This window comes from Acinonyx jubatus, chromosome B1 (assembly GCF_027475565.1).
Source record: "Acinonyx jubatus isolate Ajub_Pintada_27869175 chromosome B1, VMU_Ajub_asm_v1.0, whole genome shotgun sequence".
NCBI lineage: Eukaryota > Metazoa > Chordata > Mammalia > Carnivora > Felidae > Acinonyx > Acinonyx jubatus.
In genome coordinates this window covers 73,140,608-73,428,965 of record NC_069382.1, presented here as the reverse complement: position 1 = coordinate 73,428,965, position 288,358 = coordinate 73,140,608, and the positions used below count along the sequence as shown (strand labels likewise).

Here is a 288,358-nt window from a genome sequence, read left to right as displayed (position 1 = left end):
GAGAATCTGTAGAAAAGAGAGGCCAAAGTAGGAATCCTTTGGATAAGGGAGGCCCAGGGGGAATTCAAGGCCTCAGATCTATAAGGGAAGCCAAAAGAAACAAAGACCATTGCTTGCTACATACCCATCCACTTATAACGCAGATTATGGAGACAGGCAGATTCTAGGAGGATTCATATGTTGTTCATTTATCTCTTACAGAAGAAAAAGAAAACGCAGTTGTGAGAAAAAACACCTTTGGGGAGCTGGTCCAGGAGCAGATGGTGGCTGGAGGCTGGAGCCAGCCTGTCTGGGTCACAACCAGTTTCCCCAGCATAAAAGGTGAGCCATTTGGAGCAAACTCCTCAGCATCCCTAAGCCTCATTTCTCAAAGCTGCGAAATGGGGTTAACAGTAGCATTTACCTCTTACGGCAGCTGTGAGGATTAAGAGAGAGCATGTATTTACAACTCTTAGCACAATTCTGGTCAGTTCAGCTGTTCTTCACACTTCTGACTTTCTGGACCCAGTCAGGTGCTGGCAAACTCCAAATGGGACTCTTTCAGCTTAATCAGTGGCCCACAGGAGCCACTCTGGCGTGGGGGGGGGGGGGCACCATGTTCTGGGGCAAGAGTGAGGTGTTTGGTCTAAGAAGCATGGGGAGAGGAGGCACAGGAAGGAGTACGTCCTGAAATCTTTCACAGGCTCTCAGGCAGATGTCCCAGAACACAGACTTGAGTCCATGTGTAGGGCAGAGCCGGGAGAAAGCCCAAGGAAGTCTTTTCTTAATGACAGCTGATCAAGAACAGAAGGGGCCGCCTGGAAAGGCTCTGACCTCCCTTCCCCAAGCTCCTTTAATGTGGTTATAATGCACGTGGTGTAAACAACCCTCAGGAGAACAGAACTGGTAAGATTTTGCCTCAGGAAATGTTTGAGTAGAAGCTGGATGGTCCAATGCTGGTGCGGCGCAAGGCTGGGACCAGGTGACCCACACCGGGGGCACAAATATCCACGACTAACTCGCAGGGAGCGCGGTCTGTTCATCAGCCAGGCGCTACGGGTGACTCCATCTCACAGGAGACGACAGGAGGCACACAGGCACTCGGCCACTTCCTCAAAGTGGCACAGTTGGTAGAGCACAGAGCCAGGATCCAAATCCAGGCACACAGTCAGTCTCGGAGCTGGTGGGCTAACCACTGCTCTGCAGTGCTCTGGCCCAGGCAGGCGGGGTTCACCTTCCCAATCCCCCCACGCCCTCACCCCCCACACACCCCCACCCCCCGTCAGCCGGCTGCCCGTGGCCAGACCTCTGGTGAGGAAGAGGATGGGAGCATGGAGACCTGGGCAGTGCGAGGGGCTGGGGCAGGCAGGCTGGCCTGGGTTGGGGCACGGACCCCTGAAAGAGAGGTCTTTCTCTGAAAGAGAAGACCCTGCCAGGGCGGGAGGACTGTAGGAAGGTTCGCTAGCAGCAATGTCTGCTTTGTTGATTTACATGCCTATTACTTTCTGTGTGCAGCTGATATCTGATCCCCCACACCTGCCAACCCCCCTCTCTGCTCTCTTCCTGGGTGCCCAGCCCCAGAGGCCACCCCTCACCTGGCAGAGGTGTGGCCGCCCCCATGCCTGGGGCTGCCCTTTCCCCACCTGGTCAGTCCCTCTCCTCCCCAGCCACCTAGAGATCATGGTCACTGACAGCAAGGGGGCAAGAAGAAACAGAGAAACCAGAATCAAGATATTAGAAACCCAAAGGGCAACAACAATTAATATTTAACTTGAAAATTGCCTGGGAACAGAAAGTGCAGGCTATTCATGTGCAAATCACATGCAAATCATATGCAAACAGTCTCCACACCGGGGGGGGGGGGGGGGGGGGGGGGCCTGTAATTATTCTGTAAACCTGCCTGGCCAGCTCCAAGAGGCAGTTTCAGCCCCCACCCCCACCCCCCCAATCCTGCTTCCCATGCCTGGACTGGGTGGTACCTCTGGGTGACATTGTCCCTGAGACACCAGCTTGCCACGGAACTCCTCAGGTCAAAGTCCCTTCCAATTCTGAGGTCAGGCTGATCTTGCTAGAGAAAATTCCTAGCCAACACTCCCCAGAAGTGTCTTTCTGAAGGTGGTCCAGGCCTCCCCATGCCTCTGCTCCATCATCCATGTCCAAGCAAGACCTTGCACTGTTGATGCCTGAGCTGGCTTCTCTGTGACACTGGCCATCCCCTGTCCTCTACCCTTCTCTCTGGCCGCCCTTCTCTGGCTCCATTGGTATTAACTCCATGGTCAGGGGGAACCTGCGTAGACCCCTGTCCACCCTTTTGAGCCCCTCTCAGATACCAGCCGGGCAGGAATGGGTCACTCCTGAGGGCATGGGCGGGGCTCTGCCTGGGCTTCTGTTGTTCTCCCTGTGGCAGGAAAACAGTTCAGTCTCCCCTCCCTCCCCATTCACCCAGGGCCAGCCCCAGACGAAGGTTAACCAGGAGCGGCATTCACCTGCAGCGTCACGTAACCTGGGTCATCCAGGCCTGGGACCGCAGGTTAAAGACAGACCTATGGGGAGGTGTCTTTCCCTTTTGTCTCACAGCTGGGAACTCCAGAGCAGGAAGCAGCCCCTCAGGCCTGAGCTCACCACGGCACCTGGCTCTGAATGGGCATCTCTTCCAACTGCAGCAAAGATGGGGAAGAAGGACGAGAGAGGTGGGCGGTTCCCAGCACAGCCCAGCCCTGCAGAACCCTCCACTTGCTTCCATCTCTGCTGGCAACCCTCACCTGGACACTTCTGGTTCTAGAAGGGTGGGACCAGATCTGATTCGTTGTATATCCCCAGTATCCAACACGGTGGAACCTACTTCAGGTTGGAGAGAAGGGCCCACCAGCTGGCCCACGTTCAGCACTAATCGGTGGTGACTGCCCTCGATAAGAAATACTGAGGTGTCTTGTCTTCTACTGAATTCCCAGAGCCTAGAGCACTGTATTGGGTGACAGAGGCCACTGTGGGCCAGCATCACTGCCATCACTATGTTCAGAGCAGGACACAAGAGGTTGATGGTTGGGGGAAGGAGCCCGCAGCCCGTGTGCCCTACTGGGCCACCAAGAAAAGCGGTGATGTGGCCCAAAACGGGAACTGATAGTCCAATTGGTGAGCTCCCCAAAGACGGGCCATTCCTGGGAGGGGAAGGAGATTGAGGCAGGAGTGATGTTAAGGCATTAAAGGGTGGGTTTTTCTAAGAAAGCCCTCAGAGGAGGATGAACTAGAGTGAAGATTTAAAAGTTGGAGTGGGACTTTAAAATGAAGGAGCGAGAAGAGAGAATATGCACTCAGGGTTTGGAAACAGCTTGGGCCAGAATCTGGATGAAACCGTGGAAAGCATGAGTTAGAGGAGGAAAAGCTGGCACTTGTGAGCTGTGTCCTTGAGGCAGCTCCTCCATGAAAATTCCCTGCCTCAGTGACACCCATGACTGACTGGGTCACTCATCTCACTGAATATTTACTGAACATCTGTGTGCCCAGCACTGAACGGGCACTAACACCATGCCCTTCTCTTAGGGAGCTTCCCTGCCAATGGAGGAGGGTGGTCATAAGACAGAGCCTTGACTGACCAACAGCTCTGAGACAAAAAATAAATAAATAAAACACTTACCACAGTACATGAAGCTCGAGCAAAGAGAATCCAGGGTCGGGGTGCCTGGGTGGCTCAGCTGGTTGAGCATCTGACTCTTGGTTTTGACTCAGGTCATGATCTTGCAGTCCTGAGATCAAGCCCCACATCAGGCTCCACACTGAGCTTGGAGCCTGCTTGGGATTCTCTCTCTCTCTCCCTCTCTCTCTCTCCTCCCCCATTTTCACACGCATGTGCTCTCCCTCTCTCTCTCTCTCAAAATAAACATTTTTTTTAAATAACAAATAACTTAAATAATTAAAAAAAAAAAAAGAAAACAGGGCAATGTTGTATTATAACATTCAAAAGCAAGATACACATTTGGGCCCTTTAGAAACTATGCTGGGCCCTGGAATGTCACTGGGAATGGCAGTACCACCTTCTCCAGGATGCCACTCTCCAACCTCTTCACTGCACATTTGCTTCATGCTCCTTTCTCTAACCAGGTCTCCGTTTGGGCTGGCCAGGGTTCTGACTGTGGCCGTGGCCTTTGGGCCCCTCACAGCTAACAAACGCTCGGGGTATTCGTTCCAAATTCCTGGGAGAAAACTTTGGTCAGCTCAGTGCAATTCTGGGGAGGGGGGGGATTCGTTTGATTGTTGTATCAGGGGACCCCAAAATAGCAGTGAGCTGAAACAAAAGTACGCACTTCTCTCCTGAAAGGCTGTGTAGTCCTGGCTGCTCTCCCCCGTACCGTCCTAAAAGATCTCGGCTCTTTTCCATCTTGTTGCTCTGCCATTCCTAGGATGACCGCTTGGCCCACATGATCCAAGATGGCTCACCCGCACACCCACAGCGCCGGAACAGGACGGAGGGAAGGCATTGCGTCGTACACATCACCTCCACTCCCAAGGCCAGGACGTACCCATGTAACGAAGCCTAGCTTTAAGGTTGCCTGGCTAAATGTCTCTGCGGTAGTCAAGTGGCTGTCTCTGGCACACACGGTTAGTTGTAGTGGTGGGAGCGGGGACAGGTGAGAGGGGCCACGTGGTGGAAGCATGGAAGCCTGGCCACGCCCTGCAGCAGAGTCCAGGGGAGATAACTAGGAAACGGCCCCCGCCCAATGCACGTCTGCCCTATGCTGAATCCACACTCGGCCCTACTCAGCACACTATGCAACAGTCATGCAGCCGGCCATCGCTCTTGGAAAAGCATTGAGGGTGAACGTGCAGTGAAGGTGTCTGGGAAAGAAGACATCCATGGGGTGAGCAGTGTGGGAGAATCTCGGTGTATTAGGTGTGGGTTTGGGAAAGAGAGAAGAGAAAACCAGAGAAGAGAGGGGACAGGAACCATTTGCAGTGGTCAAGTTCACCTATGAAGACTCTTAATGTGAGTTCCAGTAAACTCTTACTCTTGTTTTCCTCATCTGGATAAAAACCTCCCTGGGAGCGCAGTAGAGAAGATTATTTGAGATCAAGGATATAAAGCACCAGGGGTGTGTCCGGCATACAGCAAGTACACAATAAATGGCTGAGTATTTTTAGATCCAGATGCTTGGGCATTCTTACCTCCCCTTTTCAGGCTCTTGGGGAAGTGAGCCCCCAATTCTAGGGTGCATAGAATAACCTCATTCTATGATTATTATGATGATGATGATTTTGCTGGGCTTTGAGCGGACCCAGGAATCTGCAGTTTCACGCCAGGAAATTCGGGGCAGGTGGTTGAAGGGCTGGACTTTGAGAAATTCCCTTTGTAGTCTTACACAGCGATCAACACTGTGTACCTGGAGGGACAACTTCTCCCGGTACTTTTTCACATGACACTCCTGGACCTAGGGGATGGATGGGAGTTTTGGGAGAGAGAGCCAGGCGACGGTGAGGATTTATTTGGTCATAAAAACTTATGTGGGGCATCCACAGCTCAATAATGACCCCCACCCTCAAATTTCCATGAGAAAATTAGCATTAGGGCAGGATCTGTGGCTGTCTCAGAACCAGAATGTGCAGACCAATTAGAGACACTGAAACACTGTTGATGACGGAGCTGAGTGAGGCCAAGCTCTGGAAGTGCAAAGTGTTTCTTCAGGGAGCTGACAAATCCTCTGAGAGCCCAGGTCATCTCAGACTTGAACTTAGTTATGTTGGCTGACACCTCAGATGTGACCTCTGGTGCCCTGGGTGAGGCACGGCCCGGCGACAGATGAGTGCAGCTCTCCCTGAGGTCATGTCTTCTTGTGCACCAGGCACACAGTAGGCCATCAGTTCTCTGCATATACAATTTATTGGATTTTTTTTTCTGATTAGAAAAGAAATATGCAATTACCGTAAAAAGTGTTTTTTGGAGATATAGAAAGGCACGAAAGAAAATTAACAGCTACCTGTAATCCTATCATCCAGAAATAACCATTAACATTTTAGAGTAACACACTACTAGTTTTTCCTATGCATATATTTGCATAAAATTGCATACATCAAGGTTGGATTTTACCAAATCCTCTGCTCTGTAACCTGCTTGCTTCACTTAACAATATATAATAATTTCCCACCTCATCAAATGTGCTTTGACCATCTCGTTTTTAATAGCTCATCATATTCTAGCACATGGATGCACAGCAATTTAATTTGGACATTTAGGTTCTTTTTATTTTTTGTGTTTTGGTTGTTTTGGGTTTGGGTTTTTGGTTTGTTTTGTTTTGTTTTTTTGCTATTATAAATCTTTTTGCATGTCAGTTACGGTGTTTCTTAAGATTCATTATGAGAAACTAAATTCTTAGATCAATTTTTTTTTTTTTTAGTTGGAGAAACACATCACCAAACTGCAGATACCCAAGTAACACTAAAACAAGGTATGATGAAGTCCGGGATCCACATCAGGCTTTCGGGTGGGGAGAAGGCAGAGTAAACTGAGGGCTGTCTAACCCTAGCTCGACTTCTGACACCACAAAGGGGCATTTGGTCAAGCTTAGAATGTGAGGAGGACCTCCCTCCTTCAGCCCTCATCCAAAAAACCCTTAACCAATGTACAGAAGATGTCTCTTCTGTGATTATACTCAACCCATTTTAGGGGTTCTATGCAAATATTGATGTGGCCTACAGCAATCATTTCTGAAAAATAGACTTTTGATAGAAGTACATTTAGCTTTTTTAAAAATAGCGTTTTTAGTGCATGCTATTATCATTGTTACTTATTCGAATGTGTTGATGGGGGAGTAGGTGGAAGGGTGATGCTTGCATTGGCATGGCAACCGGTGACTAACTGAGTTCCCTTCGCAGCCCATGATGGCTTCTTCTTTGACTTACGTGGGGCCAGAAATGGATTTTTTCCCCTCGTGTGTCATTGGCTTATGGTAGAGAAAAGGTTACCCACTCACGATCTAGCCCTTTCCTATTCTATTTCTATTTTCGGTTTGTGCCACCTTTGGGGCTAAAAGAAGTGGAGCAAGTTTACTTCCCACCCTGTGAAGTAAGCTTCGCTTTGATCTGGTTACCTCTTTTAGGCTGTGCAGCATGCTCCCTAATTATTATAATAGCTAATATTTATCGAACCTTTACTATGGTACCAAGTGCTCTACAAAGTGCTTTATATGTGCTTCTTTTAATCCTTAAAGAACCCCTATAATGTGGGAACTATTATTATCATCCTTTCTTATACAGATGAGGAAACTGAGATATGGCATGTTGAAGGATACAGAGCTCACAAGGATTTGAACCTGAGAAGTTGGACTCTAGAGGCTGAGGGTCTAAACATCACCCCACCCTGGCCATCTGGGGTTTATGGGGTCTCCTTCTGTTGTGAGGATCTGGGATTGGACGAACCCATCCGTGGTCAAGCACAAGTTTTTCTTTCATGTCAGAGTCCTTGAATGTATCCTTCCTCAGACTTTCTAGGCTGTAAAGTATGAGCACGCCAGTCTATCTTTACGTGGAAGTTCATGCCTTTATTTGCATGAGCTAACAGACTCTGGAAGTAAACCAAGATTTTTCTCTCCTCGCTTTTAGTCACACAAATAGTACCTGAACCTCGTAAACTCTCATTTCCTTCCTGTGTAAAACCTAAAAGCTGGCTCAGAGGAGGATTGTGGATGTGACATGGGAAAGCCTCTGTAAAGACCCTTCACACGGCACGCACTGGGTACTCAGGAGAGCCTATTTCCCTCCATCCCTTGTTGGACTTCCAGCGGTAGTCTGTCTCATTGTTGAGCTTCTGGATTATGGTCATTTCTGGCATCTCCACACTCCTCCTGAGTGCAGAGGGCAGGTCTGGCATTCCCCTTTAGAGGGCTCCCACAGAGACCCCATTAGGACCTGTAGTGGTTTGTATCCTGGCCTGGTTCTCTGGCAAGTCACAGCGCCAGAAGCTGCCAGGTAGATGGCAGGGAGCCCAAGCCCTGAAAAGCAGTGGATGTGGGGCCTACACCAGCATGAGAAGGTCTTCAGGTACTACTGAAGAGCAACTCTATAACTCACAGGCAAGGGTGCATCAGTCACCTGCTGATCTTTTAGGCATCAAAGCAAAGAACACTAGTGACAAGGGCCTGGTGAAAAAGTCTTGGGGAAAGACTGTACAAACAGATGGGAAATGATTAGATGAGAACAGTTATAAGTAAAGGGAAGCCAAGAAGCCTGGGAGAACCATGAACCGGACATGGGTTAGTACTGTAGGCAACTCTATCAGAACCATGGGTGACACAAAACAGGAAGGAAATGTATCAGGATTTTCAAGTAGCTTCCTCTGGGTGATTAGATTACGGGTTGGTTCTTATTTTTGGGTCTGAAAAAATTTTCTACAACAGACATTTTCTTATTTTGTAATCCAGAAAAAAATGAGCCTGATTTTTATTTTTTTTTCAATATTTGAAGTTTATTGTCAAATTGGTTTCCATACAACACCCAGTGCTCATCCCAAAAGGTGCCCTCCTCAATACCCATCAACCACCCTCCTCTCCCTCCCACCCCCCATCAACCCTCAGTTTGTTCTCAGTTTTTCAGAGTCTTTTATGCTTTGGCTCTCTCCCACTCTAACCTCCTTTTTTTTTTCTTCCCCTCCCCCATGGGTTTCTGTTAAGTTTCTCAGGATCCGCCTAAGAGTGAAAACATATGGTATCTGTCTTTCTCTGTATGGCTTATTTCACTTAGCATAACACTCTCCAGTTCCATCCACGTTGCTACAAAGGGCCATATTTCATTCTTTCTCATTGCCACGTAGTACTCCATTGTGTATATAAACCACAATTTCTTTATCCATTCATCAGTTGATGGACATTTAGGCTCTTTCCACAATTTGGCTATTGTTGAGAGTGCTGCTATAAACATTGGGGTACAAGTGCCCCTATGCATCAGTACTCCTGTATCCCTTGGGTAAATTCCTAGCAGTGCTACTGCTGGGTCATAGGGTAGGTCTATTTTTAATTTTCTGAGGAACCTCCACACTGTTTTCCAGAGTGGCTGCACCAATTTGCATTCCCACCAACAGTGCAAGAGGGTTCCGGTTTCTCCACATCCTCTCCAGCATCTATAGTCTCCTGATTTGTTCATTTTGGCCACTCTGACTGGTGTGAGGTGATATCTGAGTGTGGTTTTGATTTGTATTTCCCTGATGAGGAGCAACGTTGAGCATCTTTTTTAAAGATCATAGTCATTGTACTGGGATTATAAGGCTAGAAAGATTTTTTTTTTTTTTTCACTTGAGTCGGTAGACTAAGTTCTGTCAAGAATACTGGGCTATAAATTTAGTGAACTGATTCACTCAGCACCTGTATCTGTCAGGCAGTGTTCCAGCCCCAGTTCCAGACCCTGTGATAGGAGGGACATGGACAAGTTGTGGAAGTTCAAGGGTAGGGTCCCTGGAAAAGCCAAGAAGATTTATCGGTCAAGATGGACCAGGTCAGTGATACTCACAATATGACCCTCTGATGTGCTACATCAGCATAACCTGTTAGAAATGCAAATTCTGGGACACCTATGTGGCTCAATCAATTAAGCTTCTGACTCTTAATTTTGGCTCAGGTAGTGAGATGGAGCCCCGTATCAGGCTCTGCGCTAACACTGTAGCTCCTGCTTGAGATTCTGTCTCCCCCTCTCTCTGCCCCACACCTTTCTCTCAAATTAAATAAATAAATAAATAACTTAAAAAAAAAAAAAAAAGAAATGCAAATTCATAGGTCCCAGCCCAAAAGTACTGAAGCAGAATCTCTGGAGCGAGGCCCAGAAATCTGCATTTTACCAAGCTCTTCAGATGATTCTGAAACAAGCTAGAGAGTCTGAGAAGCACTAGACCAGGTTATGCTATAGTAACAGTCCTCAAGTATCAATGGTTCACGGTGACAAAGATTGCTTTCTTGCTCACACTACATGTCCATCGTGGGCTGGCTGTGCTCTTCTCCAAGACCCAGGCTAAAGTACTCAGCCACCTCTGTCTGGAATGTTGCCAGTCATCATGGCAGAGGGAAATGAGAACATGGCAAACCGTGACCTTGCTCTTAAAGCTTCTGCTCAGCACTGTCATTACTCCATTTCATTGGCCAACATCTGCCATTGATGGAGTTGGGAAATACACATTTTTCCCAGGAAAGGGCAACCGATTTCTTGAAATCTTTTGATTTTGAGATAATTGTTGATTCACATGCATTATAAAAAAACAATACAAAGAGATTCAGTATACCCTTCATCCAGTTTCCCCCAATGGTAACATCTTGCACAACTATAGAACAATACCACAACCAGGAAACTGACATTGGTACAATCTTATCCACATGCATCAGTTTTACATGCACTCATTTGTCTGTATGTCTGTGTTTAGTTCTATGCAATTTTATCACACAACAAACATTTTTGAATAGTAATCCAGTTAACCACATCAGGTAAAGGGTTAGGACAGATTAACTAGGGAGGTGACACTATCTCACCTCTTAATAGGATTCCTATCTTTGAAAAACTAGTTTATGGAGAATAATGGGACTTAATTAGAGAAAACAAGAGTCTTGAAATCGATCCTGAGGGGTCTGTAAATGTAGTGAACATTTGTATATTTGGCCTACCAGTGTCTATGTCCCCTTCTGGGGGCAGAATTTGTATTTAGCTTTAGGAAACCATCTCTCCCCCATTCTCAGGCTATATGTGCAGGTGAGTCGACCCTGTTCTGAGCTTTGACAATGGGTGCCTGGTTCAGGCCTGATCACACAATCTATCTCATGATCTGTCCTCTTGACTACAGTCATTGGTTCAGAGATGGACACATAAACCAACTGGTCCCAGGACTTTTTACTAAATCTACTGATAAAGACACTCTCTTCACTCGAGTGGATAAGCTGGTAGGTTATAAGCTGAGATCTTCTGGGGAGCGAGATAAAGTCTGGCTGAGAAGGAAATCAGCACCAAGAGATGGAGAAAGGAGACCAAGTTTTGATGACACTGTATGATGCCCTGGATCTAGCCATTCCTGAAGCTTCACTACTTTTGGACTCTCCAGCTACATGAGCTAAAGAACTTTTTTTCTTTTATTGTTGCTTTAACTGATTTGAGTGGGGTTTCCTGACACTTGTTCCTAAGAGTCTTTGAGTCCTGACTGACCTCAATTCTCAAAGCTAGATGGGGTCGCCAAAAGAGGGTGATCATAGTTCTTCTCTTCCTGAGGTTTAAATTAAAAAAAAAAAATACATAGAGAAGGACACATACACATACATATACATACGTATGGTGTGTATGTGTCGCATATGTATTTTTCCCCATCTACTTGTTCAGAAACTGTCTACTAAAAACATCAGGCAATAAGCCCAAGAAAAGAATAAATTCTCTTCTTGCTCTCACCTTTGTCTGGGGGACAAACTTATGAGAGAACTTTCAGGTCTAAAAAAAAAAATTGTGTAAAGACTTTATTGCTGAATGCTTACGATTGTAAGACTGATTTTACTGGATAAATTTTGAGCCTAGTATCTAGGAAGGCTATAGAGAAAGCTGTAAAATGAACACTGTTCTCAAAGTTTTCCAATGCATTTTGCCTCCTGGGGGTTTCCAAACCATTCTAAGTGTCTACATGGTTATGCAGGTAAGTGCCAACAGAGAGATGCATTTTCCTTCTTGAAAGAAAACCGTGTGTATGTGTGTGTGTGTGTGTGTGTGTCTGCGTGAGTGTTCAATAAAATATGCAAATGAGGCCCCAAACATCAGAGCATATAAATGTGGGTATTTTAATTTCCCTTGAGATGGGCAAATACAGCCTTGAGAAGTTTCTTTGGGAGTTTTGTCATCTGCCATTTACAGAGAGCGGGAAGTTGTGCAGCAATTAGCCAAGAAGGGGGAAGCATTCTCCACCAGCCCATGAAGACCTCTCCACACAGTTCAGGGAGGCCATAAAGTACCAGAACTTGTGGTACTTTGGGGGCGCCAGCCACCCCCAAAACACACAGATCTTCCCAGAAAGCTGCTTGAAAACTGTGAAAAGTGAGGTCTAAATTGTGAAATTACACTTTGTTCTGCGCACTCTGAAGAGCAGTCATTTGGCTGTACTGTGTTTTTGAAACTCCATGTCAGGAACATGCCCCTGGAAACTTAATTGTGAACTGTTTTGAAGATTCTCCTTTTGTGGGAAATTACAGTCGAGCTTTCCGAGCCCTGTTTTCGATGGTCTGTCACTTCAGCTGGGTCTTCTTCCCCAGAGGAGCTGTTGGGAGCCAAGGCAGCCAGGCTATCTCAGTAGCAGTGAGGGGCCCAGGGTCCGAGGACCCCTGCACCTGGCTCAGCTCTGCCATTTACAATATACATATTCATGTATATAATCATGACCCGTTGTTATCCTTTTGGAGCTTTGGCTTTCTTATGTGTAAAATTTCATAGCTTTGTGATTAAAAATAGATAATAGATTCATGATCCCTTCGTAAACAAAAAAAATCACCATAGACATATGAGATGTTATTTTGCAGACTCCTACGGTCACACTTTAGAAGCCTCACAGAAGCACACACACACACATGCATACTATAAAACTAGCCATATGTGGGGAGAATGTGATTTTCTGTCATGGAATACGTTTAGTAAAAACATACGGGGTAGGCTTGTACACTTTGAGGCTTAGCCATTGAAAATAATCAGAAGGGACCCGATTTTGAAATAGGATAAGGATGCAAAAGATTTTAAGTCCCTCAAAATGCCAAAAAGGACAAGAGGATGTTCCTGGAACTTACTCTTGTGTTCCTTAGTATTGGGGAAGTGTAGACTAGGAGGAAGCACACAGTTTTTGGAGCAAGAACAGCCAGAATTTGAATGGTTGCCGATGTGGCCTTACGCACCTTTCCTTCCTTGTTGCCTCTGAGCTGTCTTCTCATCTGTAACGCTGGGATGAGAGCACATACCAGAGAACGCCAGCGTGAGGATTAAATGAGATAATGTAGGGAAAGCTTGTAACCCTGTGCCCGGCGAGAAGTGAATGCCAAGAATGGCTATTATTTGAGAAAACTTGGGATTCCAGGAAAGTTAAAGAAAAGTTTTTGGGTTTTTTTTTCCAAGGCAGTGGAGAAAATAGAGACATAAAAACTATTCAAGGTCTGTCAGCAGATTAGGCTGTATCTTTTCTGCTTTCAAGATACTATTTTCTCCCTCTTTCATTGTCACCTCAACTGCATGTTGCTCTGATTTTCTATAAGCCCTGTATCCCAACAGGGAAACTCTGGAAATGAAACACTTAATGGTATTTCCAACTTTCAGAAAGATTTCAGTAAGGGCAGCGGTGCTCTGGGTGCTTCGCATTAATCCAGTGGATGAAGGGTCTATTCCCAGCATTGAGGCTGTTAGAGGAAAGGTTTCAACAGAGGGGCAGGCGAGGGAAACTGGATGGATTCCCAGATCCAACCGAGTCAAGTCTTTCCAGTTCTGCTTCATCGTGTTGTTTGAAATAAATTCCCAGAACATAAGATTCTGCCACATTAAAAAAAAAAAAAAGAAAAGAAAAGAGAAGAAAAGCTCCAAAGCCCCATGTAAACGTTATTTGAGCTGATCTGCTTCTTTCAGACGGTCAAAGCTGCTTTCCTCACCATCAGCGCAAATCATCAAGAGTTGATGCTGGTTAAATCAGGAATAGTTTAGAATTACCATACGTAGTATTTTTGGCATTCGCTCACACCTCATATAGGATGGCCAAATACCATCTCACTTGCTTGCTTTCTCACTCCCAACCATGGGTTACAAATCACAGTTACATAGTAAAATGATGGCTCTCCTCCTTGGTTTGAAGGAGAAATGAGGATGCTACCTTATTCAGCTTTACATGCACAGTGCCCAACCCATTTGCTGAAATGGACAAAGATCAGTATAAGCAGTTGAAAGTACAATTTATCAAAAGGAGAGTTTTGCCTTCAACAAAAATACTAACTAGTTAGGAAGAGTTGTCCACGGGTAAGCAAATATAGACGACTACCGCATGAATCCACAATCTCCATCAACAGCTACCGAGAGCCTTCTACGCATCGTGCCCTGTGCCAAGCGCTGGAGCCTCCAAGACGAGCATGGAACGGTCCTGACTTCGAGAGCTTCGGTCTGATAGGAAAAAGGCAGGTATCAGTCACGGTTCTTGGTTGCCGACAATACGATCCACTCCAGCTAGTTTAAGCTGAAAAGCGTTAATTAAGTTTATAAATATCTCACAAAATCACTGGGGAGAAACAGGCTCTAGGCTGAGCTTCCAGGACTCCACCAGAATAGTCTGCCAAAAGACAAGCTGTCATTGCCACACGCAGGGATCTTTGAACGAGGCAGCCATCGTCACCTCTGCGGGTTTCGTAACCACGCCACAGCTGCCACGGTCGAGGTCAGTGGAATGAATGGCCCGTGTCCTGCTTCTGTTCCCGCGAAACTTAGATCTGAATTCCAGTCCTGCGTGAGTGTATCTGACGGGCAGAATATAAATCAGTATCCGTACTCTGGCACATGAGGCTGGGAACTGGAGGCATTCTTGAATGGGAATTTGAGATTTCTATCGTGGGGAACTATCAGGAGGTGGAGGAGCTATTCAAAAGCTTTGGGGCTGCCGTAAATGGCGATTGTTTACTAAGACGATTAAATGAACAACTACGGGATAAAGTGAGAACCACGGGCTGATGTACACCCAGGGTGCTTGTGGGCATTAGTCTCCTGATTTGGGCCTTGACTGAGTAAGATTTAGCCAGGCAAAGCAGTGCAGGGAGAAAGTATTTCAGTGACACTCCTATTCCAAGAAATACTCAAATTGATGTGAACCGACTGGCTTCGTCCTGTGTACTGAGGAGACAGTTGTGAGCACAGAACCCCTGCTTCTTGCCCGGGTGGAGCTCACAGTTCAGGGCAGCAGGAGAAGAGCTGCCCCTGACTAGTCCCTGACATCATGGCACTGTGCTTACGGAGATGCCTTCTTTACTTCTGTCCTCAGCCAGTGGCCTCTGAGTTGGCACAAAGCGACACCTTTCCCAAACAGACAAGCTGCTGAAATCCAATTTTCCTTCTTTTTCTATTTTTTAAATTTTTTAATGTTTATTTACTTTTGAGAGAGAGAGACAGAGCACAAACAGGGGAGGGGCAGAGAGAGAGGGAGACACGGAATCTGAAGCAGGCTCCAGGCTCTGAGCTGTCAGCACAGAGCCTGATGTGGGGCTCGAACCCAGGAACTGTGAGATCATGGCCTGAGTGGAAGTCGGGTGCTTAACCGATGGAGCCAATCAGGGCGCCCCTGATTCTCTAAGAATTGAACTGGGGGTGTGGGGTGCGGTGACACAATTCGTCAGCTGATTAACGGAACCAGAAGCGGGAAAGATTCACCTGCACATCACATGGCAGGAGCTCAGTGGGCCAAGGGAGAACCCAAGTTATATGGAAACGGAAGACATAAAATCCTCAAGGTACAGGGTTGTGCCCTGGCCAGAGGATGCAGGGGTTCATTTGAAAGGCAGGAAGTGGAAGTCAAGGCAGAGGGGAGCTGAGCCTGAGTAATGGCAGAGGATCAGTAAGGTCCTACTAGGGAGGGAATGAGAGAACTCCTCCCCAGAGTTGTGCTAGATCCTTCCATTTCCTGGACTCTGTTTCAATCTCTGCAAGGCCGGCTATGCCTGGGCCTACGCTCCTGGGAGGTCCTATCTTCTTAGTATGCCCCCCACGCCGCCGCAACTGCCACCCCACCCCGCAACCTTCCCTGGCCCTCCTGTGAGCTAGCTTCCTAGCGTGTCTGTTGCATGCATCAACTGCCACAGAGGAAGTTGAAAGGTCTGGAGTCTGGCCCAACCAACATGGAAGCACCAAAATATTTTTCTTAAAATGAACAAGAAAACCAGAGTCTAACATTAATTGATAACCATCTAAATGTAGATGTAATTATATTAATACCTCTGTGCTTATTTCTCACTAAATGCTATATCATGTATTGACTTGAGTTGCTATGAAATGTATGAAAATGTTACCAACAATGAGTGAAATAATGTGCGCTATGATCACCTCCTCCCACGCCAATACCCTCTGACCCCTGGCTCCCTTCCTGGAGACGAAGTTTGAGTGCATGAGGGAGCTGGGGTCATGAGTAAAGCAAAGAGCAGGAATGCAGGTTTTATTTTATAATTGTAAAGGAAACCTACTTGATATTCAAAGCAACACAGTCCTTCTTTCTTAGCCCCAGCATGTAGTAAAATGCTAAACACATATCGGATGCTCTTAAGTGCACATTGATGGATAATGTTTAAAATCAAAGTACGTTCAAATAAAAGTTTTTGCTTCTGTGTGAAGTTGGATTGGAGAAAGAAAGGCTCTGGGTTACTGTCCTAAACGGTGCAGGCTTATCTCGTTGCTGGAACTTTTCCTTTAGCAGAGGGCGCCGTATTGATCCTCTGCCATCAGTGAACCTTGGCTTCCACTGTTCCTGCCGAGGGAGGGGCAGGCGGCTCCAGGTGGGAGGCTGGGGGGTGTGGATGGGCAACCAGGAGAGAGGAGGGCCTCTCACCCAGAAGGATCCAGAGCCCCAGGGACAGGAAAGAGCCAGATCAAGTAGTGACACAGCAGGTGTCAGGATGCAGAAACACCCCTGGAACTGGAGCAGGGTTGTTTTTGCGTTGGTTCGTTCAGCAGAGATTCACTGAGAGTGAAAATACAGAACCAGAAGACATAGTGCCTGTTCTCAAGTTGTTACAGGGCAGGGAGTCCGGCCCTCCCGGTGATCTAGATGAGGTGATACTCAAGCGCTACAGGGGAGAAGTCCGGCCTCTGGAAACCATCTGGGATGATGCCCCAGGGGGAACTGTGTTCATGTAGGGGCTCCAGGGCCATCCCAAAGGAGCCTGTGAGAGAGGTGACAGCGAACAATAAAACACTGGCACCAGTGATCCAGCAGAACATCAAGTAGGAAATCTGCTATTAGCATTAGAATCAGTAGCCACAGCTATCTTTTATTGGGCGCTTACTACGTGCCAGACATCGTGCCAAGCACCCTCCTGGCTTCTCTCCTTCAGTCCTTACAAACTCCTTTTGAGGTGGGGATTTTCCAGGGAAGGCCACACTGGGCTGTGGGAGGTTAGCTCCAAGCCACTGTCACACAGCTAGCCAGTGCCAAGGCAGGGATCCAATCCATCCGGCTCCGACTGTTGTTCTCACGGGCCCCCAGGGCTCTGTTCACATCTAGGTGCATGGGCACCTAGAAACACAGTTGGTGCTGACCCCACTTGCTCTGGTGGAAACGATTAGAATTTGAATGGCTGTTCTCACACAGCCTGAGATCAACGGGCAGCTGCGATGGGGTTGGGACAGGAAGAATAGGCCAGTTGTCACATCTGTAGAAAGAGGGGTAAATTGACCTCTCACCAATAGTCTGTGCAAGACATTATGGATATTCTGGTGCTGAATTAAGGTCAGTGGATCTACGCAAAACGGTGGGGTGAGGCGGAAGCTAAAACAACATTTGCTCTAGATTCACCGGAGCCAGGGTGTCCCTTTCAACACTTGCATTCCTGAAATGAGAGATGCAAATGTCAGAGAGGGCTGGGGAAACAAGGATGAACCTTGCTGAACCTCCGTGCAGCATGGCCAAGTGGTAGAAAATTAAAGAACTCATTGTTAATCACACAAAGGAGCAACCCGTGCTGGTAGCAAAAAGAAACATAGGGTTGAATGGCTTGGAAACTAGGGAAATAACTCTTAAAGAGATATTTTTATGGATGCAGTTCGTTTTACCTTCAGTGATTCCCATCTTCATTGAGCCTTTATTCTTTTCTCCTAATACTCTGTTCCATAGGGACATTTTATTGAATGCCCACTGTGAAGAAATAGGCTCATTTAAATGAAATTTAACATTAATGTGATAATCAATCTTTAAACTGGAAACTAGGGGGCCAATTTGTCTTGGTCGATCATGTCACCATTTAGATGCCGATTTATTCCTGGGGCTTCTCAGTCTTCTTCCCTCAGAGTCCTCCCCAGCCGTCTTCGCTATGATTTCTTACTCGCTGCTCATGGCATGCTCATGGGGTTCTCCTTCCTTCAGGGGCAGGCACGATTGTGGAGGTGACAGAGGTGACTGTAACCCAGAGCTCACTGTCCTGGAGCTCCAAGGGCTTCAATATCATTTTGGGCAGAATGCCACGGGAGCTCAGCGAAAGGAGCAAGACTTCCCACCGGGGAGAATCAGGGTCGGCTTCAGGGAAGGGGTGGCTGGTCCCTGAAAGGAGGCATTCTTCAGTATGGTGAGGACATCCAGGGGCAAGAAAAGAAAATTCAAGGGTGGGAAGACAGGGATGGAGTGAGGGTGGGGGGCCGAGAGAGAGGGAAGTGAAGCAAGAGCCAGGGGAAGGATGAGTTTGTTTTAGAACGATGAGCGATTCAAGTTGCCGCCTGCTCTCTCTCCACTGTATTCTGACTGTGCACTTGGGTCCCTGAGGGAGGCATGGGCAAGGTCTTCCTCCCAAGTCTTCCCCAAATGAAGCTCCATCAGAATGAGCTTTGCTTTCAGCGGCTCCTAGTCACATCTATGCGGGTGTGGTCTAAGCAATGGTCCCCTAGGCTGGGGAAAGCCATAACTTGCATTTCTGTCGAGTCGATGCCGTCGTCTGGGGCCATGCTTTGAGAACCGCTGTCTACAGTATTCTTAAAGAGCGCTAAAGGACCCGCGAAGCATCTCAGTAAAAATTACCTTTGCTTTTGTCAGGATAACACCTTTATTATTCTTTTTCAAGAAATCTTCCCCAATTAGATGAGCCAAGTGCAGTTCTAGGACTATCTCCACATATTTTCTGGGCCTTCGAAGGACTGGGTTAGACCCAGAGCTCATCCTGGTGGTGGGCCTCTTTGGGCCACATGGGGTCAGGAAGCGGGGTGCCCTGGTCTACAGCAGTCCTTCAGCAGCCGCTACATCTGGGGCTCCCCTATGTGTCCCGAGGGCATCATTGACAACCTTGCACTTAAATACCCTGGCGGCGAAGCGGTGAAACCAAAGAAGCTACCAGAGTAAGTGCTGCATCTGGGATCCAAGGCTGTGCTAGGTCCTCCAGAGAGGCCTGCTCTGGCAACCAGGTGGAGCCCTCCTGAGCCTGTCCGGAAACCTCCCTGCCTGCTTCCCGCAGAGAGGGGACGCCTCACCTCGGCCACCACGCTGTCTGCTCCTGTTTGCCTCCCATTCTCCCAGCAATTGCTCAGCCTGGATACTACCCAGCTTGGATCTTATTTTCCATTTATGATTGTTAAAGAAAAGAAAGAAAGAATCTCTTTCACAATAACCCCCTGGAAGCTTAGGAAGCTGGGGCCATCTGACAGGTCATATCTGTACAAAAGAAAATCTTTGAAATGTGTGGTTAGGTAGTAATTTCCTTTATGCTCATCACAGAGAATTTCTAAAGCAGTCACCTTGTTCTCTCTCTTTCTCCAATAAACTCATGAGTCTGTAGCACACGATTTATTTGGAGCAAATGGGGGAAGGAGACATTGGGGGAGGTCTTGGAAAGAGTATTCCTTTAGAAATCACACTTGGAAAAGATCACATATTTCTCTATGCCAAGGAAAACTACTAGATTGTAGAATATCATGTTAATAGTCATTATCTCCGCTGGCAAAGCGTGTGTAATTGGTATTCATTCTTTGTTCTTGTGTGGATTTTTTTGCAGTTGGGAGAAACAAAATGCATGGGTCTTTAAAATCAATCTTAGGTCCCATTGTCTTTGGGGTGCAGTATGCGTGCAGGACCGAAAAGCCACGGGCAAATGTCGACAAGAAAGAGAGGTTCAAGCAGAAAAAGAGGGTCTGCAGGCCAGCCAGAGAAGTCCAGGAAAGATGGGTGTTTGGCACGTCCCTGCAGGATCTGTTCGCAGACTAAAGACAAAAAAGACCGATATAATTTTATTCCCGAAATGAGAACTAGCATTTAATCTAAAGAGGCATCTTCGGTCCCGGGCAGGCAGGGTGGTCCCCATCCCAGGGCCACGAGGCCCTCACCTTCCTCCAAGAACCCCTCTGAAATGGGGTGAAGAGCCATGACAACTGGGTTTAATGGCTTTGCCGAAGCAAGCCCTGGCTGGCATCTTCCCCCCCGGAAAGGATCTGAGTTTCTTTTCCTTGTCCTCTTTCCTCTCCAGTGTCTCTCCAGAAAGAGGAATTTACCTGATGCTGATCGGTCTTTATAAAGCCCCCCTCCCATTGTGCTCTGCTCTTCTCTCTTCAGTTCTTTCCTTTCACATCCCAGGCCCGGCTCCAGAACTCTGGGAGACGAGGCGCCCACCTGACTCAGGCTCTCAGCTCACAGGGTGCCCCGCACTGCCCTGCGGCCTTCGGGACTCATCTTCCCCCGTATATTTGGTGATGCGTTCCTTGTGGACCTTCCCACTTCTCAGACTAGAAATAACCCATACAGGTCAATGATGGCCAATTCACAATAAAATGAAAGCACTTTGGAACAAGGAGATATTTCCTACCTATCAATTGGCATAGATTTTTAAATGTCCACATGTGGAGTTGCAGGCACACATTCCCTCCTGTGCAGGTATTGGGAGTATAAATTGATGCAACGTTCCTGGAGAGCAATTTGGCAATCGTATATGAAACTGTAAGACCACTTGACCTAGCGACTCGACCTCTAGTAACTAGTCATAAGGAAATAATCAGAGACGAACATGAACAATGATGTACAAGATGTTCATCAAAACATTATTTACATTATTTTTAAAAAGAACAACTTAGGGGGGTGGTTAAGTAAATGGATAATAAATGCATACAATGGAATACTACACAGAGATTATAAATCATGTTGCAGAAGGATATCTAATGACATAGAACATGGTTTGTGCTAAATTGTCAAATAAAATACGAAAGAGTACACCCAGCCTGCCATTACCACAGCCTTCTTCCCGAGCAGGTGTTCATCAACGGCTGCTCACATTTGTGACATGTGACACCTCCTCCTGCCACCCCCACTCCCCTGGTCCAGAGGGTCTGTGGTCTAGAAAATTAAGACAAAAATCAGCTTTCTCCAAACTAGTTGGGGTTTTTTTGTTTTATTTTTGTGTTTTTAGTTGTAGGTGAAAGAGAACCCAAACCAAACAGGCTTAGGAACAAAAGGTATGTAATTAACTAGTAACCCAAAGTCAGGGCTGGATTCAGTTGAGAAACCATCCAAGGAGTAGTTCAACAATGTCACCAAGGACCCAGTTTCTTTCTGGGGAAGTGATTTATCTGTCTCCGCAGTTTTTCTCATGAATGGCCTCTGACACTTAAACCAGGTGTCTGCATGCCGAGGTGAAGTGGCATGCAGAACTTTCTTCTCTGCCCTCCAGGGAGCTGATGGCATACTTGGGCTTGTTTTCACTTTATAGCAGCAGCAATTCCATGTTTACCTCACATCTTCCAGAGAAGAAGAGAGAAAAATGTTTGGTAGTTTTTGTGCAAGTTCTGGGATCAGTGCTCTCCTTTGCCCAAGCTCTTTCAGGTGACCATCCCTGACCCGGTCACTGAGTTCGAGGGGCTGGGCTGGGCTGCCCTGGTTGGCTAGAGGTAGGTCATGAGAAGTGAAAGAAGGAATCCACCCTGAAAAGGAACCCAGTCAATAACTATGGGATATCTTTTTTAAAAAAATTTTTTTAAATGTTTATTTATTTTAGAGAGTGTAGGCAGGGGAGGGGCAGAGAGAGAGGGGGAGAGGGAGACACAGAATCCGAAGCAGGCTCCAGGCTCTGAGCTGTCAGCACAGAGCCTGATGCAGGGCTCGAACCCAGGAACCCGAGATCATGACCTAAGCTGAAGTCGGACGCGTACCGACTGAGCCACCCAGGCACTCCAAACATGGGAAATCTTAAATAAAGTTTATCAACTCCTTTTTGGCTTCTAATATGCTAATGTGCACCATAAACCACCAAAACAGGTGTGAAGAGGAAGGATATGATATATAGTGTTTCACACAGAGCACACTTTGGGAAATGCTACACTAAAACTAAAGAATATTGGTGGCCTGTAAGTAGGGTGATGATAACATCTTAGTCTACTTGGAACAGTCTCGGTTCTTACCTGTTTCTCCAGCTTAACTATAATTAGCTTTCATGTTCACTCTCAGAAAGGTCCCAATTTGAATGACAAATTATGCAGTCACCTCCCGTGACCAAGAATGAGGATTCCATGTTAGATGTGAATCATTCCAATCAGATCCTCTTTTGGAGGGTTGTACATTTAAGACTTAGAGAAAGAGAGACATTAGGAAGAAATCAAAAGAGCCCAGCAGAAATAGTAATAGCATAGACAGAGAAAGGCTAAACCTTGAGTCTGGTGGGTCACCAAGGTAGGAGCAGGATGGGCATGCTTCTCCGAAAATGGCAACAATGGGAAGGGAGGGGACACCTGTGAGGCTGTGTCCAGCACTCCACACACCCTGACACCCTGACTGTTCAGGTCCAAGTTCAGCTGCTGCGATGCTGCCTATGGCAGCTCACTCCCAGGATGCTTGCACAACCCTCATGCCCACAGTTGAGCACATCTGCACAACCCAAGATGGCCTTTCTCCATGTGGTTCTCAGCTATGGTTACACATAAGAATTACCCCAGAGCTTTTAGTATATTGAGACTATCAAAACACCTATACCCTCTGCCCCAGGTTTTTGCATTACAAAAAAATATATTTTTAAATATTTATTTATTTATTTATTTGTGTGTGTGTGTGTGTGTGTGTGTGAGAGAGAGAGAGAGAGAGTGAGAGAGAGAGAGAGAAAACACATGATGGGGGGGGGGGGCGAGCAGAGAGAGAGAGAGAGGGAGAGAGAGAGAATCCCAAGCAGGCTCTGCACCATCAGCACAGAGCCTGACAAGGGGCTGGATCTCACAAACCATGAGATCATGACCTGAGCAGAAATCAAGAGTTGGACACTTAAACCAGCCACCCAGGTGCCCCTCAAAACTATTTGGAAGCTAGTTTTCAAAAACTTGGTTTGCTCTAGATGATGAGATCACAGCATGTTTTAATATAGTCTATTATGTTCTTTGTCATATTTTTAAAAACTTCTCTCACGAATATTTCTTTGTAACAAGAAAATAATAACTATTTAAAAAAATTTTAACGTTTATTCATTATTGAGAGACAGAGACAGAGCACGAGCATGGAAGGGACAGAGAGAGAGAGGAGGAGACAAAGAATCCGAAGCAGGCTCCAGGCTCTGAGCTGTTATCACAGAGCCCGTTGCGGGGCTTGAACTCACAAACCGTGAGATCATCACCTGAGCCAAAGTCTGACGCTTAACCGACTGAGCCACACAGGCGCCCCAAGAAAATAATAACTATTAAAAAAACAAGGAAATAGAAATAAATCCTTACATTTATGGTCAGTTGGTCATCAAAAAGCCTGGCAAGGTAATTCAATAGTGGAAAGAATAGTCCTTTCAACAAATGATGCTGTGACAACTAGATATTTACATTCACAAGGATGAATTTTGACCCCTAATCCACACCATACATAAAAATTGCCTTTAAATAGATCATAGACCTAAATGCCAGATCCAAAACTATAAAAGTCTTAATAGAGCACATCAGAGTAAATCTTTATGACCTTGGGTTAAGCAACGGTGTCTTAAATACAACACCAATAGCACAAGAGATTTAAAAAAATCAATTGAATCTCATCAAAACGAAAAACTTTTGGGGCGCCTGGGTGGCTCAGTCTGTTGAGTGTCGGACTTTGGTTCAGGTCATGATCTTGCGGTGGAGGAGTTCAGGCCCTGCGTTGGGCTCTGTGCTGACAGCTCAGAGCCTGGAGCCTGCTTCGGAGTCTGTGTCTCCCTCTCTCGGCCCCTCCCCCGCTTATGCTCTGTCTCTCTGTGTCTCAAAAATAAATATAAACATTAAAAAAAAGAAAACAACTTTGTGTTTCCAAGTATACTACTTAAAGAGTTAAAAAAAAAAACCATGGAAAAACTATGGAATTGGAAAAAATATTTGCTAATTGTACATCTAGTAAGTACCTGTATTTATAAAGAACTTATAGGTTCCAGAATTTATAAAGAACTCTCATAACTCAATAAAAAGGCAAATAATCCATTTTTAAAACTGGAAAAGGATTTCAACAGACATTTCTATAAAGAAGATACACAAATTACCAATAAGTTGGTGCAAAGGTACTTAACATCTGGCATGATAGATACGCTAATTAGCTTGATTGTGGTGATTATTTTATAATGTATACCATATCAAAACATCAAGTTGTACACCTTAAACATATACAATTTTTATTTGTCAATTATACCACACACACAAAAAAACTGGAAAAATAAGAAAAGAGAAAAGGTGCTCAACGTTACTTTTCATTATGGAAAAGAAAATCAATATCACAATTGAGATACCTGACTTGACACCCACTGGAATGTCTACAATAAAAAAGGAAGACAATAACAAGTGTTGGTGAGGAGAAATTGGAACCCTAATACATTCTCGGTGGGATTACAAAATGGTGTATCACTTTGGAAAACAGTTTGACAGTTCCTCAAAAAGTTAAACACAGAGTTACCATATGACTCAGTAATTCCATTCCCAGGTGCACACTCCAAAGAAACAAAAACCTATGACCACACAAAAGTTGTACATGAATGCCCAGAGTAACATTATTCATAATAACCCCAAAATGGGAACAACCCGAATGTCCATCAACTGATGAATGGATATACAAAATGTGGCATATTCATTCATACAATGGGAAATTACTCAGCCATAAAAAAGGAATCGAGTACCAAATATATTCTACAACATGAACGGATATTGAACATTTTGCTAAGCGAAAGAAGCCAGTCACAAAAGATCACATAGTGTATGAGTTTATGTACATGAAGTGTTCAGAATAGTCAAACCCATAGAACCAGAAAGCAGATTACTAGCTGCCAGGGAGTGGGGGTTGAGAGGAGTAACAGCTAATGGGTATGGGATTTCTTTTTGGAATGATGAAAACTTTTAAAATTAGAGAGTGGTGACGGTTGTGCAACTCTATGAATACATGAAGTACAACTGACTTGTACTTTTTTTTATGTTTATTTTTGAAAGAAAGAGAAAGAGCATGAGTGAGGGAGGGACAGAGAGAGAGGGGTCAGAGGATCTGAAGCGAAGCAGGCTCTGCACTGACAACAAGAGAGCCCAATGTGGGGCTCAAACTCACCAACCCTGAGATCATGACCTGAGCCAAGATCAAGGGTCAGACACTTAACTGAGTCACCAGGGCGCCCTGAGTTGTACATTTTAAAAGGGTGAAATTTTTGGTACGTGAATCATATCCCAATAAAGATATTAAAAAAAACAAACCAACAATCAAGTAAGTCAGTGGTAAACAAAAATAATATAAAAACAGGGAGGGGAACAAAACAGAAGAGACTCATAAATATGGAGAACAAACTGAGGGTTACTGGAGGGGTTGTGGGAGGGGGAATGGGCTAAATGGGTAAGGGGCATTAAGGAATCTACTCCTGAAATCATTGTTGCGCTATATGCTAACTAATTTGGATGTAAATTTTAAAAAAATTAAAAATTAAATAAAATTAAAAAAAAGTAAGTCAGTGGTAAGAATATGGGAGCGAACCAAGGGTATTTCCAGAGGTGTTGAGGTTGGCAATATGGGAAGATCTAAGAATGGATAAACAATGAGTGGAGGTGAGAGGGTGGGGGGTCCCTATCCTGTCACATCTGGTCCACTGGTCCACTGGTCTGAACGCCTTTACCTATCATAGCTTTAAACAACCCCTCTCTTTCCTTTAATGATTGGTTAAACTTCTGGGCTGGAGGATTTTTGTCAGCTACCAAAGGACTTCCATTTGGGCTAAACTTTCTAGTTGTTCTAATTATGGTTTGCCATTTCTCTCCCATGTCTCTCTACCTGGTGCCAAGACTCCATCACTGCAATAACTTCAAGCCAACAGATGATCCTCTCTTCTCAAGAAGAACTGTAAGTCTATTTCCTTTATCTCAACTGCCCCAAGATGTATGCTGGCAATCGTACACCAAGCTATTTTTTAAAATCAAAATATAAATGAGGGGGCAATTATATCTTGCTAATTTATTTGCTCCTATTTTCAAAAAATACACTTTACTTTTAAGAGAGTTTTAGATTTGCAGAAAAATCATAAAGACAGTACAGAGAGTTCCCATATACCCCACATCCAGTTTCCTCTGTTAGTAACATCTTACGTTAGCATAGTACAGTATAGTATAGTATAGTACATTTGTCAAACTCCATTCAGGTTTCCTTACCTGATGTCATTTTTCTGTTCCAGGATCCCATCCAGGACACCACATTTTGATTAGTCATCAAGTCACCCAAGGCTCCTCTGGGCTGTGATCATTTCACAGACTCTCCTTGGCTTTGATGACCTTTCTGGTCATCAAATCCTAATAGATGGGACATTCTACAAAATACTTGACCAGTCTTGAAGAGTATGGGTCAAGTATTGTGTAGAATGTCCCTCTATTGGGATCTGTCTGATGTTTTTCTCATAATTAGACTGCGGTTATAGGAATTTTGAGGGAGATCACAGAGGTCAAGTGACATTTCTATTATATATCAAAGATACATGTTAGCAACATGACTTACCACTGGTGATGCTGACCTTGATCACCATCAGGCTGAGGTAGTATTTGCCAGGCTTCTCCACTTGTAAAGATACTCCTTTTCCCTCCTTTCCCATATTCTTTGGAAGGAAGTCACTATGCACGGCCCACACTGTTGCGATCCACCTCCTTGGGGGTAGAGTATATATAAACATGACTTATTTGGAATTCTTCTGCACAGAAGATTTGTCTTTTTTCCACAGTTTATTGATTTATATAATCATTCTTTAATATCAGTGTGGACTTACAAATATTTATTTCATACTTTGGTTATCTTTAATGCTACTTTTTTTGTTGTTCTTGTTCAAATTGGTCCAACCTTGGCCATTGGGAGCTCTTTCAGTTGGCCTGCTCCCATAACTGTGGGGTTTTTGTTCCATTTTCTTTTTTTTCTTTTTCTTTTTTTTTTTTTTTTTGAGCCCTCCTTTACTTTCTGGCAGTACAAGATCCCATATTTTTTTATTACAAAAATATCTCATTCAAACAGAAAACAGAATAGAATAAAGAAACCTCACATACACATCTCTTAGATTTAACAACTGTTAACATTTTCTGACATATCTACCTCATGGTTTTGTTTTTATGTCTAACCAATATTTCACAAACATAACCACAATATCAGTATCACACCCAATGAAATGAATACTAATGCTTGAATATCACCTGTTAGAAGTCATTTCTCAATTTTCCCAGTTTGAAAAAAGCATGTTCAGATCAGGTTTACATTGGATTTGGCTAACTGTTATCTTTATGGTGCCATTTAAAATATTCACCGATCTCCAATATTTCTAATGTTTTAATGTTTATTCATTTTTGAGAGAGAATACAAGTGGGGGAGGGGCAGAGAGAGAGAGAGAGGGTGACAGAGGATCTGAAGCAGGCTCCAGGCTCTGAGCTGTTGGTAGCAAGCCCGACATGGGGCTCGAACTCACGAATCAGGAGATCATGACTTGAGCCGTAGTCAGACCCTCAACTGAGGCACCCAGGAGCCTCTTCTTCAATATTTCTTATAAACAAGAGTTATTCCTAGGAGCTTGATTATATTTCCCCCAAAGCTAAAAACACCTAATAAGGCAACCTATACCATGAATCGAACTTTCACTGTTGATGGCACTTATCTCCAGTGGCAGCAAGTGCCCTCCATGACCCACGTTTAGAACAAGATGGGGGGAAGTTAAGGCTGGGAAGAATTCACAGCCGGTGATGCTGAGTGCAAATGCCAGGAGACATATAAACAGGCTCATATTTTATTAGGATTGTGATTGTTTTTGCTAGTGTTCTGGTTACCAAGTTCCACAGATTTTTATGAACTGTCCCAGATCTATTTTTCCCATAAGCCCTATTATTTTTTAGCATGCCATTTTGTAGAACTCGGGGTTTTTAGCAATGTATATGTGGCGTTAGAGCAGAAATGAATTGAAAAGAATAATAGGGAATCGGGAATCGGGGCGGTCCTGAAAATCTCAGAACATTTGGTGTCTGTGTGTCCAAAGCCCCTCCTACCCCGTTTCCATCCCTGCAGCTCCCAGCAGTCCTCTTGAGGGGAACTCCTGGGTCAGGGGCTTCCCTGGTGTCCCCCAGGAGGGGTCCAGACTGGAGACTAAACTTGAGTCCTCTCTGGTGCCTGGCAGGGCCTTCCCTCCATTCCTGGACTCTCTCGATGCTCCTGGTTCTGCTCTGTTTCCTCCCACAGCCCCCAGACCCTCGACGAGGGCGGCAGGACCTGTTTCTTTCACAAAATATCAGGGATCAGCTGTCTGATGCCCAGGACAGCAAGCTGAGTGCCCTCACATGTCACACTAGAAGGACCTTTCAGAAATGTTAATTGATGAGGAGGAGGCCAGGCACTGACAGACCAAGCCCAGGAAACACTCAGGAGTGCCAGGTGCTGCTGTTTCCAAGCAAAACAGCAGATATATTGCTGCTTTGGGAGTTTTTTTAATGATTCATGCATAGTGCTGGCAGAAAGGACTTCGTGTTTTTAGTTTTCTCTATTTTCCTATTGTATTCCCTCTCCCACCACCACCACCGCCCCCCCTCCGCCCCATTCAATGTTTCATCAAGTGATTCCAAAGTCTTGGTGCAAGTATCTTAAAAGCCACTGAGAAAATTAAATTTGAAATGTACACTTTATAAAACAAACAAACAAAACACACTATGGTGCTTTTAGGAAGAAGGCACTGGGTGAAAGAGGTGTGAAATCAAACCACCACTAACTGACAGAGCTCCAGAAAGAAGTGCCTTATGTGATCTGGCCTTGGCATCACACCTGTCCATTTGGGGGCCCCCTCTCCTCCCTCTTCCAAAACCCAATGAGGCACCACCAGCAGCCTTCTCTGGAACATGGATTTAGGTAAACAGAGACTGGGTGTTTGGTCTGCTTCCTACTGCTTTGAAAGAGTGTCCCTGAGGAGCGTCCCTGGCTATCCTCTGGGCAGGGGAAATTGGTGGGGAGGGGTCTCGGGCTCTAACTGGGGTTTTGTCACCAAGCCTTGGCCCTATGTTCCATGATGGGGAGGACTTTCTGGAGTGGTTTGGGTCATGTCCCTCCAGGTTCCATCCTGGCTGTTGTTGCCACACTCGAGCTTCCAGGAAGCTTTGGAGTTTCTTGACTCAAGCAAAATGGGAACGAAGTGGAGAGCCTCACTTCTCACTGCCCAGAACTTGGGGCCATGAACTCTCTTCCATTCTTAACCATCTTCTCTCCTTCTTGGGGTCCTTCTTTCTTTTCATTTCTTCCCTGCCTTCCCAAATTTCCACTTCTGCCACTTTCCTAGACATTCTGCTCCTTCCCTCAGAAATAATATCCCAAGTTTCTTCTTGTGTCTTACACATTTCCCAGTTTCCAGAATGTTCTGGAACTAAGCAGAGAGGGAGGGCAGCTTCAGTTTCCTGGGTGGATGCTAATCTCCAATCTCCACCGCGATCCGTCTAGGTGACTTTAGGCAAATGGCAGCATGTTTCTGTTTGCTCCCGTTTGCTCATTGGTAAAACAGAGATAAAAGTCACCCATTTCTCGGACTCACTGTAAAAATGGGCTCTCAAGAGGTAGCTGTTAGTACTGTCATTATTTAGCTTCCAAAGCAGTGTTCCCAGCCCACTGAGCTGCAGCAGCACCTTTCCTACAAAGCCAGACCTCCAGGCTGCAGGTGGAGGACAGGCTGGGTGTGATGCCCCTGTTGAGCTGCCAATCTCCCATCCAGCTTTCAGGTTCCTCCCCAGCCCCTCCAGGAAGCCGCCATATTTCTGCTCCTCCTCAAGGATCTATTTGGCTGCTTGTTGCACCCACTGCCTTTCCCTTCAGTCCAGACCCAAGGGGGCCTTTGCTTGCTCTGCAGACCCAGAGAATTAGGGTCGCAGTCCACAGCCTTCCCCCCAACCTTGCTGGTCTACCACTGCCCTCCAGATTCAAGGGAGTGCCCTTTCCAAGCTCTTTACAAGTTGGTCCCAACTTTCAAATCACAGTGTCTGTGGAGGGATTGTTGGAGGGGGGTGTCGGGTAGGGCATGTGGCAGTTCTACAAACTCAAACATGGCTCCCTCAGTATTTCTAGTTCGACTGCCTGAAAATAAAGTGTTCCAGGGTGGGGTGAGGGAGACCTGGTATTTCATTTCTTACAGAGCTCCTTTTGGAGCTGCAGGATTGGTACGACAATACATCTAACAGATTTCTCTTGCTCTGGAAGGTCAATTCCTTTGTCTGTCTCCCTAAAGTTGTGCCTGGAACCCAGGCCCAGGAAGGCAGCCCTCATGGTGCGTCAGAATTGACACCACCACTGGGCAGTCAGCTTTGGAGGACACGAAGCAGTGTTTTTTTTCTCCAAACCGGTTTTGCTGAAGGATGGCGTGCCCTCCCATCCCCTGAACTCCCAAGAAGCTTCTGTCACGTGTAGCAGCAATATAGAGTCCGCTTGGTAAAAATAACCTTTTTTATTTATTGCCTGGCAAAATACCCTATTTACCAAACCATTCTGGGTTCCTCTAAAGATGGAATGGAGGTAAAGCCCAAAAGGAAAATTAATGCTTTAATGCAGTCTTGCAGACTTCTGCTTCATTTCATTGTAAATTGAGTGCAATAAAACACAGCATCGGCAGCCTGCGTAAAGCAGCTGCATAATTTTCTTTTGTGCAAGGAACTAATTCTCAAGTAGAAGACTTCTCACCTACGAGAAGCCTAACGATGGTGGATGGCTCCTGTACACTAATTACGTCTTCCTTTATATCTTTGGCTTGAACTCTAATTTGCTTACAGTTTAATGAACATCAGTTCTCGCTGCGAAATATCTAAGCACCTGAGAGATTGAATCCTTAGGCAGTCAAATGCTCTCACTCTCAACACTAATCTTCAAACCCTCTGCATTCTAAACTGACTTCCAAAGGAGAGTGGCTCTTTAAAGACCTGTGAATCACTTTTGAGCAGTAACTGTGCACTTAAATTAAAAGCCATGATCTGGCAGGAGGCTTGGGTTGTGCTGAAAATAATAATAATAGTAATTTTTTTTAAAAAAAGCCTTTTCTAGTTTCGGTACTAGGCCTGACCTGCCAGCTTCCATCACTGCCTGATGCAAAAGCTGTATGTTTTGTGACTGTTTGTTTCCCTGACTTTGGTTCTCCCAACGGTTTCCCCAGATAGTCTCTGCTACTTTCTTCAGGTGCTTTCTCTCCATCTCTGAGAATTTAGAAAAATGACAAATAGTGGAAACAGGGGAGGGGGGTTCCGACCGGGAACTCGCAGCTTGTTTCCAAGGCCTCTCCCCCTTTGCATACTTTACTCCCAGAACAGCGATGCTGAATTCGCTTTGACGGTAAATGATCTCAGTTTATAAAATGACAACTAACAGTGATCATGTGTTTGCTTTACTATGGCTCCGCCAATTCAGTATTTGTGATGAAGGACCATGCAGGTGAACTACCTGGAGGGCCAAACACAGATTCTGACCTAGCAAGTCTGGGATGGGACCTGAGAGTCCGCATTTCTGAGAAGGGGGCCCGTGAGCTGCTGCTGGTCCGAGGACCACATGCTGAGTCTCTTTACCTGGATTATCTGATTTTGTCTTCATTACAGCCTATGAGATAGATACCCTTTCACAGATGAGGCTGTTGAGGGGCACACCTGAGGTCACCTGGCTGTAAACCTAAACACACAACCTACGCACACAACTGTTGGACGTATCGCCTCCCTTTTCCAGCAGGTGCTCTGGTGAAAAGGTAGATACAAAATGAATTTGATACATGTATCTTACTCTAGAGAATTCTGTGGTTAGTCTTCCTTAAAAGCTAATAAGCCATCTCTTCATTTATCCACATTGTCAGAGTTTGCCTCCGTTAAGGCGTGGCTGTGTTGCCATGAGGTCAACCCATCTTCAGCAAGCACTCGGTGGGTGCCCCACCCAGGCCGGCCCGGAGCTCCTGGCAAGCCCAGGGAAGGATCAGCCTGACAGAGACGTCTGGTCACATCTCTGTCACACTTTCAGCAGCCCCCAAAGAAACAGATACTCTGATTACTTTGGGTCAGATTACTTCCGAAGTGATTGCAGGCAGAAGAGGTAGCTTTTCACCTCACTCGAAGGTTACTAATGACACAGCATCCCTTCTAGGTGTCGCTTCTCCATTTTGTGACATAACCCACTGTCCTCTAACCCCGTGTACCGAAGCTGGGCCCCGAAGGAAGAGACAACAGCACCTGGTGGTTCCGTGTGTAGATCTCTCTGTGCCTCAGTTTCCTCACCTGTAAAGGAGAGATGATGATAATGATAGTATCTGTCTCATACGCTCAGAGAAAGTTATACGAATGGATTCACGTAAAGTGCTTGCCATGGGATAATCCCTCAAAAGATATAAGCTACACTAATTAACAGGAAGCCGGAACAGCCTTTGCTGAGAGTGTCCCCTAAAAATGTCGGTGATGTTTCTTTCTTCTGTACATATATTTAAGGCCCAGGAGCTAATTTTACGGATTCCTCCCAACAGAGAATAATGGGAAAAGATGCTTCACTCGACACTCTCCGGTCCACAACATCTGGAAAGAATTGACACTATAAATAATCCAAAGCAGAGAGAGAAAGAGAGAGACATGTGTAGGTGGAGGTTAGCAGTTTTATGAATTATGTTTCTGTTTACACGTTGAGTCTTGAGACTACTTAAATCTCTCCTTCGATTATAGCTGTGTGCAGAGGAGGTATTTGCGGAACCCAGTTCCTGTGGTGTCAGGGCAGGACTGAAATGCAAACATACTTGTAAAGTGGAAACACACTTTTATTTCCTAAGGGTCTCATAATCAAGGCAAAAGCTATTACTTGAGCACATAATTAACCTTAGGAATATACGGGTAAGCAGCACAATTCATGAATTTGTTAATTGGTCTTCCTGCTACTGATATTAGCTCAAGTTGATCTGTTGTTCTCCTCTGTTGATTGTCTTAAATAGGAAGTTTTCTAATTTGGACTTCTCCAGGGTAGGCAAGGGAAAAGAGTGAAGTAAGAGCTTTTTAACGATTTGCGAATATGCCGTAGGTACGTGATTTTTTTCTTAGAGGTGGACACCACTTGAAGACAGATACTCTCGCAGCGAGTGGGACCCCTCTCCAGACTTCCGTGTGCCGATTAGCCAGATTGCCAGTCACTGATGTGGGAGCCCCCCGCCCCCCCCAGGCAGTGGAGACATAAAACAACCAGTAATGCTCATCGGCAGTCATGCTTCCAGGACTCTGAATCGCAGTCTCATTTAGTTCTAATTTATTTTCCCCGTTGCAATGACTCCTTAGCTGAGCGGCAATGAACAGAAACACTAGGTGTGCGTAGGCTCGGGGCCTGCAGATGGAGAGGGCCGTGTGGTCAGGTGTGGGAAGGCTCTGGAGAGCGGATACCGGAATCCCTCTCCCAGGGGTCTTAAAGAGCTGTACTCACCAAAGCTGGAGTAGATGAGATGAACTGAGAGAAGACGAAATGTCACAGCCTTTCTCTCCTTGCTGTTCCTCCTCCAACGTGCCACACCTGCGCAGGAAACTCAGGCCCATTTCCAGAGGCAGTGAATCAATCCTGAAGAGATGCTTCCATCGAAGCTCTGGTTATGAAGCAGAGTAGTTTAATTAAATTAGACCCTGGGCCTCTGACGGCTCCTTTAATTAAAAAAAAAAAAAATTCACCGAGAGTGCTGATACTAAGACCAATCTGTTCACAAAAGTAAAACTTGAGGAAACATCTTATGAATAGTCACTGAGGACCAGAAAAGTGAGAAGCCGCCCACTTCAACAAACAGCTGATTTTGTCTGATAGGCGATGGTTAAGTAGCTCTCAACAAAGAAAAACTTGCTAATGGTCTCTCCCGTCGCTCTGAAACCTTCAGGAATCTCACTGGGTTAAGAGTCTAGACCGCCAACCAGAAAGCCACAGTGAGACATACACAAATGAAGAGCCTGTGGCTCTGCACCCGAACACCACAAACCGCCACGTGCAGACACGGGACGGCTGATGTTTGGGGGCTTCCTGGCAACCTAGGATGTGTTTGAAAGGCTCAGGTGGCTGCAGTCTGTCTGTCACTTAGACCTCAGGAGTCAGCCTGGACTGCTGAGCTGGCAGCTGCAAGCCCTCTCCCCCACCACCCGGGGCCCCCCTGAGCCTTGCTCTGGTTCTAGAGCCTTCGAGAGAGCAGCCAGGGCAGATGGAGAACTCACGGACAACGCTGATGCTGGTTCGAGGCGGGTTTGGAAGGCCAGGAGTAACTCACAGCGACAGCACACCCTGTCACAGCCGCACTGGGTACCAGTATGCACTGCACAGTTCCCAGGCATGGCAAAGCCTTTGGGCCTCAGGGGAATTTTGTACGTACCCTCGGCATTCCATTTAGCAGGACGTAATACACGCACGAAGGAAATTCTTCAATTCCTCTCTCCTGTTCTTCCACTGGGCCCCCAGTCTGGCCCTTTTGAGATTTGGATCTAGAATTTCAAAGGAAAAAATCATTTCCAAAAGACATACCCTGAACTTCACGTATGAAAACTTCAGGCATGTTCGTTTGCTGAGAAGGATTTCTAAGTAGAGAAAACGCTTCAGATACTGGTGGGAGAATTTGGAAGTAAAACCCAGTGCCAGATAGAAAGAGATGATGGAAAGGCAGGTCGGGGAGGGGGGAAGGGTCTCCAGAAGTGGCTCCTGCTCTCTCTCTTTTTTTTAAAATACAACTTATTGTTAAATTGGCTTCCATACAACACCCAGTGCTCATCCCAACAAGTGCCCTCCTCAATGCCCATCACAATCCCAGACTTCAGCCTCTACTACAAAGCTGTAATCATCAAGACAGCATGGTATTGGCACAAAAACAGACGCACAGACCAATGGAATAGAATAGAGACTCCAGAATCGGACCCACAAACGTATGGCCAACTAATCTTTGACAAAGCAGGAAAGAATATCCAATGGAAAAAAAGACAGTCTAACAAATGGTGCTGGAAGAACTGGACAGCGACGTGCAGAAGAATGAAGCTCCCGCTCTTGATACAGCATGCACAGGGCTACGACTCAGTCTACCTGTCCGTACATGCTCAAATCAGAAGTCAAAAACTCTGGATCCTACTAGTTCCAGATCTTAATGTCAGTTAGTTTTCATTCTGGGGCTGAGGGATCGTGGTAAAAATAAAGTATCCTTTAGTGAGAACTCATTAGCCAGAGACTAAGCTGAGCACATCACGTGGCTCCTTTATTCAGTCCTCCAGGGGCTTAATGAGGGGGGATTGTCATGGGGCCCCTTTCACAGATGAAAAAACAAAGACAAAGAGAACCTGGGTAAGTTGCCCACACACAGCTCTCATCTGTGTCTCCATTTTGCTGTGGAACTCTTCCAGAAGGACAGCCCCTAAGCCCCTCCTTGTGCCAGAAGACTCGGTGGCTTCTGGTGACTGGCTAGATCAGAGCCTTGACAAGAAAAACGCCGACTGGCCTGGGCAAAGAAATGCCATTATTTCTGAAATCTCCCACACCGTTTTTTTTTTTATCTTGCTTTAAAAATACAGTTTTAGCAGAGGAATGCACAAAAGGAAAACGTATCAAGACGCTGTACCTTCTCCTTCCCCTAGCCACAGAGGCAGACATTTGTAACTCTTTATTTAATTCTTCTATCTCCTATCTTTTTGTAAAATATGCTTCTCCTCTATTTTAGTTTTTTTTTTTTTTCATTTTAGATATTGATAACTTCTAATTAGGGTAGATGAGGATTTAACTCTCTTCCCGCACCCCACTTCCCTCCCCAACCCCCCATACATTTTAGCAAAATCCTTCATCAGTATTTACATTTTTATGGCTTGATAAATATGGTTTACTGGAGAACCAAATAGTGCACTATGCTTGTGTTTTTTCACACAGTATTTTGAATTAATAATTGCCTCGGGTTTTATCTGTTGCATTGCTTTTAACATATTGAAACTTAAAAAATAATTTCTGACTTTATCATCAGATGTCCTGAATACCAAGAAGTTTTTTTTTTTTTCTTTTGATCTACATGATAGCGAGATGACGTTCATCATTCTCTTTTGTATTCGTAGGAGACTTCCTCTAAGGCCCTCTCTGCTCTCACCTCACCTGGTAGTTCCAGAGTCCAGATGCTTACTATCATCTTATGATGCCTCTCCTGTACTGACATCCTTATTTTCTGTATACCATACATTTTCTTCTTTCATGGCTTATTTCATTGTTTTGTGGGACTGCATCTTCCACAAGCTTCTTAAGACAGTTTGTGAGAGGTAGTGTTTGCTCTCCTTATAGGTCTGGAAATATCTTTATTCTCCCTCTCACCTGGTCAATAATTTGGCTGGGTGTGCAATCCTAAATTGAACACAATTTGCCTGTAGAGTTTTGCAATTTGTCTCCTTTGTCTCCTTTGCAACAGATGCTGCTGTTTATAAATATTTATTAAATATTTATAATTGAGAAGTCTAAAATTCCAATTCTCATTTTTTGGCCCTGATTTTTCTCTCCTCAAGTTTTTGTTTTTAATGTTTATTTACTTTTGAGTGAAAGAGGGAGACAGAGTGCAAACTTGAGAGGGGCGGAGAGGGAGACAGAATCTGAAGCAGGCTCCAGGCTCTGAGGTGCCAGCACAGAGCCCGACATGGGGCTGAAATCCATGAACTGAGGAACTGAGAGATCATGACCTAAGCCAAAGTCAGAGGCTTAACTGACTGAGCCACCCAGGTGCCCTTTATCTCCTCAAATTTTGAGCGTCTTCTTTTTAGCCCAAGGGTTCCAAAATTTTGTTAACGATGAAATCATTGTGGATTTTTTTTCACGCATTTATTAAAAACACTCAGTGGGCCTTTTCATTCTAGGGGTTTTCTGTCTTTCAATTCTATTATTTCTCTTGTATTAATTTTTGAATAATTTATTCTCTATTTGCTTTTTTGAAATTGCTGTTATGTAGATGTTAGATGTCTCAGACTGATCCAGTTTTTTTCTCTGTATTTTCTCTACTAATTTCCATCTAACTTTTGTTTGATTTTCTCAATTTTTATTTTCTGTTGAAGCTTTTTCTTTTTCTTTTAACATTTCTACCACATTTTAGTTCCTATAAGGCCTTTTAAAAATTGCACCCCATTCTTGTATTATAAAAAGCAGTATTTTACCTCCTTGAGGTTGTTGTTATAGTTTTCAAAGTTTACTTCATGGATTTTTTTTTTTTTTTTTGGCTTAGTCACTCAGATTCTTGACTATCTGTTCATATTTAAGAGATAGACACTGAAAAGTGGATAGAAAGCTCTCTGTTTGTGGTTGGAGCTCACTGAATGAGGCATCTCTCCTTTGGGTGAGTAGCCAAGTTTCTTTGGAGGAACCCTCACCTCTCTGCCCAATGTCAGTATATGGAGACTTTTTTCTCAGGTTGTTCACTTCTCTGAGAAAGAATCTCCTGGTATATGCCAGACTGTTGGCATTCTGGAAGAGGGTAAGACAGAATTGCAGTAATGTAATCTCCACCATCATTTCTGAGTCTCCCCCCTGCTACTTTCTCTTATGGCTATGTACTCAATCTGGATCACATCCCCTTCATAGTTCTTCTAAATGTGGGCAGGGAGATTAGGGGCTCACAAGATAGTCCCCTGTATGCAAGAAGATGAGGAAGGGAGGGGTGCCTGGGTGGCTTAGTCGGTTCAGCTTCCAACTTCAGCTCAGGTCATGATCTCATGGTTCATGGGTTCAAGCCCCACATCGGGCTCTGTGCTGACAGTCCAGAGCCTGGAGCCTGCTTTGGATTATGGATCTCCCTCTCTCTCTGCCCCTCCCCTGCTTGTGCCCTGTCTCTCTCTCTCTCAAAAATAAATAAACATTAAAAATTTTTTTTAAAAAAATATGAGGAAGGGGCAGATAGCCCCCAACCTTACATGTGCTCTTACTTCAACCAATTTCCCAGTTTTCAGGCCCACGTTGTGGCCCTTGCCTTCTGCGAAAAAGGAATTAGCTCACTTCTCATTAGTATCCCCCTCTTTGTGGGCACTTTAGATTCTAGTTTCTCTAATCTACTTGTCTAGTGACGACTCCTTCATCTGCTTTCCTTCATCCAAAATTGTTGAAATCTTTTGTCTCTTGATTTCCCTGTCCTATTCCTCTTTTGGGCTTGTGCCTTTCTAAGTGCTCTACTATTAAGTAGGATTTTGGAGAGAAAGAGGTAATTCATCATTTTACACTGGATTGTATATTACTTTCTGACAGGGGAGCCTATTCTCAGGTTCCTGGCACATTTTGGAAGGTGGTTTGAGCATTGTGTTCTGAAAGTCTTACCGATCTCTTCTTCCAGATTAAGCTTGAAATGATGGCCTGAGACATAGTCACGAATACTATTGTTGGCGGTAAGGACAGTACTAACGATGGCTCCCATTCATTGAGTCCATAATCAGCCACACCTATACCAGGTGCTCCATGTTATTCCATGTAACACTCAGAACAGGTACTTTCTCATTTATAGATGAAAAGAGGTTGAGAAAGATTTAAGTTTATTTATTTATTTTGAGAGACAGAGACGGTGCAAGCAGGGGAGGGGCAGAGAGAGGGAGAGAGAACGAATCCCAAGCAGGGTCTGTGCTGCCAGCTCTGGAGCCCAACGCAGGGCTCAAACTGTGAGATCATGACCTGAAATGAAACCACCAGTCAGTTGCTTAACCGACTGAGCCACCCAGGTGCCCCAAGAAAGATTAAAAAAAATTTTTTTAATGTTTATTTTTGAGAGAGAGAGAGAGAGAGAAAAAGAGGGAGAGAGAGAGAATGGGGGGGAGGAGCAGAGAGAGGGGGAGACACAGAATCTAAAGCAGGCTCCAGGCTCGGAGCTGTCAGCACAGAGCCCAACACGGGACTCGAACTCACGAACCATGAGATCATGACCTGAGCCAAAGTCGGATGCTTAAGCTGCTGAGCCATGCAGGTGCCCCTCAAGAAAGATTTTTAAACTCTCCGAGGCACACAAGTGGCTAAGATAGAATCTGAACACAACTATCTTCCTTGTTGTTGTTGCTACTGTTACTACTACTACTACTGGCTGCCAGCACTTTCTGAGGATCCACTATGTGTCAGTCTAACTTCAACAAGGCCCTGCTTCTCCTCATGACTGTAACAGAGTGCAAAAGCTTACTTCTCATTTGCCTCATTGTCTGAGGCACAGGTGTATCAATAGTGATTTAAAAAGGAAAAAAAACAAATGTTCTTACATAATTAAAGTACCCTTTTTTTTGTACAAATAGCATATTTCCCTCCAAATTATCTGGAAACAACCTTTCTTTTAATACTACATTATTTTACCCACCTTGCTTGTATTCTCATTGCTGTGTGAACCTTTTACAATAAATCCTTTCTTTATAGGCAACTCACTCACTTTTGACTTTGCAGTTGGGAAAAGCGAGAGGATTCACTGCAGGGAAGCCATACCAGGAATTATCGCACATCTGTTCTTCAGGCATCCATAGCTGAAACCCAGGACCTTACCTGCGTCTATAGGTTCATGTCAGCTCCCAGGTTGACACGTTGGGACTGAGGGCTACATCACTCTCTGATACGACCCAAGACATTCTACAGTTTCCCGTATTTGAAAGGCAGTTGTGAATCGATATATGTAATATAGTAGTTAAGAGTTTGGGCTCCAGAGCCACAATGCATAGGTCTGAATCCCAGTTTCTCCAAGTTTTTTTTTTTTTTCCCTTGTGTGTCCTTGACCAAGTTACCTGACATCTCTGTATCTGTTCCCTCATCTGTACAATGGGATTAATAATAATACGTCATGAGACAGTTGGGATTAAATGAATAATAAATGATTTAAAAATACTTATAACTGTGCTAAGCTTTAATAACCACATATAAGTGTACAATGGCCGCTGGCTACCACACTTTATTACTGGTAATAACTACAAGCCTTTAATGAAGACCTACTACATGTCAGGCACTCTGACAAGTGCTTGACATACAATGTCTCATGTAATCCCCATAACATGTTACCCCATTTACAGATGAGGGAATTGAAGTTGAGAGAGGCAGAGGTGGATTCTCCCTGAAACCGATGAAGCGAAGCTTCAGCGTCCCTCATTTAACAGATCCCTGCTAAGCTGTTAAGCTAGGGGTTGCAGGGAGTTGTAGAATGTTCCAGGTGGGAAGGGGAAGCCAGGCTGCAATCAGAAGCACTTCTGTTAAGCAATTCTGGTAACTGCCTAAAGAGATCTCAGAAAAGAGGAATCTGCAATATCAAGGCTTCAGTAACTTGTTATAATCTTTATCATTCTAAATGCTCACTTTTGGATCTAATTATGTGGGGTCTTTTCTTTACGAGGGTCCTTAAGTTTATAAGCGCCAGGCCTCCCAAACCCAGATCTCTTACCAGAAGTGCATGCGGTTTTACTTTTAACCTCTATACTTTACCGTGTCCCTGCTGGATTTATTTAAGCTACTCAAACTCACTTTAAGGAACAGAAAGCATCCTCAGACTGAAAGGCTTGTGGTAGCAGGGGACTATACGGTCTTTCTGATTGCATTTAGCAAGGCATAAGGGTTTGGTAAAGTCTTAATGGGCGTCATCAATATAAGTTTAAAAAGTCTTGCAGGGGCGCCTGGGTGGCTCAGTCGGTTGAGCGGCCGACTTCGGCTCAGGTCACGATCTCACGGTCTGTGAGTTTGAGCCCTGCGTCGGGCTCTATGCTGACAGCTCGGAGCCTGGAGCCTGTTTCCGATTCTGTGTCTCCCTCTCTCTGACCCTCCCCCGTTCATGCTCTGTCTCTCTCTGTCTCAAAAATAAATAAACGTCAAAAAAAATTAAAAAAAAAAAGTCTTGCAAATAACCTTCCTCTTATGGTGAGTAGTGGTTTGATGTCTATTTTATAATCTATGAACCTCCTAGAAAAAGAGCAAATTGGCAATATATTTTTGTGGTCTATTATATTTGAACCTTTGATTTGCAAGTGCGATTTCAACATAATTTTTCTTTTGCAGAGCATGACTGCTAACGCAAACCCAAACCCAAGGATAAACAGCCTTCTTAGGTTTTGCCACGATAGATTTTTCAAAGCAAAGGATGAAATGTCAAAATGTCCACTCTGAGGTTACTTGTCCTTAAAAATCCTGGGGAGCATCAGATTATCTGAAATAGAAACCCTGCTATTTTTATACTCAATTGCAAATTGGGACGTTGCCAGGCTTTCGTCTCAGCAATGAGTCTTCCTAGGAACTGGATCTAGAATTTGTTTATACTTTACACTTTAGGGAAAGGTGCATTCTGAGTCCTTTCAGTTTTTGGTGCTTTCCTTTTCCCTGAAGAACCTTTGAAATTACCTTTTGATATTTTTGGTCTCTTCCACCTAGAAAGAGAAGGTGGCAGAATGATGAAGCTGGAGAGAACCTCACTCATTTGGGCATCACTAGTATTAACCAAATGGATAATGAAACCCATTGGCTAGTGAATGATGCCATGTAATTTTTGTTTGTAATTCAAATCAATGACTAGGCACTCCCAGTAAAAGGGAGCTGGGGGCAGCCACCTTGAATCTAACTTAAAATCCATCTCCTGGGCAGTAGAAAATGCCAACATCAAAAATTAGGCATCAACTTTTCAAATTACCATACGGTTGCTTCCGGCAGGGTTCCAGGAACATTATGTGAACACACACATCCTCTTCACCCACAGAGGCCACTGATCTATCCTGGAAAAGACTTAGGAACTCTCCTCTTGACTAGCAACACCTTCCCTTCACATGGGCCATTCCTATTTTTTTCACGGATGAAGAGGGAAAAGGCTTATGGGAAATGATGTTATTATGACTGAGAACAAGAGGCTTCTTCCGAGGTTCCAATCAATATATTCTTGTATGGGTGTGTGTGTGTGTGTGTGTGTGTGTGTGTGTGTGTGTGTGATCCTCAAAATGCAGTAAGGCAGGGATTATAAAACAACCTGTGTCAGAAGCATTTATTCAAATTAATCTGTCAGCAACACTAAACCCTTGACTCTCAGTAGAACAGCCGGACAACAGGAGTTTCTCACAGAGCTGCTGTCCGGCACAAGACTGAATCTTTTAGTGGCTGATGAGTCTGATGGAGTATAGGTTAGAATCCTAACCGATTCTTATTGGGGGGTGGAGGATGGTTCACAGAGGGAAAATTAATCAAGTTGTGTCTGAAAGAAGGATTCAGGAAAGAATGTAATGTGAACCCACTCCTGCCAGGCACACTTGCTGAAACCTGGTTGCCTAGAATGGGAGGAGTTACAGCAGCCAGGAAGGAGTCTGCAGTCTCTTTCCAGGAGTCTGAGCAGACACCTCTGTGTATTTGTTTCACAAAGTGCAGTGAGTGTCAGGGAGGAGTGGATAGAAAGCAAGGCACAGACTGGGTCTGGGGAAGCTGCCCTTGATTTCCTGTTTCACTCAGGGAAAAGAAAAAGTCCTCTTTTTTGTTTGATTGTAGCCTCTAATCAATTCAGATAAATAGAAAGGAGACTTTATAATAGACTAGCTCAAAAGTCATAGAGAAAGCGGCTTAAAAACAGTTAATACCAAAAAAACAAAACAAAACAAAACAAAAAAAACAGTTAATACCAACAATTACATGTAAATTACTTTTTGAAATAAAACGAATAGGTAGGCTGGAACATTTACTGAACCATTCGGTATACAGTGGCTGTCTCAAATTAATGAAATAGCTGTGGTTACTGAATCTCAATAAGGGAGTTTCAAAATACCAAAATTATAAATAATAAAAAATTATAAATAGTAAAATTCCAATAATAAATAAAGACAGTAAACTCCCTTTGCCCAGTTCAACAATTATTTACTGAGTACCTGCTATGGGCCTTTTAAGGGTTACTTCTGTGTCTTAATTTTAGCATTAGTTCCAGGCAATGTTTGATCTTTGAGAACTTGTAACACCTAATGTGGGGACTGACTGTATTCTGGTGTGAAGATGTAAAAATTCCGTTATATAAGGTGGTGAACTTCTTCACTGAGGAGGCCACAAAGCAGAGTTCCTTTCATGACCTTTCCTACTACACCAACAATAATTTAATTCCTTTAGCGTCAGGTTAACATATCCCCTTTCAGGAACAGATCCATTGCAAGAAAGATTATTCAGTTAGTCATAAAATAATACTTAGTGAATACCTAAGTGTGTACAAAATCACTGTTAGGTGCCCCATACCAATCTACCTCACAAAGGTTTCTGTAAGACTCAAATGAGAAATCTATGGGACTCCACTTAAAAAAACATGAATTGCTATATATAGAGAAATGCTATTTTTATTACATACCTGAATGAGTCACAAAACATTCAATTGTTCCCAAATATAGAAAGTTACAATTATCTGGGTCTATTTTCCTCAAGTTTTAATAATAGCTACCATTTATTGAGCGTTAAGTGCCATCAGTGTGTTATGTGCTTTAAAACATTTTACTTAATCCCCACAATAACCTTAGCAGGTGGGTATTCTCTACATACTAAATGATGAGGAAACAGGAGTTCAAGAAATCTAATGAAATTCCTGAAACTACATAGTATTATAAAATTGGGACTTGAATTCTGACCTAGTTGTCTGCAAATCCTGTGAACTCAATTCTATTCTATAATGTACCTTTATTTATTTTTGAGAGAGCGAGTGGGGGAGGGGCAGAGAGAGAATGAGACACAGAATCTGAAACAGGCTCCAGGCTCTGAGCTGCCAGCAGAACTTGACGTGCGGCTCGAACTCACAAACCATGAGATCGTGACCTGAGCCAAAGTGGGACGCTTAACCGACTGAGCCACCCAGGCGCCCCTATAATGTACATGATGTTTTTCTTTAATTATGTTACAGTTAAACCACACTTGCATTATGATAAATCAAACAGTTTCAAGATCACCAAACAGAATTACGACTTCTTGATCATTCAGGGTTGTCAATGTCAACAGCAGTGATGGCTCTGGGTTACGCGCTGATTTATCCTAGTGCAGGCAAGGCTGCTGGCCCCTGCACTCAAAACCTAATACGATTTTTGCTTGTGTTTAGCCATGTGGTTTTTCTGTCTTTCCATTTAACCCATCACTTCTCCCTGATGGTCCTGTGCCTATAATGTGCTGGGGATCAATTAACCAAGTGAGCAACAGTAGGGATCTAAGACAGTGGTTCTAAATTGTGAACATGACTCACCTGGAGAGCTAGTTTAAATGCAGATTCTTGGACCCCACTCTGGATGTTCAGATTTAGTACCTCTGGGAGCCTGAGGCTCAAGAGTTGCTGCTCTATGAGTAAAGAACACACACTTTATGATTGTGAGAAATGTATTCTCTAGGCAGCATTCGTTTTAAGTTTTAGATTTTCATCTATGGCCTGGGGATTAAATGTAGGGATTAAATAAAATGTTAAATATATAGGAGGGGTGAGTAGGAGACAGAACATGCTATTTGAGTGGCTACATAATTTGAATAACTGAACTTCGTTTTTTTCACGAACATTAATAAAATAGTAGATTTGTTCACTAAACCAGCAACAGAAGAGCCTGAAAGTACCACAAAAATGACTTACTTTTTCCAAAACCCTGCTTTAGTCTGTCAAAATTCTAGGTTTCTTTCTTCTTTATTTTTTTTTTTTAAATCTTTATTTTGGAGAGAGAGCACAAGCAGGGGAGGGGCAGAGAGAGAGGGAAACAGAATCTGAAGCAGGCTCCAAGCTCTGAGCTGTCAGCACAGAGCCTGACGCGGGGCTTGAACTCACGAACCATGAGATCATGACTTGAGCCTAAGCTGATCGACTGAGCCACCCAGGCGTGCCTAGGTTTCTTTCTTCTCAAAGAGCAGGGCTGTGAACGCAGGCCCTCTGCTCTGCTAGTTATCTGGCTTCTGACAAATTACCTCCACAGTCTGAGCCAGTTCTGCCCTCACCTTTAAAACGGAGCTAACAGTACCTACTTCTCAGGGAGGGTGGGAGCTTCAGAGATTTTCACAGCAAGTTCCTGGTAAGTATTCAACAGGAGGTCAAATTTTAATAAAGATGAACTTTTTTTTTTTTATAGGAACTCTAGTTGTAACTATCACCAAAGTTCTGAAACCGCTTGAGGGACCCTGATTTCATATTTATACATTCAATGTCACACAGAGCTAGATAGGCACAGTGGAGTGTCCTCCTTTATAATCTAATGTGATAAACAAAATTTTCTTTTGTGGCACATGATTCTTACTTTAGCTGTATCACACAGACCTGGAAGTGCTGATCTCTGTATCACATTACAGGGAATACAAAGAAACTAAGACTTGGATATCTTAAATATTAGAGACAAACCCTAAATATTTATAATGAAGCATTATTTACTTCAGTGGAAGAAACAGGCATACTAACATGAAAAAACACATTTTATTGCACTTAAGTTATAAGAAAATAAAATTTCTAAGTGAATCAAACCATAGACACAATCCCTTTAAAGGTTGTTTTCCTCCATCATGTCAGGTTGTTACATAACTAAAATTAACCAAGTTGAATCTGATTGTTTTAAATCAGACTATAAATAAAACAAAAAAAAAAATAAACAGGAGGAGGAAAAAAAGATCACCTAGGATACAGTGTTAAACCACTTTCACAGTTCAGCTTGAGTTGTGGCTCTTGGAGAATGAGGCAAACCATTTGACTTTTCCATTCATTTCGTTTGTTTGCGTGTGATGCCTTTACTACAAAAACTGAATAGTTTCTGCTTTGTCAGTTTCTCAGAGCAATAAAACTGTAACAGTTGTTTTCCCAAATACTGTAAAACACTAAGACTGACCAGCAACTTTATTTTGTTTTATATATTCTTAAAATATTTTGTCAGTTTTCTTATGTACGTTCATCCATTCACCACAGCCCTCAAAAAAGAAAAGTTTCTCCACAGAACAGGCGGCAATAGCTCTGTTCCAAGGAATGTGTTTTAATTTTTGCCCAGATAAAAGAAAATAAGCTTTGCACACACTCTCAATTCTTTACTTGCAGGCAAACTTCACTCTTTATTATCTGAAACTCTCCCATTCTCAGCCTCTTAGAGGCACAGATGGTTCAAGTTTCAGTGGCAAAAAGTCTTTTTTCTGTAACCAAACTAGAGCAAATTTGGAATTCAGTCTGGGACTAAAACGTCACAGCAGAAAAAAAATAAAAAAAAATAATTTGCTTTTTTCTTTCTTTCATTTAGCAGCATAAATAAGTTTGGCCACTGGGAGTACAGTACAGGGGTGGGACAACAATCCCATATTTGAAGACCTACTTCTAGCACCAGCATCAAGAATTAAATCCATCTCAGGACTCACAGAACCCAGGACAACTTGCCACCTTTGAGCAACATATGCATTGAAGAGTGTATGTGGAAGCGACAGTAAATAGATTAACAGAGGCTAATACTGTGATTGATTGACATTGGCAATGGTTGGCAAAAAAAAAAAAAAAAAAAAAAAAAAAAAAAAGCTTTTCATGATAACTGTACAAAAACAATTCACAGTAATTTTTTTTTTTTTTTTAGCTTTTCCACTCCAGAAAAATGACTTTTTGTTGCAGATGCTCTCTAATTAGAAAGTCAGCCAGTCCTTGTTTGGATGTTATTGCAGCTCCTTTCTAGGTCTCAGTGGTAAAAGGACAGGCTAGCAGAATCTGTAACGAAGCTTCAGCCTTAACGCTGCCCAATGACCACTGGAGAAGAAAATAAAGAAATAATTGCACCTGGTTTGATTTAGAAAGTCTCATTTTGCAAAGCTGCCCTCAGTCAAAAGTGAAGCCTTTTATGTGATGAGACAGCGGACGCCTCTCTTGTCAGTTACGGTTTGTCATGTCTTCCTCTTTTCCTTCTTAGTCTGTAGATCTTTTCGCTCTGTTGCCCCAAGCCAACATCCTGCACCACTGAGAACAAGGGATATTTTTTCTTTTTCTTTTCTTTTTTCTTTCTTTTTTTTCTCTTTTTTTCTGTTTTTTTTTCTGTTTTTCTTTTTTTTTCTTTTTTTTTTCTTTTCTTTTTTTTTTTTTTTCCACGGAGAAGGGTAGGGAGTATATCGTCTACACATTTGGACAAATTCGTCTTTTCTGCTCTTCACTTCATGTCCACATCAAAGTCCAGCACCAGCAGCTTGGTTTCCTCAGTCCCATTCCGACTCCCAACTGCACACACCAGCTTTGTGTTTGAGGCTCTGATCCGCCACACAACTCCCCCACTCCCCCCACTCTCCAATGTGACTAGGTTTCGAATAAATTCACCCGTTTTCAAGTCCCATAGTTTTACAGTTCCATCATCTGAGCTGGTAATTACAAAGTTCTTGTTGAACTGTAAACAGGTTACAGCACTCTGATGCTTGTTAGGACCTGGACGAAACCAAAGGAATTTAATTACTGGTTAGAAATCATGGTGATGGGTAAGTTACATTGTAATTGTACACTTCTACATTAGAACATACAATAAATGAGATATTTAAAATGCTGCATATTTAGAAACTGTGAGTATTTTCGGATCAGCAGCGTTGTAAGAAAATCTGGTAGCTCTTTGTAAACTGAAACAAGAGTTGTATTTTCCACGAAGCTTTGTTAGCTACCAGGCACACATTTTGTTTTCTGGCTGTGCAAATAAGAGCTTTCTTAGTGGTGATGTGGAAAGCCCACCTTCATGTATTCTATGTATTCTGCTGATGGACAAATGGGCATGAGACCTACTACCCTACCACTTTGACCTGACCACTCAAAGGCGAAGGCTGAATGGACACAATTCCAAAACTCTGAGGAACAGATAATACTAATAGGTAAAAAGCTAGAATACAGACCACCAGATGGCCTCACTGAAACAAAACAAAATGAAAACAACACATTTTAAGGACTAAGACCAATAAAAAGTTAATCATGACATAAATTGTTAACAGTGTTATGCCTCATTTAATATTAGTGGCTTTCACATGTTTCTTTCTTCATTTTACTGGGTGCTATTATTCCTTCCATCCTAGTTAAGTAGATGGTCAAAAGGTCTAAGCTGAGGCCAAAGCAATTTCCTATCAGATCAGAGATGTGCTTTTTTTTCCCCCAGTAAGGTAGCTCTTTAATTTAAAATCAGCCTACAAATTCAAAATTAAAAAAAAATGATGACTCAAAAAACAAAAGGAGTCTGTTGCTTCCGTGATACAGTCAAGATCTTTCTTCACATTGTCCTTTAAGGTTAGGTAGAGTTAACTGTACATGCAGGCGTGATTAAACAATTTTATATTAACACAATTTAAAACAATTTCTCAAGCGTAGCCTCGTTCTGTCAAGTCAGAGTGGAAATGCTCATAAACTTATCCAAAATAAGCATTTTCATTTTGTATGAGGTTAACTCTTTTTGTGACATAAAAGCTCCGTATTTCTTTTGACTGACAAACCCATTTTTAATGAACACAACTAAAGCTGAGTAGCCAATACTTACCTTGCAATGTTTGTAAACATTGTCCTGTTTTGATATCCCAGATTTTAACTGTCGAATCTGCATTCCCAGAGACAAGAATATTGTCTTTGAGTTCCATTCCACTTGTTAACGATTGGTGTCCCGTTAACGTGTGAATGCAATTCCCCGTCTCCACATCCCAAACTCGAATTGATGTATCAAGAGATCCACTCACCACATGGATACCATCAAACTACAACAGACATAGTTTATTAGACTAGAAAGTGCAGATATTCTTAATATTATTTATTGACCTTAACCCTATAGGGCAGGAAAATAAAGCGTGGGAAACCAGTAATGCCAGGACCAAAATGAGGTAACAGGATAAATGTAATCAAGTAAATCTACAGTGCACGTTCTCAGAAGCCTCTATCAGAATTGTTATCTATCTATCTATCTATCTATCTATCTATCTATCTATCTATCTATTTTTATGGCCAGTGGCTTCAAACTAGATGCAGAAACAAAACAAAACACGAACGCATTACTTTCAAATCATCTGGCCACACTTAGTAGCTAAATATCCGGGATAATTCAATAAGGATTACTATTGGAGTCTTACTTCACAACAGAAAGTTGAAACTATGGACAAAGCTTGTGATTAAAGGCTGTGTTTATCAACACACCTAAGGCATGAAAAGACTAGAGATAACTCTCATGATGTTTAAAAGTAAGTTCTATTAAAAACTGTAAAATAAAAACTTCATTTATAAGAACCAAATGCTAATTAGGAAATATGCCAACAGATAATTATATCTGAAATTATAAGAGGTGGCATTTTGATAACAAAAGCAAGCGATATAGGTACCTCTTCTCCAGCTTCCCAGCTATACCAAAAGGCAATAAATATCAATTCCTAGAATATCTATAATAATATTGCTACCTCTTCTCTCAATCTAATGGTCTACTTAAATGAGAATATTATATTCATTAAGGTTCTGAGCATATCACAAAACATAAAAAAAACTTTAGCCAATTCTCTCTCCACCAAATTCATAATCTTTTCTAAGTTAACACATCTTTATTATATGCCAATATTTTGTGACATAGACAGTATTCCATGAATTAAGAAACAAATATCCCAAGAATAGAGAACTATCAGCATTGGGACTGTGTACTAATCTGCTGATCACTAATAGGCAGTAACTGGTAAATAAACTATATCAGTAATGGCCAAACTTTTACAATGAAAATGCTGTCTTTCAGAAAATAAAACAAGACCCATTTGCTAAACTCTCTATTAACCTATTTATTTCAAAATATGGCAACCTACTCAAGAATATCAGGTTCAATGTAAACAAAAAACATCAGTTTAATCAAATCCAGTTCTTTGCGACTACAAATCACTAGCCCTGTGCTGGTAGAGCATCTGGTAGAGCAGCTTTATGTAGAAAGGCTCCACTTCCACTGTGAATGGGATGGAATCACAATTACATGGTCCATCAACTTGCAGCTATCAAGGCAAAGGGGCAGCTTTTGGCCAAATTAATCCTCTGCTAAGGAGTTTATTAAAATCCAGGTTATTTTCCTAGGAGACTATCTACCCAATAATTAATATAGTAATACTTAGGGCTCCAAAGTCTCAAGTTCCAAGACAAATATTTGTATTTTATAGGAAAAAGGATCACAGAAAAATTTAAACAAATTATTTGAGTTCAAAATTTATACTTTCTTCATGCCAATTTTATTTTATTTATTTATTTATTTATTTAAAAAAATTTTTTTAACGTTTATTTATTTTTGAGACAGAGAGAGATAGAGCATGAACAGGGGAGGGGCAGAGAGAGAGGGAGACACAGAATCTGAAACAGGCTCCAGGCTCTGAGCGGTCAGCACAGAGCCTGACGCGGGGCTCGAACTCACGGACCGTGAGATCATGACCTGAGCCGAAGTCAGACGCTTAACCGACCGAGCCACCCAGGCGCCCCTCTTCATGCCAATTTTAAACTATATGATATAACTGAATGATTTGATCTGTATTTTTTGGATTGTATTGAATCAGCTATTTGACAGCAATTGTCTGAGTAAAACAATCTTATGATTCATCAGTAAAGCATCTAAGGGATAAAAGAGATAGGATCTCTTACCTGTAATGAATAGACTCTATTAGTATGCCCCTGCAACGTGTGTAGACAGGTCTCAGTCTCTGGATCCCACACCTTCACCATAAAATCATATGCTCCACTAACAACCCTCCTGCCGTCATATTGAACACAGCGGACTGCTGCTACATGACCCATCAAAACATGTAAACACTGGCCTGTCTCAATATCCCAAACCCTAAGAGTGGCATCTCGAGAACCGCTAACAACTCTGTAAGGGGAAAAAAAAAACCAGAAAAAAAGTATTAGAATTTTTAACAGCATGAGTAAACGTGATATACAAAGTCAGTGGTTATTATATTTTTTCTTTTCTTAAGCAGGAACACCTGTTTTCAAAGAAATCCTATATAAAACTGTGATATATAAACATTCACAAGTCAAGTTACTCTGGTTGGGAAGCCTAGAGTTCTGCCTGCTTTTGGTTCCTCCATTTATAAGGGGCTGTGGAGCACCTCGGGTTCTGTGGGACAATTTGAAAACTATTGTATTGTATTTGAAGAAGGAGAAAGAGAAGGAGGAGGAGGAGGAGGAGGAGGAGGAGGAGGAGGAGGAAGAGAAGAAGCATCAGCAGCAGCCGCCACCACTGCCAAGTGATAAATATATACAATAAGATCTTGATTTTAGAAATAAAATGCTAATGTGGGCAACATGTATAAAATGTTAGTGGGAGAACTCTGGTGTAGTATTTTGAATTTTACATTTCTTCTTTATTCTTTATGCCATTTCCCAAAATTTTAATTATGAATATACATTCTCTTTGTGATTAGGGAAAAAATTAATAAATGTTATTTAACAAAACAAATCTGAATTTGAAATTTAAACAGCTGAAGATATGTGCCTTACACCATATAATTCTGGTAAAATTTACTAGTTTTAGAAAATCCTCAAATGAAGGCTGCATATGCTTATATTTATAGTCAATAGGCATGGAGGCATTAAGATGTACAGATTTTAGAAGATACACATAGGGAGGCAACAATAATCCCTTAAAAATTTGGCCTGACATTATTAAAACTATGCTCTTCTGAAGACCAGAGTGATACTAATATTACAATCGCCTTTGGATTACAAAGGAGAGCTGAAAACTCAGGTATCTTCATGTCATTCCAAAGAGATAACGAAAGGCCATAGATTCCACATTTGGAAGAGCAGAAAATGACAGCATTGAGTGATTTAAGTCAGAACATAATAGAAACTGAAATACAAGGTCTCTCAATATCAAACCCCCCAAATTTTAATAGTAGAGCACACTGTTCAAAGTAGATTCAAACTACATATGAGAAGATACTTTTCTTCACATATTACAAATCTAGTGTGAAATCTGCTTAATGTAATGGTTCTCATAAAGAAGATGCTGTGGACAGAATTAAAGGTAAGGACTGCGGGAGATTTATGGTAAGAACCATCAGACCTTTTTTGACAAAGTAAAGTCGAAATCACATTTGTTTAACAGGGATACTGTGAAGACATGCCAATAGGAGATCGAAAGGATTTTAATAGGAGGGCTTTGTAGGAAGAGATCAAAGCAAGAGTGAAGGCAGTGAGAAGAAAAAAAGGCAAGCAGTTTGGTTTGGCTGAAACTATTTTGAAAACTGGATTGAGGATTTCTTCCTTGATTCGATAGACAACAGAAGGCTCTCAAAGGGCAATGACACTATCATAATTAGAAAAGAATTCTCTGTCAGCCATGTAAAAGGTGAGAAAACCAAGTGTGAAAGCTATGTCAATAGTTCAGGTGAGTGGTAATGAGAATAAACTAAAACCCATGGGCCTCAGCTTTTGCCTAGATATAAGGGGATAGGATGGAGTGGAGGTAGGGTGGGTGGGTATTTAAAAAGACTCAGAAGCTTGAAGCCTGAATAACTGAATTTATCCCACTAGCAGGGATATAAACACCAAAAAAAAAAAAAAAAAAAAGAGAGAGAGAGAGAAATTTTTGAAGATGATGAGTCATCAAAGCTGTACAACAATAAAATGCTACACAAGATTAGAAAATACAGTTTCAAGGAGGAAGCCAACAACACTACTAAATGAAGACGGAAATTTAGACAATCCCCAATTTTAAGCCAACACACTACTGCTTTGCTAGTATAGAAACATCTGAAGTCTAATAAAGTCTAATTTAACATCACATTATCACTATCTCTCTAATAAACACAGTTTTATACAACTGAACTCTACACAAAAGGCCTCAGATTCACAAGTAACAGAGAAAGGATTTCCCCTTACCTTTTTTCATGGAGATGCATACAACGGACAGTGGAAGTATGCCCATACAAGGTGTGTATACATTCTCCGGTCTCTGCATTCCACACTTTTAGAGTCCGATCTGTAGATCCACTAATGATGATATTGTCTCTCATCTGTGATGACCATACTCCACCTGTGTGTCCCACTAATGTTCTCAGACACTGGAAAAACACTTAAGATGATTACTTTTGGGTAGAAAAGAAAATGATGTATTATAACATTTCAGTAGCTCATTAAATTTTGGGGTAAAGTTATTTACAAAATTTGACTGGCACATCAGAAAATAATTCCTCACATCAATATAACATGATCCCATCACTACTTATTGGTTTTTTTATTCAGTAGCATTATATATTAAACACACACGTACAACTGAGGAACAAGTATGTAGAAAGTAAAACACTTCTCATTAAAGTAAGACAGCTCCAGCCTGGTCTTTTTGATGAAATAATGCTAAAATTGCAACTTCTTTCTTCCATATGAATGGATTCAATGAAAGAACGCCAACTGTGTTAGGTGTGGCTTACATACCACATTTCATCTGAATCTGCCCCAAGGCAGTAGTTAGGAGCCAGGCAAAGTACTTCTGGACAAGTAAAGACAGATATTAAAACTCTGAAATAAGTCCAAAGCTAATATTACACTGTGGAAATATGAAGTTGCTTTAAAAAAATTTCTAACATCTGACTTGGAATATTTTAGAAGATTCTTGCCCAAGAATCAACGTGTTGTAAGACATTTTAAAAGACAAGGTTTTTGTTTTTTTCACATTTTCCTCTACTTTTTTTAGCTAGTCAGTTACTTAAGTCATGAAAACATTCTCCATTGGACAGATAAAAATAAGTATTCACTATAGAACAATTAAAATATAATACTGCGTACAGTGAAATTAATTGCTTAGACTACTTCTTTTCTTCAAACTCCTTCAGTTATATATCGTATCTGCCTAACTTTCATCTCATAGGTCTTGAGATAAGTCTACATTAACATGATTTATTCAACTTCTAAACTATAGGTAAGTTACCAACAAAGCAGAAAAAACACATATCCCTCAATCATAGTTTTAAAAAAGTTTAAAAAAGACAATATAAGCGAGATGGCTAATAAAAGTGGGAAAAATTAACCAAAAAAAGATAAAGCACACCTGTGAGAATTATACAATAGCTAAGTCACAAAGATAGACTGACTATTTACAAGAAGAAACTAATGACATCGTATCCTGAGAAACATGATCTTTGTGCCACCGGAAAAACTAAATAAATTAGAAGCTCTGATATTTGTTATCAAAATAAGCTGCAGTCAAAAATGAACCCTTATTTTTTTCCTGGTTGGTCCCTGCAAAGGCATACATAAAATGTGAAGTGTGGAAAGAAGAAAGCTTACTTTGCCTGTGACCGCTGACCAAACTTTTAAAGTGTTGTCATCAGAACCACTAACTATTCGGTTACCACAGAACTGCAAGCATGTGATCACATGATCATCATGTCCTTTCAGAACCTACAAGATAGATGAGCAGATTAGAAATATATTATTAAACTAAATTTTTAAAAATACCAGTGAAAAGAAAAATAAAGACACAAATAGGAGCCGCAATCGATAGTCTATTTCTTAAAATACAATTTATATAAAATATGAAGTAGCATCCATCCTTCCTGAATGATGAATCAATTACTAAACATTTTGTTTTCCATATTCTATGATTTTTATACTTGAGATATCAACTATTAAAAGTGAGTCAAGACTTTTATGAGTCAAAAACTCATAAAGATGGTTCAAACACAAATGTATTTTATAATCATCTCTTTATCTATTCAAACCAAAAACTATGCATCTATGGTTTGCAATTTTCACACACAAAAACAAAAGTACCTACAAACGAGAAAGACAAAAGTAACAATAATTATCAACTTTTTTCAACTTAAAACAAAAAAAAGCCTGTTATAATGTATACATATTAATGTAACGGTATCTCTAATTGCTTTTTTCCGGTTGTATAATATAAGCATTTTTGTCACTCTTTATATATTTAGGATAAGACAGAAAATCAGTATTATACTTAAATTTAGAGAAATAAAACTCAGAAAAGCCACCAAAAACACAAAACATGGGCACTGCTCAAAGAATCACGTTCTAACTACGTGGTCAGAGAGCAAGCAAAATCTCAAGCATATGACACAAAATTCAACAGGATACTCAGAAATTGTCACTTACATAAGATAGAATGACATGCAATTCAACTCATCTTTTATTCAAGTACAATTAGTTGTCAGACTGGAGAAATTAGCAACAGAGCAATGCTGTCAGTTACATTTTTGGTTATTTTAAAATATATTATTTTCTTTCCACAGGAGATAGGTGTCAAGTTATACTGCTGGCCAAGAAGAGTGTATCAGGTACCAACACTGATCAGTGCTTTCTGTTATACTGTGCAAGAGTTCAGTTACCTTAGGAGATTTGAGTTCTCCTCGCCTCCAGTTAGTATCAATTCTGTGCTGTCTGATATATGCACTTTTCCATGGACTATGTATGAAACCTGGTTTTATTACTTTTCTTCTCTTGATGTGCAATGGTTCATCAATACCTAAAGTTTTAAAGAGATAAAGAGTATAACTGCCATCACCAATAATAAAAATTACCCATTTTATAATGTATCTCATTTTCCCTTATGCTCAAAACCACTGAAATACAGGACACTGTCCAATTTCTAATACTGTATTATAAAATGATAATGTAAAGTTTGCATTCTCTGTGGCATGTTTTCATATTGACTTTTTCATTTCTTTCTCTAAATAATTCTATGAAACGTTGGATGTCAGGATGTACAGAAATGTGAGCCCTTATGCAATGTTTGTGAGAATATAAAATGGTATATTAGCTGCTATGGAAAAGAGTATGCTGGTTCATCAAAAAAATTAAACACAGAATTACCATATAATCCAGCAATTCCAATTCTGGATATACACCCAAGAGAATTGAAAGCAGAAACTTGAACAGATACTTGTACACCCACGTTCATAGCTGCATTATTCAAAATAGCTGAAAGGTGGAAGCATCCCAAGTGTCCATCGATGGATGAATAAAGAAACAAAATGTGGGATATATACAGTGGAATATTTATTCAGCCTCGATAAAGAAGAGGATTCTGACACATGCTACCACACAGATAAGCCTTGAAGACAGTATGCAAAATGAAACAAGTCAGTCACAAAAAAGCAAATACTGTATGATTCCACTTATATGAGGCACATAGAGTAGTAGTCAAACTCATAGACAGAAAACAGAATGATGGATGCCAGGGGCTGCAGGGAGGAGGAACGAGTTCCTGTTAAATGGATATCAACTCTCAGCTGGGAAAGATGAAAAAGTTCTAAAGATGAATTGTACAAAACATGAATGTATTTCATGCCACTGAACTGTAATTTTTAAAATGGTTAGAATGATAAGTTCTATCTTAGGTATATGTTACCACAGTTTTTTAAAAAGTCATTAAAATAATGATTCTATGAGAGAAGGTAAGGCAGGGATGATTAATCCCACTTTATGTATATAGACACTTGAGAAGAGAAGGTTTCACTAGTCAAAGCTACAGACAGGGCAAAAGCAGGACAGAAACCAAGTATCCTGGATCTTCACCTTCCAGCTTTATTAACCATCAGTGCCCCTCATCAACTGTGATCTCCATGAAGGAGAGGGTAACCTGTAGAGTATCTGTCTCATGCTCTACCTTTCTTTCCAAAAATTTTTGCTTATCAGAGGCAAATCATATTTTTACATTTTTTTTCAAAAATATAATTTTTTTAGATGCCTGCTGGAAAAAAAATGTCCTTTTGTTATTTAATATAGATAATACCTTCTCCTCTACTAAGAAAGGAGATTTTTTCTTTTTCTTTGTTCTGTTTGTTTATTTTTTTACAATTTTCAAGAACATAAGCTCCATGATGGGAAGTAAATGGGAGTTCAGTACTATATCCCCAACATTTAAGAATCTCCAGCTCATAGGAGGTGTTCAATAAATGTTTGTGAAAGAATAGAATATGGAATATTTGAATACTGTTAATATAATTTTGGGGTTTCCTTTCTTCCTTCCTTCATTATATGACTGAGTAGTCATTTATTAGTGTGAATTCCAGTGAGTTTCTCTCCCAAGGACAGTTGCAATTATAACTTGATCTTTAATTGTGAGTATTGGAAAGACGGACACCTTTCTCATCCATGAAACTGCTGGTAGAAATTAATCGCTATCTTATTTTAAACAAAAATTCCTATTTAGGTCTTTGGTTTGTCCTTCCTTTAAATTGAGGTGTAGCTGACATACAATATTAGTATCAGGTATACAGCACAGTGATTTGATATTTACATATGCTGCAAAATTGTCATGACAATAAATCTAGCTATCCTCTGTGAACTTACAAAGTTACTACAATATTATTGACTCTATTGCCCATGCTTACATTACATCCCCATGACTTACTTATTTTACAACTAGAAGCTTATAGTTCTTAATCCCCTTTACCTATTTTACCCGCCTCCCCAATTCCCCTCTCCTCTGGCAATTAACAATCTGCTCTCTGTATACATGGGTCTGTGTTTTGCTTTGGTTTTTTTTTTTTTTTTTAGGTTTCCTTTAAATCATCCTCATCCGATCTTTTCAGACTGGGAAGCAAATCAGATACATTTGCTATTCGTTACTATCGCTCATTAAAGGGGTTAGCTGCGAGATCTAGTTCATTTGAATGTGTGGGGTAACCTGTGGATTTTATATAAGTAGGTGAATGTCAATGAAGACTAATTTTTCATTCTTTGATAAGCGGCCAAAGTTCTCTTTTTTCAATTCTATGTGCACATATAAAACTTCTAATTTTTACTTTTTGCTATTTGTTTTCAGAGTCACTTTGCTTTTTCAGAGTCTAAAGATTTTCTCTTTGTGATTTTGAACCTTACCCTCTTCTTTGCATTTCTCTCTCCAGAGAAGGTTGTCTTCAGCCAAAATTCTCCAGTAGCGACAAGTCTGAGCCGCTTGTAGCAGGTCTTTGGGTTCCAGGAATGAAAGCACATAAAGTGCCAGCTATGAAAAGCAAAAGCACAGTATGTCCATATTTAAAAATACACATACAAAAATAATAAGTTAATTATTTACTATAGAATGAAGCACTTTTAGATAAACACAATGTAATTCTACATTCTAATTTTTGAAATTGACTTTCTAATAGTTAATCTTAAATATATACCAAGCTTAAAAAACTCGCTCTATTGGTTTTTATGAACTTCACTTGACTAACGTCACCTCTGCAAAGAATACTTAAGCTTCTCTGCCTCTGCTCTTTTGCTCTGTGAGCCTCAACTCAAGAATTCTACCATTTATGTACGTATGTATGTGTATGTACACTTTATTAGTCATTTAGATTTTGTACTTTTCTCTCCCCACTACCATGTAAATTCACTGAAGTTATGACATAAACTAAGGAATGAGATTTCAGGGGCACTTGAGTGGCTCACTCTATTGAATATCCAACTTCAGCTCAGGTCATGATCTTGTGGTTTGTGAGTTCGAGCCCCGCACTGGGCTCACTGCTGTCAGCCCTGAAGCTGTCAGCACAGAGCCCACTTCAGATCCTCTGTTCCACATCCCTTCCCAACCCTCCCCCGCTTGCACTTTCTCTCTCTCTAAAAAACAAATGAACATTAAAAAAAAGAAATGAGATATCTAGATATTCTGTGTGGTAGGATTTCAGATCACTTCTGATAGATAAGATTAATAGTTCTTTATCACATCAAAGTGTCTATTATCACAATGATGAACTTCTCAAACATTTATACCCTTCAATGTAAATGACAAGAGGGTACAATTACTAAACTGCTCCACAGACATATAAAAGCAATTAGGTTCTAATTACTTTACATTGCTGGTGGGGATTTTCTTGATGGGCCAGATATATTTGTATATTTGTACCAGCTCTTTGGTATATCACTGATTTTAAAATTTTGTTTCCAAGGGTTGCACCATCATTTTTTTTTAAGCATGTATAGTCAATTCAAGTAAATAAGGGAAGAAGAAAGAAAAAAGAGGGGGATGGTAACTTGTGAGTATGCTTATCCAATTAGCCTCACTAATCACATAAAAATTTAAATTATGATATTAGAACCCAAATGATCTAAACAAAGCAATAAAGTTTAGTGTTCACAGAAATTAAATTACAAGAATTAAAACAAACTATCATTTAAAGGGCCAAAGGCCATACAGGGAGTAAAAGCACAATTTGAATTATTTTCTGATGCCAACCAGTAATTACATGATATAAATTATGCTTACCCAAGAACATTATATAGAGAGAGCTCATCATTAATCACATATTTATTGAGTACACTTCATATAGAAAGTACTCCAGCCAGTCAGTATTCAATTTAATACTGTTACTGATAAATGACAGAAAAAACCTTTTTGTGGAATAATTATTTTTGGTCTATCAGAGAAGCCCATTCAGGATCATATTTAGAAACTGAGTAATTTTAAACAAAAAGGCATAACTATATCCAACCATCTACATATATGTGTATACATACATACACATATACAAATACACAAACATAGACACAGATATAGACAGATATAGGTATCAACATTATACTTTTCTAATGGATACTCTATAAGTCACTTAATTTTGAAATTAAGCCTGGGCAAGTTGTTTAGTGCCAGTATAACAGTAATGATAACACCATATTTTTCTTCTATGTGAAATTCATATTTAATATAGAAATTAAAAGGCACAAAGTTATATTTGTGAAAAAGAGATGCTATTTAATGCCCAACATATTTAAAATGGTCATCTGAAAAAGTCTATTCTTTGTTTTAGTTATCCAGCTGAAGTAGAAATCAGGTAATTTACAGAAACAGGTAATGGATCTTAAAGGCTAGAAAATGAATCCAGAGCACCTTAGATTTCAAAGGTACATCCTAAATCATCTATCATTTCCTTCATTACTGGTGATTATGAGCTCACCTAGTCCAGTGTCTGCATGCATTAAAGAGAAATGCATTAAAGAATAAAGAAACACTTAGGTGCTAACGAAAGTTGAAGTGCTAACTCCACAGGTAACTGGTACATTTTTCCTTTAAAACAACAGAGGCCCTAACTCAACCATGAATTTCAACTTATTCTATTTAAATCTAGTTGTTCTATTAAAAACATCTAAGTATTGTAGAAAATACACATAGGAAAATAAAAAATATGAAAAAGAAAATCAGAACCAGTAAAAATATAAATCATAAAAGAAGTTAAGTTTAAATCAGGGAAAAAGTAGAACACAAATGCACTGGCAACAATATCTTACATGGTTTTTTAATTAAACTGCCAAGCACAAAAGGAACAACAATTAGTTATACAATTCTTAACGTATATTATGGGGGAAGTATAACAATTCCTCAAAGGAAGCAAGGTTTAGTCATGTGGGGCTCCTTGCAGGAGGCAGAAAGTGGGCATTGTCCTGAACAACATCTCTATAATACCATAGCAGGGGAGTATAGGTTTGTTGTGGCCAAGTAAAATGGTCTGACTAATCCAATTTTCTATTCATTTGTCTTTTTTTTTTATGCTTATTTTGAGAGAGAGGGAGGCGGGGGGCGGGGCGCAGAGAGAAAGAATCCCAAGCAAGCTCTGCACTGTCAGTGTAGAGCCCGACAAGGGGCTCGAACTCACAAACCATGAGATCATAACCTGAGCCAAGATCAAGAGTTGGATACTTAACTGATTGAGCCATTCAGACACCCCTCTTTTCATTTCTCGTAAAGGTAAAATCTGGATTAGTAATTCCTCCTAAGGCTCAACAGACAGAAGCTCTTAAATTGAACATCTATTTTAGATAACCTTTTCCTTGACCAAACTTGTCATTTCAGTGAGAGTTGCTATTTTTTGTTTTTCTCTTTAACCTATGTAAGAGACCACCATATTATACGTGAGAGGGAACTAATACTTTCCCAGAAAATTGCTGTATTTCCCTGGATTGAACTAGTGAAACAGGGGTTTAAAAAAAAGAATAAAGAAATTGTTGGCTGATCCTATGTTAAGAGTTCAGGTTTGGGGGGTACCTGAGTGGCTCAGTTGGTTAAGCATCAACTCTTGATTTTGGCTCATGATCTCACGGTTCATGAATTTGAACCCCGCATGGAGCTCTGTGTGACAGTCTGCTTGGGATTCTCTTTCTCTCCTTCCCTCTCTCTGCCCCTTTCCTGCTTGCTTGCTCTCTCTCTCCAAATAGCAAATAAACTTTAAAAAAATTGAAGAATTTAGGTTTTGTTCTAGGTCATCTACTGCATCACTATGCTTTTCTTGGCATTTATTTACAAAAATAAGGATAATGCAGTATATCACAAGCCTCCCACATGAGACTAGTGACATTTTTATCAAGGTTTTTGAGCTTAAAAAGTAAGTGTTGATGGGGCGCCTGGGTGGCTCAATCAGTTAAGTGTCTGACTTCGGCTCAGGTCATGATCTCATGGTTTGTGAGTTTGAGTCCCACATCAGGCTCTGTGCTGCTGACAGCTCGGAGCCTGGAACCTGCTTCGGATTCTGTGTCTCCCTCTTTCTCTGCCCCTCCCCGGCTCACACTCTGTCTCTTTCTCTCTCTCTCTCAAAAATAAACATTAAAAAAAAAAAAAAAAAAAAAGTAAGTGTTGGTAAAGAGCTTTGAGATCTGTTGAAAGGAATTATAAGAAAATCATTACAAGTCCATTTCCTGCCATGAAAGTAGTGATGTTTTAAATAATAATAGCACTTAGTCTCCAATAAGATAATAGTTTCCTTAAGGACTTAGATCTATACCATTCTTTCTCCAAATATAAAATAAAGCATTTTTTCAAAATATGAAATGTTTCCTAGTAGTTGAAAAAGAGGGAAAATGCAGAAGATCTGCTAAGCCAGAGCTCACTCTTGTTCTTTTCTCTAGCCTCCCTACTTTTTCCTCAGGCAATCTTGAAAAGAACATTTAACCCAAAAAAATCTTTATTGCATTTACGCTGGTTATCAATAATTTGTGCTTAATTCTTAGACTCCTAAAAATATTTTCATAGTCTTCGGATTTTAAGTATTTTTTGTGTTCAAAAGTTATTATGGAAATACAAATAAAGCAAAACAAAATATTCACCATTTTTAGAGATAAGAGGACAAACTAGACTAAGAGAAAGTCTGTATTTTAACAAAAATACTACCTTCTAAAATAAGGAGGATATCTAGGGAAACCATGAAGAAAATATTAGAGGGACTAACTTTACTTTCAGTCAAATACTTATAAAAGTGCTACCTATTATGAATGTCCTTCTGGAAGCAAAGAGAGCTTATGTCATTTCATAAGCCAATTCTATTCAAAAGGTTCAGGTTTAGCATGAGCCAGCAAGAATAAAAAAATTTTTCTGGGACAATGCTACTTTTTTTTTTTTTTTTTTTTTTTTTTGCCATTTAAAAAAAATCATTCCAAAGAAGAAACATTTCAGGAAAAAGATATTATTTCCACTTTGCTTTCTCTTAGAGTAATGCTTAGTTTCATACATTAAATATGATAAAACTATTTTATTCATATCCAATGTGAAATTATTGAGACTATGTTTAATGCCCTTAGGATGTTTAGAATGGTTATCCAAAAAAACTGACTCTTTTTCTCTTCATATTAGAAGTTTTAAGATCATTTGCAGTAGTATATTAGTGTCTTATATATTGTTTTCTTAGCTGACATATAATTAGTGGCACATAAATAATTTGTGAAAATATAAACCACATGACATTGATTATTTAATGTCATATTATTTGTTTGCTGACAGAAATGAAACTGTGAAGCCTATAACATCAATAAAAGAACAACATCTAAGCTATGCCTCATTTATGCAGCCAAGAATGCCCATGTGATCAAAATCAATCTATGATAAAAAACTGTCAGTTCACATAAAGGTATAAAAACTAGGCATAAGTAATTCCAAAAGAAATGCCACAAGGATGTAATCGATGCAGGAAATCTGTGAGTGTGTGTGTGTGTGTGTGTGTGTGCGCGCACGTGCGCGCGTGCATGGGAGAGAGAGAGTGAGAGAGATGGGGGAAAGACGAAGGATGATTAGTAGAAAAAGATACACATGTGAGATTCCACATATTAAAAAAAATTACATAATGTGAGTTAACAGAGAACTATCATTCAATAGAATCATAAAACTATTAGTCTCAGAGGGATTTTGGAGAAACAAACAACAAAAATCTGTTTTACTAAAATCAGAATTTCTAAAAAAATCTGCTACTATATATAATAAATGTACCAAGACAACTAAAGGTTGGGCTTCAAATAACCTGGGAAAAAACTGTGATAAAGGAATAATCAAATTAATGAAACTCAATAGTTTACTCTCTCTCCTATGACTTACTGCAGGGGTGGAAAGAAGTCACTTAGTCCATAAACATACTTGAATCTGGAAATGATACTATTAAGTCATGGCAGCTTATCATTTACATCTCTCTTTAACACTAATTAAGAGCGTTAAACCGACAATACTGAATACCATAATTAGCATGACCATTTTTAAAGGTGGTCGCTATGGAGTTATATTATCAAATAGCACCCAGAAGAATATAATTGATAATCCTTACCTCTTTAGGGAGCAAGGAAATGAAGTCTCGTTGAAACTGGGGTTCTATCACTTGCATCATATGTTTTACTTGTGTTGGTTCACAACTATCAATAAGTTCATCTAAAGCAAGCAATTTCTCTGGTCCACTCCAGCTCTATCAAAAAGGAAGTAGAAATTTTTTATTATTTTAATAGATGTCTCAAGCTATAAACTCATAAAGGAAAATCCACGTTTACACATAACATAAAAAGTGGCTGCTTACAGTGAAAGTTTCTCCAGGAGTCACTGAAGTGATAATCAATTATTTTCATCAAATTCACTAGGTACCTTTATTTTATAAAAGCTTAAGAAAAAGTCATGATTTTGACAAATATTTTTGTACCATATTATTATAAATATTATATGTTCATCTACTATCAAGATAAGAAATCAGAGTTTTATCTGGAAACATCAACTTGGGCTACTAAGTAAACAAGGTATTTTATATTCTTTCCAGTGGGCACCATAAAATTTGATGGTGTTAATAAGGAACCCATCTCAGAGGAGATTGGCAGCATGATTTAGAGAAAAATTAATAGCTGGATATACTGCAAATCTGACAAGTGTCTTCCACAAAATAAAAGAACTTTGATTTATTATGTGAAAATAATTTGAAATAAAAAGCAGCAAAAACATAAAACAGTAACTGACTTAGTAATGATACTAGAATGTGAACAAAAGGGTGAGAAACAAAGTACTACTTATGGGAAAGACAAAAACACATTATTATACTTTAAAAAACAGAAACTACTTTATACTAGGGGATTATTAAAAAAATTTTTTTTTGCCATGAGGAACATCTGCACAGAAAAGCCATGATTCTTAAAAGGAAACATTAAAAAGCCATGTGAATAATTTAGAGTGTTAGAATTTCCCCTCAAAATAATCATGTAAAACATGTAAATAACTTTGTGATGCTTAAGTGAAAGAACATCCTTGACCAGGCTGATTTAAGTACCTTTGTGAATTATTACGTCCAATTTGACATTCCATTTCTTGCTCAAACTAGGAACCTGGAATTTGTAATATATGAAATGGATAATAATTGAAAACTGAGATATACTCAGGACACAGGAAGCCTTATTTAGAATACTTTTTAAAGTACTGTAGTTTAAATTTTTTTTGTCCCTTTAGAATCTACAATGAATTTCATTGTAGATGAAACTCCTATTATAAGGTGTAGATTATGTTCATACTATCAAACATTTCAATAGTATTTCCAAAGCACTTATCACAAACATTATCTTACTTAATCATAAAAACTCTGGGAAACATTCCCATTTTACCACCAAATATGAGGAAACATAGACTCTAATAAATCGTATTCTTTTCTTTTACTTCTATATACCTGCATACCTAGAAGATTCTCCTTGAGAACCCATCTTGGACCCTTTTTAATTAGGGTGAGGACTTATGCACAGAAATAAAAACTACTCAAATATATGTATTTGTATACTCATGACCAATGAAAAGCAGTTACTTTGAAGTTCGACTGTTTTGTTCAGTTTTTCTCACACAGCTTCAAATCCTAGTTCAAAATTTACCTCTTTAACAAAACTTACACTGATCATCTCCCCTCATCTCTGATCATTTACTATCAATACTATAAACTCTAATTTATTGATATAGATTCCTCATAGAATTGAAGGTGGGTTTTCATAAATATGTTGTTCCCCTCCATTCATGGACACAAGTATGAGGACATATCCAATTTGGGTAACGGATAACTTATGCTGACTTGATTAAAATGCAGCTTTAAGTAACCTGATAGCACAATAATCTTAATTACTTAATTAAATTTAATTTAATTATTGAAAACTTTTTAAACACCTTTGCATATATGACTGTTTGCCTTAGAAACACTTTTTGGAAGTTTTTATGGTTAAATTTTGATATAAAAATAAAGGTATCCTATGTAATCTTATACAGTAATAGGGTGAAAAACCTTACAACATATTACTACTCTATGTACCTTACATAGATTAATGACATGAATAGCTACTATGAATATTTCTACTTTAAGGCAATATACTTGTTTAATGTCTTTTTTTCAGTTAATGAATTATTACAGTTTTCTTAAGAAAGAAAAGGGTAGAAAAACATTATTAATACATGATATATTACTGCTAATAGATGGAAAACGTATTTTATCAAGGATTTTAGGGGATCGGGTGTAGAATGTGAAAAGCCAGAATAAAAAATAAACAACTAATTCAGATTTTAAGTAAATACTAAAAGCTATGTCAGAAATTTCTATATATTTAAGCAAAGTCCATGACAAAAATTATGCTTGCATAGGAAAATATTTCTACTATTTTAAACAACGTTTTTGTTTTAAGCAATATTTGATTTAACAAGTCAAATAAAATTAAATGCATATCTGTGTTTAAATTATACATACATTCAACAGATGTTACTTTGTGACCCTTTATTTAAAAGTATACCACTGACAAGGATTAGCAACACAGGCTGCAAGCTAGGTAGTAAATGAGACTGTTTCCACCTACCACACATATTCAATAGTCTAATTACTTAAAGTCACTTTCCTTAGATGGTTTCGACAAAGGTATGAACCATATAGAAAGCTTTCCTCTCCCCAGCCTGGATTTCTTCCAGATTGGTATATAAAATTGCCCATTCAACATGTATTCTTAGATATGCAATAAAAACTTAAACATATCCATGATCTTTCTCTTCAAATATGCATGTCCATAATCCTCCCTATTTCAGTAAACCGTAACTCTTATTCTCTTAGTTGCTCAAGCCAAAAACTCTGGAGTCATCCTTAACTCTCTCATTCGCACCACTGTTAGATGGTTCTGATCCATCAATGAATTTTAAGGCCTTAAACTTCAAAATATATCCAGAATCTGACTGTTAACTACATTGGCCTAGCTACTATATTATCTCTCACGTGGATTATTCCTTTCCACAAGCTTCCTTGTTCTATTCTTCACAAAACAGTCAGTGATACTGCTAAAAATCACTCACTCTTCTGCTTAAAACCCTCTAGTGGCTTCCGACTTCAAAGTAAAAACCAGGGGCACCTGGGTAGCTCAGTCAGTTAAGTGTCCAACTTCGGCTCAGGTCGTGACCTCATGGCTCATGAGTTTGAGCCCCAGGTTGGGATCTGTGATGACAGCTCAGAGCCTGGAGCCTGCTTCAGATTCTGTGTCTCCCTCTCTCTCTGCCCCTACTCCACTCGTGCTCTGTCTGTTTCTCTCTCTTTCAAAAATAAACATTAAAAACATTTTTCAAAAAAAATTAAAAGTAAAAACCAGTCTGGGTTGGTCTACAAGATTCTATTTCCTACTCCTTTCCCTCTTGTTTAGTCGCTTTAGCCATAGACAAACCAAGCATGCTCCGCTTCAGAGCCTTTTCACTTGCTGTTCCTGGAACATTCTTGCCCTTGATATCCACATGGCTTCTTCCCTATGTCCTTCCGAGACCAACTCCAGGCAACCTTTTTAAAACTGCAAACCAGTTCCAACCCCCCGCCCCCATTCCATCCCTCTCCTATAATGTAAGTTCTGTGGAAAAGAGTTTTTGGTCTGTTTTGTTCACTATTGTATTCCAAATCCAAAGTAGAACCTAGCACCAGTAATTATTTGTTGAATAAATAAATGAATCCCCAAAGAGTCAGGAAATACCACACCACCACTAACTCAAAATTCTCTCCAGAGAGTGTTTCTGGTATTTATATTTGATGGTATTACTAGGACTTACTTGTTTAGTTTGGCTCCAAGACTGATTCCAAATTTTTGCATACATGGTTTACCAGCAAGGGAAGTATGTATTAACTTGAAAAACTAGCAGTTAATGACTATATTAAAACAAAATAACAACAACCCTCATTCCTTTAATGAGGAATAGTGGAAACAGCAGTCAATTTCAGATCAGGAAACCCAACTTTTAGAGGTGATACTGACACTAATTAGATTACACTTTAACCTCTGCAGGCCTTATTTCTGCATCTGCAAAATTGCTGGATAATTCTGATAATTATTTTATTTCTCTTCTAAAAAATAGTTGTCCTGGATGAAAGCATCTTCCTTTGGTCTTTCATGGTAAAGTTACGTGAGAACTTATTTAAGGAGATACGAAAAACATTCCAAATTTGGCGAGGATCAAAAGAAACAAAACTTAATTTGTGGGCAAAATTGCAAATGCAAACTTGAAAATTCCCCACGAAAGGAGTATTTTATTTCAGATAATTAGAGAATGAAGGTAGTAGTGAAGAATATAAGAAGCACTGAACTGCAATTAGGGGCTGGGGTTTCAGCAGTAAACTCACCATGGAACCATATGAAAGTCCCTTAATTAATCTCAGAGACCCCACCTGTATAATGAGGGGCTTGGTCCAGACCAGTGTTTCCCAAATACTGGTTGAGGAGTGTAAGAATCAGAGTCCTAGAACTCATCATCAAAGAGTATGATTCAGTAGTCAAGGTGGGGCTGAGGACATTTTGTGTTTTAAATAAACAACTCATCCAGTATTGATGCAAGTGACTCACAAACAGTGTTGGTTACTAGTCTGGATGATCTCTATACCCCATTCAGATATGTACACATTATGACTTTCGGTAGTACCACGCCTGAATTTCATGTGGTAAAGAACCGATTTCTCATGACTTTCTTAAACACACACTTTCTTCTTCACACAAGGTTTCTTAATCATACTGCCTCAAATACAATTGCAAAGTAACACTGAATTCATTTTATTTTGGCATAATCCTGTTTTGGTATTTTGTTGACTAGCAAATAAAGATCTAAATAAAACAGAGAACATGTACAATTTCTAAGTGTTACCGTGGTACTTAATTAAATCCTTCAAGAGAGTGTTTTTACTCCACTTTTATTTATTTATTTATTTATTTATTTATTTATTTATTTATTTATTTTCTAATTTTTTTTTCAACGTTTATTTATTTTTGGGACAGAGAGAGACAGAGCATGAATGGGGGAGGGGCAGAGAGAGAGGGAGACACAGAATCGGAAACAGGCTCCAGGCTCCGAGCATCAGCCCAGAGCCCAACGCGGGGCTCGAACTCACGGACCGCGAGATCGTGACCTGGCTGAAGTCGGACGCTTAACCGACTGCGCCACCCAGGCGCCCCTTTACTCCACTTTTAATGTCAAAACACATAAGTATTTTCTACTTTATCATTTAAAAAAATATTTGAGTATTAGTATTTTCAAAGTACATTCATTATTTTAATGCAATGCAAATTTTTTTATTAAAATAATGCTAATAACATTTGTATGAAGCTGTTTTTAATAGCCCTTTTTTAGACCTGAGAAAACGGAGGTTCACAAAGGCTATTTCTTGACCAAGAGAAGAAACGAACATTGAGTCTCCACTATTATTTCCACATAAAGCTTTAAGCACATTTACATGTTGTCTCCTGTTTGACAACTTTTTAGTGTTGTATCTGTCTTACAGAGGATGAAAATAGGCAAGAGTGGTTACGTAATACCAATAAAATTACCTAGTATTAGGGGCAAAGCCAAAATTTGTACTAAGATCTTTTTCTTCTAAGTCATATGTGCTTCTCATTTATATCAGGATGCCTCTAAATATAAATTTCAACATAAGATCATAATAATGTTATTGATGCCTTTACTTGCTCTAAAATTTTCAAGTAAAAAAACCTATATGTAACACCCAAATGCACAAACAAAATGACCAATCCTCTGCCCCCAAATTAACAACCTGAAGCATCAATCCGGCTGCCAAAAAAAGTAGAACCAATGGCTACTAAAAATTTACACAGTACAAAATTTCTGGTTTTTTGTTTTGTTTTGAATTTCCACTTCAATTTTGCAATGCCATTTTGTTTCAATTTCCCTTTATCCAAAATGGTATATCATTTGTTCTCATTCCATTTATAAATTGAGTACAGAGTACTTTGTCAGAATAGATGGAGCTGGACCAAAACAATGCTGTATCACTGCCTTAGGAGCAATAGCAGAACAGTAAGGGGATGAGCTCTCCCATTTTGCTTGTTATGCAACGGAAAAGTCATCATTAAATACCCCCACAGCACATTTGTAGAAATCATGCCAGTCTAATTATCCCTCCACTATAGCACACAGGGTCAACTCACGACTCCCCTACTTTACTATGAAATTATATCTCTCTACAAGTTGGCCATGAAAGCCCTATTAAGCTTTTAGGCAAGTGATTCATCTCTAGTTACTTTGGCACCAGCCCTGAAAATAAAGGGCAATGCACAACAATGAGGACCTGGGTGTGTAAGAGACAGATATGGTACTCAAAAGATTAAGGTCCTGATACACCTGTTTAGTTGACTTTTTGTTGCTAAAAGATTTCTTTGTTGCAGAATATTTATCTGAAAAAAAACACTATACCTGGAGGGATAATTCTACCTGTTATTCCTATTAGCTAAGAACAAGTTGTCTTCACTGCATCTACTTCTCATACGAAAAGCAATCAAATGGGCTTTTTTACAGAACAAAGGCTAGCCTAATATTCTTTAATTTATTGAATCCCATTTATTGTAAGAAACTTTTTGTTTTTTTTTTTTTTACAAATAAGATTTCTGAAGATGGGATGCATCTAATAACCTAGATATTAGGCATCTCAGACTTGGTGACATACAATATGTGGTAACGTGGACATTTCATTAAGAAAAGCATGAATGAGCTGAACAAGTAAACATTCTACAAAGAACTCCCGAAAACATCCTCACTGCAAAATAAAGCAAATACTCCCTCCCTTCTATAAATCAATATTTGAGAGAGTTCTCTTAAAATTGGGAAAAGTCTACATGTCTAGCAAAGAATATTTGGGTACTCTAAAACACCGGAAAAAATAGGCCCATGTCACATACAAAATAAATCACTTGACATCCTTGTGATAAGAAATAAAGCTTTTCATATAAAATAAATATTTTGCACGCTGTCCACAATGATGAGAAAACTATTACCAATAGTGTAAAATTTTCAATCATGTTGATGCTTTCTTATAAAAATGATATTAAGTAATTCTTCTGCGTTATTCTCAAGCGCTCTGCCGTTCACACTGTGTGCGTGTGCTTGACAACACACAGCCATATTCCCATCTCCTTGGCTTAATCAGAGATGATAAAAATCTTTGAAGTATTTCTTTGTGACTGTATGAATGTCTGACTCTTCTTTTTACCTCTTATTGATGGGATACATTTTGTATCGAAAGGCTATTATAAAAAAAATTTTTTTTTCATGCATAGGAAAAAATTAATTAAAATTTAAAAAAAAAAATCAGGAACCTAAGGTAAAAGAACTGGGAGAAGGGAAGGGGGGTACTAATCCTTGGGGAAAGGTAAGGTTAATCAACACAGGACTATGAAGACAGAAAAAAAATTCTTTGTGATTGTAGTGGCTTATAACATTATCATGAGAGTGACACACAACTTTCATCCTCAGTCCCAGCACTGGTGACATTTGGGGCCCGATAACACTCGGCTATAGGAGGCTGTGCTTTACGTGGCCACTACTCACCAGATGCCAGCGGCATCCTGCCCTCCACCCCATCAGTTGCAACAACCAAAACTGTTTCATCTGAGGGAAAAACCTGCCCCCTGTCAAGAACCACTGCTCTAACCTTACAGTCACCAACCGGAAAAAAAAAAAAAAAAAAAGGTTACCCTAGTTTCTCTGAAATCACCTGAAGGGTAGAAAACAATTTTTAAAATCCATTTAAAAACAACACTGATTCAAGTGAATTTTCCAGCTACAGAAGAAAAAGACTGGGACATTTATTTAGTTTTTGCCCAGGCATTTAATTTATAAGGATTTACATAATGGATATTGTAAAAATCTGAAATATCAAATAAAGTCAAATAAAGTATCTTCTTTTTCCCTTATTCATTCTTATTCCCATATGCATTCACAAAATACTACCAATCAAGCAGCTAGAGGTGAGGAAATATATTCATTTTACATTAATGTCATGGATAATATCAGAGATACCGTGACTTCACATAACTTATATTATTTGATATTTACAAAGAATAATTAAGTGTTTAATCTAGGTCAACTATTTTGCTAAATGCTTAATATATATGCATTGTCTCACTGGAAGAAGAGATAAATCTATTTAATATCACTACCAGGATTTACAAAATTCTTAACAGAGGTTTGGTTGTAGCCAATCTTCCTGGTAAACTTTCAAAGAATTTAAATGCCAGTAAAATACAGTAATCAGCATATGAACACAACAAGCCATACACCAGCATGGCACTGATGAAGAGAAGCTGTATCAAAGTCTTGGAGGCTACTAGGGTAACAGTGATGGCTAAATCACCACAAGTGACTAATTAGAGGAGTTCCTGCATTACTCCTAAATGCTTAACTTCTAAGCAAGAAATTTTGGAAAACAAGTACATTCAGAAACCCCAACATAAAAGAGAAAAGGAAGAAAGGTCTTACTATCTAAAAAGCAACAACAAAACAAATACACACTTATACAAAATAAGCACTGGATTCTCTTGATTAATGCGTTTAAAAATTAAGATGAGCTCCCTTATCTTCAACAGCTTTTTTTATTGACATATACTTCACACAAGGTCCAATTCACCATTTAAAATGTTCACCTGAATGGTTTCCAGAACACCTGTCTTGCTGTACAACCATCACCTCTGTCCACTCTAGAACACTTCCATCACCCCAGAAAGAAATCCCATACCTGTCAGCAGCTAGCCCCAACATCCCCTCACCAATCACATAGCAATCACTAATCTATCTTCTGTCTCTATATATTTGCCTGTTCTGGATATTTCATGTCATTTTTGTGACTGGCTTCTTTCACTTAACATAATGTTTTTAAGATTCATCCATGGTGTAGCATGTAACAGTTCCTTCTCATGGCTGAATAATCCCTTATTTTTTGCAGCAATTAAGTGAAGCATTTCAAATACTGTGTTTAGACATGTCACCTGAAACATTTTCAGCCATTCCTGAAGGCCTGTAGGTGGTTGGACAGATGTAATTCGACGTCGTTGTTGCCCTTGGCCATTGGCTGCTCGCAGGTCTCCAAAAGTTGTTGGTGTTGCTGAACATGGTACAAGTCCAGTGGTACTACAAAAAAACACAAGAGTGGAAACAAAGGTAGGTATTTGTTAAGAATAATGGGCTCTAATTTAAATAAGCATGTGATGTGGCATATGTCAAACATCAACAGAATTATTATTTTTATTTGCTCATTGCCAGAGAGCAAGGATACACAAAATCTATTCCGCTATTCTTAGAGCAGGTTTCCTCCCTCCTACATAGCCACCTGTTATTATCCCAGCAATGCTAACTGCAACCACATGACAGAATCTCTATGGCAAAACTGCAACTTGTTGATACATACAAATAATGTTAAAATACTTCTTTAGAAGATACAGGTTCTACCTCTGTTATGACTGGTCTTCAGTGACTTAATTAAATAGAAGTTTAAATTTCCTTTATAAAAAAGGTGTGAAACTTATTAATGGTTTAAAAAATTCATATGTAGAAGCAGTATGCTCATATATTTTAGACATTTCACCACACACATTATTCCTTAATTTTCAACTCAGATGCTTTCTAAATTATTTATAATATTTATCTCTCTCTCTCCAACTTTCCACTGTTATTTATAAAGCTTAGTCTAACATTTGACAGGAACAAGCCTTGATTAGACATGTATTTACTCAAAACAGTAAGTATTGAAAAGTTACTATATGATATGTAAAATTGAATCAAATGAGATCATCTGAATACTTTCATAGAATAATTTAAACTCTGAGACATTACAGAAAATAAACCTTCAATTCTGCCACTAGTAAAATCAAAGAGTTAAGACTAAATGATCTATCTCTAAAACTGTCCAACTCTCCTAAAAATGACTAATAGCAGAAAAGTATAGTTATAACCAAGTTATTAATATATTAAACTTCCTTCCTAATTTCAATATATAATTAAATTATTTAATCGAGGTAAATACTGAATATCTCTATTTTGGAGACATTTGAATAAAAAGTTCAGGAAGACTCATAGTTACATTTGTAAAATAATCTTCAATTTATTGAGCTATGAAAATAAAGTGTTTTATATCCGAAGAACATACAAATTACAGCCTATTAGCTGAATATCTAAGCTCTGATAAATTACTAATGAAACAATACCTTCAATCCTTTTCTATCCAGCATATTTCATTATTTTGTTAAAAAATGTATTTTAGTCACCAGATTTTACAGAGAAATCTTCATATCTACCACCTTTAAACCTTTTAATATTATACATCCAAGATAATCTCTAACATACAATTAAATCTATTTTCCCATCTATCAAATTTTTTTTTTTTATGTTTACTTATTTTTGAGAGAGAGAGACAGAGAGAGACAGAGCGTGAGCAGGGGAGGGGCAGAGAGAGGGAGACACAGAATCCGAAGCAGGCTCCAGGCTCTGAGCCATCAGCACAGAGCCCAATGTGGGGCTCGAATTCACAAACAGCAAGATCATGACGTGAGCTGAAGTCGGACACTTAACCGACTGAGCCACCCAGGCGCCCCATGCTGGCTATCAAATTTCAGAGGTAAGCTCTGTCTTCCTCTCCAAAATGAAACAGAATGTGATCATAAATTTTCTAATAAGGAAGACAGAAAATCATAGTTTCATTATTATTATTAGAAAATCTGTCAAAAAAATTAAGAAGCATCAAATATATACTGATAAAGTCTCCAAAAAGACATGGAAATCAATATGCAGTTTGGTTTGCTTTGGTAAGTTATATGTTAAAAGGCTGAAAACAGTACTTGCACATTTTCAGGTATTTTCTCACAACAAAAAGTGAGCAACTAAAGACAAATTTTCTTAAAATGTGTTCTGTAGTAAAAATTCAGCATTTGTTTACAAGCTGCCTTAAACACAACTGAACAATTTAATACCTTTGTCCTGGTATCAGCCATATTAATAGAAGACCAAAATGATATGGTTCGCTGCAATCTATACATTAAAAGTAGTACATTTTTAACATTAAACTCAACATTCTCATCCGAGAAATACTTTCTCAAGACTAGAAGGAAAAAGCAAAAATGAAGTGAAGAGTTTCATGTGTCTCTCACCCCACACCCTCTGGTGGAAGTGCCAAACACAGTGAAATTGTCAAAAGGCAAAGGGTAACTAAGAGGGGAACAATTAACATGGGAAATCATACTGAAAGCATTTCTTAAATAACTAAGAGATAGTTTTATTTCTCTCCTCTGCACCATCTCCGCATTTTTTGCATAGAGGACTATTTAATTTTATGATTTCTAAATTTCATAGAAGAGCATTTTAAAAAAGTATTTTCCACAACTGGATGAAGTAAAAATATAAACTCTTTCTTAAAAGAGAGAGAGAGAGAGAGAGAGAGAGAGATGCAATCTCTAGCAATTCTCCATCACAGAAACTTAAGTCTGAGCAATGTTAAATTTATTGCATCTTATATAATAAACATAACTCTAAATCAAAATATTTAAGGAAAAAAGAAGAAATGTTACCATCATGAAGTTCTTAGGGCTTCTATAGCTAACTTTTAATCAGTGATTTGAAGAAGTGACAATTGTGCAGAAAAGACCAAAAAAGCTCTGAAGATACTTTTGTCATTTAAATTTTAAAATACCACATTCCAAATAACATCTAAAGCCATTTTTAATTGGCTGGGTAATAGATATTGTGCTTAAGTTAGCCTAATTAGCGTGAGAGTGGGAAAAGTTTTATACTGATGCAAAATCCAAAAAATGATGGAATGGTGCACAAAACAAGACTACAATTGTATTTAGTTGCTATGGAAACCTAATTTACTGGTGTGGATATGGATGTGTTAAAAACATAAGATATACCAAGAAAATAAAAGGGGATTCCTGATACAGGAAGATTTAGTTAGTAACTGTGAGTTTTATTTCACTGCTAATAAATGTATCTTCAATTTTGCATATATAAATATCTACCCTAGAGCAGCTGTTGCTATAGTAACAAGATATATTTGCTCGTATTCATATTTTAGAACTTACTTTCTAGAATTCCTTAAAAACTGTGATTTAAAAATTCTGCTTATAAGAGAACTTGTGCTTGTGTCTTATTTCAAAGTATTAGTAAGAAAATATAAGCTATAGCAGTAGTCATTCTTCTTATTTGGGACTATGTATTTCTCAATGTTCAGTGATCTCAAAATGTGTTACAGAGTCAACAGTACCAGTAACATTATAATTCTACGAGAATAAACTGGAAGAAATGCTTTTGGAATCATCAACTCTTTAAAGAAACATAAGAATCATGAGAGAATCAATTATGGTTAATATTACCTTGTATATTCTGAGACTTTGCATGGTTTCTTTCCCAAAGAAAAAGAGCGGACCTCAGAACCATGGTCCAATTTTCTTTTCATCTATAAGGTAAAGCAAATAAGATAGGTTTTAAAAAAAAAATCACCTGTCCAACTGTCTTAACATTAGCATTGGTACTATTGAAAAAAATTTCTTAAATTTTTATAAGCCTAAATTTTCATTAATTAGGCATAGTTAATGTATGTAGAAAATAAATGTTCTATGATTTCTTCTACTAGTTCTACTTTGTTTTACTCTTTGAAGACGAGAAAGGTGATTACCCACCCCCCCAATATTTTGTTCAGAAGAATAGCATATGGTGATTTAAAAACTGATATTCATCATACATATTCCTTGAGAGTCATATATCTTTCACGTTTCCCAGTTTAAGAACACAGGGGGAAATGTCATGTTAACACACACATTGAAGAACCATATTTAACGTATCTCTCTTAGTGATCATCACTTTCCTTTAAAAACGTATTTCAAGATAAAATATACAGAAAAACTCAAAATTTCAAAACCTGAATGGAAGTAACAGTAACTGAATTTAAAACACATATTTATTATGAAAGTGTGAAGAGAACAATGTAAATAAGATGATCTTGAAAAGTAATTATAATAAGGCATAAAGCAATGAATATGGGCAATGAGGAGAGTAAAAAAGTAAATCTGTAACAGGAGAGAGGCCTGGGGATGGTATAATAAAGGTGGAAAAAAGCCATCAATTGGTATTTACACAGAATATAACTTCACTGACAGATGCTCACTCAGGACAAAATATTCTAACTTGAAAATTTCAGCAACATCAACAAAAACATTTAAAAAGAACGAATTGTACATCTTTGTAAGGTATATCCAACATCTATACTTTTAAAGTATTTCTTTATGCTATATACGTATAATACCGTAAATACATTCAGAATTGTATGTCAACATCAATATTGAAATATTTATTTTTTTTATATTTCACCATCTGTTAACTGAGGTCATCTGACTATAGATATGTCATAAAACTAGAAAATAAGATCTAATAAGATGCAACTTTTTCTATTTTGATTTGTGTCTGCTAATTAATTACTGTACTATGGAAAATTATGTGGGGGAGGTAACCCCAGAGTGATAGAGAGCTATCCTCATTTTTAGAATAAGGTAAAAACCCTTGCTCTGCAGCAGACTTAGTTTCTTACCTACTGCCTCACATGGGAACATCATAAAACAGCATGCTGCATTATAAATACTAAAGAGAACCATCAAGACTCTAACAAATTTTGAACCACACTATGGATAATAAAGACATTTTTATCATCATGAAAAAGTCTTCCAAAATACAGTGATGATCTTATGACATCAGGAGCTAGAGTGAGGGTACAGCAAGCTTGTCCACAATTTATGCCTTAGTTCAAGAAATACCTACTGGAAAGAAATGGAATTGGTCTTAATTCAACCCTTCAGAAGTTTCTGTACTCATTATGTTGTTTTAAAGTGATTCCTCTCAAAAACCATTATTTTCTTTCTCCAAATAATTTTAATAAAAGCCAAAAATAAATATATAGGATTTAATATATAGATAGCCACGTGCTTGCATATATCTAAATCATAGACACACACGTACACATACACGCAAATGTAGCTCTCAGGAAGGTCAGTCGGTACAGATTACCTTAAAAATCTAGCTTTTTTAATAACTTGCACAGATTCTTATTTTCAAAATTAATATGAGAAACTTTGATATTCATTCTAATTAAGTTGTAATACTGGCTTTCAGAACTTCCCTGGGTATCTTGCAAATACACATTGGTGCAAATGCCATTTGCCACCAAAAGCAAACTTTATTTCCATCTTAGAAATCCTTCAATGGATAAAAATGCCCCAAATACATATCAAGGGAACCATTTGGAAAGGATTTTTATTTTCAGAATATTTTACAAATTAAAGGACTTTCTACAGGACTATAGAAGTCTTTTAAATATTATACTGTTTACTGAAAATCCTGACTTTAGAACCAAACGTTAATTCTGCAATTTTTTAAGGGGCACAGAAAGTAAATACGATCTTTTAAAATAGAAGTCCTAAATATTCTAGTGATTCTAGACTTTAAAAGAGTCAACTAAAGAAAAAGAAAAGAAATATGTATAATATACAGAAAAATTAAAGGCAAAAGACTCACTAAAAGCCAACTAAGGGTAGAGTATTTCCAGGTCAGCATTTAACGGAGCCACATTTCTAAAGTCTAAATATATTTTAGTGGAAAATTCCCGGATTAAAATACACATTTTATTTTAAATTTAAAGCTGTTTACAGCTTACGTTGTCTTTGCATTATTTGCTTACATTCACGATATAAAACCGATACCAGCCATCCAGCCACCCACCAAAATTAGAGGATACTGCAGCCATCTCTGATGATACAGATTTTCCTTCTCAGGCAGGCACACACACACACAATCATACAACACAGGAAGAAAACAGATTACTTACTTTGTAAAAAATCATTTTGAGTGTGCCGTAGAAACCCATATTTTCTGTATTTTTCCCCTTCAGTGATTCTGTGCCCCCGTGTGTCCGGCTGCTTGGCAGTCTCTGACAATATAAACCTTTTTCAGGTAGGTATGTCACAGATTCTAATGTGGACATGCTCAGGCACGTCAGAAAGGGAAGATTAGGGAGCAGAACCGGCAACAAAACTCCACAGTAAAGGCAAATGCAGCTCAGTATCAAACCGCTTCTCGGGACACACATACATACATGCAGCTTGACTGAGGAGAACTCGAGGGAATAATGAGAGAGAACCGAGAAGATTATTGGAGGAGACTATGCCCTGTCAAAGCCTTGACTGAACAGATTCCTCCCTCAGCAGCAGAGGGATCAGATTACATCTTCCCTTGAACACAGAATGGTGCAGTCCAGGATTCAGCAATGCAGACTGCACATCAATTATATGGTGATCCGCTCCAGGGAACCCGTAAGCACACAACGCACTGAACAGAGGAGGATGTGGGCAGCAAATGAGCCCGCCCCCACACGACAGCCCCCTTCCCCTTTCAAACTTTCAGGAGATTATTTTGTATTTTGAAAAACCTGCATTTCTGAAGAGTTTTAAATGGCAAGCATCCTTTCCACAAATAAGTGCTTTCAGAAACATCTTGAAAATGGAATATATTTTCCATACAGTCCTTCCAACAGAGGCAGGGCAGGCTATTTCCACTAACTGTTACCCTATTGCAGTCCTGGCACAGACTGATCACATTTTTCAAGTAGCTTAGAAGATACAAAATGAGCAATCCCAAAGCGAGAAATTAAGTATTCTTTGTTGGGGGGTGGGGAGGACTTAAAATAAAGTAAGCCAGTTTGGAGCTTGGAGCATTTGCAGAAATTATGTAATAAGTTCTATGTTAACCTGCACACTTCTTATATTGGCATTTAATGAAAATGTTCCCTATGTTTTTCCATTCCCTTCATTTCAAATGTAGTTTTCAAGAAAATTGCCACACTTCATCAATTCTTGGTAATCATGACAATATCTTAAGACTATCAGACTAGTATTAAGTGTGTAAAGTTTGGCCAAAACGTTCTATTTCTTCAAAGAAAGCAAAAACTGGGCTTATTGGGAGTCCTACCCTTATTTGTTCATTTAATCTTGAGTAAACAGGATGTACTGCACTTCTACCTCCAGAATTACTTTGACAACGTGTATTGCTTACCATTAAAAAGGCATTTTGCATAATAATAAATACCAAAGTTTGCCTGAAGGCAACCTTTTTCTCAAAATGACTACTTCACAAATCTAGATATTTTATCTTGCAACTTGCTACACAACTAGCTTCGGGAGGGAGGCAATTGTAAGATTCCTTGGCCCATTATTAAGGGTCTAGTTAATTAACTCCTACCCTCCCCATTAACATTCTTTATTATAAGTAAACTGCGTGCCTATAGTTATTTAAGTACCTAAAATGTTTCTTCAGAAAAAAAGAAATAGTATTTGGACTTAGTACATTTTAATACTCTCTGCTATAGTTAACAAATGACTTTCATTAGGAAAATGATTCTAAATGCTGCATAAAGTAGTCTCATAATTAAAAAAATAAATGTTTACCTTTATAACAGACATTAAGTTAGTGTAGTATCTTTTACTTAAAAAAAAAGAAATGAAATAAGATAATCCAAAATTTTATGAAGATGTACATCTTGGATTCTTCTGGAAAGTATATTCTATATATTATATTATCTTTTTTAAAAAATCTGACTCTTAAATTCTTGCCCTCAGATACAATATGTACAAGTACCCAGCAAAAAGTTAATTTTCTAAATAAACAATCAGCTTACTTCAAAGGAAAGTTCTTTCTGAAAAGAAGTCTCTGGGGGGGGGGGGGGAATCCAATGGTTAGGAAGAGACCCATAAAACCCTTTTGTTAGAAGATTCAGAGCACTCAAGATTTTAAAAAATACAAAGTCAAAAAAAGTGATTTCCCCTCCACCATCAGCCTCCGCTCCGGGCTATCTGAAGAAACTAGCTAATTATAAAATGAACACCTGACATTTTCTCTAAAATTTGTCAGTGGTAACCAGCTTATTAGAGGACAAATGAACTTCCCACCAATCATGTAACAGTATATACCTTGATTACAATTGAAATCATGTCCTGTCTTTAGATGAAGTAACTTTTTCAAATTAAGTCTACTCAGTTGAGGACATAGATCAACTTTAATAAAGCAGGGATACTGCCTCAAAACCTAGGACATTTAAAGAAGAAAATAACGTAATTTTCTATATTCAAAGGAATGGCTCCTTTGTATGGTATGAAGTTAAAGGGACACCTGACCTTTGCAAACATATATTTATATGTAGGTATGTATATTCATGTTTTATTTTTGAATAGGTAAAATATTTACACGATTCAAAAATCAAAATGATAATCAAAAGTATACACTGAAAAGAGTTTCTACCACCCCACACTCCCCACATTCCATGGGTCCCATTTAATAATTATTTTTATTAATTTATCCTTTAAGTCAGTATGTAATAAACATTACATAAGTTAAGTACTCATGAAGATTTTATTTTCCTAATTATTTCAACAATTCTCCCTACTATCTTGTTACAATGTTAATTTGAACCATGAAGAAAGAATTTGGCAAGCAAAACTAGCCAACTAAATCTCTTACCAGATTTCAAATAAATAAAATAAAATAATTTTCAATATTCTCTGAAGTTCTATTAATGAAAGTTGTGATCTATTAATTTCATCATGATATATATATATATGAACAAAAGCAAATAAAACCATTCTCCATTCACCCAGCAATTGTACTACTAGGCATTTATCCAAGGGATACAGGTGTGCTGTTTCGAAGGGACACATGCACCCCCATGTTTATAGCAGCACTATCAACAATAGCCAAAGTATGGAAAGAGCACAAATGTCCATTGACGGATGAATGGATAAAGAAGATGTGGTATATATATACAATGGAGTATTACTCGGCAATCCAAAAGAATGAAATCTTGCCGTTTGCAACTGCGTGGATGGAACTGAAGGGTATTATGCTAAGTGAAATTAGAGAAAGACAAATATCATATGACTTCACTCATATGAGGACTTTAAGAGACAAAACAGATGAACATAAGGGAAGAGAAACAAAAATAATATAAAAACAGGGAGGGGGACAAACCAGAAGAGACTCATAAATACGGAGAACAAACTGAGGGTTACTGGAGGGGTTGTGGGAGGGGGAGATGGACTAAATGGGTAAGGGGCACTAAGGAATCCACTCCTGAAATCATTGTTGCACTATATGCTAACTAATTTGGATGTAAATTTAAAAAAATAAAAAATAAAATTTTTTAAAAAAGCAAAAAAACCCCAAACATTCTCCATTCCTATTTCTGAGAGTATTGACTAAAATACAGATATTTTTATTACTTGTTTATTTGTTTACTTTTAATTTTTGTTTTGAGAGAGAGAGAGAGAGAGAGAGAGAGAGAGAGAGACAGAGACAGAGAGACAGAGAGAGAGAGGGAGGGAGAGAGCGTGTGCATGTGGGCAGGGGAGAAGGGCAGAGAGAAAGAGATGGGAGAGAATCCCAAGCAGGCTTTATGCTCAGTGCAGAGCCTGCTGAAGGGGTCAATCCCACAACCCTGGGATCATGATCTGAAGTGAAATCAAGAGTTGGATACTCAACCAACTAAACCATCCAGGTGCCCCTAAAATACAGATATTTAAAACTTTATTCAGAGACTTAAGTTTTTCAGTAGTATGAATGAAAAAGCCTTTATGTGTGTATCTATCTATCTTTTCTGACCCTTGAGGTAGACAGAAACATTTCAAACTGAGATCAGTCCACAATCTATGTTAAATAAGTTTAGGAAAAAAAGTATTTTACGCTTTATGCTAGAATGTTAACTAGTAAGTTCACTGAAAAAAAAACTAGTCAACCATTACTGCTGAGACAATACTTGTGTTTGTCATCCAAATTTTTAGAATCAATACTCAATGTATTAAACATATTTCCACTACAATACAATACACTTTCATGTAATTCCAGCTAAGCAATAAATTTCCCGTTGTGTAAAAAAAATATTTCTTGTGCTGATTGACAACCTGTAAGCCTTACTGGAAATCTATCAGCAAGGGGAGTGACTGCTAACTCAGATTCAATGCTCATCTTATCACAACTCCATTGAGTGTATGAGAATGGATGAGAGCAGCAACTTAAGAAAGAAAATAAATAAATTAAAAAACAGTACAAAGATATGAAGATGTACCGCCTCAGAGGCAAAGCCTCTGGGAAATAAGGTAGTAGAATGATTAACTTGTGAGCTAGCATAAGAGAAATTGTTCTTTCTGAGCAATTAGTTGGGATGACTAAGTTTTTAGAAGGGCAAGTTGTAGTCACTGACAGAAACCAAATTATTCTACCTATAAATAGTGAGAAAAATATAAACAGTCAAGAAGTCTTCACTGAATTATGTATCTTCAGAGAAGTATGTACCTTTATACAGTGTCAACAACGGAAGGAGTAATAGAGTACTTTTCCTCACCTTGGGTCTCAGAGTTATTTCCATTTTAAATAAATTCTTCTATTGCACTCATCATACCTAAAAATTATTGTCATTATTTTTATATATCTTTCTCCACTTACTATCTACTCCTTGAAGGCTCCCATATTATTCTAGGACACAATAGAAAAATGATACATAACAATAATTAATGTTTTTGAATAACTGGCCATACAAATAAATAGTAGCAACCAGGACATCATTTTTCTAAAGCATAAATATGTTATACTCAGTACTAAAAAGTCTTATCCATTGTACTAGAATTGATGATATTATACTATTATTGGTTCTTTTCATTATCTTGCTAACATTTAAAAATTTACTTCCATTTTATAATAACAGAATGTGTTTCTATGTCAGTGATTTTCTTTATTATCAAGACAACATTTTTCACTCTGATATTACACTAGAAAAACTACCTACCACAACAATTGGCTGTCTTGCCCAAGCATAGAATTTAAATTAGAGACAGCTCAAACTTTCAACATCAAAGGAATGCCAAGCATACTGAAGCTAAAACAAACTTTTTGAAATCACACTAACCCACTGTCATTAACTTTCTGGGATGTGAGTTCTTACTAAAAGGTTCACAACTGAAACTGGCAAGTTAATAGTTTGTCATATCACGGGTATTGTCAATTAAAATAATATGTACGCCCAGCATCTACATTTTCCCTAATGCAAGTAGGTGGCAGTACTGATCAATAAGCTATTTTCCAGTCTTATTCATTAATTAAGCATTTATTTAGCAACCTAGAATTTGTCAGGCACAGGAGAGTATGCAATTAAGCAAATGTTTTTCTTCCTCCACTGAATTTAAGACACAGAATAGGGTAATATACACACTTCTGACTCTTAGAATTCACATTGATATTAGTTCAAAACTAGTTATTTGAGAACATGTAAAATACAACAAGGTAAGCCAGATTTAGTTTGAAACTATCATCCAAGTAAACAAATAGTGAAATATTACTGTAAATCAAAATGCAAATCAAAATATAGCTCAGACTGCTTTAAATAATTTTTAAGATAACTATAATTTTAGGAGTGGTACTTTTATAAATTTTTCTTTTTCTTGAAGTTTCTGGTATTTATAGCTCTCTTTACAAAAATACAGTCCTTGAGGATTTGACACAAATAAACTGCAACATTAATTCAAGCAGTAAAAGCTTTTTTCATCCCTTCTAATTGGGCCAAATTAGTTATCTGATAAACATATGTGCAAGTACATATATATATACACACATACATACATACGAGATGCAAGTTAAGAGTTTCATTTATCAGAGCTACAGAAGAAAACAATAAAGATGGGAATTTTGCTTGTTTGCTCTGCTAAAATTCATATTGTGGTAGAGCTATCAGATTTAATCCATGCACCAAAACGTTCCTTATAATATCTCTATACAGATGGGCAATACCTGCAATAATTGACAAAGTAAGTCACTCTGGAATGTATCCTGACTTCTTTAGAAATCAATTCATCTTTACATCTCATGCTTCAAATCCAAAATCAACCATCAGTAAGTATGTTGAATTCATATCCAAAAGTTCCTTCTCAAAATTTTGTTGTAATTGCTTTATAGTAACCCTTCAGCAAAGTAAGGAAAATATCATGAGAAACTATAAAAATAAGGTTGATTTCAAGAAAAATAAAACAGCAAATATAGAGAAGGGATGAAATCAATATTCTCTCAATAGAAGACCTAGAACTCTATTCACTCTTCTACTTTCTTTATCCAGTTCCATATTTACTGCTGCTGGTTGTGATGTTCAAATACATTTACCTACTCGGAAAAAAAAAAAATTCTGTAGGTGTGCTATATCAATCTTATATTTTAGTATTAAAATAGCCTTTTGTTTCAAGGTTTGTTTAAAATTCTGGAATTAATGTCTTAAATAAGTCACAGATTAGTCATGACTTAAATTTAGTTATGACCAAAAAGTTTTGAGAAAGGGGCTAAAAGCTAAGAAGTAAAAAAAGTTGTACATACTGAGTCAACAACAACAACATTAATAGCAGGAAGCCATAACGTTTAGAACTAGAAGAGAACTTGGAAGTCATCTAATCTAGTTCTCCTTCATTTATGAAATGAACATGGGGTTTGGAATTGGAGAAACCTGAGTTTAAACACCAGCTTTGCTGTTATTAGAGTGGAACCTCCGTAGGGGTTGACCTTTTAGGAGTTCTAGTTTTTGTAATGGTAATTACCGCCTATCAACTTTACTAACCTAGCCCACAGAGTCATTGTGAGGACCTAGTAGATGCCCAGCATATAACAGATATGCTATAAAATAATAACTGCTATTAACAGGTGAGAAAGGTGAGGGTAGAGAATTAAGTGTCTTGCTCAGGGTTATACAGCTGTATTAGAACCTTAGACTCCGGTCCCAAGTTCACCACTTATTAATTGATTTCCATTAGATACGTGATGGCTCAAGCAAGTTAGGCTCAAAAAATCAGACATTGCTAAAGAAGGAAGCAAAAAGTTATATTTTGCAAACAGCAATTGCATATGCAAACTATGATTAAATCTTGATTATTCAGTTCATGGAATGATTATCTAGATCCATCTGACTATGCTTCTGCTACATGTGGGAAATCTGAGGCAAAGACATGGTGACAGGGAAAAGGTGACAGAAACTGAAAGATTTAGGTTAAAAGAAATCAATTAAAAAATAATCACTTATATCCCAATATCTACAAAATGCTGAGGACAAATAAAAACATTACAGTAACCTTTCTCCCCCGCCAAGATACTTAAAATCCAGCTGGCAAGACAAGAAACTAATAGAGAACAATATCTATCAAGTGCCAAATTGGGTAGTGTAGGAGGTCAGAAAATGAAGAAATCATTCAAATAGAAAATTTCATATAAAATAGTCTTGCTTCTGAGTTTGGTAGCAAACAGAAGTTTTTTTAGATGTTAAGGAAGAAAAAGGAAATTATCATCTGTGGACTAAAGACATGTGGAAATAACACTATCACTACCTTGAAGAATTAACATATGTAAGACTTCTAGTACTCACTGGTCTTATAAGGTGCATTAAGGAGTAAACTATTTACCAACACACCTACTAATCCAAACATTTAATATTACAGTTAAAATATTCTTTAATTTACTAGTAACGGTTTCTTCAAAAGTACTTTCTGCCATGACTCATTCTCCCATTTTAGGGATAATATGTGTCCTTCTGTACAAGGAGAACTTTACTGTGTGGGCGTAAAGACTTGACTTTTTATTTAGTTATAAACACTGACTAATAAGGGGTCTTTCTGTTTCAATAGGCACTCCTACCAGATCATATACACAAACGGCTTGTACTTTTGAATATAGGGGGGAATGAAGAGACTTCAGAAATAAACATTCATTTAAACATGATAATCTCCCAAAAACTTGATGAAAAGACAATAAAAAATGTAATTCAGGGCAGTAGGGTACATGATTCATTGATTTTCACCAATATGTGGGGAAAGGACCTCTGGTATTCAAAAGTGCATGACATACTTGGAAAATTAAACAGTTTGTCTTGTTCTGCTCCCAACCCTTTCTCCCCATGTCCTGCCTCTCCAGCTCCCAGACTCAAAGCCTCCTTTTAAGGAAGTCTTAAGGAAAACACTTCATTGTAGAGCATTCTAGCTCACCGTGTAACTGGTCATCATGTAAAGAACTAGGGGAAGGGCTACTGTAAAGTAGAAGGTATGTGAGATTCAAACACATGATATAAAGTATGGTCCAATGTAAAATAGAATATGCAAATATTTAAGTGTGTGTGTGTGTGTGCGTGCGCACGCACACACACACAAAGAAAAGCCTATGTAAATATATTAAAATATTCACAGTGGTCATCTAAGAGGCTTAATAAGAGATTTTCCCTCTTTTTTCTTACCTGTCAACAAACAAGTTCACTTGCATAACCTTTTGAACCCAGTATGCGCCAACAACTGTTTTAGGCTCTAGGTATAAGGTGGCAAACAATGCAGATGAGCTCTCTACTCCCCTATAGTGTAACATTCCAGGGCGGGGTGGGGGAGAAGTCATCTAATAGGCAAACTAATACATGACTAAGATAATTTCATATAATGCTTAGTTCTAAGAGAGAAATCAAACAGGGTGCTATGAAAGAAGTAGGTAGCTAGGGTAGTAAAGAAGTGTGGCTAATTTTGAATGGCATCACCCGGGAAACAACTTTTAAGTCAAAATGATAGAGTAGAGCCTGGGATCCGCAAGAATAAGTCCAGTCTAGCTAAGATGAAGTGACTGGTACACGATGAAGTCAGACAGGTAACCAAGGACCACATCATGTAGGATCCTGTAGGTCATGGTCAAGAGTTCAGATTTAATTGTGAAGTCATTACAGGATTTTCAGGATAAGAGTAAATACAACAGAACTTCTGTATATATTCTTGCCTATATTATTTTTTATATTTTCAGAAATATATATAAAATTAAATATTGCTTACAAAGTAATTCTCAGTTACTGATTAAAGAAGATATAACTCTTTTCAACTCTTTCGTGCAGCAATTACTCTTTCATTTCCCTCACACTTACTCTCAAACTCAGCAGCTATCCCAAAAGATTCCTAAACTTGGAAAAGAGAATTATACTACTTTATTAGGCTACACCATGTGCCAAGCACTATTGTAAGTCTTTATATCTCATAACTCAATTCTATAAGAATGAAGGAGTATCTACTGCATCATATCTCTATTACCTTGCTCTTCTATTCTCTATGTTCTGATTTTATCCTTACATTTAATAATTTACTTTTTTTGAGAAAGACACTGATGTTGGGCTCAGATCTCTATAGATGGACAATGCATCCAGCCTTATTATAATAAATGTCTATAATGGTAAATGATATGGTTACCTTTAGTTATTAGAGACAAAAGGATTTTACCCATGGTACACTTTTTAAGACTGCTTATCTGTGATCATAAAAAAAAAAATTCCAGAACATAACCACAGAATCTCAAAGTTGGAAAAAGCCTTCAGCTAAAGCTAAGTACAGCCTCAGGTGCAACCCTACTTATTAGGTACACTCTCATTAGCATGCTGTCACACAAGATCTGCTTAATCTAAAATACACATTATTCTCAACTCGGTAATCTTTTATTGGTTGGCTTCCCAATTTTGATAATTATGTCCAATTATAAAATTTGGCTACCAGATACATAAAGTCCAGATTCAAACTTATTGTATTTTTTAAAATACAGCATCTCTTCTCATCTCAATCATCTTACGTATTTTCCACAAGAATTTAAACTGAGAAGGGATAACTTTAATCTTTTAAAACTCTAGTTATGAATCAAAGTCTGTGGACTTAAACTTACTTCACTTATTCAAAAACACTTATTAATTCCATATTGGTGCGAGGCCAATATGAAACATAAATCACACCAGGTTCTTGCTCTAGCATCATGGTGATCTTTAATCAATTCTTTACTTATTTTCGAGTACCTTGCCTGCTCTTTAAGTATTTGTTTGATGCAGCTGTCAAGTAAGGAGAGAAGAACCCAGTAATCATGCCCCCACTACACTTAAAAAGGAGAATTCTAAAGAGTCATTTCAGAAACATCAAATTATATTTTAAAGCAATAATTTAAGAAACTGCATTCTTTGCTTTGAAAGAATCTAGAATTATCTGACTAGCATAACATCTACATGATCCCCTAACTTTTTAGGAGATTTCAACAGACTATAAAGTTTCAGTAAATAAAAGCAGAGTACAAAGAAAGATTACTAGAAATAGATGGGTCATGAGTAAGGTTTGACATAATTTTTGCCTGTCATGGAAATATTTTCAAAATAACTGTATAATGTGAAAAGGTATATGATTTATGGTAGTTTTTTTTATTTGCAGTGAATGTAGTAAGGTCAATAGTCAGGAGCACTTTGACATCTTGGCAAAACTATCAGAATAGAAATATTTTATTTATAGGGCACCTGTGTGGCTCAGTCATTTAAGCATACAACTTCGGCTTAGGTCATGACCTCACGGTTCGTGGGTTTGAGCCCCACGTCGGGCTCTGTGCTGACAGTTCAGAGCCTGGAGCCTGCTTCGAATTCTGTGTCTCCCTCTCTCTCTGCCCCTCCCCTGCTTGCACCCTGTCTCTGTCTCTGTCTCTCTGTCTCTGTCTCTCTGACTCTCTCTCCCTAGAATAAACATTAAACATTGTTTTAAAAAGATATACTTTAGGGGTGCCTGGGTGGCTCAGTTAGTTAAGCTTCCAACTTCGGCTCAGGTCACGATCTTGAGATTCCTGAGTTCAAGCCCCGCGTCAGGCTCTGTGCTGACAGCTCAGAGCCTGGAGCCTGTTTTGGATTCTGTGTCTCCCTCTCTCTCTGACCCTCCCCGTTCATGCTCTGTCTCTGTCTCAAAAATAAACGTTAAAAAAAAATTAAAAAGATATATTTTAAGTTCACTTTCTTTACTAAATTTCTTTAATATTTAAGAACATATTTATCTATAAATACTCAAGGCCTCCAAATGTTTAAAAACTAACTTTGAAAGTTTGCCGCACTTGATACAGGATTCTAAAATGTTCTTTCTGCAGGATGGGTATCATGAGTTTCCTTCCAGTTGTGTGAACTCATGGTATGTAATCATGGCACAATGACTACTAAACAAATGTGCATTACAATTTAAGATCTGCTCTGTGCATACAGCTGGTCTGTTGAGAACTGCTACATGGTGATTTGAGAACACTTTAAGAAATTGAATCTTAAATTCTTCTTACCTGAGTCAATACATGTTCAAACTTTTACAATATGAAAAAAAAATCCTATGAGGAATAGCTTAAATCTACCAAATTACATGAAGTCAAAGCTAGCAAAAAGATGTTGAACTACAGAAAATTCTTAAAGTTGTAATATTTTGTTAGCCTTTGTGATAAAGACATACACACACACACACACACACACACACACACACACACACACACACCCCTGTCTTCATTTTCAGACATTCCTTAAAAGTTATTCTATCAAGAGACAAAACAACATACTAAGAACTTAGAATAACTTTCAAGAGATGTTAAATAAAGACAGGTTAATCATCATGATCACAATGTAAAGGGCAGATTAAAATTAAATGGTATTTTTCAGACATTTTTATTTAACTAGCTTTTATTAAGCAATTGCAATAAGCAGATTTTGTTACTGGGAGCCTGGGTGGCTCAGTCAGTTAAGCATCCAACTCTTGATTTAGGCTCTGGTCATGATCTCATGGTTCATGGGTTTTGGCCTGCTTGGGATTCTGTCTCCCTCTCTCTCCACCCCTCCCCTGCTTGCTCTCTCTCTCTCTCTCTCTCTCTCTCAAAATAAATAAACATTAAAAAAAAGATTTTGTTAGACCAAGATGTCATTTATACTCCACCAATTCATTTACTTAAAAGACTTTAACTTTGTGAAATGTACTGTACTTGTTTTTCTATATAGGGAACACAGAAAAAGGAAATTATGTGAGAAAAATTTATGGGGAGCCTCTAACCTCAAATTCCACTGTAATATTATGAGTCTCATCCAAATGAATCCTGAGTCATATAATGGTTCTCTGTTTTCTAAACAATGAAACAAGATGGGAGAAGAAAACCAAACAGTGATTCAAACATTTTATTTTGGTAGTTCTAGATCTGCTGCATTCAAGAAATATTTAGCCAGGGTTACTAAAAGCCAGACACTAAGCAAAAAGAATGAAAAACTGAGCAAGATGTAACCTCTACCCTGGAAGAACTCCCAATTCAGGAGGAAGAACAGACAAGTCAACAAAAAAAAAATGACGAATCAATATAATTGATGGATGAAATTGCTCAATTTATATGACAATGCATAGAGCTAGAAAGAGGAAGAGATATTTTCAAGAAACACAGATGGCAATATTTTAAACCTAAGAAAAAAGGAAAAACAAACACTACATTTAATCTGATTTGAATACTCCTTAACTGCCCACCATCAAAAAATACTGTAAACTAGTCAAACTTGAATAAGCAACTCTTTAAAAAAAAATTTCTCTTAAGAAAATGAAGTATACACAGAAGAGAACTTCAGGCACTCTTCTAGGTACTTACATAAACTCATTGAAACTGTCTAACAACCCTGTGAAATAGGTACTATTATTATCCCATTTTACAGATGAGGAAACAGACACAGAGAGCTTAAGTAACTTCTCCCCAAGGTTAGACAACTAAGTAGGGTGGCTAGGATTTGAACACAGGTAAATCTTGGTCTCCAGTTTACAGAAAATGAAATGGTGTTTTCTACATACATAGCAAGAAGTACTGGTAGTTAAGAAATCTCTAGGATGTTTCCCGAGCTGTTTCAGTATCCAAATATGTGATTATAGATGAGATCTAGGTTAGAATCACAGCAGACATTGAGAAAGAAGAGACAAACTAGGTAGCTAATTGTGTACTCTGATACACTTTACTTCCGGGAATTTACCAAGAGCAGCCTGACAAAGAATTAATACACCACTGCCAATGCCCCCTTGGTGAAGAACTGCTCCCATTATCTTTGACATTATATTGAAGGTAGGCAGCCATCAGTAGGCACAGTGAAAGAAAATCTATCTGATGAACAGTGTTTACGATAATACATGGGTTTGCTTCCTTTCCTAACCCCCCTCCCCCGCCAAGAACCATAGCCTACCCTCCTCACTCTCTCATGTCCTATACTTTGTATCTCTAAAACATGAAACAATGAAAAAAAGCTGAGAACAGAATACACCAAAGTATCTCATTGGAAAGTCCTTTTGAAAGGGCTAATAGTCTTTCACCCTTACCCAAATGATCTGAACACAATAGAAAACTGACGAAAGTTATGTATCATAACACTAAAGAAATTGTTTTAAATGCTTATCACAACCCCACAACACTTAATTCCCTTAAGTTCCCTTAAAAGGGTATTAAGACTTTTACTTGATTTTGAAGTTTTTAGTTTAATAGACTAAAAATACCTAACTTATTAATACGCAGTAGTGTTGAGGGGGCACTTTTTGGAGTATGTATCAAACATATGCTTCAAAATGCAGTTATCACTTTATCACTTTGGCCCTGTTTCTTAATTTCATCACTCAGATCTTTTTTTAAGGAACAATCCATCTTTAGTATCAGTTTGATCCATGTGTGGTTATCACTTCCTAGGAGTAAACATCAGTGTTGATAACACATGCCTATCTCTGTGATTCTATCCTATACTGTTTCAACTATCTCCAATTGTTATTCTACCTGGGATACATAATTAAAACAAATATAGATTTATATAGTTATTTTGATTTCCCACACTCATTCATTCAACAGTATTTATTTGGGTGTCTATTACACATAAGTTAAATTAAGTATGGTCTCAGCTTCATGGCTACAGTTTACAGTATAGTAAGAGAGGAAGACAAACAAAACAAAGCCAAAGTAAAACTGTGGTAAATGCTATAGAGTTTTAGAAAAATGTGTAATGTTAAGGTTTTGACCTATTCTAGAGGTTCAGAGAAGAGAAGTCTTCTTCAGATAAGAAGAAGCAGTCTCTTCAGAGAAGAGAAGCAATGACTAAAGTGTGTTGTGGTGGGGGAAGGGCACCCCTAATGGCTGCAAGGCACAAATAAAGGCTCTATGGCAAGTGCAAAATGAGGTTAAGAGAAGTAGGTAAGGGCTAGATTATGCAAGACCTCATAAAGGATTTTGGTCTTTACCATAAGAGCAGTGAAAAGCTAATGCTGCATGTTAGTGAAGGGAAAGAAATAATCAGATAAGCCTCTTGAAAAATCATTCTAAATGTAGTATTAAAAACAGAACGGAAGTGAGAGTGGATGTGGAGAGACTATGTGAGGAATTTATTCCACCAGGCCAGGCAAGAGATAACAGTGGGTTAGACTACCTAGGTGCAACAAGAGACGGGTAGAAGTGAACAGTTACAAGACATTTAGGACATAAAACTAATAGGATTTGATGACAGACTGACTAGTCATGAAAAGTAAAGGAGGAGGAATTATTAAAGATGACATTTAGGTTTCTTACGGTTCTTAGGTTCTTAGGTTTCCCACTGGATGGGACATGAGAGAGGATACTAGACAAGAGTGTTTGTTTGCTTTTCCTGGGGTAGGGAGGATCACGAATTCCATATTTGGTCATATTTGATTTGAGGTGTCTGAGACATCCAGGTGAGGATATCATGCTCCAACTAGCTCTGGAGCTCAGAACAAAGGTCTAGATTAGAGATGAAAACATGGGAATCATCTGTATATAGTCCTTCTCTGAGCCACCTCCTCCCCATTCTAAAGCTGTTAACCACAGTGCTTGACCCAACGCCTTGTCACACTGTAGGCACATTAATCATGTCATGTCCCTTATTAAACTGTAAGTTCCATGAAAGCAGTGACCACTTCTATTTTGATTCTTTTACATCAACTCCTCACATAGGGTGAGGGTATCCTGCACTTAACAGGGTATCAAAAAACAATATTTGAATGAGATAATGAGCAATGTAACACATACTTTAGTCAATAATGACACAAAACTACAGAAAAAATAACCGTAAAAGTTAATTTTCAGCATAATTTGAAAAGCTCATATAATTTTAAATATAAGGGAAGGTGATGTAGGTAACATATTTTATATATTATTTATTTAGTATGTGTTATATATAGTTTTATTTATATCATCTTATATATTTATATATGTATATCCCCCCCTCAGGGAAAAGTAATACAATTTTCTAGATATTTATCAGTTACACAACTCAAGCATAAACTAAACTGAAATATACAGTTTGATATACAACAAAAATGCAATTATCTTTGTTAAAAAAAACCAACCTGGTTTAGAACTTCCTGTACCTTTAAAAATGCCCAATAGAAAATAAACTTTTACTATTAAAAGGAATATACACAGTTTTAACAACACTTAATGTACACCATATCCCACAGATCTCAGTATTTTATTTATTCATTGGTATTAACCCAAGAGATATCATTTTTGAATCTCCATTTTACTGACAAGAAATCTGAAGCATTGAAAGTTTTTGAGAGTTACCAAAACCATTTTAAGTAATATTTGCTTTAAAAAAAAGACAAAACAACCTTTGGCAATATATATTTTAATCTCTGTGAACAAAATAGCAAGCTAAGTGACATTTCCATTAAAATTAAATTGAATATTATGCATTTTACACATAACCGCCTATCTTTATTTTGCTTTAGTTGCTTTTTATCATGACCTCCCATTGAGAAAGGATCTAGCAAGAAACACTACACTTAATGAAAAGGGCCAAAAGGACTAAGATCCCACTGAAATACTTTAAAAAAAAAAAAAAAAGTTCCTGATAGTTATTTCATTGCTACTTCATTTGGTTTTGTGAATATGAAAAGCATTTTCATAATAATTTCATGATAATTTTAACAAAAGATACATTTTGGGGCATACCATTCACTTCTAACTTTGGAGATAGAACATAATTCATCTTAAACCTCACTGTAGTCAACACTATATATATGCATTTCTAAATCCTCTTTGCTTTTCATCTTCTAAGAAATATTTTACCATTTATATATTAAAACTGAAGAATGTTATTACATTGCTCTAAGTATATGTACTTTTGTATATAACCATGGTCTGGGAATTTTAAGTAAATATATTGAAGACTACAAAATACAGTGCAAGATAATGAGAAACACTAGCAAATAGTTATCAACGCTTTGTAAATTACATTAAAGAGAAACTAAAATGAAAAAGGAAAAACTGATAAAAAATATTTTAGGTGAGGTTGTGGTTAGCCATTTATTACTTTTTTGTATGAGAGTTAATTAATATTCTAAAAAGGTCTACAAAAAGCTGAACAACCTCTCAAGCTCTGAATTCATGGCACTGACCTTAGGACTTTCTCAGAATGATTTTTAATGCACTCTGTTATTAGTAAAACCTGTTCAAACACATGCCCCATCTGCCAGCACCCCATCTGCAAGAGAGCTTCTTATTCTTGTAGACAGTACAACTTCTGCTTGCTTCCTTGTCTTCTCTACATACCAGCTGTATGGTAATGAGTATGAGCAGCTGAAAATACCGCATGATAACAAAGCTAATATGAAAACAGCAGAACAACACTTCCCCTCAATGAAGCAGTTGCAGCATGAACACAGCAGATAAGCTACTCAACAGAGGTGGGGTGCGTGAGAATTTCATTTGCGTGTATGGGGGGCCCGGGAGTGCTTGTAGGTGTGTGTGCGTGTGCCACATCTGCATGTATGTATATGTGTTAAATATGGGGTTTCCACGTAATTAAAAAATAAAGAGAACCAAGAGCAGCACAGGGTACCAAAGACAGATCTAAATCTCTAAGCACTTTTGTTAAGACCTGCGAATCAAGTCCTTAAATATTTTCAGTCTCAATTCTCATACAGTAACGATATACCAGGGGCCATTTTGATAAGCTCGTTTTCAAATATGTTAGCAAGTATGTTCCATTTCTTAATTAACTTATTTTGAGGCCTCTAGGGAAAGAAATGGAGTCAGAGCTTAAAATCATAATGGGAACTATTTACTAGACATTTTAGCAGCTAACATAATATGTGAATCAACACACTCTTTTTAATTCTTATACAGCGATTTAAATTTTTCAATTTAATGGTATTGAAGCCAACACATTTATTCTAAACATCTGAGAAACTCCAAACAAAATACTAAGAGAGCACAGGTTACCTTAATTTAGGAAGACATAATGGGGTTAATTTTTACATAGATGATAGTCACAGTGAATGAATCTACATAATGCAAGTAGAACAAATCACATTAATTTTTCACATGCAGTAGCTTTCCATTTAGAGATTAACAGTCATTCAGGAAATTATTTAAGAAAATGACCATTTAAAATTGGTGCTAAGCATTTTCTTTCACAATTTGAACAAACTAAAAATGAAAAAATATTCAAAACACTAACTGTAAGTAAAAGAAATAAGTACTATCATATAAGGAGATTTAATTATAACTTTTACCAATACACTGAAAAAGCCTTATGCGGACTTCGTAATAGTTATTAAGTTCTTATTACATAACCATACTTTCTATAGGTTATTTCATTTTATTCTTACAACAACCCTATGGAAGTAAGTACTTCTACTATCTCCATTTTACAGATGAGGCTTAGTAAGTGGTGAAGCTAAGAATGCAATCCCAAGTCTAACTGACTCCATCATCTATGCTGTTAAGCACTCGGCTATTCTGATATAAACTCCATAAGGATGAGGATTTGAGTCTGTTTCATTCACTGTTGTACTCCAAACGCCTAAAGCAGTCCTTGACTCATAGCAATTATTGAATGAATAAATGGAAGAGAAAAGTGGTCAGTTGTTTTTAAGTGTAAATCAATTTAAGTGGGAAAAAAACTATCAATTTTGTAATAACCCGAATCGTTTTGATACTGAAAAAAAAATACTTCTTAAAGAAACTTAAAATAAGACTGTTTAGTAACCTAAATTGTGTTCACTTGTTAGATTCAAAAATTAAGACTTTATTTAAAAGATTCTCATAGTTAAACACTCATGTCTGAAAAGGCTGGTACAGGATGAATAAGAGCAAAATCGCACTGATTTTGGTGCTCACTTCAGCAGCACACACACTAAAATTGGGACGACACAGAGAAGATTAGCACGGCCCCTGCACAAGGATGACACACAAATTCCTGAAGCTTCCATATTTAAAAAAACAAAAAGAGCAAAATTGCACTGATTTTACTATTTTTGCATATTTTTGTAAATCCACTTTACCTGTCTTCATTTTACTCTATAACTATAAAAATGTATTTTTCCTGTTAGCTTAACATATTCCTTGACTTCAAATATAACAAGGCCATGAGCTTCCCTAACATAAAAGATTGGTACACTATGCATCAGAACCTGAATTGAAAGAATAGTTCCAACTTAATAAAATACTCCCCAATCATCCCTTAAAAAATAAGACATACAACTGCATTTTCTCAAAGAAGAACGAACTTTTAACACCACTTAACCAATTCAAAAATCCCACAAATTCACACAAGATTTACAAAAACAGTACTATACTGCCCCTACATGTTCAAACTAGTAGTAACAAGGACATTTTAAAATCCAAAGTGATAATGCAGAGATTTTTGTGGAATACTGAAAAGCTGTTTAAGCTTAAATTGTGCCCAAGTGAACTATACGTAATCACCCACACATAAAAATGTAATTAAATATAGGAATAACCTACAAGTTTTGATTTACATTTTCAATACTAGCAAGGAGAAAAAAATTAAGAGAATTTCACCCAAAATTATATTTTTTCTCTCAAATATAAGATACATGAAAATATAAAATAATCAGAAACAAATAACTAGCTCTGTGTTTTTGGAGTCAGTATTAATGTATTAATGTTTGAGAAATACTTATTCTTAATTGTTCTTCCTCTAGCCCTAACTAAATGTCAATAAAGTTTATAAATATATAAACATTTATATATAGAGATACTACCAAAGTCACAAGAGAAACCTAGTACCAGATTCACTTTTTAAAGAAAAAAAAACCTATCTTACTTTTCACAATTTAGGGATAAAACACTATATATGCAAATAAAGAGATGTGCGGCATCATGGAAATAACTGAACTGTAACTTCTAACATTTAGAATGTCATTGGCTTCACCATAAATGGTAGTCCTTTCCGCTCTTACTTTCTATGGTGAAGTTTCTATAATATTAAAAAAAAACTTATATCTATCATTTATATCTACCATAAATACATCTCCTATAAATTATATCTATCATTATATAATTGGTTTATATGTGAGACACACATTAATTTATGCAACTTTTCACAAGTCAGATAGGGCCAAGAACTCTAATTCTGATGCAGGAACAATCCAGAAAGAAATCACTAGGTGAGCTTGGTAGGATATTAAAATTTCCTTCCAAGAATATGAAAAAATGGAAGAAAATGGAATCGTATTTAATCTTTCAGGACCTCAAAATACTATTCTGTGCTAGATACTATCTAACAGTATTTGAAAACCAGTAGATTATACATTTCAATAAAATTACCAACATAATCCTATCAAGTCAGAGAAAGACTGTGTCTGTATATGAATGTACATGTATGTAGTATCTATACAAACAAATGGAGAAACTATAAGACAAATTACCCTGAGTTGATTTAGAAAAGAAAAGCGTACAATTGAATAAAGGAGTCTGGTGACACACTATATACTGGAGCACACCAAACACGCTGTCCCCACCCAAGCAGAATTCTCAGGGTCACCAAAACGTTAAATTCTATAAAAGGTAGGAACAAAGCTTTTTCTGCTTTGTTCGCTAATGTATCTAAAGTGCCTAGAATTGTGCCTCGCAATTAATAGATGTTTATTCGTTGTATAAGCTAATTAACCTCTGATTTTGATATGTGACCATAAAGTGGGGACAATGAGATAAGTCTCTGAGACAGAACAGCATCTGTAGCCTCCTTAAAGGAAGGCCTCTGCCTTACTCATCTTTGTTACACTAGCAACACACACAGAAAGTATGCCTAATATGTATTAGCAGAATAAAAATTAATTTAGTGCTATTAATTTTATGTAGAAATACTAGAAGAAGTAAAACAGTGGTAGAGGTTCTCATTCCTCATTTAATGTATAAGTCGGATAACAGGAGTCGCATTTAATCCCTAAAGAAAAATAATATATAAGCTCTGAATTATCATTATATATTATATGGAGCTGCCTATAACTAGGTTAGTAAAATTAGGTATCCATATATATAAGGTATGTTTTACAGTACTTAAATATGCATGTGCCCAGAGACTTAAGACAAGGCTTTGACTACTTTGACATTTCAAAGTGTATTCCATTTTTTGTAGGTGGGTGACAGCTGTAAAACTCAAAGGTCTGTGGAGTCCCACAATTTTGCAGAAAGCTCTATTGCTGACTTCAGAACTTTTTGGAGTTTAGAAAAGTAATACAGTGCATATGTATTACTGAACACTTCCAGTACTTTATACATTAATATTTTTGCAACAAAGTATAGGACCATTCAGATAAATAATAAAACGGTCTTATGTCAGTTACAGTTAGGGTTGGCTAACTTTAAAAAAGTTCTTAGTTCTCAGGACTTGCTGGATTTCTGGTCTGCAGACAAGGGACAGGAGATTTATTTCATATGTGTTTACATTACCAGAACTTAGTACCAAGTTTATTTTTTAGCATATTTTTCATCTGTCTCCCATACTAAACTTAATAGCCTTGCCCTGTGCTGTTAAAATTACTGAACTACTTAAACAGATTGTTATCTATCAACAAAAGGGAGAAAAATTCATGGCAGTTACTTCTACAATGTAGTTGTAGACCTCTAAAACACATTATAATTTGTTTTACATTCATATTTGACAACTGAGACACAGCCTAATACCAAGACATCACTTGATGACAAAAACCATCTAGAAAGCAATGTTATCAGAGTTAGATATTGAAGCCATCATAATTGTGGGAACAAAGCTAAGAATTACATATTTAAAAACCCAGCATTACATAGCAAAAGTTAACCCTTAAAACATTTGGCAACTAAGGATGGATCTGTTCACTCAACAAACCCTACAACGGTCAGTATACCATAGTGTTTGTGATACGACAGCCAGATGCCTGAGTTAGGATCTCAGCTCTGTCGCTTATCACCTCAAGGGCAAGTTATTTAACTTTCCTGTGCCTCCTCAGATTCCTCATCTGTAAAACAGGGATCCTATAACACACCACCTCTTTCAAAAGGTTATTTTAAGGATTATATGAGTTCCTATATGGAAAGTATAGTGCCTCCTCTGCATCCCAAGTTAGACTATATACTATTACCTGATTTTACTGTCATCGAAACACTGGCATTAACAACTATTTTTCTGTTTCCCTAAAGTAGACTCTAAGCACCATGAGGGCATGGTCCCTGTCCATCTAGTTCACTGCTATATCCACGGGTTCTAGAAAAATTTCCAACCCTGTTCTAAGTATTTCATACATATTTTTGGCTGATATTAATACTAATAAATGTCATGTCAAAGGGGAAGTGAATTTGCAGAAGTATAAATAACGTGAAACACCAAGATGTGAGCCCAAGCAATAATATAGGTTCCTTCTGTCCATCACTTCTCTGATCATCTGCTTAGCAAACATACTTCATGTTTTGATTCAAAGTTACTGTGAAGCCTTTCTTGAGCCATGTGCTTTGAGACTTCGGTGACCCTCTCGTGCTCCCACAGTATTTTGTACATGGGTCCATTTAAGCAATTATCTTTTTATACAATAAAGATGTTTTTATAGTTTTTACCACTTGACTATCTAAGATGCTTAAAGGATTGTGATTTTTCACCTTTGTATATCCATCCACAGGTACCGGGGATGAAGAATCATCACCTTTTTATTCATAGCCAGTACCTTGCACAGTACATAGAATAAGACCACAAGAAAATTTATAATTTATATATATTCTGTTTATTTATGTTTATGCATGACCCATGAAACATTCCTAAGAAGAAAAAGTCTGACATGATCTAAAATAGAATGGTCTGATATGTGGTAACTAATTCCTTTATTGATAAAATAGTGATAATAAAAACTACCAGATCATTAGAAAATGTCAACTCTTCCCCACTTCCAATGGAATATATGTGTAAGGAAAATAACCCTAGGAAGTAACATTTTACTAGTTTACTCAAAAAATAATAATAATAAGGTACCCTATTAAAATATCTCTCCAGACTTGCTCATATCACCACCCTGCTCTTCCTCCTGTCCAAAGTACTTTAATATTTTTTCTTTATTTCAGCATTTTCTGACATTTTTGGGCTACTGTAGACTCTTGAAAGTAGCCATTTAAATGACTTTACCCTCTGTTTGTTTCTCCTTCATTTTCAAAATTGGTAAGTAGTAATTACTTTTAAAATTAAGTGTCAAACTGTATCTGAGTTTATTTATTTAAATTTAGAAAATGAAATATTCAAAATCACAGCTGCAAAGTCATTGAAAAACATTTAGTAAACAAAAACATGTCATATTCGTAACAGTACAAAAACTACTTCAGAATCTTCCAAGTTTAACACACACTTCAACGAATTAGTCATAGGAATATTTATACTAACTTTCTTCTGCATATCACTAGGAGCATAAAAAGACAGACATTAAAGATAATTTCTGAACTCTAAGAGTTTATAACCTAATTGAGGAGACAAGATAACTATATGAAGGTATCAAATAACATCACTGGGCAGTACATATATGCCTAAGGGCCAAAGGTAATGGCAACAATTACAATATGTTCCACTGGTGTATGAGGACAAAGGTAGATGCAATCAATGCCAGGAGAAAGGTTCCAACCAGACAGGGAAGCTAGATTGTGAGGTCATATAAAGGATCTAGAAAGACAGAGGCACAAATATAATTGGTGGACACCTGAATAGACCAATCTGGGAGAGAAGTGGAGGATGCTGACTTTTTAAAGGTTTCATATTTCTGTATGTTAGGTAAACATCCATCTATTTCTAATTGCCTAAGAGTTCCATGAAACAGATATTGAGTTTCATGAGATGTCTTTCAGGCATCAAGGCATTTTAAAAGACCAGACTTGCTACAGCTACTTTCAATGAGAATTAATCATGGCTAGACTAGATTAAAAAAAAAAAAAAAAAATGTAAACCTGGATTGGGGCTAAAGGCAAAGCTATGTCAGAAATGTAAAAGTAAGTAGTAGTGCTATAAGAAATAGGCAACTATTTCTGGCAGCTGCTCTTGTTAGTATGAGAAGTACTCTTGTCATACATATTATTAATAGCAGTACACTTTGAGAGAGGCTGTCACTTACACTGTGCAAATATCACACTATAATTCAGAAATATAAAATGATAAATTAAGGTGGTGCAAAAACTGAGATAACCACAAGGCTTGCGGTAAAGATAATGTGTTAAATCAGTGATAAATCATAAAACTACATATGTAGATCATCCATTTAGATAAAAACACAGATTGTAGTTTTAAAACAATGGGAGGAGAAGAAGAAAATTATAGTTGAAAATAACAGGTGACAGGTCTACGGCAAATATTTTCCAAAAAGAATAAAAAATAAAACTACATGAGCAACAAATGATTTCTTGGTCTTTTTACATATTTTCCTCCTGAAGCTATTATATATAAACATATCTCATTATTTTCTCAAAATGAAAAAGATTCCTTTGATAAAAAATCTAGAATACTAAAATTGGAAATAAAATAATCTAGTATTAGCTAAGTAAAATCCACAAAACTTTGCCATGTAGGAATAAATCTACTTAGAATATGATTCTTAAGGAGCACCTGGGTGGCTCAGTCCATTAAGCTTCTGACTCTTGATTTCAGCTCATGATCTCACAGTTCTTGAGACTGAGCCCCACATCGGGCTCCATGCTGAGGAACTTGCTTGGGAATCTCTCTCTCTTTCTCCTTCTCTCTCTCTCTCGCCCTCCCCCACTCTTCTCTCTCTCTCAAAATAAATTTTAAAAAAGAAAGAATATGATTTCTTTCTCTTAAGCAACATTAGAAATCCCTCGTGCTGGTTTTTAATTGGTACAACTTTCTGGAGAGCAATTTAACAGTATTTTTTAAGAATCTAAAAAGGTTCATACTCCTTGACCCAATCAATAATCCTACTTCTAGAAATCTGTGTATAGAGATGTTAAAGATTTATGTACAAAAAAGTTCAAAGCAGGTCACTGTCTAAATCAACAGTAGAAAAAATTATGGATGCATTTAGTAGGTTATATATTAATTAATAGCTTTATTATGCTTAACGCTGTATATTAAGAAGAGAAATAATAAGCAGTATGCTAAAATTGTAGCAATTAGCCACACAAATATTTTTTTCTACATAACTACAAAAGAATTAGAAAAAAAGATGATGGTTTTAAAGGAAATGTAAGATTTATGGCTTCAACTAACAATCTCATTCTAAAAATTTACCATGAGATGAAACTCATAAACAAGCAAAAAAATGTATGCACAAGATTTACTGCAGTATTATCATAATCATAAAAATCTATCTTCACTGTTTTATAAGCAAAGTTTCATTGAAACACAGTCCTGTCCATTTACCCATTCATTTAAGTATTGCCTAAAGCTGCTTTCATGCTACAATGGCAGAGATGAATAGTTCTAACAGTGACCATAAGGTCCACAAAGCCCAAAATATTTACTGGTCCTTTGCAGAAAGAGCTTGTGGACCCCTGATTTAAACTAACCCACAATGATAACAACATGCAGGAGTGATATTAACGTTTTCTCAAATGACACAAATATTCTAATTTTATTTCTATTTGCATTTTAAAGAAAAATTGTTTTAAATGTGGTATTTTGAACAAAACTTGATATGGAATATACTTCCCACAAAATTGTTTTCAATTATCAGAAATCCCATTACATTTCATTATTCCCGTACATTTCATTATTGCTTGAGCTCTTGGGTTTCGGGACAACGAGTCCTTGTCCCATATCAACCCTACCTCCCCTCCCACCACTCCCACCAGCGGTCCTATACCACTCTCCTAGTGGTGTTGCCAATACTTATGCTACACAATCAGTACACAGTTCAAACCCAGGAAAATACAGGCATTCTAAACACAGTATTTTGTCTATAAACCAGCATAGTCAGGTATCTTTAAAAGCCCTGTATAAACCAACAACAGCATGTCATTTGGAAATTTCTACCAAAACAATAACAATGAAGAGTAACTTTACAAGAATATTCTAAATGCTTACAAGTCTCCAAACAAAATGAGTTAAGAAATGAAATTTAAGCACTGAAGTACATTTTCCTCCTCTTTTAGTTGTAAAGATATTATTTCTCTAATCACTAAAAAGGAAAAAAAATGCTGCCAAATAAGCTATAAAATTCCATCAAGATGTATCTTGAGGTACATTTTTTTTTGCATTTTAAATATTTCTTATATATGTTTAAAATGCAAAAAAAAAAATAATGTACCTCAGGATTTAAGAAATGCAGTAGTATCATAATTAGGCATTCCAATTTCAAAGAAAATTCAAAATTTTCAGTTATTTTATAGATTAAGTAAGCTTTTCCTGTAAAATTTCCTCTAAAGGACAATCAGTTCTTTTAGAATAAAGTTATATACTAACTAGTCCTCTCAAATTTTCGTGTCTGGATTACCTATAAGACTTTTAAAAATACAGATAGATTCCTGAGCTTTAATCCAGATCTCTTACATAAGACTATCCAAAAGAGGGGAACCCAGGAATCTACATTTTTAACAAGAATTTTAACAAGTATTCCTCATAATAAGTATGAAGACCTTAATACTAAAAATATTTTTATTTACAGTAACTGGTTAATAACTTGACTGTTATTTCTTTATTGTTCTATTAAGTCCAAACTGCCTCTAATGAGAGACTAGAATAATTTATATAAGTTAGACTACCAATACCAATTTTACACTTAATATGAGGTAAATAAATTTTCTGAAAACCTTTCAAGAGATACAAATTGAAGTTTAAGTTACACCAACTATTTTAAAGGATTTTTCACAATTTTCGAAGTATTTTATTGTGCAAACATTAAGTGGATCAACATCTATGAGGGATGGAAGGACAATACCATGTTTTTCAAATTTTACTAGGTCAAGATTGCTAAAGTCTTATAAGAGGTCACTGTAGTGCACATTAGCTCACTACTCAGAAGAAAAAAAATGGCCTACAAAATACAGAACTCTATCTGCTTTGTGTACTTTGTTGTCAGTAGAGAACAATCTGCTTGAAAATAAAATGTATCCAATATGAGATATACTAGATGTTACACACAAAATACGATTAATTACATATCATACCAAGTCTTCCTTGCATCTTTGATAAAGAAAAATACATGTTTTAAATGTTTATCATCAATTTACCAAGGGAAAATTAGTAAATTAAATAGCAAAGAGCATTCAAATCAATTAAAAGCTATCTAAATTAACCAGGCACAGAATTCCGGGGAGGGGAGGGGGATATAATTACGCTATCCCTCTAATATTTCTAGTAGTCAGATTCAATGAGTTATGCAATTATAAGTTACTGGCAGGCAGGCTGTCTAAAACTGAATGTGTTTTTAACTATTCCAAAAAATGTTCTTGTGTGAATTTTATTTTTCAAATTTAGTTCTCTTCTGCTATTACAAATGCAAGGCTATAAATTAACATAACATAGTAACCCAGAAAAGTCAAGCTGCATAGTGACCCTAGGAAGACCTCAGGGAAAGCCTTGAAGTTCTCTATTAATTTTTCTTACAGAATCTGTTGCTGAGCCTTTTAAATTTCATGTACATGTTAGAAGATAAAGGCAAAAATATACACTGTGACATAATGAAGTAATCTACCATATATTGTACGTAAGTTTATTAAAAACAGTCAGCAACAAAGAACAAAATCATCTTGATTGTTAATATCTTAACCTTTTGATTTAAAACACCCACATTTCTTTTCTTCAGTTTAAAATTTTACTTGTATTGGTATTTTCTTTTATAGAAGTATAAAAATAATAAATTAGTTTATTAATGACTTTGAAGCTATTCGAGGCCTCTGTGTAAATGCTTAAATCAGAACAGTGACCTCATTCAGAAGTTATAAAAGTGACAAAGTGAACGAAGACAAACACTTTCCGACAACATAGTAAAGAAGAAAATAAGAGGGTGGTGGAGATATCTGTATTCTATTTTCAATGTTTAAACTGTATTACATTTAAACCTCAATCAAGATGTTTTTCAACATGGCTACCACTTGTTTGGAGTAGAAGAGGGTACTCCTCAAAAGGAGCTAAGATAATTAGAAAACATGTTCTTACAAAGGTTATTTAAGTCCCAGCAAATAAAAGATTCTTTTTACTAAGGAGGAAAAATACTTTTCAGGTGTTCTGTGTTAATCTACTTGTTCAATAGAATATTTCCCCATTAGTTTAAAAAGAAAAAGAGGTAAAAAAGGAAACTAAAACATTCATAGCACTGTTACACGCAATCACCCATTTAATCTTGGGTTGTTTTTGTTGTTGTTTTGGTTTAATGGGTTCAGGATCATAAACATATTTTAGATCTAAAAATATATCACTCTAGTTAATAATGCAGACTAGCAATACCAAGTAACTCAGAAAACACAATAAAACTGCTAACATTAACAGAGTCAGAACTTGGCAAGGGATAGCAGAATGTCATCCTGAAAAACATCCAATAGATCATAACCTGATTATATGTTAGCACAAGTTCTACAAAATGTTTGTTAGTTCAGGATTGTCTATATATAAACTGTACCGTAACTGCCACACAATTGCATGCTATTTTTATTTGATATAACAGCAAAAAGTAATGTCCCTATTACATTAAGTTTGAATTAAAGAAATGGCAATTTAAAATCATACAGTTCTAAGGGTCAGATAAATCTAGGGAACTTGGAATACTCTTTAAAAGAGCTAAATGCTGTAATTCCCATGTATAAGAAGAATACCACCAGCTTTTTGCTTTTCTCACAAAATAAAAACTACAAATTTGGGGTTTTAGTATTTGCCAACATACTTAAGACACGCTTTTCACATTTGCCAATTGTAAATAAATTTAAAGGATTCTAATATCATGAAAAACAAATGAGAGAGAAAAAAAGGTGGATTGGGTAACCTTGCCCTCTAGGCTCTCGTTCTATTATAATTACCACTTACATAAGTTTTATCTAGCTACATAATGCGCTGATAATTTATAAATATCAATTGAAATTTGGAGCATTTCTTCACTAAAGAAGACAGAAGAACTTCATTTAAATAAATATTCCTATTTTTTAAATGTAAGACTTACCCGTCTTCGACAAAAGGGGAGGCCTTGGGCAATGATGCTAATGCTAAATATCTTCATCACAGTTTGATGTGGTAGAGGCTCTTTTGCACTTTTAAGATCAACAGGAACCAAGCCATGGTTTAAAGTAGCTTTTCCTGGTTTTGACATTTTAAAACTCCTCTCAGTTGATGAATACTTTCTACATGTAATACAGGCACATTACTAAAAATTCTAGCCACCAAATTAAAATATAATTTTCTAATTAAAAAACAAAACAAAACAAAACAAAAAGGCTGAGAACCCAAGGCCTGCTGCTTTTGTCTTTCAACCTTCTCCTACCAAATGTCCTGACCTGTCTGAGGCTTGGTGAAGTGCAAACTATCCTAGAATAGCCAGGAATTATAAACTACTGAAGTGAAAGCTCCTGCTCCTGCCAGTCAAACAGCTGGTGAACCTCCCATACAAAGTCAGTAATGGGAATACAACCAAAGCAGGGCAATGCTGTAGGGTCCCTTTTCAAACTTCTGCAACTACTAACTCAGGTATTCCCTAGAAAGTGAAAGTAAAGTTTTCCTTACAAAACTCCAAAAAATAAATACTGTATTTTCTCTCAAATATCTTGAGTCTTCCTTACCCAAATATCAGCATTAATATCTTAGGAATGTTTTTAAAATGTGCTTCACATTTAAGGACAGTATGCATACACACATTTGTTCTTAGATATATTCAGAATGAGCACTATATTCTCAAGCATTCATCTTAAGCATGCTCTCTTTTCCATACATACCATTCTTTATCTCATACTAAAACATTAAATTCACTCTAGCTCCCTAAAGCTATTAATATGCACTTCACATTAATCTTATCAGTAGACATTGTAGTTGTTTGCAAATGTCAGTTCAATTGCTGTAATTCTGAAAAACTCAGTGATTCCACTTGAAAGTATATGTCATGTGATTAAAGATATATATATATATATATATATACACATATATACATATATATGTGTATATATATATATATAAAAGCAAGTACTTATAAATGTAGCCTGTGATGGGAAATTATTATAGTAAATAGTAACTAAGCCATTCATCGCAAATCGTTAGTGCCTAATTTCTCCAACATGCCATGGTCAGATAAATCTTCCTAAAACACAGAGAGAGAATGTGGTGTACAATCCAAACCTCAGAAACTTTCAATGGTTCCTCAATTTGGAGACGAAGACTCTCCTCAAAGTGGTCCCAAACTAATCTTTCCAGCATTACCTCAAACATTTCCCTAAATTAACCACTTATGCCAGTGTTACTTAATACTACGCTTTATATTCAAACCCATAAACTAGACTGTTAACGAAGATAAGAAAAAAAAAACTGAGTGTGAGAATTAATAGATGGTAGGTAATCGACACGAATTATGTTCACAACGCTCGGTTAACTAGTTTGTTTTCTCCATCCATTCCACTGTCCTTTCCAAAAGCCAGTGATCTCACTTATCTCTCCTTCCAATAGCTTTTATTGATCTCTATAAAGGGAACTTAGAATGTGATATGGAAAGAATTAGAAAGGAGAATGTCAGAAATAAGTGATTTCTTTTTTTACATTGGAGAGATCTGTCGTTCTAAATATAAAGTGGGCTACTAGGAAGCCAATCCATACACTAGAAATACTCCTAGCCCCACCAAGACACTATTTCATTAAACTACATTTTCCTTTCATACCACAATTTCAAATGCAGTTAAAAATGCAAAATCATTATCAGAGGTGACATTTTTAATTACACAAAAGTAAACAACCAAATTTCTCCAAAGAAAATACACAAATGATCAATAAACACATGTAAAGATGTTCAATATCACTAACCCCTAGGGAAAAGCAAATCAAAGCCAGAATGAACCACTACTACACACCCATTAGGATGGCTACAGATATACACAGATACCATAAGAAGTGGTAGCAAGGATGTAGAGAAATTGGAACACTGTTTACTGTTGATGGGAACTTAAAATGTAAATGCTGGTGGGAGGTAGCTACTGTAGAAAATAGTGTTATCAGTTCCTCAAAAAACTTCCACATGATCCAGCAATTCCACTTTTGGGTAAACCCCCCCAAAAGAGAACCAAAAGCAGGGACTCACAAATAGATATTCATACGTCGCAACATATTCACAATAGCCAACAGGTGGAAGCAACGCAAGTAACCACTGACAGATGAATGAGCAAACAAAATGTGGTACACACATAGAATGGAATATTATTCAGCCTTAAAAAGGAAGGAGATTCTGGTATATGCTACAACATGCATGCACCTTGAAGATATAATGGTTAAGTGAAATAAGTCAGTTTAAAAACGAGAAATATTGTATGATTCCACTTACATGAGGTACCTAGCATGGTTAATTCATGGAGACAGAAAGTAGAATGGTGTTGCCAGCAGCAAGTGGAAGAAAGGTCTAGAAAGTGAGTTTTTAATGGATATAGAGTTTCAGTTGGGAAAGATTAAAATGTTCTAGAGATAGAGATGGAGATGTTCTGCCCAACATTGTGAATGTATTTAAAGCCAGTGAATTGTATGCTCAAACATGGTCAAAATAGTAAATTTTATGCTATGGATATTTAACCACAACAAAACAATTTATTTTAATAAAAAAGTAAATAATTTAGAACAATAATCACCCCTCTCCCCACCCCCCCCCCTCAAAAAAAACCAACCCAGAGATCTAGGGATAGAAGAGAGTGTACTGGGAATCGTTAATTTGATATGGCCAAAAAAAAAAAAGGTGAGGCTGATATCTAAGATAACCATGTCTCCAGCCTCACCAATGGGGGCGATAAATATCTCCAGCCTCATTCTAGTCCTATCACCTCTTCTGATGCTCACTTTATTTCTTAACACAGACTTTTTTTTCCCCCAATATAACATGATCTTACTCCTTATCAGAAAAAGCCCTTTGTTGCATGCAGTAGCTCCCATGGAATGCCCCTTTCCAAGTTACTATCAGTATCCACTTTGTTAATATTATATATCATTTTATGTGTACTGACATTCTTTATTCTCAAAAAAATTCTCAGTGATACCTTTGAAATCAGTTATTTAATTAAACCTTCAAAATTCCTTTCTTTGAACCACAAAGATATAATTTAAACTATGTGTTATCTTAATGCAGAAAAATTAGAAGAACATAGTGCATTCCATAAGTTTAACAAATTCTTCTGCACAGAAACATGAATCAAACAGATCAACTCCAAACTTAACTTTTACTTAATCCACTGATTAATAGAGATAACATACTGAAAATTATAAATTTTTCACTTTTATATTTAAAACTTTAAATATAAACTTTTTTATATTTTAAATTTTTTAAAGATTTAAAATCAAAGAACTTTACAGTTACATGTATTTACATGTAGACAGTCTTAAAGGAAAATATGAAGCTCTGTAATTTCCTTGGAGTCTGATCCTAAGGAGAAAGAAAAAAAAAGATTTGGAACTAAAAAAATAATTTGGACTAAGAAAATTAAAATTAAAATGAACAGTGTTCTGTCTCCTGCTTGTAAGAGGGCAGAAATTGTTATGAAGCAGAATATCAGTTTTTCATTTTTAAGAAATTATTTATGATGATAAGAGTAGTAGAGGCTATTTGTATATTAAATGTGTTTTACATTAGATAACCAAGTTTTGATGAACACAAAGTAATGACATTTAATTCAACTCATTTTTTTAAATCAGTAAATAGCTGCCCTCAACTGGATAGTACAGAGTATTGCAACACTAGCAAACCAAACACTAAATCCAACTATGTGCCTACAATATATTTCCATAAAAAAGAGATATTACTAGTAACTGGGCAAAGTGAGTATTAATTTTCCAAAGTATATACTACCAAGTTTCATCATTTTGGGGGATTCAAGTTAACAGTACTTCTAAAGTAATGTTCTCAATCAGCATGAAAACATTCAAAACACCAACATTTTAAATACAGAAGAAAAAAAAAAAAAAAAACAATGAGGGAAATTATAGACCATGCATAGAAGAACTCTAATTGTTAACACTATAAAATGCACCTAGTTCCATATGTTCAAGAAAAAGTAAAGTCTTGGTCTCAATCATATATTTTTTTAATTTTTTTTAACGTTTATTTATTTTTGAGACAGAGAGAGACACAGCATGAAAAGGGGAGGGGCAGAGAGAGAGAGGGAGACACAGAATCTGAAACAGGCTCCAGGCTCTGAGCAGTCAGCACAGAGCCCGACGCGGGGCTCGAACTCACGGACCGTGATATCATGACCTGAGCTGAAGTCGGACGCTTAACCGACCGAGTCACCCAGGTGCCCCAACTCAATCATATTTTTTAAAACACTTAAGATATTCTTATTTATTAACTCTCCTCCCAAGCTCAACTCTTCAAACAGACACTTTTTAAGATGTTATGAACAAATATGAACGAGATGCTATATAGTAAGGAGGAGCATAAATGCTAGAGCCAAACTACCTTAATCCAAAGCCTGAGGTTCTACTACTTATGAGTGGTTTGACCTTAAATTTATGACTCTATGCCTCAGTTTCATCTATATAAAACCTCCTCCCAGGATTTATACCAGTATTGACTTAGTTAATGTAAGTGAAGCACATAGAGCAATGCTTCACATCTAGTAAGTGTTCAGTACTGTTAGCTTCCGTTACGACCACGACCACGACGACGACGACGACAACGACAACAACAACTACCACTACCACTACTGCCACCACTACCTACTGCCACTCCATTAGGATCAAAAATCACATAGAGCTTTGTATTCTATCTCAATTTTAAAAGTCACTAGGAAAGCAAACAGAGATTCTAAAATCCATCTGTAATAACTTTAAGATAGAATATCTTAAAACATAATCATCTACAAGTTTTAGAAAGGCTCCCATAATTCTGGCAAAATTTTTACCTAAAAATGAAGCTGTGATGTCTTTTAAGATTCCAGATGTCACTGACTATCCATCCAACAATACAACATTAGGGAACTTGTGGTAAAGAGAAGATCTCTGTAAGGTATTTTGCCCATGCATCACTTTCTGATTTTCTTTCTTCTAAAAGTTTTTATTGGTCAAAGATGATTATATATAAATGCTAGTGTACCAAATATCACCAATATGGTACTTCTAAAATGTATTACGGTCCCATACATTCCAGTTCTCTTACAACAGCTACAAAAAGATTTACAGCTGTTTATTCTGGATTTCTACCTTTTCTTTCATTTATTATTATATTGAAGGCTAGGATTTAACTGCTCTTGACCAAAGGCCACAGTAGCTTAAAGATTTTCCATTTTCATAAACTATATTCTTGAATCAGCTGAAACAACTCACTTGGAAGATAAGTTTACCTACAAGTATGAATGATTTCATACCAAGAGTTTACAAAGTCTCATATCGAAAACTTCTGACAGGAAGAATATCAGCATACATCATTTAAACTCCGTATCATTCACTACCTCTATGAATTTAAACAAGTGACTTGACTTACACTTTGGCAGAAACAGAAAAAATTCCAGATGCTAAATATTATACCACTATAAAAGTGAAATAAATCAGACTCAAGATCCTTTTGAGACAAGAATATGGTATTATAAAACATACTCATGTATTCAGGGATACAGAATGAGACATTATTCTCTGTATGTCATTCTTTTCCATCTTTCCTAACACCTTAGATACCACAGTGTTAAAGTGTCTTCCTAGTCTAAGCAATCTATGTAAAAAGAGAGCAATTTAAACAGAGGCAAACAATGATAAATCAAGAAATTAAGTTCTTTGCTTAATGATAAATGAATGGTCAAGCTTGTAAAAACTGCAAAAAAAAAAAAAAAACAAAAAAAAATCTGAACGGACTGTTACTTCAATCGTAGAAACAAAAATACAATCAGATTTAGAATGCAAGAAAAATATAAATATATGGCATTCCCTTTAAAATTTTATTATTCACAGGGGCGCCTGGGTGGCGCAGTCAGTTAAGCGTCCAACTTCAGCCAGGTCACGATCTCGCGGTCCGTGAGTTCGAGCCGCGCGTCAGGCTCTGGGCTGATGGCTCAGAGCCTGGAACCTGTTTCCGATTCTGTGTCTCCCTCTCTCTCTGCCCCTCCCCCGTTCATGCTCTGTCTCTCTCTGTCCCAAAAATAAATAAACGTTGAAATAAATAAATAAAATTTTATTATTCACAAAAGGCACAGGTCAAATGAATAGAAACATTTTATAAAAATTAAAAACATTCAAAATGATTCCTTAAAAAGTTATAAAAGACATTTAAATGCTCAAAGTGTTCAACTAAGATTACAACTTCCAATTATAATGTATTTGAGATAGTCATGTATACATTTAACGGAGCAGTCCCTTCCTTATCCAGCATTTCAGTTAACCATGGTCAACTGAGGTCGTGAAGCAAATGATCTTTCTTCTGGCATATTGCCAAAAGGTCAATAGTACCTAATGCTTCACCACAATGCCTACACCATTCACCTCACTTCATCTCATCACATGAGCATTTTATCATCTTACACCATCACAAGAAGAAGGGTTAGTACAATATTGAGAGATCATATTCATATAACTTTGATTTTAGTATACTATTATAATTATTCTACTATTAGCTATTGTTGGTAATCTCTTACTATGCCTAATTTATACATTAAACTTTATCATAAGTCTGTTTGTATACGAAAAACATAGTATTTACAGAGTTTGATACTACTATCCAGGGTTTTAGGCATCCACGGGGTGTCTTGAACGTATTTCCCTGCTAATTTTCTTTACGTGGGCACCAAGGGCAGCCCCTAACTACGTAAGAGAAATTAGCTTGAGTTCTGAAACAGCACATGCAGTTTATACAAGTGTTATAAAAATGTGACCTGGTAATCAGACATTTGCAAAATAAAAGCATTAGATATGCATCATGTACATACTTTACAATGTCAAAGTAAAAATGCTACAATAGCAGATTACATAAAGTATTATAACTGCTTTGATTTATATACCCAAGATCTGACTGCTGGACATTTAGGTTGTTTCTGAATTCTACTGGAATTTTCCCGTTATTTCTAAATGATTGGCTAAAAATAAAGTTACAAAAAGTAAAATATAGAAAAACTGATCAGACAAGTCCTTCAAAATGATGACAAAACTACCCCCATGGTACACTAGAAATTTCATGATTCAAAAACACCCAACTATTCATGAACTTATTTACAACTAAATTATTCTTGACTAAACTGTTGCATCTATCAACTCTCAGCCAAATTACTTGCAGTTGATACTCCAGGTAAATTTATCAGTATCCAAAAAACATTGGGTGAATTTTAAGTTCTAGTTTCAGCTCCAACCACTAACCAGTGACCCTACATAAGTCTCTTAACTAGTCTCAGATTTCAGATTTCTAGAATGAGGAGGCTGGACTAGATGACTGAGAATGAAGTCTCTTGCAGTTTTAAGAGTATATTACAGTTCTGTTGGTACCACACATAGAGCCTTCTTGGAATAGTGTTGGATTGTCAATTTGGTGAGCCTTCCTTTATTATAGTTTGGTGAATAGTATAGCTACAAAATACATCTAGATAAAATTCACTGCTACAATTCATTTGTGTATACCTTCTAAAAACTATCCCTTTATTGTGAATATATGTTAGTGTTGTATAATGATGAGAAAATATTTTCACTGGAAAAAAGCTACATGATGTAATCAGATGAAATTCAAGAAAAATAATCTTTGAGATTTTTCTGGTTCCATATTATACCATAATAATTTATATATTTTTTATTTCCTACTTACCATAGCAGCTTAGTGACACCAGAATATATATGTGTGTGTGTGTGTATACATATATATATATATATTTTTTTTAACAAGCAAACTTTGGATTTTACTGCCATATTTGTCTTAGAACTTTGTTATATTAAAATGACACTTCTCATTATTTCATTAAACATTTAAAGAAATATTTGTGATAAAACAAAAATCCAACTATAGGATTAAATTTTTTAAGTATTTCAGAAATGCCCAGTATGAAGTCCTTAATGACTTTAACATATAACTTGCCTCATGATTAAGTTTAACTCTTACAGTCTGTGCTGAGTTAACCCCAGCTGTTAAAGTGGTCTTACACAGCTGCTCACCAAGAATTCAGTTGATGATTATTATAGTTATACCTTTAAGTCAACTATGACAAAAATGACTCAGTAATTACAGGTATTTCAGTCATGCAAAAGCCTCATGAGATGACAAAGTGATTTAAAGAAACTTAATTTTCCACAATCCTCAAAATAAAATTAGGTGTAAGAAAGAAGACAAAAACTAATATTGGTTTTTGAAGACATGTCATTTAAGTTACTTTTATGAACAAGTTTAAGCATTAAAGGTTCATTAACCCTTCAGTTAAACTAAATATTACTTATCAATTATTTATTTCTCCTACAAAAATTCTGAAGAGTGGGGCACCTGGGTGGTTCAGTCGGTTAAGCATCCAACTTTGGCTCAGGCCTTGATCTGGCAGTTCCTCAGTTCGAGCCCTGCTTCGGGGCTCTGTGCTGACAGCTCAGAGCCTGGAGCCTGATTCAGATTCTATGTCTCCCTCTCTCTCTCTGCCTGCCTCTCTCTCTCTCTCTCTCTCTCTCCCTCTCTCTCTCAAAAAAAAAAAAAAAATTCTGCAGAGTGCTGTGGGTCAGGGAGTCATAAATAAGGGCATAATATTAATAAATCTTTTAATAATAATGATGATAATAATAATAATGTCATGCAGGTGGTTTTTCAGTACAGCTTTAAAAATATTAAGCTCCAATGTAGTTAAGTTCACCAAATTGATGGTTTAACACATTATAGAAACTTATCCTATGAAAAATAAAGAGCTCAATCTATGGAAATGTAAGATACTTGACTGTGTTGACAATTTAAAAAGTAAAATCAGAGGGGGAAGACAACGGTGTTTATTATACTGTTAAGTTTGGCACAATTATAAATAAAAAACAATTACTTTGAGATGAACATAGTTCCACAATTTCACTTATATAATTCTCAGTAATATGCTATGAAAGCATGTGAGATTTATCAATATTCAGTGAACACTGACAAAGTACTCATTTATCAATATTCACTTTAACATCAAGTTTAAGTATAGAATTATTCATTAAGCATAGAATATACTTTAAGTATAGAATTAAGCTACAGAAAAGACATAGATAGGGTCTCATTCCTGCATGGGCTGACAGCTGATACCACTGGCCTTTTACATTGTCAAAATTACACACTAACATTAATTTTATAGCTGAAGTTTAAAATAAACTGTAGTCTAAGTTTTCATTCTTCCCAGGAAATAAAACACTAACTGGTTATTAAGAAAGATTAAAAGTAAAACTCCATCCCTGTAATTCTTGGTTATGCATAAAACAAAGATCACAGGATGGAAGCAGGAAGCCCAGGAATGCTAGGAGACTAACAGAGACCAATAGGAGATATAAAGGAAGTTTACGGCTAACAGGGCTTAGAAAATATGATGCATTTTTTTCAGACTGATACAGTGATGTGGGAGAAGAATTAAACACTGACAGAGCTCCTAGTAGATCATGTTATATTTCACTTAAATATTAGAAAAGACTGGGAAGTATCATTATCCTACATCTTATAGACAAGGAAATTGAAGCTCCAAAGGGCTTAAAAAATTGTTCGAGGCAACAGAGCTGCGAGGCAGTGGAGTTGAGATTTTTACCCTAGCATGTCTAATTCCTAAACTCATGTTCTGTATTAAAAACATATTCTATTCTGGGGTGCCTGGGTGGCTCAATTGGTTAAGCATCTGACTTTGGCTCAGGTCATGATCTCGAGGTTGGTAGGTATGAACCCTATGTTGGGCTCTGTGCTGACAGCTCAGAGCCTGGAATCTGCTTTGGATTTGTCTTTCTGCCCCTCCCTCACTTGCACTCTGTCTTTGTCAAAAATAAATACTAAAAAAAAATTCTTTTTAAGGCATATTCTATTCTATAGAATGTTAAGCCTAACTTGCTTGTGTACTTTATAATTGGGCTGTTTGGAGTTTTACTTTTTACGATACAGGAAACCTTGGTTTGTGAGCATAATTCATTCCGGAAACATGCTTGTAATCCAAAGCACTCATATCTCAAAGTGAATTTCAAGAACCATTGGCTCAGTTGTGATCATGTGATGCTTGGCGTCACATACTACTCGTATTGCAAGACATCACTCATTTACCAAGTTAAAATTTATTAGAAAGGTTTGTTCATCTTGTGGAACACTCACAGAACAAGTTACTTGCAATCCAAGATTTTACTGTATATGTTTCAGGTATGTAAGTTTGCCAGATAACGGAGCTCTAGATAACTGAAATAAAGTATTGTGTAAGACACATATATTATATATGGAATCTGCTTTAATGAGCCTGAATTTTATGAAGTCCAAATGAAAAGAAAAAAAGAAACAGTTATAAAAGCAAAGATACTATGATCCCCCTATAGCAGACTGTATTTTTCAAAGATGGTCGTTGCAATATCCCCCATCTTACATGCTCTTCTTACAATGTACTCTGACACGCATTCCACTGACAAGTGAAGTTTATTTCAAACAAAAGAGAATGTGTAAGTTACATTATGTGACTTTCTAGTATAAGTCTTAAGAGATTCAGCTTCCACCTTACTTACTGAAATACTCATATGGTAGCCCTGTTTTAAGTAGCCTAATTGCCCTGAGGCCACCATGCTGTGAAGAAACTTAAAATAGCCCAGGTAAAAAGACCACACATGTAGAAGTCCTGAGACTATAGGAAGACAAAAAGATTCCTTTTTATTTTTTAATTTTTTAAATGTCTATTTATTTATTTGAAAGAGAGACAGAGAGAGAGACAGAGAGACAGAGCACGAACAGGGGAGGGGCAGAGAAAGAGGGAGACACAGAATCCGAAGCAGGCTCCAGGCTCTGAGCTATCAGCATAGAGCCTGACTCGAACTCACAAGCCATGAGATCATGACCTGAGCCAAAGTTGGATGCTTAACTGGCTAAGCCACCCAAGTGTCCCAAGAAAAAGATTCTTGGCCAGCCCCCAGCTGTTCTAAACTCTTATTTCCCCTGTAGATACCATCTGAATGAAACCCTGAATTAGCAATGCCCAAGTGAGCCCCTCCCAAATTCGTAACCTAAAAGAACAATGAAAAATAGTAAATGAGTTGTTGTTTGTTATAATCTATAAGGCTTTGTAATGACTGGTTAAGTGACAACAGATAACTGAAACATCTTACAATAATACAAGGAGCACCAAGAACACTGGTTTACTGTTGTAAAATGATAAATATTATCTTAGTAGAGTGTTAACTTCAAAACTAAATGAGAATGGAAAGGATAACAGGGGATCCAGGATGAAAATTTGGGTATTTGGAGGGTGGCAAAAGTTTTGGTGACAAATTCTCACCTTGATGATACCCAATTCAAAATGAGGTGTTAAGCAAGTCTCTGGCTATTTTAATAATAAACTTGACAAACTGTTACACATTGCCCTGGTATGAATGTATATCCAAAAGAATTTGATATGTGACAAATAAAGGAAAACTCAGCTTATTTTTGGATTTCCTAAAATCATGCTTGTCTTTATTCAAACCAAACTCAAATGACTAGAGAAGCAGGCAGCAAAATGAAGGAAACAGGTCAGGTTTAAGACCTGGAAAGCCCATTTAAAATTGCAAATGATTGTTGTTACATATACACATGAGCTTAGTAAAGCCAGATACTACACATTTGCAAAATAAAAAAAAATCAATATTTTTATGTGAACTCTCCAGATTTTCAATTATTGGCAACAAATTTGAGTGTGTTAAAAAGATACTATATAAGCAATTTGCAATCTCTGCTCTGTTCTGGAGTGAAAAAACACAAAAACTAAATAGAAGATTATTGATAGCTGAATGATATACAAGATTCTCTTAAAATTTTAATCTCTTCTATACCAGTTAACAGAGTGAATGAGTATTACAAAATAAACCTGAAAACTGAAACTGAAAGTGATAAACATTATGGATGCACTTCAGCATATTTAAAGTTTTCACTCATTAGACCCTAAGACAGATGGCAGCATATTGGCAAAGTACAAACAATTCATTCTTGAAAACGAAATTTATAATGTAGACATATAAAACCAACATCTGGAACTAAGCAAATGAATAACTTATTTTACAAATTCACAAGTACTTTCTTCATACTTCATTCCTTATTTGCATCTGATCTCAATAACCACAAATTTCCACTTAAGACCAACCAAAAACAGAAAATTAAAGCATTTTCACTTTGAAAGTAAAGCTGCTTCTAAAAGCAATTGTGATTTCTAAAGCAGAGAAGCTACCTTCAATAACAGCATCAGTAAAGACCAAATGAACAGCAGGACATGGTACATTTGAACAAAGTAAATCCTTTGCTTAAAAAAAAACAAACAACCAAACAATAATAATCTTATACACTATTTTTAGCCCTGGTGATCTATAAAAACAATCATCATTCTTCTATTTACTTTTTATATAATTGGAAGTTAAAGTTTACATGCAAGATGCTACCAAGGATTCTTACTACTAGGAGGAATCAAGTTAGCATTCTGTATCAGATGCAGCTAGTAGCTATACCAACATTTTACAAAATGTGCTCTCTGGAATGCATCCGAAATAGAAATAATTTCAACCTGACTGAAAACTATTCTTCCATTCATAATGACTGCTATCATTTGTTTATAATCATCTCTTAACTGTGAGAAATTTAGGTATTTCTGTAGTATTAAGCAGTAATTAATTATAGGATTTCTATAGAAGTACCAAAGAGAATCTTCTTTTGCATTTATTCTAGTTCCAGCTATTCAGTTCAAGAACACCCACATATCATTATAGAATAGAACTAGCATTTCCACCCCTTCTGAACATTTTCACATGAGGACTCAAAGCCCCAAAACCACCAAAATTTACTTTCAGGTTCTCTTTCAAATTCCTTCTAGGGTTAACATTAACAACCAATTAGAAGGAGAAAAAAAAATCTGTTAGCAAAAGTACTTCATGGTTAGCAGGGGCAAAATTTATAAATACCAAACAGCTGGACTCAGTGCTAAAAGTCACAATAATTTAGGCAAAAATCAGTGGAATAGTTTCAATATATCTAAGAGATAAGTATCTTTGGAAATAAAAATATTCTGCATAGCATGTTACCTAGCCTGGAGTAAGTAGTTAGTTAAGTCAGTTTTAGTATGATCGTATAACCTGACAATAATAAATCTTATGAAATACAATACCTAATACTCATTAAGGACGTACTATCTACCAGCCACTTTTCTAAATACTTTATGTATACTGTCTCATTGAATCCTCTCAACACTGTATTACTGATGATGCTACTATCATCCTTAAGATAACTCTACAAGAGAAATTAACAGTTTGCCCAAGGTCAAATTGCCACGAAGTTACAGAGCTAATAATTGAAAACTTCCCAGTGTGACTACAGAGATCATAGTCTCTGCTTACTGCTATTCATAAGCATTTGCATTTGTTATAGATATGTTATTGAGGGCACAGTCTACTGAATCACTCATGAAGCCCCATGTGAGAAATTCCTTTTATATATTAGGAAAAGGGGTTACGTGTGTGTGTGTGTGTGTGTGTGTGTATGTGTGTGTGTGAGAGAGAGAGAGAGAGAGAGACAGAGAGAGAGAGAGAGAGAGAGAGAGAGAGAGAGACTGACTTGTTTTCTCTTTCTTAGAGAGGACCAGCATATCCTCCTCTTCATTTTAATCACAAGGAAACAGAGAGACAAGGTTATCGGCCAGTATTTTGCCAACTTTAATCTGTATTAGAATCATGTGGGAGTTTATTAAAAATGCACATCCCAACCCAAGCGATTTGGTTAAGTAGTTCTGAAATGTAACCCAGCAACTTGCATCATTAGTAAGCTCTCCAGATGTTTCTCACATCTAGTCTAGGGTCACACCTTGAAGAATACTGGTACAGGCCCTTATGAGTGGCCAACCTTACTCCATTTCATCATAATTCTTTCCTCATCTTTTCTCCTGGCTTGGTCTTCATAATCTACTCCAGTATTTTCCCTGGTACTAATTTTCATGTACATTTGATCATTTTATTCTATGTGTTTCTCCTACACATAGGCCATCTCAAATTACCTGTGGAAATTAGGATACACATTTCTTTGAAATGAGGCCAATTTATTTGGCAGTTTAACACCTAAAACTAGTACATTAAATTCATAAAGAAAAAAGTCCTCAAGTCACTGATTAAGGCACTTAATGGGCTATGTAAATGCTGTACTTTTACTCCAAACAACCTCATGCTCTTAATGGATCTATACTGATGCAAATTATTTTAATTATGCAATGAGTGATGAACAGCACTCTCTTTTCCCTCCTATCATGTCTAGTGAAAAATTGGTGGTCCATAGGTCAAACCAGCCTAAGAAATGCTTTTGAAAAACTTGGACCTGGTGAAAAACACCAACTTATAAAAAACTTAACAATTCTAGAATTCCAGTGACTTTTCAAAAATTGAAAAATAAGGCAATATTAGGATTGCAATTTTCACACTAACCCCTTTCAGAAATGCTCTGGCTCTCTGGGTCTTATGTTTAGTCAAGTAAATTAACTTAAATTACTTTTCTGACCCTGATGATCTCTTGAGTTTGTGTCTCCTATAAACTGTGATATGGGGAAGTGAGCTTAAGAAAGTTCTCTGGTTGAAAATCATTTCAGTATGATCGAGGAATCACTGATGGAAACTACTTACAATACAGGTGAATGAGATTCTAGAAATGTTTCTGCTACTCATACTAACCTGATTTTCCCAAACCTTCTGCCTTTTGAAGGAATCAAAGTGATCTTTTACCTTTGTAAAACACCACATACATTCAACTCTGCACTTGCCCCTCTTGCATTAACCTTTTAGAAATGAAATGCCCTTACGGTGGATGCAGGTATTTAGCATAGTAATGTTAAATGCCACACATTCCTCCCTCCCATTCCCACAAAAGTTAATATAAAATTGTGGCACATCTTAGAAGAAAAATAGCAGTTCTTTCGGTGCAGTCATATTGCTAACCTGAACTCAATTTTAACTAATAAGGCAATGTTTTCTCCAGATACATGCTGAAAAGATACTTTAATGTCTTCATCAATAGCATCTAATATCTCTCCTCAAGGAAGAAGCCATCAAGTGTCTCTCACCATAACCAGATACTGATCTCTTCTTTTTACTTGTTTTATACTCTGGACCACAGAACATTCACCAAGTAGATTATACTATGAATAGCTAATTTCATCACCTGAACAAAAAGATCAGAATTCAAGCTCAGTGTTTAACCACTTAAGCTCATGTCTGTCAAAAAGACAGCAATAAACGTTTTGAGAAAACTAGACTGACAAAAAACCGCTGCAAACACAAAGAAAATATAACTTTATCAGTTAAAGAATACATTTACAAAGCAATGATTTTAAATTGAATAGAAGGTCATCAGTATTCAACAGGACTATCTCCTCAGGAAAAGTCAGAACTAAAGACTACAATTTATCACTTCATTATAGTACTAATTTGAGATAACGATTTAAGATATTAAAATTAACATATCTAAGGGAGAGAAACTCAAAAGATAAGGTTAAGTCTTTAAATGTATTATTGCCCCTTCCGTCACATGAATCCTCTTACATGCTCCCCTCTACGTGTAAACAATGTGTTTCATTGAGTTCTACCAAATCTTTCTTTACGAAAAGTAAAAATAGTAGCTAAAGAGAAAATGTCCTTATTTTCTCCTCTGAAAACATAATATAAAAATTAAAATGACAACTGATAAGCACAATAAATAATAACTTGTCATTATTTCTTTAAAGTATATTTAGGGGGAGAAATAAAAATTTAACTAAGGCTCTACTTGAGATGTTGAACTTCTTTACAAGGTATCAAAGATCAATATGTCAATTATACTTCAATTAAAAAAAAAAAGAGACGAATAAGATCAGTTGTAGTCTATAGGTTAAATGTAACTCAAAGCCAGTTTCTGGAGCCTGTACAATGTTTATGGGTTTTTTTAACTGAATATTCACACTTTTTTGGGAAGACACACATGCACAGTAGCGTGCACGTGGGTCCTGACACATACACACACCCAGCAGTTCCTAAGAGCCTGAGTAATCTTACTGGCTCAATCATGACTTTCTCCACACTCATTCATCAGATATATTTGGACCTTGTGGATTACAGTTTTCATTTTCTCACCCCAAGCAACCAAAAGAAAATGAGGAAGAACAATCATCTGTTCAAATATTCTTTTTTAGTTCAGGATGCTGAGGTGATTACACCATGCAAAATTACCTTCAATGCTCACACAAGAGGAAATTTGGAGTCGATAGCTTGGAGGGATCATTCTTTCCTCACATGTATGTTGAGGAAGCCCAGAGCAGTTAACAATGACAAGACTTTTGGGTTTTATTGCATTTATGTGCAGCTACTTGAGAAATTTCTTAAAAACATTCTTATATTCTCAAAGTTTATGCACATATGTACACTCATCCCAACGTTTACTTTCTTCACTTTTTGTTGTTATTGCTGTTTAAAAACAGCCAGATAAAGATATACAGTGCCTGGTTACAAATAAAAAAGGACAATTCTAGGTATCTCACATATCAATGCACATAACCACTCTAAATATTATTTTCAAATTCTGAGCAAGAAACAGTGTACTAGGACACAAAGTAGAAGAGAGACAAGCAATTACTACATATATTTAAATACGTTAAAAGCAGCTCAATCAATAACAATAAGGTACTATATGGCCCTCTAGTGTTCAATGAAGAAACAGATGAATTCTTAATTCTTATATATTTCATAGTAAACTTTCTCTGATTTACTAAATATGCTTAAACATACTCATGTATGACTTCCACAAAAACCTAAGTTGTACCTCTTGTGGCTTTACTTGCCTGTGCCTTCTTTGAAACTACTACCCACATTTAGAGTGTTCACTGAAAGAATTCTGAAATGCTTTTAAACATTTTCCCATTAAAAAATCCCAATGCTAAATAGAAACAAACAAACAAACAAACAAACAGCATTTCTCAGTTAAAACTAAACAGCACTGAATTTAAGGCCATTTTCAAAGAAGAAACAAAAATAATAGTATCATGACTACAAATTAGGTATTTAAAACACAGCTAATTTATATTCTCTAACCATACTTTTTCTCTGTGTTCTACTTCTATAATTCATCCAACCTGGCTTTTCTCTTATCATAATGTATAGATAAGAGATTCAATATAGCAAACAAAGCAAGGAAATACATGAAAACTGTTCCCCAGAAGAGAAGTCAAAGAAGGATTGAGATTCTAGGATAAGAGTCAAACTAAAAAGAAGACTTATAAGCAGAAAAGAATCTTGTTAATAAGATTCTTAAGATTGTAATCACTGATAAAAGGCTTAGTAATCAATAACTACTGTCTAAATTAAAGTTGGTGAAACACTAATTTCAAAATGGACCCAAGTTTATTATAGATTTGTAAATATTTTTAAAATTTATGTTGCCTTATTTTTTTTAATATTGTTTTTACATACTGAAGTTTTGGGGAGGAAAAGATGGGGAGGGGGTGACTGGTATATGAACAAAATCTAAATTAAACTCTCTGCTATCTCATTCACTTCATGTAACATTAAGCAAATAGTATTTCCAAGCTAAAACTTTAGAAACTATAGGAAGATATTGTGAAGTTCCTGTACTTGGCACCAAGATCAGTCCTCTAAATGTCAAGGGAAGGTAAGTTGCCTATGCCATGGAAACTCTGTAAACAATCTTTTAAAGTACCCATTAGCTATTGGCAAACCATTAAGAAACAAATTGTAAACAAAGAAAATTTAAATAAATTTGCCCAATATAAACCCACACAGACATCTGGAATATATTCAAAGAGTCACCTAGAAAGGCTCTATACTTATTTCTAAAACTTCTGCCACTATTCAAAGTTATGATTCCTTATTTTCATTTCTTTATAGCCTCCCACAACACTAACTCCTACCTAGCCTTTAAGGTCTCAACCTAGCTTTCATTTCCTCACCGAAAATATCACTGATTTAATTATTTGGATGTGGATACATATGCATTGAGAACTACAGAACTGGGAGGAACATAGAAAATGCTAGAAGACAGAATCTTGATAAAATAATCTTGGTGATGAAATAATCCTTCATTAAGAAGGAGTGAAATGGAAACTGAGTGAGAATGGAGGCACAATGGAAAATTACAAATTAGAAAATCTAAAAGGGACAAATTTAAAGTTTTATCCTCAGGTTCAAAAACCTGTAAATGTTTACATTAAGTGGAACAGGATTAAATTGGACAGTGTTTGTCAAAATACATAAAGATTTTGTTTTCTGAAAGTTCAAGTTTTTTAAGCATTTTCTGTATGCAGAGTACAAGGTCCTTTAAGACACAGAGAATCTCAGAGAATCAGGTCTGCCAACAATCTAAATACACATAAATTTTAGGAAAAAAGTGACTATAATTACCACAATATAAGTTAAAAACAAAGAGCTAATGGAGATCCAGAATTTTGCTCAGATTTCTATGAAATATTCCTAAAGAAGGTGCGCTCTGAATGGATCTTGATGAGGACAGAAGACATTTAAAAGATGAGGAAAAAGCTTAAGCGAAGATATCAAAGTAACCCAAATTCCTCTATGCTCAGAAATATCAAATAAACCTCATTTCTCAGGTAGAGAGTAGGGTAGAAACAAGATGAAGGAAATAAGAAGGTTTTTGAATTTTGTACATATTATACATATAACAATTACATTTAAAAGAATAAAAGATACAAAGGTTCTTACCAAACTAGGAATTGAGGAAAAATTCACCAACCTGATAAACATCTGAAAAACCTGACAACTAATACCACACTTAATGGTAAGAAACTTTCCCACTAAGATCAGGAATGAGACAAGGATTTTCTTTCTTACTACTACTTCTCTGTCTCTTTTTTTTAAATCAATTTTTTTTAAGTTTATTAATTTATTTTGAGAGAAAGAGAGTGAGAGAGAGCATGTGCATGCGAGCAGGGAAGGGGCAGAGAGAGAGAGAGAGGGAGAGAGAGAATCCCAAGCAGGCTCCCTGCTGTCAGTGCAGAGCCTGAAGTGGGACTCAAACCCATGAACTGTGAGATCATGACCTGAGCTAAAACCAAGAGTCAGATGCTTAACTGACTGAGCCTCCCAGGCACCCCACTCTCTACTACTTTTCAACATCATACTAGAAGTCCTAGTTAATGCAGTTAAGACAAGAAAAGGAAATAAAGGATTTGCAGATTAGGAAGGAAGAATAAAATTGCCTTTATTCATAAATGAGAGTATCACCTATGTCAAAAATCAGAAAGAATCAAGAAAGAAACTCTTGGAACTAATAAGCAATTACAGCAAGAATGCAGGATACAAAGTAAATACACAGAAGTCCATCATTTTCCTGTAACAGCAATGAACAGGCAAATCTGAAATTAAAAACACATTACCTTTTACATTAGCACCCCCCAAAGTAAATACTTAAGTATATCTAATAAAATATATATAAGATCTGATGAAGGAAACTACAAAATTCTAACAAAAGATATTAAAAAAGAGTTAACTACGTAAATAGACAGTCCATGTTCTTGGATAGGAAGACTAAATATTGTCAAGTTGCCAGTTCCTCCCAACTTGATCTACAGATTCAATGCAATCCCAATCAAAATCCCAGCAAGTTATTTTATTGATATTAACAAGCAGATTCGAAAGTTTATGTGGAGAGGCAAAAGACCCAGAAGGGCTGAGAAGAACAAAGAAGATTGATACTACCCAACTTCAAGACTTACTATAAAGCTACAATAATCAAGACAGTGTTGTATTGGTAAGAGGACAAATCAAAAAGGAAAATGTCATTTCCTTTCCAAACTTGCTTTCTTGATAATGCACAAGTAGTGTTCCACTGTAAGTAGATCTTGAAACTTGCAATAATGAGCTTATCTGCACTTACGTTCACCTCTTATCATGTTGGAAGGAATCCCTCACTGATCACAAGGGCAAAGATGCATATCTTGACTAGAAAAAAAGAAACCCTAAAAGTAAATGAATAAGAAAAAATAAACGAAGAGCAACACTGGATATATCCCGGCCTTGTTTGTGGTCATGTCACCTAACGTAGAAATAAAGAGGACAATAAAAATGATCATCTCCTATGTCTGTACGGCTTTTTCAAATTTGCAAAGCAGGGGCACCTGGGTGACTCAGTCGGTTAAGCACCCCAATCATGACTTTGGCTCAGGTCATGACCTCATGGTTTGTGAGTTTAAGCCCCACATCAGGCTCCACACTGTTCCTTCTCTCTCTGTCTCTGTCTCTCTCTCTCTGCCCTTACCCTGCTGGCACACTCTCTCTCAAAATAAATAAATAAACTTTAAAAATGCTAAAATAAATAAATAAATAAAATTTGCAAAGCATTTCACATTTATCGTCTCATTTAAACTCCATACAACACTTTTGCAGTAAGGACAGCTACCCTATTCCTGTTTAATGGTGAAGAAACTGAGGCTCAAGGAGGTTGGTGGATGAGCCCAAGGATTATGCCTAGTAAATGAGAGAGAGCAGACAGACAGCTCTTCTTACCTCCGATTCTTTCCAGAAGTCTGCCTAACATTACCTGCCCAAACTATACACTCGAGGGTTGGGATTCAACAGAGAGGAGCTATCCAGTGATGACTCCCACAGGTTACCCAGAAAAAATCTTGTGGATACAAGAAACAAACAAACAAAAAGGAACAAAATAGCCCAGAAACAGACTTACATAAATATATTCAACTAATCTTTGACAAAGAAGCAAAGATAATACAATGGGGCAAAGACTGTTCAACAACTGGTGCCATAACAACTGGCCATGCACGTGCACATATTAACTAAAAATGGATCATAGACCTAAATACACAACACATACTAGAAAACTCCTAAATGATAACATAGAAGAAAATGTAGATGGCCCTGGGGGGGTATGATGATGACTTTTAGATACAACACCAAATGCACAGTCTATGACAGAAATCATTACCTGGACTTCCTTAAAATTAAAAACTTCTGCTCTGTGAAAGACAATGACTAGAGAATGAGAACACAAGCCACTGACTGGGAGAAAAATTCACAAGAGACAATATGATAGAGGCCTGCTGAACAAAATATATGAAGAACTCTTAAAACTCAACAATAAGAAAATGAACAACTCAATTAAAAAATGGGCAAAAAAAGATCTAAAAAGACACCTCAAAGAAGATGGCAAATAAACATATGAAAAGATGTTGAACATCATGTCTTTATAAAATTTCAAATTAAAACTACAATGAGATATCACAACACACCTGTTAGAATGGCCACAATCCAAAAGACTGACAACAAAAGCTGGCAATAGCAACTCTCATTCATTGCTGGTGGAAGAGCAAAATGGTACAGCCACTCTGAAACACAGTTTGGCAGTTTCTCACAAAATTAAACATACTCTTACCATATGATCTATCAACCATGATTGTTGGTATTTATCCAAAAGAGTTGAAAACTTATGTCTACATAAAAACCTGCACATAAATGTTGCTAAAAGCAGGAATACAAAACGGCATATACACTGATCACTGTTTATGCAAAATACGTATCCATGTAGTCAAGGACTTTTAAGTAATATGTAACTTTATTCACTATTTACTGACAAGTTATTAGGTAGTGGGGCATCTTATACCTGACAAACATTATTAGGCAAGATAAATAAGAAGTCAAAGGACTTGAATAACAGGGAGGCAGCAAAACAATTTTAATACAATGTGATATGAGTCATACTAAATATACCATGGGAACAGAGATTAAGTTGGGGTAACTTTTGGTGGCATGAAAACAAATGTTAGGGTGGTAGCTTTATGGGTTAGTCAACAGTCCACCTCCTCCTAAAATTACAGTTTCACTGAATTTTCAAATTTTAACAACTTGCAATCTGGACCCAGAATGATATCTGGGTTCAAATCCTAGCTCCACTACTACTAATCAGCGGACTGGCCAATGATGAATTACTTTACCTCTTCTTTCTCATCTCTGATATGGGGATAAAAATTAGAACTTACATAACAGGATGAGATTCTATAAGGAAAGAATGTACCACAATGTCCTAACACAGAGTAAGTGGTGTTCAATAAATGGTTTATTATCACTATTAATATCATTATCAATGCTATTTCATTATATTGATGAGGTTCAGAACAGGAACAGTAATAGTCAGGCTCTACTACATGTCAGCAGCACCACGTTGACTATGGGACATAACACTTCAAGAGTAACCTGTCCAGAGAAGAGCAACAAGGAGGGTGACCCTGGAAAACTCACTGAAGGGATTCAATCTGGAGAAAAGATTATGGGTAAATATGACAGCCAGTCTTCTAGAAGAAGGGCCGTCACTGCTCTAGATGGAAGAACAAGGACCAAAGAAGAGTAACAGATGTCATCATGTAGAATTGTCTAAAAATACATTACTTCACACTGTAGTTTTTCTTTGTGATAACTTCATTTTGAAGCCCAAGTCTACTGCTAAAGCCAAAGGCACAAGTTTGGACTTGGTGACCTCAAAGGTCCCCTCTCATTCAGACATTATCTCAGGAGGCTTAAAATTAGGAGGAAAAACCTAAGCAGTTTAAATACATTTACTTAGTTTGAAGAAACGGGGTTGGGAATAGCGGAGGGGAGGGAAAGCACTGGTGACTTCCCGGTAGAGCACTTTAGAAATATGTTTTAAAAGACTCTGAAACTGCCTATAGAAAGATTTTTAAATGATATTCACGTTTCATGGACAGCCAAAACTGCTGTCAAGGCTATTCTAAGTAACTCTCTAAAGAAACTATGTATTAAATAAATGTCCTGGGGCACCTGGGTGGCTCAGTCAGTTGAGCGTCTGACTGCAGCTCAGCTCATAATCTCACAGTTCGGGAGTTTGAGCCCCACACAGACTGGCTGCTGTCAGGGCAGAGCCCGCTTCAGATCCTCTGTCCCCCTCTCTGTCTCTACCCATCCCTCACTCACGCTCTCTCTCAAAAATAAACATTTTGAATAAATAAACAAATAAATAAATGTCTTGAAAATTTAAAAAAGGTACTATTATACTAACTGTTACTCTTGTAATAATGTGGGAAGTTGACCTTAGAAAATTGCCAGGGTGGTACCTGAGTTCCAGAGATACGAAGAATTGGTTACACAAAGAACTCTTAGAGTTCATTGCTTTCCAGTATATTCAGTTGCATTTTTATGAAGATATCATCATATAATGCCCTTCTGTATGAGGGGTCCTTTCTGTTCAATCTTCTATTGGAGCATTATTATGGAAGTTATTCAAAGGACTAAGTAAAATACGAACTAGTTTCCAGGAGATACAGTTTATTTCTTAATAAATCATAGTAATATACGCTTCTTGTAGCAAGCTTGGGAAATTCTGAAAAGTATATAATATATAATAGAAATAACCATATTCAGAGGGAATTCCTAACATGTGGTTTCTTCCTGATCTTTTCCCATGCATATACAGGTTTAACGTATGTTTCTTTCATAAGTAGGATCATACTGTATACACAGTTTTGAGTTCTATATTTTCAGCAAACATTATATTTTTAAGTATTTTCCTGTTGTTAAATTTTCTTCAAAGAGATGATTGCTAATGGTTATAGAAGTTGCCTTCAATTAATTTCTGCATCTTAGCAATATGGTTCTTAAATTGGAATTTTAACTTCTCAGGAGAGTCTTACCCTAGCATGGCTAATTGTATTGTAACATTCTTCAATGTAACTATCTTTATATTGCATATTTGAGTTTTAATCTAAATTTAAATGCCATGCTTATTTACAATTTATAGTCTAGCCTGGGTACATCTTAAGAGGTGAAATGAGAATTGTTTCACATTACAATTTGCGAATTGTAACTCTCAACCTAAATTAGCACTAGAGACAAATACATCAAATTTCTACTGTTCAAAAAAAAAAAAGTAGGAAATGTCAACTCAAGACAAAACTTACCCAAAAGTCATAAGGCAATACCAAATGAACTGTGTAAAGAATCAAAAAGTAGTTCAATGACTTTTCTAATTCTAAGAAGATATAAAAATAGAGATGAAATCAGACCTGGGTTTGAAGGATCTGGCCAGCTACAGAGAAACAGGGATCATTAAAAGCAAGTAGATCCATGGAAATGAAATCAGGTAGAAAGACACTACAGTATGATTGTGAAAGACTTCAAATGTCCAATTATGGATTTGACTTCATTAGTGGGAAATCAGTCACCAGATATTTATATTGAGGTTACTAATCCATACAGAGATAAAAATCCATTTTTTAAAAAATTCATCCAATCATTCATACTGCTAACTCATTGTCAAGCACATCACATTGTAGCCTAAGCAAAGAAACAGAAACATAAGCAAAGATGCTGCTAACATTTTTAAACATGGACTGTCCAATTTGGATCTTACAAACACCTGGGGGTAAGTAAAAGGAAGACCAAGTATTCAAGTCTATTAAACTCTTCAGTGGGCCTATAGGTTTAGAAGATAAGAAAAAGTCAAACCATTTTTCCACCAAAGGACCAGAAGAAAATCAGGATACTAACAGAGACCAGAAAATCTGAGGAGGAAAATTAAAAATTGGTATGAAGAAATAGTAATTTTAGCATTCAGTGGATCACTCAGATGACAATGCCCAAGAGACAACTGGAAATGCAGGACTGAGGCTTGGGTGAATGAGGAGCGCTCAAGACATAATTTTGGAGTTATCCAGCAAAGTGAAAACAGAACCCATGATGATATACACTCCTTTATCCTCTTCATACCATCTTCCCCATCACCAACAAAAATGTTGGTTTTTTGTCTCTGGTCTCTCTCAAAAAATAAATAAACCTTAAAAATAAACAAACATGTTTTAAAAGAATGAAGTTTAGAGAAACCTGACAAATTCTAATTAAAGGAAATTGCATATACCTATCAACTGGGAAGATCTGTGAATAGCATTCCCTTGGAAATTTATGTCACATTTTTATTTTTATCAGAGATGGGCTCAGCTTATTACAGTTTGTTCCCAATCCACAACTATACTCTTTCAAGTATTTATCTATTTATTTATATTTTTTTCCACTAGAGGGTGATATGATGACTGAACTCTAAAGGTCATTAAAAAAAAAACACAAGACTTGTTTCCTTTGTGGGGAGTGAAGTGTATTTGTGAGATTAAGGGTGAGGGATAGGAGACAGATAAACAGAAATAAGGTCACAAGCCTTCATTTGTCAACTGACACCTGAGTGTCCCAGGCACTACAGTACTTACTTGCTTTATATATATATATTTTTTTTTTTACTTAATCCTTATAAAAACCCTGAGAAGTAGGTATTATAGTCTTATTTTACAGATAAAGAAACAGTCCATGAGATCATTGTCATATAATAGGTGGCAAAATCAGAATTCAAGTTCAAATCTGAAAAGTTATTTTCACTCTACCACTTTAAGGGAAAACCCATCTTCTCCAGGGTGTCCCCTTCCCTCCACTTCCACTATCCTCTCCACATGTTTATTTTTTAAAGTTTTTATTTAAATTCCAGTTAGTTAACACACAGTGTAATATTTTCAGGTGTACAATTTAATGATTCAACACTTCAATACAACACCCAGTGCTCATCACAAGTGCACTCCTTAATCCCCATCTCCTATTTTCCCCATCCCCCCACCAACCTCCCCTCTGGTAACCACCAGTTTTTTCTCTGTCGTTAAGAGTCTGTTTCTTGGTTTGCCTCTCTTTTTTGCCTTTGCTTGTTTGTTTTATTTCTTAAATTCCACATATGAGTGAATCCACGTGGTTTTTTTTCTAAAGTTTTTAAAAAAATTTTTTAATGTTTATTTGAGAGAGACAGGAGACAGGGAGAATGCATGCACAAGTGAGGAAGGAGCAGAGAGAGAGGGAGAGAGAGAATCCCAAGAAGGCTCTGCAATGTCAGCGCACAGCCCGATGCAGGGCCCAAACCCACAAACCATGACATCATGACCTGGGCCGAAATCAAGGGCTGGATGCTTAGCCGACTGAGCCACCCAGGAGCCCCAAATCCATGTGTTTAAAATTGGGTTAAACTGGGCAAAGTGAATATTTCTATGGTATCCTCCTTCACAAAGGTGGGAAGCAAGGCTCTATTCACTGGGCTATGTTTACTAGTGGATGTTATTCAAGATGACTGGCTTACATAGCTCTTGTTGCTCTCTGGATGTATTTACACCTAACGGAATTTGAATTTAAGTTCTTTGTCTTAACAAGAACAAGACAAGGAAGGCTAGGGACTTCCTGAAGCAGACATCACTCTCTAGAACTCTACATTCAACAGAATAGAATTTACAGCCTGTTAGATTTCAGATGTTAGTCACATTGTCCTACAAAGTTTCTCAGGAGCTCTTGTTCAAAAGAGTGGTTGGAGAATGGAAGGCTAGAAACAAAACTGTCATTCTGATCCCCTAATCTGGTCCCCTAGTGATCATTGTGCCCAATTTCTCTACTGTTTAGAATCTAGAAACAAGAAAAAGCCTCAGACTTTTGTCAATTTTAATAGACATTTATTTCTTATTTGAGGCAAAAAGGATAAAAAAGCTGTTTAGTTACTAGGAGAAATCTAACAGTCAGGATGGGAAAAAATAGACTAATTTGAGGTTAAGGAACAAAATTATGTGACAACAGATGGAAGACAACAAGACAGGCATGGAAGAAGCAGAAACTGGTGCTCAAGCATGGTTTTGTTCATGAAAACATCAGGAGAATACAAAAGACTTGGTCTAATGGTAACCTCATTTGCTTTTCATTTTAGTGGAAAATGAGTTGCTACTCTGCATTAAACATGTAAAAAGAGTTTTATGTCTGGGCTGGGCATCTCCTTAGAAAACAAGATCCGCCCCCCCCCCCCCCCCCACACACACACACAAGCAGGGGAGGGGCAAAAGAAGGAAAAAGAAAATCTGAAGTAGGCTCCACGCCCAGCACAAGCTCAATGAGGCCTCAATCTCACAACCATAAGATAATGACCTGAGTGAAAACCAAGTGTCAGACACTTAACAGATTGAGCCACCCTGGCACGCCAAGATTTTTTTTTTTTTTTAATATAAGGCTGTACAGAGGGAGTTAAAACTGAAAAGATGAGCATTCCTATATGAGGAAGCAAGTTGACTTTAGAATTTATAGGCAGACTAGTCAAATTTACAGAAATAGACAGCACAGAACTCTTGGTTAAAAACAGGTTTGGTGTACTCTGGGAAAGTGATACCTGTTTTCCAATCTCAAATTTCACTGTCATTTCTTCTTGTTACAATTTTAGCCTTGAACCTTTATATCTTCAATAATTTTTGTTAAATACCACACAGAAAACCACTTAACTGAGCCCTAATGATTTCAAATGCAACACTGTATTAGAAAGTTATCACACTCCAGAGTCTAGAACCTGAATAGACTTGTAGTTCTGCTGAAAATCTTGTGTAGCAATATTTTCCAAATTCTACCATAAGGGGCAGCATAGCACATGGAAAGAAAGGTGTGGGTTTTTTTTGTTTGTTTGTTTGTTTGTTTTGTTTTGTTTTGTTAAATTAGGCAGATGTGGATTAAAATCTCTGGTCACTTACAGTGTCATTTTTGGTCTCTCTGTAACTTCTACTTACTTATCTATCACAGGAACTTGCAAACAGTATACGGGCTTAATAAATACCAATTCTTGACTGTCCTTACACTTGACTTTTAACATTAAGATGGTCTGAAATTTCTAATGTACATTATTATGTAGGTTCCCATATGAACAAATCTTTGGTGACTGGGGGAAAAAAAGACTGTCCTAAGAGTTTTGATAGTTTCAGTATGTTTTCAAAGAAAAGACCAAGGCAAGGAAAGACCAAAAGTGGATTTTCTCATTAATATATTTGCATATACAGCATGTTCAGGAATGATTGAATAAGTAAGTATAGCTGGCGCCAGGGTATATTTAAGAAACTGCACCCCCCCCCCCAAAAAACAAACAAACACGTGAAAGATCTATTGGATAAAACTGTAAAGTAAAAGGCTAATCCCATTTTAACATTAAAGGGGGGGGGGGTTTAAAAATGATTCTTATACCACTACTCTTCTTAAAAGTCACAGTTTAAGAAGACTTAAAAGAAACTGTGGCCAAGGGTAAAGTCTGTTGAAGTGTTTTATGTTTAGAATGATCAAAATTTAAAGCTGCTCCAAAATAAAAACACGATAAAACCTTGGTTTGGGAGCATAATTCATTCCGGAAACATGCTTGTAATCAAAGCACTAGGAAGTATATCAAAGCGAGTTGTGATCATGTGACGTTTGGCATCACATGGTACTCGTATTGCAAGACATTGCTCGTTTATCAAGTTAAAATGTATTAGAAATGTTTGCTGGTCTTGCGGAACACTCACAAAACAAGTTACTCGCAATCTACAGTTCTATATTTGAAATAATGAGAGCCTTTCCTTACTTACTATATTAAGATTTATTATATACATGAGTGACCGACATTTTCTTCTTAAGCAATGAAGTAACAGGTGACATCTGTAAAGTATTGGTGAGAAAATAAAGCACTCTGGGAATGATCCTAAAGAAGAGTTTCAAGAATAGAAAAAAGGAAAATGGGCCAAATGAAGCTCAAAATACCTCATTGTAGAAGGGCACTGCTGCCTTGGCAGTCAAATAGTTTATATTCTTCTTGCCATATTTGTGAAGGAAAATGACCTCAAAATAAACAACATATCAAAAGTATGTACACAGCATACCTATACAGACACACACACACACACACACACACACACACACACACAGACACTCATGCACATATACACATCTATCCCTGCAGTTGCTAGTACTCAGTCCACTCCTGTGGCCTTGTGTGGACTGCACAATATCTTGCGTTTCATGACCTGAGAGACACTAGGAAAAAACTGCCTCAAAATTGTTACTTTGTTTTTAAGGAGGTAACAATATAACTACATAAAATACACCTAAAAGTTCTGTTTACAGTTTCATCTTGAAGGGAAAAAAAAGATAAAGCATCTGTCAAACCTGTGTACTGGTAGTTTTCCTACAGAACAATCTAATGACTTCTCCTTTTGGAAAACTATATGTTTTGTCTAGCTGGCTTTCTTGTCTTTAAAATATAGCAGAACTCACTGATAGCTTTGCATTGTTCAACAATGCTTAGTTTCAATTAAACTTCTTTCTTAAACGAGATAATGCAGTAAAATATTAAGCCCCGTTCTTCCACTTGAATCCTCAAGAAAAAGAGAGGTAGAAACCCCCTCTTTTAATGTAGTAACCTTGAGGGGGAGAGATCAAGAGATCTGGGGGATAGAAGCTGGGTGGACTGCATTGTAAAAGGTCTTAGCCTTACCAACAAAGCAGGCTGTAGCTATTAGGGGTAGAGATTCAAAACACTTTAACACCTTGAGACAGAGATGGCAGAATGGATATAAATCACTACTGAAGTCAGCCCCTTCTCAAACCAACTAAATAAAATCTAAACTTGCAGACAGGCTAGGTAAATTAGGGATAAACATGTTTTAGAAGGAGTTTAAAGTTTCACAACCTTAAGCAAAAATGATACAGCAATTCAAGTATTAAACCTAGTTCCTGCGACATTTTATTCCAGGTCAAGTTACATTAAGGGAGACGATGTTACATCTGTTTGTATATTTTTTATGGGCTAAATCACTGATTCACTATAAAATTTTAAAATAACAAATAAGAACAAGAGGATAGACTACTATGGACATTATTTCATTTTAATGTCTGTAAAGTAAGTAAGCTATCATTTGAATGAAAATATTCCATACCAAAGAACTGTTTAACTTATAAGTCTATTCTACATGGACACTCATGATTTTTTTCTAATTTTCAAATGATAAATAAAGAACCAAACAGCATGCAAACATAAAGATTTATGAGCATAGAAGCCTGGTTGGCAGGGGGGGGCGGGGAGGCAAAAGTTGTGTTACATAACTCATTGATTCTGAATATAATTCTTTTCACTTTCTCTCCTCTTTAAATTTAGACCATAGATAGCAACACTGCCTAAAATATTGATTAAATTCTAAGTCCAGCAAAAAGTACCTGACGTCTTATTGAATTTCCTGTAATTTCAACAGCACCAAAATACAGAGAAAATAAAATTCAATGAGGAGGAGAAGTCAGCACTTACTTGACTTAGGAGCTAGTCAACAAGACCAAGTATGTAAAGAAAACTCCTATTTACAACTTTGATTATCATTTTCTAGGGTTAGTGTGTATGTGTGTTCATATTCATTACAACTTAAAAATGTCTCGATTATAGAATATTTTAAACATACTTTGAAAACCACACAGAAGAATACTCATGAGCCACCCCACCCTCATCTCTGTAACCTGGCCTCAACAATCAGCAACTCATGACCAATCTATACTGTCTCCTTTTCTCCCCTTCAGTATTATTTTGAGGTAAAGCCCAGGCACTATATCATTTCATTTTGACTATATTCGATTGGGAGGGAAGGGGAGAGACTACAACAGAAAGATTGGGGAGTGAGAGAAATAATGCTGCTTCTTTTCTTCTACAATCCCCACCCTTTGTCATAACCACAATTTTAAGGAGTAGCCAGGAGTATTTTGAGGAAAGAAGCCCACATGCCATCCCAAACAAGCACCGGCAATTCCAAATTTACTGCAACTGCCCCATCACTTCCTCCTTCCATCTCAGTCGACTTCAATGTTTCAGGACCTCCCTGCCTATCTAGTAGCAAAGATGACAGACAGTATGACTGACTAGTATACTTCAGTCCTTAATTTCTGGCATAGCCACAAAGGACTGCATCCAATGGAAATGTTGTTCTAGCACTAGATTAATCAACAAGTCCCAGAGTTGATAAGACTTCTCTGGTTTAGACAGAAGTCTGCCTACCTTTTGAAACAAGACCATGGCTAACTCCATGGGCTACTACTAGCTGAATGAGATAAGAAGGCACATACAACAGAGCTGTCTTCTAGGAATGGGAAGGAAAACAAAAACTGCAGATAAGGGAAGTGGTGGCAGAAACTTGACAATAACTTGTGCCTTGGAGTGACACCTGTGAATACACAGCCCACCCCAGCAGCTGCATTTTGTAAATAAGAAAAGTTTCTTTACGATTTGATTTACACAAATCGTGTTTCACTGCAACACTCTCCGCTGCACACAAACTACTAACACCCGTCTTAGGGATAAAATTTATGGTAAAATTTGATATTAATGATTTTTCATAGTAATAGGATCAATTACCCTTCCCTCCGTTTGTAATAAGATTGTGCCATTATCAGTACTTCTGTTTCTAATACTTTCTGTAAAACAAAAATTAGTTCATTTTATTACTACACATCTGATGATGAATTTTGTGGTAATAACAAAGAGCGTGAGGACAGTTTCATTACAATGAATGTGCATAGGTAAACGTCTCAGGGGAACAGTGAACTAAATATACTCACTTTTGTTGTCTTTGTATAGAACGGGGAGGAGAGTTGGTGAATAGGCAGGTCCACGATACTAGTGGAGTTTGTGACACTGTTACTATGTGTATGTTCATCTTCCCTGCTACTGTCATCAGACTGATCAAAATCATCACTCTCCTGGTCCATTTCCTCTTCCTCTTCATCCTCCTCATCTTGCTCACCAGCATGTTCTCCGTCTTCTTCTTGTTCTTCCTGATTTCCTGAGGAGTCCTCATCTACCGAAATGAATCGATTGTTGTTTTCTTCCAACCGTCCTTGCTGGGAGTCATTCTGGTCTCCAAGCCTAGGTTCTGCTCGGATGACTTCACCATTCCTTGCGGTGTGCTCCTCCTCTTGTTGTCGGAGCTGCTGCTGCTGCTGCTGCTGGTGCTGTTCCTCCTCTACCACGCGGTTCATCTGCTCCTCATCTGCCTGGCTTGAGGAAGGGTTACCTCTCAGAGAGCCTCCAGTTCGTCGTCTTTTGCTGCCCACAGAGAGCAGTTCCTGATTCATTTCCAAAAGCCAGCTTGCTACTTCTTGGACCTTGGCTAGACTATCAGAAGATGCAAAGGATTTCACATTCTGTAGGGAAAAATGGGGGTGGGGGGGAGAAAAAGGTTTGTTCAATCTATATTATCTTCCACTTTTATGTCCTAGGTCTATATTCCAAATTTCATTAAAGATTATAAAGTATCTGATGCCATGGAGACATTAAGATGTTCTTTAGAAATCAATAAAGTTTAAAATGTAGAAATTACGACACTTTACAAAGACAGACACAAAAATCACATAGTAAACAGCTTTATTTTAATCTTTTAAACAATTTTAGAATGAAGCCTGATAATTTAGTTGCTTTGACCAACAAAACATAATTTAACCAATAAAATCATTTTCAATTTTAAATCAGTTCATAAATGATATCTTTTGTAAAGCTTCCAGAAGATGTTATGAAGTACATCATAAAAAAAAAAAAAAACATTCAATGCTCAGTTAAGTTCAGGAAATGCTGAGGTAAACCAAGATAAAAAGGCCTTCTTACCTTTGGAATTTCCCAAACTTCTCTGATCATAGAACCTTGCCTTAAGACATAGTTTTCCGACAGGCACCAAGTATAATTCATTATGATTTTCATCATTGACAATGAATATAAATTGAATGGACAGTAAATAAACAAAAAGTTTTACTTTTATTTTTTAAAAAAGGAAAAAAAGTTCATAAGTTCATACCCTCTGACCCAGTAACTCCACTTCTGGCAATCTATCCTAAGGAAGTAATCCTAAAACAGAAAAAAAAATTATGCAAAGGATGCTCACTGCAGCTTTATCCACAAAAGCAAAAAATAAAAATAAATGTAAATAAAAATAATCAAAACCCAAACGTTCAAGAAAAGGAATCCATGAGATGGGATACATATAGTGCAATTCCTAAACACGATGTTCATTTTTAAAAATTTGAGGGCATGGATGTTTATATTATGCTAAGGGAAATTACATGATCACAACATGATTTTTAAACTGCATAAATACAAGATTTCAAAATATAAACTGCTTTTGGGTGGTGGTATTGTAAGCACCTAAAACTTATTTTTTAACTACATTTTCAAATGCTACATATCAGACACATTTGCTTTTATAAAAGTTTTATAGACTGACACTAAAATTTGATCTGATATAAAATCTTTTCATAATGGTCATTCCTAAATTTCACCCTTTGCAGATACCTATATGGACGTGTTTGAGGTCATATAAAATAATGCCAATTCACTGCCCAAGTTCATATAAAACTCCTTTTAAAAATATCTTTATAGGTTTATGAGATAAAACAAATACAACATACATCTTCTATCATGTCCTAAGAATAACTACATTATATCACAATGGTCTTTATTAAAACAGCCTTATCTACTTTTCGAACCCTTGCCACTAGATGGTAAATCTCCCAAAGTGCCTCAGTTCTCACTGCAAGTTTTGAAATGGGGTTTGAAAGTCTGAAAGATAGCTTTAAAATAGCAATATTTCATTTTACTTTCTATAATCTACACTTGCTAAGAAATAAGCTGTAGTGTGGGGGGAAAATTCTTTAATTCTAATTACAACTAGAAGTGTAAGTATAGAAAGAGAAGAGTTCCAACGACTGAGCTATGAGACACTCCAACATTCAAAGAGAAGACTAACCAACAAAGGTAACTAACAAGGAGGAAAAGAGAACAGAGATGGTAGGTACAAACAAGTTAGGAGTTTGCTGCAAAAAAGAACAAAAGGGAGTGGTAACTGGTAGGGAAAACAGAATTAAAAGAAAATTTTTTATTCTTCAAGACTGGAGACCTAGCAGTGTAGTGTATCTGTATATTAACAAGAGTGATCTGGTACAAAACAAAAAGTTTGAAACGTAATCAAGAAAGAGAAGAAATTGTGGTGTTCTTCTTAATTAATTAAAAGGGGATGATGGGAAAGAATTCAAATGGAGGACTAGTTTTAGTTAAAAAAAATGGAAACTTTATGGCAAAAGATAGAAAAGAAGTGTGGTATCACAGGTACTTTAAATTTATTTCTTTTTACCATATTTTTCAATGTGGAAACAGCTGGAAATAGGTGGGTTTTTACAGAGGTAGAAGTCTTTGGAAATTCTCTACTCATTCCTTCAACTGTTTTCCTTCTTCTTTCTAAAGTAGGAAGCAATGTCATCATTGTCATCATCATCAGAGTGATCTTGGGAGAAGAGTGTTAGAAATTTGAAGAAAGAAGTATGAAATAGTCCTTTAGGGAGAGAGAAGGAAACTTTCCTAGGTGCATGAGATTTCGATGATCAAATATAATCAATAAGCTATGATGTAATACATACTAAATATGCCTTTAAAAAGTCAAGTGGTTCTTATTTACAACTCAGACAAGAACAACAACAAAATTTCTATTTGAGGTGGAAAGTAGGTCTTAGGAAAAGCACATTAAATAACATATCTGTTGTTTTCTACAAAAAATTAAAATTAAAAAAACTACAGAAAATAAAGGTCATCAAAGTCTTATTGGCTAGTATATGTAGAAGACAAACTATGAAAACATTAGAGAAAGGCAGGTTAAAAATAACACGCTGAAAAACACTGACCTACACAAATGAATATATATAGTATCCTAATGTATATAAGGTAAATCTACTATTCATAGGTTTCCTTCAAACAATCAAAATCTTGCTTTCATAACTGTATCTAAAGTCAGCTCTCCTAACATTAACAGAACATTTTTCACTTGGATGTTTATGCATAGAACAGCACGATAACAGGGTCAGTACCTTGGGATAATGCAAACCCCAACCAACTGCCCTTTGTGTGTCCAACCTAACAGGCAAATTTTTAAGAGACTGAAACAGGTTAAATGCCATATTGAAAGCAATTCATAAAGTGCAAAAGGTGAAAGAATAAAGGTCATAAAGCTAATCATAAAGAATATGTGAAAAGTAGGGAGGAGACTGTTGGTAAGCAGTCAGCCTATCAACAAATAGAAAGTGTATGACGGCATTTCTAAAATAGTACTAGTACTGGTCAGTGGTGAACACTTCTGTTGCCAATTATGAAAACAAAAATTCAAATCACTATCATTCTATAACTTTAGTGTTATATTGGGAAGAACAGAGAATAAAGTATCTTAATTTAAGCCAATAAAGTTAACTGACTCATATTTACAACCATGGCATAGAGATAGCTTTCAAAATAATACAGATTCTTACAAACAGACCTGGTCAAAAATGGTAAATCCAAGTAAAAGAATCAGATTTAAAGCACAGTATAAAATTTAAAGCACAATATAAAATATACAATGACACAGCTAAAAGTCAGATTAGAGGAATCCCAGAATATTTGAAAAGGCTAAAAATATCTGACAGACTTACATAAAAATTTGTCCAAGTAGTATATATATTAGACTGGATTTCTCTGACCCAGTTTTAGAATGGAAAATAGGAATGAAAATTTCATCTTCTATTGGTATTCATAAACACAAAATTAAACAAAAAAATCCAGTGTTTTTAGGAAATTAGTTCTAATAATAATCTATTAAAGAAGCTAATGACCTAATTAAAATAATAAATATTTATCCAATAAGATCAGAATCGATTAAATACCTATGGGGGAGGGATCTTTTAAAAAGTAGTTTATAAAGCCTCACATTAAGAAAAAGAAAACAAAGTTGACCTAAAACTTAAACTGCCATATAGGAAAAGCTAATAAAATATTAACAAAAAATGCACACTTTCACTTTTAAAACTGTAATTCTGTAGAATTAGAACTTGTAAGAAACACAAACATCAACAAACAGAATCCTGTATCCTAAAAAGTCAGTGTAAAATCCAGAAATGCTCTTTTATTTCTTTTTACCAGAAGTATATAATGTCAAGATATATCAAATACATAACTTATGTTTTTATCAATAACTAGTGAGACCAAACTTGGAAGTAAGGAAAATAAAGTCTGATGGCTAATATACTTTGACATTAAATTACACAATTTCCTTGACAATTGGGCGTGAGAAGAATGGAAATGACTCAAAGTCAAGAAAACCATAGAAATTTTAAATTGAAAATGTTCCTCACTTCACAGACAAAGCAACTGAAGCTGGAAGAGATTTAAGTAAATTTCTCAAGATTGCTAGCTTCCAGCTAGCTTCAAGCAAAGTAGAGACCAGAAAGAGACATTCAACTGAGTTTTCTTTTATGTGCCTCAGTCTACATTAACTATAGATGATAAAATCCTAAGAGTATTATTCTCTAACACTGATACTCAGCCTTCTTTTCCAAAACCAGAATCACTACAGTGCTCAAAGATTATTATTCTAAAACAAATACTTGCTGAACACTCAATATGCTTCAGGCACATTTTAATTTTCTAGAGAATAATGTTGGAAATGTTTCTTTACGAGTTAATCGCTGACCTTTCACCCAACCAGAACCCATGAAAAAATCAGATTTTACATTATAAATAACTCTGTATGTGTGTATGTATTTAAACAAACCTGAAACAATGGTTTAAAGAGATAATTATGAAATATTTCAGATACCTAAAATCTCTATAAATCACCACCCTTAATTAAACACAGTCCATTCTCATTATTCGCAGTAATTGTGTTCTATAAAGTTACCACAAATACTGAGCCACTGCTCCTAGAGGAAACACAGAGTTAAGTTCCTACAAGCCTTGGTCACAAACATTTTGGCCAACTGATCAATATATAATCTTTTCATATGTATGTTTCTATATAAAGACATGTACTGAATACATATTGTTGATTCATTAACACTGACTCACAGTCAGCAATACTATAAATTCATGTCTGAACAAAGCTTGTCTTATGCTCTCCATAAGGCACATCACAACACTAGACAGCACCTCACCACTATGCCTGGAGACCATTTTAAATGGCAAATTACCAGTGAAAAGCTTTTAATGAAAAATATTTCACTAAATAAACCATAAAAAGGACACTTGTTTACAGTATGAGAGCTGAAACAAGAAGGCAGAGAGTCACTTTGTTTGACCTCAGAAAGGAATGTGCATGCCAAGTGATTTTTTTGCCACCCTGTGCACGCTCGAGTCCACAAATGACTGTGAAAACATCATGAATATTGCTTTTTGGTGTCAAAAATAAACTGTAGTGCATAAGCAAATTTGCAAATACAGATCTGCAAATAATGAGCATGAATTGTACCTACTTTATCTCAATCCTTTAGACAGAGCTGTGCTTGCAGTGCAAGATTCACACAGTATTTTGAGATACCAATGAAGAAGCCACAGCATTACCAATTATTGCTTCTGGATATATAACAAAGGATAAATGATCAAAGAAATTGAAAGCTCTAATAGACAGTCATCACTAGATTTCTCACATAAATGAAAATTCAGATAGCCTATATTAAATAAAGTTATACTTTGTATAAAGTAATCTCTAGAAAGAAAAGGGGAGAGAGTGGCATCATTTTCCCTTTGTAATTACAGTGGGCAAAACAGGGTTCTTCTGGCAGCATCTTTCACAATAGTGTGAAGTCCAGGGAATTATGAACCTAACTAAGGATGTCTGAAGAAAGAGATGCCTCAACAGTCAGTTCCATCCTAGGATGAAGGAGAAGTATGATAATAATTTTGCTTTTCAAAAAAAAATCAGAAATAAGGTTACTGTGATAGAATTACTCCAGGACTTTTACCCACGTCCCAGAAAATAGTGGCTAACTTTTGGTCATTATACTTTGTTCATTTAGTGGCATTTCAGACCTAATTTCAGTGCTTTTTTTTTTTTTTTTAAACTAGTTGCTCAGAAACTTTTTCACTAATTTCTCATGAACCTTGCTTTTCAAAAATCTTTGATTAGAAAACCATTTGAACTTATTTCAGGATGCTTAAAGGAATCAAAGAGGGCAAGTTCACATGTTAAACAAGTTGAGCTCTGAAAGCCTGTCTTAAGAGTAAATTAGAGCTGTAAGCCTCAAAAGATGTTTCCAAGACAAACATTAACCTTGAAATTACCTTTAAATCTAAGTAACTGAGGAACACTAGTTACACTAATAAAACAAGGGGTAACTTTAAGCAAACTGCCAAAGCCTCCAAATGACTATGAAATTTTTAGACATTTTTAAAATTACATGGCACGGGATGATCCATTAGACTACAAAGTCATTTAAGAAGCTTTAAGACACAGATCGCAGGAAAACAAACCAAATTGTACTGGTGATCAAAAAGGATAACTTAAAACTTGCAATCACCTTCAGCAAGCAGTTTAGGATTTCCCTGAATCTGAAAGCAGCTTCCCTAATCACCAGGAGCCCTCTTCTGGCCACACCACTTACCAACACTCCAACCTCATATAATGAAATCTATACATACCCCAAGTTAATAATTTATTTGTTAATTATAGCCAAACTGATTAACAGTATCTGGGAATACATAATAAAATGCCATTTCACTCAGAATAAATGTCAATTTTTATGGTTACCTATCTATATAATAATCTACAGACACCACCAACACTATGTGCTTATATTCTGTTCTTTTTTTAACTTTACTCTTTCTAATCTTGTTCTTTCTTCAAGAAGAAAATATGCTGCTATCTCAGAACCTTTGCACTGGCCACTCCCTCTGCCTGAATGCTCTCCCCAGTAGATCCATATGGTTCTGCCCATTGCTTTCTTCAGAATCAGTTCACATGTCCCCTAAACAATGACACTTTCCCTAATAATTTTATTTAAAATAACAACTCCCAGGGTGCCTGGGTGGCTCAGTCAGCTAAGCATCCGACTTCAGCTCAGGTCACAATCTCACAGTCCATGAATTCGAGCCCCACGTCAGGCTCTGCGATGACAGCTCAGAGCCTGGAGCCTGCTTCAGATTCTGTCTCCCTCTCTCTCTGCCCCTCCCCTGCTCACACTCTGTCTCTCAAAAATAAAATAAAAACATTGAAAAGAAGTTTTAAAAATAATAACTCCCTTGCATCATACTTCCTTTCCCCCTTGCCCTGTTTTACTCTTCTCCATAGCACTGTATAAAAGCACTGGAATAGTGTATGCAATACAGTAAGTGCCCATCTATCTATCTATCCGTCTATTCATGTATTATCTGTCTCTTCCCACTAGATTTTAAGCTTCCTCAGGAAAAAGATGTTCCTTTTTCACCACAGCTCTCTTCAGCACCTACCCAAAGCCATAAATGTTCAGCTTAGTCCTCAAAGCATTTTTTAGTCAGTAAATAATTATTAAATCTTTTTAAAGTCAATTATATGCATTCTTTCTCACCAAAGAACTTCAAGCCAGGTCACAAACACAGTATCAAATATTTAAACACATTTTTAAAAGCTGTACTGTGAACATGTTACATGTTGTATTTTTTAAACTGGGTATAAATCTAGCCTTAACATCTATTTATCATTTTTTTCTTTTATCAAATTTCTTGTTATTTTAACACAAGCTATAAAAAAATAAATATGTGACTAAAAAGATTGATACTTCAAAAGCACAGAATTTCTTGGGTAATTCTAGTTCCACATGGCTTATACTGTTGTTAACTGGGAAATCAAAGATGTACCTTAAGGTGAAAATCTTCCAGGGACTCCAAAATTGGCTAAATAGGTCCTTAGCAATGTAGATTAACAAAAGCAACGCAAAATGAACAATATGGGGAGCACTGTGCAAATATTCATGTGAGCAGCAAATTTTATGGTTTGGAACAATGATTTAAGTCCACATGGCTCATCGATCATATATATCTTTACTGGAAATAACATAAAACACTATTTCTCAGTTCACATTACAATACCTATTTTTTGTTTTTTAACTTATATGTTTTCGTTTTGGCCAAATTTAATTCCTCATTCCCATTCAACTCTACTACATCTGCAATTTGCATTTACTCCACTAAAACCAAATTTTAAACTGGCTGCTAAATCCCACTGGATCTTTTACCATTTTTGTAGTTTTTTACATTTACTGAATAAGCATTCCCTCTTCCTTACCACTCTCTTGTCCCTTAATTTCCTTTGGTATCATTCTTTTCTTGATGTCATTCCTCGGGTAGTACTGTTCTCTGTTGCTAGCTCCTTCCTTCTCTGCAGTGTCTTTAAAACCTAATAAAAGAAGTATTTTTCTAACTGCTAGGCCTGCATTGGAGCCAGATCATATTACTGAATAAGGAAATGTTTTTTCCAAGTCTTTTATAAGATAAATAGTGTCTAGGCAATATTTTTATCCATATTGCTTTGGCTTATGGTTTGAGTTGGTTTACTATTCAACACTGTTGAAAAATTTTCATGCTGTAATATTAAAATGAATTTACAACCTTTATTTAAATTAAATCTGCTGAACCTACATTAAGAAAAATTAAGCCCCATTTTGGTTTAAGCTTGTTACGTGAAATTTATTACATTTCTTATGAGTCTGAAAAATTTATGCAAAGATAAAAGATATTTATCTCAAGGAAAGTAAGTTAAACTTAATTAACAGGGGGTTGTATTTTCCCCCAAGAAAAGTTGGCTAAAATGTCATTTTTAGTTTTAAACATGAAGGGAAAACTACTCTTGCACATACCATATCTAATTTGGATCTCATACAGTAGAAGTTAATGGTAAGGCCTATTCGAATAAGGCAAAAAAGACAAAGTAGTAAAGTAAAAAACAAAAACTGTAATCTCTACCTGCTCTACTAACTTGTATTAAAACAGATACACTAGGGTGCCTGGGTGGCTCAGTTGGTTGAGCCTCCGACTTGGGCTCAGGTCATGATCTCACGGTCTGAGTTCGAGCCCCACATAGGCTCTGTGCTGACAGCTCAGAGCCTGGAGCCTGCTTCAGATTCTGTGTCTCCCTCTCTCTCTGCCCCTCCCCCACTTGTGCTCTGTCTCTCTCTCTCTCTCTCTCTCTGTCAAAAATAAATAAACATTTAAAAAAATTAAAAAAAAAAAACAGATACACGTTGTGGGAAGAGGGAATCACACAAAAAGAGGCGACTGACTAATGAACTTTCCAATACAAACAGATCCACAGACAACATTCTCTACTCAAAAGAGGGCTGACAATTATCAATAAATTATTTTATCTACAACTTACTGATCAAGCTGATGTACCATGAGCTGTACATATAATAATTTTTATGTGATTCCTAAGATAAGATTATTTTAAGTGTTTCCCCAATGTAAAAAGATTGAGAAAGACTGAAAGTGAACATCAGTAATGTGACAAACTGATATTACGTTTACCTAATAAAAAGTAATGAAAGTAAAATAGCATCACTTCTTTGAAATTCTAGCCAACAATGCATAACCTGAATCCACTAATGAGGAAATACTAGACAAACCCAAATTGAGGGTCCTTGTTCAAAATGACTACCCTATAATCTTCAAAGGTGTGAAAGGAATGAAAGTAAAGATCAAGGCACTGTTCCAGATACAAGATAACTCCATGCAGTCCATGATTTTGAATGGAATCTTTTTATTATAGGAGTTAGCATTTGAACAACTAGTGAAATGTATTTGGGGTCGGAGGAATAGAAAATCTATACACTGATGCCAATATCCTGATTTTAATGGTTATACTGTGATTATGCTGGAGAATGTCCTTTTTTATAAGAAATGCATACTCAAGAGTTTGGGGGTGATGGTACATCACGTTGGCAAACTTATCAAATGGTTCTGGGACTAAATAAGTTCTTAAGACTATAGTTGGGACTTTTCTGGAAGTTAAAAAAAATGGGGAGCAGGGGAAAATCTGGACATCATTTTGGTTCCCATTACTTGTTACAAACTACCTTTGCCTTGTCCTGACACTTTTGCCAACCAATCACATCATCACTAAGTCCTCCTAAGTCTACCTCTTAAGCAGATCCACAATCGATTCCACTTCCCTAGTGCTGTTTAATAAGCAGAAACTATCTGCCTCTTACCCAAACTATTTGAACAGCATCCTTAGTAATCTTCCCATCTTTTGGGTCCTGTACCTCTCACCTACCCTCCATACTGCTGCCAGAACATGAAATATTAACATCTCAGTGGCAGTTCCCAAACTTTTTACATGCTGAACTCTTTGCTCAAATGAAGGCAAAACATTAAACAGGTAGAGAGCTTGTGAGGGACAACTGGAGGAGAACACTGTTCACAGAAACAAAGCAACCCAAGTGACTCTGCAAAACTTTTGAAACTATTCGATAGAGTAAAATCTGAACTCCTAAGCACAGTACACAAGATGTTCCTAATCTGGTCTCACTTCTATCCATCTTCAATATAAACTGATTTGTCTTAAACTATACACTACCCAAAAATATTATCTACTTGTATTCTCCTAATATGCTCTATGTTCTCATATGTCTGTATCTTTGTAAGAAGATGTCTTTCTTCTCTTTGACACAGTTCTTTGCCCACCCTTTACTAACTCTATCTGGCAATGTAAGTCACTTCCTTCATTCTTCTATTCTTCTGTGTCACAGAACTGCTGAAATTGGCAAGCACAGGTCTTGAATACAAGGACCTCCCCCTTCTGCTTATAAAAATAAAACAGTGGTAGAAAATTTAGGGAACGGTTGGGAACATGCACTAATAATAAAAGAAATGCAGTAACTATTGGGTTGATAAAGGGATAAGCTTGACCATAAAGGATTGACATATTGTGTGTGAGTTGTCTTTTATAATGTATATTATAGAAAGTAGAAGGCTAAAAAAGTGAACAGGTGGGTTATTTCGAGTGTCTCACCTTCCAATTCCATGAAGAAAACAGGAATTACTTTTGCTTATTCTCTCTTCCTGATGTTAACTGACACCACATATCAAGTATATAATAAAATGCTAAGCTTTAAAGTGCAGGGATATGCCAGTGATTAGACATAGACAATATACAAGCTTTTTTCACATTTGGGAAGTGTACTCAACTGTCCATATAACTTTATTACAGTCCATATAATCTATTACTTCCTGCAATTTTTAAAACCGTTAACCAACAAATATATACAAAATTCATAGGATAATTTTTCCATTTCCTAGAATACATTCAAAAACTTTCTCATACATTCTAAAGTAAAGCATGAGAATACAGATTTTAAAATATGAAAATTTAAGTGTCCATCTTACATTGTTACCAGATATTTCTATTTCTTTGTGGTAGTTCAAAACTAAAGTCTACTTCTGAAAAACACACACTTATCACTGAACAAATAGATCTCTCCTACAGGTCTTTTAGGTAGAAAGGTGCCAACATCATTTCTTGGAGCAGGAGGGGTATCAGGTGTGCATATAAATGCTGAAATGTGTGTGATAAAAGTCAACAATCACAGAAGTCACTCATGTACCAACTTAGTCATTCATCATTCAAATACTGAATGAAAAATTGCATGAGACACAGTTAACTAAAGAAAATATAAAAAGATTGATAAACATATGAAAAGGTATTCTATAAAACTAGCGATCAAGGAAATGCAAATTAAAACCACAATGCAATACAACTTCCCACCAACAAGAATTGCTAAATTAAAAGGGACCAAACCCACCACACATTGGTAAAGACAGGAAACAACTAAACCTCTCATACATGGCTAGTGGGATTGTACAATGTTATCACCACTGTAGAAAACCATTTGGCAATTTCTTATAAAAACACACACCCTGTGGGGTGCCTGGGTGGCCCAGTCAGTTGAGCATTTGACTTTGGCTCAGGTCATGATCTCCCAGTTCATTGGTTCGAGCCCCACATCAGGCTCTGTGCTGACAGCTCAGAGCCTGAAGGCTGCTTCAGATTGTGTCTTCCTCTCTCCCTCTCTGACCCTCCCCTGCTTGTACTCTGACTCTTTCTCTTTCAAAAATAAACATTAAACACACACACACACACACACACACACACACACACACACACACACACACACCCTGTGAGCTACCACATGTGCTCCTAGGTACTTATCTAACAGAAATGTCCACAAATAGGCTGGTATCATATAACAGCTTTATTGAGAAGAACCAAAAATGAACCCAACTCAAATGTTCACCAACAGAACCATGGATAAATTGTGATACATTCATACAATGGAAATAAGAATACAAAGAAATAAGAATGCATGTCTGATACATGAAACAAAATGGGTATCAAAAACAGTGTGTTGAGAAGCATCTGGGTGACTCATTTGGTTAAGTGTCGACTTCAGCTCAGTCATCATCTCATGGTTTGTGAGGCTGAGCCCCATATCAGGCTCTGCTGCTGTCAGGGCAGAGCCTGCTTCAGATTCTCTGTCTCCCTCTCTCTCTCTGTCCTTCCCCTCCCCCATGCTCTGTCTCTCTCTCCCTCTCTCTCAGAAATAAACATTAAAAAAAAACTGTTGAGTGCACTCCAGAAAAAAAGGCAACATTATATGATTCCATTTATATGATGTTTAAGAATACAAATAACTAATCTACAGTGATAGTAATCAAAACAGTTGTTGTCTAAGTGTGGATCGAATGGACTTGAGAATGAGGGAAATTTGGGGAGTGATAAAAATATTCCATTTCTTGACTGAGGTGCTGATTACATAGGTATATGTATTGTCAAAACTCATCTATGGTTTCACTTTATATAAAAAGCACCTCAATTAAAAATGATATGTATTAATTGAGGACAATGATAAAATTTCTCTGCCTTTTGACTCCTATTGCGAGCCTGTTAAATGCTGAAAAAGGCTTTGAACTTCTTTGCTCTGAGTCCATTAATTGGGTCTTCTCTACACTAATACCAGATACAATCACATCAGAGAGCCAAGCTAGAAGTCCAGAATACTGACTTTTCCACTTCAACAGTAAGGTGGCAGTTTTCCCAGAGTCCACACTCCTGGTACTAAGGAGTCAGCACAGCATACACTGTGAAACATTCTATAGCAGGTAGAGAGGACTTTGAATGAAGAATACAATAGAGCTAAAATAGCAACTGTACTAGAAGGAACAACAATCTGACACCACTACCCTAAACAGCCAATGACCACAGTACCAAAGAAAACCAGATTCTGCTAAGTTTCAGAAATAACTCGGCATCTTTAAGGAACGCACACTAACACAATGAGCAAGCACTTACTCAAATCCTTTTAGCTCTGGCCTCTACTCTGTCTCACTATCATTTTACAATAAGGTTTTGACCTTCAGAAAAAGCACACCACTGTAATATAGAAAATTTTGTCTATAGGAAACTAATCTATTTTTTTTTTCTAATAAAGTTCCTATCTTAGCAGTTTTAGCATGGCAACTAATGTGGACCACAAAGGAAAAAAATGTCTTGTTATCTGCTTTTTAAATTTAGGAATCCTATTCGTATTTGCTACTGCTGGATGCCCCCTTGCCTAGGTTCCTGGGAGGTTTCCATCAGTATGTTAGAACTCAGGTAACTTGCTGCCTGGATTTTTTTTCTTGCTCACTGAGGAAAAACAATTACTTCATTCAGATGAATATGTCAGAGAATCACTATTCACAGAGAGACTCTAAGAAACAATCATTCCATCTTCCTCTTCAAATTCTTGGCAGGAAGGCTGAGTGGGCCTTGGGGGAAATACTGCCTGACTGCACTGCACACAGTGTGGTTTCAAAAAATGTGTGTTTGAGTTCACAAACAGAAATAATTAAACTCTAACATGAGCTAGGTACTGGTAATACAATGCTGACCAAAGACATATGCCCTGAATCAAAAAAAAAAAGGGGGGGGGGGGGAGAGCAATGGCTATAAAAATGCCGTTTTTAAAAAATTATGAAAAAATCTACCTTTGTTAGACCTTTGTAAGACATAGTATGAATGAGAAAAATAAAAGTTATATAATTATAATTATATAAAATAAAATAATCTTCATTCTAGCCTGACTCCATCACTGCCCACCAATGTCCTTATCTGTCAATACTATGATAACTGTAAAAGCAAAAAAGGCAAAAACCATCACCACAAAAAAAATAAAAACTCAAAAACATCTAAAACATTAATTCTAATAACAAGAAACATTTATAATCTGTTAAAAACTATTCTTTTTTCTTTCCTTTTTTTAGTCAAGACTGAGAGCTATTATTTTCTAAATAGTAAGAAGTATCATGATTTTCTTACAAAGATCTTCTCTATTTATGTACAAATAAAGCAATACTGTCACAATGATTAGATTAGTAAACTAGATCCCTTACATAATGATCTGTAATTTTCAGACAAGAAATTTTTAAAATTTTTCAGGTTATAGAACAGTATTTCTGGACAAACCTAACAAGGCAGTGGTTGTAAAACACTCTCAAACTTCCAAACACCCGCAATCTCAGCACAATGCTGTGTTGTACACTCAATCTAAAACTAAGAGGAAGCATTGTGGATTGGTCACAACTCAAATTCCTTATCACAATGAGGACTGCCTAAGGATTTTACCACTACACTCAGCCATTCAAATAACCGGGCAGACAAAAACAGTGGTCATTGCTCTCCAAAACTAGTGATTTTAAGATTTGTTAGGAGGAATATTTCTTAGAACTTCAAGTTTCCAACAGGATTCCTTCACTCCAAAGTTATTCTTCCCACCTAGACAAAATTAGAATGCTAACTCAAAAGAATAATAATAATAATAATAATTGAAAGCCATAAAAACATGCCTTTTTTTCTTCTGCAGAAACATACCTATGCAGGTAGAGAAAAGAAATACTAGCTGGAAATCTTTACAGTTAAGAAGCCTGTCTTATATTCAGGTTCATAAAGACGCTTCCACTGCATTCATGTAATCAGCAAACAGAGAGCCCACTAGAAACTAACAATATGTTAGGTACAGCTTATTCATCTAATCTAGAACCCTGAGATCATTATTCCCATTTTACAAAACAGGGAACAGTCTCAGATTAAGGTCACTGCCCAAAGACTTAGTAAGATTTAGCAACAGGCTTGAAACAGAGATATGTCTGAACGAAGGTTTGTGTTCACTCCACTAGGCCAACCTATCTTCCAACAAAGCATAATTAAGGATCTTGCAGCAGCAAGAGAAACAAAAGGCACAAGTGACGGTAACAGGACACCATTACTACTATCTCTTTTATATAAAAGAACCTTCTTAAGACAGAGACCACTCTTCTTCCTCAGACCCCTAAACATCACCTTTCTTCCAGTCAGGGCCTTGGACAGTGGGTCTAGGCTCTGGTAAAAAAGGAAAAAAAAAAAAAAAAAAAAAGCCTTAAGGATGCCCCCAGCAAAGTAAAAGAAATCATGAGATTTTCTCCTAGACCCCCCTTTAGGAAAAAGGGGGCACACCATATCTCCCCCACACCCAAAAACTCATGCACACATTCTAACTGCTTTTGCTTACTAGTTACAAAGTGCTCTTAAAGCTATATTTGAATCTGCAAATGTAGCTCTATACTTGTATACGATTACAAGTATTTCGCCAGTTTAAACAGATAAGATTTTAGGCAAAGCAATGAAATGCTATAGACTATAACCCAAAGTAGCTATCCAACTTTGTAATCTTGTTTCCTTATCAATTCTCAACACAACTCCAAAATAAGTATTACCTATTACTGAATCTTACTTTGTGCCAGGCCTTACTAAATGTTTTACATTGAAACTTGATTTCACTGTCAAAACAAATTTATGATGTAGATTCTACTTTAAAAGTGAAGAAATGCGATTCAGAAACCATGCTCCACTGCCTCTTGAGCACTATCCATCTGGTACACAGTTTCTCACTCCCAGAGTAGTAGAAATCACACAGTACTATGATCAAATTTAACCATTCCTGGCTCCAGCAGAGCTAATGGTTTTTCACTGGGGTAATATTAATAAGAATAATATTAATATCAACAAAGAACATTAAGAAATAGACCATCTCAGCACAATGTCAAAGCCAAGTTGACAGTGACACAGCTCCATAAATTTGAAGTAATAATATCCAGTGGGTTAACAACCCAGGTTCAGCAGTTAGACTGTACAAATCTAAATCTACCACCACACCTAGCTATGTAACCTTGAGCAAATTTACTTAATGTCTTTAAATCTTAGTTACCTCACCTGCAAAAGGGGATTTTAAATGGTACCTCTATCTTACAGGATTATGTAAGAATTACAGAGATAATGCATGTAAATGTTTAAAGATGTCCTGACATCTTTAAGTGAGTACTTAATGTTATTCTTATTAGCTATTAAACAGCTTATTAATATCAATTTTAAGAAGGCTTGAAAATAGGCTACTTCATCATGAGTTAAGTATAACATCAGAAGAAAGGAGATCAGCAGTTATTAAAGATACTCAAATTCAAATCTTTACTCAATTTGGGCTAGAGTACTTATTTACAAGGTTAGAGTAACTATCTTCCAAACCAAAACATACCAAAGGTTGGTTACATGGGGAAGGATGCATTTCCAACTCTTTTTCAGTGGCAAGACAACTATTCTCTAACCTCTCAAAGGACAGGAACAGGGTCAATGGTATTTAAAATGTAATGGGCAGACCCCTGAGAATTGCTGAGACTTTCCAGATCTTTGAGGTCAACCTACTTTCATAATACTAAGAGCTTATTGGCTTTTGCACTCATTCTCTTCCAAATGTATATAACCTCTGACTACACAACTTGTGATGATGCCACTACTGTGATGGCTGATACAACTGTGCTTATGCTTTTAAAATTTCTTAGTTTTAATTTCGAATGCAGTAAACATTGATACATAGAATCCATGTAACAAAAACTATTTGGGGTCCTCGATAATTTTCTAGAGGGTAAAGGGGTTTCTAAGACCAAAATCTGAAAACTGCTGCTCTAGGTTGTCAGAAAAGTTATGAGCACAAAACATCAATAGATTCAACTAGAAAGTTTAGAGGTATTCTTTTTTAATCCCTTTATTTTAGAGTTTCAGAAAGTGATCCTAGAAATTTAAGTACCCTGCCCAACATCACAACAGCTAATGAAGGGAAGAGCTGAATTAGAAGCAAGGTCCTAAGGCTCCCAGGTTCTCTTTACTAGGTCATAAGCATGGCTTACGAAAAATGTGCCTCAAAGGGTATTGTAAATATTAATTGATACAGGTCAAGTGCTTATATTAGCATCTGACCCACAGCAGGTGTTCAATAAACGCAAGTAGCACTGATGAGAGAGGACCAAACCTCTGCTTAAAATTTACCTTTAGTGATTGGCAGCCTCCTCTACCTGGGCAACATGTTGCATTTTTTTTTTAATCAACTTTATATTTATATACTCTAGCCCAAACTCAAGCATTACCACACCAAGTTCATTAAATCATTCCTGACATGATAGGGCAGCTCCAAGTGACTACTCCTCTCAAGTAATACTCAAAACTAAAGTCTCCCACATGTGGTCTCAGCATACTTTAGGCCTTTGGTTTTCCTTGCTCTGGATACTGCTGGTCTAATGTAAATGGTCTTTCTAATTTTACAGAGTTCCCTTGTCATATACAGTGTTTAAAAAACAAAACAAAGCAAAACAAAACATGCAGCGTGCTTCCTGAGATTTCTTGGCTCTGTTCTCCCCAACTTTCATCTGGCACTTCTCTTTCCTTTGTCCGTATTCTGTGCAATTTTGATTCCATTCCCACAGCTTCTCCTTTTGTGTGAGGAGGCCCTATTCTGAAAGACAGCCCTGGCAGGTCAGCTTTGAAAGTTCCCAGGGGTTAAACTACCCTTGCCCTCACAGACCTTACTGAAGGCCCACTGCACTCGTTCATTGTTGAAGTAGGCAAAAGACCTACCAGTTTCATTTGCTAACTGGCCAGCTGGCTTTCCGAGTTAACTATTTGAGGCACTCTCCTGTTGCCAAGTTTGATCTCCATTGTTTGCCCTTGCTATTTCCTACTAATACACTGATTGATACACTCAGGCCTTGTAGCTAGTGGTGTTTTGCCCTTACCCAGTCGTATTTTATGGTTCAGAGAATACACTGTCATGGGTAAATGTTGCCCACAGGTTGTCTGTTTGGGTACCTTGTTTATCTACTTGTAAGTAGATTCAGAAAGACACAAAACCTGGGTTTCTGTCTTCTTCCCAGATTGTTTTGTTTTAACTTAAAGGTTTAAGCTAACTTTTTAAGCAGCTATCTCTTAAAACAGGGAGTAATATTTTAAAGTTGTGAATAAAATGACAATGTTACTATTATACAGAGATAATTTTTGATAATGGAAACTAGAGTTCTCTATGTATACAAAGATACATTTTATCCTTTTTAAATGTCACATGTTGAAAATCTAAGTCTATTGTTAATGCCAGCGGTCTAGAATGTTACCCTAAAAGCACATATAGACCATCCCGGGGATAATACATAACTATGACAGTTTTCCCCCCACTCCCTGAAAAACTTTCTGCCTTGCCCTCTTTCTTAAAAGACTGTTTCACTGGTTATAGATATAAGACTGACAGTTTTCTCTCAGCAAACTGAAGATATTATTCCACTGTCTTCTGGCTTCCACTATTGCTATCAAAACTCAGCGAAATGCCAAATTGCTGTTCTTTTTCAAGGAAATGGTCTTTCCACTGTAGTTGTTTTTTAAATATTTTCTTTATCCTGATTCTTCTACATGTTCTACACTATGATGCGTCTAGATGTGATTTCATTTTATTTATCCTGTTTGAGATTCATTGAGCTTCCTGGAAGAGCTTCCACGGTTCTAGAAAATTCATAGTCATTATCTCTTGAAATATTTATTTTTCTCCATTTTTTTATCATCTCTCTTTGAAACTCCAATCAGGTGTGTTAAGGCCTTTACATTCTGTTTTTCACGTCTCAATCTTTTTTTTTTTTAATTCATCTACTTGCCTCTCAAGCTGCATTCTTCCCTGGAACTTTATCTGTAGAATCCTCTGGGCCTTAGGTTAAATTTACATTGCTCCAGAGAAAAATCCGGTTTTTTCAGCTGGCTGCTCAGAGACACTACCACCTCTGATGACCACTTTAAATTAAGTTCACTGCTTGAGGATTTTAGAGCTACATAGAGCTTTATGTGAGAATCTACCTGCAGTTACAAAGGCAGGAGGTGGAGGGAGGATCCTTCCTCTCCTTTTCCCAAAACTAAAGCTGAAACTGAAAGGTCCCTCACTGTCCATTTTTGTGTGCTAGGTTTATTTTCTGTTCATCCTTCTAGATCCTTTTGGGATCTCAGCTTTACATGCGGGTCTCCTATTAGATACCCACATTGTGTGGCCTTCTAATTTACCTCTTTGTCTCCAGCACTTAAGGCAGACCAAAAGTTAGAAACCAAGATCTCTACCTGTTGAAAAACTCCCAGGTCAGAAGTTGGCTTTAGCCCACTCTTAGCTCCCAGGGTGTCTTAGCCACTGAAATTTATCTACCTCTCTATATCTTTATCTGGCACTTGGGTGGTTTCATTTGAGACAGTTTTCATAATAACTGTTTGGTATTCCACCACAGTGCCAGGATCAGGAGTCATAATTAACTCCTTGCAGAGAGACCTTGGATGATTTCACAAAGAACATAATATTTAAAGTGAGTAATAAAAGTACTTTTAGGCTGCACTCTGGGGTGGAGAATGAAAAAAGTAACTAATTAAAGAAATAAAGATGTGTGAGATGTTTGGTTTTGCTGGGTTTAAAACTGAATTGTAGGGTAGACAATTACTAGAAAGGAAACTGATGGGCTAGATGAGGTTCAAGACAGACAGGATCCAACTTGAGAATCTCTGTAGGCCACAATAAGGAAGATGAACTCAAGACTGGAAGCCACCAAAGGGCTATAAGCAGAGCTGACACTGTCATATATATGCATTAAAAAGATTATTCTGACAGAAATGGAAAAAAAGCTATAGGAAGAGACAAGAAAGCAGAACCTTGCTATTCAAAATCTGGTCTTCCACCAGCAGTTACTGTCATCACCTGGGAGCTTGTTAGAAATGTAAAATCTCAGGCCCCAACTCCAGATCTACTTAATTAGAATCTGCATTTTATTTATTTATTTTTGAGAGAGAGAGAGAGAGAGAGAGAGAGAGAAGAGAGAGAGAGAGAGAGAGAGAGAGCGAGCAGGGGAGGGGTAGAGGAGGGGCAGAGAGAGAGGAAGACACAGAATCCGAAGCAGGCTCCAGGCTCTGAGCTGTCAGCACAAAGCCTGTTACGGGGCCTGAACTCACAAACTGCGAGATCATGACTGAGCCGAAGTTGGACGCTTAACCAATGAGCCACCCAAGTGCCCCAGAATCTGCATTTTAACAGAACCCCAGTGATACATCTGTATAGTCAACTGATATCAATACAATCATCTGCAAAGCTAGTGAGCATTAGCTTTATTTTTAATTTCAGGGAAAAAAATCTTAATTATTCTAAAGCACATAACAGTCATTTGATGTTCAATGTTGCTTTATTTGCTAATAATAAGCTATTAATATTATAGATCCTTAATATTGTTAGGTTTAAATTTGAGGTTTTGACACTACAGATTTAGGATGTGTAGTGATTATTTAGTTGTGACATAAATTTGAGCCCAGTAACATGTTGCTCTCTAAGAATAAAACATTTATTGAACACAGCACACTATTCAGAAGCAAAGTAGGTTTTTATTTCTCTACTCATTGTTGCACATGTGGGAACTCTTTAGGAGGATAAAAAAAAAGTAGAAGGGGTGGGGAGAAACCTTCTGTTTAGTGATAGAAGTAAAAATATCTAAGAATCTGATGCTTTTAATTAAAAATTATCATAAGAAATGGAGAGATTTCTAGGTTATAAAACTATTCTGTATTTTGGAAGTTTCATTTAATGTCTTTATTAGCTACATTCCTATTTAATGTCAAGTGCATAATATATTTGAACCACTTGTTAAATTTAATAAGTATCATCATACTAGTCCAAATTTTAGAAGAATGCTTTTTTTAAAAAAGTCTTGTTCTCAGGGCACCTGGGTGGCTCAGTCGGTTAAGCATCCAACTTCGGCTCAGGTCATGATCTCACGGTTTGTGAGTTCGAGCCCCGCATCAGGCTTTGCACTGACAGCACCCTGAAGCCTACTTCAGATTCTGTCTCCCTCTCTCTCTGCCCCTCCCCCCCACTCACTCTCTCTCTCTCTCTCTCTCTCTCTCTCTCTCTCTCTCTCTCTTAAAAATAAGCATTAAAAAAATTTTTTTAAACAAAAAAGTCTTGTTCTCAAAGTAAACTGCATCAAAATCATGGGGGTGGGGGAGGTACTTAAATGCAGAAACCTGAGTCCTAGCCTAGATCCACTGAATCTCAACCTCCAAGTAATTCTGTGAGCATACAAGTTGTTTTTTCCCAAGTCTGGAAACCATAATTGCTCATTTTTTGACCTTTTATTTGAATATAAGATACATACCAAAAGTACCAGCACCAGATCAAAAACTAAAACATTCTGATACCCCAGAACCCTCTCTAGTGATTAGAAAGTAACCCTCTACTTTAAAGATTAGAATATACAGTGGGGAAAGGACACTCTCTCCACTAAATAAATGGTGTTTGGAAAAACAGCCATATGCAAAAGAGTGAAACTAGACTCCTATCTTACACCATACACAGAAATCGACTCAAAATGGATTAAAGACTTAATTTGTAAAGTCTGAAACCATAACACTTTCAGAGGAAAACACAGAGGGTAATAAGCTCCTTGACACAGGTCTTGACAATGATTTTTTTTTTCGATTTGACACCAAAAGCAAAGGCAACAAAAATAAAAAATAAACAAGGGGACAGCATCAAAATGAAAAGCTTCTGCACAGCAAAGGAAATCATTAACAAAATGAAAAGGCAACTGATGAAATGAGAGAAAATATTTGCAAATTGTATATCTAATAAGGAGTTATAATATCTATAATACATAAAGTCATACAACTCAATAGCTTTAAAAAAAAATCTGATTAGAATATTACAAGAGGAACTTCAAAAAAAAAAAACCAAATAGCCAATGGGTACATGAAAAGACTCTCCACAACGTAATCATCAGCTCAATGCAAATCACAACCACAACGAGCTATCACCTCACACTATTAGAATGGCTACCATCAAAAGACAAGTGACAACAAGTGTCGGGGAGGACGTGGAGAAAGGGAACCATTGTGCACTGTTGGTGGAAATGCAAACTGGCACAGCCACTGTGGAAAACAATATGAAGGTTCCACAAAATATTAAAAATAGAATTACCATATGACCCAGCAATCCTACTTGTGGGTGTATAGCTAAAAGAAATGAAAACAGGATATCGAAAAGATATGTGTACTCCCATATTCACTGCAGCGTCATATTCATAATAGCTAAGATAGAGAAACAACTTAGTATACATCAATGGGATGAACACACACGCGCGCACACACACATACACAATGGAATATTATTCACCCATGAGAATAAAGGAAATCCTGCCATTTACAACAACATGGTTGGATCTTGAAGGCATTCTGCTAAATGAAAAAAAACCAGACAAAGACAAATACTGCATGGTGTGTCTTACATGTTAAAACAAAACAAAACAAAAAAGTCAAATTCATAGAAACAGAGCAGAAGAGTGGGCTAGGGGTGGCAAACACAGGGACAGGTTAGTATAAGCTTTCAGCCGAAAAATTAGTAACATTTGAGGAATCGATGTAAAACATGGTGACTATAGCTGACAATACTATTATATAATTGAAATTTGCTAAGAGAGTAGAACTTAAATGTTCTCTCTTACATACATACAAAAGATCAGTATGTGAGGTAATGGATGCATTAATTAACTAAATGAGGGAATCCTTTCATGGTGTACACATATATAAAATCACCATAATGTACACTTTAAATATCTTACAGTTTTGTGTGTCAATTATACCTTGACAAAGCTGAAATTTAAAGGAAAAAAAAAGAAAAGAACATTCTGATACCCCAGAACCCTCTGTAGTGACTCCTTGTAGAAACCAGCTCTTCACCCACAAAGGTAACCACCATAGTAACTTTTAACACCATCGAACAATTTTGCATGCTTTTGAACTCTATATGAATGAAATAATAGGTTTTGGGGCACCTGAGTGGCTCAGTCAGTTAAGCGTCCTACTCTTGACATGGGTTCAAGTCATGATCTCCAAGCCCCATGTTGGGCTCTGCACCGACAGTGTGGAGCCTGCTTAGGGTTCTCTCTCTCCTCTCTCTGCCCCTCTCTGCTCTATCAAAATAAATAAATAAACTTAAAAAATTGAAATAACAAGTTTATACTCTGTGTCTGTTTGGGTTTTTTTTTTTTGTTGTTTTGTTTTGTTTTTTGCTCAGCATTGTGTCTTTAAAACTTGTTTACATTGTTTATCTGTAATTGATTCATTTTCATTCTCATTCCTGTATATTTCTATTGTATAAAAATACCAAGAGTAAAAATACCATTTATATGCTCTACCTCTGATGGGCATTGGTATACCAGTCAGGTTTGAAAACTGCTATTATACATTATTTGGAAAAACTTGTACCCTTGATATATTTGGCAAGTTTTTATTTTTCCAATCTAAAACTTTAAATATTACAGTTGTTTAATTACCACTGACAATTTAGAGGGTTTCAGCTTTCAAATATAGTCCTAAAACTTTAACTAGTATATGCTGGAGTAGTACTGCATTACTCCCTTTCCTAAATGTACCATAGCACTAAGAAATCAAACAACAAGGGGAAGGCGTTTCTTTATAAAATTATTTGTGAGTCAATGAAAAAGAAAAGAGAGACTAAGAACATCATCATTTTGGACCTGTCAATAAATGAATGGATAGAAGCACTAAGGGGAACATCACAAAAGGAGGGACACCAGATACTAGGTGACTTCTAATGAAATAACACACTACCCACTAGACGGAGGAGTCAAACCAAGTCTAATAAAGACTCTAGATCCACCTGCCAGCTCGAGGAAATGAAAAGGACAGATGAATGTGTTGAACTGCACTATATGTATGTAATTGGTCAAATCCAGACTATGAAAAACAGGTCAAACATAAATTTTAAGAGAAAGAAATGTCTGGACAATAAATGTGCAGATTAAAAAGACTTAAATAGAAACTAATTTTTAAAATGGTCAAGATTAAACAATCGTATCTAGGGAGACACACTTAGGTGAGAGAATTATAAACACAAGGAAATGATTACTGTTTAGAGTAATTTAGAGGAAGGGAGTTCCTTAAAGGAAGGGAATATGATTGTCTCAGGGCACACAGAGAAGCATATGGCATACTTGGAAAACTTCTATGCACTGAGAGCTGTGTGGTAGTTACAAGAATGTATTGCCTTTTTAATTTTTTTTAACACTTACTCATTTCAGAGACAGAGTGTGAGTGAGGAAGGAGCAGAGAGAGAGGGACACACAGAATCTGAAGCAGACTCTAGGCTCTGAGCTGTCAACACAGAGCTTGACACGGGGCTCAAATCCTGAATCACAAGATCATGACCTGAGCTGAAGTCAGGCACTCAACTGACTGAGCCACCCAGGCACCCCAGAATGTATTATCTTAATACAATAAGGGTTATGTTTATTTTATACAGTTTTCTATATCTATACTTTACAATCTTAAAAAATTAAGATTATAGGTAAAATCTGCTAATCTAATAAGAACTACCCTACCGATTCATCAGCAATGGCCCAGTGTCACCTGGATAATTGCCAACAATCATTTTCATTCCAAACTGTCACAGTAAATATGATCTCAAAAGAAAGCAGAAGGAGATACAGAATTTTGACAAAGTATCTTAAAATGCCTGATGCCTGCCTTAATGATTCTAATAGAAAATATTCAGAACATTTTCTAATAGAAAATATTCAGACTCATTGTTCTGGCTGCAATGTAATAGCTGCCATGTTTCGCAAATTCAACAAATTTGGGAATGCAACACATAGCTAGAAGCCAGTGAATTTTTTTTTTTGAATTTCTTTATTTTACACTTACTTATTTTTGAGAGACAGAGAGAGACAGAGCACAAGCAGGGGAGGGGCAGAGAGAAGGAGACACAGAACCCGAAGCAGGCTCCAGGCTCTGAGCTCCAAGCTGTCAGCACAGAGCCTGATGCGAGATCATGACCTGAGTCGAAGTCAAACGCTTAACCGACTGAGCCACCCAGGCGCTTCTGGAAGCCAGTGAATTTACTTTAGACACGTCTTCACTCCACTATTCCGCAAGCAATGTACAAAACAGTAATTCACTGTGCAGCTGAGGGACAAGTCACAGCTGCCAGATCACTTGGCTTTTCTGGATTTCTTCTAATGTCAAAGAGGCCATAAAAATTCAAAGTATAAGGTGCCAGGATATCACTTTTACTATATAAACATAAGAATTTAATATCTCTTTAAAAATTAAGTATGTGTGTGTGAATAAATACTAAGCCATAATCACCTTATTTCTTGAAAAGTCATCGAAATTTCAGTTAGCAATTTGAAGTTTCTGGTGTCTCATTTTAGACTTACAAAGTCCAAACACATTTTTATGAAATTCAAAATTCCTGATTACATCAAACAAAGCACAGTTACATAGGTATTCTTTTGAGGTATATGCTCTACTTCTTTTTCCTACCATTCTAAACAAAGTTTAATCAAGAAATTACAACAAATTACCAACTATGTGCTAGGCAATGAAGCAGATATGTGACATGACATAAAAAACAGCAAACATACCCATAAGAGAGCTAGAAATCTACGTGGAGATCTAAGTTAGTTACTTAATAATTATTAAGAAATTAATGGTCTTTGTTACGCTCTGGAAATATGATAAAAGTTCCAAGAAGGAAGAAGTCTTATGTGACCAGAAATAGAACTCAGCTCTACGCATAAAAGACAGTCAATAAATACTAATGGAAGTAACAAACAAGACAAAAAGAATTGGTAGAGTTAAACGTGTATACAGAATTGAGTAGGGTCTTCAACAACGAGCAAGACAAAATTTGCTCCTTGCCAAAAAGGAGTCCTAAAATCTGAATACACACCTACCATATTTCACAGATTCTAACAGGCACACATTTTCTTCCTATTTTAGCATCTTAGAAATTGATGCATACTATCATTTAAATAGCAGCATTTTTTTCTTTTCTGGTAGTTAAAATAATTATGTGCCCCAAGGTTCTTAAATTTGATCAAACATACCTATCAATTCTAAAGAGAAACATGTCTTAGTATATAACATGATTCCAAAAGTAGTCACTTACTACATGCAAATTTGGATATCTAATCTCAATCTTTTAAGTATCAGTTCAAAAACTTAATGGAAATCAGACACCTTGCAAGGCCAAATCCTGAGTTCTAATTCTTAAATTTCAAAAGATAAAAGAACATAATTACAACCACTACAATACATCTTCCATAAAATCCAATGCATAGTCTCTAACATTACTGCAAAAATTACTGTGAGGTAAAAACTGCAGGTAACATAAATAAATCTCAGTTGCAGAAATATTGATGATAGTCCTTCTTTCTTCCACAAAGAGGTAGTGAGCTGGGAAAAAGAAAATAATTTGTTGCTGTATTTTTATCTATAAATAGAAGGATAAAAAAATAACCATCTTAGGGCACCTGGGTCAGTTGAGCACCTGACTTTAGCTCAGGTCATGATCTCACAGTCATGAGTCTGAGCCCCACATCAGGCTCTATGCTGGCAGTGTGGAGCCTGCTTGGGATTCTCTCGTCTCCTCTCTCTCTGACCCTCCCCCATTCATGCTTTCTCTCTCTCTCAAAATAAATAAACTTAAAAAAAAAAACCATCTCAAAAAGTAGAAATTTTACTGAAAAACAGATAGAAAGGGGTTAATTTCATATTAACCAAATTAATTCCATATTCATTATAAACAACCCTAAAAAAAAAAAGAAAAAAAGAAAAAAACCTAACAGGGTCAACATAATGCAGTAGTATAAAACAAGCAATCTAGTATATTTTCTTTTGACTGGAGGAAATGCCATGTTTTTTTTTATAAAGTAAACACTGAATTTGCCAATGCTTAAGTATTATTGGTTAGCTGAGGAAACATTTTATTGTCTACCAGAAAAGTGCAAACAGGCACGAATTAAACTGCTGACACAACCTTAAGCACTACTCTAATTAGAGCAAAATCTTACATCAAGTAAAGAGCTTCCCTACCAATTTTTTATCATCATCCTATCAATATCGGAAAAGAATATGAGCAAGTAAAACATATTAATCAATTAAGGGAAGAAGAAACCTTAAATCAGGAGAATCTACATGTAGGTGTGCACCCATGAGTATGTGTATATATCTTTATAGCTCTATTTCTAAACCTATAAATGGGTTTTGTTTTGCTTTTCTCCATATAAAACTACAGATCAGAAATATGGTATTCAGTGAATCTGACTTTTGTTACAAAGAAAGGTAACCTTGGGCAAGTCACTTAATCTTGGCAGTCTCAAGTTTCATCACAGAATATTTGTTGAATATCAGCTATGTGCTAATCACTGCACTAGATGTTTTATACGGCTCTTAATCTTCAAAAGAATCCCACCAGATAATTAGTATTATTCTCCAATAATCAAAACTCAGTCACCTAAATTTGATTCAACTGCAAGACTGCTTAACTCCTAAGTTCCTTTCCTTTAGTACATGGTAATGTTAATGCCTAAATTAATGCGTAAACTATTCAGAATATAGAATAATTCTGACAAAAAGATAACATAATCCACACCACCTTTTTTAAACAAAGACTATATAAATGTAAGGGATAAATAGTGCTCTATGGACAAAGCTATTCCACCACATCGCTCCTCTCCCTACAGTACAGGAGAGATGCTAGGCACTTATTAACAGCATAGGGAAAAAATACAAGCATGAATGTATACAAGTACAAATTCAATAAATGAAGCATTAATGGCAAAACAATGAGACAACTAGAGACTACAGTCTATTTTTCTACAGAACACATTTCTGTAGCAGAAATTCATTCATTTGTTCATCATTAGGGGATGAGTTCAGTATAACGTGAAAGTCACTTTGGTCCATAAAGAATTTTCTCGAACAAAGTAATGTTTTAAAGCCATTAGGGACAAGCGTTCTCACAGAGAGAGATTTAGCAATATACGATGACCTTAAGGAAAATAATAGAACTCTGGTAGAAGAGGGCAAGTAGAGGCTGGTTAATGGCTTCAAGAACTGCCAGGCTTTCCACAAGGCTCACCTAGCTGGTCAAGCAAAGAGTACAGATCAAGAAACCAGGAAAATATTTCCCTCATGCTGTTGTTGTTGCTGTTGTTGTTACTCCCAAATAAGGCGGATGGGTGGGTAAAGAGGACTGATAAAGAAGTCTACATCTTAGGTCAGAATTTTTAATTTTGACAATCTATTTAAGTGGAACTGAATGTCCTCATGGACCTACATCTCAAAGGAAAAGGCATAAATCCTAGGACTCAGAATTAAGCAACTGATATCAGGTAAATCTTTAGCTGTATTCTTATTTTTATCAGAATTGTTATCAGTTTTATTAATACACAGATTATAAATTGCATAGGCTTCTGCGTGGCCTGTCCCTATTTCTAGGGCCTAATTTTGCAGATCTCTGGTTTTTTTCCAGAGACACATTATTGCTTTATAACAGAACTGCTTGTATTACGTATTTAAGGAAACCCAGTGTCACCACTTACTTTATATAGGCCAAGCTTAACTTCTTCAGTATTGCTGTTATGGGATAAAACCAATCTGCACCAACAGGTTAACCTTTACTGCTACTAAACACTTTAAGAATTACTTTGTCAGACCAAAATATTGCCCATTTTTATTTCTGCTTTAAATAACACTAATAGAGAGTTGGGAGTTAAATATCTGAAATGAATACAAATTCGATAATAACATTTTAAAATACTGATTATAGTAACAAAGGTAGAAGATCTCAAAATTAGGCTAAAGTAAATTAAAATTCTAGTGCATACTATGTATTAAAAATAATATTTTGAGTCAGTGTCTTCAATTTTGTAATAACGCCACAAGGAGGATGACATTCATTACAATAATAATTCAGGCTTTTCCCCTAGGAGTGATCTTTTTAGTTTACAGCACAGCACACTTGAATTATTTTCTTTATGAAACTGTTCAAAGTGTTAAGGAGAAAATATTTACCCACTTTGGTCAAAGAGAATACATTTCTTTGCTAAGTTGAACAACAAAAAAACTGACTTTAGCATTTAAATATTGGTATACAACCCATGTCTAAGACATTTCTAACAATTTAAGAATGCCAAACCCTAACCAAAATTTAATTCTGATAATAAAAGTTATTAAAAATTAAAAGTTCAATTTTTTTACCTGAAATTTTATTTTACATTGAGAGTATTCTTAAATTTTTATTTTAATTCCAGTGTAGTTAACACACAGTGTTATGTTAGTTTCAGGTGTACAATGTAGTGATTCAACACTTCCATATGTTACTCAGCGCTCATCAAGATAAGTGTACTCTTAATCCCCTTCACCTATTTCACCCATGCCCCCACCCACCTCCCTTCTGGTAACCACCAATTTGTTCTCTATATTTAAGAGTCTGGGGTTTTTTTTGTCTCTTTTATTTTGTTTATTTGCTTTGTTTCTTAAATTCCACATATGAGTGAAATCATATGGTACTTGTCTTTCTCTGACTTATTTCATTTAGCATTATACCTTCTAGATCCATCCATATGGATGACAAGATTTCATTCTTTTTTACAGCTAAGTAATATCCCATTGTATAAATATATACCATATCTTCTTTATCCATTCATCTGTCAACAGACACTTGGTACATTAGGAATTTAAACATACTTTTTGTGATGCTCTGAAACAGATACATCCTGAATTACAAATCACTGAAGTCAGAAACAGCAGTAGAGCACGCCTACCACTTTAAAATGGAAGGAAGGGGTATACAAGTTAGTGGAAATGGGGAAAAAAATACTATCTTGAACAGAATAAGTACACCAATCTGGTAAACCCATACAATCTAAGCATCCCCCACCGCCACCCCAAATCACATCCTACCTACTTTATATTAAATGTCACGTGGACCTTGACCATTCATACCACCTTCATTCTTTCTGCCAATTCATGCTTACTGCTATAACACTCTGAATCAAATTCTGGCTCAGGGATTATCAAAAGGTCAATAACTGCTCTGAGTTTAGATGACTTGCTTTCAAAAACATTCACTATGGAACATGTTCCTCTATGCAAAATTTTCAAGATGTAAGTAGCAAAATTATCTTTCTTACTAAAAAAAAATAAAATACCAATCAAGAATAGTTTCCACTGGGATCAAAAAGAAGAGACTTCAAAAGTAAACCGTCCTACATAAAGTGCTTACTAAACACTAGAATTTATACTGCCAAATGAGTATTTTAATCTCCTTATTGAGATGACTGAAGCTTTCACAGCTATGTTCTTGACAATTTTCAACATCTCAAACCCAAAGATTTTATTCCTTTGCTCCTCCTTCCTTCTCTTCTGCCTCTGAGGGAAAAAAAGTGTTCCCTATCATTTCCAAGACTAATACTACCAGTCTTTTTTCTTTTGTCTACCCCTATACCTCCTCCAGAAACTTGTTCCATTAATCATTCTCCTCTAGCTTAAAGGTTCAATTTCTTTAAACTCATTCTTGCTTCTCTTTGCGTAAACAATCACAAGTACAAGACATTAGTTTTTGGATGCAAAACAATGTACATAAGTGAAGCCTTATTAATTAGAAGGGAGTCTAATCCAACTATATGGATTTGCAAAATAAAAATAAAGTTTTTCTTTTCTATTCACTCTGTAATAAAGCTCTAGTCACAGAATAAAAATGAAGAGGGAAGCAAAAGTCAGTATCATAAAATACGTAATCAGCAAAGGTAAATGGCAATGATTTCTAATCTGTATTTTTCAGTAACCAAGGACTTCTTCAGTTAAACCAAATTGTATCTAAAAATTATCCCAGATATAATTCTAAGAAATGAATTCTAAAAGGCAATCTTTAGAAGATGAACTGCTATGACTTTCAACAACAGTCAACTCCAACATTTGGAAAGTAACTTCCTTCCTATACAGAGACAGAGACAGAATATGTTGCAAACCTTTGCTCCCATACTTACTTATGTTTAGTTTTTCTTTTAGAAATTAACCTGTTTCTTAAACATTATCTTCAAAAGGTTAACAGTGTGACTTTTAGTTACTATTTATCTCAGGGTAAAAAAGAACATTTTTTTTTCCTGCATACTGTAATCTCAATCAGAATTCTCAGACTTTTCCTCCAAAATTTGTGACTGTATATGCTTACAACTTAAACATACTGGTAAAAAAAAAAAAAATCTATAAAATTAAGAAAATTAAATAAATGTGGAAGCATGAGAGAAACAGAAAGGATACACTTGTAGCTCATAACTTTTTCCATCACTTTCTTCTTCCAGCTTCAAATAACTTCCTCCTGTTACTTTCTTGATTATTCTCACAAAATCTAAGTCACATCCAATCCTATCCCTAGACACTAAAAGACACCACTTATTATATATGAATTATAACTGCTAGATGAATCTAATCTAACAGCATCTTGATCCAATGACAATGCTGCATTATCGAATACTGTCTATAAACCCCTCTAGGGGCCAGACCACAATTACTCATGTCAATTTGTACATGATACACATGTAGTTCTGATTTAAAGAGATAAGACACAATTTACTGTAAAGCCCAGAGTAATGATTTTACTTGGCAAATAATATGGGGATTATCTCTAGAAAATGCACGAATAAAATCTATGGCCTTTTCGACCCAATTCACTATTACAACCTGTTTCTCCTTTGATGCATTCTCTTTCCAATGCCTACTTTCCTAGGATCTTCCATTGCCTAATTCATATACGCAGTTTAGTAACTATGAAACTCTCCTTCTCTCTGGCCTTAAACCTCTCTTTGCTAAAATACTACTGCTTTTAGGTTTCTAGCTTCTCCTTTCTCACTCTACATACTCTCCTCAAGCTATTATATTCACTATCATTGATTCAACAGCCACCTACAGTGGTGGTTCTCAAACTTCAATAGGATTAAAGAACACTTAAGGGACAAGAATACTTATTAATATGCAGATTCCCAGGACCTATGGAAAGAATAAAATCTACGGCTCCCTCAAAATTAACGTCTTCTAAGGTAGGTTCCCAAGTACCTCTCACCACTACTCTCAAACAGAATTAACATCTTTATGCTCCAACAGTTTCTATTCCATACCTATGTTCTGAAATACCTTATTAAATACCTCTTTTGTTATCTGCCTTTCCCATTAGGACCATAAACTCCCAGAAGGCAATTTTGGGTTTCCATTTTAGGATTTCCAGTGATTTGCACAAGAAATTAGCTATTAGCAGGCTATGAGTAAATGTTAGAAATCACACATGTACTGTCCAGATTAGAGTATAACAAGTGACTGAATAAAAACAAGAAATAATTATTTATTTTCTATTTTCCTCCACTCTTTGACATTCTGAATTAGGAAGGCTTATACTACAGTTTTCCTTGTTTCCCATTTATGAATGCATAATATACATTTCAGATGGACCTGGATAATATCAAGGATAAGAACATGGGCCTTGAAGACATTACTGAAGTAAAAACCCAAATACACCACTTCAAATAATCTCAAGTACACTTGTAATTGTCTCAACTCTAAAATGAAGCTTATACTCAATGAGTGGGTTTTACGTAAGAATTAAAAGGGAACATACATAAAGCATCCAATATCTGGTATTTGGTGATAAATTAGAATATGATAGATATAATTCTTATTAAGCCATAAGTTTAAAACCGAACCATTAAAGCAAATGAGGGTGGGGAGGACTACCTTCCTCTCAAATAAGAACAGTTAACTTTTTAAAACCAAAGATAATATATACATTACATAACCAATTTTAAAAACTCTACTTAGTTTTATAAATTAATTAAAATCACATTAATTTCATTAATTTATAATTAACTTAATTATACAAATTTAGCAATTTTAATTTAAAATTTTAAGCAAAAACCCAAATGGCTTTTTTGCTTAAAGTGGCTACCCAACAGACTGCTGCATATGATCAGTAATCTTTAAGCCTATTGACAAAGAAACACTTGTAAAATTGATGTTATTCTCCTTTCAAAGTATACTTTCCACTGCAGATTTAAATCCAATCAAAATTTGGTAGGTAGATACTGGTTTATATACACATTTGCAGAAATATACTCGACAGCAAATAAAAGAGGTAAGAGATTAAGTACAGATGGAGTCCTTATGCTTCCTTAAAAGAAATCTACAAAATTTTACTTGGGGCATTCCACAGAAGCTTAGCAATTATTTCTAATAATTGGTTTTGTTAGCAACATATTTTGCTCTATTATAAAGGTCAAAACGAAGACTTAGTAGAAAACTTGAAAAACGCAGACATATAAAGAAGGAGACTTTATCTATAATCTCAACATCTCAACATCCAGAAATAATCACTTTATAAATTTGTTGTATTTCCTCCTGGTCTCCCTCTCAACAACGTGTGACAAATACATATTTCCAAAACTAATATAATAGATTAAACTACATAAAAATGCTAATACTCAACTATTCACTGACCTACAAAAACGGCAATTTCATACAGTTCAACCTAATACCATATGCACTATATGCATATGGATGTATAAATACAACTTTATATTCTTTCAAAACTTTATCTATATTATGAGCATTTTCCTACATCTTCAATATTCTTCCCAATATGACATCTTAAGGCTGGAAGGTGGCTCAAACAAAAGGATATAATAAACTCATTTACCCATCTCCTTGATATTTGACACTGAATTATTTCCAGTGTTTCATCTTCATTTATTTAGTTTTCAGTGTTTCACCTTTAAAAATGATGCTAGTCTATGAAGATTCGTGTGCCTAAATCTTTCTGCAAATCTCTGAATTATATCCTTGAGATAAACTCCTAGAGGTAGGCCTACTGAGTCAAAGTTTATGAACATTTTAAGTACTACTTAAACATGTTCCTAAAATGCCTACCATGAAAGAATTAACATTACCAATTTACATTTCACCATTAGTATATGAAATTGCTCATTCTGTCTCAAAACTTTTTTTTTTTAACGGTGTGAGAGATGATTTTATAAATCATCTGTGATTTGTAAGCTAATTCTTAAAGAAAGGAAAGCTGACAGACAACATACACAGAAAGGTAAAAAAGGAGCACATCTTCAATATCAATGGTTCTCAAAATTTGGTATGCATAAGAATCATCTGAGAGGCTTGTTTAAAAATGAAAATCCCTGGATCTCATTCCAGTGATTCTGTCAAGAGGTTCTGATGTAGATTTGTGCTTTTAACTACCACAAGTGACACAGATGCAAAGTGATCTCTGAGCTATACTTTGAGAAACATGACTGCACATGAGGTACAAATGCTTTATATGAATAATTACTGCAACACATAAAAATACTCCAAATAGCTAAGTAAGAGGTAAATACATCAGTTATTTCTTATTCAAGATACAAATATTAGGTGATCATATAATGTCTTCAGACCAAAACTTGACTTCATCTCTGCAAGTCACTGCTTAACTGAAAGTGAAAATACTTTAAAAATATATTACAGTATTTTACCATAATTAAATATATACCTATACCTTACACTCAATCTCTTCTGCAGCAAAAAATATATATGATATATATTTTTTTAAGTATGAATTTTAACACAGGTTATTTCCTAGCTGTGTGATTTAAATGCTATAACCTCTCTGAGCCTAGTTTCCTTATCTTTATTTTTTTTTCCAATATATGAAATTTATTGTCAAATTGGTTTCCATACAACACCCAGTGCTCATCCCAAAAGGTGCCCTCCTCAATACCCATCACCCACCTTCCCCTCCCTCCTTATCTTTAAAAATAACAGTAACACCTATCTCATAAATGACATAATTAACATAGAAATGCATATGATCCAAATTAAGAGTTCAACAAATGTTTGTTGTAATTATTATGATATCATCATCACTCTGAAAGCACCTAATTCAATCAATCCACCAATCACTTTGCTTAACAAAGAGAACTGTATACAGCTTATCTGATAGACCATATATGGGAAGAGCACTACTAACATAAAGCCTGTCTTTAAAAACAACAACAACAAAAAATTACTAAAAAAAAATATGCTACGAACTGAAATAAACTTTTTAACAACACTGTTAGACAGCATTAGGGAAAATTGGTAATGCTAGAATTTAGTCCCAAATTTGTTCTCTTAAACATTTAGAGAATACTGGATATGAAAAAGATAAAACCATTTTCTTAGCTGAAATATGCTCGACTCCGCCCCCCAAAAAGGAGATGAAATAAGCAAATGAAAACATTTCAATATCACCCAGAACCTGATTCTTTAAGAAATTTCATCCTTCTTCCTAACTCCAATTTCTACAGCCTCCAGATCAAGTATTATTTGCCTTCTTTTTAATGGGTATTTTAAGAGTATATTTAAGGAAATTAAATAAAAACGTTCATATATAAATTGATCAAGGTCATCAAGGAGATTAGTGGCAGAGGATAATTAAATCCAGGTCTTTTGATGCTTGATCCATGGCCCTTAAGAAAAGGCGGCTCTCCTAGGGCTTGAACGTCACAAAGTATTACCTATTTATTTTACATGAATTACTGTCTAATATAGAACATTCATAGTACCTTCTATCTTTCATAAGCAAGCCTTTTTAAGATGTGGTCAACATTTCTGATACTGCCTTTCCTCCATTTACTCAACACATTGGAAGCAAGCTTTCATGTCCACCACTCCAATGAAACTTATATTAATGATTTATTTGTTGTTAATCCACCATTTAACATTTCAATATATATGAAATTTAGACACATCCTCGACCAAATCCCAAATGATATGTTCATGTTACAGTGTTCACAGAGGATTGTTTTTCTTTATGGGGATGGGGGGTGGGGTGGGAGGGTGGCTATAAACTTTTTACTTATTGAATAATAGAAGATTACAAATACTAGTTGTTAAATTATATTACAGTCTTCCATAATTAATGTTTGAAGTATCTGAATTCAGAATAAAGTGCAGAATTATATTGGTAATATGTACATCTTTCAAGAAACATTACCACCAAGTATTTAAGTACATGAGAAGGAAAAGTTGTCTTCACATGGCAGTTTGAATATCATACATAACGGCAACTTCATGCTCAATTTCTTCTATAGCAAATTATTAACATTACTTAACTAATATAAATATTTTTGGGTGTGACTGAAAGAAAACGTATCCCTATCATAGCAAAAACATAAACGTAGTTACAGAATATAAACTAGTGAAGAACAGAGAACTCAGTGTTTTTACATCATGTTCTGTACAAACCACTTTATGTACTATAGAGAGGTAGAGGAGTTGGTGAGAAAGGGAAAGGAGATTCATTTTCTTTCCTATGCAAAGCCCCAAGCAAAACTTTAAAGTGGGCAAAATCTGGGGTACCAGAGTCTCACTGTTCTTTCTGCAATGGCAGTTCTATTCTGCTTTAGCTTTAGTCCTGTATTTTGTAATAAAGTATTTGTTTCAAAGGCATAGAAGATGAAAAAAATTATTAGATTATAATCACTGAAAATTAATAATCTTGGATGTTAAGTGTTTACTTTGTTGTATTCTTAAAAATTACTTTAAAATAGCTACTATATGTTGTCATCAATATACTTTAAAATTGGTCCGACTCAGACTTCCTAAATGTTGTTATATCTATGAAACCACTAACAAAGCCAAAGACCAAAAAAGGAATACAAAACAACTCAACTACAACTCACTAATACAAGAATTTGCCATAATTCCATTATTGTAATCTATACAGCTAGAATTTGAAACTGAAAAAATTTACACATGCTAACAATATTGTTTCACTTATATGACACAGGATAGTTAACACAAATCCTGTATTTTAGAGAGATGCTCTCATGATCAGTACCAGAGTTATGTTGATACATATGTTGAGGCTGAGCTAATAGCAGGGAGCATTTCCTGTACATTTCCTTATATTCAAGATGACTAGTACCAATGAACTTTTTATGGATTGATGAATGAAATAATATATAATCTCTAAAATGTCATGGGGGCACTCAAATTAGCTATAAAATTACTAAGGCTACCCAAACTTAAAGCAAAGAAAATTTTCTTAAACTTACTATTCTAGTTTTAAAAAATAAGCACTGCTGCTTTAAGTGGCCAGCAGTCTCACATCAACTTCAGGCTGCAATCACAACATCCATTAGAGTGCTCCACAGCTCAGAGCAAGCAAGCAAGTGGTTGTCAGTGCAGCTAGTAAATCACCTGATCCTATTACAAAATCAATTACTGCAGTGCATTTCCATTGCTACACAATCTGATGATGACAAAATGATATTGGATAGCTACTGCAAGGTCAAGAAACCTGCTAAGAACATCTTTAATTGGTCTTTTATTTTTAATCATATGGTCCTAGTTATAATGCATCCATTTTAATTGTATATTTTTATTTGAAATAAATCTATGTAGTTACCTTTGGTTGCCTGGGACATTCGATGGATAATCTCTGCAACTGGTCTGAGGTATGGCTACAAGAGAACAGATCGGAGCAGCAGGTCGAACGGCTCAACCTCTTCATTAAAGAAGAAATAATGCTGCAGCCACAGCCACACATTGACTTGTTCGTTAGATGAGAATTTAACTTAAAAAATCAGAACTGGTAATGTCCCATATATACTCAAAATTGGCTAACTGCCTCATTCTGCAGCTCTCTGGCTGAAAGAAACACTGTTAAAAAAGAATAAAACATCAGCTTCCTATCAGAAGGAAGATACCAGACACAAACTCATCGCCAAGAAAAAGTCGACATTAAAAACAGAAGTCTCCCGGCTACTCTTTAGAAATAAGGTAAGGTGCTTTAATATTTCAAACTGTTTTATATTAAAGCCCAAGTACTTAACAAAGGAGCAAACTCAAGATATTACACCCCGAAATTATACTAACCACTCTTTCTGTCCTCCATCAGTTTAGATCTGTTTGCCTACTCCTTCAGCTCAGCCTATCCAACCTGTTCCCTCTGTAAATGCACACTATTTCAACAACCAACTGGAATGAGCCCCACCCCTCCCTGTCCTCATACACACTGTTCAAGAACTGCTCAATATCTGGAAAAGAACTGCTGCTGCATTGCTTTGAGAAACAACAGGGAGCAAATTACTGGACGGATTCTTTAACTTACCAATCAGAACTGCTGACCTTTTATGACTCTACGATTCGAGAAGTCTGCCAAACAGTCACAGTAAGAATAATCTACTGGTTTTGCTTCTATGTTATAGATTTACAGAATTGTTTTCTATCTTATTATTCGATCTAAAATACAAAAACATAGGCATGTGTATTTTTTTTAAAACAAAACTTAGTAGATGATAAAAATCTTTTGAGTATTGCTGGGAGAGGGCAGGACGGTGGTTGATATGCAAAGTAAAAAAATTCCCTGTGAATACTGTAGTTAAACTTGAGAACTATGGAGTGATAAAATTCTATAGCAAAAATAGGGGTGTAAGTAATGATGATGAATAAATAAGCAAGATAATCCAAGGAGACCCCTGCTATCATAAACGTTAGAAGAGTTTTAATGAAAAGGGCACGTGGATACATATAGGTATGGACAACACAGAGAAAAGCCACCAAAAACCTGGTTGTTTTGATACTGAATCTTCTCTCACTTGGTTATTTGCATCTTATTAAGTAGACGCAAAAACCACCCAGAAAACATAAACAATTGTACTATATCAGCCACACTATAGTATCTTTTGTACTTAAGCATCCTCTTTTGCCAATAATGTATAAAGATATTTATTTATACCATGTTATGATTCACATTAAGTTTCCAGGACAAGGGAGGGTGACATTCACACAAATACTTTAAAGTCTTCCCAAATAATCATATTTCAAATAACTGTAACTTAACGAACATTCACAGACCAATGATTACCAATCTCTGTTAGCACCTTTTTTGAGGGAGATAGTGTAAAAACTAAATGTAATAAGAAACACCTTGAATGAAAATGTACATTTTTAAAGCTTCCTGTTTTCTGTGGCAATGAAAGGTTCCTTATTTGTGTATGCCTCATGCTCAATTTCGTTTCTGATTTAAAGCTTAAAAGAGCCAGTATTGCATTGCCTCTTCCTTCACCTTGCACTGCCCTTTTGAGATTCCTGTTATACTTAAATCAATTTCCAGAACATCTAAAAACAGGCATGCATTTCACACTGAAATTTTTTAAAAAATTCTTTTGTAGATAAAGGCTATGGAAACAAACAAGCAAAATAATGCAGTAACCTTTTACTCGCCTGCTGGAGGTACTGTCTGCTGCAGAGAATTTTAAATCCTCATCTGCAGATGCAATTGAGCTGGTATTGCCAAGAACTCTGCTTTTCCTGTGCTGCTGCTATACAGCTACTCATCAAAAGAACACATTATGTGAAAAATGTGAAGTCCTATCAGTTTAAGTTTCTTATATGATTTAACAAAAGAACTTCTAAAATCTAGCTAAAGCTCCTCTCTGTCACATTTTCAGATGCATGTCAGACACGCTGGGGGAAAAAGGTCTTATTGCTGCTGATGTACTCTTCCTATCAAATATGTGAGATTGGGAAGCTAGGGGAGGTATGAAAAATTAACCTTACTAACATAACACCTTACTAACATAAGAACAATGTACCAAGCATTAAAACCTCATACAATTTACATTGTCAACAAATGTATAGCATGCCCATAATAATTTGATTTCTATTAGCTTTATAATTAACAAAAGCCTATAAATAAATCTTTGTCTAAGCTTACAGACAAGCATCAATAAAAATCCCCACCAAATGCATAATGAGAGTAAGTTATTCTATTAGCTACCCAACATCAATGTTGTTTTTAAACAAAAGCATAAAAGATCCCAAAGTAAAGCTGACTTGTGAAATAACTTGAGGTGTAATGTTTCATCCCCCCACCAATACCCTCTGGATCTTATATGAGTTATAACTAAAATAGAATGTAAGCAATAAGGGCTATTTTCATCATTTATTATTTTTCCTCAGTGTCAGCTGATCTAATGTACTATTGATTCCTAGGTTGCATATAGATGGAGGAAGAAAGCAAATTCACAAAGAAAAGGCTTTTAAAACTATCAGAAAAACAACAACATTTAGATATAAACAGTATCTTTAATCATCTAGCTATAGATAAGTGTAAAAGGAAGGGGAAATGTTAATATGTGCTCACCAATGACAATTAAGCATCATGATTATTTTTAACAAACTAACTGCATTTTAAAGTGTGCTTTCCCCCTTAATTGCAAGTAACTCTAAATATCAAAAACTTGTTTTCAAGATTTTAACCTTTCTATTGAATTTCTACTTCTCTAAGAAATAAGGTGATCATCCTAATTACATGGTAGTCCAAAAGATGTGAAATCCACAACTACAACCCTGTAGATGAGGGCTGCTCAGTGCCCAGATTTATGTATGTAAGTAAGCACAAGCTAACTTCAATAGTTCCTTTAAACTAAAATGTATCAAACAAAAACTTATCAAATTGACACTATTACATTATTTAAAACTACTTTTTCATTTAATACACTATCCTGCCACATATAGCATCCCAGTGAGAAGTAATTCCAGCAGTTCTCAAAATATGGACCTTGGGGGCCCCTGAGACCTTTACATGGAGTCTATGGGATCAAAATTATTTTCATGATACTAAGACAATATTTGTGTTTTTCACTCTCAATACCTAATGAATATACATTGAAGTTTTCCTCAACCCACACAGCATATAGTATCACAACAGACTGAATGCAGAAGCAGATATGAGAATTCAACTGTCTTCTGTTAAGCTGGACTTTAAAGAAATGTGAAACAACATCATCTATCTCATTAATTTTTTGTTTCAAAAAATATGGCTATTTTCCCAAAAATACGTTAATTGTGTGAACATGTAATTAGCTATTATTTTTCAAGTTAATAAATGAATACTTTCAAAACTTCTCAGTTTTACTTTCTAATAGGGTAAATGCTGAGAGACATAACCTAAATAAATCAAAGCTCTTTGAGGTCTTCAATAATTTTTAAGGGTGTAAATGGGTACCCAGACCAGAAAAAAAAAATGAGACTCACTCAATTCTCCGCTTACATTTTTCCCTTAAATCAAGGCTTACAGTTTTTGGTTAAAAAAATTACCTCAGTAATTTTAAAAGCAGTAATCCTAAAAATATTCATTTAGAAAAGCAAATATAAAATGTTTTCAATTTTCACTGATGTCACTTTTAATACTTAACTTTCAGTCATCTTATTTATTAAGTACAATTATTATTGGCTGTGTTTCACAGTACTATTAAAAACCAACACCTATTTTTTAAGTACTGGATAACTACTAGTAACATACATACAATGAAAAAGAGACAAAATCCATTGTTAGAAAAATGGAAAATATGAGATTATATATTTTTAATATAAAAAGAAACCATAAAAACAGTTTCTAAAATTCATCATGCCTGTACAAAAATCACTAGTTTTAAATATTTTTTTTTCTGAGAAGAAATATATAAACTTTAAATAAAATACATCTCAAGAAGGGATTGGCATTCAGTAATAAAAAGTTGGTTATGGAGAAAAAACCTTTCAAGACTATATGAAAGACAATTAGAAAACTTACACTATAATAAGTTAATTAGAGTAATTTCTGTAGTGAGAACAGTTGACTGTTTGATATAGTCAAACAGGAAAGAGAAGGCTTCTTATTCCACAAATTTTTATGTACTAGCCCACATTTCCCCCAGTAAACCCCACAGGGATTTTTTAATTTTTTTTTTTTTACATTTATTTATTTTTGAGAGACAGAATGAGACAGAGTGCAAGCAGAGGAGGGGCAGAGAAAGGAGACACAGAATCTGAAGAAGGCTCCAGGTTCTGAGCAAGAGTTCAGCACAGAGCCCAACGTGGGGCTCGAACCCACAAACCATGAGATCATGCCCTGAGCCTAAAACCCCACAGGGATTTTTTTTTTATTTTTATTTTTTTACATTTATTTATTTTTGAGAGACAGAATGAGGCAGAGCACAAGCAGAGGAGGGGCAGAGAAAGAAGGAGACATAGAATCTGAAGAAGGCTCCAGGCTCTGAGCAAGAGTTCAGCACAGAGCCCAACGTGGGGCTCGAACTCACAAACCATAAGATAGATCATGGCCTGAGCCGAAATCAGGCACTTAACCAACTGAGCAACCCAGGTGCCACCCCACCCCACCCCACCCCACCCCACCCCGCCCCAGCCACAGGAATTTTGAAAGAGGATCTCCTTGGTTCTGTCCTTAATCAAACCCCATGTCCTTGAGCTCTGGTTCTCACTCACTCAATCATTCAACTATTTACTAAGCACCTACTATATGCTAGGCAGGTATAGATAATGAAGATGTAACAACGCACAAAACATAAAAATCCTTCCAGCCTTCTTTGAATTTATATTCCAGGGGAGAAGACACACAACAAAACAAATACCATAGCAGATGGTGACAACTGGAAAGGAAAGGTGGGTGCTGGAGGGGGAGGAAGGATGAAATGGTTAGAGAAACACATTTTCTCTTATTAGAAATACAATTTTTTTACATTTAATTTCTAAATGTTAGTAGTGGCAGCAAAAATGTGGTCAGTGGTCACAAAAACTTTATTTTTTAATGAAAAATCTCAATTATATATAAAAGTAGAAAAGCATAATGAACTCCTATATACCCACTCATCATCCATATTCAACAGTTATCCAAGATATTACCAATATTTTTACCTTTGTCTCTTTTTCTTTTTTGAGATATTTTAAAGTAAATCCTAGACATAAAGTCACTCCTTCTCCCACCCACCCATATATCATGTATATTTAAATAATTTATCCATTGCTTTATATACTCACAAAATCACTGACATCACAACTCATATTAACAATTTCTATGGTATTAACTAATACCAGTCAATATTTATATTTCCAATAGCATCTCAAAAGTGTCTTTTCTAGGTAATTTGATCTAAAAAAGAATCCAAACAAGAACCATTCTTTGTTTGCGGTTACTATGTTTCTTATATCTCTTTTACTTGATAGTAACTTCCCATGTCCCTCTTTCTCATGCCACTGACTTGGAGAAACCACATTAGCTTTCCTATATTCTGAAACTGTCTGTATGTTTCTTCACTGTGTCACTTACTTTCTACCCCAATCTCTCCTATTTCCTACAAATAACTTCTGATGATGCCTATTCCAAATTCCAACCTCAACAGAAATACTAGAGATACAGGTAGCAGACACAGAAGTCCTTCAAACTTCAAAGAATCAAACAGCAACTTAAGTCTATTGGTGATTTTTGAACACTTGTTGAAATTAATTTGAAAATTTTAATATGGTGCAATAGCTCTGAAAAGACAGAAGAGGGAACTATACATTTAGGAATTCTACACTTAAATAGCACTAAATTTTGTTTTAAATTTAAGCACTGATTTTCAAGTTGACAACGGTTAAAAATACAGTAATGATTACTGTTTTATATATCTTCCTTCCCACAAACAAACAAACAAAAAGCCCTACAACATAAGAAAAAGATTTGGAAAAATAAAGACTGAATGCATAGATATGTTTAAGTCGTAACACATTAATAAATAACCACTGACCAAAGTTACCCATTCAATTATTCTAACAATGTACTTCCACATTCTAAATAACTTTCTTTAATAAAAAGCTTATCTAAATAAAACCAATGTATGTGTTTTTAATAACCATTTTAGTTCAAATAAGTGCAAAATGTTTTTAAAAGGTTTTTTAGTCATCAGGAAAATTCAGAAATAAAGGCTTTACAGCAAATTACTTTTACATATCAATTTATCCAAAGGAAAACTGCAAAAAAAGACATTAGTAATAGTGGTATCTCAAGAATAAGTCTATATAGCCTATAATGTTTACTAGTCATAAGGTAAAGGAAAAGAGTCATTGTAGTAAGTTTCCAATGGATTTCTCTACCACTCTTGTCATCCCCAACCCCATAAAAAAAGGTGGGGGAGGGGGAGAGAAAGTTCAGGAAACTTTTATAATTTGATGTTTAAAATAAACTTTTTGGGGTGTCTCTGTGGCTCAGTCGGTTAAGCATCCAACTTCAGCTCCAGTCATGATCTCACAGCTCGTGAGTTTGACCCCACATGGGGCTCTGTGCTGACAGCTCAGAGCCTGGATCCTGTTTCAGATTCTATGTCTCACTCTCGCTCTGCCCCTCCCCCACTCATGCTCTGCTCCCCCTCCTCTCTCTCAAGAATAAACATATATACATGCATACATAAACTTTCTAAGAAGATTGACACAGCGGCCAAAATAAACTTTACTAGTGATAAGGCACATTTATTTTCACCTTCTAAGAGAGTATCTAATAAATTGACTTGCCTTTTGATATGTTTAACTCTCAAAAGGTAAAAGAAATGTATCACCTTAGTCAATTAAAAAGAATGATCCAGATGTGCATGACCCATCATAGCACAGAGACACTATTAGGAAATCAACGCATCTGGGCACTAGGTCACACAACTCTCAGCAGGCAATACTGTCTTAAACAAGTCATCACCTCATAGATAAACATCCATTTGCTCACTTAAAAATGTCAGCATAATAATCTCCTACTGACTTGCTACCACAGTCCCATCTCTTTGCAAACCAGCTCCACTAAGAATGAATTTACTGGGGCGCCTGGGTGGCTCAGTCGGTTAAGAGTCCTACTTCGGCTCAGGTCATGATCTCACAGTTTGTCAGTTAGAGCTCTGCATCAAGCTCTGTGCTGCCAGCTCAGAGCCTGGAGCCTGATTCTGTGTCTTCCTCTCTCTCTCTGCCCCTCTCCCACTTGTGCTCTGTTTCTCTCTCTCTCTCAAAAATAAACATTAAAAAAAAAGAATGATTTACTTGTAAGTGAGGAAAACCATTTACAGGGTAAAAACTAGAGAAAGAAAAAGAAAAACTAGAAGGAAGGAAGGAAGGAAGGAAGGAAGGGAGGGAGGGAGGGAGGGAGGGAGGAAGGAAGGAAGGAAGGAAGGAGTGGGGTGTAACTGGAGAACCACCCAACTATGTTCAGTTTGTTATGTCAACTTCTATGGATTACAAAAAAGTTTTAATATGTGTAGAGACAGACAATTCATTTTTTTCCATTTTACAGCTTAGATGAAAGCAAAATCAAATACAGTCTTAACATAGCTAGATAACAATAATTAAAATGTTCCCTACCTGATGTAATCTAATTTATGGCAATCAGCATCTAGTTATTTCCTCTCTGCATATTTCCTCCACGGTGCAGTGAAATGGCCCCAAAAGAAAAGTGAAGAATTCTGTCTAGAAAAGTGGTTATTTTCCACTAAATTACTAGCCAAAATGGAAAGCTAGTTCAGATTACAACATAACTTCACTACGTAAAAGAGCATTGAATTTGCCACTGATAACGAGAAATAGTCAAGCCAGAGGGATGACTTGAGAATTATCATATTTTCAAAACCATTAGCACTTCTACTTTTTCCAATTAAGCTGGCTCTGTAGTAAAACAAAGAGCCCTTTTTTATACTAGTTTCTGCCTAATAAGCAAGATGGCATCATTACTCCATCTCTTTAGAGCAAGTAGAGTACTACAGTACTCTATTCAATTAACTACAAGAGTAATAACCAAAACATGCAAAGAGCAAACCCAATAGTCAATCCCAAGATTCCTTTTATACATAGCAGTTTATTCAGTCAACCCCGGGTGATCAACGGGGAGTTATATCAAAGGCAGACTGGCCTTACAGTCACAAAGCAGTGATTCCAAACCAGGTGGAGGGGCAGGGCAGGAACTAGAGTTTTCAAAAGCACAGTCAATACAAGAATACATCGATTTTCTTTGTACTACAAACTATAGAAAGTAATGCTTTATAAATGCCTAATAACACCTTCTGTCTGTGTATAATAATAGGTATGGGAAAGAGGGAAGCAGAACCTTTTTCCCTGTTTATAAAATGTAGGATAATAATGGTTTTAATAGGTATTAGGGGTGTGGGAAAGAGGAAATCCTGGAGAAAAATGGCATAGGACACTGACCTATTTCTAAAAGTCAGGGATGAATTAAACTATAAAGTCTCTCTAATGGCATCACTTTATAATAACTGAGATTCAAACTGGAAACCCTACATTATCCAAAACTAAAACTATGGTCATAATATCCTACCTTTTAAAAAGAAAAGTATATATTATTAAAATTTAGTTTTATCAAAAAACATTTTAAATTGTTTTACTACCCAGAACATATTCTATGGAATTTATATTTTATTGTAAGGCTTTTAATCACTTTGGAGGTAGAATTGCTAATTTCTATAACAAGTGGGTTCAGACCAGTCAGAAACACTGAAGAGCAATGTCTGAGGATGTACTAGATATAAATAAAGAAGTACAATACTTACTCTGAGTTAAAGAAGTAGCCAGTCATCCATGGCAAATAATAATACTAACCAAACAGAAAATGTTTACCTTATGCTATTAATAGAAGCTAGAGATCTTCAACTTTTTCCCTTAATTGAACACTTTCCAAATGAAATATTATATAGAACTCCAACATTCGAAATATAGGAACAATGTTATTAGTATAAAATTTTTATGAGTTAGATTTCATGAATTATATTTATTTACATAAAGAAAATTAATAAGGCAATAGGCTAATAAATACAAAAATATGTAATCATTGAGTTTTTATCAGTTTCAGCAACTTATTTCTGTACTGTTTTGGTTAGATTATATTAAGAAAATCTTGATGCATAAAGATAAGTAAGCAGTTCAATGAGAAATTTTTAAAAGATATATTGAAACAGTTCGATCCAAAGCTAAATCACTAACAGCTTCCAACAACTGTTAACTTATTATAAATGTATAAAACTAAAAATACCCAAAACTTAAAATGAGTAGAAACATTATCTGTAACAGAATACGCTCAAGATAAAACACTTACTGATTCATTAACTACATAAATGACTATTAGTATTATTGAAACTGTATTTTCACCACCATTTATGGCAAAGATGCTAGTGGCAAAACCAGCTTAGAAGTGACAGTGTGTAGATTCATGGCAATACTACACAAATAATCGATGTTATTTTATTGACCATAATCACTTATGTTCAAAGTCTTTCATTCACAGGATTATTCTTTTTTTTTTTGCTTGTTGATTCTTTTCCTCACTTGGCATCACATTTTTCTCTTTTCCCACTAAAATTTCCTCCTTCATTAAAAAGGCATCAGGGGCCCAGTCAGTTAAGCATCTGACTCTGGATTTCAGCTCCGGTCATGATTTCATGGTCATGAGATGGAGCCCCATGTAGGGCTCCACACTGGAGTACATAAGATTCTATCTCTCTCTTTCCCTCTGCCTTTCTCAAAAAAAATTTTTTTAAGTTAAATAAAATAAAGTAAAATAGGTATCAGTTTACAAATACTGGGATACATATTTGTAAGTAAGCTTTGTATTGAACTGTAAAGGCCTTCTAGTGCTATTCGTTCTTGGAGCAATATCACATGCCCATTGACAGATATTTCAAAGTTCTTTGTGAAATGTGGGTTCAAAACTCTGTACCCGGGGCACCTGGGTGGCTCAGTCAGTTAAGCGGCCGACTTCGGCTCAGGTCATGATCTCGCGGTCCGTGAGTTCGAGCCCCGCGTCGGGCTCTGTGCTGACAGCTCAGAGCCTGGAGCCTGTTTCAGATTCTGTGTCTCCCTCTCTCTGAGTCTCCCCCATTCATGCTCTGTCTCTCTCTGTCTCAAAAATAAATAAACGTTAAAAAAAAAAAATTAAAAAAAAAAAAACTCTGCACCCCTGTGTAGACCATTATGAAAGCTAAGATTTACATAATAAAAAATGAAAGTACTGCATAAAGGGAGAAATGAAAGCCAACCTCTTTTTCACAGGTGTAATAACATATATGCTTCTATATGAAAAAAAATCTTATTCTTAAATCATTCATGTTTAGTATTTAGCAGTTACATGTCAGGAAATATGAATTTTAGTTTTTCAATGTGTAACCAAAAGAGATTTATATGTATATGTAAATGTAGATATGGATATAAGTACAAATATAGATATACAAAGTAAAAAAAAGTGGCAAAATACTAACAAAATGTTAACAATGGGTGAGTCTAAGTGAAGAGTATACAGGTATTCATTGTACTATCTTCTCAACTGTAGATTTGAAATTTTTTAAACAAAAAGAAAATAAAAAATAAACATCAAAATTCTAAAGCACTAGTTTATAGAATTTGTGTAATATTTGCTTCCACAGAATACTTTGGAAACCAGTAATATAAAGTCCAAGATATCAAAATTTTTCATTCCTATACTGAAACAATATAGAAACACCATATATAACAAATAGTATTAAAATTTTTTCTTAACTGGCAACAAACTAGGAAATTATTTTTGAAACAGAAGACCCAAAGGATTAAAATAATAACCAGATATTTAAAAAAAAACAATTTCAAGAGAAAAAATGATAACATAAAGACAATTCATAGTAGAAATAATTGCCAAAAACTTACAAAAAGATGTTCAGCTTCAATAATAAAGGAAATGCAAATCAAAAACAATGAGAAAACATTTTTCAGTTGAAAGATTATCAAAAACAACATCAAGTATTAATGAGGAAGGTAGTAAAAAGAACATATTCATCCCCTGATGATGAGAGTAACTCTTGAAGGACAATTTCACAGTATTTAGTACATTTTTTTAAGTGCTTATACCTTACTATACAGCAATTACACTTTTTGTTAGCTGCCCTAACATCTCAAGGAGATGTAACAAGGTTGTTTATTGCAGCCTTGCATTTGACACCAAGGACTTCGAAACTAATCTAGTAATAAGAGAATGGTTAAACATTAAACCATAGTATAACCTTAAAATGATACACTAAGTATAAGTTAGAATAAATCAGATCTTAGGCCCTAATACATTAAGTATTAATGTGGCAGCAATACCAAATTTCCTAACCAAAATTCATTCTCACCCTCCATAGTAACGCATGTGGCTCCCTTGCAATTACATGTAACTAAATTCTCATCAAAGGAAAATGAATTTTAGAAGTAATGGATGCTTTTCTGTGATAGATATTTTAAGAAAGCTAGTATGCAGGTTATTTCTCCATCCTGATATGGCTGGCATGTGAGAATAAAGCACAACAGGATGACAGACCTAAAAGATGAAAGAAGCCTGGGTCTCCAAATGAGTACATCAAAGAGTTCACTGCTAGCCTGAAAATACGATAAATTCTCCAATGGTAACCCCATTATAACTAGAATCAAAATATAAATTCCTTAAATTCCTATCCAGGTCATATATAATTTGGCCCTTGCTTTCCTTTTCAAACTCATCACCAACCCCCCACCCCGCCAACCTCACTGTCTCCTTTTAATAGGCACACTAGATTTATTCCCACAATAGGGCCTTTAAATTTACAGGAATCCTACTTGAATTGCTCTTTCCCACAAACACTCATAAGGTTCTCTCCATGCCTTTCATCAGATCTTGCCACCTCTTCAGAAAGACACAGTCCCTCTAAACCATGCCCCACCAATCCCATCAGATCCCACTTGCATCCATGCTCTATCCTCTTAACAGGGGCAAATCTAGGTTTTGAGGGGCCTAAAGCTTCTAAAAATTAGAGGATTTAAAAGAAAGACTACAAATTAGAAATGAAAGTGAATTTTTCAACGTTTTTTATTTATTTTTGGGACAGAGAGAGACAGAGCATGAATGGGGGAGGGGCAGAGAGAGAGGGAGACACAGAATCGGAAACAGGCTCCAGGCTCCAAGCCATCAGCCCAGAGCCTGACGCGGGGCTCGAACTCACGGACCGCGAGATCGTGACCTGGCTGAAGTCGGACGCTTAACCGACTGCGCCACCCAGGCGCCCCGAATGACAAGATTTTATAAGGTTCCCTATACAGAGACCAAGAGGATAATTTGTCTCTACTCTGGCATAGTTGTTCAAAATTTGTAGAAACTGTAAACTTCACAACCTGTTATCGGAAACGTCATGTAAATTCTCTAAAGAGTTGACAAATGTGATGAATTTCTATCAAGCTTCTTTTGTACAGAAATTTGAGATTTCAATTTAAGTCTTCTTGTGTAGTAACTAACCTTATATGCTCAAAATTTAAGACATTTATTAACCAATCATCAGTGTCATTGTTGGTATGTTATGAGATTTTGCTATGTTCACTGGTCAGAGAATTTGATTTCAAATAAGTAAGTCATTCAGATATCTTTCCAATACTTTCATATTAGTCATTCTTTTTCATTAATTGGATTATCAAAAAACCAGGAGTCCATTCATTATTTCTGTTTATAATTTATTTTTCCCCTTAAATGAATTGTTTTTCTGTCCTCAGAACATTTTTATGTCACAGTGCACTTCACAACATCAGAATAATTTCTAATTCTTCATGGCACTTACTTAATCATTGTTTCATATTCCACTAATTTTTATCTGAACTTTTCTCTTAATTAATAAATGTAATATAATATGTCCTTAACATACAGTCAAATCAGAAGTCTTATCATTTTTTACTTGCTTTACTAAAGTGTTCCAATAAGCAGATGAAATTACATATTTTAATTTTATTAAATATGGCATTTTCATCAAAATAGAAAAAACATCTGGTGCCTATAAAATTATATACACATTACATTATCAATTATTTTCTACACAGGAGCATTGACATTTTCAATCTGTGGGGTAAAAACTGAATCTTACAGTTTTAAATACCTGAAAATGTTTCCACGGACTTGATTCTGACTCTACATTTCAAATATAGTTTCTCCTCCACTACTAGCGGTGGCCTCATACTGCCAGTAATGGCCATTACAGGACACATTCACAGTGAAATACTCCCTCTAGTCTTACACATTCCTGTCATGATGCCTGGAGACACTAGACATAATTACAATGGATGGTTGGCAATGATTTAACTATACATGGTAATGACTGAGCTCCATCTAATTATATACTATATCCAAACTAAATAAAATATATTCTCAATTCAGCTTTAGTCAGAACCAAACAAATTACCTGCCATAATTACTTACAAAACCTTCAAATATTTCTGTCTTTTCATATATTTGCCTGAAGATGATTATATAACTGAATAAGAAAAAAGCAAAATTAAAAGAATTACCCACTATTACCAAATACAGTTGTGTTACAGGAATTCAAACGTTACATAACATTAATAGGGGGAAAAAATTATCAACAAATCTCAGGAAGCTTAACAGAATATTAGAAATGGATCTCTTAAGGGGCACCTGAGTGGCTCAGTTGATTATCTGACTTCAGCTCAGGTCATGATCTCACAGCCTTTGAGTTTGAGCCCCACTTCGGGGTCTGTGCTGACAGCTCAGAGCCTGTAGCCTGCTTCACATTCTGTGTCTCCCTCTCTGCCCCTCCCCTGCTCATACTCTGTCTCACCTTCTCAACCATAAATAAACGATAAAAAATCAGAAATGGATCTCTTAAGAAAGTACAGCGAATATAATCAAAATATTACTAAGTTCACAATGAGAAGAGTATGCAACAGATGTAGGATTTGAACCTGCCTGACATCAAAGTTTAAGTTCAAATCATACCAGTTGTCTCAAAAACTGAATGGTGAACTAGACTAGCTTTCTTATTACTAAAGGTCTATAAAAGAAAGAATGATCCAATGCAGAGAAGACTTACATAATTGAGATATTTTTAGAATTTTTTAATGTTTATTTATTTTTGAGAAAGAGAGAAACAGAGCACAAGTGGGGGAGGGGCAGAGAGAGAGGGAAACACAGAATCTAAAGCAGGCTCCAGGCTGTTAGCACAGAGCTCGATGCAGGGCTCGAACTCACAAACCGTGATCATGACCTGAGCCGAAGTCAGACCCTTAACCAACTGAGCCACCCAGGTGCCCCAAATAATTGACATATTTAAAAATTTAAACTTTTAAAAACCAGGCTATCCAATTTCATAGTAGGCAATAACAGGATTTTCTTTTAACTTATTTTACTGTGGAGGCCACATATTAAATAACCATTTTTTAAATGTTCTGAATATTTTTCCAATTTGCCTACTGTATAGACTGTGATTTAAGTTAAAACTATTATAAATCAGAACTTCATACTATAGTTAAGAACAGAAATTTGTTTTATTATATAGAAGGTTGTGTTGAGGTAGCAGTAAATTTATATGAGGATAAGATGGCTTCCACCAGACCCCAAATAAAACAAAACCAAATTTTCCCTGGCAATGCTATACTACAACATAGAACTACATACACACATACTATTATAAGAACCCCATAGTACACAACTACAATAAACTACAGTTTTCTCTAGCATCCAAACAAAAATAATAAAACAAGGAAGAAAAAGAAGTTCAAAACCTAGGTGACATATGGGTGAGCAGAAGAATATTATAATTTATATATACATTTCTAATCACTATAAAATAAGATGTATGTCTCTTCGTTAGTAAAACTAACTCAAGAAAACTAAATGAAGGATAAAACTATTGTTTTAAAAGAGAAAAAATATCCAATCTAATAACCAGATTATGTAAAAGAAATATGGATTGACTATGTAAGCAGCAATTACCATAAATAAGCAAAGAAACAAAAAACTTCAGGAATAAAAAAGATTTGAACATTATTATCCAACATTTCAGGAATAAAAAAGATTTGAACATTATCCCACATGACCTAATGGGCAACATTTACAAAATCCTATAACCTAAAAGTGCAGAATAAGCACTGTCCATAAACATCTGTATAAGTTTCAAAGAGCTGATATAACAGTTTACCCTATGACAACAAATTTAAATTAGAAATCATTAATAAAAAGATACATAGGATATCCAAAATATCTGGACATTAAGCAATACACTTTTAAATAACCTACTGGTCAAAGAGGAAACCCAAGAAAATAAGAAGAATGTATTTTTAAACTGAGTGATATGAAAATACAACATGTCAACATTCCTGAGATACAGTTAAAGAGGCATGAAAAGGAGAATCTTTAGCTGTAGCCATTTATACTAGAAAACAAGAGAAGAGTAAGCTTCCAATATAAGAAGCTAAAAGGAAGAGAAAATTAAATCAAAAGTAAGAAGGAATTAAAAAATGGAAAGCAATTAAACAGAAAGCAAACAAATGATAGAGAAAATTATCTCCAAAAGTTGGCTCTTTGCTAACTTATTATATTAAAAAATTAATAAGCACCTAGCAAACTGATAAGGGGGGAAAAAGAAAATAAATTATTAGCATCAAAAATCAAAAGCTAATATCACCACTGATCCTGCAGGCATTAAAAAATAATAGGAGCATCTTATGAACAACTTTGTACTAACCAATTCAACAAAATAAATGAAACAAAAATACTGTGAAAAATGCAAAACACCAATACTACCAAGGGGTAAAATTGAATTCACAATCCAAAACCGTCCTTCAAGAAAACTTTCACTGCTGAATTCTATCAAATATTTAAGAAAACCATATGCCAAGTTTTATATAAATTATATGTCTGGCATACAAACATATGTCAGTATTATACAAAACAAAGGAAAAGAGGGTACACTTTAAGCTTTGACAAAATTTTAGCAAATCAAATCCAGTGATTATAAAAACAATAATACATCCTAACAAAGTGAAGTTTATCTAAGAATATAGATTTAACATGAAAAAATAATCACTGTAATTCACAGGAATAGTTGGAAAGAAAAAAACTAAATGATCAAAATCAAATACCATTAACAAAAAGACAGACAAAACCACTGAACCAGTGAAGAACTTCCTCAACCAGATAAAGGGTATCTATGAAAGTCCTATAACTAATAACAGATTTAATATGAAATGTCAAATATAGTCTCCCTAAGTTTGGGAACATGGCAAGAATGCTTGTTCTCATTATTTATCCTCATAATTAGAAATCCAATATAAAAAGGTAAGAGAAAGAAAAACAAAAAGATCAAAAAAGAGGTAAAACTGTCTCTGTTCATATATGATTGTTTATGCAGAAAATCCTAGGAAATCTATCCCCAAAAGGTACTACAAATAGGAAATAACAAGCATTGGTGAGGATACAGAGAATCTGGAACCCCTGTAAATTGGTGTTAGTAATATACAATGGCGAAGCCACTGTGGAAAACAGTTTGGCAGTTTCTCAAAAAGCTAAACATAGAATTCTACCACATAGCCCAGCAATTCCACTTCTAGGTATACACCCAAGAGAATGGAAAAGCAGACTCAGATACGTGTACACCAATGTTCACTGCAGCATTATTCACAATAGCCAAAAGGGAGGAAACCCAAGTATCCACAAGCAGATGAAGAAATAAACAAAGTGTGGAATATTATCCAGCCATAAAAAGGAATGAAATTCTGATGCATGCTACAACACAGATAAACTTTGAAAACGTTACAAGTGAAAAAAGCCAGACACAAACTCTAGGCGCATGGGTGGCTCAGTTGGCTGAGCAACCAACTCTTGATTTCAGCTCAGGAAATTCCCAGAATTGTGGAATCAAGGCCCACAACACTGTGTGCTGAGCATGGAGCCTACTTGGGATTCTCTCCCTTTCCTTCTGCCCTTCTTCCCCGCTAGCATGTCTGCACTGTCTCTCTCTTGGGGGGGGGGGGGGGGGAGTCAGACACAAAAAGAACAAATATTACTGGATGGTTCCGCTTACATGAAATATCTAGAATAGGAGAATTCATACAGCAGGAAGTACATATTACCAGGGCCTAAGAGAGGGGAAAATGAGGAATTATTACCTACTAAGCATAGAGTTTAATATTTCTTATCACCTTAAAAAAAACTGCCATACATTACTAAAAGAAACTAAAAGATAACCTAAGTAGAAGGTTTATAAGCCAGAATACTAAGTATTAATGTCAATTTATCATAATGTCTTATTATGACATGTTTATTAAATATTGTATAGAAGTCAATCCTCAAAATCTTGAGATTAGATACTTCACCCCAAAGAAGATATTCAAATGGCCAACAATACATGAAAAGATGCTCAATACTGACATCAGAGAAATACAAATTAAGCCAGAAATACTCCAACTTTGTGCTACTATTTTCATATATACATTTTAAACTGAACAATACAATCATAGTTTTTGCTTTAATCATCGGTAATTTTTTTAATTAAAAAAATTTATACTTTTTATTATTACCCACATATTCACTTTTTTTTAATGTTGATTCCTTACTGTAAATGGCACTTGCAACCTGATGCCATTTCCATTCAGACTCAATGAACTTCCTTTAGAATTGCTTGCAATGTTGGTGGGCTGGTGAAAAATTCCATTAGTTTTTGTTTACCTCTTCAATGGTTCTTTTGCTTCTAGAATCTCTGTCAGTATATTCCCAGCTGCTTGGCTAGCCCTAACTTCTGTCCCTTGCTACTGGAACTACAGGAGGCTGGGATGCATCCAAAGCCAAGAAAGCTACAAACATACAATTCTTACACATTGCAGTTGCAGGCTTTTTTTAAATTTTTTTTTTTAACGTTTATTTTTGAGACAGGGAGAGACACAGCATGAACAGGGGAGGGTCAGAGAGAGGGAGACACAGAATCTGAAGCAGACTCCAGGCTCTGAGCTGTCAGCACAGAGCCCGACGCGGGGCTCGAACTCACGGACCGCGAGATCATGACCTGAGCCAAAGTCGGCCGCTTAACCGACTGAGCCACCCAGGCGCCCTTGCAGTTGCAGGCTTTAAAGAGTAACCTTTAATCTGGCTTCTGCTTCATTTAAAGTCATTTTTTGCGGCTTTCACACAGATGAAGTTTAATATTTTATCCAGATTTTATAATTTTATAATTGTTATCTGAAGGATGGTTCACTCAACAACTACTTCACTGGCATCACTGCATCATTACCAGATGTCAGAATCTCAAAATTCTATTAATGTTGAGTGAAAAACTTCTCACATCCTTGATTTTCATTCCTCCCTCTGAATTACGACCTTCATCCCATCACATAAGAATTTAAAGTACTCCTACCATCTTCCAGTCTTTATTCTCTTAACTCACATAGTACATTAAGAGTAATTATTATCTATCATACTGCTTTTATCATTAGAAACAATGTTTTCTGTGAAAACCAGGAAATGTGTAATCAGAAACATAATCTTAATTTTCAACTCCACCACTATCCATGAAATCATAAGTACATCACAATCTCTGTGATCCCTATTTCTACCATCTGCAAATGAGAACATCATCCACCTCATTAGTTAAGCTTAGAACCAAAATATAATAATTAATGCTAACAAGGGTAGACAAGAATTGGTCAAAGATATTATAGGGTTTGTAACATGAAAATAGGTGAATGGTTAAAATCATTATATATAAAAAAAGAACAAACCGAACAGATTGGGGCACTTGGATAAGGAGTTCATTCACTGATTCAATAAGCATTTAGTAAATTCCAACAATATATCAAGCATGTTCAAGGCAAATTTTTCAGCTTGAGAAATAATAATTTAGGGGTGCTAAGGACATAATAATTGAAGTCAAACAGACAATGAAGGAAAATGTGGCATTTGTGAGTCATCACAAATTTGTGATAACTTACATAATAAAAACAGAGACCATCTCCTAGAAATGATACATAATGAGAAGGAGCAAGGAGCAAAGCTTCAATGCAGTTTATACTTCAGAGGTATATGAAAGAAAAAAGCAGTAACAAAAAGAACATGTAGCTGGAGAAATCACAGAAAAACCATAAAGCACAGCTATTATGGAATACAAGGGAGAAGTGAATGTTAAGAAGAAGCAAAATACCAAATGCTATTAAAAAAAAAAAAAAGTAGGACAGGATGAAAAATGAAAACACACAGATTTAGCAACTGGAACTCAGTCTTACCTTAGGGATGTTGTAAAGCATTTTAACATGAGCTTAACTATCTATCTGGTTAGGTAAGAAAAGTTTACTTTCACTTGAGGAAGCAGAATGCCAGTAGAAACAATAGTCAAACTGCAGAAGGTAGCCGAGTAAGAATTAAGAAACTGGACCACAAATCAAACAAGCTCAGTGATAAAGGGAAGGATAGGGAAAGAGTAAAAGTAAAAGGCATTTTTCAAGATTAAGTGTGATAAGATGGAGAACCCAGCATGGAAAATGAGAATAACAGAAAACAGCAAGGTTCAAGTGAAAGGAAGAAGGGATAAAATTAAGAATATAGATATTATCCTTTGAAAAAAATGAAAACATTTTGTTCTTTGAGTGAAGATAGAGGAAATAAAGTATAAAATATGAAATGAAAAAAGAATGAGAAAAATAGAAATAGGACTGGTCATTTGAGGACAGTGGAAAGGTTCCAAATAACTAATATTGAAAATGAAATAGAAGATCAAAATGAGATAAGGATCACCAGCAAGCACTGAGGCTAAGCTAGGAGGAAAAGTGTCAATTTATATTAGAAACTTCTAAAGACCGTAATCAGATAGAACTCTACCAAATCTAGGAAGTCCATGAACAGGGAACAAAACCAAAGAAATGAACAGTTGTAATTATTTCAATTAATAGACTGGAAATTTCTGAAGAAAGATCAGAAGTATGGAAACCTTAAGTATTAATAAGAATAAAATTGAGATGACTACTAGATTAAAAGTGGGCTACTCTGGATCAACCTTTTCCTTAAAAACGGTGGGGGGGGGGGGTGAGTTCTGAAGGAAAAAGCTTTTAGGAAAACTTCCTTGCATGATGTTGCTACAGAAATTGTACTGGGAGAAAAGGGAGTCAATACTATTGTGTAATGGTTTTCAGACATTTGTACAAAAATAATGTGACATTTAGAATAATCCAAGTCCAATTGAGCTTTCCTCAGTAAGATTAAGTAGTGAAAGACCGTTCTGACAAAGAATAGTTTAATTATTCTATCCACACAACCCTGACCAATATCTCCAAGGTGTATTATGAAGCACATCAGTAGAATAGCAAACTCTAGGACATGAGCTGAGAATCTGCTACCTAGAATATATAAAGCAACCCCGATTGACTTCAGTAAGAAATTAGTGGTTTAACTAAAGGGCAACTCCTCTTACTCTTGTAAGAAAAAAAGTGTCTCTATTAATAGTAAAACCCCCATTTCAAATATAAATAACTCAGAATTAATATACACTTAATTACTGTTAGTAAGCATACAGAACAAGAGAAAGAAAGTATAGTGCACAAAAGCCATTTTGCCTTAATTCAGCCATAAATAGGTTAAACTCTCTTAACTGCCACATTTGACATATACCATAGAAGGAAGTAACTCTCAATTAAATCTTTTTTTATTATAACTAAAAATGTAATACCATGAAAAATGACATGTTTCACCTTTTATTTCCTTTTCCAATGCAAAATGTCCATGGGTGGTATAAAACAAACTATAAAAATATCACAGTGAAGAACAATGTTACCTACCAATTGACACTTAAGTGGATGCTTAACCAGTGGACACCACAATTTAAAATCAACTAAAAAAAAAGAATATCAATAATTTTGGCTCTATAAAATTTCATTATTTAAAGTTAACACAGTGTTAGATAATATGAATGATACAAACAAAAATAAATTTCCCTAATAAAAATACATTAATCACACTATATTACAATCCCTTGCCCTTACGCAGAAAGCCAACGCTACTAAGAGTGGTGATATTCCATTGTTATATGCCATTTCTCTAAAACCAACATTAGAAAACATTATAGAACAATTCATTCTGAAATATGCCTTCAACTGGTAAAAGCCACATGATAAAAAAATAAGGAACTAAAATTGTCCCATAAAAATCAAGAAGATACATACCTATTAAACTTGAAGGAAAAGTATACATATTCCATATGTAAGTTTACAAATACATCAAAAAATTAGTGCCTACAAATATCCTGCACAAGACTAAAATCTGTAAGATTCTCAAAATTTATTTTCTCCTCCTGGAAAAGATAAAAAGAATTCTGATAATAGTGTTAGCCTGAAAGGCCATAGTTTAAGGTATGACATCAAATATACCTTAAGTGCCATGATAAACTAAGGTATCATACAATCCAAAAAAACTAAACATGAATTCACAAGACTATTATCAATGGATATATCACACACAGCTAACATTTTCATGGTAACCCATGGGATCAAAACATAGCATTTTCCTTAAAACAATTAACTAAGGAATTGAAGCACAAATATAAAGATAATTGCTTCCTTTGGGCTTTGGCTGTCAAACACAAAAAATGCCAATGCTTTACAGTCCTGTGGTAATTAAAACCTTGTCACAGATCTAAACTATAAATGAATATTTATTTAAAGATAAATTTGCAATATGACACCAAAAGCACAAGCAACAAAAGAAAAAAAAGATGAACTGAACATCATCAAAATTAAGAACTTCTGTGCTTCAAAAGACACCACAAATAAAGTGAAAAGACAATCCACGGAATGGGTGAAAGTAATTGCAAATCCTATATCTCATAAGGGAATAGTTTTCAGAATATATAAAGAATGCTTACAATTTAACAAAAGACAATCCAATTAAAAAATGAGCAAAAGATTTGAACACACACTTCTCCAAAGAACATATGTAAATGGTCAACAGGCACATGAAATAATGCTCATCATCAGTTTTATAGAAATGAAAATCAATATCACAATGAAATACCACTTCGCGCTCACTTGGATAGCTAAAACAAAAAATGACTAAAAGTAACAAGCGTCTATAAAGATGTAGAGAAGTTGGAATCCTCGTATCCTGTTGGTGCGATTATAAAATAGCACAGCCATTTTGACAGTTCCTCAGACTTAGACAGTTATCACATCTTGCAATTCTACCCTTATTAAGCGCATATCCAAAACAAATAAAAATATACATCCACACAAAAACTTATACCAGAATGTTCATTGCAGAAGCATTCCTAATAGCCAAAGGTAGATACAATCCATCAACTGATGAATGGATACAAAAATTATGGTATATAATGGAATGGTTTTTCCCATAAAAATGAATGGCACATGCTACAACATGGGTGAACCTTGAAAACATTACGCTAAGCGAAAACAGCCAGACACAAAAAGACAAATAGAATATGCTTTCTTTTATATGAAATGTCCACAATAGGCAAATCTATAGAAACTGAAAATATTTAGTGGTTGCTTGGAGAAGGGGACTGTGGGGTAGGGGAGGCAGGCAGGGTGTTTAAAGGGAATTAGGGAATGACTGCTAACGGATACAAGGTGCGGTTGAAGTATCCTAAAATTAGATAGTAGTGTCAGTTACACACCTCTGAATATGCTAAAAACCACCAAATTGTACACTTATGGATGAATTTCTTGATATGTAAATGTATTCCAATAGTTACTAAAAATAAATTTGCAAATGAAATATATATCATAAGCATATACAATGCAAAGATGATTGCCTCCCTCAAACGAACTCAAATATATGCATCAATGGGGAAGAAAACACATTATGTTGATTTGTTCTACCTAATATATCTTCAGGAATCAGTTGCCACATTTTATAATAGTAAAAATTTGAGATTTTTATAACATCATTTGCTCCTAAAAATGTACATTTATAAATATACAGTAAGCAGAATAGTGTAATTGTTTAATATTTAAGCATCAACTATGATTATAGAATTTTAGAAACACATTTGGTTAAATACATATTGTTTCAAACACATTAATAATCATAATAAGAAAAATCAATGTTTATTATTAAATATCTCTTCATATATCTAGGACACTTCGATTAGCTAATCAAATAAATTTATTCATCCTTAGTAATATTTCACAGACTACATCAAAACAATTAAAAAACTATATTATGACACTTGATAATCCAACGCCTCACATTGCGTGAAGTATATTTAATAATTTTTAAATCTATCACTATTAACCAAAGCATAAGTTTATGAAATTCTTAATATTAAAATGTTATTACAATGAAATTAAAGACCCCAAAGAGAAAATAGCTTAGGGCCTTACCAGAGTACTTGTCTTCATATTGACCTACTATGGTAAACAGGACCTAATGTAAGGAGGAGTCAAGTAATGGATAGCTAAAGAAGAAATGTGTATTACTGTCACCAGCTAATAGAAAACTGCTACAAATATCTCACATGAGGAAAATTGTGTTTCCTTCACCAAAGTACTAGCATTCTTGCCCGCTAAGACAGCTCTGCCATCAAACTCTTTTAATACTCAGATTGCACACTAAAAGAATTTTCTGGATACAGTGTATAGAATAAATCAGAAGGAATCAGAATAAATCTATAAAGAAATTCTAGTACCAAGTAAAAATTATAAGAAATATAAATTATATTTGTTATTTACACTGACTATTGTAAACGTCACTAAGGTAACATACATGCAAACTTAAGTAACATGCAAAATATTTAACACTGAAAGTATGTACTTACCAAATACTTAGGTAGCCTGTTAAAAATCCCTCTGCTGGTTGAGATTCCCTAAATAATAATAATAATAACAAAATGAAGAGGAGGAAGAAGAGGAGGAGGAAGAGGAGAAGAAAGAACTTTTGAACTTCAGAAATTACCCCTACTCTGTAAAATCTAGCCAAGAATCCCACTTGTGTTTTTTTACAACACTTAAACACATCACATGCTGAAACTTTGGCACATGATAAATATAAAACAATTTTTCCTAATGTTAGAATTTAAATTTTATGTATAATATATGGAAAAGCTAATGAATTATCAAGATATTGGTAGAGTTTACTAGACTACAAAGAATGAGCTCTATAACAAATTAGATTTCAAAAATTACCAACCAAGACAAGAACAAACTAACAAGGTCTTAGAGAAGCACTGTTAAATTCTTCCTGACCATCAACAGACAATATCATACACTACACTTCTGGTATCTGTAGTTACCACCTTGTAAGCAGCATCTAGACAACCTAACTACAGAGTTAAAGTACAGACAAGTAGGTGGAAAAGTCTTTACAAGGTATTCACTCTATTTTTTTTCATTAACATAAGGAAGCATTTTAAATTCAACCTTACATTGACAGAAAAAAATTAAAATATTTTATCTACAATAAAAGGAAATGAATGTATAAGCAGGCAGATTACTTTTACTATTTACAAAAGTTAGTTATCAATAATTTTATAATAAGCATGGTATATACCCTTTCAATCAGGTCTCAAGTCAAAATAATCTTCAAAACAGGGGTGCCCGGGTGGCTCAGTCGCTTAAGCGTCTGACTTCAGCTCAGGTCATGATCTCACAGTTTGTGAGTTCGAGACCCGCATTGGGCTGACAGCGCAGAGCCTGGAGCCTGTTTCAGATTCTGTGTATCCCTCTCTCTCTGTCCCTTCCCCACTCATGTGTGCGCTCTCTCTCTATTTCTCTCTCAAAAATAAACATTAAAAAAAATTTTTTTAATAATAATCTTCAAAACAAAGTTCAAAATTCAAGAATAAAGCACTAACTATAGAGATTTTATTGCTTGCCAGGCACATTGCTCACAACTTGAAAAAAACTTATACACACTTTTCTTAAATTAGCTTTATAGATTAAAAAAAAAAGTCTTATAGAAATTAAATCGCCTGCTTAAATATAACAGCTGCCTTTGACTGAACAACCCAATGTCTTTAAGGCACTGTACTCTTCAAAAACAAAACAAGTAAGACAGAATACAATTCACAAAACTAGACTGCCTCTTTTAGAGTCAGGAAAAAATGTTTTTAAATCCCTTTTAAAGAATTACCAGAATACAAAATCATGTATCTTACTAACAGAAAATGTTACCATACCAGAACTTAAAATATCACATACAAAATAAAATAAAAATGTTTTCTTATGAGTAAGGCATACCAATAGATTTTCTATCACTACCACTGTTAAAATCAAAATCCATCAAATTCATTACATCCATCCACAGGCCATAAAAAAAGGAAGGAGAGAAAGTATATCAGAGACCTAAACAATAAATTTTAAAACAATTAAGCTTTTGGGAAGCCTGGGTGGCTCAGTCGGTTAAGAGTCCGACTTCGGCTCAGGTCATGATCTTGCAGTTCGTGAGTTCAAGCCCCACATCAGGCTCTGTGCTGACAGCTTGAAGCCTGGAGACTGGTTCGGATTCTGTCCCCCTTTCTCTCTGCCCCTCCCCTGCACTCGCTTGTGCACACACGTGCTCTCTCTCTCTCTCTCAGAAATAAACATTGAAAAACAATTTTTTTTTAAGTAATAAAGGTTTTATGAGAGAAAAATATTGTCATGACTTTGAAATAGGCAAAGATTTCCTAAACAAGACACAAAGATCAACACAACAAATGGGGCTTCATTACAATTTAAAAGTAGTATTCTTTAAAAAGTTAAAATGCAAGCTACAGAGCAGGAGGAAATATTCATAATGCACATGCCCAACAAAGGACTCAGGTATGAAAATTTTTTTTTAATATTTATTTATTTTTGGGAGAGAGAGAGACAGAGCATGAATGGGGTGGGGCAGAGAGAGAGAGGCACAGAATCCGAAGCAGCCTCCAGACTCTGAGCTGTCAGCACAGAGCCCAACATGGGGCTCAAACTCATGAACCATGAGATCATGACCTGAGCCAAAGTCAGACACTTAACCAACTGAGCCACCCAGGTGCCCCCAAAATATTTTTTTTAGAAAAACAACTTCAAATCATCAAAAACAAGACAACCCAATTTTTAAGATAGGCTGAAGACCAAACAAAACTTCACAAGAAAATAATTTCAAAACCCAATAAGCATATTGAAAAGGTACTCAATATTACTATTAGGAAAATACAGACAACATAATAAGATACTATTATCAACCGAAATGTGTAGTATTTATTTAAAAACCAGACAATGCCAAGTGCAAGTGAGAAAGTACAGCCACTGGCATTCTCATACACTGCATGTAGGAATGTAAATTAGTATAACCGGTATGGAAAACTATTTGGAAGTACCTACCAAAGGTGAACATATCCATACCCAATGACTAAGTAATACCATTCTTAAGTATGCACTCAACAGAAATGTGTACATATGTGCACAAGGAGCTATATACAAAGTTTATCACAGCAGCATTATCTAAAGAGCCCAAAACTCCATATAAAAGAAACGTCCACTAGGAAAGGGGTGAAATAAACTATAGCATTACATATTCGTGTAATCCTAAACCTCAGTGGAAAAAAAGGAAACTAAAAACAAAACAGGATGCATATCACAAACATAATGTCAGGTGGGAGTGTGTGACTGTGTGTGTGTGTGTGTGTGTGTGTGTGTGTTAATTTATTAAATTCAAAAAACAAGCCAAACTAATCTCTGACCACAAAGTCAGAATAGAGTTAACTTTGGGATAAAGAGGTTATTTGATTGGGACAGAACACAGGGAAGCTTTAGAGAAGTAACTATCTTGATCTAGGTTACAATTACAAAGATGTGTTCACTTTGCAAAAGTTTATCAATATAGAAGTATTAATCTACTTTTCTACTTTGTCTGGCCTGGTAGACTCCTCCAAAACTCCAATCAGCCAAAAATTGTCATCAGCGTTCTACTAGTAGGTAGCTGACCACTCAGGTACAGTTCTCAGACATAAGATGCACAAGTAACCCTTTCACAAAACTGATTTTTTAATCAGTTTAACCATTTGTTCCACCCCCAAGCCAGATACCTGCTTCTTCTAATTCAGGTACTCATCTTTCTTTTTTTATTTTTTGTAATTTTTTTTCAGTTTATTAAACTGAAAAAATTTATTTTGAGAGAAGCGGGGCAGTGCAGAGAGAGAGAATCCCAAGCAGTCTCCACAATGTCATGCAGAGCCTGATACAGGGCTCAAACTCATGAACCGTGAGATGGTGACATGAGCCGAAGACAAGTCAGACACTTAATCGATTGAGCCCAGGCATCCGGGGTACTTCTATTTCTAAATGGTATTCACCAGGTTACTCATCAAGAGTAAGACTTACCATTCCCACTTTGGGAAATTTTGATATGAACAAATCTGTTAATTTGAGAGACATCTTAGAACTAAAAGGGGGAGAAACCTCCCTTAAGAGAAGTTTGCCTTATCTTCCTAAAAGAGAAAGATCAACTTCCTGAATATAAGGAAGACCTCTCCAGAGGTCACACATCTCAGCAAACAAGACATATACTAGGAAAAGGATCAGGATCACAGAGTTATTAATTCTGAGGTTGAGAACCAACAGATCCCATCCAACATCTAAAGAGCCTGCAGAACTAGACATGGGTTTATTAAAAAAAATTACCTAACTATAATTTCCAGTAATACTAAAGATCCCAAAGAGGACAATAAGGATGTAAGTAGAACAGTCTTCCCCTAAAACAAAAGAGACGCAGAATGAATGAATTCAGTGACTACATACCGTTCACCTAGCAATAAATTTAATAAAGATTGCTCATGAACTATAACCATGCAAACATTTGTATTTGACAATCTTGCATCTTTAAATATACTTATTTATATATAATGTTATGCTAATGATATATTTCCCTATATTATTTATTATTCCCTATATACTGTTATTTTTTGTTGTTTTCTATTTTAATTTTGTAGGTGGAAAAGCAAGAGGTAGACTGGTGATGAATATAAAAAAAGCAGGATCTCAGCTAGTCAAAAGTTGTAAGTAGTTAGAAAGATCAGATCTTGAATAACCTGGAACAAACATTAGAAATCATTTCTCAAATTACCCATCACCCATTCAATTTAGCCTAATTACAAGATTTCACAAATCAACCCAGTACAAATCAACAGTGTATCTCCACCTTATACAGAAATGAATCCCAGTACAACCTTCAAATGTTTTCAAAAACCTTCACCCCATCACATTTTCTGCAAAAGATGTAAATTTGCACTTTAAAAATCTCATGCTGCATTTCTATTTCCTGAACAAAGAAGACACAGCACTCAGTATTTATCCTCTGAAGCATCTTGCCTGATTGCTTCAAAACTGCAAAGAAATGCTTAAACAATACTTCAAAGAGTTTGAAAGGAATCCCTCAATCTTTTTTTTTAATGTTTATTTTATTTTTGAGAGAGACAGAGACAGAGTATGAGCAGGGGAGGTGCAGAGAGAGAGGGAGACACATAATCGGAAGCAGGCTCCAGGCTCCAAGCTATCAGCACAGAACCTGACATGGGGCTCAAACTCACGGACTGCAAGATCATGACCTGAGCCGAAGTTGGACACTCAACCGACTGAGCCACCCAAGCGCCCCAGAATCCCTCAACATTCTGATTACCATAGACACTATTTACAAATTTAAAAAGTAAATTCATGGTATCTTTAAAATATCTAACTTGTCCCAGCTGCTACAACACTACAAAATACAAGTTTTGTTGTAAATCATCTACATTTTATATATAATCCTTTTCGCTACACAAATACTCTTTTATAAAGTTAAGCCCCCACCATATTCTTCAACATTCCCACAAACCTTACAAGTATTTCTAAACTCCTCATAAGTTCTTGTAAATTGCCAATTTTTACAAAATACTTCTTTCGAAGCTTGTGCCTTATATATCTTTCACCACCATTTTCACGCTCCTTTAGTCAACACAAGCCCCAACTGATCATTTTATTGCAGTGACATATACAACCACTGTGAGAATTCTAGAAACATGGCCTTTATCTAGAAACATAAACTGCTACCTTGATATCTGCAACTGGCAGATTCTACAATAGATTGAAACTTTACTGGGCCTAACATCTCATATAATCCCTAAAACTACACTATTCAGACTAAGTTTTTAAAAATGAGGAAAAGAATGATACAATAACTGAAAAAAAGAGTAAAGAATAAACCTATTAACCTTAAACCTGGTACTATAAAACTTGATGCGTACAATTTTAAAGAAAAGAAGAATTTCACAAAATCAAATGTATCAATACTATTTAACAACTAGAGAAAACACAAGCCCAAAAGAATTTATCTGAAACAATATAAATAGCAAAAGGCAGCCTATCTAAAACCAAGTATTGTGAATCCCAAGATCCCCAAGATCCTTTTCTTTCTTTTTTTTTTTAAGTTTCTAATTTATTTATTTTGAGAGCGAGCGAGTGTGCACAAGCCAGCATGAGTGGGGGTGGGGAGACAGAAAGAGAGGGAAAGAGGGAATCTCAAACAGGCTCTGAACTGCCAGGGCAGATCCTAACGTGGGGCTCCATCCCACGAACGGTGAGATCATGACCTGAGCCGAAATCAAAAGTCTATCGCTTAGCCAACTGAGCCACCCACGTGCCCCCCACCAATATCCTTTTCTATTACCCTACTGGCTTCAAGGAATTAGGATTTAAGGTCTAATCTTATTAAAAAGTTAAAACATTTTCCCTTTCCATTCAAAACAAATTATTCCAACGACCCACAGAGGCATACACATTCCTTCCAAGTGTACAATGAAACATTCACCAAAATAAAACAAGCCTTAACAAAATTTAAAGAATTAAAAGAACTAAAAAAATACAAAATAGGTTATCTAATGGAACTAAGCTATTAATAAGTAAAAGAAAAATCCCTCCCAAAAAATCCCTAAAATAAGAATTCAACTACATATCTAAATAACCAATGGATCAAAGAAGGCTCAAAGGAAATTAGAAAATGAAAATAAATACAACATATCAAAATTAGTATGATGCAATCAACATAGTGTTTAGATGGAAATTAATGGCATTAAATGCCTATATGAGAAATGAAAAAGAGGGGCACCAGGGTGGCTCAGTTGGTTGAGCACCCAACTCCTGATTTCAGCTCAGGTGATGGAACTCATGGTTTGTGAGTTTGAGCCTAACATAGGGTTCTGTGATGACAGTGCAGCACCTGCTTGAGATCCTCTCTCTTCCTCGCTCTCTGCCCCTCCCCCACTTGCATGCTCACTCCCTCTCTCTCAAAAATAAACTGAAGAAGAAGAAGAAGAAGAAGAAGAAGAAGAAGAAGAAGAAGAAGAAGAAGAAGAAAAGTTTTAAATTGAAAAGATTCCACCTTAAGAAACTGGGCAAAGAAGAAGAGTAAGATAAACTCAAAGCAAACAGCACGAAGATAATAAAGTGCAGAAATCAATGGATTTCAATGGAATTGAAAACAGTAAAATAGAGAAAAATAAATGGATACAAAAGCTAGTTCTTTAAAAAGCTCAATAAAATTAATAAACCTCTACCTAGACTAACCAAGGGGAAAAAAAAGAGAAAGATAATACAAATCACCAAGAGGACTGAAAGCAGGGATCTTCACTATAGACTTTAGACATTAAAATAATTACAGAATACTTACAATAATTAGGTAATACAAATTAATGTCTACAAATTCAGGAACTAAAATGAAATGTATCATTTCATCCCCAAAGAGAAAAACTGCCAAAACTCATTCAAGAAAAAGCAGATAACCTGAATTTTCTGGTATATATTAAAGAAAACAAATTTGTAGTTAAAATTTTTCCAAAAACTAAAATACATGCTTTGAAGTTTCATAACAAATGCTACAAAATATGTAGGAGAAGTAATGTCAATTAAATACAATTTACTCCAAAAGAACTAGAATTTACTCCCAACTCAAAGTACCAAAGCAAGACAAAGATACTGTAAGAAAACAGCAGAAACAACATCCTTCATGAACATATACAAAATTCTTCAACAAAATAAGCAAACTCATCTCTCTCCTCCAGCCATCCAAGATGCTGAAAGGAAAGAAGACTAAGGGGAAGAAGGTGGTCCCAGTCCCTGCTGTTATAAAGAAGCAAGAGGCCAAGAAGGTAGTCAATCCCCTGTTTGAGAAAATACCCAAGAACTCTGGCACTGGACAGGACATCCAGCCCAAAAGGAACCTCAACCACTTTATCAAATGGCCCCGCTACATCCAGCTGCAGCAGCAAATGGCTATTTTCTATAAACGTCTAAAAGTGCCTCCTGCAATTAACCAGCTCACCCAGGTCTTGGACTGCCAAACAGCTACTCAAATGCTTAAGCTGGCCCACAAACACAGACCAGAGACAAAGTGAGAGAAGCAGCAGAGATTATTGGCCCAAACCTTGAAAAAAGCTACCAGCAAAGGGGATGTCCCCACTAAAAGGCTGCCTGTTATTCAAACTGGAGTTAATACTGTCACCATCCTGGTAGAAAACAAGAAGGCTCAGCTGGTAGTAATTGCACATGATGTGGATCTCATTGGCTGGTTGTATTCCTGCCTGCCATGTGACATAAGCTGGGGGTTCCCTACTGCATCATCAAGGGGGAGGCCAGGTTGGTCCACAGGAAGATCTGCACCACTGTCACTCTCACACAGGTTAACTCAGAAAACAAAGGACCTCTGGCCAAGCTGGTAGAAACTATCAGGACCAATTACAATGACAGACATGATGAGATGTGCCATCACTGGGAAGGCAACATCCTGGGTCCAAAGTTAGTGGCTTGCATTCCCAAGTTGGAAAAGGCAAAGGCTAAAGAATTAGCCACCAAACTGGGCTAGTAGACGCTATTGAATTTTCTGTATATAAAAGTAATGAACAGTTCTCTTTCAAAAAAACATAAATAAGCAAACTCAACCCAGCAATATAAAAATGAGTAACAGCTCATAAGCAAGTAGAGTATACAGCAAGAATACAAAGCTGGTCCAATATTTGAAAATCAAACAAGGAAAGAGATCGTGTTAATGAAGCAAGAAAAACCACACAGCTAATGATGAAGCACTAGACAAAATCCAGCATCCATTTCTCACCAATAAAGAAAGAAAAAAAAATAAAGCAAAGCAGGAATTTTCTTAAACTACTAAAGGCTGTCTAAATAAACTTACAGCTAATTCTATATTTAACAATAAACAACTAATAAAAGACCAGGAACAAGGCAAAGACATTTATTCGATTCAGCATCATTACTGGAAGCCCTGGCAAGAACAGTTAGGAAAAAATAAGAAAAAAGGCACAAAAATTGGAAATGAATAAATGAAAAATGGTATTGGAGTGCCTGGGTGGCTCAGTCGGTTAACCATCCAACTTCAGCTCAGGTCATCATCTCACAATTCGTAGGTTCGAGCACAGCATCGGGCTCTGTGCTGACAGCTCAGAGCCTGGAGCCTGCGTCAGATTCTGTGTCTCCCTTTCTCTGTGTCCCTTCCCCACCTGTTTCTCTCCCCCCCTTTCAAAAATTCATTTTAAAAAAATGAAAAATAAATAAAAAAATAAAAAAATTTTCATTTTTAAAAAATGGTCTTTATTTGCATGCATGACAATCTACATAGAAAATGTAGACAAAGGTTACAAAAAAGCTCCTAGAACTAATAAAAGATTTTAATTCCTGGAATATGGGGACCTGACCGGATACAGAATAAACATATTAGGTGAGAAGACTCCAAAGGTGGTAAGTATTCCATGGTACATCACAACAAGAAACATACCAATGTTGTTTGAACCACTTGGTTCAAGTGGCAACTTACAGATCTTTCTATTTGCAAAGGCACATTTTCTCCTTTGTAATAGTAAGTGATGTGTGGGATAATAATTTGGTATTATGTGTATACCCTGTTTCCAGCAGTCTTTCCTCCAAGGTTTTGGCATTCACTGATGGTTCTGGTCTAAAGTATTTCACTGGAGTTTTCACTATGATAATATTCTAGTTCTAACATCGCTTCAAAATGTATCAACTTCTCTCTTCTCTAAATAAGGCTTCCCTTTTCCTTTATCCCTCTTATCACTCTGGACTTCTAAATCATTTTTTCAAATTAAGGTTTTATAATTAATTACAATAATTCTCTCACTAAGGCTTAGATAGTTCCAGATATGGCCAGTAGGAACTCCTTTGGAGCTGGGGTTTGGGGGTTCTGCTGATGTGATACAATAGCTTTTGAGCACTTTCTTATTTTCTGGCTGCTTTCTCTGCCCAAGAACTAGGATCTGCAATTTTTCACAGAAGCCTTGGATCCTTTCAGTAGGAACAATATTTAGAGACGATCTTATCAGTGCTCAGTGTAGTTATTGCTACTGCAATTGCTGATGCTTATAAGCCCTTCTACTAGAAGGAAGAGGGGACTATATATGTGTATAATCATAGATTCATATTGATATTTCCATTCAATTGATAGTAAAAGACTTTTTTATTTTTTTATATATATATTTTGATTTATTTAAATTCAATTTAGTTAACATACAGTGTAGCGGTGGCTTCAGGAGTAGAACCAAGTGATTCATCTCTTACATATAACACCCAGGGCTAATCCGAAAAAGTGCCCTCCTTAATTCCCATTACCCATTTAACCCATCCCCCCATCCACCTCCCCTTCAGCAACCCTCAGTTTGTTCTCTGTATTTAAGAGTCTCTTATGGTTTGCCTTAGTGGCTGTATTTGTCTATATTCTCTTAATGTTAAATTTATGGTTCCTAATAATATTAATAGGTTAATTTAAATGTCTTGTCTGTATTTTGGAATGGTTTCAAGATTACCATAAATAATATAGTTCTACTAAGTAAATGAGATCAGACTATAGGATTCTTTTTATATATTAATAATATGTCTTGGACATTTTGCTATTTCATGACATTTAGATTTTAATCTTTTTTGGTCAATCTATTAATATTCAAAATATGGATGATGTACTACAATTTATGTAGCCATTTCTCTACTAGTGGGCATTCAGATTGCTTCCAACATTTTGCTACTACAAATGATGCTATAATTAATACTTACATATATATATATGTAAAGATATATAAGCATATATAGATATATATGTAAAGATATATATATATCTTTATGCATACTTTTATAAAATCATGCATATTCTTAGAATTATTATTCCTTATTCACAATTCATTTTTCTAAGCTTTGTTAATTTTACTTTTTTAATATGAAATTTATTGTCAAATAATTGGTTTCCATACAACACCCAGTGCTCATCCCAACAGTTACCCTCCTCAATGCCCATCACCCACTTTCCCCTCCCTCCCTGAGAAACTTAACAGAAGACCATGGTGGGGGGGGGGGGGGGGAGTTAGAGAGGGAAAGAACCAAACCATAAGAGACTCTTAAAAACTGAGAATAAATTTTGTTAATTTTAGAAGCTACGTTATGTTTGTTAAAACTTTGCTACAAATTGCAAATATTTTCTACTAATCTGGCCCTCTTATATTTTTTCTTAGAGAAGTCTATTCCATTTTAAGGGAGGCAAATCTGTTTTCCTTTTCAAATATATGGTTCTTTACATTTTGATATGTTAAAAAAATAACATTGTGCTTTGTGTGTCTATACACTCTCCTCATTTTTCATTTATTCGGACTCTTCCTGCATCATCACTATCAATGTTTTTAATTACTACAGCTTTTTTTTTTTTTTTAATGTTTATTTATTTCTGAGAGAGAGACAGAGTGCAAGCAGGGGAGGGGCAGAGAGGGAGGGAGACACAGAATCCTTAGCAGGCTCCAGGCTCTGAGCTGTCAGCACAGAGCCCGACGCGGGGCTAGAACTCATGAACCACGAGATCATGACCTGAGCCGAAGTCAGACACTTAACCAACTGAACCACCCAGACACCCCTTAATTACTACAGCTTTACAGTATAGCAAGCAATACCATAAAACACTTGTCAGGTTTTTATTTTTAAAACTTCTACTGGATACTCTGATTCATATACTTCATATATTTGAGAATCAAGTTGTCAAGTTTCCCCCATTTTTCAAACGGAAAAAATAAATTGCTGTTTTGATTGGAATTGCATTAGTTTTATGGATAAAATTTTGAAAAAGTCTTATAACACTGCACACACAGAAAAGGAAGTCAGCTGCAATACAATATTACTCATGGCACGTTGTTCATTTAAAATAAATCCACTCAGGAACAGTCAATTAAGCATCCAACTTCGGCTCTGGTCATGATCTCATGGTTCATGAGTTTGAGTCCCACATTGGGCTCTGTGCTGACAGCTTGGAGCCTGGAGTCTGTTTTGGATTCTAAGTCTCCCTCTCTCTCTGCCCCTACCCTGCTCGTACTCTGTCTCTTTCTGTCTCTCAAAAATAAATAAAAACATTAAAAAAAAAATTTTTTAATGAATCCACTCACAACAGCTAATTCAATTATTAAATGCTCAGATGCAAAGTTCCTCGGGACACAAGATTCATACAAAGAAAAATACAAAGCCCAATTAAATGGACAGAAAGAAAACGTAAACACAGTTTACAAAATTAAACAATAATGACAACAAAAATACCAAAAAGACTGAAACCAAGACCTAAGATCAAAATTCTAAAGATGTGGAGAAAAGAAGACAAAGTTGTCCTGATGATATACCTCAGGACTAGGAAGGCTTTAAGTTTTAAACTACAAACCCACAGGGGGCGGCTGAGTGGCTCAACCAGTTGAGCTTCAGACATGGTTGTGAACTCAAAGGTTCCACATTAGAGCTCTGTGTTGAGCCCTGTGCAGGGAAGGCTCTGTGCTGACAGCTCAGAGCCTGGAGCCTGCTTTGGATTCTGTGTCTCCTTCTCTCTCTCTGCTTCTCCCCCAGTTGTGTACACTCACTCACCCTCTCCAACTCTCTCAGAAATAATGAATGAATAAACTTTAAAAACATAAAAAACTCCTAACCCATAAATAGGCCTTGTACCTGATAAGCAGATTCTGTCAAATTAATTTCCTAGGAAGGTATCCTAGACACCAAGAAAGTCAAGGGTAAAATACCTTAAAACAATACTTGTCACAACATTCCAGTTTAGTGCCCCTAGCAAAATGCCACCACAGGTAAAAGTAATAAACATATAACTCTCTCATCCCACCCACCCTATCCTCAGTTCCACCTAACATGTGACAATGCAGAGTACAAACTTTTAAAGAGCCTACATGAAAGACAAAATGCTTGTCTTACTTATGTTAAAAATTAACACACATTTGGAGTACTTGGGTGGCTCAGCCAGTTGAGCGTCTAGCTCTTGGTTTCAGCTGAGGTCATGATCTCACAGTTTATGAGTTCAAATCCCATGTCAGGCTCTGTGCTGACAGTGCAGAGCCTGCTTGGAATTCTGTCTCTTCTTTTCTCTCTCTCTCTCTCTCTCTCTCTCTCTCTTTCTTTGCCCCTCCCTCTCTCTCTCTCTCCCTCTCAAAATAAATAAATAAAAACTTTTGAAAAACAACACGCATTTTGCATTCAATCCTATATTATTTGTGAAGTCATCTTATATAATCTTCTAATTACCTAACAGTTAAATTGCTTAACGTTCTTTTTCTTTTTCAGGATTCAGAATAGCCATTTTTTAAAAATTTTTATCATTTAAGTATAGCTAAAATACAATGTCATATTAGCTTCAATTGTACAACATAGCGATCCAACAATTCTATACATTATGTAGTGCTTATCACAATAAACGTAGTTAGCTTAACGTTTCTACTCTCTAACTCTTTAAGTAAAATTGATGCTCGGACAAATAGTGTTTATCTTTATCCTACGGGTGCTTGACTCTCCCTACACACAGGCCAGACCCTACTAAACCATACCACCAAACACCAGAGAAGTTTACATAAAAAACAAGACCTTACAAAATCAAGAACAGGGCAATACAAACAAAATAGACTGTAATATATACCCTGATGGACAAATACTTTGGTTGAACAGTCAAGTATCTAAATTTCCTATTTAAATCGGGTATAAAAGACCACACAAATTTCTTTTAAAATTGAAGAAACTATTAACAGTAAAGGTGAGAAAAATCAAATGATACTAGGTCATAAGTATATATTTTCTTTAATGTCAAGTTCACAATGACAGAAAATGTAAGTTCATAACGACTGAAATATATACAAACATATATAGATGTGTTGTGTATATATGTATTTCTAATACTTTTAACAAAATTTGTCAAAATAATACCTTTTAAACTAGGAACTAACTAAAAGTAATGTTTGGCCTTCCTTTAAATATAAATATTAAATATGACCACAATGGATATTTTTGATAAGTAGTAAACAATTACATAGTTGTATTCATAATTGAAAGGATTGTAACAAAGATCTTTTAAACTTATCATTTAATTCATCTTTGGGGCACCTGTGTGGCTCAGTCGGTTAAAGCAACCAACTCGGGTCATGATCTCACAGTTTCTGAGTTCGAGCCCACATCAGGCTCTGTGCTGACAGTTTGGAGCCTGAAGCCTCCGAACTGGACTGTCTCCCTCTCTCTCTGCCCCTCCCCTGTTCACAATCTCTCTCTCAAAAATAAATAAACATTAAAAAAAAATAATTCATCTTTAATGGCCATTTTACAAGAGTTTTGAAGGTCAAGACCCCTGTCTTCTATTTTGTCTTTAAGAATAATTTTTACAAATGAGTAAAATCTAGAAACATACATTTTCTCTGGTGCCAAACCTGATTCTAACAAACTATCTAGCACTAAGAAAAGAAATAACATATACTAATATACATAACCTTGGCATAAACGTATGTTTTTAAGAAAATTTATAGCATATTCCAAACTTTCCAATTGAATAACCCTATTACGTGACTGGAAAGTTTTCTAAATGTAAATACTTGAAAATATGGCCAGAAAAAACAAAACTTGGCTGGACATTCCTATACTGAAAGAGTTCTGAGTCTCCACTCCTACACCTTCTATCTTCAATTACTTCCAGGTGGAAAATATTCAATTAACATTCATGTCTTGCCTACCTCTTTTTAAAAGGCACTGCATATAAGCATGTATCACAGCAAATAACCCAAATTATGTAATCAAACTTCCAAGTATAAACAAATTATTTACAAAAGAGAAATTTGTATAGGCACTCGAAACTTATCACCTCTTCCTTTAGGTCTTTTCCTTAAGGTAGATGAGATCTAGACTAAGACATATTATGTTCTCAGTGGAAACTCCATAGACCCACAGTAGTCCATGACATATGATTTCTGAGCAAAGTTAGAATGAAGATCATTTTTCTAATAAACACGGCTACATAAATAAATGTTATCTTAATATAGATGCCTTCCATAAGGCAGTATCACTAAGACCCATCCAAATAGGTTCACTTTTAATAAACTATTTACTAAGTCATGTGATAGTCATGTGATATCTTAGAAAGATCCACTTTACAATATGGCACACTCAACTACATATGATTTTGTTATGTATATAAAAAGGAACTATCATGTGTCACTTATACATCTGATTGAAATATTAAATAAACTTGTAATAAAAATTATATGCCAAAAAACTATGAAGAAAGTAGATATGAATTTAAATATTTTCAATTATTCTGGTGACTTCTATCCTTTTGTCTATTTTGCAAATTCTCGTTAATGTGGTTCTTTACCATTTAAAATGTATGTAACATGGGCCACCTGGGTGGCTCAGTCAGTTAAGCATCCAACTTCAGCTCAGGTCATGATCTCATGTTTCATGGGTTCGAGTCTCATGTCGGGCTCTGTGCTGACAGTTCAGAACCTGGAGCCTGCTTCAGATTCTGCGTCTCCCTTTCTCTCTGCCCCTCTCCTGCTCTGGTGCTCTCTCTCTCTCTCTCTCTCTCACACTCTCTGAAAATAAACATTAAAAAAATTTTTTTCAATATGTGTAACAAACAAAATAATCAAGCAATTCTACATTTTATAACTATTAAGGATCATTACATGTCTTTTTAAAAATCTTTATATTAGCACCAGTTTTATTTATTACTCCAGCTCTACGGCATGGTAGTACATATAGCAGTCACTCAATATTTACTGAATAAAATTATTTAACTTTTGTAAGTTTTGGTTTCTTCAAAGTAAAACAAGCATAGCAATACCTACATGTTACAATTGCTTACAATTAAATAAGCATATATGTGTAAATAATACATACACACAGAAGGTGCTTAAAAATTAAATAAGATAATATATACACAGAGAAGGTGCTAAAATGTCAAGTTGATCCCTTGTTTCAGTAAAAACAAATAATTGTTGGGGCGCCTGTGTGGCGCAGTCGGTTAAGTGTCCGACTTCGGCCAGGTCACGATCTCGCGGTCCGGGAGTTCGAGCCCCGCGTCAGGCTCTGGGCTGATGGCTCAGAGCCTGGAGCCTGTTTCCGATTCTGTGTCTCCCTCTCTCTCTGCCCCTTCCCCGTTCATGCTCTGTCTCTCTCTGTCCCAAAAATAAATAAACGTTGAAAAAAAAAAAAAAACAAATAATTGTTGCTATTAGTTTAGTTCATACCTAAAAACAAAGCCAAATAATTTTCTCAAAGTTAATATGGGACCAAGATTAGACAAAAATTTTAGGGTAAAAAGAAAGGAGGCTTATCAACCAGAAACGAAGATTTACTATACATTCATAACGGTGAGATCTGCGGTATTGGGTCGAAGAGGCCAATGAACAAGAACACAGAGTCCAAATTCAAATCTGTGTGTACACAGAAATTTCATACATGACAAAGGTAGTATTACAAGAAGTGAGAAAAAGGACTATTTAAATGAATGATTCAGGGACAATTAAACATCCACTAAAAAAAGTAAGGTAAAAATATATCTCTACAACATCCCAGTGTAGATCAAACTTTCTAGGTATTATGTTTTACCAACACCTGAAAAAATCGAAACTAAAACTTTCAAAAGACAATATAGGATAATCTCACAAGACATGAAGATTGAAAATGCTATTTTAAATAAGGCACAAAAGCCATAAAAGAAAAAGTTGATATATTCGTCATCAAAACTTTAAACTTCTGTATTAGAAGGGGTACAACAAAGTTAAAAGTCAAACGACTATATTCCAGGTTCTCATAGGACAACAACAGCCCCATGTAAATCCAATCTTTCCATACACCCTTCAAAACTGAAAATAAAAAAAAGCATCAACCCAGAGAGCAAATAAAACTACCCATAAACCACACCATTGGCTTAACCAGCAGACTAATACAGAGTCCATGTTAGATATAAGTTGAGGAAGGGGTAAAATTTTAGCAGAACAAATTCTGAAGAATCAAGCACAGACTGCATGGCAAACAGAAGGAAACTGGAGCCTAGAGTAGGTGGAACACATGATTTCCAGAAAGCGAAAGTCTTACAGTAAATAGGAAAGTACTAAGAAATGGTGTCCCAGAGTAGATCAGATTCCTGGCTACCAATGAATAGATAGGGAGGGTTCAAAGTATGAAGGATCAGAGATGGCAGTCTCAGGAAGATGGGACACCCTTAGAGGCTTGGTGGTAAAAGGAAAGAAGAAAGCAAAAGGTGGAAATTAAGTGTTTTACAAAAACAGAAAAGAATCTCAAAAGTGTACAATACACAAACCCCTTTCCCCTCACCCTCCCAGACCAAAAAAACAAACAAAAAATATAAATAAATAACCTATACATTAAAGAAATTGCACTTCACTATACCAACAAAAGGGAGAGCTCTTGAACAAGAAATATTATAAGCCAAGCAAATCTCTCACCCCTGTCTACATACAACTGGTAACACTAAGCCAGGAAATGAATAGAAGTAGTAGACAACACTAATTAAAAAGCTACTATAAGAACATGGAAAGGGGCAGCTGTAGCTCAGTCAGCTGGGTGTCTGACTTTGGCTCAGGTCATGATCTAACAGCTCGTGGGTTCCAGACCCACGTCAGGATCTGTGCTGTCAGCTCAGAGATCGGAGCCTGCTTCAGATTCTGTGTCTCCCTCTCTGCCCCTGCCCTGCTCACACTCAATCTCTCTCTCTCTTAAAAATAAACATTAAAAAAAAAAAAAAGAATTTTTAAGGGGAAAAAAAAAAAAACATGGAAATTCCAATCCAAACACTTCAGCTAATGAAAATTCTCACCACAAAAAATTCACAAAACTGTCAACTAATACTCCAGATTGAAGTAAATACAGTGTGTCTGTGTGTGTGTGTGTGTGTGTGTGTGTGTGTCTGTGTGTAAGCAAAAATCAAAAACTCAGAATAGATATTGACAAAACACAGCAAGATATGAAATAATAATTGACCCTACCTGGGAGAATAAACAAAAAGAAAAAAAAAGAAGAAGAAGGAAAAGTCAAATCATTTTTTAAATTATAAAAAGTAAGACTGAATTCGAATAAAAACATAAGGGAAAATAAGGAGCAAGGAGACAGACAAGAGAATAAAAATAAAGGAAAAAAGATCAAATAAAAAACCACAGATCTGTGAAGAAGCTATAACATGCGTAACTGATAACTATGAAGAATAAAAGCAAAATAAAAGAATATTTAAAATTATAATTTAAAACGTATTTCCAAAAACAAAAACAAATGCATACATGTATGTTGTAGCAGGCAAGAAGAAATATGATATATGTGAATTCTGACAAAAATCTACATACTTGGAAAAACAATCTCAGAATAATAAACTCTAAAACATAGCCTAATAAAATTTTAATAGTAAATAAAAAAAAAAAAAAACCTTTGGGGGCTTCCAACAAAAAAACTGTACTAAGCCTCTTACAAAAGACAGAAGTAAGGTTGGCATCAGATTTCTCAATAGCAACATTCAAAGTGAGTCAACGTTGTAGCACCTTTTTCAAGAAATCCAAGGAATCAAACTGTAAACCAAGGATTTCATATCCAATCAGGTGTCCTTTTAACTATCAAGGCTATTAAAGAAACACAGATTTAAACTTGCATGAACTCCAGAAATATACTAAGCATAGCCCATTATGAGCAATCTACAAAAGAATGAATTTCATACCATCAAATAAAGACAGAGGAAACTTTGACAAAAGCTTTACTAAACAGAGACAACAGTGAATATATTTAATTTTAGATATATTACTAAAACAAAGGTATGGACAAGGACATAAGAAGAATGGTACTTAAATATTATATTCTTTCACATATTATAATGGAATTTTTAATATGTAAAATAAAGGGAAATAAAAACACAGAGAAGAATCAGCTCTCTGGTGTTAAATAGGTAACAAGTGAATGTCAAAGGATATTCATTTAATGCAGACAAAACAATATTCATCAGTCTAAGTCCACTGCCAAAATTTAGCCATTAAAACAAAAATATCAACCTTCCTTAAGTAAGAAAATAATTCTCAAAAAATAGAGAAACAGACCACTATGTGAAAGAATAAAAAACAGCAGTAAATTCAACACATCAATCAGAAAAACACCCATCATATCAAGATATGTAAACAAGCTTACATCTCTTAGTAAAAAGAAAAAATTTCAAATTGCTTATTTGATTGAACAGAAAACAGTATTTATAAAAAAACAACAAAAAAGTTAAAAATACTTAGGAATAAATGTAAATGTGTAAAACTTCTATAAGGAAAACTTTAAAACACTTCTGAAACATACAAAAGTAAATAAACAAATAGAAAGACATCCCCTATTCTCTTGCAAAAGTACCTTATTATCATAAAGATGTTGATTTCCCCAAGCTAATGAGTAATAACATTACTCAAATAAAAATACCAGCAAATGTTTTCCTAGAATTCAATAAGCTAATGCTCAAATTCACTCATAAGGAATATGCATATCTAGTGTTTCTGTGTAAAAAAGAACATGAATAACATATACAAACACAAATGCATGCACACACATAAATAAGCTTATTTTTATAAAAAGAAACACAAGGATAAACCAGAAATTAATGAAATTGGTTACCTACAAAGTGAGTAAAAATGGAAAATAGTGATTGAGAAGGAAGACCTTTAAGAATGCTTTTTTATGTAGTTTTGACCCGTAGACATGGTAGTTTTACTATTCTCAAAACGGTAAATAAAATTAAATCAATAATGGGGCTCTAAAACTGAATATGAACAAAAACAGATTATCAAGTGTTTATCAAGGTGACATAAAAACATAATTAATTAAAATAACTTATGAGCATAGTACTCTGACTACATACCTTCACTGGGATCTACTGTATGAACAAAAAACTGCATAGAAATCTTAAACCTTACATATTGGGTTTATAGTTGGCAGCAGTATTGGTATGGCAATTTCAATATTATGTTGTGTATACGTTGAAGGACAGAACCAATAAATAAATGTATATTGATGTTATTGTTAAGAGACATCCAAATATGTAACAGGAAGAGAGAAGAACCCTGCAGTAGTAGATTGGAATTACAAATATTACTGGTTTTTTTAGACCACTTGCTCTGTCCAGTGAAAAGAGTCCCTAAAGAACAGTGATACACAGTAATACAGAACATATCCAGTGCCCATGATGTAGTGATGGAACTACACCAAGAGGAATAAGGGTCCTTGGAGAAATAGCCATTTCCAGGTCCATAGTGGGAAAAGCATAAAAGTAAGAACAGAACATTCTTTTGTGCCAGAAAAATTAAGTGCTCTAAAAATGATGGGACCTATCACAGAGACACCAAAACCAGACTGAATGAGTTCCCACTGGCTAAATTTTAACAATTTGAACCTTCAAAAGAAATATAACAATAATGGATTTTAATTCACTGAATAAAAGAATCCATGAGCCCACAGTGATAATGAAAAAAAGGAGAGTAGAAATTCTTCCTCACAGAAGAATACCAGCTAATAAATGTGGAAGAAAACAGAACTAAAAAAATCATCATTTTGCAAATATCAATGTAATCAATGATTCAAGCAAATATCAACAATGAATGTTAAAATCACTGGGCGAAAGGTCCTTGATGTTTCCTCAGCCTCCATGCATGGATTAATTACCAAAGAGAAAAAGATATCTTTACAATGGAGAAATCTGGCAGCATTTGCTAAACCAACTAATCCAGTTTAACATCACAAATAATGGAACAAACTAATAATACAGAAGTTAACATAAGCAAACTTTATATACATATATATGTGTATATATATATACATATATATATCTGTATATATATATGTGTGTGTATATATATATATATATATATATATAATCTCAACATGGATAATCCTGATATGAACATTGAGTGAAAAAAAGGAAGTTAAAAGGTGTTAAACAATATTTACATTTTAAACCTAAATCAATCCTATTAATTTTTTTATGCAAACGTGCATAAAGGTATAAAAAACAATGGATAACTTCAGACTACTAATTACCTCTTACAAGAAAGACAGAAGAATGAGATTAGCCATCCTCAACTAACTTTTTATTTAAAAAGTTTTGAGGGAGACCTGGGTAGCTCAGTCAGTTAAGCATCTGACTTCAGCTCAAGTCATGATCTCAAAGTTTGTGGGTTCGAGCCCCATGTCGGGCTCTGTGCTATCAGCTCAGAGCCTGGAGCCTGCTTCAGATTCTCAATCTCTCAATCTCTCTCTCTCTCTCTCTCTCTCTCTCTCTCTCTCTCTGCCCCTTCCCTGCTCACACTCTGTATCTCTCTCTCAAAAATAAACATTTAAAAAAAAATTTTTTTTTGTAAGTAAATAAAAAGTTCTGAAACAATTCTAGCAAAATGTTAATATTTGTCAATTTTGGCCACTTGGATACATGAGCACTTTAAATTCCTTCTTGTATTTTTTATATCTTTAAATATCTTATAATTTAAAATTTTAAAATTATAAATGAATTGCTGCTATACAAATCTTGGTTCTATACAGCTATACAATACTTACTTCTGTAATTCATGGCCTTTAAAACTATGGTTTTGAAGACCTTTGATTTAGAAGCAGGCCCCCCCATGATTCTACTTTAATCTCTAATGTAAATTAATAGAAGCCAATCAGCACTCCCAAAAATGATCCTAATAAGCAAAATGCATTTCATTTACTTAAATAAAAGATAACTTGGAAGCTATGCCATCTGAGTGGCATTATACCTTCTCTAAAGTTTAATACCTTCTGTATCTCATATTAATCTTAATATATATCACCATTTGAAGAACTGAAAAGTTTGTCCATTCTAATAATTCATTTTTTCAATCATTCTGAACTACCTCTATAAAACCATCCTACTAAAATTATTATTTTTAAGTAGCAACCAGTTAAGTCTATTCTTTTAAATCTACTATTGTAAAATTGATGCACAAAAACATTTTTCAAACTCAAAAATTTTAAGTGGTTTGATAAGTTAGTTCTTCATCACATTTCTTATAATGCTTCAATCTATTTGTAAAAACTTTCTATTTTCTGCTTAAGAGAAGGTCAATGGCTTTCACTTCACTACTCTAACATAATCATGAATTGAAATGAGAACTCTTAGCTCTTTGGACCGACAAAGCTACCAGTATGCCTAAGCCAATAAAGCGATTTGTTCATTAATGCTGCTAATAAAGCAACCTTTTGTTAGTCTACGAAACATCAGAAACCTCAGAGACTCTAACTTTGCAATTTTTCCCTGTTTTTGCCATATGAACTTAGAAGTTCTCTTATATGCCATTTACTTTAACAACTAAAACATAACCATCTAGAAATTTGACTCCCCACTCTAGCTAATTTCATAACATATTAGTTCTAGCTTCAGAAAACTGTTCCTAGATGAAACTACTTTTATTTAATTATTCTCTATTTTCCCATAGAGCCAATCTGTGTAGAAATCTGTGCCATTGTCTAATAAACACCTTAAGGAACAATCCCTGTAATATTCTCAAAATGAAAAATAAAAAGGTTCATTTACCCAATAAGCATTAATCGATCAACTACAGTAAGCAACACATGCAAAGATTAATATACAATTTCTGCCCTCAAGCAACTCAATTTAAGGAATAAGACAACCATCTAGAAAAATTACTGTAGGGTAGCTTATAATAATATTAACTACTAAATGTAACAGCATGAAGGATATAATTGAGCTTAGACAAGATAAAAACTCTTCAATGAGGAGGCTTTGAGGCAAAATAAAGGAAAATATATTTAGGTTTAGTGAATACCTTATATGTAAAAACAGGAACATAAAACACCACAATACAGGCAAAAATTCTGAATTTATAAGGCTAGAATGTATCATGCATCTAAGAAATTAGTAAGAAACATTAGTTCTTGAAGTGCTTTTGAATTTGGGACTTTTTTTCCATGCAGTGGACAGACATTAAAGAGTCATAAGAAGGCGTAGATGATATTCAGATTTTTTTTTAAAGAAAGGTCACTCCTTAGGTACCCTGAATGCCCAAAAGCTTAATGTATTATGAAGTTATTGAAAACAGAAGCTGGAGAGCCTGGGTGGCTCAGTCAGTTAAGCATCCAACTCTTTTTTTATTTTTTTAGTGTTTATTTTTGAGAGAGAGAGAGAGAGAGAGAGAGCACGTGCACAAGCAAGGGAGGGGCAGAGACAGAGTGAGACACAGAATCCAAAGCAGGCTCCAGGCTCTGAGCTGTCAGCACAGAGCGCGATGCAGGGCTCAAACTCACAAACCTGTGAGATCACGACCATGTCGGACACTCAACCGACTGAGCCACTCAGGTGCCCCTTAAAGCATCCAACTCTTGATTTTGGCTCAGGTCATGATCTCACAGTTCATGAGTTCAAGCCCCATGCCAGGCTCCACACTGTTAGTGTGAGCCCACTTTGGATTCCTTCCCCGCCCCTCACCCACTCACGCACTCGCTCTCTCTCTCAAAACAAGTAAATACACTTAAATAAAAAGTATATGATATAGAAGCTTTTGGGCATTAGGTGCCTCAGGAATACATGAATACTAGATTTTCAAATGTGATTCATGCTTGGTACAATTATACACCTATTATGTGCTCCTAATTAACTTCAGCATTTTCTGCCTAATTGCTAATCTAAGAGATGTACCAACCAATCAATAAAATACTGGTTCCAGTAACAGGTATTTTAAACCCCTTCAAAGTATTAGAAAAACATCAGTTTTCATGGACTGTAAAGTCATATTGTTGATCAATTTTAAGAGTTTCAAATAAGGTCAAGAGACTGCATTTAAAATTTGCAGAATAAATCATGAAACTTACTTCACTATAATACTTACTGTAAACACAGTACTATCTGCCTTGCACCCTTGCTTTCTTCCAAGCACTATCTCTTATGTCTACTACCCTCCTCTCATAGTAGCTACCTTGGGAACTCAATGTCTTTACATGACCTTGGGCCACAGTGAATTAACCCAATTGGACCCAGCCATACTAGAAAGTCTATTAATGCTTTCACTTGGGAGTCAAAAATTAATCAGAAGCTCTCCAGAGGCTGATGTTCTAAGATAAAGAAATTCAGGGGTGCCTGGCTGGCTCAGTTGGCAGAGCATACAAATCTCAATCTCAAGGTCAAGAGTTCAAGCCCTACTTTGGGCAGAGAGATTTCTTAAAAATGAATGAATGAATGAATGAATGAATGAATTTTTTTAATCCAGACTGGCTCTTTACACATTTCCCACTAATGAAAAGCACCAGTCTGCACTGAAAAACATGAAGAGGAAAAAAATTATTATATGGTTCTGTTTATTTTGGATATGTTTAAAATTTTCAACATGAAAAGGTTTTTTTAATCAAAGGTGTGAAGACAAATGAGTAGCACTGATGTTCTCACCACTGGCTTAATAAATAAAATCATAACAATCTAATTCTTTTCCCTTATGAACCATACCCTAATTTCACATACCCTTCCCCCACCAACCACTATGCTGAATCCCTCTTCACTTTTAAACATTCTCCAAATATCAATCTAAAGGTCACTTCCTTGGGGGAAAGTCTCTCTCTCCTGACTCGAAACACTCACGAGATTAAGTGCCCCTGTTATGTGCTTTCATGTCTTTTATCATAATTGTGATTTGATTATTTCATATCAATCTCTCAAGTAGACTTATAGCTTCCATGAATTCAAGGAAATCCCTGTTCGGTCATTAGCTGACAACTAAGCTGAGTAGGGACTTCATGACCTCACGTGACAAAGAACTCAGATTTTACAAATTAGTTGAGAAAAATTACCTAATAACAACAAAAACAAATCTTGGGAAGGGAAAGAATCTGTGCTATGTAATTTAAATTGTTCATATTGTGTAATTTAAAATGTCCAGTTTCCAACAAAAAATTACAAGATTTACAAAGAAATATGAAAGTATAGCTCACACACGGGGGGAAAAAAAAGCAGTCAGTAAAAACCATCTCTGAGGAAGCCCAGACAGTGGACTTACTAGCAGACAGACTTTAAATCTGCTATTTTCAATATGTTCAAAAAATGAAAAGAACCATGCCAAAGATACTGGTATATCACCAAATAGAGAAGATCAATAAAGAATTTTTTTTTAAAGAACAAAACAGAAATTCTAAAACTGAAAGACACATTAGCTGAAAAGGAAAAATGAGGTTCCGTAGCAGAATTGAGTAGGTAGAAGACATAATGAGCAAATTTGAAGAGCCATCATCTGAGATTAACCAGTCTGTAGAATAGAGAGAAAAAAAGGAAAATGAACAGTCTCAGAGAACCTCTGAGACACTGATGTCTTTTCACATCAACCTGAAGTGATGTAATAGCTATAAAACACTCCATCCAAAAGCAGAATACACATTCTTCTCAAATGCTGATGAAACATTCTCCCAGAAAGAACAGATATTAGGCCACAAAACAACCTTCAGAAAATTCAAAGAGATCAATATCATACAAAGTATCTTTTCCAATCACAAAAAATGAAGATAAGAATCAACAGCTACAACACATGCTACAATACGAATGAACCTTGAAACCATTATGCCATCTGAAATAAGCCAGTCACAAAAGGACAAATACTATATGATTTCCTCTTATATGTGGTACCCTGAATAGTCACATTCATGGAAACAGAGAGTAAAACAGAGGTTAGGTTATCAGGGACTGTGGAGAGGCAGAGAAGGAGAGTTATTGTTTAATGGACACTATGAATGTACTTAATTCCACTGAATTGTACACTTTAAAATGGTGAAAATGGCAAATTATGTATTATGTGCATTTTATGATGATTAAAAAAAAAACTCAGAGAAAAAGGTATTATTTTTATTAGGTTCCCTAGAACCCAAAAAGTAATACAAATATCTAACATTTACTAAGTGTCAGGCATTGCACACACTACCTCATAAAATCTCCACAATGCTGCCAAGTACTATTATCATCTCTGTTTTAATGACGAGGAAACTGAGGCACAGAACAGTTAAGTCACTTGGTCAAAATCATGCAGCCAGGAAACTGTGAAACCAGGACTCAAAATCTGGTAATCTGACTCTTCAGAGCCCACACTCCTAACTGTGTAATATGCTATATCCCAAAAAGCAGCACGAGGTAAACAACAATCATAGCAATCATAGCAGAAATTTAGCTACTCTGTTAAACTACTGAAGTATTTTGAAATACAAAATAAAAAATCAAAACATAATCCCTCCCCTTCAGTACTTTTAACGTGTATTTGCACCAAAAATAACGTTTAATGGTGTAACTATTCGCAAAACATTTTTATCAATCTTTATTTTTCACTAGTTTATACCTTCATAAGGCAATGAAGCAAATCAAAATTTAAATATATACCTACAGTATAAAATTTAAGAAAAAAACAAGACCATCATCCCTTATAAACATAAACTAATAGGCAAGGGAGAAAGCACACTAGAGAAAAGAAGAGGTATGTAGAATAATCTTTGTAAATAGGAAAGGGGTCTTTTACTCACATGCTTCCAAGTAAGAAACAGACAACATAATAAAGCTCAAAAGTATTTGGGAATCAAGTGACAGGACTTTTGGACATGGTTCCAGATCTCAGTACACAATATTATTGCTCTTTTTTTTAATCAGTTGCCAATAAAATGAGAAAGAATCATCACCTATCAAGAATCTGCTCACATTCATAACTTTTTTTTAACATACTGATCCAACAATCAAAGTATGGAATAATAGCTCTTCAATTTTTATGAAATCTTTAATTAAAGAGAAAAAAATGACACCAATACAATCATTCAATAAATTTATTATGCCAGGCACTAAGACAATAAGAGTAAATATACCCTGCCCTCTGAAAACTTAAGTCTAATGGAGAAATTGATATGAAGTAATCAAACAAATAAATCATAATTAGGATAAAAGCCCTGAAATCACATAACAGGGACACTTAAGCTATTGAGTGTTTCGAGTCAGGAGAGACTTTCCCCCAAGAAACTGAACTTTAGAATTGATATTTGGAATGTTTTTTTTTTTTTCTATTTTTTTTTAATATATGAAATTTATTGTCAAATTGGTTTCCATACAACACCCAGTGCTCATCCCAAAAGATGCCCTCTTCAATACCCATCACCTACCCTACCCTCCCTCCCACCCCCCATCAACCCTCAGTTTGTTCTCAGTTTTTAAGAGTCTCTTATGCTTTGACTCTCTCCCACTCTAACCTCTTTTAAAAGTGAAGAGAAATCTAGAATGATAGTTGGTGGCGGGAAGGGACATGGAATCAGGGTTTGGTTCACAAGGGAAAAGAATTATATTGGTTAAGATTTTATTTATTAAGCCAGTTGTAAGAATAGGTGTTGTTGACGTGTCTTAATAACTTTTAGATTTCCAAAACAAAACAATCTGTTCATGTGGAAAATTTGAGACATATACAAAATAGTATAATAAATTCCTATGTATCCATAACCCAAATTCTGTAACCATCGACACTCTGCCATTCTTGTTTTATCTATAACCTCCACTCTCTGACACCTAGCTTAATTTTTTTTTTAGGTAAAATTTATATAGGCTGAAATATACGCTTACCTATACAACTCTGACAAATAGATAAATGTGTATAACCTACACCTCTATTAGATGCCAAACATTTTCATCCTTTCAGGAAACCTTTATGCCCCTTCCCTGTTGAGCACCACTACTCTCCCCACAACCAAATGATCAAACCACTGTTCAATATTTTAAATTGTTTTCACCACAGATCAGTTTTGCCTAATCTGAGAACTTAATATAAATGGAATTGTACTGTATTGTGTCCAGCACCTGAGAGTTTTTTTTAGATTCCTCCATGTCATTTTGCATATGTTCTTTCCTCTTTATTACCGAGTAGTATTCTACTGTAGTAATTAATATACCAAAACTTTTCAATCCATTATCCATCCTATCAATTGACATTTGGGTTGTTCCCAGTGATTAGCCGTTATAAATAAATCTACCAAAAAAATTCTTGAATAAGGCTTTTTGTAACCATAGGTTTTCATTTCTCTTGGGAAAATACCCAAGAGAACTACTGAATCCGAAGACAGGTATATATTAAATTTATATAAAAATGACAAATGGTGTTCCAAAGTAGTTCTACAAGTATATACTCACACCAGCAATTTATGGGAGTTCTGGCTGTCTTACTGGAAAATTTGATATTACAGTCTTTTTTTTTTAATTTTAGCCCTTATAGTTAATTTTAGTAGTTATCTCCTAGTTTCAATTTGCATTTTCCTAATAACTAATGCTTAGAACTTTGATACATATTAAAAATTAGGGATTTTTTTTTTTTAATGTTTATTTTTGAGAGAGGGACAGAACATGAGCGGGGAACGGACAGAAAGAGAGGGAGAGACAGAATCTGATGTAGGCTCCAGTCTCTGAGCTGTCAGCACAGAGCCCAATGCAGGGCATGTACCTATGAACCATGAGATTATGACCTGAGCCAAAGTCAGACACTCAACCAACTGAGCCACCCACATGCCCCAAAATTGGAGTGTTTTTTTAAGGGGAGGAGTACTGACATACTGAAAGTAACAAGAACAAAGACTCTGAAGGAAATGATAAAGCATATTTGTACCAAGAAGCCAAGGAATAAAAATGAAGGTGCATGAGATAAGGCTATGTAGGTAGACTAGGGTTAAATCACACGGATGGAGATTATCCTAAATTCAGATTTAGTCTCATTTTGTTTAGGTGCCTCTGAGATAACTAAGCAGAGTTATTAAATAGGACTGGAACTTAGCTAGATAAGTAAGGGCTTATGGAGAGAAGTAATTCCCTCCATTAGTGGAAATCAAAATGGTGAGACTGCCTGGTGAGAAAAAACAAAGAGGCAAGAGAAAGCATCCTAGGACCAAGACTCAAGAAATTACAATTTAAATGACCAAAAAGATGGCACAAAAACAGGCACTCAGATCAATGGAACAGAATAGAGAACCCAGAAATGGACCCACACACGTAAGGCAAACTAATCTATGACAAAGCAGGAAAGAATATCCAAGGAATAAAGACAGCAAATGGTGTTGGGAAAACTGGACAGCAACATGCAGAAAAATGAACCTGGACCACTTTCTTACACCATAACCAAAAATAAACTCAAAATGGATGAAAGACCTCAATGTAAGACAGGAAGCCATCAAAATCCTCGAGAAGAAAGCAGGCAAAAACTCTCTGACTTTGGCCACATCAACTTCTTACTCAACACATCTCCAGAAGTAAGGGAAACAAAAGCAAAAATGAACTATTGGGACCTCATCAAAATAAAAAGCTTCTGCACAGCAAAGGAAACAATAGCAAAACTAAAAGGCAACTGACAAAATGGGAGAAGATATTTGCAAATGACATACCAGATAAAGGGTTAGTATCGATAATCTATAAAGAACGTTATCAAACTCAACACCCAAAAAACAAATAATCCAGGGGAGAAATGGGCAAAAGACATGAATAGACACTACTCCAAAGAAGACATCCAGATGGCCAACCGACACATGAAAAAATGCTCAACATCACTCATCATCAGGGAAATACAAATCAAAACCACAGTGAGATACCACCTCATACCTGTCAAAATGGCTAACTAACAACTCAGGCAACAACAGATGTTGGCGAGGATATGGAGAGAGAAGATCTCTTTTGCACTGCTGGTGGGAATGCAAACTGGTGCAGCCACTCTGGAAACCAGTATGGAAGTTCCTCAAAAAAACTAAAAATAGAATTATCCTATGACCCAGCAATTGCACTACGGGATATCTATCCAAGGGATAAGGTGTGCTGTTTCGAAGAGGCACATGCACCCCAATGTTTATAGCAGCTCTATCAACAATAGCCAAAGTATGGAAACAGCCCAAATGTCCATCGATGGATGAATGGATAAAGAAGATGTGGTATATATAGATACAATGGAGTATTATTCAGCAATCCAAAGAATGAAATCTTGCCATTTGCAACTACGTGGATGAAACTAGAGGGTATTATGCTAAACAAAATTAGAGAAAGACAAATACCGTATGACTTCACTTTTATGAGGAATTTAAGATACAAAACAGATGAACATAAGAGAAGGGAAGCAAAATAATATAAAAACAGGGAGAGGGACAAAACATAAGAGATTCTTAAATATAGAGAACAAACAGAGGGTTGCTGGAGGGACTGTGGGAGGGGGATGGGTTAAACGGGTAAGGGGCATTAAGGGATCTACTCTTGAAATCATTGTTGTACTATATGCTAACTAACTTGGATGTAAGTTTAAAAATTAATTAAAAATAAATGACCAAAAAGAGGTCTGAAGAATAATATACCAAAGGGTTTGGAGAAGTTTTCAACAATGCTAAAAGCTTCTAGGAGGTTGTTATGTTGAAGTGTGTTCTCCCCAAATTCCTATGTTGATGCTCTACCCTCCAGCACACCTCAGAACATGACTGTATTTGGGAATAGGGCCTTTAAAGAGGTGATTATGTTATCACCTAGGCCTTAATCCAATCTGACTGGTGCCCTTATAAGGAAATGTGAACACAGACACCAGGGCTGTGCATTCACAGAGGAAAGACCATCAACACAGCAAGAACATGGTCATTTGCAAACCAAGGCAGAGAGGCCTCAGAAGAAACCAAACCTGCAGACGCCTTGACCTTAAACTTCTAGCCAGTAGAATTGTGAGAAAATGCGTTTTTGTTGCTTAAGCCATCCAGTCTGTGGTATTTCATTATGACAGCCTTAGCCAACTAATACAGAGGTCAAATAAGAACAAGTCTAAAAACATCCACTTAATTTATTAAAACAGAGGTCACTGCTATCATTAGCAAATACTGTTTGGTGGAGTGAATAAATTGAGATGAGACAAAGGTGAGAAATGGAAACAAACATAAATAATGATTTCAAGCATTTGGCTAGGAAAGAGAACAAAAGATTAGTAATGTAGTGCTCATAAAGCCTTATTGTTTCATTTTGTTTTTTTAAATAGTGAGAAGAACTCAGTGTAAGAAAGAAAACTGAATATACAAAAGAAGAAATAATCAACAGTGTAAGGTACCCCAAAGGGACAGAAGGCAAGAGAGTCCTAGATAAAAAACAGTACTGCCTCTATTTTAACATTAAGGAGGAAGAAAAAAATAGTAAAACAGTGGGCAACTAATGGCAACCACCTAGTACTCCTATTTCACTGGAAAATAATAGGAAATGCCTTCTCTAGAAAGAGGTCTGTTGGAGGTCTGAGAAGAGTGGGTAACTAAAGCAGTTATGGTGGAGATGAGGAAACCAGCTGACAAGAGGAAGGCAATAGATTTTCAAGTAGTAATAGGGTCCACTTGATGATCATGAATTTATAATGAAAAAAAGTATGTTCTTTCAAGTAATTTTCTACTGCAGCATTTAGGTGGTACAGAAATGGAGGAAGCAGATCATGGGGTTAGTTCAGAACTGGGATTTTGTCAGACAGTTGGGACCAATATATCCAGTAAGAGGGACCTAGGATATGGACAAACAGTAGACAACAGATTCTCAGTTAACAAGAGATAGAGAAAAGATAGAAAAATAGAGAAGGCTGATAACTGGAAGAATGAGAAGCCAAAAGACTAGAAGTAGAAATGAGTTGGTAGAATAGTGGCAATGGCTAATCAACAGTTATATAACTAATCAAACAACCCTCAAGGATATAAGGTACTTTTTAATAATTTATTAGGCAGAACAGTTATTAATAATTCCCATGGGAGTAATACAACAGACTGGAGAACAAAGTCAATGGATTTGAAGAGGTCAGGGAAATGAGACTCAGGATGTTGGTGCATCATCCATATGGAGGACCTAAAATTTACAAGATTATGAGCAATGTGCCATCACCTTGCAAGAATAATAATCTATGAAGATGGCAGTAGATAACAGCTAAAAGGAAGCTAGAACAGAAAGTGACACTGATCTAAATACTGTTCTAAATGTATGAATTTAATGCTCACAAATAATCTGTAAGGTAAGAAATGATACTGCCACTACTAATGTAGAAACAAACTCAGAGAAGTTTTAAAAGAGTTAACCAAGTTTGCTCTCTTAAACCACTATGCTATAGGATACTGTAAGACATCAAAAACCAGCATGAGTGGGGTGCAGGGCACAAAGAACCCCCAAATAGAGTAAAATTTTCATTAAGGAAATTTATATAGTATAGACTATACTTCCAGTCCCAACAATATATCAGATTAGATCACCTGTAAAGCCTTCCCACAGAAATTTCATTCAGAAAGGATAAATCAAAATCATTTTTTAAATAAACTTTTTAGCTACCATGAAAGAAAAATCTTAAAGTGCCAGTAACACAGAAAAAAACTAGTTAAGATTGCCAGTTGACAATGCTTCTGCCCTAGGATGGGTTACTAGTCTTAAGCTATTCCTTTGGCCTTTAACTTATATGTAGGGACTAAATATGACCCTTTTGGACCTTGGTGAGAGACTTTAGAACAGAGATCCCTCTTCCTCCTCCACATGGTAACACACACATGAAGCCAAAACCCATGAAGGGCTGTAATTTTAGTAAAGGGGTACTAAACAGCCCAATAAGACAAGAAAATTAAGGAGGCTGAGGCTTGGGAAAAGCAATCACTAATCCCTGATTATATGACGAACTACAGAGGGTATCCAAGACAATCTATCATTAGAATCAGAGTTCAACAAGGATGCCGGATACAAAAACAATGTACAAAGAAGCAATCTGTTTCCCAAACTGATTAATGGTGGTTACAAAATGTATTTGTATAAAAATTCTCATTCATCATAATAAAAAAAACCATAAAGAACCTAAGGAATGTCTAGGTGGCTCAGTCGGTTAAGCATCCAACTTCGGCTCAAGGTCATGATCTCACGGTTCGGTTCGCAGGTTCGAGCCCCATGTCGGCTCAGTGCTGACAGCTCAGAGCCTGGAACCTCCGTGGGATTCTGTGTCTCCTTCCATCTCTGACCTTCCCCTGCTCGTGCTCTGTCTCTCTCTGTCTCTCAAAAATAAATAAACTTAAAAAAAAAAAAAAAGAGAGAACCTAAGGATAAATCTAATAAAAGACATGTGAAAACAATGTAACTATACTGAAAAACATTAAAGAACACTTAAACAGAAATATATCTCACAGTCATCCAATAAGATATCAATTATGCCCAAGGTAGCTTGTAAATGCAATGAAATTCCAATCACAATCCCAACATGATTTAGGGTTTGTTTTTTGTTGGATTTTCTTTGAGGTGGGGATAAAATTTGACAAGCTAACCTAAAATTCATTCAGGGATTTACCTCATCAAGCTTCAAAAGATGTATCAAAACTATTATAATCAATACAGTATGATAATGACAAGAAATCAGGCAAATCAAGTAAGACTATGGTACAGAATAGACTAGCAATAAACCCATGTAGTAAATTTGTAAATTTAAAACTTTTGACCAAAATTAAAAACAACCCACAGACAAAACAAGTATTGATGAGGTTGTAGAGAAAAAGGAACCCTCTTTAGGAATGCAAACTGGTGCAGCCACTGTGGAAAACAGTATGGAGGTTCCTCAAAAAGTTAAAAATAGAAATGCCCTATGATCCAGTAATTGCACTACCGGGTATTTACCAAAAAAAACACAAAAACACTAATTCAAAGGGATATATGCACCCCCATGTTTATAGCAGCATTATTTACAATAACCAAAGTATAGAAGCAGTCCAAGTGTCCATAAAAAAAGAATGAAATCTTACCATTTACAACAACATGGATGGAGCTAGAGAGTATAATACTAAGTGAAATAACTCAGAGAAAAACAAGTATGTTATAATTTCACTCTTAGGTGGAATTTAAGGGGGGAAAAAATCAAGCAAAAGGGGAAAGAGACAAGCCAAGAAACTCTTAACTACTGAGAACAAATTGATGGTTACCAGAGGGGAGGGGGGGTCAGGGGATGAATGAAATAGGAGATGGAAATTAAGGAGGGCACCTGTCACGATGACCACCAGGTACTGTATGGAATAGTTGAACTGCTATATTGTCCACCTGAAACTAATATGACACTGTATATTAACTGTACTGAAATTAAAATTAAAAAATAAAAAAATAAATTAAAATTTCAAAAACCCACAGATAGAAAAGATATCTGCAATGCTAATACCAAAAACATTAATATCCAGATTATAAAAAGAATTGCCACAAATCAATATTAAAGCCAATATTTGACAGAAAAAGAAAATTACCAAAGAACACAGAGAAAAGATTCCCAAAATACGAGACCAGAATGAACAAGACTCTTGTAAAGATGCTCAACTTTACTAGAAATCAGAGAAATGAGAAGAGTTTCTTATGTTTCAGGGAGGCAAAAAGAAGAGTTTCTTATGTTTCAGGGAGGCAAAAAGTAGTGGCTAGATAAAACAAAATCTTCACAAAAATGTGAGGAAACATGCTGGTGGGCACAAAGTAGTACCTCTACTTTGGACTGGACTTAGCAATACTTGGTAAGATGAAATAGCACCTGTACCTTATGATCCAGCAATTCTACTCTTGTGTGCCTATCCTAGATAAAGTTACACATTGACTGGGCACTTATGTACAAGACTGTTCATTACAATATATGCCGAAGGTAGGAATTCATTTTCTCTTAGTGTAACACTAAGTTTTATTCAACGTAGAATACCAAACAGCAGTTAAAAAGAATAAACTAAACCTACATGTGTCAATGTGAATACATCTAGAAAACAATCACATCATCTTCTATGTAAATCTTTTATATGTACAAAAGAATAGAGGCATGATGCACAACTTCAGGATAATGAGCATCTCTGAAGGAAGGAGGAAAGGATGGGGGCAGTAAAATTTTAAAAGAAGAGAAAAAGCAAAGGAGGCAAAAGGTAACCTCTATTTGACCTTGAGGCTGGGTACACAGGTGTACTACATTACTTTCTGTAAGTTTTTGTGTTTGAATTATTTCATAATTTATACAAATTTCTAGAAGAAACTGAAAATACTAAGCTTACTGATTATGAACAGCAATTCTAGAGGGTACAATGGAAGTAACTAGAAAGGAAGGGGAAAACAGAAGTCTTTATCAAAGTAAAAAATTACAAAACATTATGAAGATGGTAATTCAGAAGACAGTGCACCTGCTGATAAAAACAGGGATGAGAAGCGAGTGTCTGACTCCTTGAGAAAGACAGAATTTGGGTCTCCTGGCTAGACTATTTTGTCTCAGTAGGACCAAATAAAGTAAATCTAATTAGTTTATTAGCTCACTTGGCCAGATATCACTGTGATTCTCAGCAATTCTAATCACTATACATTATGAAAGTGACTGTACTGAACCTTGAATCTAATAAGTGCAAGGCATTCTGCTACATAATGCAAGGGACTCAAACAGGTATCTCACCAGTTCTCAGGAAGCTTATTATTTAGTGTGAGAGCTAAGATATGTATAGAAAGAAAAAACAAAACAAAACAAAACCCTAGCTCTTAACACCAAAACAAGTGTTACTGGAATTCAGAGGAAGAAAAGAACCCATCAGGTTGCTGGGATGCACAAGAAAGGTTTCACCACAGCAGTGGAGCTCAAGCTGAGTAGTGAAGGACAGGAAGCAACTCAAAAGGTACAAAAATCGGCATTCTAGGAAGGAAAAAAAAAAAAAAGGTGGCAAAGAAATGTAGACCTCTGGGGAGAAAACAATAAAGTATAAGGTCTTGGCAACTTTTGGATCTTAATTAGAAAAATAAAATACTCTGACAATAAGCAATCTTTATAATTAGATCAATCAGGGTTCTTAGTGGCAAACAACAGAAACTATTTCAGGCAGTTTCAATAGAAAAAGAAATTATTAACATATATTGGGAGATTCAAAGAATTCTCCCCCAAAGAGCCCGAGAATCAGCTTGGAGGTATGCAACCAGGAAAAATACCTAAGTCTCCCCACCAAACTGTTCCCACCCTGTGAGCCCTGGTACCATGAAAGCGGAGCCTCAGATAATAAGGCTCACTAGGATGTCTGCCACTGCTACCTGTAAAAAGTTCAATGTGTCACCACCTAACATCCACATTAGGAAGCAATTCCAAGTGAGAGCTGTTTCCTTGCAATTTTCTCTTCTGAATTCATGTTTTACACAGATGCTTCTGATCAACATAATCTAGATCACATGCCTGTGTCCTAGCTGCAAGGGATGCTAGAAAAATGAGTTCTGTCTTCTACAGGGCCCCAAACATACAAATTTCTCCAACATTAACGAGTTATTGAAATGAGATAAATATAGATCAAGTCTCGGCTATCAAACAACATACACATTTATTCCAAACTTCAAGCTCCAAACAAAATTCTCAAGCTTGACATATTATAACTAAGCCTTGTAGGAATAAAACCCTTTCTGTTCCTCAAAGGGAGATAAAAAACAATCTTATCAGTTATTGAACACAGCCCCAATATCAGGATCTCTGGATGATGTCTCCTTCCTTCTGGTTTTTTCTATAACCTATGAACTAAACTGCAAATGGCAGTAAGAATAGAAAAACAAGTGAAAAAAAATTTTAATACATAAACAAATAAAGGAAAACTTAACAGGTTCTACACACCTAACTCAAGTCAAGGAACTGTGAAGAACTACAGCTCACTCTTATGATAGTTCAACTCACTCTTACGATAGTTCAAGTCAGACCTTCAGTCCTAAAATTTTTGGTTATACAGATCAAGTAAGACCTTAATGGGCTCCCCATCTATTTTAGACCTAGGAATCCCATCATCATTTAGCTATAGCCAAAATGAAGCAATCAAGTCAGTGCATCTCTGATCATCATGCCTGTCATGCTAACTTATGGAAATGATGCCCACCTTGCCCATGAAAGTTAAATCCTGAGAATCCTACCATCTGAAATCAAAGAGACATTTCAATGGCAGTATCTCCTCCTACCTATAGACAAGAGCAATTATACCGCTTTTATAGATGCTGGCACTGTCCTCAAAGTATTTCTCATTACCCTTGGGAAATGAAGTATCTTCTGGACCTCTTAGTGGATAATGGTGGAGAGGAAATAAATGTCCCTTAATCTTCTGACTTCTTCCTCTATGTTACACCATGAATTTGTAGGCATTCAACTTCATTTAGTATGTAGGCCAATGTTAGAACATCTTCTAGCTGCTTGAGTTAGAATACTCAACACAAAATCTCTGGTAATTGCACCATGCCAATACACTGAACCCAAATGCAGGTTTCCCTCTCATCATCAAAACCCACCTTTACATATATTACTAAAGTTCCTGATAATATGTTACCAAAAATCTTTTTTTAGAATGTTAATATATAATCCTTTTCTTCCCATTTTGACTATGCAAAGGTACAGCATGCTATTACAGTCTGACTCCAGTTATAGATCTGAAAACAATAAGGACTGTGGAAGGACTATGGAAGGAAACTGGCTTCCCTTTAAGTGGTAAGAGTCATAAGATAGATTGTTATAGGTCTTCAAAAAGACAGGGAAAGAGGGCTTCTGCCAGCAAGAGAGACTTCATGAAATCTGGAGTCTTGAAGTATTATGTATCCATAATTCTCCACATAAGGAAAATTTATTTGAAAGATTATTAGCAGCCATAAATATGTCATATGTCCAAATAACAACTCCATTGCTATTCCATCTTCTGAACTTTCTTAAAATTAACCATATAAGATTTTTCTAATCGGCTACTCTATTATGCATTTAGTATAATTATTACAACTTCTACACACAAAGATGAGGCAGCATTATGGTACTGAAATTCAAGAGCAATTGAGTTTATGCCCCTAGAGGGCAGCATTTCTCATAGGATAGATAGGTTTGACTTCAATAAAAAAAGGAATTTCATTGTCCTAAAAGTTTAAGAAATGCAGACAGGATAAACAAGATTTAGCAAGTTTCTTTTTTGTAACATGTCTCAGTCTCTAATACATCACTGTGTACTGTAAATCTTTAGTAGGTCACCATTATGTTATATGGTGTTTCTTCAAACTTTTAATCACAGAACCCTTTATTCAAAGACCATCTCTAATGACTACTTCTACAGGAAGTATTTTGGGGGCACCTGGGTGGCTCCGGTCATGATCTCATGGCTTGTGAGTTCGAGCCCCGTGTCGGGCTCTATGCTGACAGCTCAGAGCCTGGAGCCTGCTTCAGATTCTGTGTGTGTGTGTGTGTGTGTGTGTGTGTGCACGCGCGCCCCTCCCCCACTCATGCTCTGTCTCTCAAAAATAAACAAACGTTAAAAAAAATTTTTTTTTTAAAGAAAGAATTTTGGAAACAATCTTGCGAACAAGTTCTCTCAAGACAAGTTTCCCTTCCTTCTTTATTCATAAACTAACTCTTCTAATTTTTAAAATAGGTCTCTAGATATCTGTTTTCACAGATCATGATTGAGAATGGAATAAAGACTGGCAACAGCATTCATTTATTTTGTGGAAATCAAAAACATTAGCTTACTGCTTTGGCTTGCTCAAAGGACAACAGAAAAAAAATTTTTTTTTCAAACAGGTGCTATGACTAGTTGAGCTATGGCCCTTCTAGCTTTAAAAACCACAAAGGAGGGGCGCCTGGGTGGCTCAGTTGGTTGAGCATCCAACTCTGGCTCAGGTCGTGATCTCACACGCCGTGAGTTCAAGCCCTACGCCCAGCTTTGTGCTGACACCTCAGAGCCTGGAGTCTCCTTCAGATTCTGTGTCTCCCTCTCTTTCTGCCCCTCCCCTGCTCATGCTCTCTCTCTCTCCCTCTCTCTCTCTCTCAAAAAATAAACATTAAAAAATTTAAAAAAACACACAAAGGAGTTGAAATATGCTTAATAAAACATTTTCATATTTATCCAAACTCAGAATATTAAATATTTGAGCTCCATTAATAATCTTCCCACAATCCATGTCAACTGAAATTGAGTTTCCTAAAGATCTGTGAATCTACTTTTTCAACCATAAATTTATGAAATCTAAATAAAGATCAAATATTTCTGAAGATCAAATTCAGATGTAAAATATCTACCAGGTTTTAAAGAATCTGTACAAAAGAAATATAAATTATCTCAATATTTTAAAATTGATTATATGTTAAGATGATGTTAGAGATATCAGATTAAGTAAAAATAATTTAGCCTTTTTTTTTTTACTTAATGAGACTACTAGAAATTTTTACATTACATACGTGACTCAAATTATAGTTCTATCACACAGTGCTGCTCTACACAAGATTAAAGATAAACATAATTAAATTCTTGCAAAAAAAAAAAAAAAAGAATATTCTTTACAACATCACTCTTAACTACCTAAAATATCACCCTGGAAGTTCACGTTACAATAGCCTATCACACCAAATGCAGAACACATAGTAAACAATTCTCAGCATCAGAATATAAATTTGCCCAAGGAAAATTCAGTGATACATGATGTTTTGTAGCATTTACAGATGGATGGGTAATATACAGGAGGTAATACAGAAGAGGTAGGCGTCAGTGTTGCAATAGCTTAAATAGTCTTTTATAAAAACTAAAACAGGAGAGACCCATTCTCTAGGAAGCTAGTAACAGAATATAACAGCAGCAAATTATATAAAGATAAGGAGAGTAATAAATTCAGTGCTTATTAAAAGCAAAGACATGAACCATACAAAAGGGAAAAAAGTGATACTATCACATCTAAACCTTCTAATTTTGCTGCCAACAGGGATATGCATCTCATATCCTATACATACTTCCTAAGGACATCATGATGTTGGGCTCACACAAAAAATAAATGGCAAAGCAAAAGTATAGGGCTTTTTAAGTTAGTGAATTAAATTTTAAGATGGTAGGGAACAGAACAAGTCTTGTGCATCCTCATGCTTTCCACAGAGGCCCAGGAGAATACCTACCATGTGATACTAAATTTGCTTCTTTAGAATTTACCAGCTGTAATATTTTAACTGTTCGGAGTTACTCATAATTTTAGTTTTTTAAAAACAAAAAGTAAAAATAGCACTTAAAGTGCCTAAAGAATTTTTATTTTTAAGCAAAAAATCAGCATGAGAAACTTATATTCAAAACATAATACATAAGAATAAATACATATACCAATGGAACAGAATTAAGAGTTCAGACATTAAACCACATATCTATGGCCAGCTGATCTTCAACAAGGGTACTAAGTCCATTCACTAGAAAAAGAATGGTCTCCTCAACAAATAGTGCTGAGACAATTGGATTTCCACAAGCAAAAGAATGAAGGTGACCCCTCCCTGACTCATACCAAAAGTTAACTCAAAATGGATCAATTATCTAAAAATAAGAGCTAAACTCACAAAAACACACAAAAATAGTGGGATAAATGTTCATGATCTTGGACTGCCATGATCATGGAAATGGAGTCTTAGATATGACACCAAGTTGTGAGCAACAAAAGAAAATACAGATAAACTGGACATCATCAAAATTAAAAAATTTTGTTCATCAAAATATACTGTCAAGAAAGTAAAAAGGCAACCTACCATATGAGTAAAAATTCCGGTAAACCACATATCTGATAAGGGATTAATATCCAGAACACAATGACAAAAAGAGAAACAACCTATTTTAAAAATGGGCAAAAGACTTGAATGGACATTTCTCCAAAGAATATATACAAAGGCCAATAAGCATACAAAAAAATACCCAACACATCATTAGTCATTAAGGAAATGCAAATCAAAACCACAATGAGATACCACTTCACACTTACTGGAATGGCTGCATTTTTTAAATATTTAAATAAAATATTTTTAAAATGAAAATAATAAGCAGTGGCAAAGATGTGGAGAAACTGGAATCATCATACATTGTTGGTGGGAATGTATAATAGTGCAGTCACTGTGGAAAACAGTTTGACAGATCCTCAAAAAGCTAAACATAAAATTACCATATGACCCTCCAATTCCATTCCTAGTTACATACCCAGAAGAGTTGAAAAAAGAGACTCAGATACTGACACCAATGTTCACTGTAGCCTTATTCACAACAGTTAAAAAGTGAAAGTAGTTCAAGTAGCCATCAACAAATGAATGGATAAACAAACTATGGTGTATATATATATATAATGGACTATTAGTCAGCCATAAAAAGGAATGAAGTCCTGACACATGCTACAACATGGATGGACCCTGAAAACATGTTAAGTGACATAAGTCAGAAACAGAAGGGCAAATATTATATGATTTCACTTAGAGAATATATCTAGAATGAACAAATTCATAGAGACAGAAAGTAAGTTAGAAGTTACCAGCAGTTGTAGGGAGGAGAGAATGGAGTTATTGCTCAATGGGCAGTTCTGCTTGGGGAATGGAAAAGTTTTAGAAATAAACAGTGGTGATGGTTGTACATAATTAATGTCAGTGAATTGCACATACTTAACATATGGCTACCAGAAATTGTTTTGACAAATGGCCTAATATGTCAACTTTTTTCAAATTCAAAATCAACTAGAGTATTACGTCCATTAAGATCCTACAAAGCATTGCATATGAGAGATGTTTTACAGAGCTTAATTTACAAACACATTTCTTCAAAATATCTCAATATTCCCAAGAGCTAGGTTAAACAGGTAATATAACATAGTAAATAGATAAATTGGCACTCTTACTCCCTACCTCCACCAACAATCTGAAACAATTTATAGGAAATGTATACAGCAATGTTTCTCAAATAAGTGCATCAGAATCACCTGGAGGGCTTGTTAAAACAAACTGCTCCTCTGGGTGGGTCCTAAGTTTACATTTCTAACCAGTTCCAAGGTGAGACTGACACTACTACTGGTATAGAACTACACTTTGAGAACCACTGGTAAACATAATTCACAAATTCAAGATAAAATCAAGATAAATTAATGGTCAGTATGAACGAATTGTGGCGCCAAAACAACATCGTCTAAGGACATGGGGTTACAATGTCTCAAAGTTCAAATATGTAGGAACTTATGGCCTCTATATAATGCTTCACAATTTTTCCCTTTCCCACCTTTTAGAGACTGCAAATTTGAAGTTAAAGTCTGTGACAGGGATCTAATGTATACTGTATTCATTAAGAGCAAACACATGTTTTAGAAACGAAATTAGCAGAGAAGACGGAAATCTTTTGCAGACTTTGTAAAGGCTAATCAAAATGGTACTCCAGATGGATGGCTGACCCACCTCCCATATGGAAGTGAGCCAAGAGTACTTAAGGCAAAGTCAAAATTTTTCTTAAGAAAAAATTCTGAAACCACTAAACTAAATTAAATAAATAAATAAATAAATAAATAATATAAAACATTTCTGTACCATAAGCATTATAAGGAAGCTCTTAGAACAGTGTTTTGCTACTATCATGATTACTCAACAAAACCAAAAAAAATTTTCAATTCTGTTTCAATGATTTTGGTACAATGTATGAAGAAATCCTCCAGTTTTACTCAGTAGAAAATGAGTCTCATGGGAACTAAACAGAGTCTGCTACAAAGAGAATTACCGAATATAAACTAATTTCTGTACAGCAGGGTTATGCGTCCAGATCATCTAAAGTGATGATTTTAAGCCAGAAAGATTTTTAAAAGATGGTGAGATACAAGTATTAGGGAAAAAAGCATGGAAGAATTCCAATCTCAAATAGAGGAATATTCCCTGGTGAAATAGCTGATTCCAGGGCTAGGGCAAGAAAAGTACAAGATGAGCCTGAAACATCTTGTGGTGTTACAAAATCAAACAGTCCTCAAAAATGATAGATCAGGAGCCTCCTTGAAAGATTTGTTCACAAGGGCCAAATCTGAGATAATTAGAACACCAAGATCAGTAATGATGGTGATAGATTAAATCCAAAGAATAAGAATTCAAGAGTCCATTTGATATACTTACAATAAAAATCTCTATTCCGATATAAATAAAAAAGTGAATGCATACATAATAGGGGGAAGCTTTTTCTTGTAGGAGAATTCTAACCAATAGATGTAGAAGGAATGATGGAGACAGAGAATCACCATTTGCCAAATACCCTAATAGTAATTTCAGGCAAGAATCATCAATGAAAATAAAATTAGAGAGCAAGAGTATGAAAAGAAAATAATTACCTGGTCACAAAGTATCCTCCTATAGGATACTTATCAATTACCAAGGAAAAGCACAACTACAGCAGACAAATCCATACCACCCTAAAACCAAGCAAAGAAAGTATCACCAGTAACAAACAGCACATACAAATCAGTATCATGTGTTTCTTTGTAAGATTCATCGTATCACTTCCATAGCATCCTTAACTAAAAATTCCTAACATTAATTGAATCATGAAGAAACCACCCAAATCCAAATTGTAGAGCATTCTACAAAATTAGTGACCAGTACTCTTGAAAGTATAATAGTCATGAAAGACAAAGAAAGATCATAGAATTGTTTCAAATTAAAGAAAAACTAAGAGGCCATGACAACTAAACTAAAACATGTGATCCTGCATTGGATCCTAGACCGGAATAAGAATGTTAGTGAGACAACTGATGAAATCAGAATAGAGCTTGAAAATTAGGTAATATTATATCGGTGCTAATTTCCTGACTTTGATAACTGCACAGTCATTGTGTAAGAGATTAACATTTGGGGAACCTGAATGAAGAGCATATAGGAATTCTTTGTAATATTTTTGCAATGTTTTTCTGAGTTTGAAAAAGTAAAACTACCAATTAAATAAAACAAAGCTGGTAAGTCAGAATACAGCCTTGTTTTTGTACCATATCAATTATTAATGTATCTATGAAGAAACTACTGCTATTGACACAAACTTTCACAAGGATAATAAACAAAATGGCATATTCTAGAGTATATATTGAGGTAAAGTAACTTAAATTACCATTGCTCCTTGCTGATAAAGAATTAAGGGATAAAGAGAAGCCAATAAAAATCACAAATAATCTTACATAATTACTGCCAACATTTTTTACAATAGTTTTCAACTGGGAGGAGTACTATACCCATAGTAAGTGTTGGAAGTTGCTTTCTGAATCAGTAGTTATACACAATTGTGACACAATGGTATCACAGTGGAGGAAGGGACCAAGAAAGCATGACTATCTCACCAATGGGTTGTCTTATACAAAATACCAACAGCACCCTCACTCACATATCCTCTATAGGATGGTAAAGAATGTGATAGTGGTCAACAACAAAGAGTTCCATTTGTTACTGCTGTAAAATGTCAGCCTGTGAGGCCCAGATCTACAGAACCTCCTGTTCAGGAAGGTTAAAAGGCCCGTTATAAGTCACACACCTATTTAGGCAATTAGCTCTAATTTACACTGAAGCGCTCCTTGAAGTATGAGGAGGAAATAAAGGTAAAGTAGAAGACTTTCCAAAATATAGCCATTGGAAATATTCTCAACACTCATGAATGGGTACCACATACACAAAGATGTTCATGGCAGCATTTTTTCTCTTACCAAAAAATTGGGAATAACTGAGATGTCCAAAAATTAAATTGTAACATATCTCACCATTTTGCTGGAAAAGTAATAAACAGCCCTCTTGTTAATAAACACTAAATTATAAAAAGAGTTTAAGCTTTCCCGAATTTCTATCAGAACAAAGAACTTTTGTCCCTAAGGACTCATCTTTCAAGTAAAAGTGTGTATCTGCAGTATTAAATTCCTGGAAGTATAAATGCCAATTCTAAGGGCATATTCACTTTATTTCATAGATATTGTCAAAATGCTCTCTAAAAAAGCTGCATAAATGTATACTCCCAAAAACAGTTGGGGGTGAGGGGTGTAAGGAGTGTGAAAGAGTGCTATAGATCCCTCCAGCCACACATCAAGCCCTGTCAGAGGCATAACTAGAACTCCTGCAACTAAAGAAATATTGGGAAAGCGAGGGCATTGACCCATGACAATGTTAAGGGGCAATTAAGGAAAATTCAAAAAACAATGACTGGGGGAAAAAAAAAAAACTTTCATGACTGTACTCACTGAGTTAAGCCTCTTTAATCAAAAGGCTGACCTTACACAGTCCTTTTATAGTATCTTTTCATTTTTTTAATTATTTTGCATAAAGAATAAAGCAATAAACAGTTCATTTATTTTCCAAATGATTAGAAAGATGTTGCAACATAATGCATGCCATCCAGCTTTTTCCCACCATTGTGAAATGCTGCCTTTGATAAATACCTATATATGCTGGGATCTCTTTCTCTCAGTATTTTATTCAAATTCATCCTGGAGTGTTTTATTTATTATTATTTCGTGGTACTTTTTAATATCAGATATGGCTCTTTTTGAAAATTGCAAAGTACACTTAGAGGCTTCAGAATGCAAAGCTTCTTAAAGTACTGATCCAGAAAATAAAGTCTAGAATTCTATTATTTCTCTCCAAAAAGAAGCTGGCATGACTTCTTTTGCCTTTTGCTCAAATGCAATACGGATAGAACAGAAAGGACAGGAGCTTATTTAAAATCAGAAACACCTGGATTAGCCTCCTGATCCCTACATTGGTTGCGTGACCATGACCAATTATTTAAAATTGCGACCCTAGGGGCACCTGGGTGGCCCAGTCGGTTGAGCGTCCGACTTCGGCTCAGGTCATGATCTCGCAGTCTGTGGGTTCGAGCCCCGTGTCGGGCTCTGTGCTGACAGCTCAGAGCCTGGAGCTGGCTTCAGATTCTGTGTCTCCCTCTCTCTCTGCTCCTCCCCCACTCAGGCTCTGTCTCTGTGTCAAAAATAAATAAAGATTAAAAAAAAAATTAAAATTGTGATCCTACATTTTTTCATCTATAAACAAAGTCTAAAAAAATCCAGTTTCATTTTTCCCATTTATATTCTCTTATTTCTATACTTAAAAGTACAGGTAAACAAATTTCAAGTGGATGTACATTTTGACCCAGTAATCTCACTTCGGAGAAATTGTTCTGCAGGGGAAAAAATGATAAAAGTTCTGAAGATACTATTATGAAAAGATCTCAAAGTTACACTGTGAAATTTAAAAAGTGGGAATGCGTCCTCTCCACTCCTGATGTTTCCTTCCAGGTAGAAAGACACCCCACTATGTTCTCTTTCTATAAAATGCGAGACAATATCAGTGTGTGTGTGTGTGTGTGTGTGTGTATAAAGACATGCTAGAAACATTAAGTATATGTAAAATTATTTCATTTTTACTATTTCAGAAATGTCAAAAGGAGAAAAAGACAGACTCTATCTGGATATCTGAAGAAGGGAGGGGAAAAAAGAAAAACACAAAACAAAACAAAACTAAGACTCCAGAAAAAACAAGCTGCTAATAGTGTTAATCAGAAAATGAATAATTTGAATGAGTTCAGTATATGAAAGGCAGATTCAAATGAGGGGTTTTTTTCATATGACTGAAATGAGTATGTCTCTGTTTGACATTATGGACAAATGCAAGAAAAACATTACTATTACGTTTCTTTTTATTCTATTCTAGTATATATATATATATAGACATATATATATATGTCTATATATATATATTCATTCCTTAGTTTGTTAATGTGAATCTTCAGTCTTGAAATTTTAAGTAATTTTTAAGTGAATTCAATTGACAGATTTATCTATATTGTCTAATCTATCATTAATATGAACATATATTTTAAAAATAGCACAAAACACCACAAAGGAAAAGAATGGAAAGCAAGTCGCTTGAGGACATACTTTGTAAAGACTTTTAAGTATTTTATGTTATATAAGCAATAGGGAGCCACCAAAAGTTTTACCAGAATGAAGGATGATGTTTAAAAAGTAATGTTCTTGGAGAATGAGCGTGATCTCAAAAGCTGGGTGATTTATTCACAATAGCCAAAAACTGGAAACTCAAACGTCCATCAACTGATGAATGGATAAACAAAATGTGCTGTATCTCCATACAATGGAATACTATTCATTCATTAAAAAAAAAAAAAAAATGAAGTACTAATACATGGCACAACATGGAAGAATCTTGAAAACATTATGCTAAATGAAAGAAACAAAATACAAAAGGCCATATATTTTATGATTCTATTTATGATATGACGAAAATAGGCAAATCCATAGAGACAGAAAGTAGATTCTCGGTTGCCAGAGAGCTGAGGGAAGGGGAAATGGAAAGTTACTGCTAATGGACAGGGGTTTCTTTTTGGGGTGATGAAAATGCTACAGAATTAGATATATCGTTAGAGATGGATGCAAAAACCCACTAAATTGTGTACTTTTTTAAAAAGAGTAAAATTTTTGGTATGTGAACTGTATTTCAACAACAAAAAAAGTTGGAATATGTGTAAAAGACTGCAGGCAGGAAAAATAGAAAGCAACTATACTGGTTTAGCAATGAGTACATAACCATCAGGGTTTCTATTATTAACCCCAGCCCAGGGAGCACCATTCAGATTACTGTGTTCCAGAGGGCACCACTCACAGAGACCCTGTAATAGGATATAGCCTGGGAAACAGAATAAATAAATTTAAGCAAACAGGCAAAAGGAATGTCAATAATACTTAATGCCTAAATATGAAGAGGAAAGAATTAAAAAAAAAAAGAATATATTTTTTCTTTGATTTGAAAATGAAACATTCACGGGGCACCTGGGTGTCTCAGTCCAGTTGAGCATCTGACTCTTCATTTCGACTCAGGTCAAGATCCTAAAGTCCGGGATCAAGCCCCGCACTGGGCTCCACACTAAACATGGAGCCTGCTTAAGATTCTCTTTCTCTCTCTCCCTCTGCCCCTCTCCCCTGCTTATGCTCTCTCTCTCTCTCTCTCTCTCTCTCTCTCAAATATAAATTAAATAATTAAATAAAATGCCAATATTATTTTTAAAATTTTCAAAAATAAAATGAAACATTCACAAAGAGGAAATTGAACAAAAGTTTGACCTTTGTTATTTTTAGATTGAAGTAAGGGCAACTTGTAGTCTTCTGTACAGTACAGACTTTTCTAAATTTTCAACAATGACATTACTTGTATAATGAGAAATGTTTTATTTTTTGTATTTACCTTTATAAACAAAAACCTTTGTATCTCAACCATAGAAACCATCCTGAAACATTAAAGCTCTAACTTATTAGAGTTAAACATTTTTACTAAAGCCAATTTCTTGTGGGGTCCACATCTACTGCCTCAAACAGAAAAAACAAAACAGAACAAAAACCTTCATAATCTTCATCTGCATTATCCCATATTAGCCATTAGTTAGTAAGCATTTGAAATGTGGCTAAGTTCTCATTAAGATGTGCTGTAAGTATAAAATATACACCAGATCTCAAAGTGTCAGTACTAAAATAAGAACCTAAAATATCTCATTAATAGGTTTTCAGGTTTCATACTAATTACTTGTTGAAATGATAATATTTTGGATATATTATGTTAAATAAAACATACTATTAAAATTAATGTCACCTGTTTCCTTTTTAGTTTTTTAATGCAGCTATTAGATAATTTAAACTTAGGAAAAAAATAAAAAATAAATTTAGATATCTAGCCTGCATTAGATTTCTATTGGACAGTATTGTACTAGATGGCAGCTAGTGAACGTTTTTGAGAGCTTCACTTGGGTTCTCCCTCAGTTCCCTTTTTCTTATGCTCCAGGAAGTAAGACTTTTCCCTTAAGAGTGTTTCCTGTACTGGAAAACACTGCACACACTAAACAACATGAAACAAGCAATAACCGTAAGGAGTTGACTATGAGCGAAATCTTTTATGTTTCCTAAAATCCAAACTGTACTACAAATCCTAACAAAACAGAAATGAGTACATTTTGAGATTTTTCTTGGGGTGTTATGACGATCGTAACAGGTGAAAAACCTCTGATAGTAACAATGTGAAATTTTTTAGGAGCTTGGAATTTCTAGTTCTCTGTTTGGCCCAACAAAGTAAGTAGAAAAGTGGATGAGGAAGCAATATAAGCACATACGTATATGGTTCAGGAGAGCCAACTCTGCATGTGGTGGAAAAAAATATCTAGGCAAAGTAGAGATTAATTACATCCCAGAACTGTGTTCAGAAAATTTCAAGGAGGATCTTTTTACCCCAACTGAAAAAAAACACAAAAAATTAAGAATATCCTGTCTCCATATCCTTTTTTTCCTCACTGCTTAAAATACCAGGAAATGTTAAATAATCTATACTAACAAAAATCACATCAATAATTGGGCTAAAAAACTGAGTGCCTAGAGTCAAAAGGAATTTTCTGAGGGTGGTAGAAATATCCTGATTGTGGTAGTGGTTTCATAGGTATACACACTTACCAAAACTCATCAAACCATATACTTTAAATGGATGTGGTTCACTGTGTATATTTCAATAAAGGTAATTAAAAATAAATAGGAAACAAAGAAAAGCAATCCATTTGTCCTCTGGCAATCAAAATACAGCTGCCATTCCCTGTGAAAGATTACACTATGGGGGTGCCTGGGTGGCTCATTCAGAAGAGCATGTGACTCTTGACCTCGGGGTCGTGGGTTCAAGCCCCACATTGGGTGTAGACATTACTTAAATTTTAAAAAGAAAAGATTACACTATGATTCAGCATTGAAACAAAAATTATGCTTGCAAAACACAACATAGAAATACGGCAGTGGAGAATAAATTTGATACTCATGAAGCAAATATTTGTCCTTGGAAGAATGACCACAATTCCATTTTATTATTTTTTTTAAAAGGCGACATCCCAGTACTAATAATGCATTGTATCATAGTTTAATACAGCATTTTTCTTCTTCAGTGATACGCAAAGTCATGATATATCTTACAACTAATCATGTGGTAAGCAGAATTCTAAAGGTGGTCCCCAAGATTCCAACACCTTGGTGTACACATCTTCTCAAGGCTATGCAACCAAAATATTAATCTGGGTGCTGCTATGAAGGGATACTGCATGTATAATTACAATCCCTAATCAGTTGACTTAAATTAGGGTAATTCTTGTGGGTGAAGCTGGACCTAAAGAGATCAGTTCTTAGAAGAAGGCAGAGAGATTCTCCCACTGTTTTTCAATAACCTTGTTGTGAACTGTCCACAGAGAGGACCACATGGCAAAAACCTAAGGGTGGCCTACAGGAGCCTCACGGAGATGGTCCCTGACAGCCAGCAAGAAAATGGCACACCAATCCTACAAACATAAGGAACTGAATTCTGCCAACCACCAGTGAGCCTGGAAGAGGACGCTGAACCTCAGATGAAACTGCAGCCCTGGCTGACACTTTGATTTCATCCTGTAAGACCCTGAGGATAGAACCCAGCTAAACCATGCCCAGATTCCTGACCTACAGAAACTGTGAGATTAGCTGCTAAAATTGTGGTAATCTGCAATGCAATAATGGAAAAAAACTACTACAAATGACTCCTTAGATGAGGAAATGTCGCTTATATCATTTCTCTTAAAGCCTGTTATTCTTTATTCTCTCGTCAAAACAATTTCTAATACTTCACATTATTATGACTGATATGATTCAATACCACAAGTCTGTAGGATAATACTACTCCCAAAATTTTACAGGTAAAGAAAAGCTTTATAACACCTGAGAATTTATTTCCTCCACCAACTGGGCATGAATACAATACTATAAACCTAGTATATTTGTTTCTGCCTTTCAAAACCAATGACATACAAAAAACAAACAAATCAACTTCAGTCTTTATCCATTTCTAACAGAAAGTAAAATTGAATGTGTGGTGAGAAAAGCTAATTCTGAGATCTAACATGGCCATATAATTTTGAGCAATAATATGGCTTCTAAGAAAGAACCTCAGGGAACTCAACTATTTTTTAAAAAAAGAATAAAAAAATCTGAATAAACTCTGGAGTCTAATTAATAGAAGAAAAAAATACATACATACATAAATGGATAATAATGCATGCTTTGCCAGCCTTATAGAGTACACAATTAAATACCACTGAAGATAGCCTGTACTTCTATTGACCCTATTGTGTGCCAGGCACTGTTCTATAAATAACATGTAAGAAATAAATTTACATTTATGTACATTTACAGATGATATAGTATAGAGTAGTGATCAAGGTCCCAGGCTCTAGAACCCGACTGCCTGAATACAACCCAGTTCCACTACTAACTGAAAGTAACATGTTGAGAATGTGTAACTACTCTGTACCAAATTTTCAATTATAAAATAGGGACATTAACAATACTTACCTCAGAGGTCTATGGTGAGAACTGAATAAGTTAAATAAAGAACAGAGAAGAGTGCCTGGCACACATTAAGCACTCAAATGTTGATATCAATATTATTTTTATAATAGTGTCATATTAACATTCATTTCTAAAAAAGACAACCTATGGTAGATAATATAAAAAAACACTAATCAGCCTAAGCCTTAGAATCCTAAAATCCTGAGATGATTATCTAACTCCCTCACCCCAAATCCTAAATTCTTATTTACCAGAATTCAATTTTACTTAGGCACATTTTTGTTCTGTTTTTGCTTTTATTTAACCAGATATGCTGACTTGAAATTAAAAAATAAAAGCAAATTAACCAGAAAAATACTGGAAAAGGAAGGCAATATAGATAGGCTACTTTCGCTAGATATTAAAAAAAAAAACTATTGTAATAATTAATAACCAGTAATTAATGTTAAATAGAAGAGAATCCCAAATTTAAAACTTGCCATATTCTTAGACACACACAAATAATAATTTATTAAATGATAAAAGTAGTATCTTAACCCAGTGCTATGTCCTATACTTTTTTTTTTTATTATGTAATTGTCAAGTTAGGTAACATACAGCATATACAGTATAGTCTTGGCTTCGGGAGTAGATTCCTGTGATTCATCACTTACATACAACACCCAGCGCTCATCCCAATAATGCCCCCCTCAATGCCTACCTCCCATTTTCCCCACCCTCCAACCCTCCACCCTCATCAACCCGCAGTTTGTTTTCTGTATTTAAGTCTCTGTTTTTCTGTATTTAAGTCTCTGCCTCCCTCTCTGTTTGTAACTTATTTTTCCTTCCCTTCCCCCCTATGGTCTTCTGTTAAGCTTCTCAAATTCCACATATAGTGAAAACATATGATATCTGCCTTTTTCTGACTGACTTATTTCACTTAGCATAATACCTTCCAGTTCCTTCCACATTATTGCAAATGGCAAAATTTCATTCTTTTTCATCGCCAAGTAGTATTGACATGTTGGAAACATGTCAAGTATGAGGTTGCTGAGGCCAAGGTCAAAGAGGTTGTTGCCGGTTTTCTCCTCTAGGATTTTGATGGTTTCCTGTTGCATATTTAGGTCTTTCTTTCACTTTGAGTTTATTTTTGTGTATGGTGTAAGAATACAAACCACATCTTCTCGTGTATGGTGTAAGAATATATACCACATCTTCTTTATCCATTCATCAGCTGAAGGACATTTGGGCTCTTTCCATAATTTGGCTATTGTTGATAGTGCTGCTATAAACATTAGGAGACATGTGTCCCTACGAATCAGCACTCCTGTAACCTTTGGATAAATTCCTAGTAGTGTTATTGCTGGGTCGTAGGGTAATTCTATTTTCAATTTTTTGAGGAACCTCCACACTTTTCCAGAGTGGCTGCACCAGTTCACATTCCCACCAACAGTGCGAAAAGGTTCCCTTTTCTCCACATCTTCCCCAACATCTGTTGTTTCCTGAGTTAGTTTTAGCCACTCTGACCGGTGTGAGGTGGTATCTCAATGTGGTTTTGATTTGTATTTCCCAGATGATGAGCAATATTGAGCATCTTTTCATGTGTCTGTTAGCCATCTGGATGTTTTCTTTGGAAAAGTATCTATTTATGTCTTCTGCCCATTTCTTCACTGGATTATTTGTTTTTCAGGTGTTTGTTAAGTTTGATAAGTTCTTTTAAGATTTTGGAATACTAACCCTTTATCTGATATGTCATCTGCAAATATCTTCTCCCATTCTGTCGGCTGCCTTTTAGTTTTGTTGATTGTTTCTTTTGCTGTGCAGCAGCTTTTTATCTTGATGAGGTCCTAATAGTTCATTTTTGCTTTTACTTACTTTGCCTTCAGAGATATGTCAAATATGAGGTTGCTGAGGCCAAGGTTAAAGAGGTTGCTGCCTGTTTTCTCCTCTAGGATTTTTGATGGTTTCCTGTCTCACATTTAGGTCTTTCACCCATTTTGAGTTTTTTTATGTATGGTATAAGAAAGTGGTCCAGTTTCATTCTTCTGCATGTTGCTGTCCAGTTCTCCCAGCACCATTTGATAAAGAGACTGTCTTTTTTCCATTGGATACTCTTTTTTGGTTTTTTGAAAATTAATTGGCCATACATTTGTGGGTCCATTTCTGGGTTTTCTATTCTGTTCCATTGATCTACATATCTGTTTTTGTGCCAATTCCATACTATCTTGATGATTACAGCTTTGTAGTACAGGCTAAAGTCTGAGATTGTAATGCCTCCAGCTTTGGTTTTCCTTTTTCAACATTACTTTGGCTTTTCGAGGTCTTCTGTGGTTCCATACAAATTTTAGGACTGTTTGTTCTAGCTCTGTGAAGAATGCTGGTGTTACTCTGCATTTTTAATCTTTAACAGAACATCATTCAGCAACCTACTCTTAGCTTTGGCAAGTAAGTTTTGATACAATTTTACAAAAACATAAATTAAAATTCTGGAAAAGGCAAAGTTCAAATGTATATAACTAAAGTTACAAATACAGCATTTAAAATACAATCAAAAAGAAGAAAGAGAAAATCTTTCAGGAAACATTTTAGATTTAGGTAACAAAATAAAATTATGAAAACTATTTAAACCTCCTGTGAGCAAATAAAAATAATATGTGTTCACTATATTTATTAAATATAAAACACCTATAAGTAAACTAATTGTAAGGAATAATCCTGTACAAAGTATGAAAAAGCAGGAAAAAAGAATTTTTTTTAAATAACAAAAAACAGTCTAAGAAATCACATAAGGGAAACACACCACAGACATGCATTGACTTAAGCAATTTATACCTTAGAGCCTAACAAGTGTTGATTCTCAAATTTTCTGCTATACCTCACGCCATATTATAAATTTTCAAATCCTAAATAACAGATTTCCGTGGCTCATCCCCTAAACAAGAATCTCAAAACAGTTCAGTGTAACTATAAAACATATTTTACCCACAGAAAAAGTTATAAAAATCTCTCTGCTCCACTATCTCTTAGATTTTGCCTACATGGATTTCTTCTACTGCTGAAGATGTATCTAGCTCCTGATGATCATAGCAAGAGCAAGACTAAATTTAATGAAAATGGCAGGTTAATGCAAGTCAATTCAAATGGCAAGCTTAAATTTCACAATTGTTGTGTGTCAGGACATAAACCTGGGAATTGCTTCTCCGTGAGTCTGTTAATCGTCTTCCTTCTAACAAATATATACAGGGTGAAATCCTATTTCCCCTCCTATCTCAGTATACCTGTTGATGTCCCATTTTCAGTACAAAACTCCCGTGAAACTTAAGAGGCAGCATGCATGCATGGTGATTAAAAGCACAGACCACAGAATCAGATGGATCAGGATTTGAATCCCAGTTCTGTGAGTTCAAATTCCTAGCTATATATTCCTGGGAATCTATTTCTTGTTATAAAACAAATTTATTACTATCTATTTCCTAGGGACTACTGGGAGGAATAAATTAACTAATGCACACAAAAATCCTTAGCATAGTGCCTGACATATAGTAAACATTCAATAAGTGGTAATAAGGATTATAAATACAATAACTATCAAAATACTCATTTACCATGTTATCAAACTTATATTCTTATCCTCTAGATTCACACCCCTCTCTCTTCTAGCTAATTCTTTATAAATAAATGGAGGCAGCTCTGAGGAAAAAATCAATCATCATCAAAAGAAAAAGAGACCTAGTAGGCAACTTCCTCACCTCCAATTGCCTTTTTTCTCTCTCACGCTTCAATAGTGTCATTATCCATACTTGAGAGAAAATATATAATCACTCTGTTTGGGCCCAAATGTACAGAGAAGAAGAGAGGCCTTTTACTTGCTCACCCATGATGTAGCACAGATACTACACATTCACCTTTTCAACAAGCTCAGCACTAGAATGGACCCACAGGAGAAAAAGAAAACAACTAAAAGCATCTTTCAGAAAGTATTTGCTGGATAAAAGTCTCATTACCGAGTCAGGAAAAGAAAGTTCAACTTAATGCATCAGATGTACCAAATATCTAGGCTATTTTACTTTTAGGATACGCCTTCTAGAAATACAGAAGAAAAACTTTACATGAAATTTCCAACCATTATTAGAACTGGTTTCTAAGTCATTTAATAAATATTTGTTTAACACCTATGAACAGGTACTACACTAAGCACTTTGAAGCAAAGGTGACATGATAATGTCCTCCTCTTACAGAGCGCATTAAAAAATCTTTCCAATCTTTTTTTTTTCTCTTTCATTTGTTAGCAAACTATATGCCTGCTAAAGAGCAATAAATATTAGGCACTTGGGGGGAGAAGATATTAACTGAAAGATGAGTAAGACATAACACTTGCCCTCAAAGAACTGACCAGTAGAAGAGAAAAATATGAACAACTATTTTAAGTGCTATAAAAGCCACACAGAGACTGTGGATAACCAGGAAAAAAAAAAAAAAAAAAAAACTAATTCCACTTACATTAATGAGGACAGGCTTCCTAGAGAAGATGATATTTAAGTAGGGTCTTAAGAGATAAATGTTTTGCAGGTGAAAGGAAAAGAATACTCCCGACAGAGGAAAGAGCAAAGTGCAGAGACAATTTTACGTGAAAGTATATACATGCACACATACATACACGCACACACACAAATATGCATTAAGTATATACATACTTTACATGTGTATATATGGATATACAATCAGTGTTTAGACACAAGTGAGGAAAATCACTTGACATACAAAATACAGGAAATGATGCAATGAACTATTTCGCCAATTCTCCCAAAGATGATATACAACTCATACCATGCATAAGAAAAGTTAGTTCATTCCAATTCCAACCTTAGGGCATTAGCACTTAATTCTCTCCCAGAAATAAAGGGATGGTGCTCAGAGGTCTGAATGGTAAACTGAATCCAGACTAGAAAGGCTCCCCTTTAAGCAGAATCAATTCAGGAAGGAATATAAAGGACAGTAGCAAAGAAATCAATTTAGAAGCTTCTGAAGTAGGGAATGGTAAACGTGCAATTTTAAACAGGAAAAAAAAAGAGAGAGAGAGAGAGAGAGAGAGGGAGAGAGATTAATAGAAAGATGAAGTCCTCAGTTAAACAGTCCTTAACGTGGTGAGTACTAAAACAAGAGAAGGAAATTAGATGTGATCCAAGGTTTCTCCCAATAGATCATTCCATTAACCTTGATACTTACTTTGTCCATTAGTGTATATTTGATCCTATGAATATTTACACACTATGGCACTCACATCTCATAAGCTCCCTATTCTTGATACACTTTTACATGAACAGTTTGCCAATTAGAAAAACAAATTAGTAAAATCCACCTGGAAATCTTTCCTAGTTTCTGAATAATAAATGGAAGCACTTTTAGATTACTTTTGGAGTAACTGCCCTATAATCTTTTTTAAAAATCATGAAATCTATTAATTTTCCTTTATATCTGTCCTTTAAAATGGATGTTAAATGAGATCCATGTCTGTGATTTATCTTTATCAATAATCAGTATTTATACACAATGGAATTGGCAAAGCACCTTGTATGAAGAAAATACCCAAATGAGAAACAGAGGACTTTTTATAAAGCAGGGTTTCCCAACCTTCGCACAACTGATGTTTTGGACCGAATAAGCCTTTGTTGTGAGGTGCTGTGCTGTACATTGTTTATACCTGCCCTCTACCCACTAGATATTAGTAGCACACATACCTCTCCCTAGCTGTGACCATCAACAACACCTCCAGATATTGCCAAATGTTCGCTGGGACCAATGTTATGTGCCAAGCACTGCTCTGTGCTTCTCATTTATTATCTCACTTACTCTAGCAACATAGTATCCGTGAGTTGGTTATGGTCTTCCCCATCTTACAAATAAAGAAACTAAAACCAGCAGAATTAAACAACTTGCCAAATGTCACACAACCAGTAAGTGTGGTATTCTGTATTTGAACCCAAATGATAGTGGCTTGAGTCCCTGCTCCTAATCACTGTTATGTCATCTCTTATTAACGTCTCACCTTTATTATCTGATACATGAAAAGTAATGTTTTCAATCTCATCTGGAAGTAAAAACTAAAATTAGCCACACAAGTAGAAGTTACAAGACTTCCAACCTCACTTCAGAATAACTTAACAAGTATTTTTTTTTAAGCACTGACTATATATGCCCAGTATCAACTTTAGAACTAGAGTGGTTCAAAGAAAAAGAAACTACTATTAGGATTTAGCTCAGGACCTTTTTCACACATTATCTCCCTGAAATCTCACAGCTTCCCTGTGAGATAGGTAGTATCTTTTTTCAAGCGAGGAAGCAAAGGCTCAGAATAGAAAAGTGGTCCCTAACCTAAAATGTCTTACAATTTAACTGAAGAAACAAGAAAAGTATTTTTTTAAAAGACAGAGAGTAGGGACACCTGGGTCGGTTAAGTGTCTGACTTTGGCTCAGGTCATGATCGCATGGTTCGTGAGTTGGAGTCCCGCGTCAGGCTCTGTGCGGATAGCTCAGAGCCTGGTGCCTGCTTCGGATTCTGTGTCTCCCTCTCTCTCTGCTCCTCCCCGGCTCGTGCTGTCTCCTGTCTCTCTGTCTCTCAAAAATAAATAAAAAAATTTTTTTTAATTTTTTAACACAAGGCAGGCAATAAACTAGTTAAATATCTCAGTTAACAATAGACAGAAGGTGGGAAAAACAAAATAGATGAAGGAAAAGCATACAGTAGATTAGTCAGGGAATATTTCTTTAAAAAGGTTTCTAGTAGTCAATTCCTTTTCTTAAGAAGTGACATGGATGAGCAAAAGGTAATGAGATGGGGAGAAGCACCACTTCTGCAAACAATGTGCAACAGAAATCTGGGGACTGAAAGGAAAGTCTGTGATAGCCAATTTAAGTAGTAAGTCCAGGAAATGATGAGGAGTGTAAGACTGCCTTAAAATTAAGATTGAGCCATAACCTGAGACAGTGAGACTAGTTCCATGCTTTTAGGGTGCTTCTGCCACCAAACACTCTCAAGCACTGAAAGAAGAACAAACAAAAAACGATCTAAAGTAAAAGCTGATAGGGTTGGTTAACACAGGCTTAGCTATAAAGTCAAACACCACATTTCATAAAATGAGTGATGGGTCATCTATCTTGCTTTGTGTATCTTGGGTCCCCAAAGAGAATATAAGTTTCAGGAGGGCAGGGATTTTTATGTTTTGTGCACTCAGATCAATACCTGACATAGCAGGTGTTCAATAAATACCTGCTGCTGAAAAAAGGCAGTATTCAAAATAGCGACCTCTTCAGAAGATCACAAATGCCTCTGGCATTCAAAACAGCAACCTCACAGAAACAACAATAACAATACTATAATATTAATACTATTAATTTCAACAACTAACATTCCCTGGGCACTAACTCTGAGCCAGACCTCGTAATGCATTAACTCATATATTATAATGAACATTGACTATCTTGACTACCCTATGAAAGAGGTAGGTATTATTACTATCGCCCAGTTTTTACAAAGAACACACACAGAATAAATAATGTGCCCAAAGTCACAAAACAATACAGCTGAACCTGAGTCTATCATCTCCAAAGCTTGCCTCTCAACCACTATGTCACATACACAGAATTACACGCATCCCACTTAGGCAAAGCTAGGGAAATTTTGCCAAAGAGGAAAAAAAACAAAAACAAAAACAAAAAAAGAAACAAAAAAAAAAGAAACTCCACTAGCAGTTGAAAACCCTGTCTGCCCCTTCAATACCCACAGCTGGTATTGTGGAAATTTTCCCACCCTAGAATACATTGATTATCCCAAACAGATTAAAACTTCAATGGCTTAAAGAATCCAGATGTTGAAAAGCTAGGAGCTAATCTAATCAACATTTCAAAGGATGGTAGATAACATGTGGTAACACCCCACTCCACAAACCCGAAGAAATAACAGGGTGTGACCTCTGACTAAGACTGACCTCAAAACTTCCGGTACCATTCTCCCTGGTATCTGCCCTTCCCTCCTTCCTTGGCTCTGTGGCTCTCCCCACCCTCTGTACATCCCACCTCTCCTACCAAATATCTGGCCTTCACAAAAAAAATCTGAAGTTTTCTGTCTCCTGCTCTAAATTTCTAATCTAATAAATCAGTATTTTAATATTCTTCAGTGAAAAGAAATCTGCCTATGTAATATTCAATAGAAAAAGATTCCCCACTCATGACAGCAACATTCCAAAGTTTATGTTCTCAAATTCACATGGTAGTCAATTAAGAGACCACCAATTATGCAAAAGAAAAAGGATGATCCACAAATTTATTTATATAACCTTCTGGTATTACATACACAATAAATAAAAAGAAATTAGTCACTAGAAAAACTATGCTCTTCTCCCATCTACCTAGTAAACTAGTCATAATCATAAAATCCTATTTTGAAAAATCTCTGAAATGGAAAGAAGCATAACTCCAGAAGCATAAACTCCAACTGCCACCAACAAAGAAAAATATTTAAAATAGCTGGATTTTTTTGAACTAGAATTTTTATTAAATTAACCAGATAGCTAGAGATCCATTAATATGTAAACCAATCTAGCTTTTGCATTTACATCAAAACCTAAAACAAACTTGCCGTAAAAGAAGTTACAGAATGAGGACAAGAGCTGGCAAGATAATCACTACTAAGAAATATATCTCAATATTTTCTTTCTGCCTTTGGATTTTTTTCATAGACTTATCTTAAATATACACTTCTATTAAATAAACAGACTATGAAGACATCACCAAATTGCTCTCAAAATAGAAACTTTCCAAATATAAAACAGTCAAGAAGCATTTGTTTCTTATGCTGGCCAACAGAACACTGATTATGCCAAGCTTGAAGGAAAAGTTATTTCTGAAAACTGATGTGTATAATAAACACAAAAAGTGAAAACAGAATAGCAAACACACACATACTAATCATTTTTAAAAAGGGAGAAAACTAAAATTTAGTTAAAACTGAATCACATAAATGAAATTCCTTCAATCTTAATTTGAGATGTAATGATAATTTCAGATATAATGATACAGATAAAACTTGTTAAAGTTCTTCATAATTTTTTTAAGTTTATTAATTTTTTTTTTGAGAGAAAGTGAGCAAGCATGAGCAGGGAAGAGACAGAGACACAGAGAGAGAAGGAGAAAGAAAATTCCAAGCAGGCTCCATGCTGTCAGCCCAGAGCCCAACACGGGGATCAATCTCACAACCACGATATCATGACCTGAGCTGAAATCAAGAGTCAGACAACCCAATCAATTTAGCCACCCAGGCGTCCCAGCTTTTTCATAATTTTTTAAAGCTTTTTATTCCCAAGCACTAAAGAGATGGACAGTTAAGAGACTTGATAACTAAATTGCATCCTGATATTTCTAAATAAACAATTTACACCACAGTCACTTTCAGAGATAATCAATGAATTATTCAAAAAAGAGTCCTTTGTGATCCAAGTACTACTGAGGTCTTTGGAAATGAACTCAAATTCAAGTTACGTTCAAATCAGTCCTTCTTTCCTCTAAATAATAAACACAGCAGTGTGCCATTCTCTAGTTTTCAAGAGTTTTTAATAAAATGTTAATGAATCATATGCTAGTTCAGATACTTCTGAAAACATTGCGGAATTACTTCAGTATTATTTGTCAAACTCTAGGGCTGAATTTAAATGCTGGACAATATAAGGCCTGACTTTAGGGCTGTCCATATCATACCTTAAAAGATCTTTAACTCAAAGAACTAACAGGGATGGGTCACATTACTTTATGTCAGCCATCCTAAAAAGTCTGATAAGATATATACATTCTTCCAAAAACAAACCAGCAATTTGTCTCCAGACTTCACATGTTACACTAACATATATTATTGGGTTCACTCAAGATGCTATGGGATGAAAAAGCCAGAAGAGAGGTGCCTGGGTGGCTCAGTTGGTTACGCTTCCAACTCTTGATTTCGACTCAAATCATGATCTCATGGTCGTGATCAACCACCCCCCCCCCCCCCCGGGGAGTAGTATCCTCAGCTCCACGCTGGGTGTGGACCCTGCTTAAGATTCTCTCTCTCTCTCTGCCTCTCCCCACTCATTCTTTTCTCTCTCTTAAAAAAAGCCAGAAGAAAACAGTATCTTACCCAATGATGATCCTCTCAGAGGAAAGGCTAAGTGACATTAAAAATATTTTGCACTATGTCTTTTGGGTGGCTCAGTTAAGTGTGGACTTTGGTGCAGGTGATGACCTTGCAGTTTATTGGCTCAAGTCTCGTAACAGGCTCTGCCCTGACGGTACAGAGCGTGCTTGGGATTCTAGTTCTCTCCTCTCTCTCTATTCTTCCCACATTCGCACTTTCTCTTTCAAAATAAATAAACTTTAAAAAATATATATTTTGCACTATGTCTTTCAATATTTCCTAAATCCAAGAACAGTCATGCAGAAAGGAGCACCTAATACAGTACACTAGGTATATGTCCACACAGACACACATAATACATGCTACCTAAAGCCACCCAGATTTCCAGTAGCTACCCCCCAGCTATAAAGAAAGGGCAGAGGCAACACAGCAAAGCAATAGAAACTAGAAAATATCTGAGTGATCCACTAGCTATCCCTTAGGTGATAGAGAAAAGAGTAAAAGATACTCAAGCAGTGAGGTCTCTGGTACATTTTTGTTTATTATTTTTCAACCACTGCACTGCAGGATAATACAACACATACAGGCTCTCATACTTTCTTGTACTAGCTTACTGTTTTAAAGAAATCGAGTTACCCAAAAAATTTAAAGGAATATTTTAGAGAAATTATTACATATTGGTCATTCAAAATCCAAATCAAGTACAGATGTTCCCTCAAATATTTCACAATTCTGAGGTGGAATAGGAGGAAATTTTAAATATACTTGTGTGAAGTAGTATAATTATTAGAAAATACATATCCCATAGTGTTCAGGAAATGTCATATACATAGAGTATATTTAGAAAATACACTCTAAACATACTGTAAAAGGTATCACGAGAAAAAAACAATGAAAGTCTCAAGAGAAAGTAGCAAAAATCGAAAAGTACATTAAGATGTAAGACAGACTGGTTTTACACTGGGCAGGAAAAAGTCTCCAAGTAAAAAGGTTTAAATGCAAGAGTTCATTATTTACTCAAAATTTGCTACCAAGTTGGATGAAGGCAGATTTCAGCCAAATTATATGGCAAGAGAAATTTGGCATATCACTAATAACTTCTTCCTTAACTCGCTTCTTCCTCAATAGCATCCTTTCCCTTCAAGAATTCAGAGTCTCCGTGGTCTGTTCACCTATTTCCTGAACAAAACCTGCTCTTAGAAAAAGATCATATAATTTATTTACCTTAGAGATGGCTGTGTAAAAACCACTTCTATGTAAAATAAATAATCGTATAGCTATTGTCACCAAAAAAAAAAAAAAAAAAAAAAGAAAAGAAATAACAAGTGCTGGCAAGGATGTGGAGAAAAGGGAATTCTCATGCACTATTAGTGGGAATACAAACTGGTGCAGCCACTGTGGAAAACAGTGTACAGGTTCCTCAAAAAATTAAAAACAGAACTACCATACGATCCAGCAATTCCACTTCTACGTATGTATCTGGAAAAAATGAAAATACTAGTTTAATTTTAGTATATGTGTTGCCGAAGCAAGCACATGAAAATACTAATATAAAAAGACATATACCACCCCGATGTTCATCACAGCATTACTTACAACAGCCAAGATATGCAAACAATCTAAATGTCCATCAACAGATACATAAAGAAGATGTGGTATATATATGCAATGGAATATTACTCAGCCATAAAAATGAATGAAATCTTTCCATTTGCAACATGAATGGACCTAGAGGGTATTATCCTAAGTAAAATAATTCAGACAGAGAAAGACAAATATCATATAATTTCACTTACATGTGGAATTAAAAAAAAAAACAAAACAAAATGAAGAAAGAAAACAAAACAGGAAACAGACTCATAAAGAATAAACTGATGGTTGCCAGAAAGGGGGCGGGAGCAGGGGGATGAGGAGATGGATAAAATAGGTGGTAAAGGAGATAAAGAGGTACAATCTTCAAATAACAAAATAAATACAACATGGGACGTAATGTACAGCATAAGGAATATAGTTGATAATATTGTAACAACTTTGGATGGTGACAGATGATAACTAGTCTTAACTGTGGCAACCACTTCCTAATGTATATAAATATGGAATTACTACATTGTACACCTAAAACTAATGCAATATTGTATATCAATTATTCTTCAATAAAAAATTTCTTCAAAAAAAAGTTTATTATTTGAAAGCAACTTTACTCATCTGTTTGTAATGACAATGCAGCTAAGTTTTAAAAAAAAAAGGAAAAACACTAATACAGCATTCTTTCCCCTGCTCCACTGAAAATGTCACCAGTATAGAATATTTTTATTTGTAATATTTGCAGATATGAGACGAATACCTTGTGTCTTTTAAATCACCAACTATCCTTAAGCTTAAGACAATGAGAAAATTACTTGAAATGACAAAAATTAAGATTTTCAAAAGAACAAGAATCCTCTCCTAATGAATAGGAAAGCAACTTTGTAATGACCTACTAAAAGGTAGCCTAAATTGTCAAAGTGTATACATTTTTTTAATGAAAGAGGAAATGAAGTACCAATTACATGTGTAGAAATACTATGAAACATAAAATCAGGTTAGAAACTAATTTAAAAATTATCATTATTGCAAGGGTCACCTCCTCCCCTGCAATAAATAGGGGAATCATGAAATAAATAATATTTATGAAGTCAGGGTAAAAATATACCATCATCTAATGCAAGTATTTGTTGACATATGAAACAAATGTTTTGATATTAGCTATAATGTAAAATTGTACAAAGTGAATTATCCTTCCTAAACAATACATTTGAGACAGTGTCTCCTAAGAAATAAGTTCATCCATGCTACATTTACCCTTAAGAATACAGCAAACATTTTTTAGAGTATACGTTTAAGTTATTTAGACGATTTGTTAAGAAGGGGCACCTGGCTGGCTCTGTCAGTTGAACATCCAACTTCAGCTCAGGTCATGATCTCACAGTTTGTGAGTTCGAGTCTCGCATCAGACTCTGTTCTGATGGCTCAGAGCCTGGAGCCTGCCTCAGATTCTGTGTCTCCCTCTCTCTCCGCCCATCCCCTGTTTGCGTGCTTGAGCAAAAATCAAAAAAATAAAAAAATTTTAAAAAGTAAATAAACATTAAAAAAAATAGAGGATTTGTTAAGACTTAACAAAACAAAAACTGTGCACCCCATTATTCTACATACTGAATTGGTCATTGCAAGAAATTAAGACTTTTAGAAACAGAAGTATCAAATCTTGGGGGCATCTGGGTGGCTCAGTCAGTTAAGCGGCTAACTCTTGATTTGGGCTCAGGTCATGATCTCACTGTTCCTGAGTTCAAGCCCCTCATCAGGTCCCACGTCACAGCAGAGCCTGCTTGGGATTCTCTCTCTCTGACCCTCCCCTGCTCTCTCTTTCTCTCTCTCAAAAATAAGTAAATAAACTTTTTAAAAAAGTATCAAAACTTAATGTTCTTACAACTTGGCTAATATTTTCATCTGATTCAAACCAACCATAAACACTTATAATTTTACATTAAAATAAATGCTTTACAATTTATTTTCAGAACCATCCAAAATTACACCCCTAAGTTTCTTCAAAAATACTTTCAGCTATGACACATAGCCAGTATACCACTATGTCAATTATTTATCTTAGAATAAGAAAATGCAAGTAAGTCTGTATTTTTTAGATGCTATAGACAGGACTGCCACCTTGTTCCTCAATCCATAGTTTTCATCACTCTGAAGGCAAAAGTATTTTGAACAGTTGACTCCAGATTTACTACGGAATCATTTTAACACAACCCTCAAGGACACATCTCACTTAGAAAATGGAGAACACCTAAAGCAGCCACTCCAATCTTTGTAATGGAATGCTTATACCATATGTTGGTGGACCTGGGCAGTTGTCTACACCGGGGTTCCATAAACTACAGGTCAAATCCAACCTACCTCCTGTGTTTATGTACAGGTGACCCTTGAACAACATGGGTTGGAACTGCGCTAATCCACTTACACATAAATTTTTTTCAATACATACGGTACTGTCAATGTACTTTCTCTTCCTTAAAATTTTCTTAATAAGTTTCTTTTTTCTTTCAATATTGTAAGAATGTAGTAAATTGTAAGAATGTAGTCTATAATACATATAAATCTACAAAAAATGTGTTAACAGACTGTTACTGGTAATGCTTCTAGTCAACAATAGGTCATCAATAGTTAAGTTCGGTGTGAGTCAAAAGTCATACATGGATTTTTCCTGCACAGGGGACTGGTGCCCCTAACCCACACACTGTTCTAGGGTCAACTGTTTAAGGTTTTACTGGAACACAGTCACACTCACTTGCTTATATATTGCTATGGCTTTTACACTACAAGAACAGAACTCAATCGTTGTACCAGATGTGGACCACAAAATCTAAAATATTTACTAACTGGTCCTTTACCAAAAAAAAGAAAAAAAGCTTACCAACCCCTCCTCTACACAATGAGATGTGAGAGCAACTCACGACTTCTCCAAGAACCGTTTCTAAAGTACACAAGTTGAGCTGCTGCCAGCTTAGGTGTAGGCTTTCAGGTCATAAGTACTAAAGTACTTAAGTACATAAGTACTAAAACACAAATGCACACCCAAGGGTCTTTAATTATCCCATATCAATCCCAAAGTTGCCAAGGCAAAGCACATGAGGTCAACACTCCCTCCTACCAGAGTCCCACCTTTCCCCCTATCTTTGCTAGTAAATCATGTCAACCCGAAAAGGCTGCCCTTTAAGTTCATCTAAACATGGTTTTACCTGCATAAAAAATGTTGTGGAAAGTAGAGGCTGGAGAGGGCACCTGTATGGCATATATTCTAGTCCCTGTATCCTCATCCTAGAATCACCTAAGATCTAGCTCCCTGTATTAAACCCTTAAGAAGAGGCCAAAGAAGCTAGTAGGAAGGTGGTGAATTGAACTAAGGAACACAAAATGTGTGGAGATAGAAGTGCGTGTGTGTGTGTGTGTGCGTGTGCGTGTGTGTGTGTGTGTACCCTATCTCGCAATCCTTATCTTTGTCAGTCAACACTAAATGCTAGTTCCATTAGCTGCAGGTTTCACCACAAAAAAAGTCTTACGGTGTCTCATGCTTCAAAGACAGCTGAATTTTTTTAAATGCCAAGTCGTTTTTTGTTTGTTTATTTTTTAATAAAAAGGCTTTAAAAAAAAAAAGGCATTTTCAGCACTGCTGTGCCAACACAGGAATATCCCCCTCCATTGTATGGGACACAAAGACACACATCAACTGCAAGCAGGGGAAGCGGGCTTCTCTGCCAGCTATTTTTAGCCCCACTTCATCATGTTAAAGACCAAACTCAGTATAATAATGAAGGGCAAACTTTAAAAACAAATTTTTATAAAAACAAATCTGTGCTTTCATGTATAGTTTCCTTTACTGTGAAATCCTATATATTCTTTGAAACTTAATCTCAAGGGACCTATATACTCTACAAAAAACTTGTTAGCTCTTTCAAAAATATAGACTCACGTGTCCTAAGACTGAACATGGTAGCCATGTTTAAAAGCTGTTCCTCCCTGTTGACTTCAAGTCTTACCTACTTTTAAAACATTTTCTTAGGTAGTCTCATCCATTCTCTGTCATTACTACATCTTTGCTAACTTTAACAGATTTCCTTCCCCCCACCCAAGTAAAAATACACATTTCTCATCTCTTTACTCTGTCAGCTCTCTCAAGAAAACTTAATACTGTGAAAATGACTCCTAACTCTACATTTTCAGCATTTCACTCATTAGTTTAACTATTTTTCTATCTTCAGATTGCATCAGCATCAACTTTCACCCTAAAATTTAATGTCCAAAACAAAGTCCACTGCCTTATTTCTGATTTATTTTCTATAAAAAACCACTAGCACCCAACTAAAATACTGGGGGCATCTTCTTTTTCACTCTTGCAACTGTATAGTTCTTTGATGACCATGGTATAAAAATGCTGGTTCTCTTAGGGATGCCTGGGTGGCTCAGTCGGTCAAGCGTCTGACTTTGGCTCAGGTCATGATCTCATGGCTTATGGGTTTGAGCCCCATGATGGGCTCTATGCTGAAAGCTCAGAGCCTGGAACCTGCTTCGCATTCTGTGTGTGTGTCTCCCTTCCTCCCTCCCTCCCTCTCTCTCTCTCTCTTTCTCTCTCTGCCCCTCCCCCATTCATGTGCATGTGCTCTCTCTCTCTCTCTATCTCTCTCTCAAAAATAAATAAACATCAAAAAAAAATTTTTTAATGTTGGTTTCCTAGAAAAACAAAATCCTACTCCAGGTATAATGCCTCTTGACCTAAAATACAATTTCTCCTCAATCATCTAAAACTACCTTCTCGGGAACATTGCTCTCAATTGCTTCTTTGGGCTATACTCCTATAACTGCACAAACACAAACTGACCCTAAGCTGACTCAACAACCAATCTCCATCTGTATTCCCATCAAGCTGACTTCCTAATTATACTTGTCTCTCACACCATCCAATTCCAAAAGCCTTAAACACTTTACCTCCACTGCTTCTTTCATCCTAAAAGAGAACTTCTTTCCCAGATTTGGCTCAGACACTCCAATTAGTTTTGTATAGTCACTTCTCTAATGAAAAATATTCAAATACATTTATATCTAAAGGTACCAAACATAGTAGTATAATATATAGTAGCTATAAACAAACACTGGTTCATGCTCCCTTTCCTATGATTTTATGCAACTTGTGTTTCATTGCCTCTGCCATAAATAAAAGCATCTCAAAGGCAGGGACCCCAAATGGACCCCAAACACTTTACTGCTTCTTTGCAATAAAACATTACCATGCTTTTTAACCAATCTATAGTCAGAGCAATAAAAATAAGTCTTAAAGTTAGTAAGCAACTCTGATAGAGTACAAATCTACCTTCAAATTATAGTTTGTTGGTTTGTCTCCCCCTCCTGCCCCAAAAAAACAGCCAATGCCAAGACTAGAGTTCTCTTCTTCCCATCTTTGTGAAACATGGGATACGTAACTTCCTCAAGGTCTCAAAATAAGATAACAAACAGGTCCAGAGACATTTGCTTCTGATTCCACATCTAACATTATATCCACTAATCAGTATTTTCATGTCAGTACCCATTTAAAATAGACAGAACCTAAGGTTCCTTTAAAAAGCATAACAAACACAAATATATAGAGAGAAACAAAATAGCTGGAGAAGTTCCTGAGGAGGGCAAAGTGATCAAGGAATAGAAAGATATCATTCTAAGACAGACACACAAAGTCAGGAAAGATGACGGTAAAGAGGAACAATGAAAATCTATAAAACCAAGAAAAGATGAACTCCAGCTTGTTCTAGCACTTCTCAGAACAAGAACTCTGGATGTGTCTTACAACTTTAGAGAGACAGGTTTGGGATAAATAAATGAACTGTTAAATAATTTAGGGTCTAATAAGCTTCTAGAACTCATTACCTCAAGGAGAAAAAGTACAGATGCAAACACTATTTGAGAAAGTTTTAAACACATTTAGTCAAGATCCTGAATGACGAAGTTAGCACAGATAACCCGAGGCTCACGTTCATTCCCAAAAAGCTTCTCTCAGCAGTGGCTTCAGAGGGCGTGAGTCCACACTGCTGTCTGGAGGAACCACAATTCTCAGTATAGTGCTGCCAATGTTCTATTAAATAAAATTCTACCCTGTACTGAACCCTTAAGGTCTGTAGAAGTATATGAAATGCTCATTACTTTCCCGCATGTCAACTTGACACTAGAGAGGATACCTAAGATACAAATCAAAGATTTTTATAGACTTCACCTTCACAATAATGGAAGGGAAGGGAAATAATCATTCTTCAAAGAGTTTAATACCAAAAAGTTTCTCAGGGGCACCTGGGTGGCTCAGCTGGTTAAGCAACTGACTCCTGATTTCGGCTCAGGTCATGATGTCACGGTTGGTGAGATCAAGACCTGTGTCCTGCTCTGCGTGACAGTGTGAAGCCTGCTTGGGATTCTCTCTCTCTCTCTCTCTCTCTCTCTCTCTCTCTCTGGCCCTCCCCCACTTGAGCAGACACGGATCTCTCTCCCAAAATAAGTAAAAACAAACTTAAAGAAGTTTCCCCTCATTTGAAAAAAAAAGTTTCTCCTCATTTGATAGGGAAGTAAAGATAACTCAAACAAGCAAGTCTCAAGTCATTCTGCCAAGTACAAAAAAAAAAAAAAAAAAATGCCAGCAATCAGGACATATGCTACCCAAACATTAAAAAAAAAAAAAAAAAAACATTTCGGTAAGGAAAAAATGTAACAACTTTTAAAAACTGGTTAAAGTACTAGATGCTCTCCTCCAAGTAAGCTGTGATTCATAAGAACTCAGAATTTCCTGAGTAACTGAACTCTGTCACAGTGTCCTGATGCACAGGAACTGGACCCAAGAAATGAGGAGGTAAAAAAATTCCTGCACCAGCAGGTACCGAAATGAAAATATCTGGAGGAAAACTGCAAAAGAAGAAAGGAATTTTACTTTCAGGGGTTCGCAGGATAAAAGGTTCCCTCATGGGAGCCCAAATAAGAGTTGCCCCGAAACAAAAACCACAGCGGGGTTTCACACCCGCTCTACCAGGAAAAGGTGTATTACAGAGATGTCCTTTGTGTGCACATATGCTTTGGCTTCCTCAATTTCCCTTTGCCAATTACTGGCCAGAAAGGTGCAAGTGTCCACCCTGGATAGGGGCAGAACTCCCCTAAGGGAACCTGTGAGCTTGCCTAGTCCACGTATTAAATGTTCGAAACCAGTGGACGATCCAAGACCCTCCTCCTCGCTGTAAACATAAAGATACACCCTCTGATCCACGCTCTCCCAACACTCCGGTCAAACATCAGCCAAACTCCAGGAGAGCGAACCGGTATCCTCCCACGTTCCACCCCTCCGTTCCCTTTCCCGGGGCCACTCACACTTTAGGGAAGAGCCGTGGCGCTGAGAAAGTGGGCTGGTTCCCTTCCTCGTTCGCTCTGAAGCGGCAGCTGCGGAAGGCTCGGCGCGTTACTGAGGAAGAAGCGGTGCTTGTGTCTCTAAGCCAGGCGGTCACCCGGGTCTCTTCCGCGCTGCCGGAGTAGAGGAGGCGGCAGCGGCCCCGCTTACCTCCGCTTTTCCTCTTCCTGGGTCCCTTCAGGCTGTGTCCGCTGCCCGTCCTGGGCCACTTCTCCCGGGACAGTCACGTTTGGGAGGCTCCAGATTTTGCTTTTATAAAGTTTTCCTCTGGGCTGAGGCTGCGGCCGGCCCCCCGGGTCCCCCCCGGCCCCGCCGCCCTCGGGGCTGGGGCGGGGGAGGGGGCTCTAAGAACTCCTCCCGGAGTCCTGCCGAGGAGCCGGGGGGCCGGCGACAGGCCGAGGGAAAAGACCCCCCCCCCTCGCGAGGGGGCTGAGGAGAGGGGGAAGGTAAGGAAAGGACGGTGGCGCCGGTCCTGCTCTCCCCGCCGCCGGGGCCGCCGCTTCACATTGGGGTCCCCGCCCCCCCGGCCGGGGGGTGGTTGCTGAGCGTGGGTCCCGGGTTCATACACTCTGGGGGCAAGATGCTATGGCCCCGGGCGGGTGGCCGAGGCGGCGGCGAGGTGGGGGACCCGGCCGGCTCCGCTCGGCGCCGCCCCCGCTCCCGGCTCCCGCATGTGTCGCTGCGGCTGGGACCCCCTCCCTACACGTTGGGGGTCCCTCGCCCCGCGCCCCGGGACGAGACAGAAGCTCCGACCCCCTCCTCAGCGTCTTCTCACCGCGGAGCAGCTGACTAGTCCCGGCCTGAGGTAGCCGCCTCCCAGCCCCCCCAGCCGCCGGCTCCGGCTCGGGCTCCGGCGTGTGCAGCCGCCGCTGCCGGCCGGGAAGGTGAGGGGGGGAAAAGAGGGGTGGCCGCGACTCCCGCCGGTCCAGGTCAGGACGAAGGTCTCGGCCGTGGCCAGTGCGCGGAGGCTGGGTCTCTCAGATGCTCCCTCGCTCTCACGCTCTCCGCTGCGGTGGCGGTAGCGCCCGGAGCTCAGCTCGCTGTCTCGCTCGCTCTGTGCGGGGCTCTCGCCTCACTCCAGAGAGGGGCGGGAGGAAAGCGGCGCGGCCCGATGACGCAAGTCACCTAGCAACAGCTCCCCTCACCCCCTCCCTTTTCTTTCCGCCGGGAAGTTTCCTCCGCTGGCCTTTTTTTTTTTTTTTTTCCCCCTTTCTAATCACCCCGCCCTGGCTGACTCCAGCGCGCTCTGATGACGCTGCAAGGGAAGAGGAAGTCTGGGCTCCGCGAGCGGGTGGGTGCGCCTCGGGCCGCGGGACTAGCAGCCGCTGCCGCCGCCTCTACGGCCGCGTCAGAATTGAAGAGAGGAAGGGGAGGAGCCGAGTGGAGCCTAAGCTGCCGCCTGATCTTACCCCTGACCCGACGGCGGCGGGGAGAGCTTGCTCTGTAGAGGTTTCCTTCAGGGCAGGTGGTGACGGCTCCTTTGGGAGCAAGGAGGAAGGCCCAGGCCGCACGGCCATGCTCGGGCGCGCACCCCCCGAAGGTGAGGCATATCGCCCCAAATGGGCCTTCGAAAAGCCAGACTGGGCGAGAACTTGGCCGACGTCCGTTCCGCTGCACCTGCTCCAGGGAGCGAGCGTCCCACCCTTCCCGTGGTTCGGGGCGAGACCTAGCACCCGATAACGTGTGGCCCGGCCGAGCAAATGTTTGATGAATGAATGCCTCCCTCCGAGGTACCCGCGGAGTTCAGAGGAGTTGATGGAAGTGTAAGCGTTTTGTAAGCTGCGGGGCATTGTAAAGAAGAGAGTGGTAATACAGCCCTCCTCCCGCCCCCCCCCCCCCGCCACGAAAGGAAATAGGGGTGCGGTTTGGGTACGGTGTCACAACTTGTGTCTTTAGTGTAAAGGGGGGCGAATTGCCGACGCGAGGGAAGGGAGCCGTCCTCCCGGAGATTACGGAACGATATTTGACTTTATTGTCTCACTTTTAGTACTCATTCTTGCTTGTATGAAGCTTTGGAGAGCTGATCTTGGTTGTTCATAAGTGTCCATCTATAACCATAATCAAGAAATGTTGGCCTGTGTTTCAGGTCTGACTCAAAAGCTATCTCCTCTCTAAATTAAGTATTAGTACGATTATGCAGCTTTTCCTACAGATGTTATCCTGGAAAGTAAGTTCAAATAAAAACTCATGAAGTTGAAAGTGTAGTTCTCTAGGAAAAGAAATGTTTTAAGATGAAAGGACCAGAATCCTCAGAATCTGTCTTGCACCTGTCCGGGGGAATAGTGTGAGACGGAGATGAAAGCGGCAGCAATGATGAAAGGAAGCAGATTCTAGAGTTCTGTCACCGGACCCTGGCACACCCTACCTGCTTGGGAAGCAGCATTAGTGGATATTACAAGTCTTTCCACTTAAGGGAATAAGGAGCAAGTTTTTATAGGCAAATTCTGGAAGCTCGGGGTTTCTACCACCACCATAGGCAAACAGTATACCAAGGAAACTTCTAACTGGGTGAATCCAAGGGCTCATTTTTATTAAAATGCTGCAGAAAGATCAATGGAAGTGGGGAAGCGGATGTTGCAGAAGCAAGAAGAGACTCACAAAGTGGCACTCGCCCAACTGTCCGAAGTTCCAAGAGCCAGGCTAACTATCCTGCTTAAGCTAGCATGGATTTGACTGCCTTGTCATGACCAATGCCCTGCCATGTCCTTCCAAATAAGACTCACAGGGAATGTGACCAGCAAGTTATAGCCCCACCTGGTTACAAAATAAATCTTTATTTGGTTTTTCCCCCTTCCTAATTTCCTGCTGGAAATTGAATGAGTAAAATCCGCCGATTTAGGAGATTTTGTGAAGCCTGAGCACCTCAGATTTTAAGTTCTGTGGGCTTTGGATAAAGAGCGCAAACATCAGAGCTCTGCAACGCAGCCGAGGACGCCTCCAGAAAAGTATGTACTGTACCACATGGGGTTTGTCAGCAGCCTGATCTGTTTTCATTGTCAGTGGCTCCACCTTAGAACCTCAGTAGTGAGAAACAGAATAGCACTCAGGAGAGCCCTCATCCGCCTCCTTATGGAGTAACAGCAGCACTAAGCTTGCTGGGCAAAATCCACCCACCTCACCACCCAGCGTGATAACTGGAGGAAACAGCTGGAACTGGCAACTGGAGAGGAGGAAGTTCATACATTTTCAACTTAGTCTGCATCTCTTTATTTCTTTTACGTCTTCTTAATCCACAGGAGAAAACAGTCTGTTCAAAATTCCAAAAAATCTGAAATTTCAGGTAACAGTACTTTTCCCTGCTTCATCAGTTTGTGTGTGATAGAGATCTACGTACTATGTTAAAATATAACAGGGTTATTTGTAGGGTTCTTTTCTCCTGCACTTGAGAAGTGAGTTCTTATGATAAACAATTTAATCAGTGTTTTATTATCCCACATCAGTGGTTTTTACTGTCAAGATTTCATAAGCTAAAACATCTGGTAAAGTTTCTAGAAATGCCATCTAAAGTCTTCAATTACTTTTAGCATGTTTATTGTGAAATATACGTTTAAATGCATAAAGCAGTTATTCAGTATAATGAGTAGTTCTAAAAGAAACCTGCCTGTGACCAACCAGGTCAAGAAATGGAACATTGCCAGCATCCTAGAAGCCCCCCTGGTGACCTTCCTGAGCACAACTCTTTCCCTCTCTTTTAGAGGTAGCCATTATTCTAACTTGTTGTGATAATCATTTCCTTGCTTTTCTCTATTGTTTTTTCACAAGCGTACATCCCTAAACAGTATATTGTTTAGTTTTGCCCTTTCTTTTGAACTTTATTAAATGGAATAACATAATATGTAACCTGTTTGCTTGCTGCTTTCTCACAATGTCGTTTGGAAGCCATATGTTGTTCAGGTTGTTCATATAGTTGTGATTTGTTCATTTTAATTGCTGCATATTACCATGTTGCATCGTAGCAATATGCCATAATTTATTTAGCCATTTTATTGTTTATGGACATCTGGATCGTTTCCAGTTTGGAACTGTTAAAAACGCTGCTGTGAACATTCTCCGTGTGTGTATTCCATCACATTTATACAAGTTTCTGTATGATATATACCTGGGGGCTGCTTCTAGAGTGTTATACTCATGCCAGCCACGTACGTGAGTCCCATTGCTCCACACCCTCAGCCACACTCAGCACTGCCAGTCCTTTGGCCAGTCCAGTGGGTGTGCAGTAGGATGTCATTGTGGTTTGAGTTTACATTTCTGTGAGTACTGATGCTATTGAGTTCCTTTTCATATATCCAGTAGCCATTTGGATTTCCTCTTGTGAAGTGTGTAATTGACTTTTTCATGCCCAGTATCTGAGATGCCTGATTTTCCAATATCCTTTTATAGTCCACATTTGAACAATTTATTTCAGGTAAGGCAATGCTACCTAATGAATTATATTTGGGACGACTCTTTCCAAAATATAGCTTACCTAATTATCTTTTATGAATTTGATTATAAACTTCTTAAAAACAGGATGAAACTATTTTTTACTTTATTTTTTACCCTCCAAAATAATGCCGTGCTTTCAACTATTATTGCTGGAATTTCTTGTGGTGGTTTTGGGTTTTGTTGTTAGTTTCCCTCAAGTATGTAAAGGCAAATTTTATTCTCTTGAATCTATGTAACTGAATTCTGTCCTTTGTTACTTTGTATGTTATAGGCAACTATGTAACAAAGTGTTTCCCCTACACACTTCTTTTTTTCATTTCCCAGTTTCATTCATTTTATAAGCCACAGTGACTTTTTCTTTCCTTCTGAAGTCCCTGCTAAAATACATGGTTTGTTGGGTTTATTTGTTTTCTAATTTTACTCAGTAATATTGAATACATACCATACATGTCTCTCCTGGCAAATTTTCCCAACATATTCTCTTTGGTTGTCTTTATCATTTTCATATCTGTCAGTTCTTTGTGTTGAATCAGTGATATTTTATTTTTTATTAATGTTTTTATTCATTTATCTTGTGAGAAGTAGAAAGTGCATGTGAGTGGAAAGGGGGCAGAGAGAGAGAGGGAGAGAGAATCCCTAGCAGGCTCCACACTTTCAGCGAGAATCCCGATACAGGGTTTGATCCCATAAACCATGAGATCATGACCTGAGCTAAAATCAAGAATCCCATGCTTGGGGTGCCTGAGTGGCTCAGTCAATTAAGCATCTGAGTTCTTCTCAGATCATGATCTCACATCTCATGAGTTCAGGCCCCACGTCAGGCTCTGCTGACAGCTCAGAACCTGGAGCCTGCTTTGGATTCTGTGTTTCCCTCTCTCTCTGATCCTCCCCTACTTGCACACTCTCTCTCTCTCTCTCTCTCTCTCTCTCTCTCTCTCTCTCTCTCTCAAAAATAAATAAACATTAAAAAATTAATTAAAAAAAAAAGAATCAGATGCTCAACTGACTGAGCCACCCACGCACCCCCAAATCAGCAATATTTTAAAGCTGGAGGAAGATGAGACCCAGAGAAATTAAGTATTTTACCTAGAGTCAAAAGGGCAAGTAAATAGGATGCCTGGACTCCACCCCAAGTCTCCTAATAAGTATTCTTGCCATTATATCCCACTGACTCAGTCTTCTGGAGCAGTAAGATAAATTAATTCCAATGGTCTGTAGAATATTGTTCACTTCCATATGGCAAACTTCTTATTCTGTCATTGAATAAGATTATTTTATTTTAAGTCTGACAGCTTTAGAATCAGATTAAGGTTGATATAAATAAAAATAAATAAATACAATTTTAAAGATTATTATAAATAAATTCTATAAAGGGATTGCATGGAAACTTGTTTTTTAAAAAAATAAGGTTTCTCAGGAGTGCCTGGGTGGCTCAGTCAGTTGGGTGGCCAACTCATGATTTCAGCTTAGGTCATGATCTCACAGTTGTGGGATCAAGCCCCACGTGGGGCTCTGTGCTAAGTGTGGAGCCTGCTTAAGATTCTCTCTCTCCCTCTCTCTCTGCCCCTCCCCCCCTCAAAAAAAAAAGAAGAAGAAGGTTTCTCCACTCTTTCCTTCACTAAACCTTATCGCCTCTTCAGAGAACCACCATACTTTCTCAGTATCCAAGAAAAAAATTGTGCAAAAGAAAGCAATGCTTAGTAGTGAAAAATAATTCAGAGAAGGCCCTTGGATTTCATGATCAGCTCCCTAATAATTTAATAATGCTGTTTAAAAATGTTGAATGTCAGAACATAATGACATTTATAAATCCAAGAACAAATCAACCTAGAAAACCTATCAACTGCCTGATGAGATCACCCCTGTGTTGCCTTTATCATCAACTGGATTTGCAAAAAGATGTAAAAATGAATTATAGATGATTACTAGTTTTAACAGAAAATAAGTAAGTCACTTATAATCTTTGATAACTTAACCTCAGAGTTTCAGAAAAACCCTTTGTTTGGTTTTATCATTAATAGTCACAAAGCGTGTTTACCTAATAAAATCCTGATAAGGTAGGATTAGATGTAACTTAACTCTGAAGAGCAAAGGCTTTAAAATGTTCTGGCTTGAAATTCAAGGCTGAGCTATTGGATTAACAGTAAGGACTCGACAAAGGTACTGGATACAGCAATATTATATGTCTATTTTTACCATAACTTCCCAAAGGCAGTAAAATGTAGAAAATATAAAAGTGTTAGAATATCTATCATAAGCATTGAGTTTTCCCATTTACTTGACAATTCAGTGAACAAAAATTTACTTATCATCTACTATTTCCTAGCACTTAAGTAAGTGCTGAACATGTAATGGCAAAACAGACCTAATCTCTAGCTTCGTGGAACTAGTCTACTCCCTAGTATGTGTCAGGTTTGATACTTGACTCCAGGCACCACCAGAATATATTTTCATCTGATGATCTATAAGTAAATGGGTGACTACTTTTATTCTCTTGATAAGCAAGTAAATGATTACATGCTAGAAACCTTCAATTTTGTTGTCATTTTTCAGAATTTCATTATGACAATTTTTTTAAAATACAGAAACACTGAAAAGTAGTATAATGCATATTTATTTAGCTAGATCCAGTCATTGTTAACATTTTGCTCTATTAGCTTTACACTTTCCTGAACCATTTGAAAGTTAAGTTGCAGGCATCATATTGCTTCACTCCCGGGACTTAAGCAGGTATCACCTAAGCAAAAGGATATACCTAACTTCAGTCTTTAATCTGACCTAAGAAAATGAACAGAAATCTACATCGAAATATGTACTTCATTTTTAGGTTTCCCTAATTGTCCCAAGTATTTTTTCCAGTTTTATTGGAACATAATTTGACAACACTGTACAAGGTTAAGGTGTACAACATGATGATTTTATATAGATACATATTTGTGAAATGATTGCCACATTGAGGTTAGTTAACACATCTATCCCCTCACATAGTTACCTTTTTGTGTGTGTGGTGACATTTAAACATTTCAGATCTCTCTTAGCAAATTTCAAATATAAACGACCAATAATATTTTTGATAGTGTGTGCCCTCCCCCAATCTGGATCTAATCAAGTTTCACACATTGCACTCTCAATCATTTTTTTTTCTTCAATCCTATTTAAATGTAGATATTTTTAGAGAAACTGAAAACTGGACTCTCCAAGAATATTTGGAAATAATTATTTTACATTATGTCATTTCTGTCTTTGACAATGTTATATTTTAAGAGCATTGCATATTTTTTTTCTAAAAACATTATGCATTTTTGTGGAGGATGGTCTCCCTTTACCCAGTAGCTTTTCATTCACCTTTGACACCACTTTAGTGCAGCTTTAATAAGTGGGGAACTCACGGAGATACTGAGCATTCCCCTATTTTCTGAAAGTAGCCTACACGTTTTCTTAGACACTGCTTCCTTCCGCCTTCGCCCTACCGTGCTTTTCCTGGAAAGCTCTGTTTTTTTCTCCCAGCCCAAACCCTTATTACCTCTTTTGCCTCTCCTCGAATTTGTCCTAACTTTCCAGGAACACTTTCAAGAGCATCTAACTGCACAGTTCTTATCTTCTCTTATTCTCTGCCCACCTTCCAGGCTACCACAACCTCTTCTTAGCTCTACCAGACTCTACCTGATTTCCTTTACCAACACCCTTTCACTAGGAGTCCTCTGCATCAGAACCCACCACCAGTGCAACCTGCCGCCACCATGAATGTGTACTGAGCTGACTTCAAAGGAGGGAAAGGGCATAACATTTGTCAAGAACCTAGAATATGCAGTTATTCAATCTTCACAAAACCCTGCAAAGTAGGCACAAGATGCCCACGTTCCTTTTTCCTCTTCCTGACCACATAGGAAGACTCTATTCCCAGTTTCCCTTGCTATTAGGCTGGGGTCATGTAACTGGTCTGACCAAGGGAAAGCAGGCAAAAGTAATAGAGCCACTCCCAGGTTTGATTCTAAAGTCTCCTTTGAGACAATCAGCTTGTGACTTCTCCCTTGTCGACAATGCTTAAAAGCAAAGGATGCTAAGCCACTAGATCACATGCTAAGAGTTCAGATTCTTTAGTTGCTCTGCAGGGGAGTTCTATCTGACCTCAATCAGACAGTGAACTGAGCAGAATGTAAAGTTATGTGAAGTTTCTGACTTTAATACCGAGTTTGCATTTAGAAACATAAAGAGTAACAAGTCCTTATGTTAGTATTCCAGTCTAGTGAGGTTGGGTTTTATAAGCCTTTGTGACCTGACATAAGAATGCAAACCCCCTTTGTTAAACTGTTTTTATAGAAACATGAGTTCTGAGTTCCATTCTCAGTTCCAAACTATAAAAGAACTTCTAGAGAAAAGAAAACAAGAACTCTAGGGATTGACTCTTCCGTGAAAGAAGTACCACATATTAGAACACCAATACCCTCTAGGTATTTCTTTAAGGCTGCCTTTTCAACAAATAGGCTGCCATTCCAAAGATGAAATCCTCAGGTTCTCCAGCCTTTTATTCCAGGGTTGACATTTCTTTTAAAACCAAATAAAATGTCATGACCTACCATCTGATAAGCTATGAAAAGTTCAGAGCCACCTCTCTCCACTGTGGCTGGCTTGTTCAAAATATTTCAATGCCATGCCCTGCCCTGGACACTACTATTTCCATTCATCAACATGAGACGCATGTAGTGCGTCTCATGCATGTAGTGCACTTTTAGGTTGAAGGGTAACAAGTGGTTATTATAGTATAAAAACCAACTTCTATAGCACAGGAAACAACTTCAAAATCAATGTCAGAACTTTTCCTAAAACTGTTGGCCAATTGCAAACTTAGGGATTTTCTTCACTGATTATGTGTTTTATCAGGTCTCTTTCCATCACCCTATATCTGCTAGTCTAACCCCCCCCCCCCACACACACACACACACATTCCTCATATCTCTCCAAAACAATCTCCTTAAATACAAGATTCCTTTTATTTTATTGAGCAAGCCATTCAACTCTCTTGGGTCTCCACCTTTTATGAAAAATCCCATCAAACTCATTTTTAATAACGTACACAGGGATGCCTGGGTGGCTCAGTCAGTTAAACGTCTGACTCTTGCTCTCAGCTCGGGTCTTGATCTCAGGGTCATGAGTTCAAGCCCAGCATTGGGCTCCATGCTGGGTGTGAAGCCTACTTAAAAAATAAAATAAAGATAGTAATAATAATAATTTATACAGATGCAAATAACAGAAAACCCAATAGACATAGACATTTAGAGGATTCGTTCTTTCTCTTAATGAAAAATCCTCTAGTAGGGAATCCAAGATTGGCATAGCAGCTCATAGTACCATCAGGTACCTAGGCTACTTTTCTTTTTTTGCCATCCTTATTGCCATCCATGTCACACTGACTTTTATCATCAAGCCTGTTGCCTAATGAGTCACAAATAAGTGGCTGTTTTTCAGGAATCACATTTAAATGCAGACTGGAAGGAAAAGGAAAGGGTGGTGCCTGTATAAGGAAATGAAGATTCTCTCCCCAACATTTCCAGCACAATTCTGTTTAGGTCTCACTGAGAGAACTTGAGGCCATTCCTAGACCCAAAGAAGGCTGAGAAGCCTTTTTGCTGGGCATTGGGGCTCCAAGTGAAGTTGGAATTCCATTAATAAGGAGAGTGGGAAGAACAGACAAGGAGTGGGAAATCAGCAGTGTCCGACACACTTTGTCTTAGTCTGTCCTGACTGCCGTAACAAGAAACCATCAATCTGGGTGCCTCATAAACACCAGAAATTTACAGTTCCAGAGGCTGGAAGTCCAATAGCAGGGTGCCACCATGCTCAGGTGAAAGCTGTCTTGTGGGTCGCAGATTGTCCACTTGTTGTAGCCTCACATGATGAAGAACAAAGAGCATCAACCACTCTGCTAACTCTTACAAGGGTACTACTAATCCCATTCATGAGCCCTATGCCCTCACAACCTCATCTACTCCTAATAACCTCCCAAAGGGCTCGCCTCTTAGTACATGGCTGTGCAGGAAGTGGGGGTGGGGGCAGTAATATTTCAACATGTGAACGTTCAGTCCATTACACCCTTAAAGATGTTTTTCTTAAAAGGACTATGTACCCCAGAGATGAAATGCCACTGTCTGAATCCCAGAAATAGCTTCCATTTGTTTTTATCTTAAAGAGCAATTTTCCTTCATGTTTTGCATGCAGGTATCAGTAATATACAGAATCTTTCTTTGCTTCTTGTAGCTGAAAAATTCTAGCAATTTAATTTCAAGAGCATTTTTAAATAAATGAATTTGTGATCTCCAGATGGTTGGCTTTTAGTCGTTTACATCATCATTGCAAACTTATTAGTGGCATTTTAAGCTCTGTTTTTAGACCTATGTGTAAGAATGATTAAATATTCATTTCCCTATTAAAACCAAAAATAAACATTTTTGTTTTCAAACAATCTGAAATTCATGTAAAAGTTGTAAGTACAGTTTAAAGAACTTCTTTATTTTGACCCATTTGGGAGGAAACTGCCAACCTAATAAGGACATTAACATTAACTACCACCTAGTCCTGAGTCCGCCATTAAATTTCATTAATTGTCCCAGTAATAACTTTGATAGCAAAATAGAGTACACTTCAGAATGTGTGTTGCGTTTGTCACATCTCTTTAATCTCTTTAAGTCTAAAATGTTTCCTCAATATTTCTTTGACTTTCACAACTTTGATATTTTTGAAGATGATAGTTGTTTTGTAGAATATCCCTCAGTTTGGGTGTGTTTATGTTTAGCACAAATACCACCAGAGTAGTGCTGTTATTGTATTGAGTCAGTTTCAGTTTGTCCTTTTACTGATGAAGTCCAGTTTAATTATTCGATTAAAATGGAGTCTGCCAGGCTTTGCCACAATTAGGTAACTCCAAAATAAAGTTACTGTTTTTTCCGTTTGGAATTAATGAGTATTAATTTTGTGAGGAGATATTTTAGTTCTAAATAAATATTTTATTCCTCATCAAATTTTCATTTTACTCTTTTATTTATATCTGTATGGGCTCATGATTTCCTTGTTTAATGAGTTATAATCTGTTACTATTATTATTTTTATTTTGTTGCTTACAATGTCCTATATTTGGCCAGTGGAGACCCCTCCAAATTGGCTTCTATGTCGTTTTGTCCCACCATTTTTTTTAGTATTTTTTTTTCTAGCCCAACAAAATATTCCAGGCTCATCTTGTACTTTCCCTTCCCCAGTGTTTGAAGTAATCATTTCTCTGAAGAATAGGGGTTACCAAATAAAATAAAGATTCATCAGTTAAATTTGAATTTCATATAAATAATGAATTAAGTGTTTAGCATAGGCATGTCCCATGCAATAATCTCTTATTTGCTAAATATTTACTGTATTTCTATATGATAAATCTGGCACTCTACCAAGGAGCCTTGCTTAGTCCCTTTAAGTGAAGAACAGTATTTTGAAGCCACAGTCTGGGTGGGTCTGCTGGTTATATTTGGAGTTCTCGGGTCTCAGACTCTCTTGATGGACAGAGCTAGGGAACATGTATACATACACACACATGCATACACACATTTACATCTGTTTTTATATATTAATATCAATGCCATATAAATCTAGATACAGTGCAGTTCATGAGTTCACACTGAAAATGTCTAATTCCAATCCAATACCTGGAAGTTTAAACATTTTTTAAAAAAATTTTTTAATGTTTATTTATTTATTTTTGACAGAGAGAGACAGACCATGAGTGGGGGAGGGGCAGAGAGAGAGGGAGACACAGAATCTGAAACAGGCTCCAGGCTCTGATCTGTCAGCACAGAGCCCTACACGGGGCTCGAACTCACAGACAGGGAGATCATGACCTGAGCCAAAGTCCGACGCTCAACCGACTGAGCCACCCAGGCACCCCTAACACCTGGAGGTTTATTCTAGTTTTTTCCGTTTCCATATTTATGACTTCATTCTCCTAGGGTGAAAAACCTGACTTGCATTATTCTTAATATACTTACTTATTTGATCAATCACTTGGTATATAACCAAAATCACACCACTGCCACTGCCCCCTTGCAGGTATCCCCTCCTTCCCAGTAGCTGCTTGAGCTAGGACCCCTGTGCCAGGCTATTTCCAAGTCAGACATGCCCTTCAACAAACCTGGCCTCTGACACCTCACCACAGGTTATCCCACAGTATGGATGCCCTTTTCACCTTACATGGAATCTGTCCCCCAACTTCTCAGGGCATGCCACCCCTCTGGATGGATCTTCTCCTCCCCCCATTCAGCCTTTGCCACCAGGTGGAAGGTCACCACGTGGGAGGCCTCCTCAGCCCACTCAGAATCTGACTCCACACTGGTCCTTCTCTCCATGTGTTCACCCTCCTCACCTGGCTCTAAGCATGAAAGTCTTCAAGTGTAAGTGATACTTAAGTATAAAATATTATATTACTCTTATTACCCATAACACACAAGCTGAGGTTTTCAATACAAAAGAGGCTTGGACAGAGGCAACTGGAAAAATAGTTACTCACAGATATTTTTATTCATTGTGCACTGTGCATTCATATTTTATTCATTGTGCATTGAACTGATACTAACCATTGCTTATTGACTAATAGTAAAAATCTTAAAAAAGTCAAAATTAGAAATGTTGACCTCTATTTAAAGACCTATGTTTGTCTCTATTTCCTCCCAAACCCCCTAAAATAATAGTAATGATAGAAAAAGTACAAACAGAACAAGAGATAACAGGAAACAAGAGATGTCAGAAAATTCTAGAAAATAGTAGGTAGACAGGAACAGCTAACTTAGAGAAAAGGAAGCTAAAACCTAAGTTTCTGTAGCAGCGTGTCCAGCAATAACCAGCCAATCCCTGATATGGAACCCTAGAAAATGGAAAAATTGAAGTCACTAGTTGCTTCTGAAGGCACAAATGCAGGGTAAAGCAGAAAACACACTTTTTCTTAAATATGAATGGAAAGCCGAGGATCACCAGACATTTGAGGAAAGCCTAATGTGAAAGCAAGAAAGAAAATTAACCTGGAGAAAACAGATAATACAGAAGAAGAAAAGTATCAAAGACAGTGATAAAACTTTTTAAAGATGAAGGGCATGGGATAATGGTGTGTGTCTGTACATATTGAGATAATTAAAGACTCATCTTTAATAATAGGAACTTAATAGATGACATCTTGGTTTGAAAAACTATGACATACCTGTATTAGCATGTTATTTAGATGCAAATACTAAGAGGAAAAAACACCTGAAGAGTTGAAAGTGGTTGCCTCTAAGGAAGCCAACATTAGAGGAAGGAAAAAGGCAGGTGACCTTGTTTTTTTGTTTGTTTATTTTTGTTATTGTTTTTTATCAGCCCATATATTACTTTGATAAAAATAAGAATTTAATTTAAATTAAGTTTATATAGACTGAAACATCTTAATATAGCACAATTTGAAAAGTAACAGGCTATAATGAAAAGAACCAGAATTTGGTACCTAGATTCAGTTCAGTGGGCAATTCTGCCTTTTTATCGCTTGTGTAAATCTGTGAAGGTCTTAAGCCTTAAGACTCTGTTACACATTTATAAGTTGGGGATAATAATACTTGTCCTACTGTATCAGTTTACAAAGGTGCCATAACAAAATACCACAGACCAAGCCCCTTAAACAACAGAATTTTAGCTTCTCACGGTTCTGGAGGCTGGAAGTCCATGATCAAGGTGTTAGCAAGGTTGGTTTCTCTTGAAGCCACTCTCCTTGTCTTGCAGATACCCGCCTCCTCAACGTATCCTCAAATGGCCTTTCCTCTGTGGGAGCTCATCCCTGGGATCTCTTCTTCTTATAAAGAGGCATATTGAATTAGAGCCCTATCCTAATGGCATCATTTCAACTTAATCACCTCTTTAAAGACCTTATCTCCAAATACAGTTACATCTGAGGCACTAGAGATTGGAATTTCAACTTTGGGAAAACACAATTCAGCCCATTACACCCACCTTCCACATTTATTCATTTGCTAAGATTTCTTGCGGCTCTTCCCATATTGCAACCTGTGCTTGGCAATGCAGGCTGAATGAGAGGAGCAAATGAGACAATGGTCTTTTGAAACTAAAATATTTTTTAAATTAAGGCATAGCCCACCCAACATAATTTTTTGCTTACAGGAAATAATTAAATTGAAATGAAGTGAAATGAAGAAGATGGAAAATTTCTGAATGGGAAGAAAATGGGAAGCACGGACAAATTTACTTAATAGCACCTGATATGTGCCAGGGACTGATTATAAGATTTATATAAATTATCTCATTTAATCCATACCTCTACCCTGCTTGGAAGACATTATCAAAATCATTTTACTGGTGAGAAACCTATCACTCAGAGACTCATTAACTTCCCTAAGGTAGTACAACCAACCTGACTTGAATCTGGATCTGTCTGATGCCTGTAGTCTCTACTGTGAGTCACAACAGAAAGAAATTATGGTTAGGCTTTATTTCTATATTTTATTCGTGTTAAATATTGAATACATTCAAAAAGCATAATTTATGTGTAAAGGGAATAACAACAAAATGAACACTTGTGTACTCACAACCTAAGATAGAAAATAGTACCAATACCTTAGAAGTCCTATTATACATCTCCCTCCATCCCTATTTTCTTCCCACTTCTTCCAGAACCCATTATTCTACATTATTCTAGTATTCTAGTTTTGTGTTTACTAACCTGTCTCTCTCTCTCTCTCTCTCTCTCTCACACACACACACACACAAACACACACACACACACAGACACACACATACTTACATTTTCACTTTGCATGTTTTTAAAATCCAAACAATTCATACATTCTTCTAGAATTCACCTGCCCACCCCCCTCATCAACATTAGGTCCCTAAGATTAATTCATGTTAATATATGTGACAATAATTACATCCCCATTGCCTCTGATGGCCTAGTGCTGCCAACCTAGCCTCTAGAATCCTGTTATTCCTGTTGACTCTGAAGCAGCTTTTACCATCAATCTTGATCTAGAGGACAACCAATTTTGAGCTTCTCAGAATGTACTAGCATAATACTTACCACTTTAGTGAAGGGAGGAGCCTCCGAGCCCTCCTAGGGAACATTGTTAGCTGGTGGGTTCTCTAGTATTACATAATAAATGCATTCTTAATTCTAACCTACCTGAATTTTTTTTAGCCCTTCCTCATCTTTCTTCTAAGAAATCCCAGTATCTCCATCTCATCATTGTTTTCAAGTTTCAAAGAGCCATTTTTTGCAACATAGTGGTTGCATTCTACCAGGCATTCTACCAGGATATAAAGTCCTGAGTCACTGAATAATGCACCCTTATTAATAAACTCTGTGCCATCCAGCCTTATAGTATAGTCTATCCTCCCTGATCCAGCACCTTTAAGGTCCATTTCCAGGCAAATTCTCCCAGTTCCTGCTGGTATGGATTTGCCAGGTTCTGCAGAGCTTTTGGTGAAGAATACCTTTCTTCACATAGCAGTATTTTCCTGCTAGACTCATAATAAGACTTCTAAGTATTGGTCTAGAAGCAATAAAGAGGGACAAGGAAAGGTCTTACAGACAAGCATCATCTTGTAAGACATCAGCCCTAGGTAAAGCCTTTGCACAAACCTCAGGCAATCAGAGACTGCTTTCCTCTAGCAAGAGGAAGGGCTCCAAAGAATTCTGACCCAGAGTATCCAGAGGAATCTGGGGAGTTAAGTCTTTAATCCTATCCACCCAGCAATTCCTCTTAGAGGTCTCAAGGCTTCTCTTCTTCCCTTTCAAGTCACTGACTTTAGCATAAGAAACCTTCTGGGCAGTGGATTCAACCTTCTCCTGCTGTACTGAAGATCAAATTTGAGGTCTTGTTTTTCAGCTTATTCTACTCTCTGTCTACAGGAGATGAGACTTCCTTTAAAAGATGCCACACAAGATTTCTGGCCTTCTTTCAAACTATGTTCTAAATTAATGGTTACCTGATCTCAGCCTGTTATTTTCTTCCTCCGTGGCTCCTCCAACAGCTAACAATAAACTAACTTCAAAATTCTAATAATTACCATTGCCCCCCATCTATTCATACAGTTCTAGAGCTGTTCTATAGGCCAGTGCATTTTCTTACATTTTCACACTATCCCAATTCATCACAGGTAAGACTCTTAGTAAAAATGATGCTAGAACGTTCCCGAGATTATCAACAGCAACTGGGTCCTCATTGCCATCTGACCAGCAAATGATCCAATTCTGGAACCTTATTCCGAGAGTATCCTTCCTTGCATCATCCTAGGACCCACTGACTTAAGCTGGGTTCCTCCAAAACTAAGGATTTGAGTACATGTAGCATATTTGAAAAGTAGTTGTGATATCAGGGAGTATTGGCAGAGGAACAGAGAAGACAGAAAGGGGAGGAAATACAGAGCCATTTATTTATTTATTTATTTATTTATTTATTTATTTATTTATTTTATTTTATTTTGTTATTATTTTTTTTAATACAGAGCCTTTTAATGAGCAGGGTACTGCTGAGGAAAACTGGGGCTCAATCTCACAGGGAATCTCTGGAAAACAGGTGGAATACACATCAAAGTAGGCAGGGAAGCTAGGATGTTTATTCTCTACCTCCCATTGCCATTGGCTGAGGTCTTTTCCCTAAGCCTGGGCCTGCCCCACATTCAGATAGAAGCCCTCAGGCCACAGGCAGGGAATCACAAGTGTTTCCAATGAGATTGGCTTGTACTGGATCATTCCAAAGTACCTAAGGAACAGGGGTAGGGTACCAATGACTGCCAGCTATACCTTCCCTGACTTCCTTTCTAAAATCACACACACCCCTACAATGGAATATTACTCAGCCATAAAAATTAATAAAGTCTTGCCATTTGTGACAACATGGATGGACCTAAAGGATATCATCCTGAGTGAAATACGACAAAGATAAATCCCATATGATTTCACTTATATGTAGAATCTGAAAAGCAAAACAAATGAGCACACAAAACAAAACAGAAACAGATTCATAGGTACAGAGAACAATCTGCTGGTTGCCAGAAGGGAGGGAGATGGGAGAATGAGCAATACAGGGGCAGAGGCTTAAAAGGTACAAACTTCCAGTTTTAAAATAAAGTCATGGGGATGTAATGTGCAGCATGAAGAATATAGTTAATAATATTGTAACATCTTTGTATGGTGACAGATGGTAGATAGATTTACAGTGGTAGTCATTTCATCAGGTATGTAAATGTTGAAGCACTATTTTGAAACCTGAAACTAATACATTATTGTGTCAACTACACTTCAAAATAAGTAAATAAATAAAATAAAATGACACACACCACCTCATTGCCCTTTACTCTTCCACTGTTTTTTTAAATTAATCACAGTAATATTTATACCTAAAATTCTATTATACTTATATTTCTTTATAGTCTCCCCCCCCTCCACCACCACCACACACACATCCACTGGAATATAAACCAGAGACTTCATTTGATTTATTTACTACTGTATGCTCCATCCCTGGAACAGTGCCTAAAACATGGCACGTACACAATATTTTTTTTTTAAGTAAATGGATGAAATAAAGTAACATTTGCAATTTGGCTTGAAAACACTTAGTCTCTGTGGTTAGGAAGGAGAAGGAGGTCGGGGTTTCCAAAGAGGGGCTCATTGAGCAGAGCCATGAAGGATGAGCTCTTCTGCAAATATTTTCTCCAACCTATGGCTTGTCCTCTCATTCTTCTGACATTGTCTTTTACAGAGCAGTTTTTCATTTTGATGAAGTCCAACTTATGGATTATTTCCTTTATCAACTATGCCTTTAGTGTTGTATCTAAAGAGTCATCACTGTTGTCAACATTATGTAGGCTTTCTCCAGTATCATTATTCTGAGGACTTTTCCCCCTCAACATCAATGATTTTTTCTTTTTTCATTGCTTATTTCCACTGTGTGGAATTTATTTCTTTACCTGTTGTTCATTTCTCTTAGGTCAATATCTAAAGGTTGAATGATGGATC

The 288,358-nt window shown here is 36.6% G+C and overlaps 1 protein-coding gene, 1 non-coding gene and 1 pseudogene across 6 annotated transcripts; 2 read left to right on the top strand and 1 right to left on the bottom strand.

Annotated features, from left to right (window-relative positions):
* Positions 1–45,418: 45,418 nt before the first annotated feature.
* Positions 45,419–271,031, bottom strand: FBXW7 (F-box and WD repeat domain containing 7). 5 transcript variants are annotated; one of them, XM_053216864.1, is made up of 14 exons: positions 269,865–271,030; positions 200,136–200,183; positions 139,501–139,550; positions 138,272–138,856; positions 75,804–75,886; positions 72,429–72,570; positions 63,470–63,604; positions 57,792–57,915; positions 55,295–55,431; positions 54,234–54,347; positions 52,830–53,011; positions 50,586–50,811; positions 48,481–48,691; positions 45,419–47,396 (listed from the first exon to the last, which is right to left on the bottom strand). In XM_053216864.1, exons 4-14 carry the CDS (start codon positions 138,785–138,787, stop codon positions 47,128–47,130), a joined length of 2,139 nt encoding a protein of 712 aa, XP_053072839.1. In that variant the 5' UTR covers positions 138,788–138,856; positions 139,501–139,550; positions 200,136–200,183; positions 269,865–271,030; the 3' UTR covers positions 45,419–47,127. The 5 variants fall into 5 exon arrangements, with proteins under 5 accessions (XP_053072839.1, XP_026923091.1, XP_026923087.1 ...); XM_027067290.2 differs by lacking the exon at positions 200,136–200,183; XM_027067286.2 differs by lacking the exons at positions 139,501–139,550; positions 200,136–200,183 and having other exon boundaries at positions 269,865–271,031.
* Positions 96,464–96,570, top strand: LOC113603149 (U6 spliceosomal RNA). The gene has a single exon (XR_003424688.1). It is a non-coding gene; the product is annotated as a U6 spliceosomal RNA (small nuclear RNA).
* LOC128314437 (60S ribosomal protein L7a-like) lies at positions 203,743–208,811 on the top strand (annotated as a pseudogene).
* Positions 271,032–288,358: the final 17,327 nt, after the last annotated feature.

Excerpts from the sequence above, each read along its gene's own strand:
- FBXW7 (XM_027067286.2), bottom strand. The coding sequence starts at position 138,787 with ATGAATCAGGAACTGCTCTCTGTGGGCAGCAAAAGACGACGAACTGGA. Across the intron at positions 75,887-138,271 it reads TCTATACAAAGACAACAAAA|ATGAAAAGAAAATTGGACCA; the intron begins GTGAGTATATTT and ends TTTACCTTATAG. Across the intron at positions 54,348-55,294 it reads GAGAACTCAAATCTCCTAAG|GTTCTGAAAGGACATGATGA; the intron begins GTAACTGAACTC and ends TCTATCTTGTAG.